The following is a 288,358-nucleotide window of genomic DNA, read 5'->3' on the forward strand; positions in this document are numbered from 1 at the left end:
CTTCATCCGGGAGCAAAGGGTGGATCTATATCAGAGCCTTTGTCTACCTCTACTTCGTCACTCACTATTTCCACTGAGTCAATGTTTCTACACATTTATCAAGTGGAGGAGCCTTCTTTGACTATCTCTTCCTCTAAGTAGCATTGGCTCATTTTTGGTGTTGCCTCGAGTCTTTCTTCGAGTCTTATGACTCCTGATGTGATTTTCTACAGGTTCTTCGTTCCGTTCGAGGCTATCGTCACTACTGATGATATTTCTTTGGTGCAGATTCATGGTGTTGGCACCTTGTCTCTATTATCCAACCATCCATTGAGCTTCCTTTTTGAGGCTCTATATATTCTTGACTCGGGCTTCCCTTTCATCATAGTTCATGGTCTTCCTAGTCTCGGGACATGTGTTATCTTCATTGAGCCATCCTTCTTTGTTGTGAGGATGCTTCTACAAGAGCCACTTTTGTGACAGGTTGGCCAAAGAGTGAGCTATCTATGGTCCATTCCCCTTCCTTTGTGCAAGGCCCTTTGAGGTAGCTTTCTATTGTTGCATTTGTTCTTGATTGTGCACCATCTATTCCATAGGTTCCAGTAAGTGTCCAATTCTTTGTTTTACCAACGTCGTTATGCTGAGGGGTCATCCTCACAATGGCATGATGTGTGGTACCTAGTTCAAGCAAAAGTTTCTCAAAAGTGTAAGATAAATACCCCCCCCCCCCCTCCCCCTTCTATCCATGTGAAGTGTTTCCACTCTTAAACCAATTTCAGCCTCAAGCTTAGCAACCAAATGTTTAAAGTGCATGATATATCAAAATTTTCCTTTAGTCAATATGCCCAAGTATATTGTGAGTAGTCATCTATAAAAGTGACAAAATAGAGATGACCCCCAAGTCCTTGTGTCCTCATGGGACCTCATACATAAGTGTATTAGCTATAATTTTTAGATAGCATGCATGGCACCATCCTTTTAAAAAGAAAACCTATGGATTTTACCCAAGAAACATCTTTCACATGAATGGGGAGGTGAGGTCTCCTAGGAGGAAGGCATCCACAATTTGACAACACTGAAGAGTCATCAATTTGCCAAAAGTTATATGATTGAAGTGGGCATGCCATAACATTATAGTCTACATAGTGAACATAAGAGTGTTAATAGCTAGGGCATCATGCAAACTCCTCTCATATGCATTGAATAAGAAATGGCCCTTATACAAGGTGCTTGACAAGTGAAGAGTGTAATCAAACTCTTTGTCTCTTTGACAATACATTGTCATCCTCAAAGATGACTTAAAATCTATGCTTATTGAAAGAGAAAATGGACAATAGATTTTTAATGATACTAGGCACAAACAAGATATTTAGAAGTATAAAATTTGAGCCATTTGTAGCAGTATTCAACACTGAACCAATGCTACTACATGCATCATAACAGTTGTTATTTGCATATGTAATGTATTTTCATGCAAGGGCTAAATGCAAATATTTAAACAAACACTTTCGTGATGTTACTTAGATGTCTCAATATCAAAATACCAAGTATGTAGCTAACTATCCTTTAGCACCACATAGAGGTGTTTGAGGTGCAAGCTCTCTTGATATCATTAGTGAAAGCCCCAAAGATCCTTCGCAACAAGTAGATTGTGCACCATGAAACTCCACATGGAATAGTTGGTGCCATCTAACTTATCCTCCTGTGTGAGGACTCCTAAAATGTTGTTGTGATCCCTAATGTCTTAATTTTCCATAGTTGTAAATAAATGCACAAATTTAGCGGTCAAACACTTGCAAGTTGAAGTGTGAAATGTACTTTCCCGAGTACCAAAATCCCAAGATGGGATACTAATACAAGTACAAAACTATCAAACTACTTGAAAAGCATGCCCACATTCCACAAATTAATACCCAATCTACAATTTATAGCAATTTAGTGTTATAACGATATAGTGCATCAAAATGCATACCAAGTATTAAGTTTAGCAACTTAATGCCAAAAATCCCCAAATATTACTATAATTTTTCAAAATTTTACACATTTCTTTGCCAATTCTTCTTGAATAGCAAGATAATGTTATTGCAGCACTTCTTCATTGCTTTTTTGGGATGCATGCTAAGCAAAAGCCCCAAAGTTCTTTAAAGAAATTTTAAGAACTTTTAAACTTATAGCCTGAAATTCGATGAAATGTCATCTTGGGATATGTGCAGACAGTAACCAACAACTTCAATGCTCCTCAATATGTGTACTAGACTAAAAAATCAGAAAAGCCTCAAAATTCTTGCAACAATGTCAAAGAAATTGCGCAATATTTGCAATTTTGATGGAGATTCACGCATGGATCTCAATTCAAGTAAAAGCTCAAAATTATCTTGAAGAAATTTCAAGAAATTTTAAAATTAGGGCAACTCAATCGAAAACGCCCAAATTTCTTGGCACTTAGTATGACAAATTGAAAATTTCTTTGAAATTGGGGATAATATGAGTAAGATGGAAAAGCCTCAAATTTCTTGCACAATATTTGCAATTTCAATGGAGATTCCTACATGGATCTCAAATCAGGCAAAACCTCAAAATTCCCTGGAAGAAATTTTAGAAATTGGGCAAGTTGATCGAAAACCTCCAAATTTCTTGGGACTTAGTATGACAATTTGAAAATTTCCTTGAAATTGGGAATAAGACGAGTAAGATGGATGAGAACTTGCACAAATTTTTGAAAACCCCAAAATTAAAAAAACATGGGTTTGCAATTTTTTCCAGATTTATGAAAAATTGTAGGCAGGGCGCTGAGAAAATGGTAGAGATGGATGAGAATATCATGACAGGGATATGAGAAGCTACGTGTGTAGGGTTGTATACAAGATTGTGTATGGGTCTGTATGCAAGTAACTAAAAACAACAAGAACTTATTCCAAAAAATAGCTTTTCTTTTAAAATAGTAACTCCTCCCTCCAAAACAACAACTCATCTTCCTTTGTTAGCTAAGTGGACTTCTCATGGGTGGCATCGGTTAAGCAGTGGTGGCAAGATGGGACCCATGTGTCTAGCTTTGATACCAATTGTTGGAGAGAGAGAGAGAGAGAGCACAAGATAGTGAACAAGAGTGGACAACAGTCCCACACTCAAAAGATGGAAGTACTAGAATGTTAGAATGAAAGTACAATAGGCCTTAGGTAAGTTAACTCAACTAAGTTAATTTAATTCTAGAGTTTAGTGTCACGATGTCTAGTATCACTACTATTAAAGTCCAATAGACACTATACCTTGACACTTCAATAAGTGTCCACACTACATAAGTTACATTGGGCATTGTCTAAAATTGGCAAATTCTAACAAGAAGCACAAGAAAGGAGTAAGGTTGTTGATGTTTTGCAATTTTTTATTATTCATGAAGATGAAAAGGCTACGTTTTTAGCCTTTTGCTATAGATTTTGAGTTTTCATCACCTTTGGTAGTTGCAAAAAGTTCAAGACAAGTGGAGCAAGCCCTACCAGGATGCATTTTTAGAGTTAGAGGGGGTTGCCCTTGTTTTTGTGCAAGTTATTCAAGTGAGTATGTTTTGTGAGCTTGACGTGGAGTTTTAGGCTATTATGGATTGTAAGGTCCCCATGTTACTGACTATTCCTCAAGATCAAATGCTCAATGGGGGACTTATCACATCTGGTAGGTAATGATGCTTGCCATCTTGGAGTCCTATGATTTGGCAGAGCTCATGATTGAGGCCACAAATTGTCCTATAGCTCAGGAAGTATCCAAGCTTTCTTTTGATGAGAAAGCTGAGTCGGCAAAGGTATAGGTACATTGGGACAAACTAAATACCTCCATTGGCTCGCTCCTATTTCTCTCTTGCACTCTAACTATGATAGCCTAAATTGAGTATTTGGCCATTGCTTGGAATAGATGGTTGGAATTAGATCACTTGTACAATTAGATAACCATGATGAAGCGGGTGTCTTTGGAGGTACAAATGCTGGCATTGAACTTGTCTAAGTATACTTTCATAGCATGTCAATAAGCTTCGACAATTGTAGATGCATGTCTAGAACATAGGGAAGGCGATCACCTAGTATTTCTCGTATGTGTTTGATGCAGGGTGAATTCTCATTGGTGACAGCTCTTTGGTCCTTATCAAAGGCAAAGGTGATATGCAACTAATTTCAGGCATGTTGGTGCTTACATATCCAAGGTTCTCTATGTGCTAGGTTTAGGTTATCATCTTCTTTTAGTGAGCAAGATTTATGCTCTTGGTCTTATGGTCGAGTTTGATAAGGACTCTTTTCGAGTTCTTGATGGAGCTTTGGGACAGGTTCTTTATGCAAGCCACGAGAAGAATGGAGTCCACAAGATGCAGACTTCTTCGGCCTTTACCTCTCTTCTTCTTTCTTCTTAAACATAGATTGAGTTATGGCATACTCAATTCAGTCACCTCAATTACAAGTACCTTCGAAGGTAGCTCATGGTTAGCTTGTTCATGGATTAATGAAGTTTGGGGTGAGTGACTTGCCATGTGTGTCGTCTTACATTCACGGCAAGAAACATAGAGATGTGATTCCTAGCAAGGCTTTGTGTAGGGCAAAGGATCCCTTGGAGCTTGTTTCAATGGACTTATGTGGATTGATGAGGATGGAGTCCCTTAATGGCAATTTATAGTTTATGCTCATTGTTGATGATTTTAAAAAGATGACATGGGTGTACTCCTTGGAATTGAAGCTTGAAGCATTCTCACACTTTAAGAATTGGTTAAACTTTGAGGAGAGCTGGTATGGTAGGAAATTAAAGATCCTGCACTCCAACAAAGGAGGGGAGTTTGTCTCCAAGGGGCTAGCCAAGTTTTGTGCAAATCGTGGCATTCATCAAAAGTTTGCCAACATGAACACACCTTAGGAGAATGGCATATTAGAGCGGAAGAATGGCACTGTGATCAAGATGGTGCGGGCTATGATGGAGCATTAGCAAACACCCCAATGTCATTGGGCTGAAGCAATGGCCACCACTATCTACATCTTTAATACATCTCCTATATCGGCCATGGTTGATATGACACCTTTTGAGGCTTACTTTGGTCAAAATATGGATTTGTGTTATTTCAAGGTATTTGGGTGTGATACCTATGCTCCCATCTCGAAGAAATAGAGGGATATGTTTGAGCTAGCTTCCAAAAGATAGGTGTTCATGGGTTATAGTTCATAGTTACATAGATACATGCTTTATGATCCCATTTCACGGGGGGTATACAAACATGAGTCACGATGTTTGGTTCATAGAGTTTCCAGCTATGGAGGGGAGTGTTGAGCATCCTCTACTTGGAGATCCAGGTGACAATTAGGCACTTGAGCTAATGCCTTTGGAGCCTATGCCTCTTGAGGCTCCACCATCTAGAGAGTTCATTAGAGGCAGAGTCGAGAGGGAAGTACCAGCCTAGAAAAATGGCACTTGCAAACTTGTGCCATGGCCCATTCATAGGAAGGTGATTAGCATCAAGTGGATTCTTTACGACCAAGTATCATAGTGATGGCACTTTGGATAATCACAAGGTGTGGCTCGTTGCCAAGGGATTTGTGCAAAGTAGCTAGAAGTAGATTTCCATGATCCCTTTGCACCTATAGCTTGGATGGCTACCATTAGGGTTGTCCCTGCATTAGCCAGCCACATAGGAGATGGCTGATTTACCAACTTGATGTGAAGTATGTCTTTCTTAATTATGATTTGAAGGATAAGATCTATGTTGAGTCCTCATCTAATGGAAAAGTTTACTAGTTGAAGAAGGATTTTTATGGCCTCAAATAAGCTCCACATGCTTGGAACGAGAAGATAGACTATTCCTCTAAGGGAAGTTAGGGTGTCGTCATTTCTCTATTAATCCCTAGTTGTAAATCTAAACCTTTGCTAAAGGGCATGTGTTGTTCATGCTTTATGTGGATGATCTCATTCTAGCAAGTGACCATGCCTAGAAGGTCAAGTAGACAAACAAGGCACTCCATGAGATGTTCAAGGTCACAAATATGGGCATTCTCCACTTCTTACTTGAAGGGGGGTTTTCATCTCCTAGTAGAAATATGTGCATGAGCTTTTGACCACATTTGAGATGGAGGGGTATAGGTCTATTTCTACTCCCATGGATCCTAATGGGAAGGCTACGGCCCCTGTGTTGAGAAACACGGATCTAGAGCTAGTTAGCTATGGTGGACGCAAATCAAACACATGATACATTATCAAAATGAGAGATTATAACTCAAGTGAATTAGGTTCCAAGATAGATTAGCTTGGAATCATAAACACAATCTTGAGTGAATCAAGTTGATAGTACCATTACATTGAAATGAGTGTCAAGTACATGCCTTTATAGCCTTTTCGTGTTGTTCCACTCTTCTCACTGTGCATATGGGATCCAGGACAGCTCCTCTTGGAGCATACATCATTTGTCTATTTCTCAACACCCCCCCTCAAATGATGAGTCCCTACACTTGCTGGCTTTTGCCCCCCCTACATGATAACATGGCCCAGAAGACTAGCTCACAGGCAGCCTAGTCAAGTTAAAGCTTGAGACTTTACATCTTGGCAAGGGTTTTACAAATCAAATCCACTAAGGAAAAGAAAGATTCACTATGAAAGATACAATGAAAGTTCTTCAAAACAATCTATCAGAGTTGTTGATGGTAGTGGAAGCATATTCTTCTTCTTCTTTTTCTTCCATGTATTGGTTCTGGTGATGATCACTTTGCAATTGTTGGGCTCTCTTCTTGTGGAAACATTCACTGGCTACATGGCCAGTCTTACCACAATAGTGACATATAATCTGATCCTTGTTATTGTTGTTGATGAATCCTCGACCTCTTCCTTTAGGTCCAGTAGCTCCTTTGGTGTACAAAAGATTTTCCCTAGATGATGAGACATTGTCTTTTGCAATCTTGGTTTTTACTTTGCCTTCTTCATCGAGTAGTGAGTGCTCAATATCTTTAAGTGTGAGGCTTGGAACATTACTCAAAGTGGACACAAGATTTTCATATGGATCCTTGTTTACACTTGCAAGTAGTACGGCTATTGCTTCATCTTCCTCAATATTCTTTTTAAGAGATGCAAGTTGAGTTTTTAAACTCTTAAACTTATTAATGTGTATGGTCATAGAAGCACTGTCTTTGATATCCAGTTTATAAAACTGCATGAGAAGTTTTACCTTTGAATTCTTTACTTGAGTACCAAACATTTTATCAAGTTCCTCCCAGGCGGTTCTAGCATTTCTAATGCCAGATATATGATGTAACACATCATCACTTAATCCCCAGGCAATGATGCCTAGTGCCTTATTATTCATCTTCTTCCATTCTTTGGATTTGAACTGGTCTTCTTCAACGAACCCGTCTTCATCATCTTCCTTCTTGTTATCTGCATCATCTTCAAACAAGTCCCATAAGTCTTTCCGCATAAGATGGTACATGGTCTTCTCCTTCCAGGCATGGAAGCCTTCGCCATTAAATTTTGCTATATGTTCCACTTCAGTCATCTTTAGTAGGAGGTCTTACCGCGAGAACTCTCGGGCAGTGTCAATCCTTTTACAAGAAGATTGAGGTTTACAAGGGATTCGATAACTGTGCAAACAAATAATTTCATGCGGGAAGGTCTTACCAATTGGCAATCTTGCTCAATGGCAATGTCTAATCCCGATTACAATGTCAAAAATTTATATTGAATTTTAGTGAAGGTTTGAATGCAACCAGAGGTATGTGTGAACGAGGTTCTCAAGAAGGGACTAGTATGAATTCTTTCTTGAAATGGATAAAACAAGGTGTGAACAGGGCTTTGATAAGATAGACTTCAAAACCTTTAATGATAAGGTTTAATATAGTAAAAAATATGTCATCTTCTGCATTCGGTGGTCAGCGTCAATTCAGCCGTCGATTATCCTGCCTTAATCAATGGCTTTCACAGGCATACTTTATGCTCGCTGTCTCGGCAATCTTCATTAAGTTTGAGAAGGAGAAGATCAGCAAATGGCCTACAAAAAAAACTCATACACAGAGCGCCTAAATGGCAGATTTGCAGCCCTCGGGCTTGCAGCACTCCTGTTGGTGGAATTGGCAACAGGAAAGAGATTTTTCAAGTATCATGAGGGCGTCGTTATCAGTATACAGGCCTCTAGCATCAGCTTCTGTGCCGCTCAAGGCTACCCCTTGATTCTTTTCTTTCTCTGTGTATTTGCTAATAGATGGAGGTGCCTAGAGCATGTGTGATCATGAACCCGCCGAACTCAGGTTTGCTTGGGTACGACTACGTCTTGCAGCACCACACGCATGAGACACTCAAACATCATACCAGCTCTGTTCTTACCACAAAAAAGATTCGAGCTCCTATCTTTGTGGTTTGGTCCATCGTGCGCCGTTTTGATGAGCCTCAGAGATACAAGCCTTTTGTGCAAAGTTGCATCAGCTTAAAGGCACGCCTAGTTAGATTAAGTTGTCAGGTCGCTGAAGCTCCTTATGGCTTTCTTTTGCTTCAACTACAATTCTGATCTGAGTGAAGAGCTGTGCTTCAAAGATGATGACCCTTCATAATAAGCTTTGATCTCTTCTCCACGATTTCTAGGATTGCAGCACTTCAAAAAAAAAAACAAAAAAAAAAAAAAAACTTGGCAAAGCCTCAATACTTGACCCTCCTAATCTTGAAATGAAGAGAAAACATTGGATGACTTTGAGAGATGGAGAGAATGGGAGAATGGGAGAGAGAAAGATTGGAAAAGTGCACACACACTAGCCAACTAGTTCGACCATGGCTCCGATACCATGTTGAGAAACACGGATCTAGAGCTAGTTAGCTATGGTGGACGCAAATCAAACACATGATACATTATCAAAATGAGAGATTATAACTCAAGTGAATTAGGTTCCAAGATAGATTAGCTTGGACTCATAAACACAATCTTGAGTGAATCAAGTTGATAGTACCATTACATTGAAATGAGTGTCAAGTACATGCCTTTATAGCCTTTTCGTGTTGTTCCACTCTTCTCACTGTGCATATGGGATCCAGGACAGCTCCTCTTGGAGCATACATCATTTGTCTATTTCTCAACACCCTGCAAATTCATTGGTGGTGGTGACAAATGCTACCCACTATAGGCAATTGATTAGGTTACTATGAGGATTTTGCGGTTCTTGAGGAGGACCCCTGACCTAGGTATTTTTAATCAAGCAGGTATAGTGAATTCAACTTTTGTTTTACTAACTTGGAGATGTTGACCATAGAGGTGGAGTATATATATCATATTCAACCAGTTGTGTGAGACACTGTGGCTTTAGAGGTTGTTAAGAGAGCTTGGCTATCTGTAGATAGGTCCTACTACAATTCATTGTGATAATGAGAGTTGCATTACTTTGGCATGGAGTCTTGTATTCCATGCTAGATTGAACACATTGAGATACAATACCATTCCATTTGGGAGGATGAGATTATTGATGTGGTTTATTGCAAGATGAAGGATACCTTGGTAGATTTGTTTATGAAGGCTCTTCCTCATGCCATTCTTCAATATCACTCTAGATCCCTAAGCCTTATGCTACACCCATGCTCTAAGAAGGGGTGTTAAAGATTTTGACATCCCTTGGACACAAGAAGTCGAGTAGGTCAAGTAGGATGCCATGTGTCATGCAACATATTTGCATAGCATTTTTTATTATTTTCTATGCCTTCAATTATTTTATGCACTAGTTAGCCTTTTTTGTTACTATCGACCTAGTCATTTTTTCCTATTTTTTATTGCCCATATATGGTTGGCATGCCCTCAGTTATTCCCATTTGAGTTTTGCAGGTGGAGAGAGATATCCTTAGCAAAGATACACTCTACAATTTGTTGTACGTATATACATCCTTCATTTTAGCATTCGTTCATTATAGATTTTTGTGTGCTACTATCTCTTTCTCTCTCCCTTTTCTCTCTTTAGTTATTTTCTTTTAGTCCGATCATATGCTTCTACATTTGCTACACTCAAACAAAAGCAATCATAAAATGAATGGCAAATATAACTACCAAAGGACAAACAAGAGGAGAAACTCTCATAGGAAAGCATTAATATATAACTAGAAGGAAAAGTTGCACAATAGAGCATTAAAGCTGTAAAATGTCTACGATATAACTACAATTCCATCACATTTCTAGGGCCATCTAAGATGCCAAGTGATATATTAAGATCTTGGCCCATTTTGAGCCTATTATGAATACTAGAGCATATAATAAGGCCCCTCACAATTCAATTGATTAGATTATGTTTGGTAGTGCTTAGTTTGGCCTAGCAATAGAGATTTACTAATGAGCTGGATTCTTGCACACATATTTGTGTGCATTTGTTATTGGCATATGTCAGTGGTGAGCATCTTTGCGAATGTCCTAGATAGCAACATATCTTTAATTTATTTAGGTTTGTATATATTTTAGTAATAGTCTTTTATATATATGTGTGTATGTAAATATAAGCATGTCTTAGATAGTATAATTTCTTTAAAAATGTATGTTAAATATGCATTCTCAATTCATGTGTGCTAAGTGTTGTATTTATGCATGTCATTATATGTAGATATGTTATGTAGATATGTTTACTTATATTGATATAGAAGGAAATTATTTGGCAGCTTTCTTAGGAGAGATTTTGGGATTATCAAAGATTTGAGTTGAGCTATTTCTCTACTTTTAATTGAGCTATCTTCTTTGATCTCCAATTTAGGTCTACAATATATACACCTCCCTTCTTTCAAGAGTGGATTTTCCCCTGATTGGTCTTTCTTGATTTTTAGAGAGCCTTCATTTTAGGAACCCCGCTCTTTTTTCCCTTATGGAAGATCCCCATTACCTTTCATGTGTAAACTTTCCATTTTGCTCAACCACATGGTATTTTCCCATTTTCTCTCATTGTCCTTTAAACATGATTGTAAACATGACCTATTTTAGCTCTAGATTAAGTGTTAAGGATGTAGTTCTTTGAGCCCTACAACCACTTTAGAGCTTGGAAAATGTGATTTTGACCTCAAATTTGAGCCTAGAATGCAAAAAAACTTTAAGAACTACTAAACATCATGTGATATAGGTCATTCTAAGCTCAACTTGAGGATTAAAATCACCATATATCACAATCCAAGTCTTTCTTGTATGGATTAAAATATTAATGGAGTTTTGAAATACTAGCAATTGTGTGTGTGTGTGTGTGTGTGTGTGTGTGTGTGTGTGTGTGTGTGTGTGTGTGTGTGTGTGTGTGTGTGTGTGTGTGTGTGTGTGTGTGTGTGTGTGTGTGTGTGATATGTTTTTATGTTACTTAAAAGTGAGTTCAAGGATCACTTGTTAAAACACAACCAATAAAGATGGAAACTTAAATGTACATGATCATTCCTTATGTAAGTAAATAATCTCAAAATTTGGATATGAGGTGGAATTGTCTTATAGATCACACACGCACACGCGCACACACACACACACACACACACACACACACACACACACACACACACACACACACACACACACACACACACACACACACACACACACACACACACACACACACACACACACACACACACACACACACACACACACACACACACACACACACACACACACACACACACACACACACACACACACACACACACACACACACACACACACACATATGTTTTCTTTGCTTGCCTAACAAATGAATTTGTTATTTCCCTAAAAGCATATCCCAACATATTTATTTTGGCATATTATAACCAAATAGGTATTGCATTAAGGTTGGGTGGGCAACATCGTAGCTTGAAAAGTTTGAAAAATATACCATAATTTTCAAGCTTACAAGGCCTCATGTAGGGAGGCATGTGGTGTGGGTTTAGGACAATAAGATTAAACTTCCAAGGGTGTGGAGATGATTTTTTGAGATGCCTTAACTTTATTCCATTCCTATAAGCTTGAGAGATGAGGGCCCGAAATTTGTTGAGGCCATTCCTTTGTGTTGGTATACTATTTAATGATGAAGGAGTGTTTCCATACATGCATATCATCTATATAGTATCTAAATCTATACCATGTGGCTATACCATCTATACCATCTATACCATGTGGCTAAATCTTAATCCATTTTTTGAAGATGGAACTTGGTATTATCATCTATATAGTATCTAGAAAAAGTTTTACTCTCAAGTAAGGGGGTAACAATTTGACCATGTGACCAAAAATATTGGACCATCCTATAAATTCCCAAAGTATATGAAAATTCCCAAACTTCCTAATATAGTATTAGTGTGGAGCACTAGGTTGCATGTAACTATCAATGCACTCTTTATCTACCACCCAAATCAACTAACAAAGGTCATTTGTGTACGAGTGTCACAACAATCCATCGACTTAGAATCCAAAAAAGTGTGTAAATTCGATGGTAATGAGATAAAACAACTTAAGGTGCCAAGTAACACTCTCACAAAGTGAAACATATGTTTCACTATCTATCAATGCTTTTGGTAACTGTAGATTGGCTTATTTATGAGACTAAAAACTGAATGACATCCCTCATAATACACGCATAAATCAAGCATCCAACATCTTGTTGCTAGAGAAATACATCAAAGCGGTCTTTGGTATCGTGAGGGCCAAGCTTCAATCACATCTTTATAGGAGTGGTAATAGACTTGCAATTCTCAAGTTCAAGTTTGCGGAACCATATCCTAACATACTTTGTTTTATACAAAGTAATGCCTCCATTATATTGCTTAAATGGAATGCCCATATAATGATGCAATAAGTCCAAATGTAACTTATCAAAGGTTAAATTCAAATCGATGATAAGTCCAAATCTAACTTTTCAAAATTTAAATTCAAATAAAAAATAGGTGTTTCACTATGACCAATGAGCAGTATGCCATTAATATAAATCACAATGATTAGAGGTACATCAATCTCATATTTGATAGATAAGGTACTCTCAATTGGACTAATTTAAATACCATGTGCAATTAGACATTAGGAAAAATCTGAGGTCCAAAAATGGCATTGTAAGGAAGTGGTAAAATTTTCCCAAATGAACTCCAAACTTGTTAGAGATTACAGCTTTAGAACTTAATCTTGAAGAGCTTTCCATTGATATATGGGTACTTAGAGTTTGGAAGTGGGACAATGAAGCTATACCAAAGATTCTTTTTTGCCTGGGGAATATTATTGATAGACAAAAAGAAATCTTTGGTATAACTTCATTGTCCCAGTTTCAAACCCTATAACATCAATAGAAAGCTCTTGAAGTGTCAGTTCTAAAATTGCAATCTCCGACAATTTTGGAATTCAAATGCAAAAATATCATCGTGCTTCCATTGTTTAAGGGAATATTTTGGTCATGCTCCCTTACAAGGATATTTTTTTCCTCATCGCACATCTTGGAATCAACTAGTGCATAACAATTTTATGCATAAGACACATTGTAAGAGTTAGAATGAGCACAAATATAGAAAGTTGCATCCAATTTTCTATTACATAGTGTATGCATTAGCTACTTTGGCATATTCTAAGACTTCTCAATCTGCTCCCTCATCAACAAGTGCATCATTAACATTTACATTAAAAGTAGGCTAATTTGTGGATTCCTTAGAAACCTACATAGGCTAGTAACTACCAAATTTGATGCTACAATTGACTTCCCATCTTGAGAAGAGAGAACAAATTATAACACACCCCATGAGTATCCATCTCTCTCCTTGGTACATGAAAGTAAAGGAGGCATAAGACTTTCCACAAAGATTAGATAACAATTGAATGTAATATGCTTAGTTTGTGAATGATATTAACTATAACCTTTGCTTTTAAAACTGTAACCAATAAAGATACATTTCATAGTCTTATCATCAAATTGTTTGCAATATTACATAGGTATTAATACATAAGCCATGAAACCCAAATTACACAAATGAGCAATATATGGCTTTTTACATGCCAAGCCTCATAAGGAGTGACAAATTGCAATGCCTTATTAGTGGGACCACATTTTAGCACATAAGCTACACACATAACAACCTCACATTAGAAACATTGGTGTTTTATGTCATGTTCAACTAGAAATGCTTAAACTCTTAAGGTATATACTCCACCACTCAATCAGAATAAGTACTACCCATGCATACATCAATAAAAGTCACAAAGCCACCAAAATATCATGTTTACATTGGACCATAAACATCACTGTATGCAAATTGTAGTTTGTAAAGTGGTTCTCATTGAGCCATCTTTGGGAAAGGAAGCATGCTACAATTTACCTAATATTTAGCCCTCACAAATGTCTTTGTGCATTGTCTCTCCTCTATTCTTAGCAAGCCCTTTGATTGCCCCTGGGTTATTTCAGGACTTTTGAATGAGTTCCTTGCTCCATGCATTGGTAAGGTCTCAAGTAATGCCAATTTCTTACACAACTCTCTTTTGGTGGAGGACTTAGAGTATGTGGTGAGTTAGATGAAGAAGGGGAAATCCTTGGTTTGGGCTTCCAATGGAACTTTATTTAACAATCTAGGATGTGTGTGGTCCTAACATATATCCATATGCTAATCACTTGAAGAAAGTTGATTTCAAGGCATTGTCAAATCATTGTTTAATCAAGCTAATACAAAAGTCCATAAATAGGCAAATGTGATTGATTACTTGAGACTAATTACAATGCTTCATGTTACAATATTATTGCCAAGGTGTTGTATATGAGATTAAGTTCTTATTACCTAGAATGCACACAAATATGAATATGACTTGTCCATGGAAAGTGTATTCTTAATGCATGATTTATTTCATACATATAAATCATTGAAAAGTGTGAAGTACTAATAGAAAATTCTTTTTGATATCTTGTACATATGAATCATCAAAAAGTGTGAAATTGCTATTATTAGTAGTAGCCAACATAAACTTATAAACTCTTTTAAGTGGATAAGAGGATTTATTGGCACTTGTTAAGATTACACTTTGGGGTAGACTTGAGAGGTGAATAAGCTACATGGCAAGCTATTATTCTTAGTGGCACCATTATCAAAGTACCACACATTTGAATCCACAATAGACATGTAAGAATCAGGTTTCAAAGGTTCATAATTGCATTGGTGCACTAAATGCCCATTTTATTCCTACACAACACTTGTAGATTTTCAATTAGAAGGAGAGGCATCTGGAATAGCCATACTAGCCTCTTTCTTCTTCACCCCTTTTTATCCAATTTAGGGCAATACTTACTGCTCACTTACTGATATGATCTTTAGCATTATAATACTTGTAAAAGCTTTCAGTTTCATTTCTTTTCATATCCTTATAATTCTTCTTTTTTGGAATAATATTTTCAAATTTTTACTTACTACTATAAAATGTAGCTTTTCATGTACTTTCTAACTACATTACTAGAGCTTAATCTATAAGATGCATAATGAAACCACCTTGTGAAGATTGGTATTTTTGTAGAAAAAGAAACTATCGAATGAAAATTAGATATAAAGATATGATAAGAATCAAGGAGACAATTTAAAACAGCCTACAAACAGTAATCCATTTGGTAACATCTCATTTGCAAGCGATTAATTCCTCTTTAAGATCTTTGATAGTCATCTTTATTCATGTATTCCCTCTTGAAATGCTTAGGTAGGTAAGGAATGCATGCCTCATTTCTTCTTGGAATATGAATGGATAAGCGTATGCTATTTCAACTTTAGTTGTTATACATGAGCAAATGTGTGGGATCATTGGTATATTTAATAGATAACAATTAAGGCATGAGTTTTTACTATTGCTTGCCTTCACCATAAGATAAATAGTATTTGAGAATAAAATAAGAGTGAAAAAATGGCATGAGGTAAGAAAACACCAAGAACTTGCATGACACAAGATTGGGTATAATCTCCCCCCATGCATGGGTGAGCACCTTCCCCATGCAAGTAATTTATTATAATATTAAAGTAAGCTTTTGTATTTAAAATACATTAAAAGCATCCTTTTTATATTCCTTGCTTTTCCTCACTTTACACAACTTGCTTTTGTGAAATAAATCAAAACACACTCTATTCTAATAGCTTTATAAAAATTATATTATTTCCAATAAATGTATAAAAATATATGTTTATTGTACATTTACGCATGCAAAATTCTCGTGCAAATAGGTGCATACAAAATATAATGCTTGCAATAATATTTTTTCATGTTGTAGAGCAAATAAATTCTAGGCACAAAATTGCACACTCCAAAAATAATAATTCCACTTACTCTATCTAATTATCTGCTCACCATAGCACAACACACATTAGTATCCTTCCATCTATTTACCAGGCATAATGCGACCAATATCACATGTGCGCATACTGCACAATAAGTCACGGATCATGCGATAAATAAATAAAATCCACAATAATTTTTGATAAAATATCATGATAATTTCATAATTTTAGTAAACTATAGTGATAAACATAATTTTATGATTTTGATAAAATACCATGAAAAAAATAATTCCATAAATTTCCTAGGGGTTAAAAAGCAACCATCCCCTAGTTGATGACTCAAAGAAAAAAATAGGCAAGGGCAGATCACATGCAGGTGCTACCTATTGTGCGATAAAGGTGCATTATAAAATTTGATGGATTTTACATGGAACACTACTTACTATGGTAAATTTGTGCCCGTGGGATATTTAGTATGATTGTTTGGGTAGGCATTAATTAGATTGTCATATTGCAGAGTTAGCACTGATTTTCGTATCCATTGTGATTATTTTACGTAATGATTTCTATGTTTGACTAAATATATATGATATTGATTTTCAATTCTAGTAATTGTATGGTCATGGGATCAAGGGTTATTTTAGGAACTAAGATTTCAATATTAGCCTCTAACAAAGGTGAATCATCAACTACATGTGTAACTTGAGGCATTCTCTTGAATGGTTTCAATAAACTAATATGAAAAGATTTATGGATTTGCCAGTGAGGAGGAATACCTGTCTAAATGCATTCTCATTAATCTTGTGAGCATTTCTAAATGGGACATATTATTAGGGTGCTAACTTAATTTTCTAATGCTTCTCAATGGATTAAAGCCTACTCTTTTTAATTCTTAACCAAACTAAATCATTTTCTTAAAATTTAATAGCCTTCCGTCTTTTATTAGCTTGGGTTGTGTATCTCAATTGAGCTTGCTTAACTTTGTCAATGACTTCTTCTAAAAATTTTATATGGTCTCAATAGAGCTAAAGAGTCAGTAGTTAGCACATCACTAGCAATAGTGGTCATATGAACAATTATTTCTTTCCATAAACTGCTTCAAAAGGAGCTCTACCAACTGTTGAATGTGGGGTATTGTTGTAAGCAATTTGAAGAATAGGTATATGTTGTGGTCCCAATTACTAAGTCAGTTAATTGTGTAGGATTTAAGAAGGTCAATAATCATACTATTGGTTGCCTCAATCAGACAATTACTCTCGAGATGAAAGGTTGAAGTAAAATCCATCTTAGAACCTAAATTCTTAAAGAGAGCTACCAAAAAATGATTGCAAAAGTAGCCATCTCAGTCAAATAGGATAACCTTAGGAAATCCACGATGAGAAAATATTGTATCAATAAACAACTTGGCAGCTTGTGGAGTAGATAGTCTTTTTACAAGGAATGAAAAAAGCCTATTTACTAAATCTGTCAATAATGTCCAAATCATGTCATGACAAGAACATGTAGTAGAAAGAATAATCATAAAGCCCATAGTGATTTTCTCCCATGGGCTATTAGAGATTGACAAAGGCATGAGCAAATCATATGTTTTAGATAATATTTTGGGTAAGAGGCATAGGTGCTCTCTCTCTCTCTCTCTCTCTCTCTCTCTCTCTCTCCAAGACCCCAAGCTTAGACAGTACATATCATCCAAGACCCCAAGCCTTAAAAGATTCAAAGTAGATGTAGATAGTGAGAAAGCTAAAAGTGGTGTTTCTAGTTTGAACTCTTTGAGAAATGCACTGCAACTACTTCAACGGTACGAGTTTAAGACAAATCATGAATAGTGGGTCAACAGTGTGAAGCCTTCTTTGGGCCCTGGAACTTCTAACCGAGTGAATGCTACCATACAAACAAGTTCTGAGCTTATAGCGGATGCATTTAAACTTCGGAATGAAGCTCGTGTTGCTTTTGAATGAACTTCTAACGAATGATGAGATCTTAGTTATTCCTACCTCTCCTAGTCCACCTCCAAAGGTACATTTAAAAGAGTCTCACCTCGTGGTGACTGTATATCCATTGAGCCAAATAAAATCCAAAAATTCATGTATTTTGAAATTTATCTCATGTATGAGAGTTTGTCAAACCAAGCCCATGTACCAATTAGTGTGTTCACTTGTAAAAGCATGACGCAAAACAACCGTGTCAAGAATACTGAAGCAAAAAGAGAAGTACCACGCACCAACAAAAGGGAAAAGAAGCACAAAGAAGATAAAGAAGATACTTTCTGTTAACTGACAACAAAGAATTACCCATAGTGGATATTGTTTTCCATAGTGGATGTAAAAAACCCTACCAATATGTAAAGTTTCAAGCTTTAACTTGACTAGGCTACCAAAGAGCTAGTCTCCTAGTCCATGTTTACATGCGGGGGGGGGGGGGGGGGGGTGCAAAAGCCAGCAAGGGTAGGAACTCATCATTTGAGGAGGGGTGTTGAGAATAGCAAATGATGCTTAACATGAATGCCCTTAGAGGCTAGATGTCTGCCCAAAAGAGGCTTGCCCATAAGTGGCTTTGTATGAGAGAGATACAATGATGTATGCTTTAGGAAGAGATATCTAAAATCCCATAGCACAGAGAGGAAAAGTGGTACTATCCAAAAAGCTATAAAGGCATGTACTTGACACTCATTTCAATACAATGGAACTATCAGTTTGAGTTACTCGAGATGGTTTTTATGAGTCCAAGTTAACCTATCTTGGAACTTATTTCACTTGAGGTACAATCCCTCATTCTGATAATGTATCGTGTGTTTGATTTGCATCCACCATAGCTAGCTAGCTGTAGATCCGTGTTTTTCAACAAGTTGAAGCATATAGCTCTCAATCTACTTTGTTGTGATGAGTTCTTCCTTTATGCTAGATGGATTGGGTGTATTGGAGGTCAAGGTTTAGAAATTCTCCAAAGTATCAATCCCTTGTGCCCATTTGGATTTCCGGCAAGAAAAATGATGCCATATACTAGACTTTGGATCAAGGTCTTGCTAGCACTTTTTTTGCTCAAAAAAGTTTGTTATGCTCTTGGCCACTTAACAAATGTGCATGCTAAGTTTTGTTTCTAATATAGCTATAAGATTACCATTTCAAAAGTATGGATGGATCGATAATTGAGGAATTAACATTGTAATTATTAATCCTTAGAATATTGCACACCATATAGACTCTCCAAAGGCATTAAGAGTAAAGCATATAATAAAGTATGATAACTTTTCACACGATTTTCATGTTGAAATTACCAATCAAAGCAATACTCTAAATGAATAGCACAAAAATATAGTAAGAAGGCTCAAATTAAGATTGAGAGTGAAGTTCAAAAGCAAAAAAATTGTTCATACTTTCATGTCGGTATAATAATTTTTAGTGGGACAAAGTCACATGTCCTATGCACATCAAGGACACTTGTCTAAAAAGATAAAAGTAGAAACCATATTCATTCTATTGAAATGAATGTATCATTTACTACTCAAATATTCATTGTTTACAAAGTGTGAAGACATTCTCTTGTGAAGCGATCAAGTCTATTGTGACCTTGTGTGGTAGAAACTACATAATATTTTTTCTTCAGTAGAGACTTTTCACAATCTTGCAAAGAAGTCTAAGAAAGCTAGCCTTTGGAATGATGAGAAAAAAAGAGCATTAGTACTTATTGATTCCTCTCTTAGGACCATTGTACTTGGCCTCCACCCATGTTTCTTGTAGGGATGCTGAGGAGAGGAGATCTCGCTTAGGGAAGCTCATGGTTAAAACGAGGAGTGTTAGGAGGAGTCAATGCTTACACAAGACCAATGCTTGTTGTATAAATCTAGAAGAGGTACAAATCTTATCTCACTAAGCTCTTTAATTCAAGTAAAACACGTGTTTTGATTAAGGAAACCATTGTAGCTCAATTTGTGGGCTGTTGTAGTCCAAATTCAAAGTATTTGTATAGCCATATGAGGCTTGAAATAAAGGCAATTAGTTGGGTCTTTTGGATTGCTAAATTGGCTCATGGATTCACCTGAAAAAGAAAAGAGAGTGCAATACCTGGAGGTATGCCTACCTCACCATGCCATGCATTGTGTCCGTGCTAGTGGAACTAGGAGCTAGGTCACGAACCACAAGCCTAGAGTGTTGTCCCATACTTGAGGACCTAGTTCATGTATAGGGAAAGTGCGGTGGGTGTAGCTTAGGGAGACCTATCTAACCATAGGTGAGTGTGACCTCCCTAGGTGTGTCTTGCCCTTGATGTGCCCTAAGCGTAAAGTGGGGGGGAAAAGGGTTAGGGGATTAGGAACGGAGCCGGCTGACCAAGTCCATCAAACATGCCTAACTTGAGGACCCCTAGGTGCAGTGATTGTGGCACTCATGAAGTGAGGTGTTTTTTTCCTCTTCTTATTTGATTTTCTTCTCTTTCCTTGCTCTTGTTTTTCCTTTTTCTATTTTCTTTCTATTTTTCTTTTTTTTGTTTCCTTTTTTTTCTTTTTCTCTCTCTTTTTTTTTTGAATATGCACGAGGAACTAGTCCTCGTGTTCATGTTTGTGAGAGGAGGAGACTAGAGCTTATGCAATTTACTAAGGAAGTTTCTACCATGCATATAGTCCTTTAGATTCATACGTACATTCAAAGGGGTTGTTGACAAAAATGGATGACTACACCTAGTAAATCGGTTGTTGTTCATGTCCTCTAGTAGGGCCATGCAAAAGGATGGGAGGAGGGTGGCTCTCATCATGAGCCTGGCCATAGCACAACAACCATTCCATCTCTTGAACTGTTAGTCTTGCCCTTAGCAAGTACTCCCTTTGCTCTCGTTGGCTCAGGTTCATTTCTGCTTCGTGCGCCTGGACACACAAGCCATGCCTTATGGCCTTGCGGGTAATCTCCAGCTTCTTCTATAGGGTTTCTTAACAGCCTCCTCCTCTTTTGGATGCATGATATCTAAAATAGTGCTAAGGAAGGCACATTGTTGGGCTTTCATGCTTGTTTGTATGGCCTTTGCCTTGCTCTCTGCCAACACTCTGTTGCCTTTAGCATGGGCTAGACGGCTTGCCAGTTCCCTCACTCTTCCCTCACTTTTGGCGACCCATTCCTCTACTTCTCGCTTCATTTCCTCTAGGCTTTCATTTTTCCTTTTTGCTAAGGCTGCCATCCTCGGCTTTAGCTCTTTCCACCTCTAGATTGCTTCTTCTTTCTCCTTCTCCATGTGCTCAATTTTCCTTTCTAGCCTTCCCTGCTCTTCCAGCTCCGTAAGTAACTTATACTCCATTTTCTCCATGTCTCTTCGATGCTCTTCCTCTCTCTGAGCTTTTTCTGCATCCGCAACCTCAAGTTTATTTGTTGCCTCTTCTATCCTCTTCAATTGTTCTCTCAGTTCCTCATGTTGCATGAGGATGAGCTTGTACTCCCTTTGCAACCCTATCAATTCATGCCATTCTTCTTCGAGCCTCCCTTGCCAATTATCTTCTTCTTTCTTCTTAGCCTTGAGTTCTTCCTTCAGCTTATAGATTTTTTTCAGTATCCTACTATATGTGGCAAGCCCTTTCCAACTAGAAGGCTCCCAATGCTTCTCTTTCGACTTCCAAATTTAGCTACCACTATTTTCTTCTCGGACTTTGCCCTCTGTCCAGTTCTGTAAGAAGCTCTTAAACGTACTCATCATAGCCCATGGACGGTGGCAGTGCTATAGGTATGGTCGTTGTAGATGCCTTGATCCTCTACTTCTTGGGGTCTTGTCTAGATTCAACATCCGCACAGCTATCGGACTCTTCGTTCCAGTCATCAAAGCTCCCCCACTCGAATTCGGGGCTATTTCTTGCACCTTATTCACTAGGTATTGCAGACACGTCATGAGGAGGTTGCTTGCATCCATTGTGCTAGTGGTTGTGGGAGCTACAAATTGGGGCACTAGAGCAAGCGGGATTGGATACCATAGGCCCTTGCCTTTGCCTTTTGCCATTGGTGTTGGTTCCATTTATGGTACTTTGATGCTAGTGCTCCCTTCATGGTCTCATAGCAGCTAACTTCTCCTCCCTGGAAGGCTACCCCACCGACATACAGATGGCTTGAGCTAAATCTTCCTCTTCCTTCATGTGCAGCTATTATGCCTCTGCTTTTACTTTTTCCACATGTACAAATGTAGTGGATCTTATGAGTCTATAAGTTAGATTTGGATATTGATATTCTCAAGAAGTTGAAAGTACTTTCTTCCACCATCTTAATATGGTTTTCTTGATTGACATGGATTTCTACAAATTTGATCAATAGTGGGATGGACGCTTCCTAAAGAAAGCTTGTAAAGATGCCTTGAGGTTTCTATCTTTGAGATCTAGGAGTTCCAAAGTCTTCTTACTACTAGGACGAGGTGTGCCTCTTAGTCCTTAATGGCTTGATAGGCCTTTTGGCTTAGATTGCAATTTTTTTTCCGAAGTCTTCCACCACTGGGTCTTTTGCACCTTTGAGTTACTTTAGAGGTTTCTTTGAGGTCTCTCTTAGATTTTAGGTCATGGTATGGGTCTACTTGGATATTCCATTCAAGACTCCATCCTTCATTGTAGTTGGCCACTCCTGGTATGAAGCCTCTCTTTGATCTTTATTGTCCTTGATCAATGCATCTACACAAACCTATGCTAGCTCAAGATGTCAAGATATGTTGATGTACTTTCTAGCGCTCTTCAAGAGTCTTAAAAAGTCAACTAGGTATCATGAATGGTACAATCACTAACTTTAACTATTCAAGAGTCCTATAATGCACCTGGTATCAATCAAGATTGGAAAAGCTAGCTTGCGATATTTACTCCTCCAATACCTCATGGGTATGCAAGAAGTCTTAGGTGCTCAATGGGTCATATGTAGCTCAATGGTAGAATACTTAGGTTCTAGTGGATACACTCTACCCTTAAGGTGTTGACAAGGTCTAGATATATCATGTTGGAAACTAGAATTCCTTCTTAGTTGGACTTGATATATTGCTAAGACCAATGCTTGATGGTATGTTTCCAAGAGCTAAGGATTTTCAATCCACATGAGTGTTTGAGACTAGTTCTTAGAGGTGTTCGGCTATGTTATAACATATGTATGGGTTCATATGGGTCTCAAAGGGCTAAGAAAATGCCAAAAATGGCATCTCAAGTATTCAATGATCGATACCTCAAGGGTACTACTTGTGATTATGGTTCATTCAGTATTCAAACAAGGTGCCAAGTAACCTCCTAAGCAGTGGTGGATAATAAGACTTTGTGAATTTGAGCTCCTTATGAATCAAGGTGGGTTGGTTTTATGGTATTTGTCTCAATGTTTCTAGCTCCTAGATGTCTAATATGGAGCTCACGATGACTAGGCAGTGCTGGATAATAAGACTTTGTGAATTCGAGCTCCTTATGAATCAAGGTGGGTGAGCTCTTAGATGTCTAATATGGAGCTCACGATGACTAGGTAGTATCAATAATTCACTTTTTCAAGCAAGTTAAGTATTGAAGCTACACAAGGTTGGGGTATACATAGTTAAAGAATCCACAAGATGTAGGCTAGAGATATCCCTAATACCTTGAGGGTATGAAATGATGACTTAGATAGGGTTGCTTTTCCCTTGTCTCAAGTTCAAGGCGTTCCATCTTGGAAAGGAGTCCTAGGTTGAAGTGCTTCCACAAAAGTAGGGTCTTAATGCTCAAAGAGGATGATATATGCCTCCTTGACAGAATCAATGTATTTAGTTGATACTTTATATGGTTGAATTCCAAATTGAATAAATACCTTGATGGTGATATGCATACCTTGATTGTTATTTGCTATGCTTGGAAATACCCTACTTAAATTCAATGAAGTTGTGTTGATTAGTTGCATCTGGCCCATGACCTCCATAGCTCGATGTCTTAATATTGTAGGCTTTCCATCAATACATGCTTGACATACATCGAGACAAATGTCTCTAAGTTACAAAGCTTGATGAACATATTTAATCAATGCCTTGATGCCCATACTCTGGAAGTTAACATTTTTCCTCTATTTAGATTGAATTATTGAATTGCTTCCAATACCATGATGATGAATGCATGAATTGTTAAGATCCAAATGGTCAAATGTTGATTGCTTATACCACATTTTTAATTAATACTTTGACCATGGATTACAACTAGTCCCTGCTTGAAACACAAGTGTGTGCCTTGCCATTACCCATCTGTTAAGTCAATGACTCATTGTGTATCGAGAGTTAGTTAGATTATAACCCCTTACGAGTTCTTCAATCACCATAAATCACTCGAGGGCTCACTAGCAACTTGGAAGCCTAAATATAAAACCTCTAAGAGGGGATACCCATTTCTTTTACTTTGAATCTCACAGGTGTACTTCTTGTGCTTCGTTTAAAGCTATCTCTCGAGGTAGTAATGCCTTCCCTTGTAAGACTGCCCTTGACATAAAAGTGACCTCCAAACCCTTAGCAAGTTTTTGAGACTTTGCAAGTTTTTGTAGTTTTCATGGGTTTTTATTCCTTTTTCCTCCTTATCTTATGTGTTTGCTTCTCTCATATACTCTCCTTCCAACAAAACTAATATATTTGAGATGGAGAACATTAACTAATCAATCCCTTCGATCAATCATGTGTTTCTTGTTCCTTTAAGGAAGTGGAGAAAGTAAAGCAAGTTTAGCTATTCATTGTTGCCAATAATAGGTCCAAAATGTTGGCTCTTATGAAGCTCAATGGAGGGACATTGATATATACTCCTACTATATCATTCAAAAGCTTGCACACATGCAAAGCTTGTAATGCACATCTCATATGGATCTCTCTACTTTCTATTCTCACTACCTATCCATGCATAATTCTTTCCTTTTATTAAAGCAAAAAGTAAAAAGTAAGCAAGAGATGCCATTTCATACTTGTTGAAGATTAAAGTTGGAAGCATTAGAGAGTGTGCACAAGAGGGAGAGAGAGAGCTCAAGTACAAGAATAAGATCTTGCTTAGTTATTTGTTCAAGGTACGACTAGTACACTCTCCTCTTCATTGAGTGTGTACTTTAGGCTATTTATATAGCCTCTGGAGGAGTTAGGATTAGGGTTTCCCTTTGTTCCCTTGTCCTCTAGTCCATTTACACCTAGCTACCCTTATCCTCTCCAGTATAAGGAGAGTTCCCATGCTTACTTCTCAACACCCCCCCTCAATGCCAAGTGGCATTGGATAAAGCATGATAGGATGCCCCCCCTTAATCCACAATGAAATGCCTTTATAAAATAGGCTACAAAAGAAGGTTATAGGTAGAGAGTGTTACAAGACTCAAAAGAGTTAGTCATCTATGGATTGGAAGGCAAAGTTGGCCTCCAATTCCTTAGGTACTTCTAGAACACTGGGACACTTACTAGTGATATGCCCCGTCTTTTTACATTTATTGCACTTCATTTTGTCAAGATATTTCTTCCAGCAATTGCTTACAATATGCCCTTTTTTGTGACAGAAGGAGCACCTAGTAGAAGTTGTATCGACTAACACTTGCTCACGGGAAGTAAATGCTGAAGTCCCTTTAGTATGGTTTCTCTTCTCTTCATCCAGGCATGATTGGATGGTACTTCCCAAGGTTGGGTTTGGGATATTAGTTAGGGTAGTCACAAGGGTTGGAAAGACCTTCTTCACAGACTTCAGAAGGATGGCAATGGAATTTTCATCATGAATGGGCGCTTGAACGGAGGCTAGTTGTGCCATAAGCCCCTTCATATGTGAAATAAACTTGTTGAGATCTTCTCCCTGTTTATACTCCAAGCTAAAAAACTCAATCTTTAGAAAGATCTTGGAGTTTTTCCCTATAGCGTCGTAGAGCGTTTCAAGTTCATCCCACTTCTCCTTGCCAGTGGAGAGTTGGTCAATATGATGAATTAAAGATTCATCTAAATGAAGCATGATGATGGCATGAGCTATTTCATCATCTTCTACATAAAAGGGACTGGATAGGTCAATCACTTTGGTCCCTTTTATGAAGGGCCAGTAGCCTCGTTCCATCATTATATTTTACTAGAACTTGCCAGGGATGGAAATCTTTTCCATTGAACTTGTGAATTTGAGACCTTACATCTGCATAGGCCATGGCCATTATAGAAAGGTCTTACCTATTGCCTTAAGCAATGGCAGTGTCTAGTCCTTTACAGGTGGCTAAGTACAACCGAATAGCAGAACTGATAACCTTACAAATTATAACCAACTTTTAAAGTTGTAGAGTTGCAAAAGGTTGGAAATCATACATATGCAATATCTCAAGATAGGATTTAGGAGGTCTTGTTCTTCGAACAACCCTTCATTTAAGCTTTGCTATTTTCTTAGGTTTCAATGAGGTGAGCATTGACTGGACTTCAGGCTCCTCTTGATAATGTGGCCTATTAGAGGAGTCCTTGGTGGAGCACGACTTATCAATCAACTCTATGCTATGAGATGAATCAGAGGAGAGTACAATAACACTCATATCTCTGATTTACCAGCAACAAACAGTATGGAGCATTAGTTGAATGCATCAACAGTGCTAAGAAGTACTCTTACCAACATCCATTCTAGTGCTCATAATGTAGGTTGATCTTTACAAGCTTAATATTGCCCATGGATTGAGAAGCACTCTGTATTTAAGCTCCATAGGGCAGGAAGAAATCTTGACAGGTGTTTTTTAGTGATTAAAATCACTGTTGATAATGCCCAGGTTGAGAAAAGTTGAAAATGAGTGAGCTTGAAGCTCCCTAGCTATGGCTGCCAGAAACCCACAGTCAGGGTTTGGCTCATAGCCACCAGCACATGAGGAATTTCTTCAAACCCTCTTAGAGGGAGATGGCTTCTTGATATTGTATCCTCTTCTCAACCACAAGTCCACCATAAGGGAGAAAAGGAAAAGAAGAAACTAAGGGAAGGGAGAAAAAGCCTCTTCATATACTCTCTCAATTTGTCTCTTTAGCTATGGTGGAAGGAGGAGGAGAAGATAGCAAAGGCTCTTCACTTAGGTTGCATGCACAAGAATTATCTTATTCCATTAATTTAAACTCAAAATACCTCGGGCTCTTGCAAGGAGGTACTTGTGCATAGTTTCCTCTCAATTTGTGTATTTACAACACATGTAGGCATTTGTAGCTTTGTGGAGGATTTCAAATGATTGTGCATAGTCACAATAGGCTTTAGGTACTTACATGTAGTTTTTGAGAAACTTTAGAAACTTTAAAATTTGTCTTAGGTTGATAATTTTTGCCCATTAGTATTTGCACGAGAGTGAGCTTGTGCTCAATTTATATTTTAATTTCTTCATGGAATGCAAGATTTCCAAATCTATCTTTACAATTTACAAAACGTAAGGTTTTATGTTAATACACCATTTTTCGTAAGCATTGAAACCTTAAGTAGCTTCAAAACTTAATCTCATATGTTCTTAGCTCTCGTTTTGATGTCCTATGGCTAGTTTTAGCTTTCCACTACCACCATACTATTTTAGAAGTTTTTATTTTTGGCATGTGCTACTTTAGCATTTGGGTTCATTTAACTCTTCGGTGACTCTTGCCTTGCTTTTGACATCCAGCTACATATTAAATTCTCCATGCAGTACATGATTTCCAAATCTATATTTACAATCTTATAGAACTCATGATTTTACATTAACACATCATTTTTAGTAGCATTGGAGCCTAAAGTAGCTCAAAACTTAATCTATGATTTTTAAAGTTCTCAACTTGATGTTGTGTGGCTATTTTTAGCTTTTTAGTGAGAATAAATAATTTCATGGATTTTAAAATTTTAGAATGTGCTCCTTTAGCATTTAGGCTCATTTAACTCTTGGGCGACTTTTGCCTTGGTCTTTGACATTTAGATTTGCACTTGACATTTCTTAGCTCCTTGGCTTTTAAAAATTCAAAAATTAGTCCTCCCTTTTGTTGTTACTATACATTGCTTAACAAACAAGGACCTTGATGGACTTTTACATCACCATCTTAACGAATCTATTCAAATCCTGAAGATTGTTAGCTTTAGTGTCTAGCTACTCATCTGAAAGAGACGTGAGAAGTTAAATTGTGTAAAAGATCCCTCGGATGGACCAATCATTGCCTTTATTAAAATTGGCAGAAATTATTGCCCAAATGTTGTGTCATGTGAGTCCACATCTTATTGTAAGTTTAATTGTGTAAAAGATCCCTCGGATGCACCAATCATTGCATTTATTAAAATTGGTAGAAATTATTGCCCAAATGCTGTGTCATGTGAGTCCACATCTTATTGTAGCTCCTTAAGAGATGAGACTTTTGGTTGGCTTTCTTCAATGTAAGAGATCTTCCATTCAATACCATATGATTGATAAGAGCAAATCGTCAGTTAACATAGATATTTAGATTTCTCGAGCAAGATATCCCTATGAGGTATAGGAAGGATCCTATTCCCAAGAAGGGAATCTCAAGCCTACTATAGAAGTTGCACATTGTGTGGGAACAAGGATTTGCCAACCTTTTGGATATCTAGATTGAAAGAGTACAAATGTTTACTTAAATATCTAAATACACAAACGATTTAGAACTAATACAAATAGTTTAGATTTGAATGCAAGACATGATACAAATTAATAGAGAGAGTAATGAAACTTCTATTCTATGTGCTGAACTAATACAAATTTGGAATGGAATAACTAATACAAATTTATAGAGAGCGATGAAACTTCATTCGCGTTCCTTCCATGTCAAACAAGAAGGATCACCTTGACTTCCCGCAATCCTTTGTTATTAAGCCAGAGCTTGTTTTCTCGGCTCAACGACAGCATATCAGCTGACACCATGTGCGCCCTCTCCTGGCCTCCCGTTCTTCCATCGACGGAGACAAGCTTGCTCTGCGCTAAGGAGGCAAGCCTCTTCCAGGCGTCAAGATTATGGCCGAACCGACAACAGCGAGGCTTCGCATGCACAAAAGAAACTGCTAGATGCAGACGAGGCAGGAGCTCTGCGATTTTTTGTGCCGTTGTCTTAGAACAGCATGCTGCACAGCTCCGTTCGGCCGATACCCTGAGGCCCTTCAAGGTGATCGATTTGGAGAGCGCTTGCATTTCTAGAGGACTCCTGTCTCGCTGCCTCTTTTCCAATTGCCTAAGAATGAAATTTGTTCAGGTTCTCAACGCTACCAAGTGGCAACAATGGATGAATTTGAACCATTGGATAGTCAGGGACTACTGCAGGCTGGTGGAGGCTGTTAACGCTTTGGAGCCAGAAATGCAAAGGCTGTCCAATGAACAGGTAGTCGCTGTTTTTAAAAGTAAAAGGAAGGCGGTGGAAAGAAGCGATGTTTCGAGTGTTGTTAAGCGATAGGAAAAACTAACATTGAGTTCACAACGCATGCGAGACTGCGACATAGCAGAGGTGTATTAGCTGCATTTAACCGATGAGTGAGAACTTCCACTTTTAAGCACCTTGGCTATACTTTTACCTAATGTAGTCAAAATATCCATTTGTCTATACAAGTTTCCCTTTGCCTCGATGCAGCTAAAGGTGATGAGAGCATAGCAAGCAAGGGCTAGTTGATGTTGTAGATGATGTCACGGAGTAGTTGGCAGCAAAATGCAGCCACTTGGAGATGAACTGGAAGAAGGCAACTGCTGCAGTATATGATGTTGATGCTGGACAGCAGCCTGGAACTAAATATGTAGCCTTCAGGGTGGGGAGATAGCAGACAGCAGCAACTCGATGACGAGGAAGGATGCTGATAGTGAAATTGCAGCTGTCAGGGAGTGTCCAGCAGTCTGGAACAGTACTAGATTATGAAAGTGCATTAGCAGGAGTGCCACAGGGCACATTTGAGTGTAGATGACTGCTGGTTGATGAAAAATGCAGCTGTCTGAAAGTGTCAGTAGCTGGTGACAGCAGAAGTAGGAGTTCCATGTGGCAGACTGGAGTGTAGGTGACTGCTGGCTGATGAAAAATGCAACTTTCTGAAGGTGTACAACAGCTGGGGATACCAGAGAAAGATCTGCCAACTGGTTAGCAGCGGCTTTGGCAGGAAGGGTGGCTGGCTGGCAGCAGGTGCGGCAGCGCCTGGATGTTGGGCAGCAGCACCACGGAGCAGGGCAGCAGCCTGCAGTTGGCAGATAGCCGGTTGGAGAGGTTGATGATGAAGGTAATGAGGGTGGCAAGACATTGTATGAACTGGAATAAGGGATGAGAATGGTACACACATTGAGTCCTTTTATAGAATGGGCTCTGTAATGAGCCAGAAAAATGATAGAAAAATATGATAGCCTAGGAGGCAAGTTTTAGTTGTCATGTGGGCACTAGGCCTGGTATCCAATCTACCTAGCATTTATATAGGACTTGGCAGATGCTTCAACTACAGGAGGCTTGTTGGCTCCTTGATTTAGCTCATTTACCCCTAGTCAGATGTATTAGTTTGTCTTCAACTCTTTTAAGCAATGACCCTTCTATTTGATTGGAAAGTCGTATTCTGAGTATATTTGACGCATAAGCCACTTGGACACATGAGATCATACACGAAGAAGGGTGACATTGACATGTTGGTCTGATGGGCAAGTGACATAGAAACTTGAAGATCCAATATAGGTATTTTTTTCATCTTTTGTGTGACAATCAGACTTGCCTAACCATAGTGAAGAACCTAATGTGCGATGTGGTATGAAGCATACTGAGCTATAATACAAACATGTTTAAAGAAGATCTTGGATTGGCATGACCCGAGTCACTTACTGGTATTTGAGCATAGAGTTGTAGCATCTATATTGCCCTAGGAGGGGCAATGTTGGAGGCATCTTTGTGAAGGCCCTTCCATTGCCTTCATTGCTTTATCATTTGAATTTTGCTCTGCCTAGACGTTTAGATTGTTAGCAAATGTGCCATTCTATGTCTTGTATTGTGTACGCTTTTGCTTGTGAGCCTCAATCTAAGTTGAGGATATTTGAAGTTGTGGTGATATTTTTTAGTCTATCTCGTGTGTTAGTTTCATCCATTACAAGCATATCAGGTGGAAATTAGGTTTTCTAGGCCTTGATCATTTTATCCACTAGCTCTAGTGCTGCGTGTGGTGCACAGATCGGATGCTGTATGCTCGCGTAGTGAGCGCCGGAAGGTCCCCAAGAATAAAAGAACTCTACTTTTTGCACAAAACTCAAGGTAGAAAGCATGTACGACATGAACAAGAGACCAATTGGGTGCAATCTCCCCCCATGCCTTGTATGAGCGCTCCACAAAGCATGCATTTTATGTATTAATCATCTTCAAGCTCAAATAATAGCCCAAATTATAAAATAGTATGCTTTTGGCTTTTGAGTTTGCTTTAGTGCCAAATAGAAATAAAGCTAATGGGCGGGTGCCCAAAGAGTTAGGTATACCCAATACAATGTCCAAATACAAATATCATAATCGTGCGCCCATGCGCATACAAAATAATAAATAAATAACCAACTCCTTAATAAATAGGTGCGACAAAATATAGACGCCATGCCTAAGGTATGCGCCCATCAAATTATAAGTGATAACTCGAATACATGCTATTTTTCAATGCTTTCCTCCACCATTGCTGCTATCTCTACACATCAACTGAAGCATTCACAATCGTTAGTAAAATAATACAATTAAACCGACAAAAGTGAATACCTAGCAGTCTTCAGCTACATAAATAAATCAACTGGTTAGAAATCAATCCTAACCTTAATTTATCACGAGTGCGTACTCTAAACTCATAAACGTTTATTAATTTAATATGTATTTTGCGGAATCACCCGCTATGGAATTACCCATGTACACACTAAATTAACGAAACGCCCGAAAAGGATAGGCGTTCCCATCGACTTCTCGCACAAAGAATCCACTTTGTGTATGAGCCCCGGTAAATAAAGTTTACGGAATCCATCGTAAAACCTTACGGAATCCACCGTGAAATATGTCTCCTGGCATCATACCCCCGGAGTGGGATAGCAATTGTCCTCAATTGCTATTAGCTCAATGTGGAGCTAACAGAGTGGGGAAGGCATCTAAGTCTCTAGCGTGCATCCATTGGACCTCTTTAACAGGATGATTTTTGAACTTGACCAAATATCTAAAATATCTACGGCCAGTTCTAGTGGTCATAAAGTCAGTATCTATTATAGCTCCAGGCTCAAGGATTTTAGTCTCTTCATCTAACAAAGATGGATTTTCATAAACAGGGTGTACATGTAATTGGTCTCTAAAGGGTCGTAATAAACTAATGTGAAAGGTGTTATAAATTTTCCAATGTGGTGGTAGTTCTAACTTAAATGCATTGTCATTAATTTTGTGAATGATCTTAAATGGTCCATAAAATCTAGGTGCTAATTTCACAACTGGGTGTTTATCTACGCTTTGTAATCTACGTTTCTCTATTCTTAACCAAACATAGTCATCAACTTTGAAATTCATGGCCTGTCTTTTCTTATTGGCTTGTTTTGTATATGATTGCTGGACTTTGACAATCATGTCTTTAACCTCATAAAAAATAGTAGCGTGCATGTTAGTAATATCATCAGCATTCTGAAATCTATTTGATAAAGATGCAACAGGTGTAGACAATCTATAATTATAAATCACTTTAAACGGTGCTTTCTTTGTAGCTGTGTGTGGTGTATTGTTATATGCAAACTGAAGTACATGTAGATGTGTATCCCATGTCTGTGGTTTTGAAATAGTGTAAGCACGTAAAAGATCTAAAATAGTACTATTAGTGGCTTTTGTTTGACCATTAGTTTCAGGATGAAATACAGATGAAAAATCAATCTTTGTTCCTAGGTTAGCAAACAAAGTAATCCAAAAATTATTATAGAATCTAGAATCACGATTAGAAATAATAACTTTTGGTAATTCATGATTAGTAAAAATAGTTTTCAAAAACAATTGTGCTGCCTGAGATATTGTTAAAGTTTTCTTGCATGGAATGAAATATACTTGTTTACTAAACCTGTCTATAACAGTCCAAATCATATCATGGTTAGCTTTAGTGTTAGGTAAACCAGTAATAAAATCCATAGAAATCTGTTCCCATGGTCTTGATGGAATAGATAAAGGCATAAGTAAACCATACTGTTTACCATGATATCTCTTAACTCTTTGACAAACCAAACATTTAGAAACAAAGTTAGATACATCAGTGTCCATATGTGGCCAATAAAAATCTTCAGTCAAAGTACTCAAAGTAGATATAATACCTCTATGACCTTGATATGGAGGACAATGAATCTCATTCAAAACAAAAGATCTAAATGGAACTGTAATACATAATCTCTTTTCATAAAACATGAATCCATAATTGTAAGACAGTAAATCAATAGGAATCCAGTTATTTCCAACTAATTTATTCCAATCAGATTGAAAAGTAATATCCTGATAATAAATATCTTTCATAGGGGTTAAAGAATCAAATGATATGATAGAGATATTATGAATGGTCGGTCTTCTACGTAAAGCATCAGCTACTACATTTTCTTTACCTGGTTGATACTGTATAAGGGGATGAAAACTCTGAATAAAAGCTGTTCATTTGATATGTCGTTCAAAGATTTGGGGTTGACTAAAGAGATGTCTAATGCTTTGTTGGTCAGTCTTAATCATAAACTCAGAACCCATTAAGTAATGTTTCCATTGTCTTAAAGCTTGTACTACAGCTAACAATTCTTTATCATATGTAGAATATTTAAGTTCAGATATAATATCTCTATGACCTTGATATGGAGGACAATGAATCTCATTCAAAACAAAAGATCTAAATGGAACTGTAAGACATAATCTCTTTTCATAAAACATGAATCCATCATTGTAAGACAGTGAATCAATAGGAATCCAGTTATTTTCAACTAATTTATTCCAATCAGATTGAAAAGTAATATCCTGATAATAAGTATCTTTCATAGGGGTTAAATAATTAAATGATATGACAAAGATATTATGAATGGTCGGTCTTCTACTTAAAGCATCAGCTACTACATTTTCTTTACCTGGTTGATACTGTATAAGGGGATGAAAACTCTGAATGAAAGCTGTCCATTTGATATGTCGGTTAGAGATTTGGGGTTGACTAAAGAGATGTCTAATGCTTTGTTGGTCAGTCTTAATCATAAACTCAGAACCCATTAAGTAATGTTTCCATTGTCTTAAAGCTTGTACTACAGCTAATAATTCTTTATCATATGTAGAATATTTAAGTTCAGATGGTTTCAGTTTACAACTAGAGTAGGCTATGGGATGATTATCTTGCATAAGTACAGCTCCTATTTCAGATCCGCTAGCATCAATAACTACTAAAAAGAATGGTCTATCGAAATCAGGTAGTTATAATACAGGAGCATGGATTAATGCATGTTTCAATAAGTCAAAAGATTTTTGTTGATTATCAGACCAATGATAAACAATACATTTCTTTAAAAGTTTAGGCAAAGGCAAAGCTAGTATTGAAAAATTTCGCACAAACTTCCTGTAAAAACTAGCAAGACCAAGAAAAGAACGTAACTCATGCACGTTTTTAGGTATGGGTCAGTTTAATATTGCTTCTATCTTCTTAGGATCAACCTTAATACCTTCTGATGACACAATATGACCTAGATATTCAATTTCTGTTTGAAAGAACTCACTCTTTTCCGGATTAGCATACAATTGATTATCTTTCAACAACTTGAAAACCAAAGATAGATATTTATAATGCTCTTTTTCATTTTTACTGAATACCAAGATATCATCAAAGAATACTATAACACAATGTTGATATTTCAAGAATATGCGATTCATCATTCTACTAAATGTAGTAGGTGCATTAGTCAATCCAAAAGGCATCACTAGAAATTCATAATGTCCAAATTGTGTTCTAAATGTAGTTTTGAATATATCAGATTTATCTAATCTCACTTGATGATAACCAGATTTAAGATCTATTTTGCTGAATATGGCAGAACCTTGTGGTTTATCCATAAGATCATCTACCCTAGAAATTTGATATCTATTCTTTACAGTAATCTTATTTAGGGCACGATAATCTATGCACATGCGATAAGTATTATCATTATTCTTTACCAATAAAACATGTGCGCTAAATGGAGAATTACTAGGTCTAATTAATCCTCTGTTTAATAATTCCTCAACTTGATTCTGAATTTCTTTCTGTTCAATCTAGTTATGCCTATATGGTGCTTTACATGGTGGTTGTGTACCAGGAATTAAATCTACTTTGTGATCTTCAGGACGTGAAGGAGGTAGTCCAGGTGGTAAATCTTTAGCAAAACAATCTTTAAATTGTGCAAGGAATTCTTTATGCCTAGGGTACATATGTTTTTCTTTAGCTTGAAGTTCATTCATCCAAAGATAAGATTTACTACTTTTACGTAATGCATGTTTAGCTTGAGTATGAGTAAGCAGTGGAAAATTATTAGATACGTGCATACCATGCAATGTAATGTGTTTTCCTTGAAAATGAATTTTAATTGAATGCGTGGAATAATCTATGTCAGGATTATGCTGATGACGCCAAGGCATACCTAGGATAATATCACTGGACTGTAAAGGTAGAACTAGGAAATTCCTTCTTTCAGTGTATTCACCAATTTGAATTTTTAAATCATGCACCTCTTGTGTTCCATTATACCTTGTGCCTAAGAATGCTGCTTTAATACAATAATGCGTAGGAACAGTTTGTAATTTCAATTCTTTTACTAACTTTGCAGAAATAAAATCATGTGTACTACCATCATTATGCAAAATAATCTTTTCTTTTCCATGCACTAAACATTTCATTGTCAACAAAGAATGTGGAGTTGACATATCTGGTGAAATATCTAAAGGAGTAGCAATGTCGTCCTCATCTTCCGTAAAGTCAGGCATTTCCTCATGTTCTTCATCTTCCATTGCTCCAAGATAGTTGATATGGACAGGTGGCTTCTTCGATTGGCAATTGGCTGCTAGATGTCCAGGTTGGTGGTATTTGTAACAAACTATTGGCTTGGCTTTAGATACATTGTTGGCAATGGCAGGAAGTCTAGGAATATTAGGATTTGGCTGTGAGGATGGCTTAGGATTTTGATTGATATTTGATGGCAAAGCAGGTGGTTTTGTCCAAGACTTACGGAAAGATGATAAGGAAATCGACTTTGATTGAATCTTCTAAAATTTGAATTGAATTGCTTAGAACCATAGTTACCATTTGCTTGAAATTGTTGTGGACGTTTGTCTCTTCCTCGAATCTTGCCTTCAGTGTCATGAGCTAAAGAGATTGGATCTTCAAGGGTTGCAGGCTTGAACATATTGACTTCAGCGTAGTAATGTCTAAGTAATCCAGACATAAACTTGCGCTTGTGAGTCGCTTCAGGTACGTTTTCAAGCATTCGGAGTATTTAAAAAACGTTCGGTGTACTGGGAAATAGGCTCACGATCTCTTTGCTGAAGAAGGTCCCATTGCTTTATGACTTTTTCATGGAATTGTGGAGGAAGGAAATTCTGCATAAACTTCTTTTTTGAAACTCTCCCAGGCAGTAGGACAATCTATGCTCTTACGAACCACGATCCACCAAAGAGATGCTCGATCGACTAAGTAATTAGTGACACATTTAATTTTATCTTTTTCAGCGTATGCCTCTTCATGAAAGTAATAATCAGACTGACTGATGAATGCAAGAACAATCTTTCCATCTCGAGTTCCATTGAAAGTATGGAATTTGAAATTTCTTTTATTTATCTTTGTTTCCTTGCAGATGGATTGAGCTTCGAGAGTCGCATCGATGGTTCGTCGAATAAGATCTTCGGGTTGTGGTCCATTTTTGTCGGTAGTCGATCGTTGCAAATTGGCCAATTGAACTTGCAAAGCTTATCGGGCTCTTTGTTCTTCATCAAGCTGCATCATAATTAAATCCAATTTTTGTTCCATCGTAGGTTCGGGAAGATCGCCTTCAGCCATTAAATTGTCCATATTTTGTTTCGTCATCCTGTAAAAATTTAAAAAACCTCACACTCTCAAAATTCAATTAGCGGGATGAGCGTAGCTCAAAATCGGGTACACAAGGCTTATAGATTTTTGTTTGGCTTTCACAGTCTTTGTCTTTTGCGGTTGCGGGATTTGTAGTCTTCGTAAAATCTGCGTATGACCTTTTGCGTGTGCTGAAACTGGTTCAGCAAGTCTGCACATGCGAACAGAGTCTTACAGGGAACAACTTTGCAGTTCTGTGCTTCTGCGCAGGAACAGTCCTTATAGGAGTAATTGGAGTTAGTCTGTAATGACTTGTGGGAACTTGTTGGACTTGCAGAGTAATTCAACTAGCAGGACTTAAGTGATTAAGCCTTTGTAAAGCTTATGAGACTTAAGCTTTTAACTAGTCTATAATTGACGACGAATTTTAGGGGGGGGGGGGGCCGTTTTCAGCCGCCGAAAATCACGGAAAGATGCCGCTGCTGCCGCCGATTTAACGATTTGAAATACTGAGCTTTTTAAAAGCTTAGTTTTAAGCTTTAGCTTAAACTTTGAAGATTAGATATGAAGCTTATCTTTGTTCTTCACTGTGGAAAAACGACTTGTTGACGAAGATGTAGAAGTGGTCCTCCGCTTCCTCAGGCCGGTCCTTCGCGATCAGAGGGCTGTAGACAGAGGTTCTTGACCGCCAGGAATCCACCTGTATCGACCGTTCGTGATGAAACTGACTGTAGAGCTCGATCGTTCTAAGAGCTCCGCCTTTGCGTAAGATGGGTAGCAATTGGAAGCTCTCGATCTCAGCTTCGCTCTGATACCACTGGTGCACAGATTGGATGCTGCATGCTTGCGTAGTGAGCGCCGGAAGGTCCCCAAGAACAAAAGAACTCTACTTTTTGTACAAAACTCAAGGTAGAAAGCATGCACGACATAAACAAGAGACCAATTGGGTGCAATCTCCCCCCATGCCTTGTGTGAGCGCTCTACAAAGCATGCATTTTATGTATTAATCATCTTCAAGCTCAAATAATAGCCCAAATTACAAAATAGCACGCTTTTGGCTTTTGAGTTTGGTTTAGTGTCAAATAGAAATAAAGCTAATGGGCGGGCACCCAAAGAGTCAGGCATACCCAATATAATGTCCAAATACAAATATCATAATTGTGCACCCATGCGTATACAAAATAATAAATAAATAACCAACGCCTTAATAGCCATGCCCAAGGTATGCGCCCATCAAATTATAAGTGATTACTCGAATACACGCTATCCTCCAATGCTTTCCTCTGCCACTGCTGCTATCTCTACACATCAACTGAAGCATTCACAATCGTTAGTAAAATAATACAATTAAACTGACAAAAGTGAATACCTAGCAGTCTTCAGCTACATAAATAAATCAACTGGTTAGAAATCAATCCTAACCTTAATTTATCATGAGTGCGCACTCTAAACTCATAAACGTTTATTAATTTAATATGTATTTTGTGGAATCACTCGCTATGGAATCACCCATGTACACACTAAATTAATGAAACGCCCGAAAAGGATAGGCGTCCCCATCGACTTCTCGCACAAAGAATCCACTTTGTGTATGAGCCCCGGTAAACAAAGTTTACGGAATCCACCGTAAAACCTCACGGAATCCACCGTGGCACGGAATCCACCGTGAAATATGCCTCTTGGCATCAGCGTGCATTTTTTATTTTAGCCATATGGGCACCATTTCTCTCATGTAAGTGCTGTCTTTCCTAGCATTAAGTCTACTAGTTTTCATGCTCTTTGCCTATTTGTAATTAGCCACTTTGTAAAGAAATAGTTGACTATAGAATACAGACATAGTTGTATGACAAATACACAGACTAATAAATAAACACAGTTAGGGTTAGGGTAATATGGAGACAATGAACACAGAAGATGGAAAAATCCAAATAATGAATAAATACAATGCTCAATGTAGCAAATATACTCTGCTAGGTGAAATACTGATCCCCGAACTCCCATGTCTCTAGTAATGAGGTAGAGAGTATGATCAGAAGAGCCTGTTGCACTTCAATAGATCCCAAAATGTAGCAAGTAGCCTTTGAAGGTGTCTCCAGGTAGTAGACATAGCTCTATGATGGTTGGATTAGTGACAGACGGTGGGCAGGGTGAGGCTTGAACAACAAAACGCAGCAAAGGCTGATGACATGGCAAGTGAGCGGTAGTTGTAGAGTGCTAAACGTAATAAATCTAATGACATGGCGGCTTACAACTATAGATTGCAAAACATAGATCTGGTTGTCATGCGGCAAGCTTACAATAGTTGTGCATGTCCAAATGTAAGTTGTAGAAGGTAGATTAAAATGCTTCAATATCCTTCCAATGTATTCCTTTTGAGATAAATAGAGTATCCTTCTGTCTTTATCTCACATAATACACATGACAAGAATATAAGCGGTATTTCTCAAGTCCTTTATATCAAAGGCTTCATACTTCTTAAGTGCATCCACATCCATGAGTGACAATTCATCCACATGTGACATAGAGAATCAAGATCATAAGACTACTATAAAAGGATCAAATTCATGATACCATTCTCTAGGAGCCTGTTTCAAACCATGTAAGCTCTTATGTAGCTTACACACCGAAGCTGCTGGATGGACAAAAGGTTTTCACACCACCTAAAGTTGGGGGATATAATATACATTGTCCAACAAAGTGAGATCTTGGCCCTCGTTAGTATCAAACTTGATGTGACCTAGACCATGGATCTTGATTGAGGAGTTATTCCCATACTGGACATTTCTGGTTGTAGGGACTCCGGAAATAAAAATGACCTGCATGGAGTCATATGATGGGTGGCTCCACTATCCACGATCCAAACAAGAGAAGATGTGCATGATTGGGTAGAGTGGCCTCTATGGGCGCCTTGTCTAGAGGTAACTCACAAATGTGAACTAAGCTTGTAGCTTTTGATATCTCCAAGGAGAAGAGATGGGCCTCATGTCCTTTAGACCCATTAAACATGCCCTTTAGAGTTGAGATTGATATTGACTATGATAGCTGACTAGCAGTGTGAGTTTGGCCTCTCCACTGCCCTTGATTTTGGTTGCCACTATCTTCCTCCCTTGTTGGGGGTTACCCGACTGAAGGTTGGGGGTCTGAACCTTTTGTTTGAATTGTGGGCGTCTTGCCTTTGATCGGCACTTGTTGTCTAAATAGCTAGCCTTTTGACAATGTTGGCAATACCTATTTTTCTTTGGTACATTTTGCCACCTAGGTCGTAAGGATAATTGGGAGTTTCCTTGTGACTCACTAGCTTGGTTTTGATTTTGAGTTTTTCTAATGCAGGTGATGCATTCATCCCTCACGATTGTCCAATGTCAAAGAGAGTGTGAAAGGGTGGTGTAGTGGGGCCGATGAGCCTCACCTATGCAAGTATACATGTGCACTAGTCCCAAAGGGGGACTTCCCTTATGCATCAACTTAAGTTTGGAAAATTTTGAAATCTTAGAGCTAAGATTGACTTCAAAGTTCATGATGGGCTGTTTTTTGACAGAGAGTGGAATTGTCTCCTAGTCCGAGCTCACATGAAGGGATTCTTTGGCGGTCTAGCTAAAAATAGGGAATCCATCTTCACGTATGTTTAGAGGCATTTTTGATAGGATGGTCATGAATGCTACTAGAAAGCATTGTTGACAAATATAGAGAGTTGCTATGATTCTTCTCTATTTTCTTCAAATGTATAGACATGGTTGTACCTTCATGTGAAAGTCCATCAACCTTTTCAGCCAATAAACCTTGTTGGCTGCACTTTTCTAAGCATACAATTCTTCAAGTCTTTGGCCGCATTGCATATGCCGAATTCAGCTTCTCAATGTTAAAGAGCAAGTTGTGTGACACTGAGAGCTCAATGGTAGAGTGTGCAAGCTTATCCAAATCATCCCACTCTTCTTGTTCCATACCTGTTGGTTTTATTTCCTTTGCTTTGATGAGCTTCACATGTTTCTTCTGCACCAAGACATTGTAGCCTTGTTTTTGCCATATTGCAAAATTATATGCACCCTCAAGTTTCTTGATGTGGAAAAGATTGTTGCTATCATTGTTTCCAGCCATGATTTGCGGCTCTAAATTGACTCAAAAATCAATAAATGCAAGCCCAAATGTCACGTAAATGACCACGATATATTGCAAGTACCAACCAGCAGTGAAAATCGAGAAATTGCAGAAATTTCAGATCTGCAAATTGATTTCCAGAATTAGATAGTGTTTGCTACTGCGCTCCACAAGTAACTACAGCCACATTTAAAGGCCAATGCACCAATTACATGTGAAATCCCCAAAATTCGACTGCAATTTCTACTCCAAAAGCATTCTTGGGCACAAATTTGACAATTTTGCTCAAAAGCCCTAAACTTTCAAAAGGAAATCCATCCAAATTGCATCAATGCATGTACCCAAGTACATATACCAGGCAACTCTTGCACGAATTGATGAAATTTTGCAAAAGCCCCAATTTTCTCGGGTTGGGTGTGCATAAATTTCAGTGAAAGTGAAAAAAATTCACTAAAATGTGAACAACCCCAAAATTTCCTAGGTCAATGTGCACGGATTTTGCAAATTTTGAGTCAGATTGTCTTGTTTTGCATCAAAGTCTCCGAATCCAATAAAAGTTTTAATTTTTTGGGTCAAAATTGCTCATTGTGCTTGGGCACGCGTGGCAATGAGAGAAAGAAAAATTGCAAGAAAAAAAAAGAGACAAAGACTGTCTTTCGAATTAGTGCCATGTTGGTGTTGACTTGTTGTGTGTCACCTGTTGCCCGTTTTGTGGTCATCCAAGCTGTTGTAGCCCTCGTCGACTAGTCTGTCTCCTTTCGCCAGCCTGGTTATGTGTCGCCAACCTAGTTCTGTGTTGACCTGCCTTGTTGCCTGCGGCCTGATTCGTTGCGTGTTGCTCAGTGCTCTTACACTGCCTATCACCCCCGACCGTCGACAATCGCACGCCAGCTCCTCTGCCTGTCCACCTGTTTGCCCAGTTGAGTGTTCGCTCTTGCTTCGCTAACCATTGACAGTCCCAACTCCCACACCAATTCCTCTACCTGTTTGCTTTTGCACCTGCTCGCTTCTGCCCTGTCAATAGTCCTACGCTTGTTGTCCCGCTTGTGCCGTCCCTTGTCAGCCGCCATCTTTCCTCTCTTCTTTCTCCTCTCCTCTTCCCTCTCCTCTTCCTTCTCTTCTACCCTCTTCTTCTCACGAACCACAATGGGACGTCCTAAATTTGCAGGATAGGCAGAGGTGGAGGTTATCATGGATGAAAGTAAAAATTGGGTCTCTGGTGGGTCAAAGGTATGGAGGTGCAAGCATTGCAGCAATGTTTACAAAGGAAGTGCTCCAGGGTTGAAAGCGCATCTCTTGAACATTCGTGGGCAAGGAATTGCTGCTTGTAGTGGTGACATCCCAGACAACGTGATTGTTGTGGTGGGCGGAGATCTAGAGGCCTTCCATCGAGCAAAAAGATCTCGTTTGGAAATTGAAAGAGAAGAGGAAAATGTTCATATGAGGCAGCCCCCTTCTACTATGGATTCATCTTCCAATGTTGGGTCATCTAGAGCTACAACAACTCAGCTACATCCTATTACATTTCCCTCTCCAAATGCCAATGTAAGTGCAAATGTATTTCAGCTTTCTAATTCTCAAAGCATGCTTACCAAAGAGAAGGGGAAGAAAGGGACATTGCGAAAAAGCTGGCTGAAATTGAAGCATGAAAAGGCTAGAAGGGCTGTTAGGCAGTACTTTTTTGAATGTAATGTGCCTTTTGATCATGCAGGAAAGCCAACCTTCGTCAATATGTTGAGTGCAGTGGCAGAGGTAGGTGAGACCTTCAAGCCCCCATGCTATGAGACGCTTCGCACAAAGAAGTTGAAGGCTGAAGTGTTAGACATTGAGAGGGAGTTGGAGCCTTTCAAGACTGCATCGGTGAAGTATGGATGTACCATACTATGTGATGGATGATTTGATACCAAATGATGCCCTCTTATTAATATCTTGGTTTCTTGTTGTCTTGGCACTACCTTCTTGACAAGCATAGATGGCTTAGCGAGCTTGGATGGGTGGCTGATATGATAAATAAGGCTGAATTTTTAGTGAATTTTGTATGTCGCAAGCAACGTGCCCTTGGTATTTTTAGGGCCAATTGTGATATATAGTTGGCAAAGCCTTGTAGTACAAGATTTGCCTATCTTTTCATTGTTCTACAGAAGCTGATTGGATTGGATTCAAACACATGATTGTTGATTCTAGGTGGGTTGCATGGCCTAAAAGGGAGACTCCCAAGGGAGTCTTGTTTGAGGATCTCATCCATGAGGTTAGCTTCTGGCACGATGTAGAGGCGATCGTCGGGTTCAGGGAGCCTCTCATTGTTGCCTTCGGATTTCTGACTCAGAGGGGTGCACCATGGGTCTCATCTATGAGTTCATGGACAAAGTTGGTGGTGCCTTTGATACATGTACACTTATCTCATGCCCTAGGTAGAAATCTTTATTCTCAAGCTCTTGGTCCACTTTGTATTTTAATATTTAAGCATTCATAATTCAAATTTCAATGGACTTTGTTGATAACTTATTGCTTGGAACTAATCTTTCTATCCACTTGCAGAATGGATAAAATCAAGGAGATATGACAGGATAGATGGGATTGGTTTCATCTCCCAATCCATGGTGTTGCTCACATCTTGCATCCTTATTGGAGAAACGAAGGGCAAAAGCATGATACCGAGCTCAACTCAGGATAGACTTCTTATCTTTGCAAAGTGGAGTAAAATCCTGTGTTGCAGGACATAATTGAGGGGCACCTCGTGGCATATAAAGATCCTCTTGATCCTCACTTTGGGAGTGCACGGACTAGCATTCAAGATTTACAACTCAAGCCTGTTACTTGGTGGGAGAAGTACGGTAAGTCATGCCCCCAACTTCAACACGTTGCCTTGAGGGTTCTCTCACAAGATTGTTCATCAAGAGCTTGTGAGAGAAATTGGAGTTTATTTGCAGCCATACACACAAAGAAAAGAAATAGTTTATCTCCTGAGCAACTCAAGTGTCTAGTTTATGTGAATTCAAATTTAAAGCTTCTCCACAAAATTGCAGATGACCAAATGAGAGCAACCCCAACTCCTTCAAGGTGGAATTTCGCTTAGAAGAATTGGTGCATCCTACACATGAGGATGATGAGGTGTGGGCCTTACTTGCATTAGAGAGAGCACAGCTTCGGTATCAAACAAGATCTAGGGTCAGGGGTGCTGATGCATCAATTCCAGCAAAAGGTTCTAGTAGGATGGTAGCAGTTAGTGCTCGAGCTAGAGTCATAAATGACACAGAGGATGATTGGAGTGTGAGTGAGGAGGATGAGCATGAGGATGATGATGGTGATGATGGCGGCGATGGTGATGATGATGAGTCTGAGTAGTGACTCATGAGCCATAACTCATGAGGGTTTATGATTTTGGATTAGACTCTAGAGTCTTACCTTTTTGGGATTTTCACGGAGTCAATGTAGTGTCCATGGACCATTATTGTTTTGACAGTTTATTATATGACTCTAGTTTCATTTATGAGTTATCTATTATGTATCATGATTCATTTTGGATTTTGACATTTTGTCATTTTGTAACTTGTTTTGAAATGAGAATCATGAGATTGCCACTTCACCCATTTTACATTGCTATTTGCACATGGGCTATGTAAAATGACTTCCAATTTTCTTTATGTGATATGTATGAATCAATGATCATGATGTTCAAGGTTTGATTATAGTATAGCTTGTTCAAAGATTAATCTTTGACAATAGTCAACAATGGATTATGGATCATGGATGTGTAACGTGTTATTTCGAATTGACTATATTGTTTCATGTTTTATCACTTTTGCTCAATTCACTTGTTTTTGTTTAACAGAAAGTTCCATGGAGGTTTAAAATATCTTTCCCTAGTTTAAAACTATTAAAAAACCCTTTATAAAAAAAGTCTCGCGTTTCTTATTTTACCCCCTCTCGAAAGAAACTTACAAAATACGTTTCTAACGTTTCGTTTCTAAACGTTTTAGACATTTCTAGTTGCTATGATAAAAATTACTCTCATTTAGATTCTAAAGACTATCTAGAAATACTTGTAGCTTATAAAGAAGTTGTAGGACGAGAAATACTTCAAGCAACATCTTGAGGACAAGACAGATGTCATGAGGACATGTATTTTTGAAGCCTCACTCAACATGTCGATTAATTTTTAATCACATGGTTAAGTAAATGTTACACATGTAAGGTGTAGCTGGGGTTAGAGTAAATTTATGAGTCCGGGACCTGAGGAAATCACGGGATGTCAAAGGCAAAGGTTTCTATAAGTTATGCTGCATAGATACTTGGTGGTATCTGGTGTTAGTTGTTGGCCTAGATTATTCATTTGGCCATAAGTGTCTGTTGGTGACACTAGGGAAGCGGCGTTTAACAGTAGCTAACGTCAATCTGATGGTCAAAGATGACTCAAAGACACTCGAGAATGGAAGTTGCCTAGCTAATTTAATTATTGGCCAGTCAGATGATTTTTTAGGGCACCGAAATATTTATTAGATTAATTTTTAGTATTTAAAGATTGAAAATTAATATTTAATCATGGATAATATTGGAAAATGCCCATGCAAGACTAAAAAAACGTCTTTAGAGGTTGGAGAGAGGCATTTTTAGTGTATTTAGCGTGTAAGAGAGAGAGAGGAGATGCTGCTGGTCTGATTTCCAGCCATTGGAGGACCTTCTGAGGCAGGCAGGGGTAAAAGAAGACCAATCAATAGCAGGTGACAGCATCTATAGGCTATTGAGATAGGGTAGTAGTAGTAAATGACTGGTTTTTTTCAGTTCTTTGCATCTATAAGCTGTTGAGATAGGGCAACAGTAGTAAATGACAGATTTTCTCTAGTTTTTCGCAAAGAAAGTTTGAATTTTCTCTTTCCTCAGCATTCTCTCTCATCTACCAGCCTTTCTATAGCCTTGCTTCGAAGATTACAGCGTTGAGATCACCAGAGGTTGAGAAATTTCAGATTTCTCTGTTGTAAACCCTAATCAATAGCAAAAACTAGGGTTTAGCAGCAGCGTCAGGAAGGGTGCCAAGAATTGGAAGCTCCAATCCAAGACTTGGATTCAATAGGGCTGAAGCTTTTTTTATTTAAGTTTAGATGGAGGGACCAACAAATCAATGAATTTGGGGCATTTTTCATCTCCATCAAAGCGAGTGAAGACCAATTGATTACCCGAATCAAGGGGCAAATCAGATTGAAGACTTGCTGGTCATTTTGGACAGCAAGGGGAGTTGGAAGACCGAAAGGGATTGGGAGAATCCCATTGTACATCGACTTCTTCTTCAATTAAGTTAAATAAATACCAAAACGGGCGCCAATTTTGGGACCAACAAGGTGTCCAATGTCCAAGATGATATGGTAAAGTGTGCATTTCAGTTTTGTGAATTTTTTTATTGCTGTAAATAGTGCTTAATCAGGTTATTTACCACCCTATTCGAGAAGGAAGGATGGCTTCAATAGATTTCAAGAGGGAGTGATGTAACCAATCTTTTGTATATCAATTGTTACCAAGATGCATTGGCTCAATGATTCAAATTAATTTGATGCTCATATACCTTGTGATTTGTATATCATTTTGGTATTTTACAAATATGGCTAAATGTTTATCTTTTCACAGAAGGATGCCATATAATTATATTTGGGTCGTCATCGCAATATGCCCAAGAGGAATCAAAAAGTTTAGTTGAGTGGTTAGATTGACGAGAATGTTGGAAATGGAGAGAGAGAGAGAGAGTGTGCGTGTGTGAATAGAAGACAATGAGCGAGAACTAGAATTATAGAATGAAAGTACAATAGATCTTTAGTAATTTAGACCTATCGCTAACTCAACTACAGTTAATTTAACTCTAGCGTCTAGTGTCACTACTTTTAAAGTCCTAGATGCACTATACTTTGACACTTTAATAAGTATCCACACCACATAAATTACATTGGAAACTACCTAGAATTGGCAAATTCAAACACCTCCTTGTAGTGCCAATGTGATGCAGTACAAGGATCATCAATCACCAAAGGGTAATAAGTTTAAGGACTTGTAGAAAGCCTCAAACTGTTCACGTGGTAAAGCCTTGGTGAAAATGTTTGCAACATTTTTCTATGTGGGAACATTCATCAAGCTGATCTCTCTTGCATAAGATTTCTCCTTGACATATGAAACACAAGATTTTGTGCTATCGCAATAGCAATCTGATTGTTTGAGAGAAAGGGTGTTGAACCCTTTAACAAAACTTGTAGATTAGCTAGCAATTTGTGCAGGCATACACATTCGATTGTTGTTGTGAAGGCTGTCCTGTACTTAGCCTCACAAGATGAGGTAGCCATTGTAGGCTGTTTCTTACCAAGTCATGAAATGCATGAACAGCCCAAAAAGAAACAATATCCACTAGTATATTGCCAAATGTCTAAGTCTCTTGCCCAATTTGAATCGCTGTGAGTCTTATTAGAGATTTATTGATCCCCTAGACAAGCATTGTCAGGTTATTGCTGTACAGTTACCACTCTTCAGTACAGTAACACATTTCCTATTTATCAGGTTGGACAATTCTCTGCAGTCTATAGACCATTGCCAGCATTTTTAGGCAGTTAGGCAAGCTACATATGCCACGTAGGGTGCCACATGGCAGCTTGTATTTGTTGCGCAACATTTTAGCATTATTTTATTTGGCAATTGTACTTATGCAATAGTCGGCAAGTTTTTTGCTGGCCGACCTGATTATTTTATTGCTTTTATTCTTGTCTATTTATAGGTAGCTTGCCTTAGTCATTCTTCACTTGTCATTTAAGGTGGGGAGAGAGATTGGTTCGCGGAGATACATTCGACAGCCCATGTGCACATTTGCCTTCTTTATTTTAGCATTCATCTATTGTAGATTTGTGTGTTTTACTGTCTCTTTTCTCTCTCCCTCTTCTCTCATATTCATTTTCTTTCAGTCCGGTCATACGCTTCTGCATTTGCTACACTCTGACATCGTATCAGAGTAATGTTAAAGGGCTGATTGATCATGGGTAGATCTGAAGGAGAGATTTTAGAGCGACAAAAGTTTGTGTTTTCAGCATTAGAAGGCTAAGGCAAAGAGGTGAAGCATGGGAAAGGAACGAAGTTGTTTTTTGTACGTTTTTCTTGTTCATGAAGGAGAAAAGACCGTGTTTTCAGACTTTTGGAGCAGCTTTTGAGTTTTTATTGCCTTTGATAGTTAAAATAGATTCGGGGCGAGTGGAGAAAACCCTAGTAGGCACCATTTGTGGAGTTAGAGGGGGTTGCCCTTGTTTTTGTGCAAGTTATTCAGGTGACAATGTCTTTTGATATCGACATGGAGTTTCAAGCTATTATGGATTGTAAGGTCCTTGTGTTACCAACTCTTCTTTCCGTTCAGAAGCTTGATGGGGAGACTTACCGCATCTGGGGGGTAATAATGCTTGCCATCCTAGAGTTATATAATTTGGTACAGCTTGTGACTGAGGCTATAGACTGTCCTACAACTCGTGATGCCTTTAAGCTTTTTGCTAATGAGAATGCTAAGTTGCTCAAGGTACAAGTATATTGGGATAAATTGAATGGCCTCTTTCCCTCTTTCCTCTCTCTCTCTCTCTCTCTCTCTCTCTCTCTCGCACTCTAACCGTAATAGCTCACACCAAGCATTTAACAATTGCTTGGGAGATATGGCTGGAGTTAGACTAGTTATATAATTGGATGACTGTTATGAAACGGATGTCTTTGGAGGTATAGATGGAGATGTTGAACTTGTCCAAGTCCGGTTCCATATGGGAGCATGTCAATAAGCTTCGATAATTGCAGATGCAGGTCCACAACGTAGGGAAGGTGATCAACTTAGACGATATGGCGATAACTTCTCTTTCACAGTTACTGCCCCGATTTAGTGCTTTCTATTCTGCCTTGGTTGCTTTAGGACTTACGGATACCCTTAAGTGGGAGGAGTTGGTTCTGATGCTCATGGACCAGGAGAAATAACTCAAAGGTCAGAACACTCTCAAGTTGGAGATGTTGATAGGACAATCTTCCTAACAGAAGGAAAAGAAGAACAACAAGAAAAAGAAGGACGAAAAGACCAAGCAAGATAAAGCCAAGGAGCCTACTTGTCACATTTGTTGGAAAGCAAGTCCATTGAAAGAAGGATTGCCTTGACAAGGACAAGAAGGACACCAAGAAGGAGATAACTACTATGGACTCGAGTGGTGGATGCTCCTTCATTGTTTGCCTTCCTCCATTTGGAAGTGATTGAGGATGCTCCTTTGATGGCCTATGATGTAGCGATGTTGGCCTCCCGGTCTCGTGAGTGGATTGCAGATAGTGGCGCTTTTTGCCACATGGCTTCTTCTTCAGATGATATTATTCGTATGCATTCGATGCATGGGTAAATTCTCATAGGTGATAGCTCTTTGGTCCCTATCAAAGGCAAAGCTGATATGCAGCTGATTTCGGATAGGCAAGGTGGTGCCCACACATTAGAAGTTCTCTATGTGCTAGGTTTGGGATATCATCTTCTTTTAGTGAACAAGATTTCTGCTTTTGGTCTTATGGTCGAGTTTGATAAGGACTCGTTCCGAGTTATTGATGGAGATTCTCGATAGGTTCTTTGTGTAGGTCATAAAGAGAATGGAGTACAAGATGTAGACTTCGTTTGCCTTTACTTCTCTTCTTCTCTTTTCTCAAACTTAGAGTGAAGTATGGCAAGCTCAGTTTGGCCACCTCAAATAGGAGTACCTTCGGAAGGCATCTCATGGTTAGTATGTGTGTTGATTGCGAGAGATTGGGGTGAGCCACATGCCATGTGTATCTTGTATTCATGGCAAGCAGCATAGAGATGCGATTTCTAGCAAGGTTTCGCGTAGGGTGAAGCAACCCTTTGAGTTTGTTTCGATGGACTTATGTGGATTGATGTGGATGGAGTCCCTTAAGGGGAGTTTGTACTTTATGCTAATTGTTGATGATTTTACCAGGATGACTTGGGTGTATTTCTTGGAGCTGAAGTCTGATGTTTTCTCAGACTTTAAGGATTGGTTGATCTTTGAAGAGAACATGTTTGGCAGAAAACTCAACACCTTGCGTTCCAACAAAGGAGGGGAGTTTGTCTCCAACAAGCATTCTAGTAAGTTAGTTTGCAGTGTGAATGCAACTAAGTTAATAAGTTGTGTCACCACATTTAGAATTGTTACTAGAGTTAGTTGACTTCAATTGAGTTAGGGGTTCGGTCTACCTTAGATCTAAGGTTGTACCTTCATTCTATCACTTTCAGTTCAGCAAGTACACTCCATCATTTTTAGCTTACATTGTCTACTGCTCACTCACACACTCTCTCTTCCTCCATTTCCAATAGTATTTGGGGAAGAAGAGCATGACATTCTTTTCTCTCTTGCTTTCTTATTTTACACCCTCTTTAAATTGGCCTTGTTGAGTGTGCCTTTGTCCCAAAAAAGCATGCTTTCTTTCAGACTTCCTATTTTTGCCACAAAAGCAATATTTGAATTTCTTTTACCACTCTAAATTATTTTCTCGTTTCCCATTAGTTTTTGTTCCAAAAACACTTTTCTTTCCTATTTTTGCAGTAATGGCTAGTGCATTTCCAATGCCAGGTTAATGTATCATAAAATTGTAGAGTGACTGATTTTTTGAGAGAAACGCATCTATACTATTAATTTTCCCAGTTTCAACGTTAAAGGGTCCATTTCATTGACTTTATGTTCTTTAGGCATCAGTGTTTTTTGCATTCTTTTTCTTGTACATGCAGTAACAAAATCTAAGCTTTGGCAATAAATTCTCCTGCTCCCTCTCTTATTTCTATTTCGAAAAGCACATCATCAGATATATGCTCCTTTAAAGTTTACATACCTCTACAACACTCCTTGGAATTTCTACTCGTCTCTAACATAATGTAATCTGTTTGTATCAATGACACAACATTGAAATCAATTCCTATGTGGGCGCTTAGATTTGCATCTAGTAAGAGTGGCTTGGTTGACTGCAGCAGTGGCTTGTTTGACTGCAGCTACGAAATAAGACCAATGAATTCAGAGAACGAATTAGACAGGGTGCAACATTGGATGAACTTCAACCTGGTATGTCTATTGTTTGAATGATGCAAATTTCAAACTTTAAAGGTCAAGTAAAGAAAAGTACCATTCTTATTTCTATGCTCTTACTTCCTCTGCTTTTGTTGTTTGTATGTGTCCTTACAATTTTTAGAGACATTTGCTGTTGTACGAGAGGCATCAAAACGAACCTTAGGCATGAGACACTTCGATGTTCAGGTACATACATGTTGTAAGGACAATAATTCTAAAATATTTGTATAGGTGTGGGTGCTTCTTTTCCATGGGTTTCTATATTTCTTTACTCAAGGCTCTTTAGCATATAGTTTATTTGAATTGCATTGGAATCTGGCTTGCATGTTAGATAATTGGTGGGGCAGTGCTTCATAATGGCGCAATAGCAGAAATGAAGACTGGGGAAGGAAAAACTTTGGTATCTCCTTTGGCAGGTTAGCATACTTCACAATATCCAAGGCATATCATTTCGATCAATGGTTAAAGCTTTGAGTACAAATGGCTAACTATTATACTGCCTTTGTTGTGACTTGTAGCATATTTGAATGCTCTCACAGGTGAAGGAGTTCATGGTACGTGCAGGTCCATTCCCTTTGTTCAACCATTGGATATAGTATTGCAACTTAGTAAAAAATAAAATTTTAACTCGCCAACATGTAAACATGCATGGACAAGCATACTGACATCTCTTTATGTTATTGACATGAAAATGTTGGCCACCTCTTTCTTTCACGTAATACTCTTTGTGTAGATTGCCCATCACTTTCAAATTGCTGCTCAGCTTTGCTGCCTTCACTAGTCTTCAAATACCATTTTATAAGCTTTTTCCCTCCTTTGGAGGTGGCACCAACTGAAAATCTGTTGCTGTAATTTTAGGATTGAATTCCACTTCTCTAGGCTGAAGTAAAGAGGCTTGAACCTCTTCATATTCCACCAAGAAAGTATCCAACTCATGCTGAATACTTGTACCACCTTCTGGTTCATCATCAAACCATATCAGCCCTTCATTTGCTTGAGTATCTTGCTTAAAATCTATAGCCTTATGTTCATCAAACACAATATGGTGACTTATTTGGACCTTTTTAGTTTGTGGGTCACATAATTTGTAGGCTTTCTTCCTAGGTGTGTATCCAAAAAAAATGCACTTCTCTGACTTTCCAGCTTTGTTCTCTTACTCTTTGGTATGTGTACATATGTAGTGCTTCCAAATACACCCAATCAAAACACATTTAACACATTGGTCTTCATACCTGAAAATGCTTCATAGGGAGTGATAACTTCCAAAGCTTCGGTTGGAGACTGATTTAGAAGATACACGGTTGTTTTGACAGCCTCAGCCCAAAATTTAGGGTTTTGCATGTAGGACACAGAAACTCTCTAGAACCACTCTGCGCTTGAAGATGTTCCCTACAAAACTCATCAAATGCTTTGGAGTTATATTCTCCTCCTCTATTAGTCCTCAAAGTTTCAACCTTGGCCCTTGTTTGCTGTTCAAGCTTTTCCTTGAACTCTTTGAAACGTTGCAATGCCTTTGATTTATGCTTCAAAAAATAAATCCATGTTTTATGTGAGAAATTATTAGTAAGGTTAATATAGTAGGAAGAACCATATAATGAACAAACAGTTGAAGGGTCCCAAATATCACTATGGATCAACTCTAGCACTTTAGCTCTATATGTTTCTTGTTTCACAAAAGGACTCCTTGTTTGTTTGCCCATCATGGAAGGCTCACACACTATTGAATTCTGAAATATTTTGAGGAATTCCATAAGCCATACCTTTATCACTAAGACCTTGAGGTTCCCATAGTTCAAATGCCTAAATCTCTGATGCCATAGAAGACTTTACCCGTCATTGACAGTCATCATCCTCTTTTATCGTGTCTCTTGCCATGAGTAGTACCACTTGCTTGCTTTCTTTGTGACTTTCAAAATTAGTGGACTGCATTTGATTGTTCTAGCCTCTTCCTCTTCCTCTTCCATACTGAAAATGTTGCTGGTTTTGCTTGAAGCAACAGTCACTTTCAATGTGACCATCTTTTCCACAATGGCAACATGGTTCTTTGGACTTTTGAAATGTATTTGCTGGTCCTCTTCATCTTCTAGATTTTGATCTACCAAAAGTTTGTTGTTGCTGTCCACCATAAGAAAAATTCTGATTAGCATTATAAGATGGTATATTGAACAAGCCTCTAAAATTACCTCTTCCTTTTTGATTACTTTCTTAACAGCCAATGTTTCTCCACTACCCCTTGAACTAGTGGATTTATGCAACTTGAAAGACAACTCCTCTTGGAGAAGAATCCCCGACAACTCTTCAAATGAGGGAGCACGATCACTTACCATTAAAGATGCATGCAAGTGTTTATAGGTTGGTGTTAAAGCTTCGAGGGCTGCACTTACCATGTCCATCTCGGCTACAGGCTCTCTACTCCACTTAATTCATCACACCTCGTTGAGGGTTGTAAGGTGGGCTGTCACAGTATCATAATCCTTCATATCTAAAGTATGAAGATTGTTCTTCAAATACAATACCCAAGTGGAGTTCACTGCCCAGTACATATTACTAAGAATATTCCATGCTGTTTCTAAAGACTTGTATCACTGATATGAGGGTTGAAGAAGTCTTCTACTAACATGCTGATCGCACATGACACCTTTTGAGCCTTTTTCTCACATCTCTTGTGGTAGCATCCCACAAGTCCATCATCAACAAGTTCCTCATCTCTGTCTCTTACTCTAAATGGATTGCTTGAGTCTTACCAAGGCTCTACAACTACCCTAAGGTTGGTGAGTATGGGCAACCCACTTAATTATACCTTCAACAACTTGTGTCTCTATTAGTGTAGGAGGATCAAAGTCGTCACAATTGCAATGCTAACATGGCATCTGATCAGGCCTTTTTCTAATCAGCACCATGGAAAAAGGAAATCTCATGGCAAATTCAAGCATGCTGGCCAACAATCATCATCCGCACATGTTGGTCATAACACTTCTTCCTTACATAGTGTCTCCTAATAAACCTCTTCCCATGCTGGTGCATCTTCAGCCATACTTGTCAAGGGTTCTTGAATCTAAAGTTATGAAACAGGTTTCATATGTTTCATACGAGTTTCGCTGAACATTAGAAACAGGTTTCGTTTGAGATGAAAAAAGACTATGGCACTTTGTACATAATGAGTATGACTCATCTAATGTAGCAGATAAATATGTATTTTGAGTCATGGTTTTATACATTGCAAATGGATATCAACATTGCATTAGTATTTACATCCATCATGATCCATTATCTCTCATGGTGTTTCTACTTGGTACTTTGATAGTGGTGCTTCTAAGCACCTCTCTTCCTATAGAGAACTATTCACCTCATTTCTTATGTACCTAAGTCAGGCACAATTATGTGTGCTAACGATGCTTCATGTGCTGTTAAAAGCATTGGTCATGTGGAGGTTGTCACAATTTCTAGCACTCCTATGATGTTGTAGGATATTCTGTGTGTGCCAAGCATCAAGAAGAATATTATATTCATCTAAGCCATTGGTACTTCGGGCTTTCGAATTGTCTTTGATGGCCCTTGATGTGTGGTATATAATGACAATATGTCTTTTTCCATTGTATTGAATGGTACTTTAAGTAGAAGGCCTTTATATGCTTGACTTTTATGATCAACAGCTTGATAAAGTAATATTGATTGTGATTTATGAGCCCATGATTCAATTCAATCCACTCATTTATGGTATTAGAGGCTTGAGTTAATTAATTTTTGTGCATCAATGAAGCTACGGTTTGAAGATATGGTTTGATATATTCTACATGCCCATCAATCACATATGTGAAGGATGTCTTCTTGGTAAGATGCAAGGTTTTCTTTTTCTAAAGATGCACATGTTGGTGGCCCCTCCAAAGTGTATCTTCTTATAGTGATGTTTGTGATCTTGTGCAAACCTGGTCTCTTGGCAATTCCCATTATTTTATTACATTTCTTGATGACTATTCCATATTTACTTAGGTTTTTGGTCTCAAATCCAAGTTAGGTGTTTTCTCACGTTCCAAGAATTCTATTGCTATGGTGGAGAACCAAAGTGGCTCTTGTATTCGGACCCTTTGTATCGAAACAAGGAGTGAGTATCTCTCTAAGTAGTCCTTAAATTATTTGTATATAGGTCCTTATTCTCCACAATAAATGGAATAGTAGAACGCAAGAAGCACTTACTTATGGTGATCACCAATGTATGCTTAACAGTAAGAACTACCTAATTCTTTTTGGCTCGGTGCTACTCTATTTGCTACATGTCTTGAACAAGTTCCTTACAAGAATCTTGAAGATCATCACTTCATAGGCATCGATTGGCTCTAAACCTTCATTTCTCATATGTGGACTTTATGGTCTTTGGTATATGCTCATGTGCCTTCTCAGTGGAGGCATAAGCTTGATGATAAAGTTGTTAGGGCTATTTTTGTTGGGTATAGTGCTGAAAGCAAATGCTACCGTCCTTTTCAACCTTCAACAGGCAAGGTTTTATGAATAGAGATGCTATCTTGATGAAGACACTACTTCACCTTTGTTGGTGGTTGTCAAAGACTTCCCGTTATTGATACCCTTGATACCTTTAACAGCTTCTTACCTTTGTTCTCTAAGGGCTCCATGATTGATGAGCTGCTTGGGGCTTCAATTCCATCGAATGAAGGTCATCTACATCTGCTGAATCAGCTTGATTTATCATGCCAGGGCCAGCTGACAATTCATGATGCTTTGGAGTATGCTCAGGCCAATATTCAGCAGTCCAAATGTGTCCCTAGATGGCTGCTTGAGATTCTATGGAACAGCAACCCCTTCAATTAACTGCCTGTATACGAATTTCAGCTTGTCTAAAACAGGGACATCTTTTGACACATGCGTTGGTGGCTACAACATGCAATGAAGAGTTCATGTGCTACAACAATGCATTTGTAGAAGATTGATGGGCAGATGCTATTAAGGTAGAGCTGGATTCCATTCATTAGAATGATACATGGGAGGTATGTGACTTGACACCTGGCAAGCATGTTATTGCTACCGAGTGGGTCTTCATAATTAAAAGGAAATCTGATGGTTCTATTGATAGGTATGAAGCTTGCTTAGTTGCTAAGGGCTATGCTGAGCAGCAAGACATTAATTTTGAGGAGACTTTGCTCCTACATCTCAGATTACCACCATTAGATGTGTTTGTTGCTCTTGCTGCCCACTTTCATTTGTAGGTACATTAGTTGTGTATCAAGAGTGCATTTCTTCATTGACACTTAATTGAAGAATCTTGTGTATTCCAACCTTGAGGTTTCGAAGTCAAAGGCTTTGAAGGTAAAGTTTACTGCTTAAAGAAAGCCCCCTGTGGTTTAATGAGCACGCAAGCAGCTATATCCTCCACTACTCCTCTCAAGAATTAGATGATTGGTCTACTAGTGGCTCACCTATTGCACTTTATGCATCCATTCTTAGGGCATCCACTTGTCAAAAGATGATGTACCAGCGAGACAATAGGGTTTGCGGGGAGGAACACGGAGTGAACTCGGCAAACATGGAGAAAAGAAGAGAAGAGAGATGAAACTTTGATGAATGGAATGATGAAGATCTGAATCATGGTGTGAATGTGATACTAGGCAACAAGGGTGCCGTAGCACAAGGAAGATGATGAAGACAGCCACGAACCATGAACCACAATTTCCTCTTGAAGGGGTGTGAGGGTAGTGGAGAGGCTGGAGAGAAGAGGTGACGGATTGAATGAATCAGCCGTGAGGAATGAATGAGAGAGTGGCGTATAAATAGGCACAGTTAGTCTAGGATGGCGCCCCTTTTTGGGGCTGTAAATCCTAAACTCAAAATGCAGAAACACAAAAACGCAAATTGCAGGTGAAGGGTGAAGGGTTTCTCAACACCCCCTCTCAGACCGCCCAAAAAGGGGAACAAGAGAAGAGTGAGGTGGAGATGCAATGGTACATGCTGAAGAATGCTCATGTAGCAGGTGCCACTTGACAGTGTCCCTCGTGAGAAAATTGTTCACTTGCCCAAGCACCCTAGTACAAAGATGATGAAAACATGCAATGAATAGGAGGAATGTTGGACTTTGTGTGGTGCCGAGAATCATAAGGATATGCCCGTACTCGATCTCGGGAGGTGGCTCCATGCTGACCAAGTGACCAAGGCAAGAAGAGAAGAGGAGGAAGAAGATGTAGAGGATCCCTAAGGTCCAAGATTTCCACCGGAAAGGGAACCTGTAGTAAAGAACAATAGACAGAGTAAATTGGAGAACCCAAAACATAACCTCGGGAGAGAAGCCACTAGCTCCGTGCATCCATGCTGGAAGAAATACGAAGGCCTCGTCACCAAGTCGTGGTTGGACCTCTGAGGTCCCAATCTAGGTGGTACGTGAAGATCCTGGGTATTAGTAGAAGAGACGATTGATCGAAGATAGCCACCCCAAGAAAGTAGAGGATGGGTGAAGAGCTTCATGTGCAGTAGGTTCCCTCTTTGAGGTGGGAGGTGGAGGGCCCCCCGCTGAAGTCGAAGAAGTAGATGCCCCCTCTGAGGGCAAAGAAATAATATCCCCCTTTGAATCCCCCTCTGAAGTAGATAGGGAATCCAAAAACTCATGGATCACAGACTCCGAAATGTCTGATTACGAAGGAAGTGCCGCTGGTCGTACTGAAGAAGATAGCTGGGGTGCCGAAGAGCTCTTAGAGGGAGCCTCTCGAACCTGAGTAGTCGAGGGTGGGGAAGGGTGAGGCTTAGAATGAGCAAGAGGTGGGCAACAGTTGCTGTCTCTCAGCGGAGCAGACTGGGTAGCCGAAGAAGAGGAAGGAGTCCAGCAATCACTGTCTCTCGAAGGAGCAGATTGAGGAGGAGACAGTATCAAACAATCACTGTCTCTTGATGGAGCAGACTGCAGATCTGTAGGTCGTGGAAGCCACAATACTTGAAAATAAGTGGGAGAAGACTGCCGCTGGCATTGCGACGATCTCCAGGTCGTAGCGCCAATCGATTCTCCCTGTGCTCGAAAGGACTTAGTGCACATCGGATGCGTTTTATTGCCTTGAGCATAGTACTCTGATAGCCAATGCAGAACAATCTCTATGGCCCAGAAAGGAGAGGTGGCACAAGGAGTGCCTGGTGGAAGACGCATATACTCTAGGGGTGTGAGGAGCAAGGGTCGAAGTTGGCAAGCATTGGTGGTGTGTCCGGTGATGCCACAGTAGGAGCATCCAATAGTCTAGTCATCTATTGGTAAAGAAGCCATGGATACCATTGTGCCTTGCTAAAGAAGGAAGAGGTTAGCCACCATGAACCATGAACCGCAATGTCCATCTCAAGGGGTGTGAGGGGTGTGAGCTGCCAGTGGGAGGAGGATGCGGCAAGCAGTAAGAGGTTGCAACCAATAGAAAAACGCAGGTGAGGAGAGAGAAAGACTAAAAACGCAGGCAAGTCAGTTTGCAGGAGAGAGAAAGACTAAAAACGCAGGCAACAGGTGAGAGAAAGACTAAAAACGTAGGCAAGACAGCCTGCAGGAGAGAGAAAGACAAAAAATGCAGAAAAAAACAGCAACAACAGTCAATATGCTGAAATCAGCTCCGAACAGTGTGTGATAGGTTGGAAATAGGTGCCAGACTGTTCTAGACAGCAATGGCCAGCTTGGACCGCGATGTCCTTCGCGTTTGGGGTGTGGGCAGCAAGCTGAAAACACTTGAAACTTGCAAAAACGAGATTGTTTCTCAATGGAGAGTGATCAACAACAATTGTTCAGTAGGGTTTGCGGGGAGGAACACGAAGTGCACTTTGCAAACATGGAGAAGAGAAGAGAAGAGAGACGAAACTTTGATGAATGAAATGATGATGATCTGAATCATGGAGTGAATGTGATACTAGGGAACAAGGGTGCCGTAGCACAAGGAAGATGATGAAGATAGTCATGAACCATGAACCGCAATGTCCTTCTGAAGGGGTGTGAGGGTAGTGGAGAGGCTAGAGAGAAGAGGTGATGGACTGAATGAATTAGCTGTGAGGAATGAATAAGAGAGTGGTCTATAAATAGGCTCAGTCAGTCTAGGATGGCGCCCCTTTTTGGGGCTGCAAACCCTAAACGCAAAACGCAGAAACACAAAAAATGCAAACTGCAGGTGAAGGGTGAAGGGTTTCTCAACACCACTACACCTTCTAGGACCACTTCTCCACCTCGATGTACTCAATGGTGGCCACACACTTGTGAAGAAAATTGCTAGGGTTTGCACTGAGGAAACACAGAGTGTACGACCACGACAGAAACCCAAAGAGACAGACACAGACACAGAAAGCAAAACTCAAACCCTAAACACAAAAACTCAAAAACTCAGGTATAGAAACTCAAATGCAAAAACGCAAAAACTCAAAAACTCAGGTACAGAAACTCAAACTCAAACTCAACACCACTACACCTTCTAGGACCACTTCTCCACCTCGATGTACTCAATGGTGGCCACACACTTGTGAAGAAAATTGCTAGGGTTTGCACTGAGGAAACATAGAGTGTACGACCACGACAGAAACCCAAAGAGACAGACACAGACACAGAAAGCAAAACTCAAACCCTAAACGCAAAAACTCAAAAACTCAAGTACAGAAACTCAAACACAAACAGAATAAGGGAGAGAAGAACACAACTTCGAAGTGAATGAATATTGTAAATGAATGTAAGAGTGTACAGATACTCAAGGGAAGAGCAGTGTGTCGGAGAGTGACGTCCACCGGAGACGGATCCCAAGTCTGTGACCACCAGTCGGAGTGTAGGATGGAGAGGATGCAAAAACGCATGCGTCAGGACTTGGAGCACCAAACACAAGTTGGACAGATGACGAAGAGGGCTGGCAGCTGTCGCTTGGTGTGGAGGAGTTGTTGCATGATGGAGGAAGTTGTTGCTTGGGAAGATGACACCAAACACAGGCTGTGCATGTAGTCACCAACTGCCGCCAGGTGTAGAATAGGTCTAAACGCAGTAGCAGAAGGCTGCGTGATGATGGAGATGGGTTGCCAGCTGTTGCCTATACTCTGGAGGAGCAAACCCAGCAGTAGAAGGTGTGGCAGCAATCTCTGGGGTTGGACAGCCACGTGTGTGGACTGATGGCTGAAATCTGCACTCAAGGGTGTGAAACTTGCACAGACGGGAATTAGGTTGAATGGGGGCAGCTTGTCTATTTATAGATGTTGAAGGGTGCCCCAAAGAATTAGGGTTTTTGGGGGACCATTGAAACTCTCCTGGAACGCTCCCCTTTTTAGAGTTTTTCATTAATTGAGTGTGTTTTGGGGCTGTTTAAGAATGCTAATCTGCTAAAAAACGTGTTTTAGCTCAACACCCCCTCTCAGGTCTAAAACTGAGTTAAAAGCTTAGGCCAACCATTTTGATTTTTACTTACTCCAAGGCGTCCCACCCCAAAGCAACCAGTGCATCAGACAAAGGGTGCACGTTGGCTGCCTAGTGGCCTACCAAGACTACAGAGGCGATGGTTATCTTACCAAGGGAGTCTAAGTAGTCACCCTAGAGAGGACAGGGCATCAGACAAAGGGTGCATGCCGGTTGCCCAGTGGCCTACCAAGCCCTAGAAAGGCGGATGGAACCATTAAAAAAAAAAAGAGGTGAAAGTTAAATGTTATGGGATGCGGTCGATTGAGTAACAGTGACCCAGAAGACGGGAGTAGGGAGGGTACACCTAACTCATCACAAAACAGAACAAGCTTACCTATCCACTCAAGGGTGTTGATGACGAGGAAAAACAGGTGATGAGGTATCCATGTGATGAAGGGGTATGGTGGTGTGGTGACAATAGCTGCCGGTGGAAACAGCTTAGGATCCGCTCAAGTGGTGTTGTGCACAATGAGATGCAAAGTATGCTACATACTGAAGAATGCTCATGCAGCAGGTGCCACTTGGATAGTGTCCCTCATGGGGAAATTGTTCACTTGCCCAAGCGCCCTAATACAAAGATGATAAAATGATGCAATGCAAAGGGGAAGGTACAACGGGGGGAGAAACCAATGTCGAAGACAAAGTGCTGAAGCCTGCAGAATACCAAGAAGGGTAGGAACCCCTCTCAACCTAGATGTAGATGTCGAAGAAGAAAGAGGAGCCTAATGTCGGTCTTCGTGTGGTGCCGAGAGCCATAAGGAATGAAAGAAGATGAAGTGGATAAAGCACCCTGTTGGAAGAGCAAGGTAGAAGTCACCGCCATGATAGCATCGAGAGAGATGTTGCACGATCCGCCTTGGGAGGGGGAATCTCCATGCTGGAAGAAGAATAAGCACTCCTAGGATGATGAAACCATGAAAGGAACGGTGCGCATTTCCACGTCTCTAGCCCAGGTAGGACCAAAACAATCTGCAAGTTAGCCCTACATTGAAAGACAAACGCTGCAAAAAGAGGTGAGAATCTGCAAACACAGAGGTCAGTGGTGAGATGCTTCAAAGCAAAACATAATAGAGAAAAAAAATCTAACTGAAAAGACAATGCAATGAATGTGTATGTGTGTGAGTAAATGCAACGGAAGACTTAAGAATGGAAGAGTTAAGGACAGTGAATTCTATGGGCCCGACTCTAAGAGTGCGAAAAATGGATACTAGACTGATCTAGGGTATCCTAAAGGACCTAAAGACATACTAGTCTAAGAAGGTGTCCACCATCATGTACGTCCAGTAGCAGGGCTCTCCAAGGGAACACTTGACAAGGCGGAGAGGAAGGTGAGATGGATTCATGAAGTGCAACGTGATTGGAACCTGCAAACCAATTAGCGAGTCCCTCAGGGGTAGTGAAAGAGATTGTCTGTTGAAGTTGTGCTCGGGCCTCATGTCTAGTAGCAACAATGGGTTATCATTGATGGGATCTATAAGCTCGGAAGATCATCCACATCCATGATGTTGTTTTTCATGAGGAGAAAATGCATAAGTAGCTTGAGTAGGTCGTCGAGGTACATAGGGTGATATTTTAGGAGAAGCCTCTTGTCACTATACATCCAACTCGATAGCCAACAGTTGATCCTCTAATGGCCGGGTACTTTAATATTAGACAAGATATAAGCCTCAGCATCTATTTTGCAATGGTCTACTAGATATAGATGTCAGCTTGATTAGTTTGGGTCCTTTATGAATTATATTCTGGTGACAGATGTTGGTGAGGCTCTTACCTATGATAAGGCAATGCGTAGAGGTGATAGTCATTTTTGGTAGAGGGCCATGCAGTTAGAGTCTGACTCACTTCTAAAAAATCATACATGGGATTTGGTTTTTGCCTAGTGGAAAGCGTACTTTGCCATGCAAGTGAGTGTACATTTTGAAAAGTAATCCTGGATGCCCCAAGCGAGGCTATAAGATCAGATTGGTTGCTAAGGGCTTTAAGCAAGAGCATGGTATTTACTTCAATGAGTTCTTCTCTCTTATTATCAAGATGCTGAAGGAGTAGATGAAGGAAGAGCGGAAGGCATAGGCCCATAGGACTGGGCAGTCACAGTGGTCCGCTGAGGCTTTTTAGGTGGAAGACCTTGGGCCTTGGAGTGACACTCCTCGTTCACATGGTCTGTTCTCTGACAGTGTTTGCGAAACCGGTTTTTCTTAGGGAGTTGCTGCCAGATAGGTCTATATTCTTTGGTTCCATCTGAGAAAGAGGAGTTACCCTTTGATTGGCTTTCCTTCACATCTTGTGAGTTTTTGCCAGTGTTGGTTTCCCTCTTGAAGAAGAGGCAACCAACCCCCTCTGCTCTTTGAATAGGGCTGTGATGAGGATTTCTTGTGGACTTGATCATGTAGCTTCGTGTAACGCAATAACTGGCACTCAAACTCGTAGAAGGTTGGCAATCAAGGCTGTGAGATGATGTGCTGAATGAAATTGAAGTATTTTTCGGGCAACTTTTTCAAGAAGATGTAACCTGATTGTAGTCTGACTTTGGAGAGCTAGTAGTGGTGAACTTGGCGAGTAACTGCCTATATTCAGCCATCTTGGCTTTTAGATCATCTCCTTCCTTAATAGAGAACTCTTGAAGCTCAAAGTCGAGATTTATGTGCCGAGTACGATCTCGGGCCTCATAGCGGTCGAGAAGGTGACTCCAACGCTCTGACGTGAGCCGGAAGTGCTGTAACTCAGAGTGAAACTTAGGAAGCAATCTCTGCATCAACTCAACATTGGTTGTGGCATTGCGGGCTCTCCATTGATCGATGTAGTCAGGGTGAGCTAGTCAAGGGTCGGCATAGGCTCTAGACCAATGACGAGGTCCCAAAGACCGTGAGACTCAAGCACTTGTTGCATGAAATTCGATCAAGTGGTGAAATTCTACCTGTTAAAATGAGTCTTATCCGTGAAGGCATTTTTGGCCGTTGCAATAGGAGTGGTGGTGCTCGGAGAGGGATAGTGTGAAAAAGTGTAATGGGGGTAAGATGGAGGAGTGAAGGGCACTTGGGAACGAGCCCCAGAGTGCCCACCAAGCATGGAGGTAGTGTGTTAGGTGGATCCATAGGTAGGGATGGGCTGACTAGGCATGGGCATGGTAGCCATAAGAGTAGCCCATTGTGGAGGTGGGATGGGAACACGTGGAGCAGAAGATGGAAATCCTTGTGTAGGTGTAACCCAAGGTAAGCGGGATGACGCCCCATAAGCCGAGGATGGAATCCCCTATGTCTGAGTGGTCATGTGAAAGGTGAATCTGGGGGTAGTGAGGGGGATGCCCATCATAGCCGTCCCAGGTGCTATGGGTGTGCTCATTTGTAGAGAGGTGAGAGACACCGTGTTAAAGGGTGGCATTACCCCTAACGAAGTACCATGGTGGAAAGAGGTAGAGAATGAGGTAGAGAAGGAGAAGGTTCTAGGAGGGGAGATGGAAGATCCAACCCCTAGTATGTGTGAAGTAGATATGGAGTGTAATCCGAGATTTTGAAAGGATGAAGAGAGATGATCAAGGGTGGAGGTAGAAAAGGGTGGGATGGGAGGGAAGTGAAAAGTGTGTATTACATGCTCAAATGAAACAGAAGCTGTAGATGTACTTGAATTCCGTCTGGTTTTGATTCATGCAACTCAAAAGGATTGTACAAACTTGACATTGGACTTGGCTGAGATGATAAAGATGGATCGCTAGATGTTCCAAATACCGTATATCCTCCATGATCGAAGAGGTGGCCAGCCTCACCAACTGGTTTGAAGGTTATAGTAAAACTGGTAGGAGGGGTGTAATCATCATCGTTCTTGTTGTGATAGTACTCCTCAAAGTCCTTTGTCATGTTAGAGAAATTTGGAATAGGAATAGAAAAAGAAGGTGAAGGTGAAAGTGGAGTATCGTTCTCCTCACGGAGTCCATAATGCCATCTTACGGCTACCAGTGATGGAGAAGTTTGATAGGACATCATAGGAACTGGAGAAGGTATCTGGGACATTGTGATTCGGTTCCTTGCACAAAGACTAGCTCTCCACAATATCCGCAAGATACTCTTTACAAGAGCATCGGCTCTGATACCATGTGAAGAAAATTGCTAGGGTTTGCACTGATTGAGGAAACACAGAGTGTACAACTGCGACAAAAACACAAAGAAACAGACACTGACACAAAAAGCAAAACTTAAACCCTAAACGCAAAACTCAAAACTCAAACACAAACAGAAGAAGGGAGAGAAGAACACAACTCTGAAGTGAATGAATACTGCAAATGAATGTAAGGGTGTACAGATACTTAAGGGTAGAGCAGTGTGTCGGAGAGTGACGTCCATCGGAGACGGATCCCAAGTCTGTGACCACCAGTCGGAGTGTAGGATGGAGAGGATGTAGCAAACGTAGGTGTCAAGAGGACCTGGAGCACCAAATGCAAGGTGGACAGATGACGAAGAGGGCTGGTAGTTGTCGCCTGATGGAGGAAGCTGTCGCCTAGGAAGATGACACCAAACGTAGGCTGTGGATGCAATCGCCATCTGTCACCAGATGTAGAATAGGTCCAAATGCAGCAGCAGAAGGTTGCGTGATGATGGAGATGGGCTGCAGCTGTCGCCTACGCACTGGAGGAGCAAACGTAGCAGCAGAAGGTGTAGCAACATTCTCTGGGGCTGGACAGCCATGTGTGTGTGGATTGATGGCTGAAATTTGCACTCAAGGGTGTGAAACCTGCACAGACGGGAATTAGGCTAAATGGGGGCAGCCTATCTATTTATGGATGTTGAAGGGTACCCCAAAGAATTAGGGTTTTTGGGGGACCACTAAAACTCTCTCGGACTGCTCCCCTTTTTAGAGTTTTTCATTAATTAAGTGTGTTTTGGGGCTGCTTAAGAATGCTAATCAGCTGAATAGCGTGTTTTAGCTCAACAACACTTGGCCTTTCCCCTTTTAGACTTCTGCTGCATATTTAACTCATTGCGTTGCACTTAGCTTTTCTTTTTTTTCCTTTTAGTTTTGCCTTTTGAAGCATCTCACTACTCACCTCTGTGCTTGTATATTTTGTTCTCTTTTGCAGGGTTTTTCAGTGTAGGGCTAACATGTAGGTTTGCACTAGTCCTTCCTGAGCTGGAGATAGGAGATGCACGCCATTTCTTTCATGGTTTCATTTACTTGGAGTTTTGCTCTTCCACTAGCATGGAGGCTTCCCCTCCCGCAGTGGATTGTGCATCATCTCTCTTGATGCTATCATAGTGGTGATTTGTATCCTTGCTCTTCTAGTAGGGATGCTTCATCATCTTCATCCATATGCTTCTTGGTACCACATGAAGACCGATATTGTGGCTCTCTTCCTTCTTCGGTATCAACATGCAAGTTGAGAGGGGATTTCTATCCTTCTTGGTATTCTATGGGTTTTGGCACTTGTCTTTGACATTGGCCCTTCCTCCCCCTGTTATACCTTACCCTATGCTTTGCATGGTTTCATCATCTTTGTACTAAGCACTTGGGCAAGTGAGCAATTTTCCCACGAGGGACACTGCCCAAGTGGCACCTTCTGCATGAGCATTCTTTAGCATGTAGCACATGATGCATTTCATTGTGTAGAGCATCTCTAGACGGATCCTAAGGTGTTTCCATCGGCGGATTACACCATCCTTCTTCACACGATTCTTCATTACCTTTTTCTCATCATTGTAATTCTCGAGTGGATGGGTAAGCTTGTACTAGTTTGTGATGTGTTGGGTGTATCATCCCTCCTTCCATCTTTTGGATCATTGTTACTTAAACGACTGTCACCCATAAAATTAATTTTCAACCAAAAGAAAAAAAAAATTTCAATGTGGTTTCATCCGTCTTTGTAGGGCGTGGTAGGATATTGGACAGTCAATGTGCACCTTTTGTCTGATGCCTTGTCCTCTTTGGGGTGACTACTTGGACTCCCTTGGTAAGATAACCATTGCCTCTGTAGTCTTGGTAGGCCACTAGGCAGCCACTATGCACCCTTTGTCCAATGCCATGACTGCTTTGGGTGGGATGCCTTGGGGTAAACATTGTAGGCCTTCCCTTTTGGCTCAGTTTTGGGCTTGAGAGGGGATGTTGAGCTAAAACACGCTTTACAGTTGATTAGCATCTTTAAACAGCCCCAAAACACGCTTAATTAAGGAAAAATGCAAAAGTAGTGCGCAGTTTGCGAGAGTTTCACTGGTCCCCCAAAACCTTGATTTCCACCATTTAGGCTCATCCTGTTTGTGGAGGTTCTCACTCCTTTGTTGCGTTTGGTCCATTTGCCATTGCTAGCTCACATATTGCCTCCTTCCCGTGTTTGACACTCCATCAACCAGGCGACAGCTGGTGGCAGCTCTTTCTCAGCTCCAGGTGACTTTTGCTATCAGCATTGGTCCCTCCCTTCACCTGGCGGCAGTTGGCGACCATCTCCATCCTCCTAGCGGCTACATCATTGCTGCGTTTATAGCTTTCTGCTGCCGCCCACTGCATGAGGCATCATCCATAGCTGTTGCCTCAGTCTCCCGACTTTTTGCTGATCAACGTTTGGTGTTTTCTTTGTCTTGTGCACTTTGACTAGCGGTCACAGCACTTGGGATCCGTCTCCAATGGGCGTCACTCTTTGACACTCCATTGCTCTGCCCTTGGGCATTCTGTACAATCTTACATTCATTTATTGCGTCCATTCACTTCAGAGTTTCTTCTCTCTATGTTGGTCTGTGTGTTTGAGTTGTGAGATTTTCGTTTTGCGTTTAGGGTTTGAGTTTTGTTTGTCACTGTCTAAGTCTTTATGTTTCAATCTTGGTTGTACATGGTGTGTTTCCTTAGTGCAAAACCTAGCATATATTCACAACCATGTTAGAGTGAGGGCTGAACAAGAAAATGAAAAAGATGATGGTGAAGGCATCGAAGAATATTTGCGTAGTGAGAGATGCATTGTGCAAGGCTCAACAAACACAACCAGAGGAGAATATATGTATATACAAACCTTAATTTGAACTGCAAGAAGAATCCTAACTGAACCAACAAGTGGCCACTGCTCAAAACAAGGGCCTAGTTGGAGAAACACTGATAGCTTATTGTCATGTGCACACCCTTCTAGAGTGGCACACGGACATCTATCTGAACTTTAGAGACTCCATTTTTGCTGCATGCCATTCTAGTATGTGATACATCTGTTACAGTATTAGTCTTACCTGTCAGCTGCACACAACACCTTGTGTGGTTCTGTCAGTGTACATAGTTATAGTCAATTTTGTCGTTTGTCTCCTTTCAGCTTCTCTGCATGTCTCACTGCCTCATATTTATTAGCTAGTTTAGCTTAAGCTGTATGAGTTGTGTGGCTTCTTCTTAATTATTAATTTTGTTTGACATTGTCTCTATTCTTGAAAACTTAGAAATTTATCAATGTAGCCATAAATTTTGTCAACAGTGGTCACAGTTAATGACTATCTTGCCCAACGGGATGCTGAGTGGATGGGTAAAATTCACCGTTTTTTGGGACTTTCAGTGGGCCTTATTCAGGTTTGTGAAATTATTGTGGGCCTATTAAACATAGAAATCTGTAGAGATGAAATGGGTGAGACTTTGTGAATTAAGTAAATCTTGTTTTAATTTTGCAGAGTGGAATGGATTCTCAAGCAAGAAAGGATGCATACAGCTGTGATATTACCTTTACCAACAATTCAGTAATAGTCTTGACTTGCAAGAGAATTTCACTTTACAAGAATGGGGCAAATTCAGGATTTGTTTTCAGCTTGTTAGTTTCTGGGTTTTTAACAACTTTGATGCTTGTGCAAGCATTGAAGTACATATTTAACAATTGGGCAGTGTGCTATGAATGCATGTCATGGTCAAATAGGATTGTTAATACTAATGTGTGTTTCTCAATTGAAGATGAAAGAACATGCCAAATAAAGGCATGGTGTAGGAAAGCATGGATGGACTAAATTGCTTGAGGAGGAAAGTGAACATCTGGCCAGTGAGATGGCCGCTGTATGCTGTTAAGGTTATCCTTGACATAGAGTAAAAAGCTAAGATGGTGGCGGGTCATGCAAACTATTAGAGCCATGTCCCAGCCCAGGAGAAAGGCCAGAAAACAAAGTGAAACACATTTCCTTATCCCATCTGGAGCTCCTTGAATTGAATCCAAGTTACCTCTGTGACTGATGTTAGATCACATTTGCTAAATGTCAATGTTTATTCCAAGTTTCCCACTAAGGCATGGATGCTGAATTCACCAAGATGAATTGAGGGTTTGTGTTACCTTTTTGCAATTAGGATTGTGCATTCCTAGGAACATGTCTTACCTTGTCTATTATAATTATGGATGTGCATTTTGCAATATGTCTTTTGATACCCTTGCCACTGATGAGGAGTTATACATTGTGAAATACTGTATGATGTGCCAAGGAAGAAACAGGAAACCTCTTGTTGTTGGAGTAGTCTTGGAGACAGTGTCCAAGGACCTCACAAGGATGTCCATGTTTGCATTGTCATAGTTGTAGAAGTGCATCTTATCATGGTCTGGTCTATGGTGTTGGGTGGTGTGGTCCTGGAGACAATGTCCAAGCCCTCTCAGAAGGATCACCATGCTTGAGAAAGTGTGTATTATCATGATTTGGTCTATGGTGTGTCTCCATGTTTACTTGTGGCCGCTTGCCAGTTGCCAACTTTACTGCAAATGTATCAAAATAGATCCTTTCTTGTGAGTTATTCATTTTGAAAGGAAAACATATTAAGTGAGAATCTAAATATGAATAGTCTAAAAGGATACAAGAGAGATCATTATTTTGTTGATTTGTGACATCTTCATTGTGATGACTTCTTAAAAGGGTGGAGAATGAGCAGTGTGATCACCTAGGATTCTTGGAGGAAATGAGTGAAAGTGGTGGGTGCCTTGGTTTTCTAGTGTGTCAGTGATCTAGAAGGCTTCTACAATTAAGGAGTTAGCTGAATGGTGCTTTTGGCTTTGGGAGGCTAGACCACTGTGACAATGCCTGGTGTCAAGGAAAGTGACAGGATTGTATGCACTCATACCATATTTGAGAGACAGTATGGTTTGCGGGGGGAGAAACACGGAGTGTATGGCAAACACTAAGAGAAGGGAAACTTAGAAAAAGAGTGAAGAATGATGAACACTAATCATGCTGAATAAATCATGCTGATACAATGGAGCAAAGCTTGAAGATGAGTGCACTGTCCTGGCTGATCAGGCAGCAGTATCCATAGAATCTGCATAGGGAAGGCAGTGAAATGCCATCCTTTGGGCAGTAGGCTATCAAATGTAAACGCTGAATGTTGAAGAACAGCTGTAGAGGGAGTGGGACGCAGTCCTTGGATGCCATCGGAGAGGAGAGAGATGATCACCAGTGACCACTGCACTTTCAGTGTGAGGGACAGTAGGGCAGCTTGCCTCTGGCTGAAGCGTGGTAGAAGAGAGCCTTCCAGCAGCGAAACACAGCATACTAGGGCAACAGACAGCCTGTAGGAGCCAATGCGGATGGTGGGAAGATGCCAGGCTGCAAAATGCGAATCCTTGAGAGAGAGAGATGATGCCTGCGGCAATGCAGTGACTGCCAATCAAGATGAAGGTGAAAACCAGCTGGGTGGCAGCATCTGGTCAGTAAACGTAGCATGCAAAGGGTGGAATAGGCCGTCAGGCATCAGATAGCTGGGAAGGATCATCCATGAACTGAGTTGCGGTAGGGGTGTAAACAGTAGTGGAGAGGCTTGAGAAATAGAGAGAAAACTGATAGAATGTAGTGATCTGATAGAAAGAGCAAATGGATGAATGAATGACAGTGTGTCTAATGAAGGAAATCAGTGCCCTGTTTATAGGCACAGACAGTCTCGATTGCCACCCTAGAATGTGAGTGCTCAGCTCTTTTTGGGGCTGTAAGAGTGAAATGTGAATGAATTAATGAAAAGAAATGCAGTTAATGAATGGGTTTCTCAATGCCTAGGACATGGACAAGGACCTTGGACCGTCACTCTCTTTCTTTGACTACTCAGCTAAGTTTGATGGTTAGTTAAAGTAGGCATCATAATCAATGTTGAAGGCGCTCAAGAGAGCAACACCACAGATTGACAGGAGGTGAGGTTTTTAGAGTATATGGGGCAGCTTGCAGGCCTCACACAATTTCTTAGTTTGTACAATTGTATGTTGAGAGGTAAATAGGATGATGAATGCATTTTGTACACTCATATATTCTTTTTGAGTTTTAAATAACCTGTAACTGTCCCTAAGTCTGAGTAGAGTTTTATGTGTACCAGATTGTCAAAGTTGGCATCGGCATTATCTTGGACAGTTCCTAGGGGGGCATGTGGGAGCAACTCAAATCCAAGACCGAGGTTGAGTGACCCTTGCCAGCATCATCATAGGTCGATATGCTGTGAATGTATTGGAGAGTTGGAGGAGGGGGACAGCCCTCTATTGGCTATATTTCGTCCTTTTGGACTAGAGATCATCATACTGTGGGAATGGATTAGATGTAACATGCTTCACAAAGTCGGTTTCAAAGTAGTTGTGAACATTGGAGAAAGCCTTTGCTAGAACAAAAGTTCATGGGACATAATGCATATAAATGTCAAATGTTTGCCAGTTGTAATAAAGGCTGAATTAGATTAGACCAAAGAAAATTCTTGAAGTGACTTGTGTAGGCAGCATGAGAGATCATAGGAAGAAGAGGAGAGTGTTTGACAATATGTTGTTTGCCTTTTTGGGTTGTCAGCTTGAGCTGTTTTGGGACTTTATGGCGTCACAAGACACTATTTGATAATAGAAATGCAATTGTACTTTTTCTTAGTTCTTAGAGCAAAGCACCATTTGAGATAGGGTAGTTGGGCACAGCGTAGCTTTCATAAAGTTATTTCAACCTTGTTTGAGACAACTACTAGTTGCTAGTGTTTACAAGAAAAATAGAGTCCTGGCTCATTCTTCTGGCAGGAAACTGGATTTGATTACTTGCGTGATAATATATGCCAACGAAAAGAGGAACAAGTTTTAAGATGGTAAGCTCGAACATTATCTATCCGCTATGTGCAGCCTTTGGATTCATTTCATACTGATCCTTAAGGGTAGTGCACAATCAGGCCAAAACCTTTCAACTATGCAATTATTGACGAGGTTGATTCTGTATTAATTGATGAAGGCAGAAACCCATTGATAATCAGCACAACGGTAAGTGATGCAGACTTTTGTTTAAATATTGTTTATGGCACTGCACTGGTAGAATGTTTTTGTAGCCAGGTCCTTAGCGTCAGCAGAAAACTTGGTTTGAATTCAGTAATATCAAGTAAGGTTGTAATGTTTCACTCTAAACTTTGGTTGCAGTCAAGCAAGGATGTTGCTAGATTTCCTGTGGCTGCCGAAGTTGCAAAGTTGTTAATACGTAATAAGGTAGATGAGATTTGTTTTACTGCAAAATGTTTAGGCTTTTGTTTGATTGTTGACCAGGAAAAATAATTTAGATTGTCTGTCTTCACAGCACTATACCATTGATTATATGGACAAGAGCGTTGAGCTAACTGAAGAGGGAATTATTACAGCTGAGATTGCTTTGGATACAGATGATCTTTGGAGTGAAAAAGATCCCTGGGCTCGGTATATTCCTTTTTCCTTTCCTCATCATGGAACATCTAAGAACTGACAAATGCTTTCGAGTGGAAGCAGTCTTCAATAGACATCTAGATTTTCTACCATTATTACTTGTTTGGTGAGCAAGCAAATGTGGTCAGCAATTATTGCAAAAAATGTCTTAGTAAGGCCTACAGGGTTCATTGTGGGTTTTCTGGATGAGTTTAACAAGTTACAGGCTATATGTGTGAAATATGTCAAGCAATCCTTAACATATACCTGGTGATAGCCTAGTATTTTTTAGTTGTTACCCGATGCTTAACAATTGTTCAGAGAGGATTCAGAGCTGATTTGATTCTCACATACTTGCTGATTTGAGGTTGCTGTTTACTAGCGTCTTGAGGGAGCACATTTACAATTTACCGCAGTAAATGCACAAGCAGCAGCAAATTTTCAGTTATGGCAGCCTGTAGGGACCTTAATTGCAATTGTGGCTGACAAATTGTTGACATGGCAACTCTGTCCAAGGCTTTGATGCAGAAATGTTAATCATTTCAGCAAGGAAACGGGTCCTGGATGCTGTTACTGTTGTTTTTACTGTTGCAGCAGTTGGGATCATTATTTGCAAGTCCATGTGGCTTTCCTGGCTTAGTTGATGCACTTTACAGCCATAAATGCTGTTGTGGCTGCGGGCTTGCACATAAATACAGTTATTTTTGCCTGTACAGCAGTCACGAGCACTTATAGAGACTCCTCAGAGTAGAGTTGACCAAGGTCCACGCAATGCACTTTTCAGCATTTAATGCTGTTGTGACTCTGATCCAAGCAAGAGATGAATCTTTTTTTACATTTTCTGCATAGTGGACAGATTAAGGCTTTCCCCTCGGTCCCAAGCATGATTAGGCTCTATTACTAATGAAAGATAAGCTATGGCTGATTGCTGGTCTGATTTAGGATTAGGGATTAGGGGTAGCAAAGTGTGAGAGAGAGAAAACATGGGAATTGAGCTGTAGTATCACCACCCAGCCCCAGCATGACTCCTTTGATGATTAATGTACTAATCCCTGAGTAAGTTCAATACATGCCTGCCACATCCTCAACTTACTTGGCTTTGGCCCCTGTTGACACACATCAAATGGCATCAGCCTTGTATCTAATTGGCCTCTGCTCATGTTTGTTTCACGTGCACACTGGCGTGCACAGATGGTCACAGCTGCTAATAATGTTCCCCTATAACAGTCACATTAGTTAAATTGTTGCATTAATTTATTTCATGACACTTATCTTCTCATGTTGACTGTTAATTATTTATTTCTTTATCTCTACTTTCTTCTCTATCATGCTCGCTTACTCCTTGATTTGCCTTAGCTTGTCCCATTGTACACAACAACATTTACGATTCTTCCTCAACTAAAATATTTTTTTCCGTTCACTCAGATTTTATTTGCTGCACCATGTATTTTCTTCAATAGAGAGAAGATAATCCATTGTATAAACTGTGAAAGCTAGGTTGCACCAGACCTCAATGTGGCAAGTCTATCAAGCTAGGAGTAGGTGTTTGCAAGGTTGCCCCAGATTTAGTGTCCTTTATATAAGAATTCTTCTGGGAAGTACAGATCACCAGATGAAAGTGTCTGGTGAGTCTGGTGACAACTTAGTCCCAAATACATTCATAATGTAATTAGAAAGGGTTTGAGTTTGGTTTAGAGTCTTGTATCATGTAGATTTACTGGCCTTTCAATTTTCCACTCACAAAGCTTTTTGCAAATTGACTTGATTGGTACTGTGTTGTCAGATTTGTAACAACAGCCTTGTGTGCAAAGGAGTTCTATCAACGAGATGTACACTACATTGTGAAGGATGGTGCTGTGCAAATCGTAGATGAGGTCTGTAGAGTTTTCTTTTGGTCTTCCGTGAAGAGATATTCTTCTTGAAACAACTACAACACTGCAAAGAAAATACAAATTCAAGAGTCAGATGTAAGATGTTGAATTGCCAGTTTACTGGACGAGTTGCTGAAAATAGGAGGTGGTCAGAAGGCCTCCATCAGTCAGTTGAAGCAAAAGAAGGAGTTGCAATACAGGTAATTATGTGCAGCTAACCACATGACATGTCAAGCTGTATATGGAGGCCAACTTTCATGAATATTGTCTGCTTTGACAGGAGGAAACAGTTGTTGCGGCACAGATAACAAACCAGTCTTTCTACAAGCTCTATTCTAAGGTTTCTGGCATGACAGGTACAGCAAAAACAGAGGTAATTAGCTAAGCCATTTGGCATGATGAATTAACAATCAAAATCAGCCAACACTTTTCTGCCCCTTGTTTGACAACATGCAGAGATTAATGATTTCTTGGTTTCTTTCCAAAAGCCCTCAGTGATAATCATCACTAAGGTAAATGTGGACTATAAGATCCAAATTATGAGCATAAGCACATGGTTCAACATTTCCAGTCTAACCGTCTAGTGGGCCAACCCATATGAGTAATTTCTATATGGAAGAAGGTGCAGAGTCCTCTTGTGCTCAAAATCACATTACAATCCCTCCCATCTGCCTCAAAGTATGTAAATAATCTTGTTCAAATATGGTGAATAGTTGAAGTGAAAAATGTGTGCTTTTCTTTCAAAGAATAGGAATTTCTCTAAATGACACCTCAAGAAAGACGCTCCTTGAGGTAAAACACAAGGTAAAGTCCTATGGCCTAGCGGTTAACACTTGGGCTTGTGATCATAATGTTATTGGTTTTGTCAAGAAAAGTGATTGGACGGTATGCACTCGTACCATATCGGAGAGACAATAGGTTTTGCAGAGAGAAACACAGTGTATGGAAAATGCTAAGAGAAGAAAACTTAGAAACTAAGAAGAAGAAGATGATGAATGATGAACATTGAATCATGTTGAACAAATCAGGTTAATAGAATGGAGCAAAAGCTCAAAGATGGCTGCACTGTCCTAGCTGATCAAGCGGCAACACCTAGAAGAAATCTGCATTGTGAAGAATGTAGTCCTTTGGGCAGAGGTGTCGATGACGAGGGAAAGAGGTGCTCTATGGAGGGAGTGAAACGCAGTCCTCAAGGTAGTGGAATGTTAGAGTAGACACTGGAACATAGTCACAAGTGACGGCCATTTTTGGACTTGAGGATTGGAGGGATAGTAGCTTCTTTCCGTCCCATGTCCCGTTCCATGTGACTATATAGTCACAATTGATGGACATTCCTCTCTGTCCCCCGTTCCCCGCATCTGCATCCCATCTTGCGTCATTTCTAACTATGCATGGGAAGATAAAGTACAACAATAGAGGGAGTGAATGTAGTCCTCAAGAGCTGTGAAAGATGAAGGATATGCTGAAATCTCTCTGAGATGATGGCTGCTATCAAGGCGACTGCTGGGCAGCTAGTTGGAGAAGGAAACACAAGAATATTTGATGAAGATCCCTCCATATAAGTGGTTGTTTGTTGTAAGTGGTTTCAAACAAATGACTACTAAGCAGCCCTTTAGGAGTGATGAAAACAGAAAAACGCAGGTATATAATATAGGGCTGATAAAGAGGGTGTAACCTGCTGTAGACGGCCTGAATTTGCTGCAAACACAGCTTTCATAAAGTGGCTGATGGCTGGGAAGTGTTGCTTGGGTGCTGGGGTGGCAGTAGGAGCTGAAAACACAATATAATATGGAAGATGATCTACTGTACTAGTCCAAGGAGGAGTGAAACCAGCAAACACAACAATGAAGATGACAAAGAACAGGCTACCAAGCTGAAAATGCAGCAATCTGGAGTGTCTAACGGTGATGTGAAGAAGACATCCCGAATGAAATCACTTGTTGGTATGGTGTCACGATCAGCTAGACAGGTTGAAGGTGTGATGAGGGATTGATGAAGAATGAATGAGAGAGTAAGTGTGGAGTGAAGTAAATAATGGACGAATGCCCATGGCGAGACACTAGGTAATGATACAAAAAAAGCCTTTTTGGGGCTGTAAATGGAAAACAAAATAGGAATTAGGGTAATGAAATGAACTTAATGAATGGATTTCTCAAAACCCCCTCTCAAGCCCAAAAAGGTGCCCTAAGAGGTGAGAGAGAGAGAGAGAAAATGCACCTTGTAATCTGTGTGTTCTACCTGTAAGGAGAGTTGTAGTGAAGAACAGTAGACATGATGAACTAATAGTACCCGAAACTCAACCTCGGGATAGAATCCACAAGCTCCTTGATGCCTTGCTAGAAGGAATACAAAGGCCTAGCCACCAAGTCATGGCTGAAACATCCAAGACCCCAAATTAAGAAGAACCTAGAGATATTGGGTATCAATGGGTGAGATGACATGGAGATTTCAACCACCTCAAGAAGATAAAGGGTTTGTGTAGAACTGTGCGATGAGTAGGGACCCCCTTTGAAACTAAAGAAATGGGATCCCCCATTGAAGTAGAAGAAAGATGAGCCCCCTTTGAATCCCCCTCTGTGAGAGAGAGGGAATCCGGAAACTCATGGATCATGGCCTTTGGAGTGTGAGATGACGAAATAAATGTTGCTGGTGGTGCTGAAGAAAGTATCTAGGGCTCCAATGGAACAAAAGGTAGCCAACTTCTAGAGATGGCCTCTCGAACTTGAGTAGAGGAGGGAGTGGAGTGAGGGGTATCACATAGAAACTCCTTGATGCCCACATTGGAGTCGGTGTCTGTGGAACCATACAAGGGTGGTGAGGAAATAGGTAACTCTTGTGGAGCCACAAGTGGGCAATAGCCTCTGTCTCTTAGTGGAGCGGATTGTGCAGCCAAAGGAGTGGAAGGAGTCGAACGTTCAATGTCTCTGAAAGGAGCAGACTGATGAGGAGAGGGTACCCAACTCACTATCTCTTGATGGAGCAAACTACAGGACCACAGGATGGGGAAGCCACTGTACCTGAAAATGGGTGGGAAAAACCTCCATAGTGCATTGTGGTGGTCTCCAAGAGGGCTTATTGCCTCGTGGGGTCTTAGAGCCTCCTTTTGCTTGCAAGGGCTCAGTGTGCACCATGTGCGTCTTATTGCCTTCAGCATAAAAATCTAATAGCTAGTGCATAATGATTTTGTGGCAAAAAGTGGTGAGGTGGCACAAGGAGTGCGGGGGGGGGGGGGCGGAAACACACACATCCTTTTGGTGGGGTAGGGAGCAAAGGTTGATGTTGACAATCTTTGGTGGTATGACCGTTCTTGCTATAGGAGATGCACATAGTGGTCAGTCTATCTAGCTGTGGAGAGGCCATAGCACCGTTATGGCAAATTGGTTGTTGGAGGGAGAAGAAAATAAGGGTATCTCTTGATGATGGAGCGGAAATAGGGGAAACTGAGGGTGTTGCCAAACACACAACCTTTGTTTGCCTTCTCTGATGAAGAGGATCTTTAGCTCTCTAAGCACCTCTGCTTTGATAGCATGTCAAGAAAAGTGACGGGATGGTATGCTCTCATACCATGTTAAAGAGATAGTAGGGTTTGTGGGGAGAAACATAAGAGTGTACCATGTTAAAGAGATAGTAGGGTTTGTGGGGAAAACATTAAGAGAAGAAAACTCCAAAACTCAGAAGATGAAGATGATGAATGATGAACATTGAATCATGCTGAATAAATCAAGTTGATACAATGGAGCAAAAGCTCGAAGATGGCTGCACTGTCTTGGCTGATCAAGGGCAGCACCTAGAAGAAATTTGCACCATGAAGGGAGCGAAACATTGTCCTTCAGGCAGAGGGGTCGATGATGAGGGAAAGAGTTGCTCTATGGAGAGAGTGAAACAGAGTCCTCATGGCAGTGGAATGTAAGAGTAGACACTGGAAGATGGACAGTGATAGCGGGAGTGTAAATAGTCTTCAAGAACTGTTAGAGATGAATGATATGCTGAAATCTCTCCAAGATGATGGCTGCTATCAAGGTGACTGCTGGGCAGCTAGTTGGAGAAGAAAACACAAGAATATGTGACGAAGATCTTTTTGTGTAAGTGACTGCTAGATAGCCCTTTAGGAGTGAAGAAAACACAAAAACGCAGGTATCTGATGTAGGGCTGATAAAGAGGGTGTAACTTGCTATAGATGGCCTGAATTTGCTGCAAATGCAGCCTCCATAAAGTGGCTGATGGCTGGGAACTGTTACTTGGGTGTTGGGGTGGCAGCAAGAGTTGAAAACACACAATAATGATGAAGATGATATGCTGTACCAGCTCAAGGAGGAGTGAAACCAACAAACACAGCAATGAAGATGATGAAGAACAGGCTTCTAGGCTTTAAACGCAGCAATCTGGAGTGTCTGATGATGTCAATGTGAAGAAGATCTTGAGAATGAAATCACCTGCCGGTATGGCATTAGGATCAGCTGGACAGCAGCACAAAGGGAGATCCACCAAGGCATGGGTGTGGACAGCAATGATAGAGGGCCGAGGCTGAATGTGTGATGAGGGAATGATGAAGAATGAATGAGAGAGTAAGTGTGGAGTGGGGTGAATGATGGATGAATGCCCATGCCCTATTTGCATGAGCCATTGAGTTCTCTCGGGTAGTGCTCATTGAAGCATCTAGTGTGGTGCCCCCACTCTCTCGGGTGGCCCCAAGAAACTAACTAATGATACAAAGAAAGCATTTTTGGGGCTGTAAATGGAAACCAAAATAGGAATTAAGGTATGAAATGAACTTAATGAATGGATTTCTGAACAGGTTCAAGTGTTGTTGGGTGCATCACTTGATTAGACACTCAAGCTCCCATGGTGTGTCCATCTAAGTCTGGGATCTTGCCCACTCAAACACTGTGTAAAAGTGGCGGACAATATAGTATGCTTGCAATGTTTGTTTATTTCTGAGACTTAACAGCTAGAGACAATAGAAACAAAGCATACTTAAAGCTGAATATGCCAATTATTTGGAAAAATATGGCCATGGACACAAAAGCAACAGAGACAAGTTGAGGGCCGTGCCCTGCAGAAATGTATTTCCGCTCAATCCTATTACCTTAGGGAATGATTTTTTTTACAATCAACCTAAGAGTGAGAAGTATTTCTCAGTCTCACAAGATCATGCAAAGGGTGAACATAGAGACCCACACAGCTCTCCCTAGAACCAAGATGCCCTTGTTCTGTACTGCCCAAGTCCCCTACTCCTCAACACATCTTCAAAGACCTGCCTGTATCTATGTGACACCCACATTGCTGCCCAATAGGTGTAGCATTATTGACATGTCTAACTGAAGACAATCACAGATTGAAAGTAAATAAAATAGGTAGCTAGATGACTTATATGTCTTCACTGCTTTCAGCTGTATAGCATTGTGAACGTATTTTATTTCGTTGAAAAGAAATCAGCTCACATTGCAAACTTTCCTGCAGAAATAAAGGATGGAATGTTTCTTAAACTTAAATGAAACACAGGTGTACATGCACAGACTTTTGAATTGAGAGCTTTGAAATGCAAAGTGAGACAATTCTGCACGAAAGATATCTTTGAGTTAGCCATGTTTGAATCTACAGGAGACTGAGTTCTTGAGCATATTCAATATGCCGGTCGTAGAAGTCCCAACAAACTTACCAAACATTCGAAAGGATCTGCCACTTCAACTATATGCCGTATGTGCTGATTTTGCATAATTGTAAAGAATCTCTTTTGACAAAGTATTCTGAATATCTACATTGAGAATACCCTCTATCTTGCAGACAACTGAAGGGAAGTGGCAAGGGGTCAGGGAAGAGGTTATAAGTATGTACAATGAAGGACGGCCAGTACTGGTTGGGACAACAAGGTATCATTAATTTCTTTTTCTTTTGCAAGAAGTGGCACAAATTTGAAATATTGAAGAGCTGTGAGAGAAAGTGAAAAGATTCAATTATATTTTTTTGCACATGCAAATGAAGTTTTTCTCCTTGAGTCTCAAAGAAGGTACTGTTTTCTCATAAGACTCAAGAAAGTACTGTTTACCCATAGAATTATGGCAGGCTTTAGCAATAGTGGGGCTGGTTTATGGAGTTCACCCACCCACCCACCCACCAAAAGAAAATTTTTAAAATATCTGACATGCAGTTAGTATCACATTTCCCAAGCATTGTGCAGGCAAGATCTTGTTACCTAACTGAACTCCATTGGATGGATTTAATCCGCATTGAGTAAATGGTCATCAAGGTGTAGTTCGTGCCATAAATGTTTAACTCCAAGAGAGGTGGCTATGATGCCTCTCCACCAGGGGAGGGCTGCATTGTGAATGATATAAAATAACAGTCCATCTGGATCCGAATCTAAAGTTATTTAATACCTCTTCAGATACTGCTAGCAGAAAGCTTGAAAGCTATAGGTTTACATGCACTGGTTGGTGTGTATCGGCTTGTTGTTTAGGCATGGTGCCATTCATATGCCTTTGCAAGGCCAATACTGCATACAATCGGTATCACATTTCCTAATCATTGTGCAGGCATGGTTCTGTTCATATGCCTTTGCAAGGTGAATACTGTATACAGTCGTTATCACATTTCCCAATCATTGTGCAGGCACGTTCTTGTTGCCTAATCGGACTTCATTGGATGGATTTAACCCACATTGGGTAAATGGTCGTTGAGCTGCGGTCCGTGCTCATCAATGTCCAACTGCCTCTCCACTAGGAGGAGGGCTGTGTTGTGTATTTATTGAATTTGACATTAAATAACAGTCCATCTGGACCTGGATTTCAAAGTTATTGAGCATCTGTTCAGATACTGTTAGCATAAAGCTTGAAAGCTATAGACTTACATGCACAGAGTGGTGTATATGGCCTGGTTGTTTACAGTAGGGTTCTGTTCAATGTCTTTGCAAGGCCAATACTGCACATGCATACCTGTAAAAGTAGAGTAGGTGGGCCTAATGTGAGGTTGAGAAATACTCCCCACATGAGCATGTTGACTGCAAGCACAGACTGCAAGAATGCCCATGCAAAGAATGGGTTTGTAAGAGTTGGACATCTTAGCCATCTTTTTCTCCTTTATGTACATGCACGAGAAACTAGATGGAAGTTTTGCATTTTTCAGCCTTTGGAGTCATTTTAGTAGTAATACCAAGGTGCAGTTTGATTACAGATGCTGTAATATTGTGTTTGATTGCTTGAAGATGCTGAGACTACTTGTTTAATGCTGCTCATTTTTAAAGAAATTCAAGATAAAACATGGCTAATTATGTTTGTCAGAAGAAAAGATACAATAAAGTACAAGTGCTCAACAGTCTAGCTGGAGCTGAAAGCTACTCGTATGTATTATCTCTAGACCACAGAATATGGTGTAATCTTTTTATTTTAAATTTAACAAAGTTGGTTACGGACTTCTCTATACTGGACAATGCACCTTATCCCAAATTCTTGGTGTCAGAGTACCCTTTTCCTTCAGTAGTTAAGGCTTTTGCAAAGCTTCTTATTTAATTTTCACATTATGCATACAATAAAAGGAAATTATTTTGGATTATTTGTTTCACACACACAAATAGATAATAGTTTATTTTTGCCAGGACGTCCACAAAAAGTCTGATCTTTAGTATATGAGCAAGGTGCATATGATTATTAAGTTAGTGCAATGAGTTAATGCTTTTCTACGAAATGTACATGATTTATTACTGCAATAAGTTACATGCTTTTCCAAAAGACGGGTACGATTATATAAATCAATGCAATGAGTTATATGAATGATAGTACATATAGTACTGAAGCTTCAGGATGCACCATGTGATATTTCAGTCTGTGTTTCTATAGACTTCTGCTATATTAGCAAAGCTTGAAAGAAGACAGCTTAGTTATCCTAATTTTATAGTATCTCAGCTTATGTGCATCTCTGTCAAATCTCTGACAGAAAAAAAGTCACAAAATACAAACAGTTGTGCTAGTTGTGAGAGATTCATTTTGATTATTTGGGCTTGACATTGTATTTTACCTACTTTGCAGTGTTGAGCAATCAGAAAGACTCTCAGAACTTCTTCAGGAAAGTGGAATTCCACACAATGTTCTTAATGCTCGGCCAAAGGTGCCCACGAGTCTCTCTTGATGCTATTGAATGAGCTGATCCATATGTTTGAGTCAATAATATATTGGTGTATCTTGAAATTTGTAATGGGCTCATGCCTGTTCCTTTTTGATGCATGATAGTATGCAGCTAGGGAGGCAGAGATTGTTGCTCAAGCAGGAAGAAAACAGGCTATTACTATTTCAACAAATATGGCTGGTAGAGGAACGGATATAATTCTTGGTGGAAATCCAGAAGTATTGCAGTGTGCTCAACTCTTTTTACCTGCTGTACTTCTACACTTTTGCGAAATTCTGACTTCCATCAAATTGTGTTTAGATGCTTGCAAGGGAAATTGTTGAGAAACGAGTCCTTCCACTGTTAACTTGGGAGGGTCCTACTTCTGCCACAGAGGAGGATCCACCTGTGCTAATGGTACCATCATGTTACTGCTGTTTTTGCACAAATTTAGCTCTGGTTGTGGTGTTTATCATTCTTCAGCTAAAGCACATGTTTTGCTTCATTGTAGGCTTTTCCGATGATAAAATTAAGTGCACCCAGCCTTGCTAAGTTAGGAAGGGCAACGATAGGAGGTTTGAGATTATATCTTACGGAAATTGTTCAATTTTTATTTTTCTGAGGTCTGTATTTAAATTTCTGCAATGGCAGCAAAATTTATGACTGGCAACAGTGGTAAGAAATGGAATTATGCTGAAGCTAAAGCAAACCTTGCCTCCTTCTTGGAGCTTGCTGTGACAACAAGTGAGCAAGAGTTAGAGAGGCTGGGGGGTCGCCAAGGGGCAGAAATGATTATGTTGGGTCCTGCAATAGCAGTTGCCTATCTCTCTATTTTGAGAGACTGCCGGGAACACTGTCGGAGAGAAGGTGATGAGGTTAAAAAACTTGGTGGTCTTCATGTAATTGGAACCACTTTGCATGAATCTCGACGGATTGATAACCAGGTGTTGTTACTGTACCGCTCAGCTATGTATGTATATTGTCTTACCAGCTGTTTCTCTGCAGATATTCAATAACTCTTTTATTTTGTTGCATGCAGCTTCGTGGAAGAGCAGGGAGGCAGGGTGATCCTGGATCCACGAGGTTTATGATCAGGTACAAGACCTTTACAATCTGATGTGTTGGGTACCTTGTTGGATATTCTATGTAGTTAACCTAGAAAATTGTTTTCACCTTGCTTAATACAGGGAGGAGATTTCTTGATAATCAAAATCTGACTGATTAAAAATAAGCCCCAACCATTAATGGATTAAACCTCCCCCCAATCCAAAAACCCCACCAACAAAAAAAAGAAAGAGACCACCACCCTATTCCTGCACCTGCTCCCTGCAGGGGAGTGCTCGAGCCAATATCTACTCCTGCTGAAAATGCTCTCTGTAGAAGTGAGTGGCAAGTCCCATCACATCTTCTTGGCAAGACCTAACCCTCCCAAACTAATCTCAAAGACTGTGAGTCTGGCCCCCTGATGTGCTGGGTTGATGCACCTGGAAGAACTCTCTGTATAGAGTGTCTCCTTTCCACACCTAGAAGGCCATGGAGCTGTGGAAACAAAACGGTGTCCTCCTGTTCTCTATGCTTGATAAGGCAGCTTGCATGCAAAGCTCCTGTGTCTGAAGTGTGAGGTCTCCAAGAGAGTCTTGTATCAACTGCTGGATTGCTGCCAACTCATGGTGCAAGGTCCTCTCCTTCTCTCAACACTTCTGCCTCGCTCAGAGAGCCTCCTCTTGGCATATCCTACTCGACTCCCATATGGCCTGTGCCACCTCCAGGCACTCCCTCCTGCCCCCAATCTCTGGCCTAAAGCTGCCTAACCTGTCTACGCACCTCCTCTTGCTCATAGGTTGAGTCCAGGATTTGACAAGAGAGCTGGTTGAGGGCCGAGGCTCATCTAGGGTTAGGAGGACAGATACGTGATCTGACAGCATGGTCCCTGCAACTTATCTGTCGAGAGTTGCCCCAGTCACCCACATAGAACTTACCCACCCAGTCCCTCAAGTAGGTTACATCTCAGTTGCCTATAGCCCCTGAGAAGTCCAGCGAACTGTTTCATCTGTGTAAGGTGGGCCCTCCACACATCTCTGGTGCCCACAACAAAAAGGAATGCCTCCTAGGCCTGCTGCTAATTTTGTACTTTACGTTGGGGCTAAAAGGTTATTAGTAGAATCATTCTTTTCTCATGGTAAAAAATGATTTCAGAATCAAGATGCATGGTACATCCTTGGACATCTGGATGGCACTCGCAGCAATGGCCTTAGCAGTCATTAAAATAGGAGTGAGGTGCCCTAACCGTGTGACCACTACGACCAATGCTGCTAGTGTCCATCTGAATGTCCAAGGGTGTAACAATGGACAAGCAAGCGATGTATTGCGTTGCTTACTGTGAAATTCATGGAAATTGTATGACAAGCTAAAACAAAATTATCCTTCGATTTATTGCTTTGAAATTGAAGTTATACTTAAAGGGACAGGGAGAAGGTACAATAATTTTCCAAATGAGTAAAGACACCAATGCACCATGCTCACCAGGAATAGTTAGGCCCCTTGAAGGGAGATTATTCATGTCTAGAGAAGTCTAAAGTGACAACTGGCCTACTAGAGTCTCTTCTCATCCCACCCTGGCTATTATCTCTCTCGTCAAGCTGCCTTTTCATCCGTGGATCTCCACTGATGCATACAAGACCCCCTGTCCTCTTGCTACTGCTAAAGCCCTCCTCTGTTTGCATTGGCCTATCTAGATTCTCATGCCGCTCCCCCTCCCTCCCCTTCTTCTCCTTTCTCTTCCTCATTTGCTTCCTTTTGCCTCTATCGGGCTGCCATGAAATCTACGTCATAAAAAAGCACACATTATTAAAACAAGGCTCATTCTGATGGGAAACAACCCAGATTATGCATGCATGTGCTGAGGACAATGGGCAGTATTTGGCTCTTAAAAACTGCACATGATGAAGGCCAATCTTTTATATATTGATGAACTTCCTTGTTGTCTTTTCAAGATGTAGTTTCTTTGAAATAGCACTGTTGTTTGTTTATTTTCTAGAGAGGGAGACACTTAAATCTTAACAGCCTGTGTTTTACTTTTAAAAAGCTAAAATATATAGGAGATTACCTGTTCGTCATTTTATTTTGATTTGTACTTTTGCTGAAGTATATCCTAGATCTTACAAAAAGTTGTGTACTTTTACAAATTGGATTTTACAAAAGGGGCATTTCAATATGGTAATGGAAATTTATTAGACGCTAAGGCATGATTGACAAATGGCAAAAAGTATTGAATTGGATGTGGGACTTTACTATTGATATCCTACACATCCAAATATCAACAATCAAATTGAATGTGATAAATAATTTTGTAAAAATAGATACCTAACAGCTTTTAAACAAAAAGTCCACCAAATTAGTAGTGATTATATGCAATCCATCCAATGTTTATTCATAAGTACCTGAATGATCAACCTAAAGTCAAAAAACTATACTCAATGTAAAATATTGTGTTACATAAGTGCTTGTGCCGAAGTTATCATCCATTCAACAATCTCTGTACTTTTCATGTCCTCTTAGTATTATGGTGTTTGTTTACCAGCACTTATGACTTAGTGTGGTAATCCTTTTGTGTAATGCTCTTTCAAGGTTTAGACGTTGGTCTTCTTCAGTATAGGTGTGAAGATATGCTAGGGTTTGCATAGAGAAAACACAGAATGTATGAACATGGCTGAAACACAATAACTTAGATAGTAACACAATAAACGCAAAACACAAAAACACAAACACAAACACAAACAGAGAAGAGTGAGAATTCTGAAGTGAATGAATCAATGCTGTAAATGAATGAGAGAATGTATAGAATGCTCAAGGCTAAAGCTGTCCAGCAACCAATGGTTCTCATGGGAGCAGGTTGAGGGAGGTGTCGATGTGTGTACCACTAGAGATGGATCTGGAGTATAGTGACCACTAGTCGGAGTAGAGGCTGATGAAGAAAAGTGCTGAAAACACAAAAATGACCTGCTGTAGATGCAAATGCAAATTAGGCCGATGCTAGAAATGAAAGGGCAGTAGGTTGGAACCAAGACACATTAGTCTCTGGGTTAGAACTGGTAAATGCAGCAATGTAACTGCTTGAAGATGATGGTAGATGATCACTAGCAGTAGTGGGAAGTTGGGCAACAACTGTAGACCACGTAGGCAGTAGTCGTTGTGCTGGGGGTTGGACAACTAGTGGAAGAGGGCTGATGGTTGAAAAGACAAGCATGGGTTGAATGGTAGGCAACTTGTCTATTTATAGATGTAGAAGATTCTCCTAAATTAGGGTTTTGCTTATGGGACACAGAAACTCTCTAGGACCGTGCATTGTTTAATGAAACTTTTGGTAATTTACATGTTTTGTTTGTGAAATACCAATGAAGGGTAGGAATCCCCTCTCAACCATGGATGTCGATGTTGAAGGAGGAAGAGAATGTGATGTTGGTTCTCATATGGTGCTGAGAACCATGATGATTCTGATGATGAAGGTAGACTTGACACCCCTTAGCTAGAATAACCTTGACTCCCCCTTACTATAAGAGTGAGGAAAAAAAAGCTACAAGGTAGTTGGGATGGGGCCGTACTTGATCTTTGGAGAGGGCTCCAATGTTGACCAAGTGTCATAGGCATGCTTAAAACTCGACCTCAGGAGATGACTCCTATGCTAGTCAATAATGTAAATGCATAACCACCAAGTTAGTAGTCTACCTATCATGAAAAAAAAAACTAGGAGTGTAGAAAATGATTATTAAATGATAAAAACACCTCAACCGAAAGGAAAGAATGATGGTTGCCAAGAGAAAAAGGATGCGCAAGACCCGATCTCATAAGAGAAAATACTATCTTCATCTCCATGCTGATAGAGATAATACTCACCAAGGCAGAAACCGCAAAAATAGACCTTCAGCCCAAGGCAGAACCTGTAATGTTAGTCCTAAAATACAAAACCCAACATGAAAAGATCAAGAAAGAAATCCTCATATGAGATGTTTCATATTGAGTTGCTTTAAGTGTTCCTTTGCAGCCAACAGCACTGCTTGAGTTCCAGCTGCTTGTGCAGCCACCGTGCTGCCCGCCATCAGGTCTGACCCAAAGGTCCGGAGTTTTGTACATGCATCCCAAGGCACCCAACATTTTGGGCTTCTGATCAAATCGGCCTCTTGTGTGTGAATCAACACTGGGGTAGCTAACATTGCACAATTTCTACTAGATTTGGGCAACAAATTTGGGGCTTTTTGGTGTGGAAGCTCTGGCACACATTCCGAAGCAAATTTCAGCTATTGCACCTTGTTGGCATGCATTTTGAGGTGCAATTGTGCAGAAATTCGAGTTGTACGGTTTTTTGAAAATTCAGAAAGAAATTTGGGGCTTTTGCCCTGTAGGCATTCCAATGAAGGAAATCAGTGGTACAGCAGCATTTAATTGCTGCTACACTCAGATTGAGCAGAAAATTTTGGGGAAATTCAGAAATCTCGGTGAGAATCGGCATTAATTTGCTGGAATTTGTACTTTCGTGGGTACCCATTACAAGGCAGGTGTATTACAGCAGTATACAGCAGTGCGTTGCTGTTATTTTTGTAGCTAAGTACTGTTTTGGGTGACACTGTGCACACTTTGGCATTTGTGTGACAATTTGGCACTTGTTTAATAGTCCCGAGGGATTTCTAGTACTTTGAGGAGTACACAGTCTTTACTTTAGCACGGAAGTATTTGGCTGCAAATTTTTGCTCATTCTTGACAGCATGGCATGTTAGGCAAATAATGATTAGGGCAGCAAGTTTGGTATCCCCACTCAGGAGGACAAGCTTGATGGCTCCAACTACCCATTGTGGAGTTTTATGGTTTGCAACCTTCTTGTTGTGAAGGACTTGTGGGACTATGTTATAAGTAGTGTCATTGCAATGGCACGGAACCTAGTGTTTAATGCACGCACGAAACACATAGAGATCCACTATCACTTTGTCAGAGAGAGGCGACATGTAGGAGATATCAACCTTGTCTATTGTCCTACCATGAATAATTTGGCAGACATCTCTACCAAAGCTCTTCCTCGGGATAAATTTGAAGTATTTCACAATGCTTTGAATTTGATCTCTTTTGGTGGATGATCGTTTTATGCTGATTACTTTTCACTGGAGGGAGTTTTATTGGGTTTGATTCACACTTATGCTTAGAGAGGAGTGTTGATCATCCGTGGTAGGACAATGGGGCACCTTTTACTCTCCTTATGAGAGGTTTTTTCCTCGAGTTGTATTGTCTTCTATTTTATGTGCTTATGTTATACAGTTCGGGTACTTTTACACCTTTTAGGTGTGAATGCACTTTAACAACCCCAAGGTTTAAGGGTTGTTCTTTGTACTTTCATTACACTCTTTGATAATTGTATCGGGAGTCATATTGTGTCTTCACTCTCACACTCTCTTCATTGTTAAGTGTGTACTCTCAGTTGAGCTTTGATCCTCCATATCTCACAATGCAGAAACATATATTTTCTTTATTCTCGGGCTATCGAAGACTTGTAAGATTTTTCAAACAGGCTCTCTTGAAAATTTTGTATATATGAAGAGAGTCTTTCATAACTAGAGCATTGGCCTTCAGTGTATGTTTCTTTCTTTCTAAATATTAAAACTTGTACTTTGTATACCCTTGTTCGCCTTGTCTCTGAGCATTCAAAGTAGTGAGTCTGTCTGTCTTCTTTGAGTTTTCAATTGATTGGTGTTTCTCTATTGGGTTCTAGTTGCCTAGCCACTATATTGATGAGCGCCGAAAGAAATTGGACAAGGAGAAGAAGAAAAACTCTAGTTTGGCCGTCCATGAAGCATTAGTCAGCAAATTAGTAGATGGTGATGCTTCAATCAACTTGGTAGAGGAGGATTATGCATTTCTCGCATGCAGTTATGATTCTTCCATAGCTGATTCAGTATTTAATGCTGCTGAGTTGTGCATCAAAGCACATCATTTTTAGGAATGGCTTGTTTACTTCTTTGCATTCAGCTCTTGTTGGAAAGTGTGTCACATGTGCGAATAACAACACAAGGTCATCTTTGAGCATGAAAAATGTATTGTTAGAGATAGAGAGATGGACTTACTCATGCTGTCTGGCACCCTGTACAAGGGTTTATTCCTTTTAGACACTTAAGACTGACAATCTCTTGATGGCTTGGCAGTCACTAATCTTATGTCCGCTATGCAAAATATGGAGCTTTGGCATGCCCATTATGGACATATAAAGTTTGGGAATTCGATGACCCTTCAGAGGTGTCATATGGTAGATGCATTGCATCTAGTGGAGACTTCAATCCCTCATGCATGCGAGGGATGTATTTTGGACAAGATGCACATGTTTGCCTTTAAAAAGGATGATGGAGTGGGTGTTGTCCAAAAAATGCGACTTATTCACTCTTATGTTTGTGGTCCCATGAGGACACGTGCACTTGGGGGTCATCTTTACTTTGTTACATTTGTTGATGACTACTCAAGGTATACATGGGTGTATGGGCTGAAGTCTAAATCTGATATATTCATGCATTTTAAAAATCTTGTGGCAAAGCTTGAGACTGATACTGGTTTAAAAGTGCAGACACTTCACACAAATAGAGGGGGCTAGTACATGTTTTGTGCATTTGAGACATATTTGTTGGGTCGTGACATTATGCATCAAGCCACTGCTAGAATGAATCCTCAACAAAATGGAGTTGCTGGAAGGAAAAATCATACTCTCATGGAAATGACTCATTGTATGTTTAAAAGCAAGGGGCTGCCTCATAAATTTTGGTTACAAGGGCTTTTGTGTGCCAATCATGTATTGAATCATGCACCTACAGAGGCTTTGAAGACAATCACACTGTTCGAAGCTTAACATGGCAAGAAACTCAAAGTTGACTACTTTTAGGTGTTTGGTTGTATAGCCTATGCGCATGATCCTGAAGAGCTTCATGGGAAGCTTGATGATAAGGCTGTAAAATGCTATATTGGGTATAGTTCGGAAAGCAAAAGCTATCGCATGTACGACCCATGCACGAAGAAGGTGTTTGTCAATAGGGATGTCATATTTGCTGAAAATGCAGCATTGTCACATGACAAGTTTCAAATGCTAGCCGCACATGACATTGGTGATGTTTTCGAAGGCCTTTTACCACTTTCTTTGGAGTCTGTGCGTGCTGTAAATGGCAGGATAGACCTATTACAGCAAGCTGTTGCTGGTCCATATGCTCCCGAACAGCAGGGTGTGAATGAGGGTTTGCCACATGTAGTGGAGGCAGCAATTCAATATGAAAGGGCTGCTGTAAATGCAGCAAAAACAGTCCTGAAATGGCTATTACAAACTCACTCTCGGAGAGTATAATGGATGCCCCATTACCTCAATGCATTAGAAATGCTGCTAGGCATGTAGCACATGATGCAAGGGGGGGACATTTAGCTGATATAGGGGATAGATGATGTCAAAAGATGACGTACCAGCGAGACAGTAGGGTTGGCGGGGAGGAACACGGAGTGAACTTGGCAAATATGGAGAAGAGAAGAGAAGAGAGAAGAAACTCTGATGAATGGAATGATGAAGATCTGAATCATGGAGTGAATGTGATACAAGGGAACAAGGGTGCCGTAGCACAAGGAAGATGATGAAGACAACCACGAACCACGAACCACAATGTCCTCCTAAAGGAGTGTGAGGGTAGTGGAGAGGCTAGAGAGAAGAGGTGACGGATTGAATGAATCAGCCGTGAGGAATGAATGAGAGAGTAGCCTATAAATAGGCACAGTCAGTCTAGGATAGCCCTCCTTTTTGGGGCCGCAAACCCTAAACGCAAACTGCAAATGCAAAACGCAGAAACGCAAAAATGCAAACTGTAGGTGAAGGGTGAAGGGTTTCTCAACACCCGCTCTCAGGCCTAAAAAGGAAAACAAGAGAAGAGTGAGGTGGAAATGCAATGCTACATGCTGAAGAATGCTCATGTAGCAGGTGCCACTTGGACAGTGTCCGTCGTGGGGAAATTGTTCACTTGCCCAAGCACCCTAGTACAAAGATAATGAAAACATGCAATGCATAGGAGGAATGTCGGACTTTGTGTGGTGCCGAGAACCATAAGGATATGCCTGTACTCAATCTCGGGAGATGGCTCCATGCTGACCAAGTGACGAAGGCAAGAAGAAGAGAAGGAAGAAGATGTAGAGGATCCCGAAGATCTAAGATTTCCACCGGAAAGGGAACGTGCAATAAAGAACAATAGACAGAGTGAATTGGAGAAACCGAAACTCAACCTCGGGAGAGAAGCCACTGGCTCCGTGTATCCATGCTAGAAGGAATACGAAGGCCTCATCACCAAGTCACAGCTGAACCTTCGAGGTCCCGATCTAGGTGGTACCTGAAGATCCTAGGTATCAGTAGAAGAGATGACTAGTCGAACACAGCCAGCCCAAGAAAGTAGAGGATGGGTGAAGAACTTCATGTGGAGTAGGTTCCCCCTCTGAGGTGAGAGGTGGAGGGGCCCCTGTTGAAGTGGAAGAAGAAGTAGATGTCCCCTTTGAGGGCAAAGAAATAACATCCCCCTCTGAAGTAGATAGGAAATCCAAAAACTCATGGATCACGGACTCCGAAATGTCTGATGACAAAGGAAGTGTGGCCAGTGGTGTTGAAGAAGATATCTGGGGTGCCGAAGAGCTCCCAGAGGTAGCCTCTCGAACCTGAGTAGTCGAGGGCGGGGAAGGGTAGGGCTTAAAATGAGCAAGAGGTGGGCAACAATCGCTGTCTCTCAGCAGAGCGGACTAGGTAGCCGAAGAAGAGGAAGGAGTCGAGTAGCCACTGTCTCTCAAAGGAGCCACAGTACCTAAAAATAAGTAGAAGATTGCCGCTGGCATTGCGACGATCTCTAGGAGGTCGTAGTGCCAATCGATCCTCCATGTGCTTGAAAGGACTTAGTGTGCATCGGATGCTTCTTATTGCCTTGAGCATAGTACTCTGATAGCCAATGCAGAATGATCTTTGTGGCCTAGAAAGGAGAGGTGGCACAAGGAGTGCCTGGTGGAAGTCGCATGCACTTGGGGGGGTAGGGAGCAAAGGTCGAAGTCGGCAAGCATCGGTGGTGTATCTGGTGATGCCATAGTAGGAGCACCCAGTAGTTTGGTGATCTATTGGTAAAGAAATCATGGATACTAGTGTGCCTGCTGAAGAAGGAAGAGGTTGGCCACCATGAACCACGAACCACAATTTCCGCGTCAAGGGGTGTGAGGGCAGTGTGAAGCACGAATTGCAAGGTCCGCCTCAAGGGGTGGGAGGGTAGTGGAAGGGCTGGAAGTGAGCTGCTAGTGGAAGGAGGATGTGACTAGCAATAAGAGACTGCAACCAGTAGAAAAACGCAGGTGAGGAGAGAGAGAGACTAAAAACGCAGGTAGGATAGCCTGCAGGAGAAAGAAAGACTAAAAACGTAGGCAACAGGTGAGAGAAAGACTAAAAACGCAAGTAGCAGGGCTGTGATGACATGGCAGACTATATGGCAGTAGGTCTGCACAGGAATAGCAATCACGTGGTTGAAATCAGCTCCAAACTGCGTGAAGAGGGCTGAAAATTAGGCGTCAACTGATGGAGACAGTAATGGACAGCTTCGGCTAAGATATCCTTCGCGAACGAGGTGTGGGCAGCAAGCTAAAACACCTGAAATTTGCATAAACGAGATGTTGATGCAGCGGAAGAAGAAGAGAAGTGGATGCCGAACCGCCACTGGTCTTTGCCTTCACTACAGTGGAGGATCTTTGCCGCTATTTGAGCGGATCCAACTCTGATACCATGTCAAAAGATGACATACCAGCGAGACAGTAGGGTTAGCGGGGAGGAACACAGAGTGAACTCGGCAAACATGAAGAAGAGAAGAGAAGAGAGAAGAAAATCTGATGAATGGAATGATGAAGATTTGAATCATGGAGTGAATGTGATACAAGGGAACAAGGGTGCCGTAGCACAAGGAAGATGATGAAGACAGCCATGAACCACGAACCACAATGTCCTTATAAAGGGGTGTGAGGGTAGTGGAGAGGCTGGAGAGAAGAGGTGATGGACTGAATGAATCAGCCGTGAGGAATGAATGAGAGAGTGGCCTATATATAGGCACAGTTAGTCTAGGATGGCCCCCCTTTTTGGGGCTGCAAACCCCAAACGCAAAACGTAGAAACGCAAAAACACAAATTGCAAGTGAAGGGTTTCTCAACAGATGATTGTGATGAGCATGTGTTTATGAGCTCACTGTTGGATGATGATGACTTCTTTGGATGAAGCTTAGCTAGATGTACATTGGATGTAGGCGATGCAGGAGGAGTTAGACTCCATTGCCACTAACTCTGCATGGGATCTTGTGGATCTACCATCTGGCAAGAAGGCCATTGACACTAAGTGGTTTTTGAAACTCAAACGTAAAGTGGATGGTACAATTGACAGGTACAAGATATGGTTGGTAGCAAAAGGCTATGTGCAAGTGAAATGCATAGATTATGAGAAAACTTTTGCTCCTACATTCCATATGAGTATGATGAGATGTGTGATTATGATGGTTGCAAATTATGGTGAATTGAAAGATATAACCAATAAACACCTATCTCTTGGAAGCCAGCTCAAACTTATCCCTCTGCTTCTTTGGAATCTAAACATAGGAATCACTTCTAAGTACCCTAAAATAGGAAACATTTGGCTTTAGATCAAAATATGCCTCAAAAGTAGTCATATTTGTAATTGTAGATGTAGGTGACCGATTTCAAATATGAAATGTGCTGACCACTGCTTTGGCCCAAAGACACTAAGGTGTGTGTCGATGCTCCATCATAGCCATCTTGATCACACTCCTATCCTTTTGCTCCAAAATACCATTCTCATGAGGAGTGTTCGTATTAGCATACTCTTGATTAATGCCTTGATCTACACAAAATGAAGATAACTCATTGGAGACAAACTCTCCACCTTTGTCAGATCTCATTGTCTTAAGCTTCTTGCTTGAATGGTTTTCCTCAAAGATGAGCCAATCTTTAAAATGTGAGAAAGCTTTGGATTTTATTGCTAGAAAATATGCCAATGTCATCCTAGAGTAATCATCCACAATCAACATAAATTAAAGACTTCCCTTCAGTGACTTTATCTGCATTGGTCCACACAAATCTGTAGAAACAAGCTCCAAGGGGTTCTTTTCCGTCTCGAAGCCTTGCTGGGAATCACATCTCCATGCTATTTACCATGGATGCACGATATACTCAATGGATGGTGCACCCCATTATTTGGCAATCCATGCACAAGTTGGTCATGAGCTACCTTTCTAGGGTACTCATAGTTGAGGTGGTCATACAATGCATGCTAGAACTTGGATTGAGTGAAACCAGTCTTCCTCCTTGAAGAGGGTGGTAATACCTTGATTAATCAATAATTACAACAAACACATAAATCACATAAACTGAAATGCACACTTTACCACTGTAATTTTGGACAATGGACAGCCTGTTCACTAGTGCCCCTCGTGGTATTTACTATTTCTTTATGTTTAATTGCTAATGGATGGAGTAAATCTGAGATTCTCTAATCTCCTCTGCTCCTACTTTAATGCCTTAACCATCAAAGGCAATTAAAAGACAAAACCTGCTGTAAAAGGCTGAAAATGCAGCCTTTTCTCCTCCTTTGGCAGAAAAACTGCAAAAAACAGCAAAATTCCTTTTCCAAGAGTCTATGCTCAGTTCAACCTTGTGTCAATCCGCAGCCCTCGTCCTTGTCCTTGAATGCTGAAAACACAGCCTTGGTGCCGTGCTGAAACCTGCTCTTCAGATCTGCCCACAATCAATCAGCCCTTCTACATTGCTTTGATACCGTGTTGGAGTGTAGAGAATGCAGAAGTATATAACCAGACTGAAAGAAATATAAAATTATTATAATTGTTGCTGCCATTAGAGTTTCTAACAATGGAGCTAAAGGGCAGCCTCCATGCAAAGAGCAAGAGAGCTAAAGCCACGTTCCTTCTTGTGCAAGCCAACACAAAATGATGTACTTTGTGTACAAAAAAACTCCTCCAGCTTTGAGAAAATCCCATCTACATGAACAAGAATGAGCTATTGTACAAAAAGACCCACTTTAGACTTGAGAGTAAAAGCTGAGATACAAAGAAGATCGGGAATAGTGGGAGAAATGACTTCTAGGACTGGAGGTCTATGGTATGGTCCTGATCCTTTATGATGGCTGATTCTTGAGAGAGCTTTAAAGTTGGGCCTAGGACAGTCATATGTAATGACATCCTTTTAGCTGATGGATATTTGATATTCAATTGGGTTAAAGACATTGAGAAGTTTGTCAAAAAAGTGGATACAATGTTGTGGTTAAAATCAAAGAAAATTGTATTTGCCATGCAAAAGTTTTAAAAGAGTCAGAAAGTTGAATTATAATTTTTGGCTTCCACTTTTGTTAGACATTTAATTTTTCTTCATTTCATTACAATGAGCTTTTACTCTTCTCTTTGTGGGAAAGTAAATTTAGACAAGTTTTTAAGTATGAGAGAACCTTCCAAGAATATCTAGTGAAGCACCTAATACAATATTTTATCTATCATGATAGATGAATGTAGGGGATGGTTGTCGCATGATGGTGCACATTTGGGGGCGGGGGTTTCCTTAGAGTAGTATGCTCGCTTTGCAATCGATGCATACACCTCTGAACTCCTTGATGTTGCTTGTTATGCAAGAGGAGTGGGGAAGGTCTAGCGAAGAGGGGAGAGTAGTGTAGCAGGAAAGGGGAGTCAATGATCATAGATGACAAGAGGTGGAGATAGAGAAGTTTAGAGACAGAGGAGTTTTGAGACAAAGATTGAGAAGTCTAGAGACAGAGGAGTCTGGAGATAGAGACAAATTAAGTCTGGAGACAGAGACAAAGAAGTTTGAAGACAAAGGAGTCTCGGGACAGATAGAGTAGTTTGGAGAGAGAGACATAGTAGTCTAGGAAGAGGGGAAGTCCGAGAAGTCTAGAGATAGAGATAGAGACATAGTAGCTAAGAAATGCGTTTCTTTCAATTTGAAACTTACGAAATGTTTTCTAAAGTACAAAACGTTTTTGAGGGTAAAAAACGTGGGTTTTTTTCTTGGGTGACCCAAAACATGGTTTTTTGGACAAAAACTATTGGGTAATGTTAAACATGATAATGATGATGCGTAATGACTCGTGAGGGCTCAAGATTTTGGATGAGAGACTGATTTTTTTGTGATTTTGTTTAGTTGTTGGACTTTGTCGATCTAGTATCTATTCTTGTCTTGAGAGTTTATTATTATACGACGTTAGTCTCATTTATGAGTTATTTATGATATTCTATGATTCATTCTCGATTTTGACATTTTGTCACCTTTTTTTGAAACGAGAATCATGATGTTGCAACTTGACTCAGTCCATATTGTAGATAGGCTATTTACATGTTAATTTCAATTTTCTTTGTATGATATCTATGAATCATAATGTTTGAGTTTTAAACCATAGTATAGCTTATCCAAAGAGTAACTTTGACATAATTGATAAGTCAATAATGGATCATGGATATGTAACGTATTATTCTCAATTGACTCTATTATCACTTAAGCTCAATTGGCGATTCTTTGTTTAAGAGAGAGTTTCATAGAGGTTTAGAACCTCTTTCCCCAGTCAAAAGTATTAAAAATCCCTATATAAAAAAACTTGTGTTTCTTATTTTACCCCTCTTGAAAGAAACTTACGAAACACATTTCTGACGTTTCATTTCTAAATGTTTCTGATGTTTTTGGCTGCTATGGATAGAGAAGAGAAGTTCGAGAAGTTTGGAGAGAAGATAGAGAAGTCTGGGGAAGAGAAGTCTGGAGGTGGGGAAGGACAGAACAGAAGTTTGAGAAGTTTGGGGTGATAGGGAGATAGAAAAGAAGTTTGGAGACAAGAATGAGAAAAGTAAGGTAGTGACGTTGAGTGAAGAGAGATAGAAGTACACAAATTTGCAAGAGCACACTTCTTTAGCATCAAATGATTGCTTGGTACACTGGTCGCCTCCCTTTCTTTTTATAGTTGAAGAGAGGATAGGGCAAAAGATCTTCATATAATATCAACATCTAGAGATGGAGTGACAGAGGAGGTTTCTCCAGATTATCACAAAAAAATCTCCAAAAAATCTTTGGGTCGAGAGTTTGCAGTCGGGTCCAATGTGCCTTCAAAAGTCACTAGAAGAAAATTCTAGAGGAAAAAATCCTTGGCGGGGTAGTTGTTGAGATAGGTCTAGGGCCGTTCGCCATGGTTCAAGAAGTCTCTAGACAAAGATAGTTTGGAGAAAAGTCCAAAACTCTCTCTAAAAAAAACCATAAGTCACTTGAGTATAGAGTAACCTACTAAACTACCTTATACATGATAAAGATTGTTTCTATGCCATAAAGTGAGTACAACTCAAACACTTGCTACTATATACAAGTGTGAAATACAACTCCAAGATTTTTACAAAAGAGCTTTAAAGTGGTGTTCCCATGGTCATGAGAACTTTGGCAAAACCGGCATGGAGGTGTTCCTTTTGGGAGGGTGCATCTGCTTTGATAATGTCCGTATTCTCCGCACCTACAGCACAATATGGGGCAGTCAAGGGGATTGGAGGCGGCCCTAGGTCTTGTGGACAGTGATATAGAAGAGGTAGTATATGTGGATCAAAGGGGAGTGGTCAGCAAAGAAGGCTTTGTGGAGGTGGAGAGGTGGGGTGAGATGCTAAGTAATAAGAACTATTGCCTTGTTGTAAATGAGAAACTTGTGGGGTAAGTTGGTGAGAAAGATAGGGAGGTGTAAGTGGACTTATTAAACTTACCTTGGGGAGTGGTTTGAGTCCACTTACACCTTAAGGTATTAACATTCACGATCTTCATGGCCCATCTTGCGATAAAAGGTGTGGAATTTACGGCAAGGGCACTCACTTGGCATGTGCCCTTGTTGACAATAGGTACGCCAAGGAGCAACAACCGGTACGCAAGAAGTAGCTATACTCTTGGGTTCCTTGATCTCTTTCCTCAAGGGCTCTATCGTAGGTTGCTTCTCCATTAGTGTTTTCTCCATTTTTAAGGCCTGTAACTCATGTGATAATTGTGTAACAATATCATTGGAAGTATGCAATGATGACGGTAAGAATGTTCATGATTGCAAGAAGAGCTTGTGCTCATTCTCGATCTGTACTATTGATTGCTGGAATGCATCTAGGCTGGTAGTGGTGTCCAAAGTTTCATGAATCTTTTGTTTGAGTGATTGGCAAAAGCGCTCTAGTAACCCATTGCCGTACCATGAAGTTGCCAAGGTAAGTTGGAAGGCCGGCCACTAATACTTTTGCTTGTGTGGGGAGATTAGAGAATGTGTCTTCATCATTGTATTTTAGTGAGTTGAGCTCTTGGATGATGTGATCCTCACAATTTCTCAAATAGTAAGCCTTAAGGAACTCACCCTTTAGGGATGCCCAAGTCGCAAAGTGGTTCTCTAGAAATTGGCTCCACCACTTATCCGTAGTGTCCTTGAGGGTGGAGGGGAATATTATGAGGAATGCATCTTCCCTATCTACCCCTCTACTTTGATATAAGGTACGGAATTGATGGACATGATATTCGGGATTTGCAGTCGCTACCCCCTTGAAAGTGGGCAGCTTTATGTTTATTCTTCCTAGTGCCTTGTGGGGAGGCTTGAGGGCATCACCCCTTACCCTTGAGCTGCTGCCGGCTCCTGTGCTCACGCCAGTCATTTCGGACTTACTTATGTTTTGCTGTGGGGGAGAATTTCTTGGAACTTGGCTCCTACTAAAAATTCGAAGAGGAGTTTCAAGAGACGAAATGGGAGCTATCTCGAAAGGTTTTACTGGAGCAGGTTGGAGGCATTGCGTTGGACTTCCAATGCTTAGCAAATTGTGGAGCCGTGTCCCACCGTGATCGCCAAATTGTAGGGGATGGTTGTCGTGTAACGGTGCATGTTGCAGAGGGGTGTCTCAGTTTGCTCGCTCTGCAATCAATGCGTACACCTCGTTGACGTTGCTCGTTATGCACGAGGACGTGGAAAGAAGGTCTAGTGAAGAGGGGAGAGTAGTGTAGGAGGAAAGGGGAGTTACAGTTTGGAGATGACTGAAGGTGGAGATAGAAGTCTGGAGATAGAGATAGAGGAGTTTGGAGACAAAGGCAAAGGAGTCTAGAGACAAAGATAGAGAAGTCTAGAGACAGAGGAGTTTGGAGATAGAGATAGACTAAGTCTGGAGACAGAGACAAAGAATTCTGGAGACAGAGGAGTGTTGAGACAGACAGAGAAGGTTGGAGACATAGACAGAGTAGAAGTCTAGAGATAGAGACAGAGAAGAGAAGTTAGAGAAGGCTAGAGACAAGATAGAGAAGTCTGGGAAAGAGGAGAAGTCTGAAGGTGGAGGAGAAGTTTGGATGCAAAGATAGAGAAGTTTGGGGAAGGCCAAGTTTGGAGGTCGAGAAGTTTGGAGGCGGGGAAGGAGAGAAAAGAAGTCTGAGAAGTCTAGGGAGAAAGAAAGAAAGAAAGAAATATTAACGTTTGCTAAAGGCCAATGTGGCCTATGAGACAAAAACCAATACATCTATACTCAATGTCATCTCATCATAGTAAAGCTGAAGTGAAGTAACATGAAATAAATGTATCTTGATATGATGCTGAGATCTTATAAAATCAAAATGAATCCAAACATTGAAGACTATATCTATATAAATATATGATATCTAGCTAGAGTGGTCCATCTCTTAGAATCTCCATCTTGAAATGGTGTAGGGCTGTTCTGCTAATGTGTCGAGGGATGAGTCTCCTGTGCCTCACAATAATGGCTCTGATCTGATTATGGTATGGGCCTCTTAGACATTGGACAAGTGGTCGGGGTCGTCTTGCTCTAAAAGTGCAATGGCCCGATCTAATGTGATTTTGCGGCATGATGTAGATATGGTCTGAATATATGGGGCTAGATTTGCTAAGCCTATGGAATCTGATTTGTGTGAAAGAAGTCTGTCATTGGCCTTTGCCTAGGTCCTTCTGGGTGGAGTGGTCTCCTATCTCGTGACAATGCTATGCGGCGCCTACGGAGCTTCAGGAGGAAAAGCCCTAAGCATCTTTGGTCCTCGTACTCCATGACACGGCAAAGAGGACCGAAGCCATCACGGAGAGACAGTGGTATCTCCCTTGCATATCATAGTAGATTGTGCATCTACATATGTAGTGTTCCTAGCTGACATATATTCTCCTTTGTTGCAATATCCATTCATCTGCCTATCTCTAACCGCAATTGGTGGGAGGAGGTATGTATCTGTCCAATAGCCGCTTGCATACCATGGGGGAGGTGTGTGTCCATGTACTGTGGTCGAACAATGAAGCCATCCTTCGAGGGGTATAGAAAATAATCCCAGTAATGCTCCATCTTGGATCCTAGAGGAAGAGGTGGGTGGATCCAAGTTCTCCTTGTTTCCACTCTTAAAATGTCAGCTCTAATGATTGAATTTAGCTCAGGTTGGGTAAGGGGGAGTTTAGGGCAATCCAAACTGTTGTCAAATGGGGGGAGCTGATGGATATCTAGCCCATGTAGGGTCATCCATGTTGTCATCTCTGAGTACCAAAAGTCTTTCTCCCCCTCTTGTGCTAACTTTTTGGAAGAGGCCAATGCCAATCTAGAGTATCTATGGCGTGGGAGCTCCCATATCCTGTGTATGAATGTCACTGCTTTGAAGAGTGCCTCTACAACCATGGGTGTTACCCCTAGCTCTGCTCCGATGATAGGGTATAGTGTAGAGGCCTTACTCTCGATCATATGTGATATCATAATTATTAGTAGTCTCTCTATGCGATTCTAGCCATCATAGTGCTCTCTCTCTAGGCATGTGTGATTTGTGAGCGGGGTCAGTCGTCTATGGTGTAAGGTGCAACCCCATATTTCAGCTCCGCACAAGAGGATAGGAGTGACTAAGGTGCCGAACAACCATAATTTGGTGTGGGGCTCTTGAAATTGTACATGAGCACAATGACTCTCAAGGCCCCCAAGTGCTGCATACCCTCCAAATGTGAAGTGATACATAGATCAGCTCACCCATTTTGCTGAGGGATTGAATACCATCACTTTGGTTTTTCCAAGATTCATTGTGAGGTCTTTATCTGTGCAAAAAGTGTGCAATGTATCCAAGTGTTGTTGCAAACCCTCTAGTGAATTAGAGGTAAGTACAATATCATCTGCATAAAGTAGTATCGGTATCAATACTCCAGCTAAGTTCCAGTTTTCTCTATCAATATATTGAGACACCTCATCTATATATAATCCAAAAAATGTGGGTGAGAGCGGACATCCCTTGTCTTACCCCTATGGTGTTGTCAATTCTTTCAAACATCCCTCTAGATGCGCGTATATGGCCGGTCACTTTCTCATATAGTGCATAGATGCTCCACTGCATACCTTCTGGCACACCAAATTCCTATAGCCTCTGCATGAAACATGCTCGAGATAGTGTGTCAAATGCCTTACAGAAGTCTACAAAGCAACAATAGATCTTCTTGCCTTGAGCCTGCCCTTCCTCAGTAATTGCTCTGAGTGTGAGGATGTCATCCAAGGTGGTGTATCCACATCTGAAGCCAGCCTGTCCTTGTGCTCTTTTGTCCTCCCTCTTTGCCTATGCACTAAGCTCATGTTCCAATATGGAGCCATATATCTTGGCTAGTTTGTGGCCAACCATGATGGTCGTGTAGTTGCTAGGGATCAAAGGATCACCGCTTTTAAATAATGGAACTATAGTATGGTCTGACCAACTCTCAGGGAATCCCTCACAAACAGCCCTATTGAACATTTTAGCTAGTATGGGTGATAGTATGTCACATGCATGTGAGAAGTGCTCTGCTACTAAACCATCCTCATCTTGTGCCTTTCCATTCTGCAGTCTATAAATTGATTCTTTGACCATCTTACTAGTGAAAAATGCCCATTGTTTTGGCCTGCGGGCCTGTGGAGGCTGTATGGGTGTCTGTCCTTGTACATCATACAGCTGTCTTCCATAATACAGCCAAGCATCAGGCGATGTAATCTGTATAAGGGGTTTCCTTTCATGAAACATTCTCCATGCCCTTTTGCTGTCCTGCCCCAAGAATAACTGATATATTTTTGTCTCAAGCTTTGCCAAGTAAGTATGTTTCTTCTTTAGTACAAGGCATCTGAAAAGTGTTCTTGCTTGGTGGTGTGTTTGAATGCCTAAAACAATCTCCTTTTGTAGCTGTGTGTGAGTGTCTTTGCATTCATCATCATACCAGCCATTTTGGGGGGTTGTAGAGCGTGGAGGTTTGCCTGATGATACTGTGTATGGGAATGCATACATAGCTGAAGTATGCAAAGCCTCCGCCAAGTCTCTTGTGCATTCTTCTAGTGATTTGTCACAAACTAGCATTCGTATCTTGTCACGCATAGAGCCATTATATATGTGAGGTTTCCTCTGCAAAGTGGTATCTGGGGTGCTTGGGGGGGTACGATAATGTCTCTCATACATCCACAATATCTTGAGAACATTAAGATGGCATGGTCAGCTGCTATTCCAATGGGATGCCCTGAGATCTCAAAATTTCTAATTTCCGGTATCAATGTTGGTGAACCCATCAAGTAATTCATTGTACTTGCTCCTCACTTGTGGTTCCAACATGTCAAAGCATTTGATCGTGGCCAACATGAGAGGCCATTGAGAATGGTTAATCCATGCGCACTACCCAAAGCTAGCAAGTGTGTTCCATAGGTGTTCATTTTTGTATTTGGTGACATCATATGTAGACCCACCTTGTCTATATCAATCTCCTTAAACATGACATTTTCTTGTATATAAAAGTCACTGTCTAAACCCACTTTGCGCATTGAAGTCCCCTACTAATAGCATGTCTCCCAGGTTGGCATATTTCATGATATCTTCATACAATACATCAAATGGTGATCCCTCTTGTGGAGCATATCCTGAATTCGCAAGGGGAAAATAGCATATAGCAATGAAAATATCATGTGGTCTTTCTATGTGTATCTTGACCCACACGTATCGTGCATCTTTGTCTTTTTGCGTCACTTGCACTACATCTTTGAGGTCTTCATGAAAGAGTATGGCCACGCTTCTAGAACCCCTAGTGCTACCAGGCTTTCTAGCATGTGGGCGGAATGCACTCTCAAATCTATATCCACGGACATCTGGCAATCGACCCCCTTTACATTGATGTGTTTCTGTATGCATGGCTATATCCATGTTTTGAAAACTATCCTCAAAATATCCAGCATCTAGGCGTAATACTCATTATAGTTCCATACTCACATCTTGAGTGTCTCATAGGCCATGCCCTGTCAGTTGTGACCGGCGTTCTGCAATAATCACCTTGCCATCCCTATACACCACATATTTTCCTTCCTTTCGTGCTTTCAAAATCCTAGGCATGGTTGCCCTTCTATGTTCTAGTTGGGCAAGTGTCAAATCCTCATCGAGGTGTATCTTTTTCCCTTTTAGAGCCCCATGTTTTGTGAGGAAAGCTCTCTTCTCATCCAAACTCTCAAGTTTCAGCACGAGGATATGCCCTCTCTTGTTTGTTGGGTCTCCCACACTCCATACATCTAAGATGGGTGTTTCCTTTACTCCCATTTTGTCACCTAGAGCAGTTGCATCTTCTTGTGGGGTTCCTTTCTTAGACCATCCGACCACACGGATTTGGAGTGCCCGACTCTTTTGTCTTGCTTCTTTTTCTATGGCTGCATTCATCAATTCTATTTTGTTTGCATGTCCCCCTTTGCTTCTTTTTCTATGGTTGCATTCATCAATTCTATTTTTTTTGCATGTCCCCCTTTGTTCTTTTTTGCTACTTGAATCCATTTGGCATTTTCCTTAATAACATGTTCCATTGTTTCCATTTTCTTCCTTGCTCCTTCAACTACATCTACCTATGTGTGCATGTCTTTCTTGAGGCATTCCATCTCTTTTTCTAGTTTTGGTGCATCCTGTGACGGCCTTTGTACATCAAGTTTCTCGTTATATGCTTCTAGGTCTTTCTTATATGCATCTAACTCTGATTTAAGTTGAGTGATTTCTTCATCTTTGATGATTATGCAAGCATTAGTATATTTCTTCCAGCTTTCCATTTCCGTTCTCCAAGTTATATCCAGTTTTATAAAGTTGTCCATCATTTCAGCCTGTAATTCTGCCTTTATTTCATTGTATTTACCCTGTTCCCACTCACTAATGCATGTTCGCATATTTGTTTTCATTTCTTGCTGTATTTTGTCATACATTGATGCATATATCTCTTTAATCTCAGCCCGCATGAAGGACTTCATTGTCAAGATTGTGGGAGAGAAGGAAGGAGTCTCACTTGAAGCTTTCTTGCTTGCACAATGGGGGAATACACATAAGGGTGGAGGCTGAAAACAGTTTTTCTCTTCTTAGTTGTGTAAGCCAAAAGAACTCTAGTACAAAGAAATAGAAGAACCCTATATATGGGTCTCAAACCAAACTCAACTAACTAAGGTGGCATACTAACTGAGCCACGAACTAGAGTAAATAAGGATAGCTATCATGTAGCTATTATTCATGGGCGGTGTACCAACCGCGTCTGCAACTGACAAGTCGGTGACATAAATACACAACGGTCACCCTGGTGTATCACGAGTGGAGCTCGATATCTCAACACTCCCCCTCGAGCTCAATCCCAATTCTTGCACACCAAGCAGGTCTCTAAACTTGCGCAGCTTCTCTGCGCCCAATGCCTTCGTGAATATGTCAGCTACCTGATCCTCTGTGCTGACATAAACTAGATCAATAAGACCTAGTAAAACCCTCTCTCGCACATAGTGATAATGCACCTCAATGTGCTTTGTTCTAGCATGATAGACTGGGTTATTTGCCAAGTGTATACTACTCATGTTGTCACAATAAATGACAACTGGCCCATCTATAGACTGATGCATATCATAAAGTAGCTTATGCAACCAAGCTACCTCACATGCAGCCATTGCTGCACCCCTGTACTCAGCCTCTGTGCTCGACAAGGCAACTGTAGGCTGTTTCTTGCTGCTCCAAGTGACTGCAGCACTCCCAAAAGAGAACACATATCCACTGGTAGATCGTCTATCAGAAATACTACCAGCCCAATCAGCATCAGTGTATCCATGCAACTGTATCTGAACCCCAGTCTCATAAAATAGTCCATACTGCAATGTGGACTTCACATACCTGAGTATGCGTCTAGCTGCATCCAAATGTGGTTTCCTTGGAGCCTGCATAAACTGACTTACCAATCCAACAGCATAGCTCAAATCTGGCCTGGTAATAGTCATATAAATCAAACTTCCTACTATGCGTCTGTATATAGTAGGGTCTTCTAGAAGCTCACCTGCATCTGTGCTCAGCTTCACATTCTGCTCCAAAGGAACTGAAATAGGCTTATAACGTGTCATCCCATATTTGGACAGCATGTCCAATCCATACTGCCTTTGCAAGAGCTGTATCCCACTTGATGATCTAATCACCTCAATGCCCAAGAAATAACGCAGCTCTCCCAAATGCTTCATCTCAAACTTCTGCTTCAATAGCATTTTCACATGAAGGATATCTTCATCACTGTCATCTGTCATAATCAAATCATCAACATAAATGACAAGTAGCATAATACCTTTCTCTGTTTTTCTCACATAAAGTGAGAAATCTGCCTTGGAAATTTGAAAGCCAATAGTGACAAGATACTGTCCTATCTTGTCAGACCATGCTCTAGGTGCTTGCTTCAAGCCATACAAGGCTTTCTTCAACCTGCAAACAAACTCAGGATGAACAGCATGCACATAACCTGGTGGCTGCTCCATATAGACCTCTTCTTGCAAATCACCATGCAAGAAGGCATTCTTTACATCCATCTGATGTAAAGACCATCCCTTTGATGCAGCCATAGCAATGACTGCTCTTACGGTTGCCATCCTTGCAACCGGACTGAATGTTTTTTCATAGTCAATGCCATCTGTTTGTGCATACCCCTTGACTACTAATCTTGCCTTGTATCTGTTCACAGAACCATCTGCATTGTGCTTCACCTTATAAACCCACTTACAGCCAATTGCATTTTTACCTTTAGGCAAAGGTACCAATTCCCATGTAGCATTTGCTTCCAAGGCATCCATTTTTTCATCCATGGCTTTCTCCCATTTTTCTTTTCCCATGGCTTGCTCAAAAGAAGTGGGTTCTGGTTCCTGTATCACTTTGACCATATATGCATAGTGAATGGCTGTAAATCCATCATATTTCAGCCTATCCACAGGATATCTAGCTCTCATAGACCTGCGCAAAGTAGGTTCACTCCCAGGTGCTCTCAAAACATCCCTGGTCTTTCTTACTCCAGGTGTAACAATAGAAGGAATACCCAACTCATCATCAATGCTCTGTTCTGAGCCACTGGATTCACCATCCACATAAGAGTGACCTGCATTCACATCAAACATGGGCTGATCAACCTTCTCTTTTCCTTTTCGTGATACCTGCATACCACTATCTGTATTGCTTTGAGAAGATTCTCCTGATCTCAATCTGTCTGTCCATGGCGAAGAATGTGAACCACTGCTAGAGGACGCTCCAGGTCCACTAATATTTTGTGACTGCTGTTGTGAATTCTGTACAGCATTACCATTTTGTGCATCTACATCATCAATCACATTTACTGGTTTATACCAGCTACTCATCTCATCAAAAACAACATCTCTGCTCACTGTAAACTTACGAGTAGAAGGGTTATAGCATCTATACCCTTTTTGCTGCAGAGAGTAACCAATAAAGATGCACTTCTCAGCTTTTGGATCCAACTTGGATCTCAACTCATCTGGCACATGTACATAGGCAATGCAACAAAAAATTTTCAAATGAGAAATATTTGGTTTCCTACCAGTATACCTCTCCTCTGGAGTCATTCCATGTATTGCTGCAGTGGGAGTCCTGTTCATTATATAGACTACTGTAGCAACTGCTTCAGCCCAATAAAAATCTGGCAAGTCTTTTTCATTGAGCATGGCACGAGATACCTCTCCAATATGCCTGTTTTTCCTTTCTGCAATTCCATTTTGTTGTGGGGTATGACTGCATGAATATTGCTGCTTTATGCCATGCTCCTGCAGGAACCTTGCAAACTCATTTGAGAGGTACTCTCCCCCTCCATCTGACCTTAGGCATTTTATCTGCAGACCTGTTTCTTTTTCAGCCATAGCTTTAAGAGTTTTGAAATGCCCAAAAACTTCACTTTTCTTTTTCATAAAATACACCCAAACTTTTCTGCTATAGTCATCAATAAAAGTGACAAAATAATGACAGTCTCCAAGAGATGCAGCTTTAGTAGTCCACACATCAGAGTGGATTAATTCCAATGGCTTCTCACTCTCTTGAACATGTCTAGGAAATGGTTTCCTTGCCTGTTTTCCAAACTGACAGGCTTCACATACCTTATGCATTTCTGCAACCTTGAATTTCGGCAAACCTGCAACAATATTTTGGGCCTGCATTGATTTAAGTCGCTGTACATTAACATGACCAATGCGTTTATGCCAGATATCAATATCTGCAACTACACCGGTCCCATGTGCAAACATTGCTGCACTCAATTCAGACATGTCTGCATCCAACGTAAACATTCTGCCCTTCTTCTTTCCTTTTGCTATCAAGCGACCTTTATTTTTCATATTCTCAACGAAGCCTCCATGAGGATTAAATCTGACCTGTAAGCCCCGTTCAACCATTTGACCAACAGAAACCAGATTCTTGGTGATATTCGGGACATGAAATACATCGGACAGGTATTTCTTTTTCCCATCCTGCATAGACAAGGGAATTTTTCCAATTTGCACAATAGGATGTGCAGTATCATCACCAGTCTCCACAAATCCTGGTTTTTCCATTTTCCTTGCATCCTCCATCCATTCTACATGACCTGTCATGTGGTTTGATGCACCTGAGTCAACATACTATACATCATTGCTTTCTTCTGCACTTGTCACAGAATTGTTCATGTGCTGCACCATAAACAGATGCTCATTTCTGTCATCACCCTGTCTACTAGAAGATGCATAATTCCCTTGTTGCAGTTTTCCATTCATGATGTCATTCTGCTTTTTATAGCAGTCTTTAGCCATATGACCCATTTTACCACAGTAGTAGCATTCAACATTACTGTTTGCATTTTGGCCTCTTTGCCATCCACCACGACCTCTTTGGCTTCCCCTGCCTCTAGAGTTACCACGTCCTCCTCCATAGGACTGGTTTTCTTGAGTTTGCTGCATATTCTGATTTCTACCACGGCCTCCATATCGGCCTCCTCTACCTCTGCCTCTACCTCTTCCAGCATTTGAGTAGAAGACAGCTTCTTTTGAAGTTCCTCTTGAAGAAGATGCACCACCATTTCTCTGCTCCTCAGAAATTAGAAGAGCAATCAACTCCTCAAAATCAGGAAATCTTTCACGGACGGAAATGGATGTTCGGAACTGTACATAATCCTTTCCTAGACCATTCAAGGTCACGGAAACTAAATCATCATCTTCCACTGGCGACCCAATGGAAGCAAGTGCATCTGCAATCTTCTTCACCTTCATGTGGTAGTCGTTGATGCTCATACTTTCTCTTTGCACATTATGCAACTCTTGCTTGAGCTGCATTTTCCTGGCTTGCGTATTTGTGCTATACATTTTTGACAAAGTATCCCATGCCTCCTTTGGCGTACTTGCATCCTGAATATGCACAATCATAGAGTCTGAAATACTGATAGACAGCCAGTACATAACTTTCCTGGCTCTCTCATGCCATGCTTTGAATGCCTGCATTTGCTGTTGATTGGGAACATCAGGAAGAACTGGTTCTTCTTCATTTCCTGCAACAAATTCCCAATATCCTTTTCCCATAAGGAAATTTGTCATTCTAAACTTCCATGCTTGGAAGTTGTTATTGTCAAGCTTTTCAGTGACAATCTGTGAAAGAGAATCAGACGCCATTACAGAACACTGCAAAAAATTCTGTCACTGCAAAGAACACAGCTTCAGCCTCACAAGGGTAAATCTGCAAAACTGACGAAAGTGGTATTTGACCACACAGTCACTTCCTAGTGACGATTTTGCATCAACAGGCAACAGGGATTATTCTGTAACTCCCAATGTCTCTGCGCACAGGCATACAATGCAATTTCTACAGTAACTTTTCACCGACCTGTAGAACAGTGGTCGCACAGCATAAAACTGGGCCTTTTCCTGAGTGCGTGCAGAAAACTTCCGCGAAGGGCGTCTCAACCTGAGACAATGCACTCCTGCACTTTCCGGCTGTGCTACCTGCAGAGATCTGCTCCCAAAACAGAAAATGAAAGCAACACTGCTCCTCTTACCAGAACACCGCGAGCTTGGCTTGCTTTCTTGAGCTCCTTACCACGAACAAGGCTCTGATACCATGTCAAGATTGTGGGAGAGAAGGAAGGAGTCTCACTTGAAGCTTTCTTGCTTGCACAATGGGGGAATACACACAAGGGTGGAGGCTGAAAACAGTTTTTCTCTTCTTAGTTGTGTAAGCCAAAAGAACTCTAGTACAAAGAAATAGAAGAACCCTATATATGGGTCTCAAACCAAACTCAACTAACTAAAGTGGCATACTAACTGAGCCACGAACTAGAGTAAATAAGGATAGCTATCATGTAGCTATTATTCATGGGCGGTGTACCAACCGCGTCTGCAACTGACAAGTCGGTGACATAAATACACAACGGTCACCCTGGTGTATCACGAGTGGAGCTCGATATCTCAACATTCATGTCTTCCATGCTTCCGATGCCTATTGTTTTCAATAATTTTGCAACCTTTGAGCATCTTTTAATACTTGTTGTTGTGGGTGCATCATGTATCCGTCCTTGATAAAGTTTTGGGGGGGTTTGGAAGGGTTGTTCTTCATTCGGGGTAACATCCTGTTTTCTTGGGGATGTTGGTTCACCCATGTTTGCTACAACAGATTTTGTCTCAATGTGTGCACTTTTGCATTCACTACACCAGTATATTTTACTTTGTGAGTGTCCTGTGAGATGCAAGCTGTCACTGCAAACTCTACAAGCATTTGGTTACTTAGGGAGAGTGTTTTGTCACCGTCTCTGCATTCATCACTGTTTCAAGCAATCAATGTTGTCTCAGAGCATTTCGTCACTATCTCAGAGCATTTCGTCAGTCTCTGGATTTTCATCACCACACACAAAAGAGCATTTCGTCAGTCTCTCTGCATTTCGTCACTGTTTCTCTGCATTTCGTCACTGTTTCAGAGCATTTCGTCACCACATACAAAATCGTCACTTTCTCTACATTTCGTGACTCTCTCTCTGCGGTTTGTCACTGTTTCATGTGGCGATCTGAAATGAGAAAAGTAAGATAGTACACTGAGTGAAGAGAGACAGAAGTACATAGATTTGCAAGAGCACATTTCTAGTAGCATCAAGTGATTGCTTGATACACTAGTTGCCTCCCTCTCTTTTTATAGCTGAAGAGAGGGCAGGGCAAAAGATCTTCATGCAATATCAATATCTAGAGATGGAGTGGTGGAGGAGGTTAAGTACATAGATTTGCAAGAGCACATTTCTAGTAGCATCAAATGATTGCTTGATACACTGGTTGCCTCCCTCTCTTTTTATAGCTGAAGAGAGGGCAGGGCAAAAGATCTTCATGCAATATCAATATCTAGAGATGGAGTGGTGGAGGAGGTTTTCTCTAGACCGTTGCCAAAAAATCTCCAAAAAATCTCTGGGTTGGGAGCTTGCAGTTGGGTCCAGTGTGCCTTCAGAAGTCTCCAGACAAAAAGTTTGGAGGAAAAATTCCTTGGCAGGCTGGTTGTTGAGATAGGTGGAGGGCCGGTCCGTCAAGGTCCAAGAAGTCTCTAGACAAAATTAGTTTGGAGAAAAGGCCAAAACTCTATCTAGAAAAAACCCTAAGTCACTCAAGTAAAAAGTAACCCTCTAAACTACCTTGTACACGATAAAGATTGTTTCTATGCCATAAAGTGAGTAGAACTCAAACAGTTGCTGCTATGTACAAGTGTGAAATACAACTGAAAGCTGTTTACAAAGGAGCTCAAATGTGGTGTTCCCATGCAGTGTACAATGAATTGGCAGTAGCTCTAGCATAGGATATCAAAACAACAATTATATATTAGGAATGAGGTCATAAGACTTTCACTTTGAGCGAATTAAAACCAGCTCGAAATGTGTCTAAGCTTTGTCACATTCCATTACATCTACTGAACAAATTGGAGCACTAGTGTGGAAATTCATTCTGGCTCTATATGTTTTACATAGATAACATCATGCTAGTTGTGAATCTGCTGTCAGATTGGGACATTTTATTGCAAATTTTTAGGGTTGTTAGTTAGGGCCAAATTTTTGATAGATAACTATTATTTTCAGCTTTGAGGATGAACTGCTGCAAAAAACTTTAGCCAAAAACATCCTTGTTACAAATTGGATTCCTTGGGATACTGCCATTTCTGATTCTAAGTTTCTTGAAAAGCAGGTATGAGTTACTAAGACTTGATGATGCTTGTTTTAATGGCAGTTAGTAAGTTTAAAATAGTAGTTACTCAATTTTGTGGCCATGTGTGGATTATTTAACACTTTTGTGTACTTGTTCGGACAAAAGCTTTAGAGGTTACTAAGTTTATTTTTCATACTGAATATCAGGATAAAACTTAAATATTGGGAAAACAAAACAGTGAATGGGCTGCCAAGACTGTGTCTGAAACAGAGGATTGAGATCCAAGCAAGTCCATAAAGTAGTTTTTGCACATATTCACATTTGCTTGAGGATCAGTAACCATTTCACCCACTGAACTGCACAGCCTGACCACATTTTCCCTGCAAACGAAGTATGCAAACCCCAATAGAATTTATGTGACTGGCAATTATTATCTTGGAATCTCTATGATATTGTAGCAATTTTAGCCTGCTTATAATCTCTTTTAAAAAGTTTCAATGAGTTGCGACGATCTCACAGATATTCAAAGCAAAAGAGAATCTCATGCTGAGTCCATCAGAAGAGAACCCACCAAGGCTAGTAGTTGCTCGGTGGCCTGCAAACCATCTGTGGAGGGTAGCATGATGTATTCCATATTGCTTGGCAACCGTTTGCACATTCCACATCAACATATCAGGAGAGGCTGCCCCTTGAGATGTAAGATCCAATGAGAATTGATGTATTAATGGTTGCATGTCACCATCAAATATCTCATGCCAGAGAAAAGAGGAATTAAAACGCAAAGGCATCTTGCTTAAAAAGCGTAAAAAAGGATGGATAGGGTTCTTGTGCATCTCAAAGACCAAAGGGAATAGATCTGATCCAAATGGCTCTAGGTTTCCAAGTGCTATGGCAAGTGAAAGGTATACCCATGGTCAAGGGGGGATAACAAAGGCCATAGCTCATGTTTCAATACCACTAATGCAAAAGCATTTCAATCGTGGTATTGAGGCCCATCCGTTAGTCCATGCCTAGTGGTCGAATGAGATGGATTGTTAGATGTATTAAAATCACTGATGATAAGTCCAGGTCTTCCTGCAACTGCTGCCATAATTCATGATGACCATTCCAAGAGAAAGACATGATTGCAATTGCTGCCATAATTCATGATGACTGGAAATACCTCAGGGAGCATATAGGCCCGTTAACCATAGTACTTTCCCATTACAGGTAATCTCAACAATTATGAGTCTACCCAACATATCTCTCTTGACCAAAATTGGCTAAAACATTTTATGAACAATTAATAGCACACCCTAGTGGGTTCTTGCAAGAACACCAACATAGAAAAGCTTAAAGCCATGACAATGCATGATTCTGGCCGCCTCTTTGTGAGTCTTATGTTCTATCACACACAAAATATCCCAACCATTAGAATGCAAAATCGGCCATATAACATGCTGTTTGCTACAACAGCAAATGCTGCCAACATTCCATGTAGCTGACTTCATGATGAATGATAAAGAAATCAAGTTTGAGGCTGAATTTACCTCTTTGCGGCTTTATTTGCTAGAACAACAAGAACATCCTCATCAAAAAAGACAACCAGAACAACAAAAGCATTCGTCCTAGTAATTTGCACTTTTGACGTCGAGGGTTGATCAACATCAACAATACTACAATGCTGATATTTGCAGTCCCATGGAATAATCACTTTACCATGTTTATGAAAGGTAAGATGTTTAGGGGGGTTTCATGATGACTTTCCATCAAGACCTTATGTTATAGATGCATAAATGGATAGATAGATGTTATAAAGGCAAGATGTTATAAATGTACAAAGTGATGGATCTGTAGATCTGTAGGGCCGCTTGTTTATGTTATAGTTGCACATACAACATCCATGGGTTTCACCTCGGGAGTCCCTCCCACCGAAGATGCCATGGAGCCTTCAAGGCCTCTAGACATCTAGCTCCTCATTTAGCTCTCACACGATATGGAATTGACATGGACCATCTCTCCCCCCTTCACTCCCCATTGATATGCCTCTCCCAAATTGAGAAGAATTTGGTCATGGGATAGGACCTTTACCAATTGCACATACAACATACATGGATTTCACCTCGGTAGTCCCTTTCACTGAAGATGCTGTACTACAGGGACCACTTTATGAGGACTATAGTGGATGGTTTCATTGTGAGACTTAGATACCTAGATGTATACATGCTATATGGTGGAGTTTCCAAAAAGTCCATATTGACCGAAAGTGAGCCAAAAATTTAAAGGTGGTATTGGGTTTTAATCTGAACGGAAAAAAGACCAAAAAGTAAAATAGTTTTGCCAAAAACATTGGAAGCAAAGCCTAAGAGAATCAGCCGCTCTCTAAATAAAGTGATTAGAAGAAAGACCCCTATCTATGACAGGTAGCTAGCTAGAGTAATCTTATAAGCCACAAGCAATGACCGTGAAGAAATAGCACCAACCGTGCATCTCCAAAGAGAAGGGCACTCTTTGAGAGGTAATTTGGTATTCCATGTCTTTGAAAAGGTAGTGGGGCCATTGCACCAAAGAATCTGTATGATTTCAAAGAGCATTTATATGCTTTGAAATCCAAGTCGAGGGTGTAGTAATAATTACATATTCTTGGCTTTTATTCCATGAATATGATAATCTTTGCTATTGTATCAATCTTTTAGCCTATCTTTAACATGTTATGCATTGGAGTCCAGAAAGGGTGATAATGATAATACAAATGATACATTTGTTGAACTCGAGGAAAATGTGTGAGATTGTTATCATGCGTGATAGAAACCATACTTAAAAAGAAACACCTAGCTAGGAAACAACAAATATGATGGCGTCGTAATATCATCTATAGCCTACAGTGGTACCTCAAGCAGGGATGTGGACCATAGTGGGATATAGGTGGTGCAATGTGTATCTTTCTATGGCTTTGTCCAAGATAATTCCCCGTGCTTGATCCACCAGCCCATTTGAGATGTGCCTTGAAGTATTGAATGTAACTGCAATTGTGAAATAATATATAAGAGTGTGTTGCTTCCCAAGAGATGTTCTGTCTTTATCGACACTATTCGAAGAGATAAGAGTCTAGGGCAATGCAACCTAGAAAGTCCATCACCTAAGATAGTGGTCTAAATTTCTCTTGGAATATACAGTGAAAGAGCCCTTTAATCTCAAAGTATATTGGACACCTATGTATCTAGTGCTCCTTTTTCTTTGCCTCGAGCTAGCATAATTGGCAAATTTGACCCTCAAGGATCTATACGCTTGCTCTCTATCCTTTGTTGGTGTGAGGATTTGTGAATTTGACCAATGGAAAACTGTAGTTCACAAAGGAGGTGTGTATTGATGCGCCTTAGGCAAATCACAAAATCGTCCATGGGCAATTGGAGAAGATCATCTAAGTAGAAATCCATGTTTGTCACTAATGGCTTGGTAGGTGTAACCATGTCGTTGCCATATGTAGATAAATGATATCCATCCTCATGATTGTGCTCCTCTTGATCGAGCATTAGGAAAGGAGAGTCAAGGTTATACCCTAGAGATGGAGGTGATTCTTGTGTAACCCATGTAGCTAGAGCCATGTGCTGGTGTGAATGTAATAGCACTTGATGGCACCCTAGAATTGTAGATATCTTGATGACACTAAAGAAAATATAGAGCATCTTTGTTTGGAGAGGTTTCCAAGTTTTTACATGAAAATCACCACCTAGAAGAGGGCCTCAAGCACAATAGGTTTTTCTGCCATTAGTGCTCCCCTCAATTTCTCATGCAGCACTGGACTTACTCCTAATCATTTGGGAGATCATCATTACCATTGGTCTCTCCATCAATTGCCATCCATCATAAATTACCCCTTGTCTAGCAATAACTACTCTATTGTAGGTGGTCTCCTTTGGTAGAAGCTCGGTCCACAAACAAGAGCTCGAAACATAGTTGCCCTTGTACGTAGTATGGACCTTTTCGTTCTTTACAATCTATACTTCATGGTATGGTATGAATCTGTACGTGAAAATTGCCACTTTTTGGTCACCGCGTTTGGCACATTCCGCGTCCCGGTCAAAGTCAAATTTGCACTTTCTGTGCACGTTTTGTCTTGTTTTCTACCTGTGTGGCACGCTTGCTAGTGCATTGTCACTTGCCATTGGATGCCAATTGCCATTGGATTTCACGCTGTAGCCTTGGATGCTTCTTTCCACACTCTTGAGCCTTCTCTTTTTTTCCACTTTGGATCCCTCTCTTGTTCCACGCTCTTCTCTAGCCTATAAAAGATGCTTCTCCCCTCCATCCTTCCACACCAGATCAACACCAAATCAACAAGCATTCTCAAGCCTCAAGCCTTTCTCCCTCTTCAAGCAAGCGATCTATCTATCAAGATTCAAGCCTATCCCGATTCCTACTTCCCCTCTCTCTCTAACTTGCATCCCCTCTCTCTCTAACTTTCAAGCCTCTCACTCTCCCTCTCTTTCTCGAGGCTTAAGGCTCTAGCCTCTCACTATCCCTTGGGCCTCTCTGTCACTTGTGAATCGTGACTCTCCCTCTCCATCGGCATCATGACTTGTGAGAAGCATGAGGCCTTCAATTTGCCATCCATGTGGTGAGGGACACAAAGAAGTCAAAGTCCCACCATTGGATGTGTAAGTATTGCGGGAAGCTCTACACAAGTGGTGTGAACCAACTTCTCCAACATCTTTCCAAGACAGGGGTGCAAGTTGCTCCATGCAAGAAAATCCCTCAAAGCATTGCGGATGAGATTCTCACCAAGATGAGAGGGGGGTCCACTAGAGGAGGAAGTGGCGTATCGGCAAGATGAAAGGGGGATCTGCTAGAGGAGGAGGAAGTGGCGTATTGGCACCAGCACCTATGCCTACTAATAAGGAAGCATCAAATGTAGATGTATCTTCAACTGATATGTCCTAAAGCAAGAGCAATGGAATAAGATGGTAAAAGCCATTGCCAGTGTGGGCCTATGTGAAGGATGGACTTATATCACATACAATGACATGAGGATGAAAAAGATTGATGAAGAGGAGATGATTGATAGAGCCCTTGATCCTATTCGGGCCGTATGGATAAAATATGGTTGCTCTACTCTCACCGATAGATGGAGTGATCGTAAGAAACGGGGTATTATTAACATACTGATCTCATGCCACTTGGCGCTTACTTTTTACGGGCCGTAGACACCGGCAAGAAGGGGAGGAAAATGATAGATGCCTTCATCTATCGCCCCATTCGGCAAGCTATCATTGAGGTATACATTGTCTTTTAAATTTGTTTCTTTCATCATTCATAATTATCTATCTCCCTATTCTCTCTAACATCTATCTCGATTTCCTCTCCCCCCCAAGTCTCTACCTCTCTTGATTCTTGAAAGTTGAATCTTTCCAGGTTTAACTCTCTCTTTCTCTCTCTGAGTATTGTAATTTGTGGTTGTAGGTTGTCCCCTTGAACGTGGTGCAAGTTGTTACTGACAATACATCGAATTGTTGACGCATGAGCCCTTTGCTTGGGGCCAAGCTCCCTATGATTGTGTGGAATCCATGTGCAAGTTATTGTTTGGACTTGCTGATGGAGGACATTGGGAAGTGCAAGTGGGCGAAAAGAGTGGCCTGCAAAGCCACATCGGTTGTCACCTTCTTCAGGGTAAAGGTAAAGGTGTGCTTGTTATGTATTGCGAGCATAGCACAGTCGAGTTAAAGAAGCCTTCTTCAACTTGCTTTGCTTACATGTAGTTATTACTCCAGTGTCTTTATGAGGTGCGGCCTAGACAGTGGTGTCTACTCTATGGAATGAGTGGGATGAGCATGAGACAGAAGAGGCCAAGTATCTCAATGAGCAGATTTGGCAGAAAGTCTGTGCCACTATCATTGTCGTGACTCCCTTTTATAGGGTGTTACGTATGAGTGATTGTGAGGGGTCCACGATGGGCCTTTGTGTTCACTTCTTTAGAGCGGCATTGGTGGAGGCACATGCTTGCACGGTGATCACAAAGACATAGTGCATACATGTTCGAGAGAGAGCAATAAAGCATGGGAAAAGTTGGATTCTTTTGAGGATATTCTTCATGATACTTATGAATGACATGATGATCATGAAGGCAAGAAAGTCAGGTCTTGTTAAGCATATTGGGAGATTGCTTATAAGAGTTGAAAAGCTCAAGGAAAGATATGAAGATGTTTTGGATTTAGATTCCGATTCAAGTTCAAGTAATGATGATGATGATTGGTGCTTACCCATGGACTTGCCAAAGATTGAGGTAAACGAAGCGAGAGAGGATAAGACCTAAAGAAGCCAAGAATCCTCTAGTGCCCCAAATCTATGGGAGAGTGGATCATCATGCACTTTACATCAATAATCTCAAGGTATTTTTCATATTTTAGTATTTTTAAAACTATGGAAATCAATCTCCAATCGGATTTAATCAAGAAGAAAACAAGCAAAAAGTTATTAACAATGAAGATGATCAGATTATTGGAGATGGGCATGGATGCATAACCCCATCCATGATTTTGCTGCATTGGTACATCTAGGCCTACAAGTCGCCGATGGTCATAGAAGATAGAGAGATTTGTTTAGACCAGCTTGCTTATTTGATTTGTGTGATCTCTGTGGATGATCGCAATGCAGTGTTGGAGGAGCTAGGGTGTTATGCAGATTAGAGAGGGCATGTGGTTTTTGCTTCTCCCACTTGTTGGAGGAGAGAGTCACTTGTGAAGCCTCTATTTTGGTGGCAAAAGTTTAGATAGGTGCTGGTGACCCTTTAGCACTTAGCCATGAGAGTACTTGCTCAAGATTGCTCTTTGGGTACATGTGAGAGAAACTGGAATGCCCATTTTGTCATTCACATGAAGATTCGCAATCGGCTAGAGTGAACGGCTAGTCTATTGCCACACTAACTTACACATGATGAGGGCTATGATGAGTATGAGTAGTCCACAGCAGGTAAACACTTAACCATAAAAATAAAAATTTGTTGTTTTAAACTTTAAAGTTAATACTTTACAATTTAGACTTTAGCATTTACAATCTTATGTACATCGTGTAGGTGAATGTTGATACATTCAAGTTGATGGATGGCACTCTTTCGAGTGTACATTAGGAGATGGATGAGGAGGAGGAGATGATCTTTGCGGAGCTCTATAGAGAGCTTATATCAATAGATACTCGTGACACTCACAGTTAGCGTGCTCGTGGGCGAGGAGTTTTGAGTAGGTGGTAGTAGGGGCATGGTTATTCGGTGCCCTCCGACATCGAGGAGGGGTGGTTCAAGTGGCTTGTAGACATATGTAAGGTGGGGCTCTAGTAGCTCCCATCTTGCGCTTCATGATGACATTCACTCCTTACCTACATAGTAGGCATCGAGAGAGCTATCATTTGATGATGATGGTAACCTTATGAGTGAGGATGAGAATGAGTATGAGTGTGTTATCATTTGACAGTGAGGAGTCATCTTTAGACTCTCTCGATGAGCACTTAGATGGCTCTGATTCATAGGTCTTTGTCTTTTTTGTATCTACTATCATTGTATCCACATGCCACTATGAACCAATATCCATGTATGTACTTGTCTTTAGACTCTAGTTGTATCGCATGTTGTGCATCGCGCATGCGGCCGCGAGGGCCACCCTTATGTATTCTTCATATTTTGAAATGAAATGGCTATTTCCACTTTAAACATGTGTTCTATCATTTGATGATTTATGGTTTTTAAAAAATGAAGGCTTTTTTTGGGTACTAATATCGTACTGTACCTTATAAAATCATAAGGTACCATTTAGTACCATAATTTATTGTAGTGTACCTTATCGTACCTGACAACTATGACTGGAAATAAGAGAGTTGGTGCAACCAATGTATCAAAGATTTGTTTGAGGCTCCTAGAATTTTATGTGTGTGCGTTGGTTCTCCATTGCACCTAGTGCACCATAGTGATGAATCAACATATTCTCCTGTACTCTACTCATAGTGGATCTCAGCTTTAAGAAAGTAATCCCCAAATCGACATATCTCCTAACCGCATGCAAAGCCAGGAACCAATTGTTGAATCCATGAGGTTAAGGTGTGTCAAAGACCATGACATTGGTCTTCCAAAGGTTCATGATAAGGTCATGTGTGAGAGGACACGTGATGCATCTTGGTGTTGCAACCTATCTTGAATGTCTAAGATGACTGCTATATCATCATTATATAGTAAGTGAGATACCAATACTCCCCAAGGCCAGCTCCATTTTCTCGTAGTCTATCAATATACCATACTATTGCATCAATATATAGCCAGAAAAGTGTGAGTGAGAGCACGCATCTATGCTTCACTCCAATGGTACTAATGTTGTCCTTTTTGTTAAAAATAGGGAAGAAAATTCTATTAATAACACCTCACAGAAAGACCCCTTGAAGTAGAATGTAAAGTAGAACGAACTCTCTAAAGAGTAGCTAAATATATCACAAATAAGATGGTTTTGTGAACAACCAATTTGGTGGGCTACAATGCTAGACCATCATAGGGGCAATATGGAAAAAATTGCTAGAGTTCTGAATCCGCAGGAAAACCCCTCTCCTCCTCATCCTTTGAGAGTCAACTTGCATCCTCTACCATCTCTTGTGGAGAGTGTGGATGATCTTTGTCCAAATCCTCAAGAGAGTCTTTGGTGTGGTTACTTGTGAAGGGCTATGGTATGGCTGCACCTTGCAGTCCAAAGGGGGGTCTTGCTTAGATGCTATCTAGTGATGAGGAAAGAAAGACTCCCTTGAACATGCTTGTAGCCACGTGCTGGGTTTTCATTTGTCACCCAAGCTACAACCCCCTAGGTGGTGACCATGGTCTCTGGTGTGCCAAAGATTATCATCCTAAGGGCTCTCCTTTATCCCTCTTGAGCTCTAGGACTTCCATAGGGCATGCCTCTTTGTGTTCTCTGGCTCACCATACCTCGTGTATGCCACCGGGTCCCTCTTATATCCAACTTGAGTACCAATTGCTAGGCCTAAAGCTGTCATCTAGCCACCTCCAAAAGTCTTATTAGAATTGGTCTGAGATGCCTTGTCTGTGCCATGTAAGATGGCTGCTAGTAGTGCTATGATCCTAGTCATGTGAATCCTCTCTCCTAGCCTAGTAGTGTAGCCAAAGTAGGCCATGTTGCATGGCCTATCAGGGAATACATCCCTCTAAATCCACTCTCCTAGATCCAACTGTGATCTTTGGAAAGGCCTCCTTCTATAAGCCTAGTGTCTCCATCCATCCAACAAGTAGGTGATTGGGACCAGGTAATGTATCACTTCCTCTTGCACCATGACACTATTGTAGTTCTCTATCGTGTGCATCTTGTGAACTCTGTTAGTATGAGTCCTCTCACTTGAGGTGGCCATCCTCAACCATAAAAATAAATGTACCGTCTTTGTTAGTTGCAATGACAGCAAGAAGGATGTCCCCCTTTGATGAAGAGACCATCCCAAGCCCTAGAAGTATTTGTATCCATCTTCCAATTGGGAAGTACTCCCTTTGGCATGATCACAATCGTAGCTTTGAGTCCCTTGAGATGCTATAGTCTTGGTCTTTGAATCTTCTATGCTAGCTCTTGAAATATGAACGAGTTGTGAATGAAGCTCCTTTGCACTGAGGACACACAGAGTGTACGACCATGACAGAAACACAAAGAGATAGACACAGAGGACAAAACTCAAACCATAAACGCAAAACTCAAAAACTCAAACCCTAAACGCAAAACTCAAACACAAAAACTCAAACGCAAACAGAAGAAGGGAGAGAGAGAGAACACAACTCTGAAGTGAATGAATGCTGTAAATGAATGTAAGAGTGTACAGTGTGCTCAAGGGCAGAGCAATGTCTGAGTGTGACGTCCACCAAAGACAAATCCCAAGTCTATGACCACCAGTCGGAGTGTAGGAGTGCTGAATAGTGAATGGCAGTAGGCTGGTCACCAAAACGCAGTAGTCTGGAGGCTGGAAATTGATAAACGCAACAGTGTACCACCGATCAGAGGCTGGAAACTGTGCACAATCTGTTGTAAATAGTAGGCTAAAAGAGTGTCTGAGAGTGTCAGGGCCTGCAATGCTGAAAACATAGGCTGGCTGACCTTGGAGATGATGGACACCAGGCTGAACAGCAGTTTGGGATAGTATGGAGTAGTCGCCAGCAACTAAGAGGTGTCGCCTACAGCAATGGACAGGCTGAAGATAATGTGGCTGCAGTCGATGATGGCTGGACAGCAGATGGAGGCGGGCTGCAGGTTGGAAACTGGGCGCCAACAGCAGCAGAGGGTGTGTGGGCTGGTGCGACCTGCAAACAAGGATAATGGGTGAATTGAGGCAGCCTGTCTATGTATAGATGTGGAAGGGCGCCCCAAAAATTAGGGTTTCCACTAAACTCTCTCCAACCGCTCCTTGTTTTAGGGTTTCCACTGAACTCTTTCAAACTGCTCTCCATTTAGGGTTTTACTCTAAAAGAGCATTTTTAGTGTGTTTTGGGGCTGTTTAAGAGGCTAATCAGCAAGTAATGCATATTTTAGCAGATGCCGAAGAAGGAAGAGGAGCCTGATGTCGGTCTTCATGTGGTGCGAAGAAGCATAAGGAATGAAAGAAGGTGAAGTGGATGAAGTGGATGAAGCACCCGGCTAGAAGAGCAAGGTAGAAGTCACCGCCATGATAGCATCGAGAGAGATGCTGCAGGATCCGCCTCGGGAGGGGAAATTGCCATGCTGGAAGAAGAGCAAGCACTCCTAGGATGATAAAACCATGAAAGGAACGGTGCGCATCCCCTTGTCTCTAGCCCAGGGAGGACCAAAGAAATCTACAAGTTAGCCCTACACTGAAAGACAAAACCCTGCAAAAGAGATGAGAATCTGCAAACATAGAGGTTAGTGGTGAGATGCTCCAAAGCAAAACAGAACAGAAAGAAAATCTAACTCAAAATAAATGCAATGAATGTGTATGTGTGTGTGTGTGAGTAAATGCAGTGAAAGACAAAAAAATTGAAAAACTAAGGATAATGAATCCTATGGGCCCGACTCTAAGAGTACGAAAAATTAATGCTAGATTGATCTAGGATATCCGAAAGGACCTAGAGACATGCGAGTCGAAGAAGGTGGCTACCATCGCGTACAGGCTCTGCCAAGGGAATGCCTGATGAGGTGGAGAGGAAGTTGAGATGGATGCATGAAGTGCAATGGGATCAGATCCGGCAGACCAATCAGCCAACCCCTCAGGGGTAGTGAAAGAGATGGGCCGCTGAGGTTGTACTTGAGCCACATGTTCAACAGCAGCAACAACGGGTGCTGAAGGAGCAGATGAAGCAGGAGCGAAGGGCGTAGCCCCACTGGATTGTGTAGTCACAGCGGTCTGCGGAGGCTTTTTAGGTGAAAGACCTTGGGCCTTTGAGCGACACTCCTCGTCCACATGGCCTGCTCTCTAGCAAGGTGTGCAAAGCTAGTTTTTCTTAGGGAGTTGCTGCTAGATAGGTTTAGATTCTTTGGTTCCAGATGAGGAAGAGGAGTCATCCTTTGATGGGCTTGCCTTCGTATCTAGCGAGTTCTTGCCACTGGTGGTTGTCCCTCTTGAAGAAGAGGCAACCAACCCCCACTGCTCTGAATAAGACTGTGATGAGGATTTTTTATGGACTTGATCATACAGCCTCGTGTAACGCAAAATTGGTACTCAAACTCGTAGAAGATTGGCAATCTAGGTTGGGAGATGATGTGTTGAATGAAATTGAAGTACTTGGCGGGCAACTTATTCAAGAAGAATGTAACTTGATCGTCATCTGACTTTGGAGAGCCAGTAGTGGCGAACTTTGCTAGTAATGGCCTATATTCAGCCAGCTTGACTTTTAGATCGACCCCTTCCTTAATAGAGAACTCTTGAAGCTCAAAGTCGAGATTGATGCGGCGAGTATGATCACGAGCCGCATAGCGGTCGAGAAGGTGACTCCAACGCTTTGACGCGAGCGGGGAGTGCTGCAACTGAGAGTGAAACTTAGGAAGCAATCCTTGCATCAGCTTAACATTGGGTGTGGCATTGCGGGCTCTCCATTGACGGATGTAATCAGGGTGAGCTAGTTGAGGGTTCGGCATAGGCTTTAGGCCAATGATGAGGTCCTAAAGACCCTGAGACTCAAGCACTTATTGCATGAAATTAGACCAAGTGGTGAAATTTGATCCGTTAAAAAGTATCTTATCCGTGAAGGCATTCTTGGCTGTTGCAAGAGGAGTGGTAGTGCTCGGAGATGGATAGTGTAAAAAAGTGTAGTGTGGGTATGATGGGGGAGTGGAGTAGACTTGGGAAGGGGCCCCGGAGTGCCCACCAGGCATGCGTGTAGTGTGCAAGGTGGATCCATAGGTAGGGATGGGTTGACTAGGCATGGGCATGATAGTCACATGATGAGGAACCCAAGGAGGTGGGACGGGAACATGGTGAGCAGAAGATGGGAATCCTTGGGTAGGTGTAACCCAAGGAGAGTGTGAAGACGCACCATAAGCTGAGGATGGAAACCCCTGCGTATGAGTGGTCATGGGAGATGTGAAGCTGGGGATAGTGAGGGGGATGCCCATCACAGTCGTCCGAGGAGTTATGGGTGTGTTCATGTGCTTGAAGGTGAGAGACACTGTGTTAAAGAGTGGCATTCCCCCTAACGAAGTACCATGGTGCAAAGAGGTAGAGAATGGGGTGGAGAAGGAAAAGGTGCTAGGAGTGGAGATAGAAGATCCAACCCCTAGGGTGTGTGATGCAGATGTGGATTGTAATCCAAGGTTTTGGAAAGATGATGAGAGGTGTGATATAGAAGACGGTGGGATGGGAGGGACGTGAGAAGTGTGTGATATGCTCAAATGAAGAAGAAGCTGTAGATGTACCTGAATTTCTTCTGCTTTGTGAGCCCCCTCTATTGAAGTTCACATATGCAAAGCCATCCGAATCCCGTGTCTCAAAAGAAGAAATAGGCGAGGGTTTTTGATTCATGTAAAGCAAAAGAATTGTACAAACCTGACATTGGAGTTGACTGAGATGATGAAGATGGATCGCCAGACGTTCCGAATGGCGTATGTCCTACGTGATCGGAGAGGTGGCCAGCCTCACCAACCGGTCCGGATGTGGTAGCAAAACTGGTAGGAGGGGTGTAAACATCACCATACTTGTTGCGATAGTACTCCTCAAAGTCCTCCTTTGTCATGTTAGTGAAATCTGGTGAAGGTGGAGTGTCGTCCTCCTCACCAAGTCCATAATGCCATCTCAGGGCCTCCAATGATGGAGAAGCCTGATAAGACATCATAGGAATTGGAGAAGAAGCTGTCTAGGACATTGTGATTCGGTTACAAGTCGTATTGTGTGCCTCGCACAAAGACTAGCTCTCCACAATATCCACAAGATACTCTTTACAAGAGCACCGGCTCTGATACCATGTGAAGGAAACTGCTAGGGTTTGCACTGAGGACACACAGAGTGTACGACCATGACAGAAACACAAAGAGACAGACACAGACACAGAGGGCAAAACTCAAACCCTAAACGCAAAAACTCAAAAACTCAAACCCTAAACGCAAAACTCGAAACTTAAACACAAACAGAAGAAGGGAGAGAGAGAACACAACTCTGAAGTGAATGAATGCTGTAAATGAATGTAAGAGTGTACAGTGTGCTCAAGGGCAGAGCAATGTAGGAGTGTGACGTCCACAGAAGATGTATCCCAAGTCTGTGACCACTAGTCGGAGTGTAGGAGTGCTGAATAGCGAATGGCAGTAGGTTGGTCACCAAAACGCAGCAGTCCGGAGGCTGGAAACTGGTAAACGTAGCAGTGTACCACCGATTGGAGGCTGGAAACTGTGAACAGTTTGCTGTAAACAGCAGACTAAAAGAGTGTCTGAGAGTGTCAGGGCCTGCAATGCTGAAAACATAGGCTGGCTGACCCTAGAGATGATGGACAGTAGGCTGAACAGCAGTCTGGGATAGTCTGGAGTAGTCGCCAGCAACTAAGAGGTGTCGCCTACAGCAATGGACAGGCTGAAGATAATGTGGCTGCAGTCGATGATGGCTGGACAATAGATGGAGGCGGGTTGGAGGCTGGAATATGGGCGCCAACAGCAGCAGAGGGTGTGTGGGCTGGTGTGACCTGCAAACAAGGATAATGGGTGAATGGGGGCAGCCTGTCTATGTATAGATGTGGAAGGGCGCCCCAAAAATTAGGGTTTCCACTAAACTCTCTCAAACCGCTCCCTGTTTTAGGGTTTCCACTGAACTCTTTCGAACCGCTCTCCGTTTAGGGTTTTACTCTAAAAGAGCATTTTAAGTGTGTTTTGGGGCTGTTTAAGAGGCTAATCCATAGTTACCAGGAACGGGGAACGGGACCCCCTGGAACGGGGGGAACGCCCAAAGCGAGGGAACGGGAACGGAGGGAACGGTATATATATATATATATATATATATATATATATATATATATATATATATATATATATATATATATATATATATATATATCTCCTCTAGAGAGAGAGAGTCAACACTAGTCTTAGAATCTAGAGAGACAGATCATATCTATTATCAACCATGAATTATAATTCATGAAATTAGACTCTAGAGACATAATAATCAAGTTTCAACTTTCAACAATAATAAAGATTCAAAACATTGTAACCAGCAATGGATTGTCGCATTCATAATTCAACACTGTAATCAACAATGTTGCATAAGTCCAACTGGCAACAAGTGTGCATTGCAAAAACACAAAATATGCACTAAACAGTAAACTTTAAAGCCTAAATAGTAAAGATCCAAGTTACAAGAGCTCCAATTTCCAAGTCAATACTCTAAAGTTCCAAAAGGCTAGCTACTAAGTGCTCTGATTCATGGAAGATGGCTCCACTGTTCCTGAATGCTCATCCTGCTGAACAACATCCTGCCCATCATCATCACCATCATCATCATCGTCATCTTTTTCCCAACATATAAAAGAATCAGCCTTTGCAACTGATGTACGAGCTAGCAAGCGAAGATTGGAGCTCACATAAACTAGGTCATTCGTCTTCATTGTACCAAGACGATTTCTCTTCTTTGAGTGAATGTGATTGAAGGAGCTCCATAGTTGCTCTAAACAAGAAGAGCTAATTGTTTGGCTAAGAATACGAATAGCCAAACTCTGCAACTCTGGAGCTTCTGCCCCATAGTCCTCCCACCATAAAGCAGCCCCAATATTTGTCCTGTCCTCTAGTGCATCCTCTGTACCAAACATCCCTAATGTTTGTCGATATACAGAGAGCTGATTTTTAATTTTGCGTTGCATTTCACGGCTAGGATAAAGCCTCGCAAGCAATGTGTTCCAAGCCTTGACCACCTCAAGGTCTCTTTCTTGCATCTTTCCTTGAAACTCAGGATCAAGCACATATGCTGCAGCATGCATAGGAGAGTCATACTCATTCCATCTGCTGATGCATAACTCCTTGATTTGCTCATACCTATCTGCATTTGGTTCCAAACTCTCCAACCTCTCAATCATGCGATCCATACCTTCATAGATCTTCCCAATGCATGGATCCATGCCATCTGCAAGCCTCAACATGTGCATAATAGGATCAACCATTTGGTTGGTGCGATTAACCTCATCCCAAAAATCTCTATCAGAAACATATGCATTACATAACACAGCAGTAGCAGTGGCAGCCCCAGTCCAATTTTCATACTCATCACTAGCAAATAGCTCCCTAATTGCACCTTTGCAATAGTGCAATCGACCAAGCATAAGAAAGTTATATGCAAATCGTGTATCCGAGTATTTAAGAAGTTCTTTGTCACTTCTCTTGCGAAACTCAGCATGCAAGTACTGATGATTACATATAAATGTGATAATCTTGTTGCCTTTCGCAACAAGAGATGCAATCCATGGCAAGTCCCCAATATCCTTCAACAAGTTATTCAAGCAATGCGCCATGCATGGACTAAAGGTGATATGTGGATACATTGCCATTAAAATGTTTCCTGCTGCCCTGTTTGTAGGTTCACCATCTGCCACAAACTGCACTACATTTTCTGCCCCAATAGCCTGCACTGCCTCGCACCACTCGGATGCCAATACATCTGCACTCTTTCCAGTCTCTGAAGCATCATGACTACCAATGAAGTATACATCTCCACGAGAATATGCAACAATACCATGTATGGACCTATGGCGTGTGTCACTCCATCCATCTGCTATCAATGTCACTCCATTTCTTACCCATTGATTGCGAATATTTGCTGTTGCAATCTCTATGGCTACTTTCTCCTTTTGAAGCAATGTAGTCCTGATAGTTTCTGATGAAGGGGGCTTATATGTGGGTCCATACTCTGCAATCTTTGTCACCATATTTAAAAAATAAGGTGACCTGGCTGATTTGAATGCAATATGGTCATGGTAAAAAAAGCGTGCCACTGCTGCATCTGTTTCCTCTTTTTTCTTTGGTTCCCATGAAGTGTGCAATGAACTCTGTTTAGCACCACGACCTGTTGCCATTGATGGCCCACGAGAAGGCTGCGTAGCCACTAATCCTGGTGGTCTTCTGCATGAAGCACCATGCCCTGCTGGTCTTGGAGTCCATGTTGTTGGATCCACTGCTATATTTGGCGTCCTCCTGGCATGTGAATTCCCCATAGATGTGGCTATGCGGTCAAGTAACTCCTGCCTTTTCTCAATTGATACATTGGTGCAAAAACGCACCTCTTTCCCCTCCTCATGTAGAAGATGGGCTCTCACTTTATCAGCCCCACTAGTGCGAGCATAAGGGCAAAGTTTGCATTTCCAAGGGCGAGCCCCTCCACCTCTCAATGGCACCCCTGCATCTACCTCATCCCACCATGACCAAGTAGTGCTTCGACTTCGTCCTGTTGTTGACGAAGTACCTGCTGAGGATGATGAAGATCCCATAGATGTCAATGCTGCCATCTATATAGAAGTGACAAATAATCAGTAAACTGTAAACTTCAATGAAATTAGTAATTACAGAAATTTGCAGCCAACATTTCAACATCCATGCGTCAAAGTTCAATGAAAACCAAGGTCCAAAGTGTACCGTGTGCCGCACGCGACGTAGGCGGGAGACTCAGAGGCAGGTGGGAGAGTCAAAGCCGAGCAGCCTGCAGGCGGAGGAGCAGGAGCAGGCGGGGCAGGTGCACGGAGCAGGCGGAGGAGCAGGTCCCAGGAGCAGGAGTAGGCGGCGCAGGTTCACGGAGCAGGGGGCGGAGGAGCAGGAGCAGGCGGGGCAGGCGGGGCAGGCGGGGCAGGCGCAGGGGACAGGCGGGGCAGGCGCAGGCGCAGGGGACAAGCGCAGGCGCAGGGGACAGGCGGGGCAGGCGCAGGGACAGGCGACAGGGAACAAGTCCAGACGCAGGCGACAGGCGGAGGGGACACGCGACAGGCGCACGCGACAGGCGGAGGGGACAGACACAGGCGACGGGCGATAGCGGGAGGCGGGAGCGAGCTGCGAAACGTCAACAGATTTTTTTTTTTAAATTAAAAATTTACATGCTTGGGCTGGAACGGCCGTTCCAAACAGGGAACGGCCAGGGAACGGGATCGAACGGGCTGGAACGGGCCAGGGAACGGGCTGGAACGTTTCGCCGGCGTTTCCTGGGCTCGTACCTCCCGGAACGCGTTAATCCGTTCCTATGCGCCGGAACGGGCGTTCCCTGTTTCTATGGGCTAATCAGCAAGTAATGCACATTTTAGCTCAACAGGAGTCTCCCGCTGAGGTAGCAACCTATATAGAGAATTTCTCTTAGGATACAGAAGCAAGAGTGTGGCCCAAGTTTGATCTCAGTTAATGTGGTTGTGAACAAGCTGCATCCTCTTCTCTTTGACTCTAGTGTGTGGTAATTGATGGGGGACTAGATGAAACAAATCTACATGCTCCAATAATGGTAGCTGCAAATTTAACCTCAAAACTCTTCATAAATCTTTGGTCATGATCTCTTGAAAAATATGGTGAATGGTGGGCTCCCATGGTCCTACATGTGTAGGTGTGCTAGAATGGAGCCTCCTTGTTAGAAGTTTTTTCCAAAGCTTCTTGTTTGGAAGAAGCCGTGTGACAATGAGCTTCAAGAAGGCTTTGTGTTGGCTATCTACTCTATGATGCCCATGTCTTCTCTGCATTTCTCAGGTTGTATGATGACATCCCAAGCCATCTTTGCACTAGTGGGGCTCCCATCTCTTCTTGACCAAATAAACTTTCTAATAAAGTGCTTCACTTGGCCAATGCATGACCTTGAGAATGCCCAATAGGAAGTGATGTACCACATGGTCACAAGAAGAAACTGGTTGGTGATAATCACCACTCTCCTTGCTAGTGAAAGCCTTGCTGAACTCCAATAAAGTAGCTTTTGTTTCATGCTTAGAAGATGAGGTGTGGTTAATCAATTGCTGCTAGACGTAATGTCAATTCCCACATGGCACCACCATATCTCAATATGGTCCAGGGGAAACTCGGGTGAAGTCGTTGTGTAGTAGCAGTCCACGGGGGACTTAGGTGAAGTCCTTGTGTAGTAGTCACTCCAGCTGCCTAATGTCACATAACCAAAATCCATAGGACTTGTGCTAATTTATTAAGGTACCCTTTGCTCTACAAAATTTTTCCATGGTAGATACAAAGGCCGGAAAGTTACTCTCATCCCTATCTAGATAAATTGTGATGTGATCAACAAACTCCACGTCAAGAAGCTTTTCAAAGTCAAGGATGGATAACTTGATATCTTTGATACTTGTGGATTTGTCTCTCAAGAAGGAGCTCATGGGCCTTTGCTTCAGATAGAAAAAAGAAAGGGGCTAATGGATTCCCTCTTAGTAATTTCTAGATGTGGAATCTCTCCTATGGCCCCATCATTTATGACTTGGGCTGTGTGCTAGGAATAGAGAGTTGCAAGTGCCTTGACCTATCACTTTAGGAATTCCATCATCGTGCCCTTCAAGAACTCCTAGTCCACATAGTTATATGCCTTCTTGAAGTTGAGAAGGAGCACAATAAGATCTTGGTTCATAGAATGAGCGAGAGCGGTGGACTCACAAAAGTGGGGTTATTATCCAAGATGTGCTGCTGTTAGACAAAACCTGTTTGGGTGGATTGCATAATGTTTGGCATCAATGGGGCTAGTCTAAGATTGATTATCTTTGCTAAGATGGTATATGCAGTTCCAAGCAAAGTGATCGGCCTCCATTGTGTGATCTCCAAGTTGTCTTCACTTCGCTTGAGAATGAGGTGAATTAGTCCCTTAGAAAGTGTCTCTTTCATACCTGCTCGTGTCATAATCTCTTAGAAAGCTAAGATGAGGTGTGCATTCATAAGGTCCTAGTAGCTTGAAAAGGACATATCTAATCCATCTTCTCTTAGACACATGCCTGAGGTCAGCGCCAGAATTATCTTTTCTAGCTCCTCCTTTGTGAAAAGGACCATTGGATCTCTATCTATTCCATTTGTATCCACCTTACTCTTCCATAGTGACTCTTTGTCGCTCTCAAATTCTGGGATCTAGTGGTACATCTGAGGCAAGTAATGTAGTGCTCTTAGCCTCTTGTCTCGTCTCTAGAGGTCCCTAAGCAATGGATACATCAGCTCTTGTAAGCGTCTTTAGGCCTTGTCTAGAGTGTGTTCACCTTGTGGTGCAAAACGAATCTCTGTTAACCATGTCTCTACATTGAGTCCAAAAGAAAGCACTAGCATGAAACGTGTACTCTGATTTGACTTCCTTCATGGCATTAATCTTTGCTCTAGAAACATGTATCCTCTCAGCCATCCATAAGCAGCCTACATGTCTCTCTTCCTCCCTCTATAGTGTAGCAAGTGATGCTCGAACACTCCTCTCCCTCTCTAGAAGGCCATGTCTTGTCCTTGTGGCTTCCTCAGTGAAGGATCTGATCTCCTGTAGGCTCCCATCCAAGTCTCTAGCTACTGCTGGATTTGAGAAGGGGCTGGATTTGCAAATCTGTCCAACTGACTCTCTAAGATTGTCAACATAGAATATGTGCTCTAGAATTGTAACATTGGAGTGGGGTCTCCTTTGGCTCTCTCAAGAAGAACTAGCTGAATTGGTGAGTGGCACGAGAGGGTTGAGAGAGATATGATGCCTGCTAGGCCCCCTTTATCACAAGCCTAGTCATCCACATAAAGTCGACCAACCCAAGAGAGGGTCATGGCTCATGTTGCCTCATCTCTCGTGGATAACTAATGCAAGTGTGTAGATTCGCCAAACTTTGTTGTGAACCATGCATCTTGTCTTATGATTTGGAATAGGGGCTCCTCCCAAGCAACGTGCTCACCTCCTTGGTAAGGTAAAAAAATTGCATTAGACATTAATCCTTCATTAGCTCATTAAATAGCCCCAAAACTCGAGTGCACTTAGTGTGTTTCAGTGTCCCATAAGCAAGCTCCCCAATTTTTGGTTGGTTTCTCATCTATGAATAGAGAGCATGCTAGGTCACCTGTACCTAGTCTATCCCCAATTCATCTTCATGTGGCTGCCAGCTCCTCCTCCTATTGTTGCCCACTCATTCCTCATCATCATTAGTTGCTGCTGTGAATCGTGATCATCCAAAGACTGCCCACACCTATGTTTGGTTCCAGCTGCTGTCGCCATTACTCCAGCTCTCTATTTGATTGTTGCAGCCCTTGTTCGAGTGCTCCCAGTTGCTGTCTTGATCATTACAACCTAGTGGACTGCTGTGTTTTCATCCTTGTAGGTTGTCTTGGTGCTGTTCGTCAAGTTGAGCACCTTCAACATCGGCTTGATTTGCATTCGCATCTGCAGTAGGTTGCTTTTGCATTTTCAGCACTTCTCTTCATTAGCCTCTGCTTTGACTGGTGGTGACTTTTACTTAGGATCCGTCTTTGATGGATGATACATATTGACACTCCCTTAGCATGCTCCCATGAGAGCCACTGGTTGTTGGATAACTCTCCCCTGGAGCATTTTGTATGTTTTCATCCATTTATTCTTTTGTTATTCAATTATCTTCGTTTTGTGTTTTGTGTTGGTATCTAAGTTCATTGTGTTTCAGTCATGGTCGTGCACTTTGTGTTTTCTTTTGCAAACCCTAATGTGTCTCTGGATTCCTATAATGGTCTTTGTGTGTTTTCCTCTAGTATCCTCCAAGGCTTCCACCATGCCTCCTATCCAATGGTTGACTTGTGGTAGGGGCCAGGGCTTGTTAAGAGTGTAGTCAAAAACTAGATTTTGTCTCTCTGGCCATTTAGGGAATTGTATCTCAAACCAGCGTTTTGGACCGTTCAAAATGGAGGCCACTTTTTCTTGGAATGGAAATGCTAAAACTCTGTTTCAGACGATTGACTCTGTAGCAACATGTTTTATCTAGAACGTTTTTTGTTCTTATTTTCTTTTGTGTTTGTCCGTTAGAGCATTTTTGCTCCGCTTCATCTTTCTCTCGTCCATGCATCTAGTAGCCTCCACCACCCCACCACACCTTCTCCTCCTCCTCCATCTTCTTCCTCCTCCTGCTCCTCCTCCTCCTCCTTGTTCTTCTCCATCTTTTGCTGCTGCTTCTTTTTCAGCCTTGTGATGATCATATATGATGTAAGTTGTAAGATATTCAAACTTCACGAATCATGTAACATGAATGCTTGAAGTGTTGCATGAAATTTTAGAAATATTTGCTGTGGGCATTGGTATACTTAAGTATCTATGTATGGACTTAATGCTAAAACCCAAAAATCCTCCCCTTGTTTCCAAAATTGGCCAAAATCTTGAAACCTTTTTTTTGTGTGTGTGTGTTTTCATTTTTTCTGTTTCTAAAACTTCCATGTACTATGATTAGGGGCAAAAATAACTAGGAGATCAATAAGGATATCCTTAACTTTGTCAGAGACCCACATGCCTCTCCCTAATACCTTTGTACTCCAACCCTATATTGATTGCGTCCATTGCTCTCCAACATATATGCAAAGATGAGCGTATATCTTTGTGACTCCCACAAATGCTACATAGTAACTATGGCTCTATCCTAGCAAGAGCTTCCCATAGCATTAGGATATTCTCTTTGCCAATAGATGGAGCTTTTGTAACATGAGAAAATTTGCTAATCCTCTTGCGAGGATTTTGCCTTGTGTGAAATGTCGTCTGCGGAAGCCATGCATGTTACATGAGAGGATCCTCATGGGGTGCATCTAAGTCTCTAATTAGCATGGATATACAGCCCATGTTTGCCTCTACTACCTCATAGCATATACTCTCTTGAGTCTCCTCTCCACTAGTGTTATTGCCGCATGCAAGGGGAGGTAAGTCCTTAGATTATGCATTGGAGTTCTCTTCCTCTTGCTTCCATTGTTGGGTTACCTTAACTTCCCCTACTTGTTGGGTGTTGAAGACCTTTGATGGGATCAATTATATGGATTGTGCCCATAGATCTGTGTCATTAGATTCCAGGGGAAGACTTGGCTGGTGCTTTTGGACCCCTAATGTGCCTTGGAGTGAGTTTTGGGAATGGCGCCATTGGAGTTGGTCGAGCTGGTTACATGATGGCATGGGTTGGTAGCACAGGCACATCTTGATGTAGGCTTTCCGTAGAACCTTTTGGCGATGTTTGTGGGATAGTTGGAGACTGCAGACGATGTCTTATTTCGTATGGCTATTCGCACATGGAGGTTTGGCAATTGGAAGTTGGCTGGCTTAGATACAACATGATGGAGTCTACAAGCGCTATCCATGGTAGCTCTTGGAAACCCAAAGCATTGCCTATGGTCTTGTGAGGTAGCGAAGGTGGTGTGGAGAGGAGCATGCCGCATTCTTGAGGGAACATGCTATTGGCAGGTAATTAGCTAGGGCAGCCACTTATTATATGAGGAAGAGATGCATGATACCATTCTTCCTGAGGTATAGTAGATTATTGGAGCCTCATAGTTTGGCACATCTAGAATGCATGGTGTCCGACACCACTTGTTATGCACTTGGGGTGGCAATGATTTGTTCTTCATGATCCTCCTCCATAGCTTCTATCCCCCATCGTCCCAGGCCACCCTGAGAGGCTTGTATATATGATCCTAGCTTTTGACTGTGTATCAACTCTAGCTTGATTGTGTATTAGCTCCAGCTAGACTATTGAGCACATGTACTTCCTTGCAAAGTCTATTGAGTAATATAATTAGCCACCTTTTTCTTGGGTTAAAAAAGGATTGTGCCCAATGACTAGATAGTGTTGGAGACAATAGCATATCTTGTGGCCTATTGTATCTCTTAGGGGGACTGTTGGTGCTACTGCCTTTAGATCGCTTGTTGCATCACCGCTATCTATGGAGCCATTGTTGTTTGGGATTGTGGAATCTCAGACTCTTATGTGGCCAAGGGAGCGTCTCTAGATGTCATAGGAGGCTAAGGTGGCATCATGGGCTATTGGGTTAATCATTCCTCTACATGTTTCTTTGTTTTTCGGCCTCCTTGTAGTTGCCCTTCTTTATCATTATTGTGCTTTTGCTGTCATTGGTGTCACAACATAACAAAAAAAGAACTTTTTAATATATTTGCATAGTTAATTATTAATTAAATTTGTCTCCTTTGTAATTACTAGATATCTAGAAAGTGCATTAGTGCTGGCTATTGTTGAGTGATCAAAGGTTATAGTGGACCCATGCAGTGGTTTAGAAGAAATAGAGTATACACTTTCACATGTACAACATGATTGGATGCATGTAACTAAAACTCGAGTATAGTAGGATTAGACTTATACATAGAAATGATTAATGTTTTTAAGTGTGAGCTAGATCTATGGGAATAGATAATTACAATAAGCAAAATGGCATGATTATGAAATATTTGTACAATGTGTGCGTGTAGGTTGAAAGCTTAAAATGCACATATGTTTGCATAGAAAACTCAAATGCAAAGTGCAACATCATTTTTATAATGTACTTTGGAATAACTATCACATGACAACCACATCGAAGGGTTCCTTAATTTTAGGGCATCCCTTAGGAGGTCTTTAAGTTTTAGGAGCCTCAAATTGACCTAAAAGTGTTAGTTGTAAACAGTAGAGATGATATTTTAAAGATAGTAAGTTTTATGTTCTACTAGCAATGAATTTGATCATTTCTATTTTTCACAACTTTTATGAGAGGTGAGAGAATGCACAAAGAGCGAAGCTTAGCTGAGAGCACAATTGATAGTGAAGAGAGTGTGTGAGAGTGAAGGCACAACTCCCAATGCAATAATCAAAGAGTGTAAGGTGCAAGTACAAAGTATAATCCTTAAACCTTAGGGTTGCTAAAGTGTGCTCGCACTCAAAATGTGTAAAACACGATAAGTGCCCAAATTGTGTAGCATAGGCACATAAAATAAAAGAGAATAAATATGGGAAAAAAAATCTCTCGTAAGGAGAGTAAAAAGTACCCCAGTGTCCTATTGAGGATCACTGACACTCCTTTGTGAGCGTAGACACAAGTCAAACCCAACAAACCCTCTTGGAGTGAAGAGTGATCAATATACAAGGATCATCCACCAAAGGAGATCAAATTTAAAGCATTGTGGAATGCTTCAAATTTGTCACGAGGAAGAGCTTTGGTGAAGATGTTTGCCACATTACTGGTGGTAGGATAGTAGACAAGGCTGATATCACGTGCATATAGCCTCTCTTTGACAAAATGATAGTGGATCTCGATGTGTTTCGTGCGTGCCTGAAACACTGGGTTCTATGCCACTGCAATGGCACTCTGACTGTTAGTAAACAAAGGAGTAGGCTCCGTTGATAGATACATCTAAATCAGCCAACAAATATCTCAGCCATACACATTCAATTGTGGTAGTGAAAGCTGCCTTGTATTCAGCTTCACATGATGATGTGGGAACAACGGATTGTTTCTTGCTAAGCCAAGAGATGCAAGATAAGCCAAGAAAAAAACAATTACTACTAGTAGAGTGACATGAATCAAAATCACCAATCCAATCTGAATCACTATAGACATGTGGTTGCAGTGGTCCCCCCTTGGCATAAAGCAATCCAAGAGTCCTAGTATCATGCAAGTAACGAAAAACACGCTTGACAACTTGCCAATGTGACATACGTGGTTGGTGCATATATTTGCTCAGGGCTGAAACTGCAAATTGAATATCTAGCCTCGTGTTGCATAAGTAAATGAGACATCCAACGGTTGGAGTACACGTATGGAAATCAAACAAATCACTGTCATCATGCAAGGATAGGTTGGGTCCAAGTTTTATTGGTGTACAAACAGACTTGTAATCTTGTAAGCCAAACCTCTCAAGAAGTCTACCAATGTATCTAGACTGTGATAATCCAATGCCTCTAGCATTATGAATGAACTGAATACCCAAGTACAAGTGCAAAGACCCTAAATCAGACATCTCAAAAGTTTGCTGCAAATTTTGTTTGAATACTGAAATCTGATCAGCATGTGTCCCTCTAAGCAGAAGATCATCCACACAAAGACATATGACCAGAAAGGATCCCTCCTCTTTACATACGTAAAGTGTAGACTCTGATGAGCTATTAATGAATTCTTGGTTGAGTAAAAAGGCATCAATTTTTGCATACCAAGCTCGGGGAGCTTGCCTCAAACCATACAAAGCCTTTTTCACCTTACATACCAAGTGTTCAGATCTCACAATTGCAAAACCAATGGTTTGTTGTACATACACTTCTTCTTGAAGTTCCCCATGTAAAAATGCAGTCTTAATATCAAGTTGGTGCACAGTTCAACCATGATGGGCAGCCAAAGCAAGCATAGGCCGAATAATAGTCATGCGGGACGTAGGAGCAAATGTCTCCTCATAGTCAATGCCTTTCTTTGTGCATAGCCTTTAGCAAGAAGCTTGGCCTTATATTTGTCAATGGATCCATTTGCATTCCTTGAATCAAACTCAGCTTGCATTGCTGCCATTCAATGCACACTATGTTGTGCATCCTCAAAACATTTAGGCTCCTTATCATCAAGTGTCTACTGCTATAACAAACTCCATTGCATGTACAACATCATACATGCGAGCTTGCCTTCCAGTACGACCAGCAATAGGAGCATCCAAATGACTATCTTTCATAGTCTGCAAATACCATCTAAGCATTTGCCTAGCTTCCTGACTGTGTACAAGCTCCTGCTGAACTTCAAATTTAGCATCTTGCTGAATATTCAGATCAACCATAGGCTGATTTTCTGCATTACCCAATGGAGTAGTTGGGTAAACATTAAGTTCACTTGTTGAAGCTCCAGCTATATCACCAAAAAAAATGGGCAACAGTCCGTCAAATACATCATTGGCAGCTTGATATGTATCAAAACCAGCAAGGGATAATTATGATTTTTGATCAAGAACCACATCCTTACTGACAAATACCTTCTTAGAGACAGGATCATATAATCTATATCCTTTGCTCTTATTGCTATACCCCACAAAAATGCATTTAATAGCTTTGTTATCCAATTTTTTTCTTAGTATCTTGGGTATGTGAGCATACGGTGTGACATTCTTTAATGCCTTGGTAGGGCACCTATTCAAAACTATGTGGCAAACTCTTTGCTTTCAACGTACATTTGGCCATCTCCATGAGTGACCGATTCTTTCTCTTTGCAACCTTATTTTGCTGTGGAGTATAAGCAGTAGTGTACTGACGGACAATGCCTTTCTGCTTCAAAAAATTATTTAGCATAGAAGATATGTATTCCCCCCCTTGGTGCTAACGGAGAGTCTTAATCCTATAGCCAGATTGATTTTCAGCAAGTGCTTCAAAAGCCAGAAATGCATTACACACCTCTAAGTTTTTCACCAAAGAGTAGACCGAGCAAAAACGAGTAAAGTCATCAATGAAAGTGACAAAATAGTAACAACTACCCAATAACTTTGTTTGCATAAGGCCACATACATCCGAATACACAATTTGTAATCAGATAGTTGCTCTAAAAGCAACATCACAAGGAAAGGAAAAAGGATGCATTTGCCCTAGAATACATCCCTCGCATATATGCTCAGGAGGTCTCTTCAAGAGAAGTAAACCGTCAAGCATCTTTGTACGCTGTATAAGCATCAAGCTACCATAGTTTACATGCCCCATGTGAGCATGCCATAACTTTGCCTGTGACATAGTAGGAGCGAGAGTAGACGCTAGATAGACCGTTTGATCAATTGAATAAGTATCTAACTCATATAACCCATGACATAAAGTGCCAATCAAAACCAAAGTCATGTGCGCTTTATCTTTGACTATATATCTGTCATCATCAAAAGTGACTTGTAAACCATGCTTTGCCAAAGTAAACAACAAGTTCTTCTTTATGTGTGACATGAATAATGCATCCTACAAACAGAGAAAAAAGCGATCAATAGCTGTCAACACAATCTCCCAAATACCTCTTAACAGAGTATGATGCATTGTTGGCACACTATATAGACTTACCAACAGGAGCTGCAATAACAGAGGAAAACAAATCCCTGCGGGATGTGATATGCCTAGAAACACTACTGTCAAAGAACCACGTGCTTGCATCCTCAGTAGAGCTAAATGCTCTATCAACCCAAGAAGAGTCATAACTACATGTGTAGAAACAATAGTCACGGTCTGGGACAAAAGGCGTGACTCAGTAGCAATAGAAGGTGCATCAGAAACAAACATCCCTGACTCCTTTTTCTCCTTGGCTATGCGCTTCCTACATTTTGTGATGTAGTGACCTGGCTTCTTGCAATAGTGACACTTGCCCTTCTTGACTTGCATTCCCCCCTAATTTCTTGCTACTCTGTGAAGTACTTGAAGTCTCAGAGCTCTGCGGATTATTTTTAGCTTGGCTGCCCTTGCCCTTTTGCCTTGCCATAAAAGCCTACTTAGAGGCACTCAAAGGCTATAACATCCACCCCAACCTTGCTGTTCTTTCTTGTTTGCTCGGCAACGTAGGCATGGTCATATGCGACACATTCGCTCCATGATTGCTTGCTACAAACAAAGATTACCACGCTGACTCAGTCGGAGATAGTTGGCAGAGTTTTGGTGGATTCCATAGACTAAGAGGGAGATACTATATATATACTCTTTACTTATTTTCATTTCTCATTTCGGATTATCATGTAGATCTAGACATAATTTTGTTTTTTTAATTTGATGAGAGATGATGATACCAGTTGTATTAGTTATGGTCTCATAGGCCATCTTGGCCTTCTAGAGATGTTAATAGATCTTTCTTTCTTTCTTTCTAAGAGCAAACTAACCAATCGAATGAAGTAAGTGGCTGTGGGGAAATCCTCATGGTGAGATTCAAGGCCGTATAAAAGACCAAATACAAGGGCAGCAATGAATTCAAGGCTGTGGGGAAATCCTCATGGTGAGATTCAAGGCCGTATAAAAGACCAAATACAAGGGTGGCAATGAATTCAAAGTACTAGAGATCAACTGGGCATTTGAGTAATACTCATCTATATTCATAAGCTGCTCATGCAAGTCTTGAATTTTATTGAGATGATCTTGCATAGAATCATCTTCATCCATCTTCACAGTCCCAAGCTATTTCTTCAAGAAAGAGACCGTTGAACTGCGAATGCAATCAACGACAATACGTGAGAATCCCTTGTGTCCCATGCCTTTTGTGCTATTGATCTCTAGGGAAGTGGCTTAGTTGGAGTGGGTTGAATAGGCTGAGCAGGTTGAGTTGCCCTTTGTCCACGTCCTCTTGGAGGAGATGCAGGAGGAGCTACAACTCCAAGCCGAACTTCTTTATCGCTGACATAATCCCAAGATTCTTTGCAATCAACACATTTTTCATCATAAAAGACCATAGAGAATAGTTGTTGCCATCCAACCTACCCTTTTTTTTCGAAATAAAGTGTGGCTAATTATATTACTTCAGAAAAGACCTGAATACAAAGAAGTACTCGTGCTCAATAGACCAAGTTGGAGCCGGTGAAAGTCACAGATCCATCATATATACAAGCCTCTCAAGGCGGTCTAGGGGGAATAGGGGCAAGAAGCGATGGAGGGGAGGTGTATCGCCATATGGGGCTGCCTGCCTGCATCACGAAGAACAGGTCCTGGCTGCCCCAAGTGTGCATGAAATGACCTCGGAGCTCTTGATGAGCCCTAGACTTGCCCTGCACCTGATCCCATTGGCCTCGAAGGGAGTGGATGATGGAGGTCCAAAGCTCTGCTAAGGTCGCCTGCACTGAAAGTCTATCTCTGCCGAAAGCCACCTGACACCGTGCCTTCCAGATATGCCAACCAGTAAGACTGATTTCCCATACCTCAGAGCGGTCTGCTGTGGGCTCCAGTACCTGGCGGATGGGTAGAGCCTCTAAACCCACCACTGCGCACGACCCTGCCTCGATAATGAATATCGTATCTTGTATCTCGGCCTCATACAGAAGGTGACGGCCCTGGCTGATCGCTTGCCAGCAGAAAGCACCCCAAGAGATACATTCAAGGCTGGGTGCTATGCAGCGAAGGATGTGGCATACTCCTCTCCACACGAGCTGTGCCGCCTCACACGACCAAAGGCATTGCTTTGGGGTTTCCATAGATTGCTGTGTGCAACACTTACAAACTCCCTCCTTTTGCACCTAGGCAAGCCAGCTTCCCACCGCCAAGCCAGCTTCCCACCGCCAAGCCTCCATGTGCCACCGGCCATAAAAAATATGATACCCTCCTAAGCCTCTAGCTGTCCCATAGGCGGCGCCAAAAGGTCCGTTGGAATGGCTCCGTGATGCTATGCTCCGCCCAGTGCCTGCTACGTGACGGATCCCAATCCATATCCTCCTGCATCAGTACGTATTTGCCAATCCTGGCGGTGTACTCCAGAAACCTCGGTGGCTTCGTGGCGACCACAGTGGCTGGCCAAAGCCACTCTCCCGGATCCCACTCTAGCTCATCAAGTGGCCTTCCTTTCGAGATCCAGAGGCGCCATGTCTTCCCGTGAAAGCCAACCACCCAGATCCTCTTCCATGAAAGGACAGCTATCTCCTCCTCTTGCTGCTCTCTGTTAAGAGCCAGACGCCCCTCTCCTACACTGTGAAAAAGGTCCCAGGCGGAGCGCCACCCACTCTTTTTGCCACCTGTAGGGGGATGCTTGCTGGTGAAAACCAGCGGCCCATACCTCCCTGGGCTCTATCGGCTCTCGGATCGGGGAAGCAAACCACTCTTGAGGTATCGCTGCGTCTATCTCCCTTCTCCTCAGCTCCACTCCTCGCTAGCAGCCTGATACATGCTGCAACACCTCCTCGTCCACCATCCTGTACACCTCCTGCCATGTCGTGATGGTACGAGCCGGGCCAGCCTCCCAACCAGTCCCCTGGATGTGGGGACGCTCACCGATCTGTGGCCCTTCCCAGTCCCTGACTTGGGGGTTCCAAATCACCGGCTGACGGTCTACCTCCTCCTGGCAGCATGGGGGGCTCTGGATTAGGGCCTTACAGAGGCCCTCCCACACGCGGAGCAAGCTGCGTAGGAAGGGTGATCTTGGGGGGGGGGGGGAGGTTTGATCTGGCCTGACGTGAAGATCCATCTCAAGGATGGCCTTCACTCACCGCCAAGCCTCGGTCTACGTTCCTGAAGACCCTCCTACAATAGGACCTTCCAGATCTGCCCTCCCGGTGTGAGGTGGCGGACAACTAGCTTGCCCAGGAGGGCCATACTTTGATATTCTGGGTCTATGATTCCAAGCCCTCCCTCTGACCGATGTCGTATAATGGTCGCCCACACCACCTTGGCTCTAGAATCCTTGGAGCCGTCTGATCCGGACCAAAGGAAATTCCTCACTAGGCGGCGAAGCTGCATTACGCAAGAGGAGGAGAAGCACCAACACGAGGCGATGTACTAGGTCTCTAGGAGGACCTGGTTAACTAACAGGGCCTGGCCGGCTAGTGAGAGGCGAGCCGTGCTCCAGTAGGTTAGCTTCCTCTGAATAGAATTGAGGACTGGAAGAAACTGCTGGGCGGGAGTGATGTCGAGTCCCACCTGGAACCCTAGGTATTGGATGGTCTGTCCTCTACTTACCCATCTAAATCCTAGGTGGACGCCAACTCCGTGCTAGAGTCCGGGTCTGTGAGGAAACCAACCGACTTTCGCCAGTTGATTTTTGCTCCCGCTGCAAAACAGAACACCTCAAGAGTCAACCTCACTCTCTCCAACATCAACTCGTCGTCCTCTATGTAGAGCGCTGTATCATCTACATATTCTGAGTCTAATAACTTGGTCTCCTCTCTTACTGGAAGTCGGAGGCCACGTAAACCACTCACACGTGACCTGAGGAAGTGAGACATCGCCTCTGCAAAGAGAAGGAACAGGTACGGGGCCAAGGGGCAGCCCTATCGGACTGATCTGTCCAGCCGAAACTCCTCCCCTCGCCTCCCTCCTATGAGAACCCTGCTGGTGGCCGATCTGTAAAGTGCGGAGACCCCGGAAATCCAAGCTTGGGGGAAATCCAACCTCACCATGGTGCCCGCTAGGAAATTGCAGTCCACCGCGTCATAGGCTTTCTCAAAATCCAAGAGTAGTACGGCCAGTCTTTGCCCACTGTACTGGGCCCACTCTGTTCCCTCAAAGAAGGTGAATACATTGTCTAGGATACTCCTATCTTGGACAAAGCCTGTCTGTGTGTCATGGATGATGTCTGGAAGCAAGGGACGTAGTCACCTACCAATAATCTTTGTTAGTGTCTTATAGGCCACTGACAATAAGGTGATCGGTCTCCATTGGGAAAGCTCCAACCGGTCTCCCCCTTTGGGGAGAAGATTGATAAGGTCTGCCGATAGACTCCTTGGCATCTTTCGTGAAGTGAAAATCTTCTGAAAGGCCATCAGTAGGGGTCCTTCACCACTTCCCAGAAGGTAGTGAAGAAAGCCTTAGAGAGGCTATCCTCTCCCGAGCATTTCTGCCCGTCCTGTGTGTGGAAAGCCTCCTCTAGTTCCTTCTCTATGAAGGGGGCTAGGAGGAGCATCCCATCTCCTGTGTGACGAGGGACGGGATGTTATCCCAGACCTGCTGTCTACATCGCTGTCCTCTAGCTGAGGTGGTCTCCTTTTGGAAGAGGTGACTATAGTAGTCGATGGCAATCTCCATGACCTCGTTTGGGCTAGAATGGGTCCTACCATACTGATCTCGGAGGCTACACATTTACTCTCTTGAGGTGCGAGGTTGGTGCCCCTGAAAAAACTCCTTGCACATCGTGTCTCCCTTCTACGCCCAGAAAGCTGCTAAGGTGCGGAAAGAGAACTCAGAGCGCCTATCCTCTAGGCCAGCAATGGCTGCTTGCACACGCACCTCCTGTGCGTGGAGAGTGGGATCCCTTGGTGCCTCTTGTAATAATCTCTGCGTGGCTGCAAGGTCCCGGTGTACTGCTCTCTCCTCCTCCCAGCTCTGCTGCCTGGCCTGTATGGCTACCTCTTGGCAGATTTTGCTCGACTCAACTAGGGCCTCTGCAACCTCCTCTGCGATCTGGCCCCTCCTGCCCCACTCTTTGGGCCAAATCTGCTCTATCTGTCTCGTCACCTGCTTCCTCTTATAGATCGAGTCAGGGATCTGACAAGATCGTGTATCTAGGGCAGATGCTGGGGGATCTAGTGTCAGGAGAATCGGGCAATGATCAGACAACGTGGTGCCCGCCAATTGCCCAATTGGGCCTCCCCAAGAGCCTCCCCACTCTCCCACATAAAACCTGTCCAACCACTCCAGCAGGACTCCACCTAACCCCTTGTATCCCCAAGAGAAGTCCAGCGACCTCTCCCTCCTGTGGAAGGCAGGGTCTCTCCAGGCATCGCGTGCTCCCATTGCCAGTAGAAACACCTCCCATGCCTCTTGCTCCTCCCGACCATGCCCTGGTAGTTTCTCCCTCTACCCTGCTGGTCCTCCAAAGCCTCCAGGTTGTTGAAGTCTCCTCCAACAATCCAGGAGTCCACCTCTGGGAGTCCTTCCGCGATTTCCAACCAGAACCTGGTGCGTGCCCTAACCTTCGTGGGAGGATAGATATTAAGGACTCCAAGGCACAAGTCCAACCTACCCTCAAACACATATGTGAATACATCACCTCCCTGATTGGCCATGGTAAATGTCACTGATCAAAGAGCACAAGAGCAATACTTCAAGCTAGACTAACCTGAAAATCCGAGAATTTCTAGAAATTACATCAAACACTTTGTTGTAATTAGCAAATCTAATCACACTCTGTCAAAAATTGTCTGACGTACATGCTGTCCAAGGCATAAACAGTGCTTAGTAGCACAAAAAATGCAAAAGCTTCAAAATTTCTTGTCCCAAAATGCACAAATTCTGTCTATTATAGATGGTCACTAATGTACATTCACAATCTCTGAGCTGACATCAAAAGCCCCACATTTCGGATTTGAAATTCACAAAATCTTTGCAAGAAATGTCCTTGACACGTGTTGGAACAAAGATACACTGTCCGGACATTCCAATAGATCAAATCTAAATTAAAAAATTGATAAAATATTTTTCTTTTACCTCCTTAAATTAAGTTGTGGTGGGCAATTCACTGGTGGTCGAGCGGTGGCTAACCTCCCAAGGCTAGGCACTGTGGTGGCGGTCATGCAAGTAGCTGGCAAGTGCTGGTGGCTCGTTGCTGGAAGGAGCGTAGGGAGTAGGTCGATAGGTATTGGAGCGCGCAAGGAGCTAGAATGGCAGACCAATGCTGGCAGACGCTTGTGGCCACAGGTGGCGCGGGCCACAGGTTGCGCAGGTGACATAGGCAACGTGGCGTCTGTTGGTGGCGGCTTTGGAGGTTGTCGCATGTGTGACTGAAGGCGCAGGTTGTTGGACTAGTAGGCATGCTCAGGGAGTAGAGTGCAAGTGGTGCATGGGGCAACAACTCCGAGAGTAGCTCTGCTGGTGATGGTGACAGGCTAAGCTGAGCTAAGGGCTAGCTTTGATACCAAATGTGAGAGGTGAGAGAATACACAGAGATCAAAGCTCAATTGAGAGTATAGTTGACAACGAAGAGTGTGTGAGAGTGAAGGCACAACTCCCAATGCAATAATCAAAGAGTGTAAGGTGTAAGTGCAAAGTACAACCCTTAAACCTTAGGGTTGTTGGAGTGTGTTCACACCCAAAAGGTGTAAAACATGATAAGTGCCCAAACTATTTAACATAGGCACATAAAATAAAAGAGAATAAATCTGGGGGGAAAAACCTATCGTAAGGAGAGTAAAAAGTGCCCTAGTGTCCTATTGAGGATCACTGACACTCCTCTGTGAGCGTAGGCGTGAGTCACCCCAACAATTCTCAATCCCAAAAGGAAGGCAATAGGAAAGAGACAAGTGTTAGGACACTTGTCACAAAAGCTTCCAAATGTCCCACCATTTGTCACACCTCATGACATGCGGTTGGATGGTTGTCTTATGCAACTTTACTTTCTTTTCGTACTAACTCGTTGCTTTCTCTTATAAAAATAACACATTTTCTCTGATTATGTATCAACTTTCTTTGTTGTAAACTCATGTACGATAGTTGAAGATAGCACAAAGTTGACCCCAACCATCTCCATCATCATCCTTCACTTTATAATCATCAAATACCTCAATATTCCGTCTACTTATGTTGTTGTTTTACAAGACAACACACTTGTAAATTTGTACAAGTAAATTCTTGCACAATTAGCAAGATGACATGATGTTGAAATATTTATACATTGTGCATGCGTAGGCTGAAAACTTAAAAGATAGAAAACTCGTATGTAAATTCTAGCACTGCTTTTGTAACATACTTAGAAAGAGCTTTCACGCGATACCCATATTGGACATCCCTAAATCTTAGGGGATCCCTAAAGTTTAGGAAGTTCCTAAATTTTAGGAGCCTCCCATTGCCCTAAAAGTACTAGTCCTAAAACTAGGGATGACATTCCAAAAATAGTATGTGGTTTGTGGGCTTTCTTGGATGAAGGAATGGTATAGGGAGAACCGAGTAGGGCTAATTAGCTAGAGAGAGTTGGGCAGGCTGACCAGCGGGGGAGAACAGTGGGACATAGGGTATGACTGGTGGAGTGTGTAGCGAGATAGAAAAAAAATTGGACAAGTTGACTAGCACATGGTGAGGCTGGCAGGAGAGATGAGGGTGAGGTTGGAACTTGGCTGGCAGCAGGTAGGGCAATGGGCCTACGGAGCTCTTAGGGTGGTGTGAGCAAGGCACATTCAGGTTCAACTTGTCAGGGTTTTGCCCACTTGTTTGATTTCCATGTGCCAATGATATCATGGGACATCTCTTTGGAGCTTGGACTCATGTTGTGAGTGACTCAGACAATGCCAACAGGCCTAACACATCTCAATAGGACCTCAAGCTCTATAGTCTTTGCATCAAGCCTAGCTTCTCCTCATCAAGCCTAGCTTGTAGCATGTTATGAAATGATTTTTTGGAAATCCTCAAAGTAACAATAAACTTGCTGCCCATGTGTTTTGCTGTCCTTAATAATAGCTTGGGGTGTGAACATGTGGTTGAGCTGATCCTCACTTGTCCACATGGCTGAAATTTTTGTGTTTCAGCCATGTAGACATTCATATTTCTTTCTTTCTTTCTTTCAGTCCATTTGCTCAGCTCATGCTCTAGCACAAATCCATAATGGTTAGCACGTGGCCAACCATGCTGGTCCTAAAGTCACTAGGAACCATAGGATCTCCAGCAGCACTAAGGATTGGTACTATAGTATTAGCTGACAACTATCAAGGAAGCCTTTGCAATGGTCATGTGTGTTGGCAGTTGGTGGTATAAGACAGAAGAGTGTCGAGATGATGTGCAGCTGATGGGGTGAGCAGAAAGTGTCCAGGTGCCGCAGACATACTCATGCATGATTACTGGGTAAGGAAAACAAGTCACCACTTTGGGAGCTTTTAAAAATGTCTCCATTGATCTGTCCCATACAACATAGCCAGTCCCCAAAATATGGAGATGCGTGTTGATGGATGTGTCAAGGGATATCTTATCAAAACACGATGCATGCTGGCCAAGTTTTAAGGTGGGGACATCGTTTTCAGCATTTGAGGGCTCGATGTGACTGTCCCTTGTGATTATGATTCTCTTGCTGTTTTGCACTCCTGCAGCCTGTATTCCAGCTCCTGATTAACCTGAGACAGAAGAAGATAACCATTGTCTCAGGTTAATCAGGAGCTGGAATGGTTGTGTGTAAACAATGGTTGTAAACAGTGGTGGGCTAAAGTGCTAGACCATCTGAGGGATAGTATGAAAGAAGGTGTATGAATCCCAAATCCGCAGGAAAGCCTCTCTTTTCTTTCTCATCCTCTCAGAGTGGCCCTGCAACCTCTCCCATCTCCCACGGAGAGTGTGGACTGTCTCTGTCCAAATCCTCGATAAAGACTCCCTAGTGGGTATATCGTGAAGATCAATGAGCTGGCTACATCTCTCAGTCCATATGTACCAAGCTATAATATTGGAAATCAGCTCCCATCTGAGACACGCATCTCTTTCTTGAAGAAAGAACTTGAGAATGTGAAGATGGATGAAGGTGATGCCATGCAGGATCATCTTAACAAAATTCAGGACTTGCATGAGCAATTAATGAATGTAGTACTCTATTCGGATGCACAATTGATCTCTACTACTTTGAATTCTTTGCTGTCCTCTTATTTGGCCTTTCATACGGCCCTAAATCTCACCATGAGAATTTCTCTGTAGCCACTTATCTTTCTTCATTTGATTAGTTTGCTCCTAGAAAAAGAGCAAACAAGAAAGAACAGTGGGGTGGATGTTATAGTCTCTAAATAGGCTTTTATGGCAAGGCAGAAAGGCAAGGGCAGCTAGTTAAAAAATGCTCCGTGGAGTTCTGGAAGTTCAGGTGCTTCACAGAGCAATAAGAAATTGGGAGGGAACGACACACAAGCCAAGAAGGGCAAGTGCCACTATTGCAAGAAGCCAGGTCCTTACATCACGGAATGTAAGAAGTTCATAGCTACGGAGGAGTCAAGTATGTTTGTTTCTGATGCATCTTCTACTACTATAGAGTCTGTGTCTTTTGTTGTAGACTATGACTACTGTTTTTACACTTGCAGACTGCAATTATGACTCTTCTTGGGCTGATAGAGCATTTAGCTCTACTAAGGATGCTAGCACTTGGTTCTTTGACAGTGGTGCTTTTAAGCACATTACATCTCGTAGGGATTTGTTTTTCCTTGTTATTGCAGCTCCTGTTGCCAAGTCTGTGCACTATGCTAACAATGCATCTTACCATGTCAGAGGTATTGGGGAGATTGCCTTGAAAGCCATTGATGACTCTACTCTCCGCTTACATGATGTATTATATGTGCGAGGCATAAAGAAGAATTTGTTGTTCATTTCTTCTTTAGCAAAGTGGGTTATACATGTCACATTTGATGACAACAAACCTATGGTAAGGGATAAAGAATTCTTTACTTTGGTTTTGACTGGCACATTATGTCATGGACTCTTTGAGTTAGATGCCTATTCGATTGATCAATCAGTCTATTTAGCATCTACTCTTACTCTTGCTATGTGACAGGTAGAGTTATTGCATGCTCACACGAGGCATGCTAACTATGGCATTTTGATGCTTATGCAGTGTACTTTGAAGCTAGATGACTTCTCTCTCTTGGAGAGACCTCCTGAGCATATTTGTGATAGATGCATTTTGGGAAAAATGCATCGCTTCTCGTTTCCTCATGATGTTGCTTTTAAGGCAACCGCCAGATTATAGATTGTACATTTGGAGGTATATGGACCTATGCAAATGAAGTCATTGGGTGGATATTATTATTTCGTCACCTTCATTGATGACATTACTCATTTTTGTTGGGTCTACTGATTGATGAAAAAGTCAGAGGTGTATGATGCATTTTTGGCTTTTGTTACACTTGCTGAAAATCAAATTGGTTGGAGGATTAAGTTTCTTCGTTCAGATTGAGAGGGGGAATATATGTCTTCCTTGTTGAATAATTTTTTGAAGCAGAAAAGCATTGTTCATCAATATACTACTGTATATACTCCACAATAGAATGGGATTGTTGAAAGGAAGAATTGGTCAATCATGGAGATGGCCAAATGTATGCTGAAAGCTACGATTTTGCCACATCGCTTTTTTTGGATGGAAGTAGTTATGTGTGCTTGTCATGTTTTAAATAGGTACCCTATCAAGGCATTAAAAAATGTTACGCCTTTTGAGGCTTGGAATAGTCGGAAACCTTCAGTTGGTCACTTTCGTAGTTTTGGGTATCTTGCGTATGCTCATATTTCCAAAGTACTAAGAAAGATGTTGCACAAGGTTGCTAAATGCATTTTTGTAGAGTATAGCAGTGAGAGCAAAGGATATAGACTGTATGATCTTGTTAAATGCATTTTTGTAGGGTACAACAGTGAGAGCAAAGGATATAGACTGTATGATCGTGTTTCCAAGAAAGTCTTTGTTTGTAGGGATGTGATTTTTGGTGAAAAATCAGAATTATACCTTGCTGGTTTTGATACATTTTAGGCTGCAAATGATGTGTTTGAAGGGTTGTTGCCCAATTCTTTTGGTGATACAACTGGAATTTTGGTCAATGAAAATGTTCAGCCAGCTGCTCTCGTGAGCAATGCTGAAATTCAGCCTATGGCTGATCTGAATATTCTGCAAGATGCTGAATTTGAGATTCAACACGAGCTTGTACATAGTCAAGAAGCTAGGCAGATGCCTAGATGGTACTTGCAGGCTATGAAAGATAGTCGTTTGGATGCTCCTATTGCTGGTCCTACTAGAAGACAAGCCTGCTTGCATGATCATGTTAATAGAATGAAGTTTGTTATGGCAACACACACACTTGATGATGAGGAGCTTGAATGTTTTGAGGGTGCACAACAAAGTGTGCATTGGATGGTAGCAATGCAAGATGAACTTGATTCTATCGTTGGAAAGAAAGCCATTGGTACAAAGTGAGTCTATAATCTGAAAAGAAATGCGGATGGATCCATTGATAAATATAAAGCCAAGCTTGTGGCAAAAGGCTACACGCAAAATAAGGACATTGACTATGAGGAGATATTTGCTCTTACATCCCATATGACTACCATTCGGTCTATGGTTGGTTTGGCTGCCCATCATGGTTTGACCGTGCACCAACTTGATATTAGGAGTGCATTTTTACATGTTCAAGAAGAAGTATATGTACAACAACCCATTGGTTTTGCAGTTGAGGGATCGGAAGACTTAGGATGTAAGCTGAAAAAGGCTTTGTATGGTTTAAAGCAAGCTCCATGAGCTTGGTATTATGCAAAAATTGATGTTTTTTTACTCAGCCAAGGGTTCATTAACAGCTCATCAGAGTCTACTCTTTACGTATGCAAAGAGGGGGGATCCTTGTTGGTCATGTTTTTATGTAGATGATCTTCTCATAGGGACACATGCCGATCAGATTTTAGCATTCAAGAAAAATTTGTAGCAAACTTTTGAAATGTCAAATTTGGGGCCTTTGCACTACTATTTGGGCAATTGGTTCATTCATGATGCTAGAGGCATTGAATTGTCACAGTCTAGATATATTGGTAGACTTCTTGAGAGGTTTGGTTTATAGGATTGCAAGCCAATTTGGACACCAATGGAGATTGAATTCAAGCTATCTTTGCATGATGACTGTGATTTCTTTAACATCCATACATGTGCTCCAGTAGTTGGATGTCTCATTTGTCTATGTAACACAAGGCCAGATATTCAGTTTGTAGTTTCAGCCCTGAGCAGATATATATGCATAGCTCATGCATGCCATATTGGCAAGCTATGAAGTGTGGGGTACTAGGAATCTTGGACTGCTTTATGCCAAGGGGGACCACTGCAACTACATGCTTACAGTGGATTGGGCTAGTGATTTTGATTCACGTCACTCTACGAGTGGAAACTATTTCTTTCTTGGCTCATCTTGCATCTCTCGGCTTATCAAGAAACAATCCATTGTTGCCACATCGTCTTGTAAAGCTGAATACAAGCAGCTTTCACCATCACAGTTGAATGTGTATGGATGAGATGTTTGTTGGCTGATTTTGATGTATCTGTCATGGAGCCTACTCCTTTGTTTATTGATAATCAGTTCGTCACTCTTACTCTCACTCTCACTCACCTGCTCACTTCCTCTGCTGCAAATCTTCACGCTTCCCCTACCTGCGCACTCCAATAACTGGTATCAGAGCTTTGGTTAAGGTGCTCGCACTCCTCGGAGTCCGGGTGAGACATCTCTAGTGTTTCGCTCGCGCGAAATCAGGGACATGTCGTTTTTTGACCTGGCGGCAACAGGATAGGTCGTTTTTGACAGGCGACAGGTCGTTTTTGACCTGGCAGGCAGGGACAGGTCGTTTTTGATCAGGCGGCAGCAGGACAGGTCGTTTTTCATCAGGCGGCAGCAGGACAGGTCATGTTTGATTAGGCGACAGCAGGCGACAGGCTGGCGACAGTTTCCATGGCATCAGGCGGCAGTTTTCAGGTCACGACAGCAGGCGGCTAGTCAGCGGCAGCAGATTCGTCACTTTTTTCAGGCATTTTTCCTTCATTTTTTTAAATTTCCTGCAAGCAGCCCCTTACTGACGGGGGTTCGTGCGTGGAAGCACAATTTTGAGATTTGTGCAAATTTGAGCCTGGAAATTTGGGGCTTTTCCCAGATTTGATGCTGCTTATGCTTGACAGTGACATCTATGTCAGAAATTGCAGACATTGTGCGCATTGACCTCAATTAAATTGGGGATTTTTCCAAATTTGTTGAAATTTTGCTCATCCGAGTAAAATTTATTGGCATTGGACCAAGAAAAATTGGGGCTTTTCTTGTATTGATGTAATTTTGCTCAGCTGAGTCAGTTTGGCTGACATTTGCGCACATTTGGACCTGGAAATTTGGGATTTTATGCAGAATTTGATAAATTTCTGCATTATTTGCCTGTGCAGTGGCTGGTTTATGTAAAAACAGCAGAGGATTATTGCTGGTTATGCAAGAACAGCAGTGTATTTGCTGATTTAGTTTTGTGCTCTTGCAGTTCAGTGCATTTACACTTGCGCTTGTTATAAAAATGGCTGCAACTTCTTCCAGCTTTGACATTAAGAGTTTGATGGAAATCAAACAGTTTGATGGTCAGGGTTTTGATCTTTGGAAAGATCGTATGCAGGGCATATTGTTCTTAAAGTATTGTGAGGATGCTTTGCAGAAGGATAAACCCACACAAATGTCTGAGGCAGATTGGGCCAAAGTCAATAAAAAGGCTGTGGCTTATATAAAGATGGGTGTCACTGATGACATTTTGACAGACATTAAGGGTTTAGACACTGGTCATGCAATATGGGAGAAGTTGAAAACTACCTATGAGATCACCACACCTGTTAATCAAGTGCATTTAATGCGCAAGTTGGTGAATATGCGGCTGGATGAGTCCAAGCCCGCAACTGAGCACTTGAGTGCATTTACTGGCATTTTAAATCAGCTCAAGGATGCAAGTTTGGATTTTGATGATAAGTTGAGGGCGATCTTTTTGATCATGACATTGCCCGACTCTTGGGAGACTTTGGTTGTTTCTCTCAGTAATAACCCTAGTCTCACATATGATGGTGTGTGGGGTTCGATCTTGAATGAAGAAATTAGACGTAAGTCTAGTGGAGAAGGCAGCAACTCAGCTTATAATATTAGAGGCAGGGCTGAAAAGAAAAATGCAAATGCTGGACAGAGAAGCAGGAGCAAGAGCAAAGGAAAAGAAAAGAGTGATGTTACATGCTATCAATGTGGTCGGAAGGGCCACAAGAAGCTTGATTGTAGGTATTACAAGAAGGAACAAGAGAGAAAGAAGAATGCGGGAGACAAAAAGAAGAAAGAGGAAAAGACAGATGCATCTGAGGCAGGCAAAGGCAAGGAAAATGCCAATGTGGCCTCCAGTGTTGTCATAGAGAGAGCTCTCGGATGCAGAGGCTGATGTATTATGTGTAGTGGATTATGATGCCCTTGTATGTCACATGCAGGATATGCAGATCACCAAGGCTGATGTGATTGATGCACTTTTGTCAGTTGATGATGGTGTCACTCGGACTTGGATTGTAGACTCTAGTGCCTCTTTCCATGTGACTCCATGCTTGGAGTGCTTTGGTACTTTTAATGCAGGCTGTTATGGCAAGGTTTACCTTGGAAATAATCATGCTTGCAGCATTGATGGGATTGGCACCATACACTTGTCTTTGGATAATGGGCAAGAACTTGTGTTGAAAGATGTCAGATATGTGCCTGGCATCAAGAAGAGTTTACTATCTGTTGGACAGCTTGACTTGCATGGTTAGACCACACTGTTTGGTGGTGGTTTGTGGAAATTAAAAAGAGGTTCCATGCTGATTGCTAAAGGAACCAAGAAGGGCACTTTGTATTGTCTGCACTGTAAAGCCTTGAATGGCAAGTTTCTTGCAGTTGCTGAAATTGACTGTCATTTGGAGTTATGGCATAAGAGATTAGGCCATATGAGCCAGAAAGGACTTCATGTCCTTACCTCTTTGAAGAGGGTTGATGGAAAAGGCTCTAAACTTGATTTTTGTAATGACTGTCAGTTTGGAAAGCAAATGAAAATTTCATTTTACTCTGGTGTCTCCCGTAAGTCAAATGTCTTGGACTTAGTGCATTCTGATGTATGTAGCATGCCTGTGAAATCGTTGGGTGGTGCTGCATACTTTGCCTCTTTTATTGATGATTGTTCCAGGAAGATTTGGGTTTATTTGTTGAAAAAGAAAAGTGAACTGTTTGCTGTTTTTAAAACTTTTCATGCATTCGTGACCACTCAGACAGGTAGAAAGTTGAAATGCTTGAGAACTGATAATGGGGGTGAGCTCACATCTAATGAATTTAAGTCCTTTTGTGACTTGCATGGGATCAAGAGGGAGCTTACAGCCCCTTACAGCCCTTCTTCAAATGGTGTGGCTGAAAGATACAATAGGACCCTATGTGAGAGAGTGCAGTGCATGTTGTCCACTGCTAATCTCCCTCATGAATTTTGGGGAGAGGCACTTAAAACCGCGGTTCACATTTGCAACCGCTCTCCAAACAGGTCCTTAAATAATGGCATCCCTGAGGAGGTTTGGTCTGGCAAACCGGCCTCATATGACCATTTACGAATATTTGGCTGTGATGCTTTTGTGCATGTTAGAGATGAGCTGAGGAATAAACTTGACCCGAAATCCACCAAAGGCATTTTCATGGGCTATGGTGATGAGGGTGAATTTGGCTATAGAGTGTGGCTACCTCAGTCTAAGAAAATTGTTCGCAGCCGTAATGTTGTGTTTAATGAGGCAAAGTTGCTGAAAAGTACTTTAGCCTCTGATGAAGACCTGAAAAAGGTCAAATTTCAGAATTCTCAGCCACCTATTACTTCAAATGATGACCCTCATGGTGCTGTACCACAGGCTGAAACTGATGATCAGCCGGTTATCTTTGAGCCAGAAGATGATGGACAGCAAATAGAAGCACAGGGAGGTGATGGACAGCAAGATAGACTTGCTGATTATGAAGATGCAGGTGCTGGAAATGAAAATGAAGGTGCTGTACAGCATGAACAGCATGCTGAAAATGGCTTACAGCAGCCAATAAATGCTGAAAATAACATGCCTCCAGATGTAGATCCGATTCGTGAGAATGTAGATCATTGGGTACGCAGGTCTACACGCCTAAGAAGGCAGCCACATAGGTATGACCCCTCTTTGCATTATGTGATGCTTACTGATGAGGGTGAGCCTCTGACATATAAAGAGGCTATGTCATGCAAATTCAGCAATAAGTGGGAGCTAGCTATGCAGGAAGAGATTAAATCTCTGTGTGCTAATGATACTTGGGATCTTGTGTTGTTGCCCAAAGGAAGAAAGCCTCTTCCAAACAAATGGGTTCACAAAGTAAAGACAATTGATGGGAAACCGAAGTACAAGGCAAGATTGGTTGCCAAAGGGTATACACAGAAGGAAGGGATTGACTTCCAGGAGGTCTTCTCACCTGTCGTGAAGATGACCACACTACGTGTGCTTTTTGCTCTCACTGTTGTATTGGATTTAGAGCTGTACCAAATGGATGTGAAAACAACTTTTTTGCATGGTGACATTGATGAGGAGATCTACATGAAACAGCCCGAGGGTTTTGTAGTTCCTGGAAAAGAGCAGTTGGTGTGTAAACGAAAACGCAGCTTATATGGGCTGAAACAAGCACCACGGCAGTGGTACAAAAAGTTTGACACTTTTATGCTCTCTCATGGTTTACACGCAGCCATGCAGATCATTGTTTGTCTATGAAAAAGGATACAGATGGCAGCCCTATCATACTTGTTCTATATGTGGATGATATGTTGTTAGCTGGGAAGAGAAAGACTAGCTTGGATGCCCTCAAAGATCAGCTGAAATCAGCTTTTTCCATGAAAGATTTGGGGAATGCAGAGCATATATTGGGCATGAGGATTCGTAGAATGCAGAAATTGCTGTTCTTATCTCAAGAAAAGTACATTGAAAAGGTACTGGACAGATTTACCATGGCTGAAGCTAAGCCTCTCGGAGTACCCTTACCTCCATACCTTAAGCTTAGTAAAGCCAACAGCCCAAAAAATGACATGGAAGCCAATGCTATGAAGGGAATCCCGTATGCATCAGCTTGTGGCTCTCATATGTATGCTATGGTGGCTACTCGTCCAGACATTGCTCATGCAGTGGGAGTTGTCAGCAGGTTTATGTCAAATCCTGGCAAACCACATTGGGAGGCTGTCAAGTGTATTCTTAGATATTTGAAGGGTACACAAAGAAAGTGTATTTGCTATGGGCAGGGTGCACTTAATCTGCAGGGTTATTGTGATGCAGACATGGCAGGTGACTTAGACACTCGCAGGTCCACTAGCGGGTATGTCTTTACAGTTGCTGGAGGGGCCGTCTCTTGGTGCTCCAGGTTACAGAACATCGTAGCACTGAGTACTACTGAAGCTGAATACATATCAGCTACTGAAGCGTCTAAGGAAGCTATATTGTTGAGTAAACTCGCAGAGGATCTCGGCATGTCTATGAGTACTCCAGTGTTGGGATGTGATAGCCAGAGTGCTGTGTATCTGGCTAAGAATGCCATGTATCATTCACACACAAAGCATATTGATGTGCGATATCACTTTATTGGACAGATTCTGGAAGATGGTTTAATCACATTGGCCAAGATCAACACAGGACAACCCTGCAGATATTCTCACTAAAAGTCTAGGCAAGGCTCAGCATGAGCATTGCATACGCCTAGTGGGAGTTGGTTAAAGGTTCACTCTGGACCTTTAAGTGGGAGGTTGTTGGGATGTAAAGGTCCTTTATTCACCTCCGTGTATTTTACACGTGTATTGTTATGTTGTACATGTGAATGCACCCTTACGGGCCCTAAGTATAAATACATTTTATTCTTTGTGTACCAACACATTGTTGGTACACCCAAATCAGTTCGTCACTCTTACTCTCACTCTCACTCTCACTCACCTGCTCACTTCCTCTGCTGCAAATCTTCACGCTTCCGCTACCCGCGCACTCCAACACCCTTGTTATATTATCTTCTATTTTATGTGCTTATGTTACACAATTCGGGCAAGTTCCGACACATATCGTGTTTTACACCTTTCCGGTGTGAACGCACGTTAACAACCCTAAGGTTTAAGGGTTGTACTTTGTACTTTCATTACACTCTTTGGTAATTGTATTGGGAGTTGTGTCGTGTCTTAACTCTCTCACTCTCTTCACTGTCAACTATGTACTCTCAGCTGAGCTTCGATCCTCCGTCTTTCAGACTTGAAAGAAGGTGATTGTCTAGCTTGAAGAACCTCTTGTTCAAGTACTTTTCCAAGGATGGCTATGGGAAAATCTTATTGTCAAGCTCATAAATATCATATAGCTAGTTATTCAATCAATTTGTGAGTATATATTAAGGATTTGAGGCTAGTTTAAGTGAATACATATAGATGACTAACCTATTGACAAGGCAAGATTAATTGCTTTCAATAATGCTACGAGGGGAGCATTTTTCATCACAAACTTGTTCATTGCCCTACAATTCCACCTAATGATGGTGATTTCATGTACGCAAACCAATGCTTGAGCTTTGTTTTTCTTCTTTCTAAACTCCATTGATGTTGCTTTGGTTCATGTGGAAACAATTTAGTTGTTGCTCACAAGATATGGCCTAAAGGTTGAATGTGTTTATTATGAAACTTTTGTATTTCTCATTGGCTCATTTAGATGCTGTAGTGGGCATAGTTATGGTAAATGCCCTGAAATTCCCCTTTTTTGCAATTTCAATGTTTCTATTCCTGCTTTTCTCATTCCTATAGCTATTGGAAAAGCCCATGGACTCCAAATTTTTACCGTTTTCATTTCCATTTCTCTTTCTGTTTCCCCATTTCCCATAACTATGGTAGTGGGAGTATTTGCATTTTGGGTCCTCCACTTTGAGGATGGAATTTAGAAGATGGAGTAGCAACAAAGTGAAATTGCATCATGCAGGAAGGAGGTACAAACATATGGCAGTCATGCTTCTTTCTCATCTTCCTTCCCCTTGCCTAGATATTTGGTATTTTAATTTTCTTCCCTCTTTAAGTGTGTGATAGTCTCACTTAGGGAGGAGCTTGTACTTACAGTTCTGGAGGAAGAGGCTTGCCATACAAAGGCATTCTTGGACAACATAAAGGGTTTTGCAGTGACATCGTTGGGAAATGGATAAAAAGGGAAAGGGAAAGGAGGAGAAGAAAGAGGGGCAAGGAAATGAGGAGAAAGATGGATTGTTGGCACAAGTGATCCCACCTTTGTCCAGCAAAGGGATCAGAGAACATTGCAAAGGAGAAAAATGGATTGTTGGAACAAGTGACCCCACCTTTGTCCAGCAAAGGGATCAGAGAACATTGCAAAGGAGTCTTGTTCAATGGCATTGACCACAAAGATGGTGCTCGTCACAATGGCCACTTCAGAGTAGAAGGCAGCCTAGTCTGTGGTCATTGTCACTTGGTCTCTCATAGGAATTCGGTATTAATATTGTAGAACAAAAGGAGATCAATCAATGACAAGTATACAATGCCAATTCATGGTGTCGACACCATTTCCCTGCTTTTAAAGTTAGTTCTTGATGTACTTTATGCCCTAAATTTCAGTTGTAATTTCTATCTATAGACTATGTCATTGCGCAACTAGGTATTATGTTTGTCTTCACCAACTGAGAATTTTGGGTTGAGGATCAGGCCATGGAAGAGGGCCTTCGAACAAGTCTATAGAGGGTGGGTTATAAGCATATGACCTTTGTGATTTTGAAAGAGGGACCTTGGAAAGGGCTAAAACATTATTTGACTGTTTTTTAATGACTGTGATTTCAGGTTGTTAATATCCAACGCTTCATGGAAAGCCATCACAGTAATATTAGAAAGAGTCTGGTGGATTATGAGGAAGTTTTAGAGGTTAAATCTTTTCCCCTTTTATTACACATTCTATCAACTTCTAGGAGATGTATCTTGCTAGCTCCTTTCTGTTTTGTGGTTTGTTGAAATTGGGGGAAATATTCATCAGATATTCAGCATGCCTAGTTCAAGGTTGTGAATATTTAACTTTCATGGGGCCATCTCCAACTCATGAGGTTTTCGGTACTAACAACAGATGATAACATGCCAAGATAAAAGGAGATGTTGGATATGAAATGGAAATATTAAAACACACAGATTATAAAACCTTTTCTAGCTAAACTTTAGCTAAACAAAGATTGTGCAATATGCCATGCTGTTTGTGTTGAATATGTTTCCAAAGATATAGAAATTTAATAGATGTGTTCTAATATATATGCTGGGTTTGTAAGTTCAAGGGTCGATTGCCTACTGTGCAATATGCCATGCTGTTTGTGTTGAATATGTTTCCAAAGATATAGAAATTTAATAGATGTGTTCTAATATATATGCTGGGTTTGTAAGTTCAAGGGTCGATTGCCTACAACTAACAGGATAGAAAGAACTAGAAAAGGCGAGCTAGAACTATTATGAATATCACCCAAATTCAAGAGCTCCTAATATTTGTATCTATGTGTATGTGTTACTCCTTATCTGACATTATCAATATAGGAGTGACCGATTCGGTGGAATTTGCACTACATAAAAGGAGAGACTGTATCCATTATTGATAACAATGACAGAAGGTTCTAGTCTTTCTGGCTTAAATGCATGAATGCTGGTTTCTGACAAAGTTGTACCTTGCCGTGAAAATACTGAGAGGCAAGTTTAGGAACAAAATAACGATCCGGATTGAATCTGGTGCCCAAGAGTGGGCATCCAAATCTTAGTGCTGTAGTTGGTTTTTAAACAAACAGTCACCTAGGGACTTGAGAAAGAGACCCTCTCCAATACCAGTTAGTTCCAGATTCAATGTTTACAACATTGAAATTGTTGCGATCCATGCAAAGAGTCCACAATGCTAAAAATGTGTTTTAAAATTAAGATAGTACATGACACTTAATTCGTTAAGAGACGAAGCTCATCTAGAGGTAGGGCCTCAATGTGGAATGAGCCAGAGCTCATCTAGAGGTAGGGCTCCATTGTATATCAACATAGGACGGTCTTCTGTACAAGGGGAAATTGTAAAATCAAACTGTAAGTCTTTACTTCCAGTAACAAATAGTCTTAAGTAGAGCTATATTGGCTAATATGGCTTGTGACGTGAGGGGGGAGACTAGCAGGTAGCTGAGAAAGGGCATGTCATGGGGATGTGGATTTTTATTGCTTTGGCATACTTAAGTTGTGCAAATGTGAGGTGCACAGGTGAAGTGCAAGTTAATTTGGGCACCATGACGATTCATTGCACAGTGGGAGTCATTGGCAAAAGTTGTTACAAGTTATGCAAGACAGCTACTTGTGGGTGTCTAGTGACCATCTTGATTTTAGACGTTAAATGGGCCCTTAGAAATGACCTGTGGTGTCATTTGGGCTACAAAAAAAAAAAAAACATGTAATGCCTAGACTAAGATTAATGAAATTTAGAAGCAATTTCAAGTTCAAAGGGCTTAGCACATCAAATGTGGATGGGCAATGGCTAGTCTATGGGCAAGGACAAGATGGATTTTGATTTCCACAATTAATTTATTGCTGGAAATCAAAGTCTAGAGGTTGAGATTGCATTAGAATATGTGCCACTTATCAAGATGAGAGAGAACTTGCCATGCAAGTTGGAGGAGAGCTGAGTGGGGCAGGTTGAGGGCTGGAGAGAGGCTGTTCCAGCCAAGCAACTGCAGCTATGGGAGGTTTCCAGCCATCTATGTGCAGTCCAACAGCAGTGACAGCTCCAAACAGTGCCCAGGCAGCAAGCGACAGCCTGAACAGGGCTCAAGATAGGAGGCGACCTAATCAAGGGCTGGAATACAGCAAGCGACTGCAGATTTCAGGCCTCTAGAGCCAGGCAACCACACGTTGGAGCAGTTCTCAGCTCCTCTATAGTACAGCTTGGATTGCCCTCACTTGGAGCTCAGCCGAGAGGAGCTTAACTACATCATCAGGATGGACATTATTCAGATACACAGTCATCACATGGGTGACACGTATTGAGGATCTAGGGATGAAGATGGCTTTGTCCCGATTGTAAGTTCACCCTCTTCACATTGGTTGTATTAGTATAAGGGAAGCTATCCACTAGACAGAAACCAAGCAACATAAGATGTAATAGAACTCTTCAATTGGAGTATGCAAGTATGCTGTGATTTGCAATGTCTGGTCTCCCTCTATATTGATCCATTAGTAGTATCTTGCATGGTAGCTTCCTTATATAACAAAGGTTTGATAGGTTCTTTAACCCATCTCCATCTCAAAAGCTGAAAGATAATACAAGTAATTGTCGAGAAGCCCCACAATGCAAAAACCAATAAAAAGGTCCCAGTTCTCATGTAATGTGCCCTAGCAAGAATATATTTTGTAACAGAACTTTGTGTCCAATCATTCTTGTGATTTGAAAAATGCAAATTGAATCTATGCGATGCAATCAATCAATCAATGCTTCCATTCAAAAATTATGAGTGCACCGAAGAAAATGTGCCTAGCCTATCTACATGTGCTCGTGCATCACGAAAAATGCAAACAAAGAGACACACAACGGGAAACAAATTCCTAATGACGCTGACGAATGAGTTCAAATTCCTGGCGAAAAAGCTCCGCCCTAAGGTTCACAGTGGTGAACGCACAGCATCACAACACCGGAGTGTCCCAAGCCTTTTGTGCTACTGTTTTTTGGGGAACAGACTGAGTTGGAGCTAGCCTTTGACCACGTTCTCCTTGGGGAGGAGTTGCATGAGCCACAACCCTAGGACAGACTTCTTCACCACTAACATATTCCCAAAGATTTTTAGCAACAAGCACATTCTTCATCATGAAGGACCATAGAGAATAGTTATTGCTGTCCAATCTATCCTCTTTGGATATATACGTGAATACATCTCTTTGTCCTTGATTGGCCATGATAAATGTCATTGTTTTAAAAAACACGAGAGCAAGAACCAAAGCTGGAAATCTGTAAATTTCCAGAAATCACAGCATGCACCAAGCCGTAATTAGCAAAACTGTGTTACACTTGATCACAACTGTTCAATGTGCTGAAATCTCCACAAATTTCAGTGAATAACATGCTCTACAATGCAGAAATAGTGCTTCGCAGCACAAAAAATGCAAAAGCCACAAAATTTAACTATCCAAAATGCACAATTTCAATTTTAGATGGAATCTTTAGTAAATGTGCCAAAGTCTACTAAACATCAAAAAGCCCTAAAATTTATGTCCCAAATTCCAAGAAATTTTTGCAATGTGTGTCCAAAAGCACTTCCAGGAGACAAAAAATACCTTCATGGCAAAAGCCCCTTGTTGTAGCTTGAATTTCGCAAATAAAATAATAAGATATATATGTTACCTTTGAAATATGAGCCAAGGTTGAGCCGAAAAGGTGCCCACAATAGTGACGGCGGCGGCTTTTGAAGCTGAATGACTTGGCGGAGGTGGCAAATATGGTAGACCTGGTGGAGATGATGGCAGGTTTGGTCGCTGGCGGGGCAACCGTCAAGTGGTGGAGCAAGGGTTAGCGTAGCCCAGGTGGTGCTGCGAGAGGAGGCACAGGCGGATGTGTTGGAGTAGATGGTCCTGTTGGCTAGCGCTAGTGGTGCTGGCTGGCAAACCTCTAGGGTGGCGACACCTGTGACTAGACCAGGCGGATGTGTTGGAGTAGATGGTCCTGTGGCTAGCGCTAGTGGTGCTGGCTGGCAAACCTCTAGGGTGGCGACACCTGTGACTAGACCAGGGCGAGCAGCATTGGTGGTGTTGGCTAGTGGCAAACCTGGCGAGCCTTAGTCGAAGATTGAAGGTGGCAACAGAGCTACTTGCGGCAGCTGCAGATGGGGAACAAGGCTAGTGTAGGACTAAGGCAAGAAAGCTGAGAAGTTTGGAGAGGCTAGCTTGACCATGGTGAGCCTAAGCTTTAATGCCAAATGTGAGAAAGAAGATGGCAGCTCTCAGCTGAAAGCAATGAACAATAGAGAGAGAGAGAGAGAGAGAGAGAGAGAGAGAGAGAGAGAGAGAGACCATCATTAGTGAAACCATCATTAGAGAGACACAAGAAATGATTCCTGTAGAACTCCATTCTCGATCCGAGAGGGAGTGGTGGATGGATCCATGTCCTTGCTGTCTCAATCCTCAAGATATCAGCTCTGATCACCTGATTCAACTCTGATCAGCTGAGAGAAAGTGTAGGGTAGTCAAGGCTATAATCCAAAGGTGGAAGACAGTCAATATCCAAACCATGTAGGCTCATCCAAATAGCCATTTTTGAAAACCAATAGTTCTTCTCGCCTTTGGCTACTGCTAGTTGTCTAGATGAGGTTAGTGCCAATCTAGAGTATCTATGGCGTATAAGTTCCCATAGTTTGTGCCAAAAGGTCACTGCCCTGAAGAATGCCTCCGTAACTATAGGTGTTGCCCCTAGCTTTGCTTTGATAATGGGATGTGGGGTGGAGGGCTTACTCCTAATCATGCGTGCTATCATCATGATCAATTGCCTTTCCATGCTATCCCAGCCATCATAATAATCCCTCGCTACTCCAATCTGATCATGAGTGGGCTAAGATGCATGTGGTACAAGCTGCAGTCCCATACCTCTGCTCCATATAGTAATGTTGATGTGACTAGAGTGTCAAACAACCGGAATTTGGTGCGGGGCTCCTGGAATTGTATATGAGCACATTGACTCTTGAGTGTCCCTAGTGTTGCGTATCCACATGCCAGACGTGCCTCTCATGCCCCTCTCAACGAAAAATGTGGGCTAGAGAAGGTGACTCCCAAATAGATATATTCCCTCACATGCTCTAGTATGTCTCCCCCAAATGTGAACTGGTACATAGATCTAGTCACCCATGCTGCTGAAGTACTGAAAACCATAGTTTTGGTCTTCCCAAGGTTCACTATGAGGTCTTTATCTCTACAGAAGATGTCCAAAGCATCTAGATGGCACTGCAATCCCTTCGGTGAATCTGAAATGAGAACAATAGCATCTACATATAGTAATATTGGTATCAGCACCTCTGCCAGCAGGCTGGCTCCAGCTCCTCTTCCTCAGTCTATGTAATCAGAGACTTCATCTATGTATAGACCAAACAATGTGGGTGAAAGTGGACATCCTTGTTTCGCTCCTATGGTACTGTCAATTCTCTCTAATATCCCCCCAGGTGCTCGTACATGGCCTGCCACAGCCTCATATAATGCATAGACACCCCATCGTATACCCTCTGGTACTCCAATGTCCTGCAATCTTTGCATGATACGTGTACGAGGCACTGTATCAAAAGCTTTGCGAAAGTCTACAAAACAACAATAGATCCTCTTGTCTTGGGCTCGACCCTCCTCAATAATGGCTCTTAAGTGTGAGAATATGGTCCAACGTGGTATATCCTTGTCTGAAACCTGCCTGTCCTTGTGCTCTCTTGCCTTGCTTTTCAGCCCACTCATTGAGTTCATACACCAATATAGATCCATATATCTTGGCCAAAGTATGACCGATCATGATAGTCCTGTAGTTGCTAGGAATTAGGAGATCACCACTTTTAAATAGCGGAATTATAGTATTGTTTGACCAACTCATAGGGAAACCTTCACATACTGCTCTATTGAACATATGTGCTAATATGGGTGCTAATATGTCACAAGCATGTGAGAAATGTTCTGCTACTAGTCCATTCTCATCCTGTGTCCTCCCATTTTGTAATCTATAAATTGCATCCCTAAACATTTTCCATGTGAAGAAAGACCACTGTGTAGGCCTACATGCTTGTGGGGGACTGCATAGGTGGTTGTCCTGGCAGGTCATACAACTGTCTCCCATAGTCAAGCCAAGCATTTGGTGATGTAATCTGTATGGGGGGTTGTCTTTCATGAAACATTTTCCATGCACTCTTGCTATCCCGTCCCAAAAATAGCTGATATATCTTTTCTTCTGCTTTCGCTTAGTAGTCTCATTTCCTTTTCCGCACAAGGCATTTGAAGAACGCCTTTGCTTGGCGATGTGTTTGAGTGCCTAGCTCCACTTCTCTTTGTAAGCGAGCTCAGGTGACTCTACACTCATCATCATACGAGCTATTTTGGGGAGCAGTAGATCATGTGGGTCTACATCGGGGCAAGGTGTGTGGGAATGCGTATATGGCTGATCCATGTATGGCCTCTGCTAAATCCCTTGTACATTCTTCCAAGGATCTACTCAAGTCCAATGTATGTAAACTGGTCTGCAAAGAACCACTGTAGATGTGTGAGGTATCTTCTGTAAAGTAGTATTTGGGATGTTTAGGGAGACATGGTGTTTTATGTTTCATATGTATACAAGAGAGCACATGTCAAAATAGCATGATCTGCTGCCATGCCAATTGGTCTCTTAGATATCTCAAGTTTTGGATGTCCGGTATTAATGCTGGTGAGCCTATCAAGTAGTCCATAGTACTTGCCCCTCCTTTGTGATTCCAACATGTGAGATTGTCAGATCCTGACCATTGTGGTAGACCATTAAAGATGGCTAGTCTATGTGCACTTCCCAAAGTCAATAGGTGTGTCCTGTAGGTACTCATTTCTTTATCCTGGGCTCTCCTGTGTAGGCCTATTTCATCTATGTCGATCTCTTTGAACATGGCATTATCATGCATATAAAAGTCACTCTGTCTATCTGCAGTGCGTGCATTGAAATCTCCTACTAATAATATGTCCCCAATGTTAGCATATCTCATGATATCCTCATAAAGTACATCAAAGGGAGATCCATCTCGTATGGCATAGGTTGAATTTGCAGGAGGAAAGTAGCATATTGCGATGAATATGTCCCGTGGTCTTCCTGCAAGTATTCTAATCCATAAATATCGTACATCATCAGGTCTTTTTATTACTTGCACTATCCCTTTGAGGTCTTCCCGGTATAGTATGGCCACACCTCTAGAAAACCTAGTGCTTCCTGATTTTCTAGTTGCTTGACGAAATGCACTTTTCCACTTGTATCCCCGCATGTTTGGTAGTCGGCTACCTTTATAGTGGTGTGTTTCTGTGTACATTGCTATATCTATGTTTCGTAAGCTATCTTCAAAGTAACCAGCATCCAAGCATAGGGCTCCATTACAATTCCATATTGACATCCGAAGTGTCTCATAGGCCTCGTACCGTCATGGAGTCCTTTTGTCTGTGATGATGACTCATCCATCCCTATAAACAGCCCACTTTCCCTCTTTGCGAGCCTCCAATACCTTGAGCATGAGTTCTCTGCGATGTGCTCTTTGTGCTGGGGTAAGGTCCTCATCCAAATAAATCTTCTCACCCTTGAGGGCTCTCCTCTTGGAGAGGAAGGCCTTTTTTTTCTCTATGTCCCGAAAGCGAAGAATTAGAGCCTTGGATTTAGAGTCCTCTTTCCCCACTCTCCAAGCACTGATGATAGGTACGTCTGAAGCCCTAATTTTGTCTGCAAGTTTCTTAGTATCTTCCTATGGGCTGCTCTTCTCCTCCCATTCTACTACCCGTACATGTAAAACCCTAGCCCGTTCCCTAGCCTCTTCTTCCAAGGTAGCATTCATGACTTCAGTCTTTTTTACTATATCAATCTATGGGTTGGCTTCTTCTATCTGCTTATGTGTTGACTTTGGTTTTCTCTAGCTTGAGAGAGAGAGAGAGAGAGAGAGCGGCTTCATCCCCTTCACATTGAATTGCCCCAGCAAGTATGATTACATGAATCATAACACCTAGAATTCCTTCATGGTGCTCGGCACCCTACTTAGCCTGTGCGCCTGGGGTGGGTGGTCCTTGCCGAGGCTCGCAACTCCTAGTATGCCAATGCCAATGCCTGAACAGAAACCTGGGGGCTTTTGAAGCTCTTCACAGACTGGACGATGCTTCGGAGTCCTGTTAGTGGCGGCCAGGCTGCCAACTTCCTTTTACGAATACCAGTTCAACGACGTCATTCAATGTTCCAGATGTGTTGTACTGAGCGGCCCAAAGTGTCGGCTCTCTCTCCGTAGACTACCTACATCTAGACAAAAGCCACAAGCAGCGGAGGGGCTCTCGGGCCGCATGGAACCATGGCAGTGATAGCCTTAACCATTTTTCTCCACCTATCTGCTCTTAGAATGTGGAAAGGGAGATCACACTCGATGATGGTTGCTCTCTATTCCCTCATTCCTTTGTCACTCTCGAAGGAATGAGAGTGGGCCCGAAACACATCCCATTATCTCAATAAGTGTGGCTGATCTCTTGAGCCTCTTGGACCCATGAGTGGCCGTGGTGGCAGAGGCAGCCGAAGCGGAAGGGAAATCCAAGGGATCTATGAACCCCTCCATGGTAGTTGTAGGTGTAGTCGAAGGGGTGGCCGTGGGTGTGCATATATCGAGGGAGACTATCTCCTCTTGTGCTTGCACCATATTAGAGGATACCTTGCCCGATACCTTTAAAATGGGAGAATATTTCTTGATGATCTCAACCGCCATCGCTTGAGAGATCTTAAAGCATGGACCACATTCTCCACCTATCTTGGATAATTGGATGAGAACTGTGTCATACTACTCGTTTGGACCTTGCCACAATACTTTCAAGTCCAACGATAGGCATTGGTGGGATTCATGGCTTTCTCAAGGTGTGAAGAGAAAAAGCTTCATGAAGGGCTTTAGGCATGGTGAAGAGATGGAGGTGGTAAGAGAAGGTGGTATGGAGTAACTTGGAAGTGGTAATGGAGAAAGAGGAGGAAGAGAGAGATGGAACTTGAAATTTTGAAGGAAGAGCCTGTAGGAACGGCCTAACGCGTTCCAAACCCTCCAAGGAGGTGAAACGGCTAGGGAACGTTCCCTGCCATTCCCCTTGCCGTTCCCTGCCGTTCCCCTTGCCGTTCCAAGCCTATTGACTGAAAATTAACGTTTTTTCCCGCCTTTTTTTTTTGCTTGGGTCACAGTCTTTCTACCACATATTCACCCATCTCCATTGCCTAATGTGCACACACTAATCTCTCTCTCTCTCTCTCTCTCTCTCTCTCTCTCTCTCTCTCTCTCTCTCGGGTTGAAGATTCAAAGTGTCAAGACAACCCACAAGCTAATTAGGAGTCCATGCAAAGTTCAAATTTGATGCATTATGAACTCTTGCAAATCAGAATCAAATTTCAGCCAATCCTCAATTCCAAGGTATTCATCCATTTATATTGTCTAATTCCAAGGAAAATTGGGATAATTGGGGCAATTCAAGGCAATTTGGAGCTATGGGGGTAATCGAGTCAATTTTGGGACATTTGGGTCAATTTCATGCATTGACGGGTATTAGGGCAATTAGAGGAACATTCTTTGGGGCAATTTGGGTCATGCAGGGGATATTTGGGGCACTTAAGACGTGCCGTTCCCCCCGTTCCCGTTCCCCGACCTTGGACGTTCCCCCCGTTCCAAGGGGTCTTGTTCCCAGTCCCCGTTCTAGGTAACTATGGAAGATACCAGATAAGAAGAGGAAGAGAAGGTGGGAAGAGAAGAAAGAGAAAGAGAAGGTGGGAAGAGAAGAAAGAGAAAGAGAGGAAGATTTTACGAAAAAAAGAAAGAAAGAAAGATGACTCGTGAGCTTGAGGAATATGCTTGAGCAGTGAGGCTTGAGTGGAGAAGGCAGTAAGCTTGAAAGTTGAGGGTGAAGATTGAAGTGGGAGGGGGACTATTATTAAAGGCCCAAAACAATTTGAAAATGACAACTTATTGAAAAAAAAAGGTAGAAAAAATAGATAGAAAAAGCGGTAAAAAATGGCAAGAACAGTCAAGTTTGACCTTGGGCAATGGTCATCTATGTTTGACCGGACTGGATGTATCCGACAGGATGGTTCCATCCGTGTACAAAATGCAACCATGGTCCATCCCTATAAACAGCCCATTTTCCCTCTTTGCAGGCTTCTGATACTTTGGGCATGTGTTCACTGCGATGTGCTATTTGTGCTAGGGTAAGATCTTCATCCAAATAAATCTTCTCGCCTTTGAGGGCTCTCCTCTTAGAGAGAAAGGCCTTTTTTTTCCTTATGTCCCCAAAGTGAAGGATTAAAGCCTTGGACTTAAGGGTCCTCTTTTCCCACTCTCCACATACGAACTATAGTTACATCTAAAGCTCCAATTTTGTTGGCGAGTGTCTTAGCATCTTCCTATGGGTTGCTCTTCTCCTCCCATCCTACCACCCATACATGTACCCTAGCTCATCTCCTGACCTCTTCTTCTAAAGTAGCATTCATTACCTTAGTCTTGTTCACTGATGTTCTTTTATTCTTTTCTACTACCTCAATCCATGGGCTGGCCTCTTCCATCTCCTTCTAACCTGTCTTTGCTACTTCCCATGAGTGAACCTCCCTTTTACATATCTTTAGTGCATCATTCTCTTCTTGTAGTTCTTCTTGCACATTTATTTATTTTTCTTAAATGTGTTCAATTCTTTCCTCAATTCCAAAATTTCAGATTTGCAAGTATCTAGCACTTTCTGCATTCCAGTTTTTAGCGTGTACATTCCCAACAACATATGTGTCTGCAATTCCCTCTTAATCTTTATTTGTATATTTTGCATTTCTACCTTTAGGTTTGCTACTAGTTTGGCCTTGACATGCTACTAGTTCAGCCTTCATAGTTGCGAGGGCTTTCTGAAATGGGAGGTATGAAACGGGTTTCATATGAGTTTCCTAGAAACGAGTTTCATTCAAGATGGAAGAAAACTATCATGAGACTTTGTGCATATAGAGTACGACTCATATCTTGTAATTTATCATAATTCATAATTCTATATAATATTGTATACAAATGGAGATTTAACATAGCATCAATATACACATGCGTCATAGTCCATTGTCCATGACAATAGTAGCTTTTATTATAGAAGAAGCCATCAACATATACATACATCATAGACAACAACTCATTTTTGCAGATAATATCAATTTCCATGTTAGTGTGCCAAATGAATCCATGACAAATGTTGATTACAAAAGTTCAAACATATTTTTTAGATTAGGGATTTTTGGAAATTTAAAATAGATGTTTCATAGGTTTCTAAAACGCCCAGGTATGAAACAAGTTTCCTAACCTTATGAAATGAGTTTCTTGGCAACTAGGCTCATAATTCATAGTTCAAAGCAAATCATGAGATGAAATTCTTTGTACTTTCTTTCATTCATGGTGCATGAGGTCTTTCCACGCCCACGGTTGTTAGGTCCTATGGCGTTTGATTAGTACAGTCTGATGCTACTACGGTACTAATCGGACTAATAAATCTTGGACCTATGTCCGATGTTACGTCAGATGAAAGAAAAAATACATATAAGCTACAGGACTTCATTAGATTAACCCAAAGAGTGTTGAAGAGAAGTTGAGGCAGCCACTTCTTTTTAATGAGCTCCTCAGACAGAGAGAGGCCACACCATTGGAGAGAGGACCCTCATATCTTCAGAGAGGTTCTCATAAGTAACTTCTATAATGGGGGACTGGTTTGCCTTTTTGGAGCTGCTGGCCCATAAACAAAGACACAAACTTCGAGGTATGAAGGGGGCCACAGTCATAATGGAGAGCATCAGGGAGTGCTACTCCTCGAATGGAGGAATGACACAATGATAGATTAGACATGGATAGGGCTCTTTACCAAAGGAGAGATCCTTCATGCAATGGTAGCCACCAGTGGAGAGTGTTTACTTTTTGAGTAGAGATGGATAGCAGACTTGGGCGACGGGATCTAGATTAGTTAGAGTTCATAGGATGCTCTTGACAAAGGTTTAGAGTTGTGGCTCATTGTGATAGGGCTTGGTACTTTGGATCTTGGGGCAGCGGGTATGGAGAGATCCATTTGCAAAGATGCCTTAGGATGTGCCCTTCTTTGCCTATACCACTAGGTTGGGGAGGAGAATACAAATGAGCAAGATCAAAGTGGTGCTAGTTGCAGCTGAGCATTGGACTATCCAGGGTATATCACCACCTTTTCTTTTTGCATACTTCTAGAGGAGATTGGAGGATAGCTTTAGACCAATAAAGATTTCATTTTTTCTTTGGTTACTAGCACATAGGAGTTTAGAGTTGGTACATGGCTTGTCTATGGTAGAGACCCTATTCCTTGTGCTAGATGTGGGGAGCATGAGGAGACTCAAAGGCATTGCATATGGAATTGTCCTCAGTCTCAGGAGGTTTGCAGGAGAGCCCTTAAGATGGTGTTTCATAGCACTACAGATTCTATGATTGCTACATAGGGCACAATTGCATGGGTCACCTAACAGAGAGCCAGTTGGTGGGTATGAAGATGTACACAGGTGTCAGGCTTATCTCATCTCGGGGTAGCTTTTGAGTAGGACTTTCATGTGAGATTTCTCATTCACAGTATGGACTGAAGGGCATTGTTGCAGATGGGAGCTCATAGGTATAATATTATTGCTTGCTACATATGGACAGCCAGATGTAGCCAGTCTATTGATTTTTTGGACATATCTACTACAAAGACTCTCTCTTGGATCTGGACAAAGATCGTACATTCACTTCGTGGGAGATGGGAGAGAATACAGGGCAGTTCAGAGATGATGAGGAAGAGGAGAGATGCTTTTCTCACGACATGGGATTCTGGCACCTTTTTCCTCTTCCAAACCCACATGTTCTGGCATTATAGATTTCCCGACTGGCTATTCACTCAATCTTTGTAATCGACCTCCCCTTGTTAGATAATTTTTTATATGGAAGTCCCTTACAAGGTTGCTTTGTACTTGGTTTTTTGCCTCGGGGCATTTTGTTCCAAGGTGTGCTAATAGAATTTTTACTTTTCTTTGGGGGTGGAAAAAAAGAATGAGGCAGGTGCATATGCACACCCTATTGTGAAGGATGTTGCAAAGATGCACCAAGGGCTGAAGTGGTGAGAAATATTTGGGGCTTGCACATCTCATTTTAGTAGCTATCTATTAAAGTGCTTTCTCAAGGAACTTGTGCATCTCCATGTGATACATGCAAAGAGGAGAAACAAGTTACTTTCAAAGCATATGGAGAAAGTTGTTCATATCCATACAAATCTTCGCCTTGTCTCTAGGACAAAACAAAGAGGATGGGAGAAGGTTGAGGTCACTTTGGAAATAATTAATAAGGTAAAGGATGAGGATAAGTTTCTTGCATTTCAAGAGTTGCAAGAGGAATTGGAAGAGTTGGACATTGCAAATCCAACAGCAAGCAACTCCTCCCCTAGCTTTCAAAACTGGTGTAAACTCCAAAACTTTCTTTTTTTCCATTTCTGTTTCCCCCATTTCCAAAAATCCCCCCATACTATGGACGAGAGGTTACTAAGATACTAGTGCTCATGTAATTGAATATCCCGCCTGTCAACCAAAATTTGTAAAACCCATTCTAGTGCAAGGAAGATACAGGGAAACTTTGATTCACTTCATTTGGTGTTTCACCTAATTGCTTCCTGTGGATTGGTCAATCAGATTTGTCACATTTTGTATGGTCAACCTTCCTCTTGTGACATGTAGGTTCAAAGAAAGCATGTTTACGGGTTACGGCAATCACTTTTGAATGCCGATATAGATTCTTGCAGACAACTGCTGTATCAGTAAGTAAATTATGAAGTTGAACACAAACATTTATACCTTAAATACCTTTTCCCAAGAGGTCATGTGGGGGCTTTGATCTTCCCAGATACATGCAAGCTGTTGCAGATGAGTTAGTAATTCCACATGTGGATGCAAATAAGGTGCGTCAGTTGTTTTTTTCCTTTTTTGTGTGTGCCAGCTTGGAAAATTTTAAGTTATTAGGCCAACTTGGTTTTTTGAAGATTTTAACTGATTCAGAAGTTATTGCTTGTTTTCACATAAACAATGAGTGTATGTTTACATAAACCATGAGTGTATGTTTACATTATTGAGAAAATCATGTACTCTGAGCTTGTGGAATCTATTCTCTATGGGACATGTTTGGGTCTTTCTCAACCGTAAAAGTCAGCTTTGCATCCCTAAATCCGTATTGTATAGTGGCATCCTTAATCCACACTTGTGGCTGTTCTTACCAATATGTTAATCACATTCTGCCATATATGAGAAACGTCCTATCCTTTTTAGCAACATATGGTATAATATTTCTCTCAGTGTCTGCGTGTTTAAGGTGTTTCAGCTTTGTATATGCTGCAATAACTGAAGATCTGACTGGTTATGCACTAAATTGTCGATCACATACTTTTAAATTGCAAGAGAAATAGGCAGGCTTGTTCCCTGAATGTTCTTAAACAAAAAGTCTAGCAAGAGCTTGTGATGATGTTTCCATCATGTGTGCAGCATCCTACAACATGGAATTACAGGAAGATTTTGCAAGACATGCAAAGTATAATGGATAAGGTTTTCAAAGGAAATCAAGATGAATACATGGATCTACCTTCAGGTAAAACAACATATTGTTAAGTAGCCCAAGGCAAATTGCAGAATACAAAGCAGCGCTGTAAGGGGTTTCAATATCAAAAATTAATGTAACAAGGGGAAGTTTATTGCAAAGCCTGAGTGAATAACCAGTTGGGACTCTTAACTTACAAAGCCTGGTGAATTTTTAATGACATATTTACGAATGAATTTGCTGGGAAATTTAGATAGCTGATTTATGGTGTTGGACTCTTAACTTGCTTCTTGTTTTGCAGAAGACATGCTGATCAGATCTGTCGATAAAGTTCGAGGCATCAGAAAGTCAACCACTGATGTGCCTTGTCTACCGGGCTTGCCATTGCCCAAATCTTGCTTTTTTGCTGGACCACGATCCAAGGTTTATGCGATGAATCGGTGGTTGAGAATTATATCTGATGGTACCTTGCAGTAAGTATTTCAAGATCGATCCTTCCTGAAGAATGGTGGTGATATCATAAATATAGCAGTTTGTATTCAATTGTGAGTCTGCTGCCTGACGTGAGCACTGCTGGGACTGGTCGTCAGTCTCCTTCCCTGCCACCTCCCTGTTCCTGCTTGATGCCTCACCCTGCTTCCAGCCCCCGCCTCTATCCTGCCCACCACCTGCATCACAGCTGCTGACCTGGCCTGTCATGCACTGTATCTGCCCTGCCACTCACCTGCTACAGTCCCTCCCCTGATAGCCTGCCTTACCCACAAGCCACCTCCCTGCCCGCCTAGGTTGCTGTGCCTCAACCTGCTTCGACTGCACACCTTCCCAGCCTCTTCACACCTGCCTAAATGTGCCATGGACAGGTCCTCAGCCTCCTCATCCACCCTTGCAGCCTTCAGACGATTCCTCACACAGGCAACCTCCACCTCCACTTCATCTGCACAATCCCAATAGGGAGAGTAGCAGCAGAACATGGTGTCAATAGGTCACGCAGTGCCTGCATCACAGACACATGGAGCTAGTGCATCGCTTGAGATTGCAGCTGGTCCCCAGTAGTTTTTCAGCATTTCTCGCAATGAAACTTTGAAATTTTTCTCTACAACATTCTCTCTCATCCCTTAGTCATGTCTCAACTTTGAGTCATCAGAAGAAGGGATTTCAATCAATCTCTGCTATAAACCCTAATTTACAACAAAAATTAGGATTTGACAGTCACCTCAGGATGCGTGGTCAGAATTGAGAGCCTAGGTCTTGAATTACAACAATTGAAATTGAGAAATTTCAGAGAGATTCAAGAGGCCTAGTCAAGCAATATCAGATTTGGGGCTAAATTTGTCTTTTAAGGAGTAAGGTGAAGGTCAATCCTCAAGGAGACCAAGGGGCAGATTTGTTTGGAGGCTTGTTGGTCAGTTTTGACAACAAGTGATACTTGGATTAGCGAAGGAGGTCAAAGGATTTGAGTTGTACTCTATCCATTTGCAATAAAACTTAAAGAAATACCACAACGGGTGCCAACAGGCTATCCATTGTCCAAGATTAAAGTAGTAAAGTGTGCATTTCATTTTATGTGAATTTCATGCTTGCTGTAATAACTATTAAATTGGGTTAGTACCACCCTCTCTAGGAAGAAAGGTTGGTTTCAAGGTTCCATTGCTAGGATACCATCAATTCCCTCGAATTAGGTGGCTAGAGGCACCTAATTGAAGGTTAGAAGATTCGCTCTAATATTGAAATTATGTTCAACTGAGCATTTACAACAAGAATGTCTTCAGATAGTGAGATGAGATCAAGAAGGAATGATGCCTCTCAATCTGAAAATTCACAAAGTGTTAGGAAAAATGCAATGATTGATCTTGAACAAGGCATGCAACATGGGTAGAAAGCTTAGAATAAGGGAATTGGATAATTGGTGGGTCCTTCTAGGTCTCTTGAAGCTGATGATCAGCAAGGGAAAGAGGAATTTAATGACGAGTGTAAAGATCAGCTAAGGACAGTAGCTGAAATGTTTGGGCAATTGGCAAATGATCTTGGTTCATGCACTTTTTGAACTCCTTAAAAGAGAGCATCAAAAGCAAGAAGAGGAAATCGTCTTTAAGAACTTCAGGACAGTAAGATGCACCGAAGGAAGAACCAATACAAAAGCATGATGTTCCAAATGTGGGTAGTGAGCATAAGCAAATGATGCCAATGGGGCAATTGATACATATGCAAGGCCAACTTGGAAGTGCCAATCCAATGCTTTTTAGATAGCAAAGTATACATGCAATTATAGGGCAGTCAAGGTACTTTGGTGATGGCACTAGTTTCCATGCTATGGTGGGCTAGAAACTACCTATAGGGATGCATGGCACAACTCCTTATGGTATGCAGCAACCAATACCTGGTGCAAGGCCCAATGTATCCGAGTATGGTTGGTAATATGTGTAACCCCATGTATAGCAATGTTGGCATGATGTTAGGGCACAAAGTGATAAGTTTAACAATATATATATGCAGCCCAATGTTTGGGACTTATGGTATTAATGTTAGTCATACAAATGATCCATATAGTGTTGGTCATGAGTAAAAAATTAAAATGCAGATAGTAATGTATGCAATGTATGGGAAAATGTATCTTGGTATGGCTGGTAGATGCACATTCCCATGCACAGTCACATTGCAATTGCCTAAAGCATGCAAACAAGAATGCTTCTTAATGCATTTGGTCCTCTTGGCATGTTAGGTACACACGAGGGGCTAGCTAACTGGATCATATTAGTTAAGTTGGAATTGTAATGATGTGAAAGTATAAAGCATCGCAATGCTTTATATGAAGGGAAGGAAAGACCTGCAACAACCTAGTGGAGATTTGAGGCAAATAAAGTTAGAGGTAAAGTTTCTATATGATTCTTGGTGAAGCTTCAGCATTGTTTCACCAATACATGCAAAGTGGATGGAAGAGGATGACTTAGCAAACCATCCTCAGTTGTTGCAACTTTACCGAGATCCCTTGCAGTTAGAGCTAACATTGGTTCGTGGGATTTGTCAAGTTCAGTAGAGCGGGGTTTCAGAGTATTGCCTATTGCTCAAGGGGAAGGTAGCACTTCCACTCCACTAGTTATGGACAACTCTCGTATGTAGTGGATCTTGGATGTATTCTACATGCATCCAAGGTACTGTGCTGACAGTATGTCTGCCATGAGGTCACTACTTACTATACTGGTCACTGTGAGACGTATGCACTTGAGTATAAATTTGGCATAAGTTTTTGCTTCAATTGTGAGACAAAATTTTGTTCAGTTTCAGCTTAGTTTTCTATCAGTTTGAGAACCATTTATGATCACTTTTGGAATTAGTTTTGCATCACCTTGTGCATTAGTTTATTGATTAGTTTTTGCAATCAGTTTGTGACCAATTGGAGGTCACATTTGACAGTTTCAACCATGGTTTATGTTGAGAATATGCTTTACTGTGATTCTGCAGTCAAAATAGTTGAGAAACATGAGTTATGGATGTATCCAATTGGTTTCTAGTAATAGTTCTAGAGTGATTATCAGTTTTATGTTATATATATGCTGGCTGGAAATTGTCAGCAGGTTTGGGACATATGGTATGGTTAGACAACAGCGGCTAATGTTGTGGATGTGATGTCTTATGGAAATTCCAATATAGTATGCTTTTTCTTTCACACAATGTAGTGTAATCAAGGACGATTGCAGGGATTTCAAGAGAGATGTATGTCATGAGGACATGAAATGTTATTGTTTTGCTTAGCATTTAATTAAAAGTGAATCAAATGTGCTAATGTGACTTGCACATGTGAGATGTAAGTTAATTATATTACAGTCTAGGACCCACGACCCCAAGATATTAGTTGGTGCCAAATGCAAGAGTTGGTGCCAAAGGCAAGATTTGGGCCTAGACCAATTTATTGGCCACTGATGTCATTGGTGGTGATATTAGAGACTAGGCATTAATTAATTAAGTAATGTTAGTCTAAGGGTCAATAATAGCTCAAGGATACATGAAAAACAAATTGGCCTAGCCAATTTAATTATTGGTTGGTGAAATTATTTTTCTAGGTAGTAGAATAATTATTAAGGTAATTTTCAAAAGTAATATTTTAAAAATTAATTTAATAAGTTGGATAATGCTAGAAATGGGATTAGAAGGCTGCCACTTAAGCAAAACTTGTCCATGCAAAGTGGAAAAAACAAGATGGCTGTTAGAGAGCAAGCAGATATTGCTAATGTGATTTGTAGCCACCATGGATCATTCCTACAGTAAATGATACAATTTGGAGACCTCTAGGAGCAGGTGACAGCAGTCCAAGGACCTTCTGGTGCATATGATAGCATACATGAGAAGGTAACTGCCTTTCTAGTGGTCCTAAGCTATAGGTGAGAGCTTCCATGGTTGTTTAAGTAGGGCAACAATAGTGTTTCAGCATTTCTTCTCACGATAAAACTTTGAAATTTCTTTCTCTACAACATTCTCTCTTATTCCCCAACCATATTTCAAGTTATGTCAGTATTTTTCTAGTAGTTTGAGTCATCGGAGAAAAAGATTTTAGTCAATCTCTGCTGTAAATCCTAATTTATAGTAGAAATCAGGGTTTGACAGCTACTCGGGATGTGTGCTCAAAATTGAGGGCCTAGGACTTGAATTCCAACAACTGAAATTAAGAAATTTTAGGGAAATTCAAAAGGCCAACCAGTCAATATTAGATTTGGAGTTGAATTTGTCTTTTAGGGGCCAGGTGAAGACCAAGGGGAAAATTAGTTTGGAGGATTGCTGGTCAGTTTTTACAACAAGTGGCACTTGGATTAGCAAAGGAGGCCAAAGGATCTCAGTTGTACTCCATTCATTTGCAATAAAACTTAAACAAGCAAGAGGTGCCCCTTTTAGGGCCAACAGGCTATCCATGGCCCAGATTAAAGTGATAAAGCATGCATTTCAGTTTATGTGAATTTCATGCCTATTGTAGTTACTATTAAATCGAGTTGGTACCATCCTCTTGGGGAACGAAGACTGGTTTCAAGGGACTTGAGACTGTCAGCCTATGCGAAGTCACGGCAAACCTCCCCACTGCTCCCACAGATACTCATTTGGATGCTTAGCAGCCAGAGGTTCCACATCCCCTAACTGTGGCAACACTGCAGATTGATGTGATAGAGCCCATGGAGTCAATGACACCAGAGGCTAGGACATGTGGTTCACAATAAAGTTTGCCACATCCATAAGTTCACTTCACTTCTTCAAGAGAGTCAAAGTGGTAGAAGCTAAGATCTTCTCTAGGATCAATCAATTTTATGTGGATGACGGGGCGTGCAAGAGATGTGGCCTTACAAGCATCATAGTTGGCACGACTATGTTGGACGACTCACCAAGTCAAATACTTCATTTTGAGAGAGTAGGGGGACCCCACTCTAGGGACAAGATTCCAGAGTACTTGTTCTATGAGGAGGATCTTAGAGAGACTGTTGCAAAAATTTGTAGATCTAGACCAATTGGATAGACAATCGCACAAATTTGGAGATCTAGACTCTTCTGATCTGGACAAGGAGCTAGTGACTTGGATGAGAGCCTATAGGAGATTGGTTTCTTCTTCCAAGAGGAGGCCACGAGGAGATAGCTTTCTAGAGAAGGAAAGAGCCGGCAAAGCATCAATGTCTACGTCACAAAGAGAGGAGGAGAGATGACTAGGATATAGATGGGCAACTAAGAGGATGCAGACCGCTAGAGGAGAGATTGGTGCCATGAAGAAAGGTAGACCAAAGTACATATTTCACACGGTAGATTGGAGATCACACAATGGAGACCAATCTCCTTGCTTAGAACTTCCTACAAGTTTCTCACAAAGGCTATTAGTCTTAGGATAGCACCGTTGATGTTAGTCATTATACAATCCACTCAGATAGTGTAAACGCCCCGAACAACGTAGTATGCTTAACAATTATGATATTTGCTTGTTTTCGAGATTTAATAGAAAAGAGAATGAACACTTAAAGCTGAAAATGAAAATTACTCACAAAATTACAGCCATAAAAATGTAAAAGTAATGGAGACAAGATTGAGGGTTGAAGATGGGCAACCCTCCCCGAAGGAATGTATTTCTGCTCAACCCAAGTCCCTTAGGGAAGAGCTCAGTTACAATCAACCTGAGAGTGAGAAGAAGTAATTCTCACTCTCACAAGATCATGCAAAGATGTACAAACACACATGCATTATCTATTATGCAATGATAAGAACTGATTTCTTTACAGTATGAGAGAAGAAAAAGGGGAATTCAGCCTTTCTCCATCGTTGATCAGTAGTACAGGGATAGAGCTTGCTTCTTGTAGCTAAAATGGAATAAAGAGCTCAAGAAGGAGGTGCTGTAATGAATTTACAGGCTTGCTGTCTTGTAAAACAGCAGTGATAGAAGAGGGAATATGGAGGAATTTGATAATGGAGAAGTGGGGGATGATGATGGGGATGGATGGGGCCAGTTTCTGGCTATCTGTGGGTGCTGTACATGAGTTTACAGCAAAGAAAAATGATGCTCAATGAAGAAAAACGAGCTCTTATTTATAGGAGAGGGGAGAGCTAGTACAAAAGGGGAAAGTGGAGTAGCACAAGACAAGTGTCCAGCCACATGTCATGAGATGTGACAAGTGGTGGGACACTTGGAAACTTGTGTGACAAGTGTCTTGACACTTGTCTCTTCTTTATGGCCTTCCTTTTTGGGTTGAATACTGTCAAGAATAGAAACAACCAAATTTAGTAAGCACAGTCAGAGTACAGAACTTACTATTTTTAGAATGACATCCCTATTTTTTAGGACTAGCATTTTTAGGCTAATTCAAGGCTCCTAAAATTTAGGGACCTCCTAAAATTTAGGGATCTCCTAAAATTTAGGGACCCCCCCAATATGGGTATCATATGAAAGCTTTTTCCGTGTACATCGCAAAAATGGTATCCGAATCTTCATGTGACTTTCCTATGCAAAGAAATGTGCATTTCAAGCTTTCAGCCCACACATGCACATTATACAAGCATTTCATGATCATGCCATCTTGTTGATTGTAACTGTCTGTTCTAGTGGATCTAGCCCACACTTCAAGGCATCAATCCTTTCTGTGTGCGAGTCTAACCCTGATATGCGTGAGTTCTAGTCACAGGCGCCCAATCGGGTCATATAGGTGGAAGTGTGAACTATCTTTTCTCTAACCCACCGCGTGGGTCCACCATAACCTGTGACCACTCATCAATGGCTAGCTCCAATGCACTTTTCTTTATATCTAATTAGTGCAAAGGAAATAAATTTAATAAATCATTATATAGACAAATTAATGAAAAAGGATACAAATTCTGTTTCTATAGAGTTGTGACAGCCCTCTGGCTTTTATTCAGCTGTCCTCAGCTGAAAAGCTTCTTGATATTGCTGTAGAATATTTGGGTAATCCTTCATGAATTTTTCATCTACCCACTGTGCATCTGTTGTGGGTAGATTCTTGAATTTTAGTAAGAATTTTCGTGTCACAAGGCCACTTCTCGTGGTTCGATCCTTGAGAAACAAAATCTTTTCAGTTTCCAAGAGTTGCTCTGTTTCTTCAACTTCTGGGGGATCTTCAGTAATGGGTTCCTTTGGTTCTGGTCCTATGTAAGGTTTTAGCAAACTTACATGAAAAGCGTTGTGTATTTTCCAATGAGCAGGAAGCTCAAGTCGATAAGAAACTTCATTTATTTTCTCAATCACTTTGAAGGGTCCAAAGTATCTACTGGAGAGCTTTGGAAAAGATGAATTTTGACCAGAACCTTGTTTGAGCCTGTTTTTATCAAACTTTAGCAAGACATATTGACCTTTTTCAAAAGCCAAAGGTCTTCTTCGTTTATCTGCTTGCTTCTTTTGTCGCTCTTGGGCAACTTTGATAGTGGCTCGAACTTGATCCATTGCGGTTTTTAAATCTGAAGCAAACTCATCAGCAGCAAAAATCTTATCTTTAGTGCGAATAATTGGAGGGGGAATCACTTTACCCTGTACTATTTCATTTGGAGCTTTCCCTGTGGATGAGTGCACTGTATTGTTGTAAGCAAACTCCAATAATGGAAGATATTTCTCCCATTGTGACTTATGTTCACTAACATAAGCTTTCAACATATCCAAAAGAGTGAGATTCATCACCTCTGTTTGGCCGTCAGTTTGAGGATGAAAAGCTGAGGAGAACTTTAAAGTGGTTCCCAAATTCTCAAATAAAGCACGCCAAAAGTTACTTGTGAATTTGGAGTCTCTATCTGAAATGATCTCAGAAGGCATACCATGTAATCTGAAGATATGTTGAATGAAAAGTCTTGCAGCTTGTGCGGATTTCAATGTTTTATGACATGGAATAAAATGTGATTGTTTGCTGAATCTATCAATTATGACCCAAATCATATCATGACCTTGAGGTGTTCTTGGAATACCTGAGATGAAATCCATTGTGATAGATTCCCATAGATCTTTGGGCACTGGAAGAGGTTGCAACAATCTTGGAATCTTTTGCCTATCATATTTGGATTTTTGGCATACCAGACAAGCCTCAATGAAGTTATGTGTATCTTTTCGTAATGTTGGCCAATAAAAGTAGCGCTCAATTGCACTTAGAGTGGCTGCCCTCCCTCTATGCCCTGCATAAGGGGGTTCATGACTTTCTTTAAGCACCTTTTGTCGAACAGGAAGAGTGACACAAAGGCGATTGTTCATGAGAAGGTAACCATCTTTGATGGAATAAACATACCTTTTCTCCACATCATTTAGACGGCGGCTTTCAAAGGCTACGGCATGGCCTTCTTGATTTAGCACTGCACCAATACAATCACCACAAGCATCTGCTTCCACCAGAAATGGTTTTACCAGATCTGGAATGATAAGAACAGGTCCAGAAGTAAGAGTTGTTTTCAGCCTTGTGAAGGCTGCCTTCTCTTTTTCCTTCCATTGGAAAGAGATCTTCTTCTTTGTAAGGTCATGAAGTGGAGAAGCCATATGTGCAAAATGCTTGATGAAGCGGCGGTAATAAGAACATAAGCCAAGAAACGATCGCACCTCATGTACATCACGAAGATGAGGCCATTCTTGGATTATCCTGATCTTTTCAGGATCCATTTGAATCCCTTCAAAAGAGATGACATGCCCAAGATAATTTATTTTATGCATGAAAAATTCACTCTTTTTACCATTTACCAAGAGTTGATTTTGTTGTAGTAATTGTAGAACAATTTCCAAGTGTTGATGATGCTCCTCTTCATTCTTGCTAAAGACAAGAATATCATCAAAGAAAGTACCGACATATTGTCGATGCTCTCTAAAGATGCGCTCCATCATTCGATTAAAGGTGGCTGGTGCATTGGTTAATCCGAAAGGAACCACCAAGAATTCATAAAGACCGTATGAAGTGCGGAAAGCAGTTTTGTGTACATCTTGTGGTATTACCCTAATTTGATGATAACCACTCTTTAGATCAATGCGTCTGAAAACCTTTGAGCCTCCTAGACGATCCAGAATGTTGTCAATTCTGGGAATAGGAAACCGATTCTTCACAGTGATTTTGTTGAGGGCTCGATAATCAATGCACATCCTGAATGTGCCATCTTTCTTTTGAACAAGAAGAACCGGTGAACAAAATGGTGAGCTACTTGGCCTAATTAGCCCACGGTTGAGTAGGTCTTCGACTTGCTTTCTGATTTCTTCTTGTTGAGGACGGCTCACACGGTATGGTGCTATATTAGGAGGAGAACTGCCCGGAATAATATCAATATGATGGTCTTTTGGCCTTTCTGGGGGAAGCTGATAAGGAAGATCTTCCGAAAAACAATCTTTATACTTTTCCAAGAGCTGAAGTTGCTCTTGGTTTTTAGCATTCATATTATCTTTTACATCAGTGACATAAAGCAGACAACATTGAACACAATCCTTAATTGCTCTAGAGACTTGCATATGGCTTACCATAGGTATGGTGTCTCCAGAAACTCCAGCTTGGATCTCGTACTTCTTGCCTTTGTTGGTGAGTTCTACCTTCTTTTTCTGAGAGAAGATGGTTGAATCTACTCTATGATTCCAGGGCATGCCAAGAATCACATCGCAACCATCAAGGTCTCCAATACAGAAGGTATCTTCATCACTGTAGCCTTGAATTTGAAACTTGAGCTTGCCAATGTAGGGTATCACAGTCTTCACTGTGTCACTTTCATCAGCATTTAAAGCTTGGCGAACTTCTGCCGGAGTGTCCATCTCTTCGTTCTTTAATCCAAGCTCTTTAGCTAATTGCAAGGAAATGATATTTTCATTCGCCCCAAGATCTATCAAGAATAGTGCTTGCTTACCTTGCAACTGTCCCCAAGCTTTTAATAATTTACGCGTCTCTGGAGTGTGAGTTGTGTTTGCAACTACATCACTGATAGCATTGATTTTCACTGGCGACTTAGGCTTGTTGTCAGAAACCTTGCTTTGTCCCTTGTTTGGACATTGCTTCGCTATGTGGCCTGTCTGTCCACATTTAAAGCACTTCCCTTCTTTCATGAAGCGTTGCTTTTCTTCTTTGGAAAGTTGCTTTGCTTGTGGGTATAGATTGGAGCGAAATTGAGGAGCATTAGGAGGTGCATAGGGCTTCATCTTCTTTTGATTTGATGGCTGCTTTTGCCACTGTTTTTGTCCTTCATTTGGGGCTGAATACTCCTCATCATCAGCTACTCTCTTCTTATCATTCTTTTGGAATGATTTGTTGCCATTGTGCTCCATTTCCCATGTCTCAGCATGGTCAATGAGTTCCCTGAGACTAGAACAATGATAATGATTAAGAGCAGTACGAAGTTTAAAATGCAAACCTCCTTGAAACTTCCTAAGCTTTTCCGAACTGCTGATCTTCTTGAAATGCTGGACCTTCAAAAGTAGCTCCCAAAATCTCTTGGTATAGTCACCAAGTGACTCATTTTTCCTTTGCCAAAGCCGATCCCATTCCATTTTTACATCTCTTTTGAAATGAACAGCAAGAAATTGGCTTTGTATCAGGCGAACAAAGGACCGCCATGATTTTGGGGCAGCATGATCATATTCCAACCCCGTCCACCAAGTATGGGCTAAGTCGGTTAAATGTAAAGCTGCAAACTTAATCTTTTCTTTTTCTTTATACTTGTCACGACCATACAAAATTTGAAATTGACGAATAAACTTCAGAAGAAGATCAGGATTTCGGGAACCATCATACATACTGAACTTGATCTTCTTTTCAAGTTGAGATAGTGACTTAGTCTTCTTCTTCTTCTTATGCCTTCGTCCATGCTCGGATCTTGAGGTTGAAGATGATGAAGTGCTTGATGGGGATGAAAATGGAGACGAGGGTGAAGAATGTCGACGCCTTTGACGATGATGAGGTCTTCCACGAGAAGGGTGTGACTCTTCATTACTAGAAGAGGATCCATCAGAATAGGCGCCAGATGACTTTGAAGAAGAGGATGAGCTTCGACGCGATCTCTTTCTTTGTCTTGAAGTAGAATGGGACTGCCTCTTAGAAGTAGTTGGACTTCTTGATCGGCTCCTTTCATTGGTATGGCTTTGTCTTCTTGAAGTAGATGGGCTTCTTTCCTTGAATTCTTTGGGATTCTCAACTTTTTCTAGTTTGAGAAGTTACTCACGAATTTGCTGATTCTCCTCTCTAAGACTTTGAATGGCTTGAAGGATAGCACTCGATTGATCCATTGAGACTAAAGAAAAAAAAAAATATGCTCACGCACTCAATGTAAGGGCTGAAAACAAACAAACTTATAGTTGTAAGCACTACCAGTGTTGGGGGTGAGGACCGAGCCAAAGCTCTGATACCACTGTAAACGCCCCGAACAACGTAGTATGCTTAACAATTATGATATTTGCTTGTTTTCGAGATTTAATAGAAAAGAGAATGAACACTTAAAGCTGAAAATGAAAATTACTCACAAAATTACAGCCATAAAAATGTAAAAGTAATGGAGACAAGATTGAGGGTTGAAGATGGGCAACCCCCCCCGAAGGAATGTATTTCTGCTCAACCCAAGTCCCTTAGGGAAGAGCTCAGTTACAATCAACCTGAGAGTGAGAAGAAGTAATTCTCACTCTCACAAGATCATGCAAAGATGTACAAACACATATGCATTATCTATTATGCAATGATAAGAACTGATTTCTTTACAGTATGAGAGAAGAAAAAGGGGAATTCAGCCTTTCTCCATCGTTGATCAGCAGTACAGGGATAGAGCTTGCTTCTTGTAGCTAAAATGGAAGAAAGAGCTCAAGAAGGAGGTGCTGTAATGAATTTACAGGCTTGCTGTCTTGTAAAACAGCAGTGATAGAAGAGGGAATATGGAGGAATTTGATAATGGAGAAGTGGGGGATGATGATGGGGATGGATGGGGCCAGTTTCTGGCTATCTGTGGGTGCTGTACATGAGTTTACAGCAAAGAAAAATGATGCTCAATGAAGAAAAACGAGCTCTTATTTATAGGAGAGGGGAGAGCTAGTACAAAAGGGGAAAGTGGAGTAGCACAAGACAAGTGTCCAGCCACATGTCATGAGATGTGACAAGTGGTGGGACACTTGGAAACTTGTGTGACAAGTGTCTTGACACTTGTCTCTTCTTTATGGCCTTCCTTTTTGGGTTGAATACTGTCAAGAATAGAAACAACCAAATTTAGTAAGCACAGTCAGAGTATAGAACTTACTATTTTTAGAATGACATCCCTATTTTTTAGGACTAGCATTTTTAGGCTAATTCGAGGCTCCTAAAATTTAGGGACCTCCTAAAATTTAGGGACCCCCCCAATATGGGTATCATATGAAAGCTTTTTCCGTGTACATCGCAAAAATGGTATCCGAATCTTCATGTGACTTTCCTATGCAAAGAAATGTGCATTTCAAGCTTTCAGCCCACACATGCACATTATACAAGCATTTCATGATCATGCCATCTTGTTGATTGTAACTGTCTGTTCTAGTGGATCTAGCCCACACTTCAAGGCATCAATCCTTTCTGTGTGCGAGTCTAACCCTGATATGCGTGAGTTCTAGTCACAGGCGCCCAATCGGGTCATATAGGTGGAAGTGTGAACTATCTTTTCTCTAACCCACCGCATGGGTCCACCATAACCTGTGACCACTCATCAATGGCTAGCTCCAATGCACTTTTCTTTATATCTAATTAGTGCAAAGGAAATAAATTTAATAAATCATTATATAGACAAATTAATGAAAAAGGATACAAATTCTGTTTCTATAGAGTTGTGACAGATAGGATTTGTTCAAGAGCATAGCATCTTAGACCGTAGCCTTATCTTATACAATATTATCACTTTTTGAAAGACCGTAGCCTTGGCTAGATCCAAGAGGCAAGACCTTATTGTGCTCCTTCCCGACTTCGAGTTCCTGGAGGGCACAATACTAAGGATGGTCTTATCAAAGTAGTGGGTCAGGGGAGTAGCGGCTCTCTATTCTTCAACACACAACCGTTGGCTAGGCGAGAGAAGATAGATCTAGCATTCATAGATCAATTGGATGGATATTCACTAGCTCCTTTCTTGTATTTTTGGAAAGTAACCTACTAAGTTAAACAATGCATGACTGACTGTACTAATTAATTAGCACTATAACTATGCCAGCTACTTATAGGTAAGTGCAATAAACTAAATATAATAAGTGATAAGTCAATGCTATACTAATTGACTAGCACTATAACTATGTCAGCCATAGGTAAGTACAATAAACTAAATATAATAAGTGATAAGTTACTGGCCATGCAAGGATCATAATGACCACCAACGTGCTAAGTGTAGACGTGCAGACCTATCTAGCTAGGCAGTCTATCATTAATGTCTGCACGTGTTGAGCTTGCTATCTCAACACATATTTCTCTTTCTCTTCAAGCTAATGAAGCATGCTTCGAGTCCCTTAGTCCCACTACCTTGCCCATTCACATCCCTTTTGTCAAATCACACCATCCATCCTTGCCAACTCCCTCATCAAACATCCTAGAGCTGTTCACAAACAATAGCACCATATCTTTGGCAAATGTACCATGCAAAGACCAAGAGCTCCTTTTTGAGAGACTGATCTATAGGTATCAGAGATATGATACGATCCATCCTTGAGTTTGAGGAGATTCTTAATGTGGAGTTTTGTTGATGATAGATACATTAGTCTACTTGGAAGGGAATGAGGGTAGCTTTAGAGCCTTTGTAATGGCCATGGAGAAATTTTCCATAGCATCAGGAGCTCTAATTGTTTGGCACAAATCCTATGGATTTTGGGCATGTGATACTAGACCACCGGAGTAGCAACCACATGCGGATTTCACATGGGTTCCCTATGGAACTCTATGAGATATCTTGGATGCCATGTATTATTATTATCTCAAAACAACAATCGACACATCTCCTTTCGATCATTAGATAGAAACTTCTAGTGGTGGCCAACCTGGTTCTTCTAGCAACCATGTGGTACATCATTTCTTGTTAGACATTTTCTAGGTTGTGCATTGACCAAGTGAAGCACCTCATTTGTTTCGGGAGGAGTGGCGGCCAGAGTGAAGGTGGTTCGGGATGTCATTAAACAGCCTAGACCTAGGGGAGGATTAGGGATCATAGACCCAAATAGTCAAAGCAAAGCCCTATTGGTCAAGCTCATTGTTAGGTGTTTGCTTCCAAATGAGGAGTCTTGGAAGAAACTTTTGATGGGCAGGCTATAGGACATGATACCTACACTTAGAGGACCATGGCAGCTTAGCATTCATTGGATCTTTAAGGAGATTAGCACCAAAGATTTAGAGAGTAGCTTTGAGGTCAGATTTGTGACTCCCATTATTAGAGCATGGAAATCTATATCTTTGGGGCTTCATGAACTCCCACGAACTACTATCAAAGAGAAGAGGAGGCAATCTCTTCTCTTCAATCATTATTTGCGGTCGAAGTCAGACCACACTATTGGACATTGAACATACTTGTCATGGGGGAGATTCTCTACATAGATCGGTATGTCAATGGGGGATTGGTTTGCATTTGAGGAATCACTATAAGAGACTCAGAGGTAGAGACTATAGGGTCTTAGGGGACCAATAGCTATGATTGATGCCATGACAGAGGGGGTTCCACCAAATTGGCAAACAAATACAGCTACCTCCTAAACTTGGGTTAGTGTCTTTTCTAGAGGGGATATCCTTCTAGTAGTCATTGTGTCAAGACATTCACTTTGACAGTTGAGGAGGATGGATATCCTTCTAGTAGTCATTGTGTCAAGACATTCACTTTGACAGTTGAGGAGGATGGTTGCCTCTAGCAAGAGTAGCTTGACCTTACAGCACTTGGTAGTTGCTCCAGGCAGAGGATCAGAGTAGTGGTACACTTCAAGAGGAAGTAGCACATAGACCCATACCCAACCACTTGTCTTGTAGATGGATGGAGATACTGGGCATATCAGAGAAAGCCTCTACAAGGACTACAATGGGATTTGGGAGAGTGGGTGTGGAGGGACCCTTTCCTTGACAAACCATGCAACATACCCTCTTTTGTCTACACTTTTTGGTTGGGGTGGAGGATACAAATAAGCAAGATCAGAGCACAGCTAGCAGCCACCCCCCCATTGATGCATAGAGGGAATCTCAAATGAGTTTCACTATGACTTTTGGAGGTGACTACATAACAGCTTTAAGCCTAGAAAGATTTCCCTCTTTGTATGGCTTGTAGCCTATGGGAGTTTAGTAGTTGGCACTTGGCTTGGATATCTTAGGGACCCAATGGCATGGGTGTGATATGGTAAGCTAGAGGAGATATAGAGACATTTCCTATGGGAGTGCCAAGGAGGTCTCAAGATAGTACTGCATGGCATAGCGGAGTCCTTGGTGACGATTTGGGGGGTTGTAGCTTGGGTCACAGAGAGAGGTCTAGCATGTGGCTATGAGGATGTTTAGGGGAGCACGTCTTTTCTCATCAATGGACAGCATCTGAGTAGGATCCCTACGTTAGACTACTCACAGACATAATGGACTCAAGAATTTTGTTTTTGCAAATAAAGTGTGGCTAATTATATTACTTCAGAAAAAAAAAACCATGAATACAAAGAGGTGCTCATGCTCAATAGACTAGCTGGAGCTGATGATGAGTCACAGATATATCAAGTATATAAGCCTCTCAAGGCGGTCTAGGGGGCATGGGGGCAAGAAGCCATGGTGGGGGGGTGTATCGCCATCTAGGGCTACCTATTTGCATCATGAAAAACAGGTCTTGGCTGCCCCAAGTGCACATGATGTGAAAACGGAGCTCTTGACGATCTCAAGACTCACCTTGCACCTGGTCCCATCAGCCGCGGAGGGAGTGGATGATGGAGGTGAAGAGCTCTGCCAAAGTCGCGTGTACTAAAGTCTCTCCCTGCCGAAAACCTCCTAACATTGTCCCTTCCAGATGTGCCATCCAGCAAGACTTCCTACAATCTCCCATATCTCAGAGTGGTCTGCTGTGGGCTTCAATACCTGGTGGATGGATAGAGCCTTCAAGCTGACCACAGCGCATAACGCAGCCTCAATGATGAAGATCGTGGGTAGCGTTTACATGAGCAAAGGCAGTGCTCCGCCGCCTAACACGAGCAAAGGCAGTGCTTTGGAGTTTCCAAAGACTATTGTGGGTAGCGTTTACAATCTCCATTCTTCTGCATCTAGGCTAACCAACTCCCCACCGCTAGGTCTCCATGTGCCAACAACCATATGAAATACGATACCCTCCTCAGCCTCCTGCTGTCCCATAGGTGGCGCCAGAAAATCCGCCGAAAAGCATCTGTGATGCTGTGCTCCGCCCAGTACCTGCTACGTGAAGGCGCCCAATCCATGTTCTCCTGCATCAGTACGTGTCCGTCAATCCTGGCTGTGTACTCCAGAAACCTTGGTGGCTTCTTGGCAAGTGCAGTGGCCGGCCACAGCCACTCTCCAGGGTCCCACTCCAGCTCATGAAGTGGCCTGCTCTCCCATATCCAAAGGCGCCACTCCCGGAACTCCTCCCAGAATACATAAGAATTCAGACGCCATGTCTTCCCTTGAGGGCCAACCACCCGAATCCTCCTCCACGAAAGGACAACTATCCCCTCATCCTGCTACCCTCTATCAAGGACTAGATGCCCCCCCTCCTGCACGGTGAAGAAAGTCCCATGTGGGGATCCACCCACTCTACTTGCCACTTGTAGGGGGATACTTGTTGGTGAAAACCTAGCAACCCATACCTTACTAAGCTCTACCGGCTCTCGTATCGGGAGGTGAAGCTACTCCTGAGGTATCGGGGCGTTTACTCCCTTTTTCTCAACTCAGCTCCTCTTTGCCACCTCCCGCCACGTCCTGATGGTACAAGCCGGGCTGGCCTCCCAACCAGCCCACTCGATGTGGGGGTGCTCGCCAATCTGTACCCCCTCCTAATCTCTGACCTGGGGGTTCCAGATCACCAGTTGCCAGTCTTTCTCCTCCTGCAACCTGGGGGGCTTTGAATAAGGGCCTTATGGAGGCCCTGCCACACACGAAGTATGCTGCAGAGGAAGGAGGATCTGGGAGGCATGATCTGGACTGTCGTGAAGATCCATCTCAAGAAGAGCCTCCACTCACCGCCAAGCCTCGGTTTGCACTCTTGCAGGCCCTTCTACAATAGGACCTTCTATGTCTACCCTCCTGGTGTGAGACCGCGGACTACTAGCTTGCCCAAAAAGACCAGACTCTGATGCTCTAGGTCTATGATCCCAAGCCCTCCCTTTGACCGATGCCAAATGATGGTTGCCTACGCCACCTTGGCCCACGAGTCCTTGGAACCGCCAGACCCGGCCCAGAGAAATTCCGCACTAGGCAGCGAAGCTGAACTACACAGGACAAGGAAAAGCATCAACAAGAGGCAATGTATTAGGCTGTCACTAGGAGGACTTGGTTAACCACCAGGGCTCAGCCTGCTAGGGAAAGGCAAGCAATACTCCAGTAAGTCAGCTTCCGCCGAATAGAGTCGAGGTCTGGAAGAAATTGTTGGGCAAGAGTGATGTCGAGTCCCACTTGGAACCCTAGGTAATGGACGGTCTACCCTCTACACACACATCTAAATCCCAAGCAGACGCTCCACTCCATGCTAGAGTCCGGGTTCATAAGGAAACCAGCCGACTTTCGCCCGTTAATATTCGCTCTCGCTGTATTGCAAAACACCTCAAGAGCTAGTCTCACTCTCTCTAGCATCAGCTCATTGTCCTTTATGTAGAGTGTTGTATCATCTGCATACTCTGAGTCTAGCAGCTCCCGTCTCTTCTCTCACCAAAAGCTGAAGGCCACATAACCCGCTCACATGTTACTTGAGGAAGTAAGACATCGCCTCTACAAAGAATAGAAAGAGATATGGGGCCAGAGGGCAACCTTGCTGGCGGACCGATCTCTCCAACTGAAACTCCTGCCGTCGCTTGCCACCTATGAGAACCCTACTGGTAGCTGATTTCTAAAGTGTTGAAACCGCACGGATCCATGCATGGGGGAAGCCCAACCTCACCGTGGTGCCCTCTAAGAAGTCCCAATCAACCCTGTTGTAGGCTTTCTCGAAATCCAAGAGTAGTACTGCCAATCCTTGACCACTGTGTTGGGCCCACTCTATCACCTCAAAGAAGGTGAAGACATTGTCTAGGATGCTCCTATCCTGGACAAGGCCTGTCCGTGTGTCATGAATGATGTCTGGAAGCACAGGGTGGAGTCACCTACCAGTAATCTTGGCCAGTGCCTTATAGGCCAATGACAACAGGGTGATCGGTCTCGACTCTCCACTGGGATAGCTCCAACCGGTCTCCCCCTTTGGGGAGGAGACTGATAAGACCTACCGATAGACTCCTTGGCATCCGTCCTGAGCTAAAAATCTCCTGGAAGGCCATCAGTAGGGGGTCCTTCACCACCTCCCAATAGGTAGTGAAGAAGGCCTTGGAAAGGCCATCCTCTCCCGGGCATTTCTGCCTGTCCTGTGTATGGAAAGCCTCCTCTAGTTCCTTCTCTGTGAAGGGGTCTAGAAGGGAGCGTCCCATCTTCTCTATGACAAGGGAGGGGATGTGATCCCAGACCTGTTGTCTGCATCACTCTCCTCTGGGTGAGGCTGTTTCCTACTGGAAAAGGTGTCTGTAGTAGTCAGTAGCAATCTCCATCACCTCATCTGGGCTAGAGCAAATCCTCCCATAGTGATCCCAAAGGCTGCGTATCTTCTCTCCTAAGGTGCAAGGCTGATGCACTTGGAAGAACTCCCTGCACATTGTGTCCCCCTTCCACGCCCAAAAGGTTGCTGAGGTGCGAAATGAAAACTCTAAGCACCTGTCCTCTAGGCTAGCAAGGGCCACTCGCGCACACCTCCTGTGCGTGGAGGATGGGATCCCCTGGTGTCCCCCTTCCACGCTCAAAAAGTTGCTGAGGTGCGAAATGAAAACTCTGAGCATCTGTCCTCTAGGCCAGCAAGGGCCACTCGCGCACACCTCCTGTGCGTGGAGGATGGGATCCCCTGGTGCCTTCTGTAGGAGTCTCTATGTGGCTGCTAGGTCCTGCCAAAGTGCTGTCTCCTCCTCCCAGCTCTGCTATCTGGCCTGTAGGGCTGCCTCTTTGTAGATACTACTCGACTCGACTAGGGCATTTGCAACCTCCTTTGCGATCTGGTCCCTCCTGTCCCACTCCCTAGTCCAAATCTTCTCAATTTGTCTCTTCACCTCCTTCCTCCTGTAGATCGAGTCAAGGATCCGCTGACAAGATCATGTGTCTAGGGCGGAGGCTGGGGCATCAAGTGTTAGGAGAATCGGGCAGTGATCAAACAAAGTGATACGTGCCAACTGCCCTACCTAGCCTCCGTGAGGCGTGGGGGCAGTGCGATGGAGAGGAGGTCTGGCGGGAGGGAGAGGCACAGCGCACCTTAGGGAGGGATAGGCAGGAGGAATGGGAGGGGGGGGAGGGGGGGGTTAGCGGGGGTCGCGATGGCAGGTCAGCAGCTTGACGGATGGGCGCTGTAATTTTTCACTCCAATCTAATGAAAGTTTCACATTCTAGACTCAAGAACATTGTCATAGATGGGAGTTGATTGCCATCATTATAGCCTGGTACATATGGACTATGAGATGTAACTAGGTCATTGATGTTCAGGAAGTATCCACCGGACAGTCTCTATATAGCATTTGGATAAAGAGAGTCCAACTCTTCATGGGAGATGGGAGAGGATGCAAAGCATCTTTGACAAGACAAGGAATAAAACAAAAGCTTTCTTGCAGATCTGGGATTCAGACACCTTTCATACTATCCCTTAGATGGGCATTTTAGCCCATTAGATTGGTTGTTCACATAACCATTGTATTTTTGACATAGTTACTCTTCACAAAGTTTATTGTGCTTTGTATTTACATCAATTTCTCCAAGGCGTTCTAATAGTATTCTCTTTTCTTGGAAAAAAAATATCATAAGTATGGCCTTATTAGAGAGCAGTCTATCTTAACACAAATCAAGAGCAAACAAATGTGTGATGTCCACTTTTTAGAGGGGTTAATCTCTATAAACCACCAAAGAATTACAACCTTTAGCTGGTAGTAAACTTATGACTCCACTAACCTGAAAACAAAATCTTGAAATGGCCTCCACAGCAGATGGTGTTAGATTTATTTATCCTCGTATATGAATATACATTATTGTGTGTAAAAGTGCATGTTTAGGTGTGAGCACCTTTTACATCACTTAGAAGTTAGCATTAAATAAGAGTCAAAGGTGTAGGTGGATACCTTAGCCTATATATTCACACCTTATCACTTGTATTTTCACCATAGCATATCTCACTATCAATCTATCTTTCAGTTTGCGTGTATGTGCAAGAGTTCTCTCTCTCTCTCTCTCTCTCTCTCTCTCTCTCTCTCTCTCTCTCTCTCTCTCTCTCTCTCTCTCTCTTTTCGTAAAAGGTAATTGTATTAATTACGAAAAAAGGTACAAGGTTACATGATTACAAGATACACGATGGCTCTAAGCCACTGTGTGTGAACTTGTCAGTACAAAACACGGACTGAGATACACAAGTCATGACAAAGACACAGAGGAAATTGCCCTATGCCAAGGAAGCAAGTCTTCCCGAGGGAGCAAGTCAGAGTGCCGAATGAGATCTATTTGCCAAAGCAAGAGGCCTTTAAGCTTGGCAATGTGTCCCGGAACATTAGAGGCCGAATAAAAAAGAAAGGCATTCCGAGTAGTCCAATTATGCCAGCATCCCCAGTATCTAAGAAAATGGAATAAGGTCTTCATATGCAACTATGCTGGTGCGGGGTATTTTGGGCGTACAAAAACCCAATCGAAAGGACTCGTTGAGAAACCAACCATAGCTCGTCAAACCGCTGACAAAAGCGACTAGATTTTCTTAGCGAGAGAGCAAGAGATAAATCGGTGACGGACCGATTCCACAGTAGTGGTGCAGAAGAAACAGTTGCCGTTAGAGATTCGACACTTGGAAAGGGCCGAGGCAAGAGGAAGACCACCAATCATTACCCTCCAAAGAAAGACCTTGCATTTGAAAGGTGTCTTGTTCACCCAACCCTCCATCACAGTTGCCTTCCACCATGACTGAGATTTCCGCAACCCCCATACAGTATTGGTTTTAGTGACCAGCCATTGATGATCTTTAATTAGAAGATGGTACACCTAGTTAGCCAAGGCCTTTTCCAAACTGAACCGACCTACAAGGACCCAGTCTTGCCAAGGGCGATCCACAGCAAGGGCAGGAAAGGGTTGCCTGCTCTGGAGCGCTAACAAAAGCTGTTCCCATAAATCATGGTATCCACGAGGGATTCGGAAAAGCCTCCTGGCAGTACGAAATGATATGAAGACATTACGACTGGCAAGGGTGGCATCTACAACTAAGGTCAAGCCCAAACGGGCCATGCGGTTAAATTTTGGTCTAAGCTCCTGTTTGCCTTCCCATGAAAGTAATCTCAAGGCTGCCAACAATTCTAGTTGAAAAGAGTTAGTATTTACGCGATCCTCCGCTGGAGATCAACGCGCCTTCTGAAGAACCAATTGCCAGGAGCCGACCAAATGAACAAGCAGAGATGAGGAAGGACTCGAAAACCGAGAGTCTGCATTAAGCACATGCCACCAGGAGCCTCGAATTTGTGTATTCCCATGCAGAAGCCCGCGGTCCTCAAGAAAATAACGGGCTATAGCGGCCCACGGGTGATGCTCCACACACATGGTACGAAAAAGAGACCAACGAAGTGCCAACATATGAGTCTCTCTCTCTCTCTCTGTCTCTCTCTCTCTCTCTCTCTGGGATGCTGGCACGAGTGACAAGATGGTGACAAGACATGTTTGGGGTGAGTGACGGGATGTTGGTGTGACTAGACCATAGTTGCCTTCATATGTCCTACGGACATGCTCGTACGGTACGATACGGTACGTATCCGTACTAATTCATATGAATTTTTGGGCCTATTTGGGCCACGTCGCCTGCGTCACCTGGATCCCGTGTTTTTTGCGCCCCCGCTTTTACTCCGCCGGCTTGCATGGCACTTTTCGGGGGGTGGGAAGCCTTGGATACCTTACCCCACCTCCTTTTCCAGCCATGCACTCCCCTCCCTAGCCCTCTTTGGAATCCTTCTAGCTGGCAGCCCTCTCTTTGACCGTTGACCCCTCTTTGACTATTTGAACTTTGACCCTTCTCTCATCTACAAAAGGTGCTCCTCTCCTTTATGCTTCCACCAATTCAAGAAGCACTTGCGACTTACCATTCTCATCTTCCTCTCTTGGATCTTGATTATTGAATGGACTTGTGATTTGTCATTCTCAAATCTCACCTCCCATCCCCTCTTTCCCGCACCCTACCGAAGCATTTGCCATTCTCAAATCTCATCTCCCATCCCCTCTCTCTCACTCTTGCTCTTTCAACTTTACCCCAACCCTCGGGCCTCTCAAGTCTCCCTCTTAACTTTCAAGAGTGGAGACTCAAGTCTCTCTCTCTCTCTCTCTCTCTCTCTCTCTCTCTCTCGGGCCTCTTTATCGGTCATTGGTATCATGACTCGTGAGAAGTACGAGGCCTTCAATTTGCATGCGATCCATGTGGAGAGGGACACAAAGAAGTCCAACTCCCACCATTGGACATGCAAGTATTGCGGGAAGCGCTATACAAGTGGTGTAACTTGGCTTCTCTAACATCTTTCCAAGACAGGGGGGCAAGTTGCTCCAGGCAAGAAGATCCCTCAAAACATTGCGGAGGAGATTCTTGCCAAGATGAGAGGGGGATTCACAAGAGGAGAAGGAAGTGGCTTATCGGCACCAACTCCTATACCTACTAACGAGGAAGCACCCAATGTGGGCGTACCTTTAACTGATGTGGGAGAGGCCTCCATATCCGCATCTAGCTCCGGTAAAAGACAAAGAGTGGAGGCTCATGCAGTGCCAGAGAGACAATCGTCCCTCTCTCAAGCTTCTAGTCATGTCCATGGATCGGTTGCCTTTCTTAGAGAAACGCAACGACTTGCGAACATTGAAATTGCACGCACAGTGATTGAGTGTAATCTTGCATTCAATGTTCTAAAGCAAGAGCAATGGAATAAGATGGTAAAAGCCATTGCCAATGTGGGTCCATGTGAAGGATGGACTGGTGTCACATACAACGACATGAGGACGATAAAGATTGATGAAGAGAAGGAGAGGATTGATAGAGTTTTTGATCCTATTCGGGCCGCATGGATAGAATATGGTTGCTCCATTCTAACCGACAGATGGAGTGATCGTAAGAAACGGGGCATCATCAACATAGTCGTCTCATGTCCACTCGGCACTTACTTTTTGCGAGCGGTAGATACCGGCAAGAGGGGGAGCAAAACGACAGGCGCATTCATCTACCACCACATTCGACAAGCCATCATTGAGAAATACATTGCAATTTGTGTTTTAAATTTATTTCAGTTTCTTTCATTATGATACTATCATGATTCATAATTGAAATTTGATTTATACATAACTTGTAATTTGTAAATTGTGGTTGTAGGTAGGCCCTTCAAATGTGGTGCAAGTTGTTACCGACAATGCATCGAATTGTCGGCGCATGGCCCGTTTGCTTGAGGCCGAGTTCCCTACGATTGTGTGGACTCCATGTGCAAGTCATTGTTTGGACTTGCTCATGGAGGACATTGGGAAGCTCAAGTGGATGAAGAAGGTGGTCTGCAAAGCTACATCAATTGTCACATTCTTCACGGTAAAGGTAAAGGTGCTTGCAATGTATCGTGAGCATAGCACACTGGAGTTGAAGAAGCCTTCTTTAACTCGCTTTGCTTACATGTGGTTATTGCTGGAGTGCCTTTATGAGATATAGTCACAGTGGTATCCACTCTATGAAATGAGTGGGATAAGCATGACATAGAGAAGGCCAAAGCCATGCAGCGCTTGTGCCTTAATGAGCAATTTTGGCAAAAATTTTGTGCCGTTGTCATTGTCGTGACTCCCTTTTATAGGGTGTTACGTATGAGTGATTACGAGGGGTCCACCATGGGCCTTCTTGTTCACTTCTTTAGAGCAGCATTGGTGGAGGCACGTACTTGTACAGTGATCACAGAGACATAGCGTGCACATGTTTTAGAGATAGCAGAGAGGAGATGGGCATGGATGCATAATCCCATCCACAGTTTTGCCGCATTGGTACATCTGACCTACAAGTCACCGGCGGTCATGGATGATAGAGAGTTCCGTTCGGACTAGCTTGCTTATTTGACTCGTGTGGTCCCTGTGGATAACCATAATGCAGTGTTAGAGGAGCTAGGATGCTATGCATATCAAAGAGGGCATGTGGCCTTTGCTTCTTCCACTTGTTGGAGGAGAGGATCAATTGTGCAGCCTTTATTTTGGTGGCAAAACTTTAGATACGCACTGGAGACCCTTCAGCCCTTAGCCATGAGGGTCCTTGCCCAGGATTGCTCTTCGAGTGGATGTGAGAGAAACTGGAGTGCCTATTCTCTCATTCACACAAAGATTCGTAATCGGCTTAGCACACGACAGTTAGTCTATTGCCGCACTAACTTACGCATGATGAGGGCTATAATAAGCATGGATAGTCCGAAGCAGGTAAAGTTTAAACACTTAACCATAACATTTAAAATTTGTTGTTTTAACTTTTAAACTTTGAAGTTTGAAGTTTAAACTTTATACTTTACAATTTAGACTTTAGCATTTACAATGATCAATTTTACGTGCATTACTGCATTGTGTAGGTGAACGTTGATACATTCAAGTTGACGGGCGATACTCTTCCGAGTATACATAAGGAGGTGGACGAGGAGGAGGAGATGATTTTCGCAGAGCTCTATAGAGAGCTTATCGCAGCAGATACTCGCGACACTCGCAATCAACGTGCTCGTGGGCGAGGAGTTTGAGTAGGTGGTAGCAGGGGCATGGTCATTCGACGCCCTCCATCATGAAGGAGAGGTGGTTCGAGTGCCTTGCAGACATATGTAAGGTGGCGCTCTAGTAGCTCACATTCTGTGCCTCATGATGACATCCCCCCCTTGCCTACATAGCCACCACCTAGGGAGCCATTATTTGATGATGATGATAACCTCATGAGTGAGAATGAGTATAAGTGTATCTCATCATCGAATGCCAAGGAGTCATCTTTAGACTCTCTTGATAAGCACTCAAATGGTTGTGATGATGATGATGATAACAGTGATGCCTCATTATAGATTCATATGACATAGCTCTCTCTTTTTTTATGTATCAAATATACTAGACTGTAGTTGTATCGCATGTTTTGCGTAGCGGCTAGCCCATGCGACTGCCGATCACGATGGTCACCCTCATGTATTCATCTTATTCTGTAATGAAATGGCTATTTCCACTTTAAACATGTATTCTATGATCTATCATTTAATGATTTATGATTTTTGTCATTTAAAAAATCATCTTAATTTTTTTTCGTACTGATAGCGTACTGTACCTTATAAAATCATAAGGTACCAATTAGTACTGTATTTTATCGTATCGTACCGTATTGTACCTTTCGTACCTGACAACTATGGACGAGACGTGCCTGGTGTGACAGACGTGTCTGGTGTGAGTGACTGGATGCTAGGGTGACAGACGTGTCTGGCACGAGTGACAAGAGTTGACGTAAGTGTCATGTCCGTCCTACAAGAGGCGGAAGTCTGGTGGGAGCAACAGCAGTGACAGTAGCCTGGTGGGACTGGTGCGAGTGCTGACTCGAAGGAGCTGCTCTGCAAGGTCATGTCTCTGCACAGGGAGATAGCCATTGTCCTGCAGGGACACAAATGTACTCAAAATGACATGAATGCAGACCTGGGTGAATGTATTGATGCACTGGCCTGTGGACTAGGCAATGATGCATTGACTTTGATTTTGATCATGTCATGGAGTATGTAGCAATGCACTGACTAGGACTGCAATTTTTATTTCTGCAATGACTGTAAACAGTGTGAAGGCATTTGGGCTCGTAAAAGATTATTGGGCTTGCAAAAATTTAGTGAGGGTTTAGGAAAACCCTGAAAATTTCCAGGAATCGCAGAATTTGCTTTGATTTTGACAGTACAAAGTACAAGCTGAGTGGCTTTGCACACAGTGTGCGAGAGATGGATAATGTAGACAAATGCAAGCATCAAACAGTGGAAAATGAATATCTGGGAGACGAATCTGATCAAGAACTAACACAACCTTCCATGGAAGCAATGTTCAATACCCCTTCTAAGAACACACGGTACAAGATGTATGGCCGTAGGGTCCGTGATTGGACCATCTCCCTAGCATCTAACAAGTATGGAAAGACCTCATGCACCATGAATGAAAAGAAACACGAAGAAATTCATCTCATGATTCTCTCTGGACTACGAATTATGAGACAAGAATTGGAGAAAGAAATACGAGAGCAAATCAAAACTGATAGTAAATCAGAGGGCAGAAATGCAAGACATGCAAAAAAAGATTAAGAATGACTTACAGGCACAAATGCTGTCCGAAATGCACACACTGAAAACTGAAATGCTGAAAGTGTTAAAATATTGAGAATGCATGCTATGGAGGATCACTGATGAGCAAATAGACAATCATAATGAGGCAGAAGCATTAACAAAGAAGAACAACTAGTATTATCCAAGCATAATGCAAGTACAATTAAATGATAATAATTGATTGAATGAGTGTGGGGATGAGTGCCTTTTATAGGCTTAGAGTAGGTGGTATTGGTAGGTGGAAAAAAGTGGGAAGGGACCATGGTAATCACCAATTGTGGTTTTTAAAAACCGTGCATACATGACCTAGTCTAAGGCTTTATTTGCAGTATGGTTCTTTACCTTGTTTGTTCCATACAAAGTGGCTATGGTGGATGTGATTGCACATTTAAATCTCAACACCCCTCCTCAATCATAACCAAGAAAGACACTGAGTATATAGAGGTTGTCATGAGTAGATTTTTGCTAAGTGTAGACATGGGAAAAAACAACCATACAAATCTAGAGGCTGTTACAAGGCCTCACTAAGTGTATAGAGGTTGTAGTGTGCAGAGGTTACATGAGGAGTATAGGAGCTTATGGTGGGAACATTAGGCAAGTCCACATTTTAAACTTAAAAAAGTCTATCTGAAAATGAGCTACAAAAGAGGAACTAGTGAGTCCTATCCTTTTGTTCTTGGGGTTCTTCATCTTCTTCTTCATCATTGTTGTCTTCATCTTCTTTGATTGTGGCAAGATATACTCTTTGAGTCCTTTTCTTAGCATAGCAAAATTTCTCAATATGCCCAATTTTCTTACAGAAGTCACAGACTATGCTCTTCTTCCCTTTCACATAGAGAAGTTGTTGGTCTCCTCTTGGAATGCTTGTTTCTCCCTTGTTCTTGATCTTCTTTTCCTCTTCCAAGAGAGAGGCTTTGATGTCCACAAGTTTCGGCTCTGGCATGTTGATTAATGTGGTAGACACATTATCAAACTCAAGTGGAAGACTTTTGAGAAGCACTCCAATGCAAATGTCTTCATCCATCTTCAGGTTGATTCTTGCAAGTTGTGTCAACAAGCTTTTCATATAATTCAAATGTTTGCATGACAAGCCTAAAAAATTCAATCAATAAGCCATATTTGGAGGATTTTGAATGAGCTCCAAACAAGGTTTCTAATCGATCCCATGTCGCGTGAGAGGTTTCACAATCATCAACATGATGAATGTAGGTGTCATCAAGTTCGAGCTTGATAATAGCTTGAGCCTTATCATCATTTTTATCCCATACAACTGGAAGTGCAACTTCCCTTGGTTTCTTCTCTTGACCACTTGTGATTGACCACAAGCCTTTCTTCATTAGGATCAGTTTGATCCTAGTTTCCCATGTATAGAATCCGACACCATTGAATCGGAATGTCGGTGAATCCTTGCCCATGTTGTGATTGCAAGATCAGCGGCAATTCAGCTCCAAAAAATTCAAATTACAGTTGAGCACAAGTGCCAAAAAGCACTAGATTGTTAGTATCAAGAGATACTAGGTGATTCGGTGACTTAGTATGCCCTTTGAACTTGGGATCTTCAAGATCTTGCAAGTCTGAGTCTTCCCCTCCTTGATTTGATGCTCAACTAGCACAAAAAAACTCAGATTTGATCAAAGGCAAGGCTGATTGTGTTAGATAACATAAGTGCTAAAACACTAGATGAGTGTCAATGGACACTGTGCTTGTATCTTCTTGAAATGCTTGCAACTCTTGTCAAGATCTCCTCTCCTCGCTAGTATATCACTTGAATGCTTTCTGGAAGACTTAAGTGTTGGAGCAGATTAGAGAGTCAGTGACTTGATTTGAGCCAAAGGAGTGAGAGAAAGAAGTGAAGCATGAGCTTGAAGCTCGATAGCTATGGCTGCCCATTTTCAGGGTTTTAATAGGCGACTAATATTTTGTTCACAACTGACGGAGGAGTGAGCCATTTTTCACAAAACTTGTTGAGAAGGAAGCTCAAGTGTCAAGCTTCAAAAGCCCTATGCCATTCGTCATCATCGTTGCACCTGCAGGCTTAACGGACTGTACGAACAGAGAGGGCGCAGAAAATGACAACGATTTGTTCCAAGCGCAATGCTGGGGTTGATAGGTGACAATGTCAAGCTTTGAGATGACAAGGAGGAGCGCCTTGAGAGGAGCGCCCTGAGTTAGGAAAGATTTCTTCAGAAGAAAGTACGAGCTGAAAAGGCCCGGGAAGAGAGATTGAGGTCCTCCACTGAAGGTGGGCAGCTATGGAGGTAGGTGAGAGATTCATGGGAAAGTGGAGGGAGCCAGAAAATTCAAACTGGAATGACTCAATCAGTGGCCTAGTGACTTACTAACTTGAAACTTGCTCTGATATCATGTTAAAATATTGAGAATGCATGCTATGGAGGATCACTAATGAGCAAATAGACAATCATAATGAGGCAAAAGCATTGACAAAGAAGAAGAACTAGTATTATCCAAGCATAATGCAAGTACAACTGAATGATAATGGCTGATTGAATGAGTGTGGGGATGAGTGCCTTTTATAGGTTTACAGTAGGTGGTATTGGTAGGTGGAAAAAAGTGGAAAGGAACCATGGTAATTGCCAACTGTGATTTTAATAAACCATGCATACATGACCTAGTCTAAGGATTTATTTGCAGTATGTTTCTTTACCTTGTTTGTTCCATACAAAGACGCTATGGTGGATGTGATTGCGCATTTCTCAATAGAAAGTGGTAGATGCGTACAAATCTGAAATCTTAGAACCGGGGAAAGAATTCAATACATTTAAGAAAAAAGAAATGAATGTGCAAGAAGAACTACAAAAAGAGAAAGAGGCTTTGAAGGCATGTGAAAGGGAGGTTCACTCATGGGTAGAAGTGGCAAAGACAACACAGAAGTAGATAGAAGAAGCCACCCATAGATTGAGGTAGTAAAAAAGAATAGGGAACATCCGTGAACAAAACTGAAGTAATGAATGCTGCCTTGGAAGAAGAGGCTAGGAGACGGGTAGCAGGATGGGAGGAGAAGAGCAGCCCACAAGAAGATGCTAGGACACTAGCTGACAAAATTGGGGCTTCAGACATACCTATTGTCAGTGCTTAAAGAGTGGGGAAAGAGGACTCTTAAGTCCAAGGCTCTAATTCTTCGCTTTGGGGACATAGAGAAATGAAAGGTATTCCTCTCCAAGAGGAGAGCCCTCAAGGGTGAGAAGATTTATTTGGATGAGAACCTTACCCGAGCACAAATAGCGCATCACAGAGAACACGTGCCCAAGGCATTGGAGGCTCGCAAAGAGGGAAAGTGGGCTGTTTATAGGGATGGACAAGTTATCATCACTGACAAAAGCACTTCATGACGGTACGAGACCTATGAGACACTTCGGATGTTAATATGGAATTGTAATGAAGCCCTACACTTGGATGTTGGTTACTTTGAAGATAGCTTCCGAAACATAGATATAGCAATGTACACAAAAACACACCAATGTAAAGCTAGCCGACTCCTAGACGTGTGGGAATATAGGTAGGAAAGTACATTTCGTCCAACAGCTAGAAAACCAGGAAGCACTAGGGGTTCTAAAGGTGTGGCCATAATATACCGAGAAGACCTCAAAGGGATAGTGCAAGTAATGAAAAGAGATGATGATCCACGATATTTATGGATTAGGGATATATGCAGGAAGACCACGGGATCGCAATATGCTACTTTCCTCCTACAAATTCTACCTATGCCACACGGGATGGATCTCCCTTTGATGTACTTTATGAGGATATCATGAGATATGCTAGCATTGGGGACATATTATTAGTAGGAGATTTCAATACACACACTGGAGATAGACAGAGTGACTTTTATATGCATGATAATGCCATGTTCAAAGAGATTGACATAGGTGAAATAGGCCCACGCAGGAGAGCCCAAGATAAAGAAGTGAGTACCTATGGGACACATCTATTGACTTTGGGAAGTGCACATAGACTAGCTATCTTTAATGGTCTGCCACAATGGCTAGGATTTGACAATTTGACATGCTGGAATCACAAAGGAGAGGCAAGTACTGTGGAATACTTGATGGGCTCAACAGCATTGATACCAGATATCCAAAACTTTAAGATATCTAAGAGACCAATTGGCATAGCAGCAGATCATGCTATTTTGACATTCATGCTCTCTTGTGTACATATGAAACATGAAACACCATGCCTCCCTAGACATCCCAAATACTACTTTACAGAAGACACCTCACACATCTACAGTGATTCTTTGCAGACCAGTTTACATACATTGGACTTGAGTAGATTGTTGGAAGAATGTACAAGGGATTTAGCAGAGGCCATACATGGATCAGCCATGTATGCATTCCCACACACCTTGCCCCGATGTAGACCCACACGATCTACAGCTCTCCAAAATAGCTGGTATGATTTTGAGTGTAGAGTCACCCGAGCTCACTTACAGAGAGAAGTGGAGCTAGGCACTCAGACACATCGCCAAGCAAAGGCATTCTTCAAACGCCTTGTGCGGAAGAAGAAACGAGACTACTAGTGAAAGCAAAAGCAGAGATATATCAGCTATTTTTGGGGTGCAATAGCAAGAGCGCATGGAAGATGTTTCATGAAAGATAGCCCCCCATACAGATTACATCACCAGATGCTTGGCCTGACTATGGGAGACAGTTGTATGACCTGCGAGGACAGCCACCTATGCAGCCCCCACAAGCTTGTAGGACAACACATTGGTCTTTCTTCACATGGAAAATGGCTAGGGATGAAATTTATAGATTACAAAATGGGAGGGCACAGAGTGAGAATGGACTAGTAGCAGAACATTTTTCACTTGCTTGTGACATATTAGCACCCATATTAGCACATATGTTCAATAGAGCAGTATGTGAAGGTTTCTCTATGAGTTGGTCAGACAACACTATAATCCCGCTATTTAAAAGTGGTGATCCCCTGATTTCTAGCAACTACAAGACTATCATGATCGCTCATACTTTGGCCAAGATGTATGGATCTATATTGGAGCGTGAACTCAGTGAGTGGGCTGAAATGCAAGGCAAGAGAGCACAAGGATAGGCAGGTTTCAGACGAGGATATACCACGCTGGACCACATTGAGGGTCGAGCCGCCCGAGACAGGAGGATCTATTGTTGCTTTGTAGACTTTCACAAAGCTTTTGATACAGTGTCTCGTATATGCATCATGCAAAGCTTGCAGGACATTGGAGTACTAGAGGGTATACGATGGGGTGTTTATGCATTATATGAGGCAATGACAGGTCATGGACAAGCACCTGGGGGGCTATCAGAGAGGATTGACAGCACCATAGGAGTGAAACAAGGATGTCCACTTTCACCCACATTGTTTGGTCTATACATAGATGAAGTGTTTAATTACATAGACCGAGGAGGAGATGGAGCCAGCCTGGCAGGGGTACTGATACGTATATTACCGTATGCAGATGATATTGTTATGATTTCAGATTCACCGAAGGGATTGCAGTGCCATCTAGACTCTTTGCACATATTTTGTAGAGATAAAGATCTCACAGTGAACCTTGGGAATACAAAACCATTGTTTTCAATACTTCAACAGCATGGGTGACTAGATCTATGTACTAGTTGACATTTGGGGGGAGACATACTGGAGCATGTGAGGAAATATGTCTATGTGGGAGTCACCTTCTCTGGCCCACGTTTTTCGTTGAGAGGGGCATCAAAGACATGTCTAGCACGTGGCTACGCAGCAGGGGCACTCGAGAGTCAATGTACTCACATACAGTTCCAGGAGCCCCGCACCAAACTCTGGTTGTTTGACACCCTAGTCACACCTACATTACTATATGGAGCAGAGGTATGGGGTTGCAGCTTGTACCACGGGCGTCTTAGCCCACTCACTAATCAGATTGGAGTAGAGAGGGATTATTTTGATGATTGGGGTAGCATGGAAAGGCCATTGATCATGATGATAGCATGCATGATTAGGAGTAAGCCCTCCACTGCACATCCCATTGTTAGAACAGAGCTAGGGGTAACATCTATAGTTTCGGAGGCACTCTTCAGGGCAGTGACCTTTTGGCACAGACTATGGGAACTTCCATACCATAGATATTCTAGATTGGCACTAACCTCATCTAGACAACTAGCAACGGGAGGCGAGAAGAACTGTTGGTTTTCATAGATGGCTATTTGGATGAGCCTACAGGGTTTGGATATTGACCCGTCTTCCACCTTTGGATTATAGCCTTGACTACCCTACACTTTCTCTTAGCCGATCAGAGCTGAACCAAGTGATCAGAGTCGGTATCTTGAGGATTGAGAGAGCAAGAACATGGATCCATCCACCACTCCCTCTAGGATCGAGGATGGAGCTCTACAGGAGTCATTTCTGAATGGTTTCACTATTCGGCCAACATATATAGACACCCATCTCTTCCATAGCGTACGGGTTGCTATCGGACAGATTCGCACCTCCTCACATAGGCTTTAGATGGAGATAGACAGATGGACAAATACCCTAGCAGAGGATAGGACTTTCCAGCTTTGTGGTCGAGAGCTTGAGATGGAGGAGCACTACATATGCAGATGCACAATATATTATGACATACGAGGATGGTACCTTTGCCTCTTCTGTGATGGATTTGGACCTCTTCGTCGCATCATGGAGTATGAGGACCGGAGATGCCTAGGTCTTTTCCTCCTGGAGCTCGAGAGGTGCCGAACTGCACTATTGCAAGACAAGAAGCCAGCTCATTCAGAAAGACACACACAGAGAGCAGTGACAGACTTCTTCTACAGAGCCGACCCTACTAAAACTACCAGCCTAGTAGAGACAGAGCCACCCTGCCAGACACCTTACAGGCCATCCATGGAGTCACATTGGATAGAGCTATTTCCCTTCGTTGAGCATGACGACCCCGTCTACCAAGACCATGTCGGAGAAGGCCACACCACAGTCGGATTAGAGCCATTATCACAAGACACCAAAGACTCACCACCAAGCATATCAATGAAGTAGCTAGGGACCGCATCATAGCTGAGATCATGTGCAGAACTTGAGATCAGCTATAGCCTGTAGTCTCCACCACACTTTTGTACATGGCTCTATCAGATCTGGTTCTCCTTTCCTTTCCTTTTCTTTTCTATCGATGGAACAAAACTACACATGGTTCAACCCTAGTATAGTCCCATCATATAGTTATTTTCAGTATTGTTTCATAAGCCACCCACTTATTTATAATGTTATCTTTAGCTTACTGATGAGATGACATTAGACATGGATGTACTCTGGATTTTGTCTCATAGGCCACATTGGCCTTATGTAGACGTTAATATATCTTTCTTTCTCTCTCTCTCTCTCTTTTTTTTTCGTAATTCTCTCTCTCTCTCTCTCTCTCTCTCTCTCTCTCTCTCTCTCTCTCTCTATGTGTGTGTGTGTGGAGCTCCATCCACCATAGCCCGCTGGTCATACATGCGAGCTCCATACCTAATAGTGGTATCAGAGCGGGTTCTACTCATCTCAGGCCACGTGCCTCAACTAGCTCACATCAATGTTGTTGTAGTAGCTCTATTCTATTCACCTCTAGTGGAAGAAGAAGAAGAAAAAAAAAAAGAGGCGTCCACCCTAGCCTCACACTATTGACCTGTCCATCAAATGGTAACATAGTCTCATTTCCAGCCATGCGTGTAGCCTACCTCTTCGAGGTGTCTCTCTAATTGGCGATAGACCTACTAGCTGTCACATGTTATATTGCTACGACAGTTTGCCTCGACAGGCTACTGCCCTAACAGTCTACCATGTCTTCAGCTACGTCTACCCCGACAATCTTGTCCATGTGTCCGTTACGTCCGCTTCCACATGCTGCTGCGCCCAGGCATCGCCTCCCGTCAATTAGTCGGCGCTTCGTGATCTAACCAGGGTGGCAATCTATTGCACTCTTCATGAAATTTTCATCCTTTCTCAATTTGAGCTTTCCCCATGGCATCTACCATCAGGATGTCGAGATATGGCATCACAATTGAAACATTATCGGCCATCGGCTTTTCCATCTAGAAGACAAAGATCCGGCTCATACTCATGCAAGAAGATGCATGGAAAGGGGTCTCCATTGATGAGTCAAATTAGGTTCGAGACAACGCACAACTTCATCAAGAATGGCTAGAGAAGAATGAAAGCACACTCGCCATAATCGACCTCAGCCTTTCTGACAACCTTCTTCATCACCTTGATCTTACAAAAATGGAAAAAGAGGTATGGGATGGCCTTCAAACCACATTTGGTGGAGATACTAATAATGCCAAATTATTTGTAAAGATGCAATTGTTTAGGATCTCCTACAATCCTTCAGAGACTCTGAAGTAGCATCTTGATCATTTAAGTCTTCTTTACAAACAATTGACCACTCTCAAAAGCGGTCTGGATGATGATGATAAAAAGGCCATACTTCTTAATAGCCTGATGAAAAAAGCACAATTCCATGAAACTGTGACAACTCTCAAGGTGGCTCGAGAGATGAAATGTGAAGAAATGGTCACCATCCTTTTGGATGACAAAAGGCACAACAAAGATGTTGATTTTGCACCGGCAGCCTTCTACACCAAGAAACAATTACCCAAATTTCGATATTGCAAGCGTGTTGATCACACTATTGATCAATGCTACAAGAAGAAAGATAAGCAACAAGACAAGAAACACATCTAATAAGACATTGCTAATACATTATTTGATAGTAACTTTGACGAGCCACCTACCACCTTTGATAAGGCCCTTAATGTATCTGTTCAATCATTGTCTCTTGACAATGTTGAACCCTATCAGTATGCTTTTTAAATCAAAATTTAAATACATAAATAATGTGCTTTAGAATTAGACACTAACCATGCCCATGCATGTGTTAAGACCTTTCTAAACATTTACTTGTGGGGTACTCTGTCCGGATTTTTATCCAAAACGAATTGTACTTTCCTTTTATGATTCTGTTAGGAGCTATATTTCAGGGGGGATTGTAACCACTTACTGCATGACCTTTGAGTTAATCCCGAAAGCTATACCCATGTATTTGGCCTCGGTCATGTGCCCATTGCTTCTTAGCCACGTTGGGTTTTGATTAGCCTCTGCATGGCAGCCATGTACACACACCTCTGAATCATGTCTTACATCGGGTCCTTAAGCTTCTCAATAGACCATGTCATGACCTACCTCGGGTTGTATTTCTCTCACTTCTATATGTCTTTTCCAGATTCATTGTACGGGATTAGACACTACCTCTTCAAGGTAAGGCCTTCCCTTTTCCTTTTTCGTACGTGTTACGCGTTTAGTCACCCATGACCCGAAGAGGGGTTTATAAGATTTATTTATCCTCATGTGTGAACACACATTATTGTGTGTAAAAGTGCATGTTTAGGTGTGAACACCTTTTACACCGCTTAGCATTAAATAAGGGTCAAAGGTGTAGGTGGATACCTCAACCTTTATATTCAAGCCCTATCACTTGTATTTTCATCACAACATATGTCACTATCAATCTATCTTTCAGTTTGTATGTACATGCAAGAGTTCTCTCTCTCTCTCTCTCTCTCTCTCTCTCTCTCTCTCTCTCTCTCGGCAACTTGGGTGACATGCACAGAGCATCACTTTATTACGACGATCAATCTGTGGAAATGGTTAGACAATATGTATACCTTGGGGCCACTTTCAAAGGGCCACAATTTTCATGGAAGGAGACTTTAGAGACTAGGCTTGCATGGGCATATGTCACTTTGGGCACTCTAGAGCAGCAGTGTGCACACATACACTTCCAAGAGCCCCATACCAAATTGTGGCTCTTTAACACTTTAGTTATGTCGACACTACTCTATGGAGTAGCCATTTGGGGCCCAAGCCTTTATCATACTAAATGGGCACCTCTCAGGGAGTGTAAAGGACCTAAAGCACAACATTATGATGGCTGGGAACATATGGAGAGACCGTTGGTTATGATGATAACACGTATGATAAGGGCGAAAGCCTTTGTACCGCAAGAGATCATCCGAGCATCGTTGGATGCAGCACCCATGGTAGTGGAGGCACTATTTCAAGCAATCACCTTCCTCCAAAGGATATGGCAGCTCCCTAAAGACCAATATCCTGGGCTAGCTCTAGAGTCTTCAAGCCAGCTTACAGCAGAGGGAGATAGACAGTATTGGTATGCACATATGAGCAAGTGGCTGAACTCGCATGGCATGAATATAGACAGATTGCCACCATTCGATTGCAGCCTTGATTGTCCCACTTTGAGTCTCAACAGTTCAGAGTTAAATAGAGTGATCAAAGCAAACATCACTAAAGTGGAGACAGAGAGGACTTGATCCAAGTCCCCCTTCCCCATTAGGCACGAGATGGCACAATACCAATGTCATTACTTGCAGCTTTCCCATGATGGTTTCATAGCGAGGCTGAGATATATGGATGCTCAACTTTCTCATGGGCTTCGAGTTGCTATTGGACAAATCCACACCTCATCACATCAGTTGATGATTGAGACATGTCAATGGAGCCATGTTGCAGCACATGAGAGGATGTGCCAGCTTTGTGGATGGGAGCCAGAGACAAAGGAACACTACATTTGTAGATACACTTTATACTATGATATCCGAGGCCACTACCATTGCCTCTTTAAGGAGGCCTTTGGACCATTCAGACGAGTGGACTATGAGGGCCAGAGATGTCTGGGCCTTTTCTTATTGGAGCTCCAATGGCGCAGAGCAGCATTGTTATAAGATCGGAGGCAACCCCAACCACATCCACCCCTCCAAAGAGCAGTTACAGGCTTTTTCAGTATAGTTGACCCCCTAGCCACTACCACCTTAGACACTACATCTCCTACTAATAGGCGCCATTGAGGGACATCATCAAGTGGCATCACAATAGACAGAGCTACAGTATTATACAGATCACAACACCCTAGGATACCTGCTTGGCAATGTAGGTATGCTCATATGCGACACATTCGCGTCACCACGATGACTTGGTCTCAGAGGTAACTTGCAAAGTCTTGGTAGATTCCATACACTGAGAGGGAGATACTCTATACTCTTTTCAATTTTTCAGTTTTCTATATTTTTCATTTTCCATTTCAATTTATCATGTAGACCTAGACATAATTCGGTTTTCTTCTTTGATGAGACATAATGATACCAGTTGTATTTGTTATGGCCTCATAGGCCATTCTAGCTTTCTAGAGACATTAATAGATCTCCTTTTTTTTTTCGTAAAAGATAATTGTATTAATTACGAAAAAAATACAAGATTACTTGATTACAAGATACATGATGACAATCTAAGCCATCATGTGAAGAGGTTCCAAGTACTACAAGTTACAAAGTCATGGCAAAGACGCGGAGGAAATTGCCATATGCAAGGGACGTAAGTCCTCCCTAGAGAGCAAGTCAGAATGCTGGAGAAGATCTAACTGCCAATACAAGAGGCCCTTAAGCCTCGCAATATGCCGCTGAACATTATAGGCGGAATCAAAAAGAAAAGCATTCCGAATGGTCCAGTTATGCCAACAGCCCCAATATCGAAGAAAGTGATACATGAGCTTCATATGTGGCTGTGCCGGAGTGGGGTATTTGGGCTGCCCAAAAACCCAATCAAAGGGGCGTAGGGTGAAACCAACCACCCCTTGCCAAACAGCCGACAAAAATAACCAGACTTTCTTAGCGATGGGGCAAGAAATAAATCGGTGCCGGGCGGATTCCACAGTAGTGGTGCAAAAGAAACAGTTGCCATTGGAGATTCGTCGCTTGGAAAGGGCTGAGGCAAGCGGAAGACCACCAATCATCACTCTCCAAAGAAAGACCTTATATTTGAAGGGTGTCTTGTTCAACCAGCCCTCCATCACAGTTGCCCTCCACCATGACTGGGATTTACGCAATCCCCATAAAGCATTCGCTTTAGTAACTAGCCATTGATGATCTTTAATCAGAAGATGATACACTTGGTTAGCAGAAGCTTTGCTTAAATTCAGCCGGCCTTCTAAGTCCCAATCCTGCCAGGGATGATCCAAAGCAAGGGCAGGAAAGGGTTGTCTACTTTGGAGCACCGTCAAAAGCTGTTCCCATAAATGCCTATATCCACGAGGGATCCTGAAAAGCCTCCTAGCTGTACGAAACGATATTAGCACATTGCGACTGGCAAGGATGGCATCCGCGACCGAAGACAAGCCCAAACGTGCCATCCGGTTGAATTGTGGTCTAAGCTCGTATTTACCTTCCCATGAAAGTAAACGCGAGACTGCCAACAATTCCAATTGAAAAGAGTTAGTAGCTAAGCGATCCTCCGCTGGATGCCAGTGAGCCTTGTAGAGGTCCAGTTTCCAGGAACATACCAAATGAGTAAGCAGCAATGAAGAAGAACTGGGGAACCGCGAATCAGCATTAAGAACATGCCACCACGAACTCCGGATTTGGGTATTGCCATGCAGAAGCCCATGGTTCTCAAGGAAATAACGGGCTATAACGACCCACGGATGATGATCCGAGCACATGGCGCGGAAAAGAGACCAACGGAGTGCCAGCATGTGAGTTTGGGCATCTAAAATAGCTCCTCCACCCATGCGTTTGGGGGTGCACGCATGCGACCAAGAAATCCAGGAAATACCTGCATGCAATGAGTCCTTCCATAGCATGAAACGAATAGACCGAGTAAGAGCATTCAGAGTCGTAGTAGTCCAGGGCAACAATGGCAAGAAATATGTGAGCATTGGCAACATAATTGTCTGGGCTACTTTGAGGCGAACATGGAAGGGCCAGGCCTGAGACTTCCAATACAGAAACTTAGCCACCATTTTCTGAGAAATCCACTGCAGAAGCTGCTTTGGGGGAACATCAACACCCAAAGGGTACCCAAGATGCCTGACAATGGAGCCACGAGGAACAACCAGACCCTGCCAGTCCAAGGACTGCAAATCCGACTCCGTGCAGCTGAGAATAGCTGATTTGAGCGCATTGATGCGAAGGCCGAATGCCTGACCAAAGAGACCCCAATGCTTTTCGAAGGTTATCCTTGTCCGCACGCAAAATCATAAAGCTATCATCCGCCAGGGATTGGCTAATGAAGTGCTGTCCTGTAGGAAGCGACAATCCGGCCAACTGAGTAGAGGCTGCCATATGAGATAACATCGAAAGAACTGGATGTGTCGCAAGGGCAAAGAAGAGAGGGCTCAAAGGGCACCCCTGTCTGACAGAGCGGGCAAGGACAAATGGCTCAGTAACACCTCCATTCAACATGACTCGCGAAGACGCCGCAGCGCTAATGGTGTAGATTAGACGAGACATCCGAGCACCAAAGCCCATAGCAAACATAAGTTCAGCAAACGAAAGACCAGTCCAGATAGTCAAAAGCCTTTTCCAGGTCCAGTTGAATCAGTACGACCTGCTAATTAGAATGCCTTGCATAATCAATTGCCAGTTGTGCATTCAATACATTGTGCAGAATATTTCGGCCCTTAATGAAACCATACTGGAGAGGGTGCACAATGGCAGGGAGATGCTTATGGAGCCGATTCGCCATTAATTTGGAAAAGATTTTGTACATAGAACCCATCAAAGAAATTGGGCGCCACTGTGTCAATGTAGATGGCGAAGGAACCTTTGGAAGCAGTTTAATAAGTCCTTTCCATGAGGAAGGCATGATCCCCGTTTCCCACACCTGCTGAAACAAAGCCTGCAATGGTTTCACCAGTTGGGTAGCAAAAGCTTCAAAGAACTCATTGGTGAGACCATCCCAACTCGGACTTTTATCCTTGGGCAAGTGTAACAAAACGTCCATAACCTCTGCCTCACAAATATCTGACTCCATAGTAGCTTGCATGTCCTGCGGAAGCTGATTGCGGACCAGGTCATAAAAAACCTAACGGGCCTGAGTAATTTGGGCTGAAGGTGGAGAAGTGGAACCGAGAAGGTCGCGGAAATAATTCCTGCACATATGCACAATAGTCTGCGGATCCAGGATAAGGTGGCCTGCTGCATCCTCGAGTCTGGTCATATTCTCTCGAGCAGGCGAGGCATGGAGAGCTCGAAAGAACTTATGGGTCTGACACGCACTATCTTGCAAAGTCTCCGTCAGATGTTGCAATTTGGCCTGCTGATACGATTTCAACTGAAACTCTTTAATAAGATCAGCCACCTGCATTGCCAGTGCTAGCAGAAATGCATCATCCGGAGTGTCCATCAGCAGAGAACGAACCAAAACCAGCAGGTCCTCCACTGCCTGTCGACGCCGCCGACAAAGAGAGGCATGATAGATCCCATACTGCCGAGCAACCCGCTGCACATTAGAGAGCAATCTTTCAAATGAAGCAGTGCCCTGAGAGGAGAAGTCCAAGAAGAATCTGTCAATCAATTGCCGCATATAGCCCTGAAAGATTGCATGCTTCAAGTAAGACGAGTTGAAACGCAAAGGGAGTCTCTCCAGAAATTGCTTAAAAGGTGCAATGGGTTGTGCAAGCAGCTCAAGCTGCAGAGGGAAATGGTCCGACAAGGCATATTGCTGCAACATTTTTATTTCGAGCATCTCAAGAAGAAAATCATCATTCTGCATGATATATATGCGGTCCACCCGCGACCATGTTGTTGCATACTGGGCAGAATGGAAAGTAAACCCTATAGAAGACGGGTGTAGCCAGGACCAGAGATCTTGCTTAAGAACGGCAAGAGCCAACTCATGCCACATACGACTTTCCGGCGCATCCATTACCGAATGCTCCGATGTGGACTAGGAAGAATCAACACACATATTGAAATCCCACATGAAGAAGCCCCGTCTACCAAGTAACAAGGAGGTCTGCAAAGTCCGCCAAAGCTCCCGACGAGATAACTGATCATTCGGAGCATAGAGGCCAAGTAACCATAAGATCTCCCCTTCGAATAAAATTTCAATCACGAGAAAGCGGCCATGTACATCATTTTTAATAAGAACAGGCTGATATTTGTCATGTACAATCATGAGCACACCCGAATAATGCATGGCCTGTGTCCCTGCATAGAACAAACGAAAGCCATGGCAATCCACAACTTTTCCGGCTTCTCCGTGACTCTTGTGCTCAACAGCGCACAGGACATCCCACTGATTCTCATGCAATACAGTCCACATGGCATGTTGCTTGTGTCGAGAACAAATTCCTCGCACATTCCACGTGGCTATTTTCATATGTATTCAAAACAAAATCAGTTACGAGGCACAGCTTGCCTCGATTTGACTTTTTCTGCGAGAATGTCCAGGACTCCCTCGTCCAAGAAATCCGCCAACACAGCACAAGAGTTCTAAGGACCAGATTTGGAAGTAGACGGCATATCTGCTGGCTTAGGGTTGGAACGGGGATAACGACGGTCCCACGGGGTAATGACATTGCCTCTAGTATCAAAAGCCAGCTTAGCAAGTGGACCTTTTGGACGATTCGAATACATTTTCCGGGCGGGCTGAGGACGGGGGGCTGAGGAAACCATAGCAGGAGCAGAGCGCTTGAAAGACAACATTTCCTTCCTGCGCATATATGTACGCATGGAATCTTGTGAGGTAGTAGGCACAATATTCTCCATGCCAGCAACAACCCTGTTGCCTTTTTTTGCAAGTACTTCAACCCAATCAGTGGCACGGGAATCCAGACCCGAAACCTGTTGTTTACCTTTGTCCAGAACTTGAGGCGGGTGGATAGTATCCAGCGACGGAGCATCACACACCATATCTTCCATGGGCGGCGCAACATGGCCAACATCTAAAGTGTGTTGCTGCTCCGGGCATTCGGCCATAAAATGCCCCAATTGTCCACAGGAAAAGCAATGTCCTGCAAAATTGCCCCATTTCAAACGAAAGTGTAACGGATGCATGCCAGAGCAATTGAGACGTAACCAAGCAGGCCTTTTCCTTGCAGTGTCCCATAACATACACAAGCGGTTGCGATTCACAGCCCTGAGACTTGGAGGGACCAGAACAGTGCCCACAACGGCCATAGCATCCTTCAATAGTGGCCAATAAACAGTCGGACAATTTTCCACTTCTACCCACACAGGGCATTCACGTTGCAGTAGACGCTGAAAATCGGCCATTGGGCGCCATGGAACAACATGAACCAACCGGCGATCAAAAAACAAAGGCAGTTTAGACAGGAGAGCAGCACGGTGCGTCTCAAATTTCAACAGGACCTTAAAGAAACCTCGAGGCCCAACAAAAATCTCTTCAACACATTCCCCTTGTAGCAGACTGTGCAACCACTGGCGAATACGGGAAAGCAGCGGGATTCGACCAGTGAAGAAGAGTATCACAACGCGATCATAAAACACCGAAAAGGAGCGTAGGACTGTTTTTGGGTCCACAGTGGCTTCCAGAACATCGTCAGGTGCAGAGTCAGAAAAGACTTCCTGATTATGTTGAACATAATCGCCAAGCAGAGTGTTGGCAAATTCCAGCAAATGCTCCCAGTCAACATCCCGAGAGTCCACAGAATCCGAAGCAACCTGAGCATAGGAACGATCCTGATGAACCCCTGTCTCTTCCGAAGTATGCTTGGTACGTTTACCCGCAGGCTGGATGTCAGGACCAGGGGGCATCTCTTCGATGCACGGAACCATATCCTCAGGTTCCTCAGTATCAGAATCCGGGCCAAGTGCTGCCACCGTTTGGTCTATGAAATCCAGATCCAGACCAGCCATCTTGTATCACGATTGGATCTCGAAGGAGGACTGACGCGCGGTGGAGAGCGGGAAACGCAACCTTGTCCTCCGCAGTCACGACCTGTCCCAAGAGGGTGCGCGGCAGGGCACAACCCTAACAGTGCAGGGGCAGGAGGGTGGAGCACAGGGCGGGCAGTCAATAGCAGAGGGGGACAGTCGGGGGCGCAGGGCAGGGGCCATGCATCAGCCGAAACCCTAACGCACAGGGCGAAAGGACGAAGCGCAAGAGAAACGCAGGCGCGGAGCCCACGGGGCTTCAGAGACAGGCGACAGTGCAGGCGGCGGGGCAGGTGATGGGGCAGGCGACGGGGCACGCGAGGGGACAGGCGAGAGGCGTCAGGAGCAGACGACGGGGCAGGCGACGGGCAGGCAGGCGTCCTAGGTAACACAGGGCGACGGGACTGCAGACGGCAAGGCAGACGGACTCAGACGGGCGACGTCGAGCAGGGAAACAGCACGGTCCACCTCTCTCGCTCTCTCTCTCTCTCTCTCTCTCTCTCTCTCTCGCTCTGTGTGCACATTCGAACCTGGGTCGAGGCACTGCCCTAGACGAGCAGGAGGCGCAGGGAAGATCGCGGCAGCAGGAAACGTCCCGTCATGAGCAGAGTCGCCATTGCTCCTCGACGACCATTCAGATCTTTCTCTCTCTCTGTCTTCTCTCTCTCTCTCTCTCTCTCTCTCTCTCTTTCATGAAGATAATTGAATTAAGTAGTAAATATTTACATCAGACCATCAGGTCAGCATTCTCTCTCTCTCTCTCTCTCTCTCTCTCTCTCTCTCTCTCTCTCTATATATATATATATATATATATGTTGTTCCATCCACCATAGCCTGCTGGTCACACACGCAAGCTCCATACCCAACAGATTTATTTATCCTCATGTGTGAACACATGTTATTGTGTGTGAAAGTGTGTGTTTAAGGCGCCACACCACGTGCAGTGGTCTAAAATGCAGACCTATGTGCAGTGCCTGACATGTAGCCATAGGCCCACTCATTTTCCCATCAGCCCTAGACCTCTATTATAAAAACATAGGCTAATAGTGTTGGCATGGGAATCGAACCTCCCACCTCTTTCTTATGGTCCCACACTCTGGAGTCTGACCACCTGGCCTAACGGGTCAGTGGTAAAAGGCAGTGCAACAGGGAAAAAAGAAGATACTTTTAAAATTCTGATCTTATTTTTGTTGGTTATGTAAAACCACCATGTATTTGGCCAAGACAATGCAGCTAAGATCTAGTTCAAAAGCTTGTTCTAACTTGATTGTGACGTTGCAAGAAGAAAAAATAGATTGTCACATTGGACTAACTGACTGTGACCGAATTTTTAAAACTATTTCATCAAGTATGAGCATCTCTCTTCCATTTGGTTAATTTGCCTCAGTATTCAATTTTTGCAGTAACTTTTGTCCCCTCATTTGCAGGAATGGGAAGTACCACAAAGAAGCAGCTTATCTTCGCATGTATTTTGGAGACGTGTTGATTGGCCTGTATCGACAGAAGCAATTCAATTTGGAAATTTCTCCAAAAGACCTTGATCAAACTGAGGTAATCTAGGCAAATAGGGTTTGCAGTTTCCAGCAAATCTTTTTTGTAACATTAACGCAGTAGTGTGAAGATGCAATTGAAAGCAGTGGCTTTCTTTATGTTAGTTATATAATGAGTCATCTGTGTTGTAAAAAAATAACACTGACCTTCCAAAAGCCGTTTTTTAATGTCTTAATACTACTGAATCCTTGGGCCAAGAGGTGATTTGGGAATTCAACACTAGATTCAGTTTTTCTTATTGTGGGTAAATTATGATGACAATTTATCAAGTTGTGGCAATTTTGCAGAGATTGCTGGCGATTTCAGCCCTAGATATGTATTGGAGGGAACATTTGGTTAACATGCAACGTCTACGTGGTGCGGTAAGTACCATGCAGTGTTTTTCCTTTCATTGCACTGTCATATGGTCGCACTAAACAAGTTTCACAGGTGAGTATTACATGGAGGGAAATAAGGTCACCAGTGGGTCTACATTTTGATCATACTATCATGGCATATGCAGGTCAATGTGAGAAGCTTTGGTAACATGAATCCCTTAGAGGAGTACAAGATTGAAAGCCTCCGTTTCTTCATTTCTATGCTTAGTTCATTTCGTCGACTCACTGTTGAGTCATTACTGCGACCATGGCTAATTGACTTGATTGATGAAAAGGAAGAACAGGTGTGACAGGCATTCTGGACATTGTCAACCTCTTTGCCACAGCTCTCTCTTTCAATGTCAAGCTGGACAAAGATAATCAGATATGGTGGTTAGAAACATCGAGCTTTTGGAGTTGTAAATCTGACACTACAACATCGCCAAGCCATGCAGAAGGACGCTATACATGCTGGAAAGCTTCCTGGTGGCTTTTCAGCAGAAGATGTCTGGATCAGATGTTTTCAATACTGAATGCCAGATGCTGACCATCTTGACTGCTCCAGATCTGAAGCTTAGTAAAAGCAGCAGCAGATGGATTTAACCTAGCTGAGTGTTTGAAAACTACATGACTAGGGTTACATTCCATACAGTACAGGACTGCTTAAAAAGAGTTGAGGAGAATGATGTTTGAGCTTTCAAGCATGTCTTATAGGGAAGGCTTTGATACAGTATTTACGGGGACTCCATACAGCACAAGGTGTTGAACCTCTGGAGGTGGAGTAACAAAGGTGTAACAAACGAGCCTCTTGATTCAGGGGCTCTCTTATTCCATCAGTTTGATCATGTACATACTTTCAGCTGATGCATGTCAGGTTTTCATCAATACAGCTCCACCAGTCTGTGTTGAACAGGTGACAACATAACAATACTGTGGCTAGATGTTTCCTAAACAGATGTGGGCTGCATCATGAGATGGCATATTAGTGTGGAGCAGACGAAATGAAGATGAGCTTTCAAAACCCTAGCTTCATATTATATAAAGACTCTTGCATAGTTACAGTGCCGAAGGGGGGAAAGCAAGAGCCCTTTGCCAAGGATTAATGTCAGCTCTGAATGGTTATTCATTGAGATACACATCAAAAATATGGTTGCCAAGTGATTTTCTCAAGGGCAAAACAAGGTAATCTCCAATGTCTTGACCTAGAATGAAAGTTGGCTTCCTAACACAAGTTTAGCATGTTTGACTATCTACAACATAGTATTAGGACACTTTCATTTTAACTCATTCATGTCTTGTATGCCAATTTGGCCTAATGCTATTTTTTTCCCTTTTTGGTGAAGTAGTCTGAATTAATTATTTGAAGTGTGTGTGCACATGCGTATAAAGGATATTGAATTTAAAAATAAAATTATTTATAAAGGACCTTTCAACCAACCAACCAGACTCAAAGACAGGTAGAAAAGAACCCAAGGAGCTAGAATGCTAAATCATAAGAAAGGGAATCACGAAATGAATACAATCGGGGCGGGACGAATGACCTCTATCCACAAAACAGTCACCTCACTAAGGACCACACCAGTAGAGACCATGGAACTCACCACAATAATAGTCCTTGAGCATGGTCCACATGACCATAGATATTTAACACTGAATAAAAAGTGATTGCATTATGGATCCTTCAAATGTGCCAAAGACCAGTCCAAGATAGAAATTGAAATATATGAGGATGCTGCAGCTATACAGCAACCATCAATGGCATCTTATCCAAAACTTAGAAATGAATGACTGTATGTTGTTGTGAGACAAAAATTTGCAATCGTGAAATGAAACCCTAGATCTATCTAACCATTGGGTAGGAAAAAAAGAGATGTGCAAAATTTCTTCAAATGTGGTATAGAAAATATATCTCCTATGGGAGATATCATGATAGCACCGCATAGCATCAATGGAGAGACCCTTTATAAGAAGCATCCAAATAAAAATTTTCCTAGTAGAAGCCATTGATCATGAAACTTATTGTTTGCTTTCTCGATAACCCCTCTTATCCTCAAACATTATATGATAAAATTGATTTACTAATCGTTTCAAAATATTATTTGGGTACACAAAACCATAGTCTATCCATGGGGATGAGTATTGTAATGCAGGCAAAGGGAAATATTGTTTGAGGTGTTTTCCTAAATTGGTTCAAATCAATTGGTAACCCTAAAAAATCCAAAAATATTGATAGATACAACATAATGGATTAAATTAGACTAATAATAGTTTGTAACATTTTTCACATTCTCTAATCCAAGTGTACCATTCTAAAACTTGTAGTTAGAAGTAATCTAAATTGCATTAACCAAAGTAACTTGTATACATATTATAAATTAGTAAATAAACCAAAGACTAGCTAGATATGTAAGCTAGAATACACTTGCATGATAGATGATGACACATGATAGGTCCTAAAATTGGTGTTTCGTACATTATTAATCCATCATTTTTCAAAGCTTACACGATGGTAAGTGATTTGTTGTCATAGTGTGCACTCAATACTAGTGATTTTCTAGGAGTCTTGCCTCTTGAATCAACCCAAATTTGAATTTAGAAAGCGTCCTCAACTGTTCTACCAACCTTGAATAAATGCATAATACTTGTCCATTCACACTCATAACAAGTGTCATGTATGTGAATACATGTAGATCTTAGTTGTCTTCACTTATAAAAGTACATTAGAGGTGCAAACTTGATTCCACATTGATGCACACTATAGAAAATCAATAGTGTCATAAATACCAAATCTATTTTGGTCTTTTTTGTTAAGCTTGAATCGTGTTTGTACATATTTTGAGAGCTCTACTCTAATCTTTATTTCTACAATATGTTTTCAAAATGAGCAAATTTGGGCCTACACTTTACGCTTATTCTACTTCCATAACAAATTAGCATTAATCCTTAGAAGAGAACAAATTAAGAATACTTTCATCTTGTCTTGAATAAAACATTTATAATACAATAACAAATTAGCATTAATCAACTTTTTATTGTGATAATACTATTTGAAAATATGTGTAATGGCGTAGAAACTTAGAAGAGAAGAAATCAATTTCATTGTTTACTACCACCATTTAGGGTGCTATAATGTTTATAAGCAACCATGTGCCAAATTATCATCGATTTATCTAATATCAATATATGTAGAAAACGATTGTAATGAAGAATTGCTTTGAGTAAGTTAAGGTATGTTGGCTTTTCAAAAGTGCTATAGTGAATATTTGCTCCAGTTTTGTTAATATAGGTTGATTTTCCAACACTTTCATGTGACACAATCTATCTACGTATGCTCAAGGATATTGTCACCATCTTGAATGAGTGTAATCAATCCTCTATGACTCTCCAAGTACTGAAGGACTTTGTCACCTTCATTATTGGACTCAAACCATCTATGTGCTCTTAATAAGTCCATCAATAGGCTTCAGTTTATCTAAACCTTAAAAAACACAGTCATCTTGAAGCTCAAATTTATGAAGTAATGTTATGAATAAGCTTATGTTGTTCCTCTTATAAACAAAAAAATTCTCATGATAAAAACTAAGATAATTACTTTCTTCATGACAAATTGATCTCAAAAGTATATCAAATTGAGAACTCAAGAAGAAGAAGAAAGGACCTCAATCCGCAATATTGTAATACCCTATTTTGATGAGAATTAGATTAAAAATGATAACTTATCTTGTTATAAATAGGTTAAAGTCTTGGTTACTTTTTAAAATATATTTGTATTTGATGAAGAGCTAATTAATTCTCAATTGATTATTCATCACTAATCTACACTTGAGTGATACGTTTGCTTAAGTAATAGGCTTGCTTTACAACTTAAGTGAGTTGCTTAGTAGAAAATTAGCAAAGAAAAGATATACTATCATTATTAAAAGTATTGTCAATATTAGATTTAATCATAGGGAACTCTTAATAGAAGGCATTGATATAGTCAATCCCCAATTGACCATTCAATGATATTATGCATAATGTTACTATATTTCAATAGTGATATGTAAGAATAAACTTAAAAGTTATAGGGACACTTTTTTCCATTTATAGGAGCTTTTTTCCCTAGGCCTTGTATATATGCCTATTTCACTTTAGGAGATATTTTGTCTTCTAAATATTTTATATTAGTACCAATCAATACATTATATTGTGCTCTCTCAAGCTTTTTCTCCTTCAAGCTATATGTGTGCATTCTTATACTCGTAAATCCAACACTTGGTATCATAGTGGATTTCGATATCTTGGTAGGCAAGTCGTCAACACCCTTTCTAAGATTAAGATGAGCAATTACAAGAATTCTCAATTTAACAAATATTGTATAACGTGCCACAAGAGCTAGGTATTGTTAAATTTTTTATTCAAGTTTATTTCAGCCTCTATTTGCACTAATATTAGTATTGCATGCATTATTTTCTCCCTTTGTGTAGAATTTTTAACAACAAACAATCTTGCAAATAAGATCCCTTGCACTTTACTTTATGTTGTACTATATAGTGCATATTAGTTTTGTCCATTTTGTCCTCTATAAAATCAACTTTTGCATTATGTATAAGTAATGGCTATGAATGGCAACAATTATATATTTTGTATGTTTCCTATTGAGAATAAGTTGAATGGAACAAGCTATTCATTATAAGCTTATATGATCTATCATATAATGGTTGCGATGGGGCTTTGGAACCTTGCGCATGGAATTAAAAAACATATTGATGGTGGTTTGAAAGCTATAAGTGCATCAGAAATAGGTGCTATTGAGAATATTGTAAATTCTAGATCTTTTTCACTTAATGTTAGAGCACCATCACCGCCTACTTCTAAGCAAATTCATTGAGATGGCATTGATGCAAAGGTCTATATTTTAATTGCATTTTATATTAAACGCACCATGATCCCACACATTTTCTCATGTAAGACAGCTAAAGATACTTTGGCCTACACATTTATGTAAATGAAGAAATGGGGCTCGTAGTGCTTACTTGTATATGCAATTAGAGTGAACGCATTGATAAAGGTAAATCCATGCATAATTTTTTGACAAAGATAAAAAATCTTGAAAAGCGGTTGATTGTTGAATATCAGATTTTGTTAGATAGTTCACTTATATAAACTATTCTTAATTACATTGATTCTTATTGGAGTTTTGCATTTACTCTTCAATGAAATGTAATTTATATGTTGTGTCAAATAAGTTGGTTTATTATCTTGTTGTAATAAGAACAATTTTGATAAAATGTATACATCCTATATTAAGTAGTTGTGACATGCCACTACTCTAGAAGTTTTCATGAGGCAATTGCCGACATAGACAACCTTGAGTTTTATCCTACCATTAGCACAATAAATGACTAGAAGTAGAACGCTTGGCCTATAAGTTTTACAATCTCAGTCTCATCATCACATTGGGTCACTAAATCGTAAGAAGAGATGAAATGGGAGGACTAGATATACTTTTGAAAAGGGCCTTAACAAATTCAATCTTTGCACTATAAGAGACTCTTGTAGAAGAGATATTTCATTCTCCTTTCAAGTGGGATCTTGTAGCAATTTCAAGTGCTTCATTATCTAAAAGGGTGAGATCAATCATGGCAAATATTTTAGCAAAAGTAGTAAATATACAATCAAATTAGAGTAGCCAGCTAGCTTTAGAGGAATTGTCATTTTGGGCCACATTTGTAACCATACTACAAAGAGAGTGGTAGACAAGCAAAGATATTAGACTAAAAAGTAAACGAAAAGTGGTAAAACTAATTTGGAGATGAGTTTGGACCTATTTCCCACATGCATGCTAAAGTTTAGCTTATTGTACCTAGTCCAACCAGTGGATTGGCCAAGAGTGAGCCCAAGAGGTTGGAATCTAATTCTACTAGTAGATGTTCAATTAGCCCTTTAAAAAAGTCATTCCATCATGTATCTACAATTACCTTCGGTGATACCAAGGTCTCAAGGGAGGGTGTGGGAGAAAGATCAATATGAGGGTCCTAGTCTTGAGAATTGGTAAAAGATATAGAAGTGGATCAAATGGGCCTTTTCAATCTTGGATGAAGGGGTTGAAGTAGACAACTATGGTGGCTAGTGTTGAGCTTGGGGTAGTGATCTGTGAGGTTGTTATCATTGATAACAAGTTTGGCATTTGTATTTTTCTTGAGCTACCTTAGGCAAAGCGCGAGGTGAATGAATAGATTGGGGTTTAGATCTTTTTGGGATCCAAATTTATGCATTGCCCTTGTTGTATCTTGAGCTTCTAAGAGAGGACGTGGCACCCAACAACAAGAAATTGTTGGCTTTGAAGGAGTCTTGTGACATCTAATTAGCTTTTGACACTTGGGTTTTGAGGGTTGAGGTGGGACTAAGGGTGGAATGCAAGGTCATCCAAAAGATGAGTAGGATTATTAGGCTTGTGTTTGGAGGCTCAACTAATAGGATAGTTCAAGTGGCACTAGTTCTAGAGCAATTGGTAGAGTAATAGGCTAGAGGATGGAGAAGGGGTGGGATGAGTAGTTGGCATTTGCTCCATATAGAGATTCCATTTTCTAAAAGCTGAAACCATTTTGGTACCAAGAAATTTCATATGAATGCACTAGCTAGGGTAGTTGATATTGCAGGGAACTAGGTACTTAAATGCTCGGTCCAAGCGAAGTTCCTTTCCCAAAGTTTCTTTATTCAGAAGCACAAAAAAGAAGTGGGATACTCTTATTCTCAACAATAAGCAAGAGCTTAGATTTTTCTAGTAGGTGACTAAGATTGGCTACCGTAGGGAGGAATAATTTTATTCAATGTGGGTGTTAAAGTGGGGTGGTCCAATTGCTTCCAAAGATGATATGAAAGTATGTCATAGTCAAAAACTTCATCAATTTGAGTGGATCAACAATGGCTTTCTTGATAGTGGTCAATTAGATTTATAGAAAGGTTGGAGGAATGATAGGGTAGGGTCATCCTTTGAGCCCACTAGAGAGATAGAAACATTGCACATAAAATAATGAATGGGAATTCTATGCACAACTAGGTGAAGTCAACTTATGAGCATCAACTTGCTACTCAAGTTGCTAATACCATGTTGTTCAACCACCATGGCCTTGCTAATAGTAACATCAAAAGGATGTATGGGCCACTCATATAAATAATGGATGAGGGGATAATATTTCTTAATATGAGTGCCATTGAAGTGTCCAATGCCTTCCTCCTCCAAGGTCTCAAGTTCAACATTGCTAATCCTACTAATTTAACAAACGTGATATAGTTTGAGGCTTAGAAGTCTTAATTTCTACTTATATTCTTTCAGAGAATACATGAGCACGAGGTCATCTTTGTCAAAGAATTGCTATTGCGCATGTTTATCAAACTAGGCCTTGCATCTTGGCCCTTATGACCCAAAAAGCATTAAAATATGGATCTAAAGTTCAAAACAGTCCCTATTGTATTTCTACAATTTTTTGTGTTGAAAATGCTCACATGAAACTTAGTCCATAGTAATTGTAGCAACCTCACCATTTTTTAGGCTAATTGTAGCAACCTCACCATTTTTAGGCTAATTAAGGTTTAATGAATAAACTTTTTTAGGCTAATTGTAGCAACCTCACCATTTTTTAGTAGCACCCAAACACATCAAACCCCTGAATTGTTGTCGCTAGGGTCAAATCCATCATGAACACACTCGTCTCCTACTTACTACAATGGAGATCGATTTGAAGTGGAGTCTTCATGATGCCAAAGACCACTTTGATGTCTCTCTCTATCAATAGCCTATCGGATGCTTGATTTATGTATGCATTGTGAGGCATAACATTCATTTACATTCTCATTGATGAGTAGGTTTATGCATAGCCCAAGCACCAAGCATTGGTAAGTAGTGAAGCTAGTATTTCACTACTTGAGTAGTACTTTGCACATTGGGTTATTTTATCACAAGGGAAATCATTACCGATAGACTTACTTGCTTTCTTAAGTTGGGTTGGCCGCTATGTCACTCGTGTATCCAAAATTGGTTTTTGCTTCATGTGTGGTAGCTCATTTATATAATGGCTAAGCAAGAAGTAATCCACTATTGCCGCTTCCCATTGTGAAGCGCGTTACAAGGTAGCTTTCACAACTATGATTAAGTGTGTCTAGCTTAGATTCCATTAGGATGATTTGGGTATTTGAGAATTATTTGCCACTACCATGTTTACTAACAGTCATAGTGCATTGGCAGTTGCATGGACGTAATGTTCCATGCTCATACTAAACACATTAAGGTATGTCATCATTATGTTATGAAGAGGCTTCACAAATTATTTACTTCATGTGAGAAGTTTGAAGCTTTCCACAAAGCTTTGGCTTACTCCCCTTTGTGGATTGGTCATAGTCCACTAGCTTGGCACTTACCTATACAGGAATACCAACTCTTGTTCATGGCATCACTCCTAAGGGTAATTTGTTACAATATTTTGGTAGTGATATATGTGAATGCACTTGGGACTATTGGGGTTCTTTTTCCCTCTCTCGGAGGTTTTCCCCCCTACCTTATGCATATGCCTATTTCACTTTAGATTATATTTAATCTTATAAATCTTCCCTATGGATACTACTCAATACACTTTGTGTTGTGCTCACTCGACCTTCTTCTTCTAATTCGTGTGTGTGTTTTCCTAAAACCCTCAATCCTACATATAATGCTCGTGTAACCATATAAACTTGGATGAATGAGTGGTTCATTCCCTTAATGTAACCATATCACTTTGGGTGAATTAGTTCTAGAAATATTTTCTAAATCTTGTTAGAGAGGATCTACTGAAGATTTATGCAACGATTCCGTGACCAAAATTTTCCTTTGCTTAAATCTTGAGAGAAAGAAAGCTTTAGTAATAATGTATGCACTACAATCTTCCAATTTCGACCCATTCTTCAAATTTGTTGACAAGGCAAAGCAATTGGGTCCTTGATCTTATCAACATAAGCTAAGAATAAAGCATTTGGTAAGCTATCCCTTGGATCCTTTCTGGTATGGAAGATGGGATAAGATCACCTCCACCTCTAGCTTAATGACATTTGCATCCATAAAAAAGTTCATTCTAGCTCTAACTTGGTCCCACACCGAGTCTACAATATATAATGTTGAGTGACTATAACAACTTGCTCATCCTAAAGATCCTGAACTTATTAACCACCAAATGTAAGTGACCAAGTCATCCAAAGTATCCCCTTTTATATTGCAAGGTTAGAGGACATTACAATAGAGATCGTAAGTGTTGCAAATCAACTCTAACAACATATGCATCTTGAGTCCCATATTCAACATAATGTACTTACATTCTCCTATAAAGTTAACCATGCTTGCAGACCCTCAAAGAGCACACACCTACCAAACAAAGCAATCACAAGAGAGCACAAATTAAATGGGAACAACAAAAACAACACAAACACTCACAAAATGAATAATGAAAAAAGAACATAAAAACTCAATGGTGCATCATGAATAGGCACTTGGAATCCATAAATAAAAGCAAAAGAACAAAGGTAGAATACACTAGCACAACCAACATATAGCGTGCTATCTAGTCCCCCTCTCTCTAGATGGTCGAATACAATGTGAGAGTAGAGGAGTGTATCATGCAACAATGGAGTGAAGTAGCTCAAGAGGATCAATGGAGTGAGACATGAGAGAATCAATTTTCCCAATAAAATAGAAACCATCCATGGTGTTAATGTAGTACACACTAATGTATAGGAACAATTTTCTAAATGCCCATGCTATGTACATTATTAAAACCTTATTTAAGATCATGAGTGATCGGTACAATAAAATATACAATTATGACAACACAAAATTACTAAGAACCACAACCATCTCCCAAAGCACAATTGTAAGTCTACTAGAATCCTATAATATCATAGTATATACAATAATGATACTAGAGCATCATCATGGATACTCTAGACACTAGCCAAATCCTAGATGCACTTCAATAGAAGCACCAAGGTTGATGTTGATTTACTTGAACCTTCATTATGGAAAGTGGAAATAGATGAATCTTACAATATATCCAAAATAGAAGCACATTTTAATCATGACCATGGATTCCCTAACTTCACCATTCTATCAAAGGGTTCCCCAAATGGGAACTTAGTAGGAGAAAATCTTATTCATTAATCATATCTCCCATCGTGGACCTAAATGCATACTAGTTTCAAGGTTTATCATTCACTGAAAAAGTGATACTTTGAAGAAGGTCATGCCAAGGGCCTACCATGTCATATAGATGTATGTTAGGCATAAGAATACCCAACCTCCACTCTCTCACAATCACTCTTTGGCCTAGAGACATGAGAAGTGCCACTTTGCCATTGTAAAACAAGAGTAGCCCCACTCTCTACCAAATCGTCCACTTGTCTAGGCATCCCATATATATATATATATATATCCCTCTCTATCACACAAACATCCTTGAAAGGAAAAAGACAAGGAGTCAATATCAAAGTCAATTTGAGGAATCAAAGCTCAAGAATATACTGACCCTTTTTGCAATGATCACTACCATTGATCCATCTATATGATCATCACTTAGAAAACATGATACTTTCTCCTATGCAAAGCATAGAGAGATTGGCACTAATGCCATCAAAGAGTATTCACCAATCCACATCGATGAGACCAAGCATACTCTCAGTTGGAAGAGTAAACATCAAAGAAAGAAGGTTATGCCATGGTATGAGAACCAAGTTAATACACACACACTCTATGTGTGTGTGTGTGTGTGTGTGGGGAGAAGGGGGACACACACATAGAACTTGTGGTTAAATAGCCCATATAGGAGAAGAGCTCAACAAATCATACATATTTCAAACATATGCAAGTAGACAAGTTAGAGAATGAAACAATATTGGAGCTTAGTGACAAAGCATGCAACCAACACATAAATAGCTCCTCTCAAGTTGAGCATAAAACACGTGTCAAGGACTACACTCACAAAACCAAACGTCTACCATAGTCAAAGAAACCAAAACATAAGGATGAGGAGGTGGAAAACTAGTAGATAACATCAAATCTAGCCCATTAGAGGGCTAATGGTCTAAACAACAAGATAAGACACCAAATTTGGGGAAGAAAATAAGTCATCTATCCCACAAATCAAGGCACCCATTTGGTTATAGGTTGTCCTGATGTACCTGAAGGTTTAGGAGAGAAAAACACATGGTGTAGAAACTTTGAGATAAGAAAGTGCATGAATTTTGACCTACAATTATTGAAAATATAATAAACATAAGATCAAGATCCATAGATCTAGATGTCTCATACTATGTGAGATTGCATGAATGAAGTAAAAGCAAGAGACATTGACACAATGAGTAGGTGGAGAGAAGAACAACTCAACAATTAATCATAAATGAGAAATGGTATCCATATGAAAGCATGAAAATAATAGTACAATACCACTAGAGTAACTAACATGCAATGTAATGGGTATTGCCTCTAGTCTCTCTCTTTCCAAATAATGCAATACAATATAAGAGTAGAGAAGTGGTGTATATATAGGAAATAGTGGAACAAGGCTTGAGAGGATCAATGGAGAAGACTCGATAAGATCTATGCACCCATTGAAAAGGAAGCCAAACATGGCCTAAATCTAGAACCCATTAATCTACATGTCCACATGAGTAGTTTCATAAATACCCATTGTGTGTACATCACTAACACCAATAAGCATCTCTCTCTCTCTCTCTCTCTCTCTCTCTCTCTCTCTCTCTCTCTCTCTCTCTCTCTCTCTCTCTCTCTCTCTCTCTCTCTCTCTCTCTCTCTCTCTCTCTCTCTCTCTCTCTCTCTCTCCAAAAGGGGATCACCTGAAAATAAAATGAATCATATTATGCAAACCAAGTAGTTTGGTGCTTAGACATAATATCTCTCAAAAAACCTTGTTTCTTATTCTTAAATTTGTAGGTAAAATGTGAGAAAGAGAAAGAGTTAAAGAGAGAGAAGGAAGATGAGGAATGTCCTACCAAGGAAAAATCCATGTACTTTAAAGAGACAAAATCTGGTAGCTTTGAAGGTATGTATACAACACTAGCCTCCACAAATCAGCTAGTACCTTTAGAAGCATTGCTCAAAGGGAATAAAGCAATATGGAAAGTTTTGACAGCATACATAGATGGACCAAAAGAAACAACAACATGATTCCATTTGGCAAGATGATCAATCTAGCATAGCATGCTCAATCTAACATCAATTGGACCCTTAGAGCTTTAGGTGTAATGACTTTTTGGGAAGGAGCCAAAAGGCATGTTGTTGTACCAATGCTTGTGTTTCTGCCATACATGTACAATTGGGGGTCAAATATACAAGAGTAGTGTTAAGACCTCTCTCTCTCTCTCTCTCTCTCTCTCTCTCTCTCTCTCTCTCTCTCTCTCTCTCTCTCTCTCTCTCTCTCTCTCTCTCTCTCTCTCTCTCTCTCTCTCTCTCTCTCTCTCTCTCTCTCTCTCTCTCTCTCTCTCTCTCTCTCTCTCTCTCTCTCCAACAAGCACAACTCTTGCATCTCATCTCTCTTGTGCTTCTTAAAAAATTTTAATGTAAGAGAGTGAGAATGAAAATGGAGATGACACAAGAGGAGAAGCGGAGAAAAATGGATGGTGATACCATGGTAGATATTTGGATGGCGAAAATTTGCCATGTGCCCGGAAGGGGAGGATGGGTTTGATTTGTATGGGGCTTATGATGATGGGAAAGGAGGGGGCCAAGGTAGGAGATGATGAGGACCATAGCTACCTACATGATGCAAGAAAGTCAAGGTTCAAAGGAGAGAGTACACTATACAATAGAGGGATTACATAAATTTTTAAATAGGTGTGATCAATTTCTTTTCTATGTAGTACCTTCAATTGTGAAATTTACAACATGCCTTAATAGTAAAGTCAAGGTTCAATGGACAAAGTATACTATACAGCAAATGGATTTCATAAAGTAATAGGAAAGTAACTAGAGCTAGACTCTTACGTTCTTGGTGCATAAATGGTATGTAAGATTCTATGGACTTGTTGGGGGTAAAGGCGCCTCCGCTAGCCACCCATGTATTACTACACTGATAGTACCCGCCACTGCACACTACAAGTGGCGAGCGTCCGTCACAGTCACTTATTATTTATTCTTTTAGTGACAGTTTGAATAAAGGAAGGCCCGGCCACACATTGTGGTTGTTGGAGTTCCCATTTCTTGACTCTCTCTTTCTTGCGCTTGCTTTCCTGCAATAGCTCTCGTGTGCAAGCTTCGATCCTTCTCACCTTTCAACTGGTGTCAAAGCAGGTCCTTCGTGAGCCCTTCCCGGCCTTCCCCGACATCTACACGAGGTATGAGAGCTTTCTTCTCACTCAGTTCTCAACCATTCTTTGACATGAATATCAGGGTTTCATGAAAAGGCAGCCATAGCTTCCATCATTGAAGCTTGTTCTCTTCACCTCTTGCTTGGACTTGTCCTAGGCTTGTGTAGGCCTATTGTAGGCCTTCATTGGGCTCTTGCTTATCCCCTACCCACCCTGATTTGGCCCCTCAGTACAGCAACATGCTCACGTTTTATTTGCACATGTTTGCAAAAATGGCTCAAAAATCACTCTTTTTGTCATATCTCATGCATTCAGAACCCGATTCAAGCAAGGTAAGAGTCTAAGTTGGGGTTTTGGCATACTCCGGACGCGATAGTGATATTGTATTTTCCATATTCTGATGACAAAATATTCTGCAACAGATATCAAGTTTGAGACAGCATGTATTTGTATGCCTATGGCTTATGTGATGCTTCTACTGATGTCTATTGATATCGGATCACTTGTGGATATTATGCCTCTTATGTGAGATGCATTTGGAACTGATTTAGCTCAGCCATTGACTATTTTGAACAGTCCCAGATCTTGCCAAAATAGGGCAGTACTTATCTCTTGAAGTCTATGCTTACAGGGATTGATCACTTGATGCATATTGATGCCCGGATGATGTCTACATGTATGAAAATGCTATGTTAATGGATTGCCATCATTTTGGTATTGATTTGAGGCCTGAAATACTCAATCTGGAGAAGTGAATGTCTGCTGTAAGTTCTACTCATGTATGCTTATGCCTATGCTATTCGGGTCATGTCTTGGAGATGTACATTGATGTATTAACCATCATGGGATTGGAAAAGAGTTCGACATTGCTTCTTAATCATTGGTTGAGCTTGAGCTCCGCTCTCCATAGCATTTGGATATTTATCTTGGATGTATCTTGACACTTATCGGCCTATGCTTGACCACTTTGGACATGCACTTATGCTCGTGTCGCCTACTTATGTCAATTACATTGTTTGAGCTTGGATGCTATTGGAACTTTACTTGGGCTTGACATTCAATTGTCTGGAGCATATTTTGGAGATTTATTGGCTTGCCAAAATTTTATTTTGGGATATACTTGATGTCTATGGATGTTACATATGGATGTCACACCGCTTCCATGTTCGGGATGTCTCATTGATGCTTGATCTTGGACACTTGTCATTGGTGCTTGTACATGCTTTGTTCGAGCTTTGTTGCTTGATATTTACAGCCTTTGTGCCAGTGGGAGCGTCTTTGAATGCTTGACAGACATTGAGCAGGCGGTCTATGCTATTTGAGCTTTTGAGACTATTTGGGATTTCTTACCCTTTGGGATGATGCATGGTTCATATGTCTTGGTTCCTTTCTATGCTTATGAGCTAACTCTCTGACTTGGGTCCCTCTCTTTGTGAGCTGACACCTACTTGTGTCAAGTCTTGGCAGTGGCATGAACATTTTGCTCCATTGACTGGGGGTTGTGCCTACTCACTGGCAAATATTTCATGACATGTTTGGGTGTTGGATTCATCCTTATCGACTGTCATATGCCTATGTTATGCCCACATGATGCCGGTTATGGTCTTGGCAGTATATGATTGACTTGGGATCCGCTTCTGTCACTGTTAGCTCTCATTTACTGAAATATGTCATTTATCACAGCAAGCTGAAATCTGCAGATTTTGAGCACTTCTCTGAGGGTAATGCTTACTATTTGATGTTATCTTGGTCATATTGGCAGTGGTTTTAGTGCATTTTCTGCTAATTATAGCAACCTGCAATTTTGCCTTTTTGCATTGATTTGGGACAGTATGGCTAGTCATCTGAAAGACACCTCTCTCTTTAACATTGCCAAGTTGGATGGTACCAACTATGGGTATTGAAAGTCCCAAATATGGCAGGTTTTGGTGCAGAAGTTGCAGATTAAACCCTTGCTTTCAAGGGTGTCAAACCTGAGGATATGGATGATGATGATGTTTGGATGGAAGTTGATGAGCTATGCCAGTCTACCATTATTTTGTCACTCTCAAAAGAGCTCCATCATAATGTTGTTGAAGATGAGAGTCAAAGTGCATGGGACTTATCGGAGAAAATTCAGGAGCTTTATGCACAGTAGAGTCCTATGTCACAGATGTATTGACTGAACCAGTTAATGGACCTTCACATGAAGGAGAGATCATTCCTATCATCTCATTTCAGTCAATTTCATGCTATCATGAATAATCTGTTGTCACAGGGTATTGAGTTCAACGATAAATTGGACCCGTTATTTCTGCTTGGCACCCTTCCTAAATCATGAGATGTCTTCCGTATTTCCATATGCATGAACAAGCTTGATGGGCTAAAAATCAAAGATGTTGAGAGTGCTTTATTGACTGAGGAAATCAACACGAGAAACAATGATGCTTCCCGCTCTTCACATGTATTGACCGTTAGAGGTGGCAGACATGGTAGGCATGATAATGATCATAAGGGCAAGGACTCTCAGAAGTCTAGGCCCAAGTCATGTGGTCACAGTAAGTCCCGTGGATGGAAGTCTGATCTTACCTGTCATTATTGTGGGAAAGCAGGATATATTAGGCCACAGTGCCATAAAATGCGCGATGATAAGCGCAAGGAAAAGGAAAAGAAAAAGTGCAAGAAAAGTCTTCTGAGCACAGTATTGTACCTACAAAGTCCAGTGTGAAGATAGAAAAGGTTAATGTCATGCATGCCACTCATTCAAATGATGATTACATACTTGCAGCTTCTGCATGTGATGCCTTACAGACTTCGGAGATACATTCCATGTATGTGCAGTGCTGGCTCTTGGATTCGGGTGCGTCCTTTCATGTGACACCCTGTAGAGATTGGTTTCATACCTATCGTACCATGTTTGGTTCTGTGCGTCTTGGTGATGATACCCTGTACATGTGACACCCTGTAGAGATTGGTTTCATATCTATCGTACCATGTTTGGTTATGTGTGTCTTGGTGATGATATGTCTCTTGACATTGTGGGCATTAGAGATGTTTGGCTACAGTTTTTTCTGGTAGCTCTTTTGTTTTACATGATGTACGCCATGTACCTGCGTTGACACGTAGCCTTATGTCAACTGGACAACTTGATGATGCAGGGTATTTTGTGCATTTTGGAGACTCTGCATGGAAGATTACTCGTGGCAGGCTTGTACTTGCAAGAGGTGCCAAGTCTGGCAACCTATATCCCTTACTTATATCAGGAGCTACATTGGATCATGTTTTGTCTGTGGGTTATCCCATAAAGAGAAAATCCGATGTCTTAAACACATTTCAACATTGGCTTGCATTGGCAGAAAACCAGTCTGGGAAAAGGCTAAAATGCCTAAGATCAGATAATGGGGGTGAGTATGTATCATGTGCTTTTGAGCAGTTTTGTGATGAGCGGGGTATTAAGCGTCAGTTGACCACCCCTTACACCCCACCCCAGAATGGTATGGCTAAACACATGAATAAAACCATTCACAAAAGGATCTGTAGCATGCTTAGCCACACTGGCTTACTGCAGCACTTTTGGACTGAGGCAGTTACTATTACAATGCATCTCATTAACAGGTCGCCTAGTAGTGGCATTGACTTTCAGGTTGCAGAGGAGGTGTGGGAAGGCAAGCCCCCCTATTATGATCATTTGCGTGTCTTTGGCTGTGAGGCATTCTGCCATGTGCCCAAGGACAAACGCAATAAGTTGAATCCTAAGAGTATCAAATGCATTTTCATTGGCTATGGAGATGCAGGAGAGATGGGTTACCGTTTATGGAATCCGCAGGCGTGGAAAGTGATCCATAGCCATGAGCCCCCTGCTAAAGTTCAGCCCGCTCCATGGCCAGCTAGACAGCGCACAGTATCACCTAATGCTCATGGCCCAGATGCTAGACATGTTGATGCTTGACAAGGTGTCAGTCAGGCAGCAGAGCCTGGATTGAGGCATTCTACTAGAGATAGATGACCTCCTAACCGTTTTGCACCCTCTATGGATTATGTACTCGTTACAGATGCAGGAGAGCCTCTTACTTATGATGAGGCTATGCGCAAGGGTGATTGTCACTCTTGGGAGAGGGCTATGCAGTCTGAGCTTGACTCATTGCATAAGAATAAGACTTGGGATTTAGTTTCCTTGCCTCAGGGTAAGAAGGCTTTGCCTGGGTGTACAAGCTGAAAAGTACCCCTAGACACCCCAAGCCGACATACAAGGCTCGATTGGTTGCTAAGGCTTTTAAGCAGGAGCATGGTGTTGATTTTGATGAAGTCTTTTCTCCTATGGTCAAGATGACCACCCTACGCTTAATCTTGACCTTGGTTGAACTGCTTGACCTCAAATTGTACCAAATGGATGTCAAGACGGCTTTTTTACATAGAGACTTCCATGATGAGATTTACATGGAGCAGCCTAAGGGCTTTGCAAACCCTGGTAGGGAACACCTAGTGTGCAAGCTAAAGAAGAGTCTATATGGCTTGAAGCAGACACCTAGGGAATGGTGCCATAAGTTTGATGCATTCATGCAGTCACAGGGCTACAGCTGCAGTGCTATGGATCCGTGCTTGTACACGAAGAAAGCCCGTGACGGTTCTTTATTGATTTTGGTACTCTATGTGGATGAGATGCTTTTAGCATGGACAGCTTATGAGGAGCTCGATGCTCTTAAGGCTCAACTCAAGAAGAGATTTGAGATGAAAGATCTGGGACATGCCACTCATATACTTGGTATGCGCATTACGCACAATCGATCTCAGGAACTACTCTATCTGTCATAGAAGGAGTACATTCATAAAGTCCTTAGCGCTTCCACATGCAGGATGTTAAGCCTATTGGTTGTCCATTACCTTCTCATGTGAAGGTTTCACAGGCCGATTGTTCGCAGACAAATGAGCAGAGGGCCGAGATGGCCAAGATTCCCTATGCATCAACAGTGGGCAGTCTTATGTATGCCATGATAGCCACCCGTCCAGATATTGCTTTTGCAGTTGGGGTTGTGGCACGTTATATGGCTACACTTGGCAAGAAACATTGGGATGTCGTAAAGGGTATCATGAGGTACCTGAAAGGTACAACAGATATGTGTCTTTGTTATGGCAGCCAGGATACAAGAGTCGTGGGGTACACTGACTCTGATTATGCAGGACATGCAGATAGTAGGAAATCCACTTCTGGCTATGTGTTCACTTATGCTGGAGGGGCTATATCTTGGATGTCCAGGGCACAGAAGTGTACGGACCTTTCTACTACAGAGACTGAGTATATTGCAACCACAGAGGCTTGCAAGGAGGCTATCTAGTTAGGCCATTTGATTGCACACTTGGTATGACAAATACTATGCCTACACTACATTCGGATTCTATGAGTGCCATTCAGTTGGCCAAGAATCTGGTCTTCCATGCGAAGACGAAACATATTGAGGTGAGGTATCACTTCATTCGCGAGGTTGTTGAGGAAAAGTCTGTTGACCTTGTCAAGATTCCGGTTGAGCAGAATCCTACAGACTTGCTCACGAAAAGCCTCACTACCGAGTGCTTTGCCTTCTTCAGGAGATTGATGGGCATTGGATGAGATGACGTCTTTTTCCTCATCCTATTGTACATGTGTACATGTTGTACTGTCTTTTCTTTTTTCTCTCACTAGGGCAAATTCGCCTTTAAGTGGGAGGTTGTTGGGGATAAAGGCGCCTCCGCCTAGCCGCCCATGTATTACTACATTGAAAATACCCGCCACTGCACACTGCAGGTGGCGGGCGCCATCACAGTCACTTATTCTTTATTCTTTTAGTAACAGTTTGAATAAACGAAGGCCCGGCCACACATTGTGGTGGTTGGAATTCCCATTTCTTATCTCTTTCTTTCTTGCTCTTGCTCTCCCACCATAGCTCTCGTGTGCAAGCTTCGATCCTTCTCACCTTTCACGACTATGACTAAGGACTATAAGGACTAGAGCTAGACTCTTATGTTCTTGATGCATTAATGGTAAATAAGATTCCATGGAATATGATTAAGGACCATTGGGATAGAAATAATCTTCATTCTCATTATGAGAGCACTAAATTCATGCTTCTTCATTTGGAAATGCTCTATGTCAACCTTTGATGAGGAAAAAATAAATTTTGAGATGTGGTAGAGATCAATTTATTCCTCCTCCTTTGGCCTCGAAAATAGAGGACACAAAAGTAGAAAGGGAATATTCTGAGCTAATATAATGAAAGCATGCTTCAAACTTTACCATGGGGACATTTTGAGCTAATATTGTGGAAGCATGATCCATGTGTGGTAGGTTTCACTTTGGATGTCCAAATTCTCCAATGGATATTCCCCTCTAGCCCTTTCCTTTTAGCTATGGAAAATTCGAGGTCTTCTCCAAGGAGTATTCTCGTTTCTCCTTTAACCAAAGATTTTGAAAGTCACCAAAAAATTATTGTTTTCCATCCTCTAGTGTTTGTGCCTCCAAAACTCAATGAGCTTAGATGAATGCACAATATTAGTCATATGATTATGTATATCAAATGAAGATAATAGCTAGTAGTGTATATGTTTCTTGGTATAATGCTTTGATAGTGATGTGTGTGAATGCACAAACAACAGTGTTGAGGATGTTGTATAGATTCTACTTTGGCTCTAGTTAATACTAGAGGACCACCATCACGTACCCTTGAGCAGATTCATTGGGATGGCAAAGATACAAAGGCTCATTGAGGCACACACCAAAAATGGAACTACATCAGTTGTCTTGAATATACTCATGGCGATTGGTCCATTGGGTATAGTGGTGTGAGTAATAGAAGAGATGCCCTCATGGGCTGTAGCTGAGAAGTCTTTGGGTACAACATTAATGTTGTTCTCTCCCATAAATAGAAGCCACATTTCTGGTAGGATTGGGATAGTCAAGGTAAATAAGTCTACATCAATGTACATGCTTCTATTTTTAAACCCATTTTGGGGTATCCTAGGTAGCATTTAAACATTCATATTCTTCTTCTTCAAAATCAAGTGGAAGAAGTTATTTTTGTTTACCACAATTAGGAGATAGATTTGCAATGTCAATTGATCTCTTAGTATTTGGGTTCTCATCGTGAAAGGGAGCGTTGAGATGAGTGAAAATATTTCTAATAACAATCTTTGACAACTGTGTCCACTAATTTAAATTCCTTTCATTCTTTTTTATTAGAGGTTCTAAATTATCAAAGAGAGTCCTCGTCTTAGAAATGGCAAGCTTGATGTTGAAGAGAGAAATATGATATGTTTTCATCCAGTAAGAAGCATCCAATGAAAGAAGTAATATATTCTCAGGTGGATTTTGATCTTAATGACATCTATGTGAAGGCTAGTAAGATTTTGATGAAACTCAAGAGCACTACTATGAAGATACAAGGAACAAGCAATGGCTCCTTATAACCTAGCGTTGTGAGGTCCTAGTTCCATAAAGCAAGGTACAAAAAAGAATATAATAAGATAGCCATTTTAAAGTCAAATGAGATTATAGGAAAATGCTACATTTCACACCTCTCCATTTATGTGTGTGTGTGTATGTGAACAAAGTGAGAGAAGCAACTACTCTACAACACGTGTACTCTAAAAGATTCATATAAGGGTTAAAAAATAATGAGAGTTTCATTGTCAGAGGAAATACATTACAATCTCTTGTAACAAATTTTTTTAAAAAATAAGAGAACATAGGTGTACAAAATCCAAACTATGAATATAAAAAAGCTAGAGGAGGTAGGCTTGTTATGTACAAAGCCGAGTAAGAAACTAGTTACTAAAAACTAAAAAGGTATTCTTACACTACAAATGTCAGGGGATCTCCCTAGTTGCTATCCATATCGCTTGCAATACATAGTTAGCTTGCTGGAACCCATGAATAGAGAATCACTATAACATATGTAGATTGCTAGAAGTACAGAACTCAAATAGCTAATCTTTTAGGATAAGTGTATGGAAGAAAGAGGTAATCTGTCTTTTTATATGGAAGAAGGATAGACCCAAATGATGGTTTGCCATATATAAAGCCTCTCTTATGGTAAGGAAGGGTGCATTAATAAGATTCATGTTAGAATCTCGGTGGTGGAGGTATGGAGAAAGGACAAGGAGGTATGGGAGGACAAGAGAGGGAAAAAGGTTGAAGTAAATACACCAAGGTTGTACATATATTTCAGATTTTATAAATACATTTTAAAGATATATTAAAGATGGTAGGAAGTAGATTACGACTCGAGCAGTACTCAAATTTGCATGTTGCAATGGCCTTCTTGCCACTCTAGGCCTTCATATGAAGTGCATGCCTCTTGCCTTATAACTCCATATAAAGAGGCATACAAGCAGGTGTGATTGCCAAACTCTCAACACTTCCGATCAAAATCCATGTCCTTGAGTGGCAACCTGAAGGACCAAATGTTCTTGAGGGCCTCCATCAATTTATCTGGTGAATCTCAACTTCCCAAGCTTTGTAAATCATTTCCAACTTTGGCACCAATTTTCTTAAGAGCACTCTAATTACTTTGACACTAAGACTTTCAATAGCCTACCTCACTAGTGGGGAGGTCACTCATAAACATGAAAGTTTATCACATGAGTTCAATAGAAGAGATAATGGGATAATCATAAATTGAACACAAAAATGATATGCATTATTTATGATATTACAAATAAGGGGTTTTTAATTTGGACCTCGAACATACAGAATACTAAGAGTTTCCATATAGTGAACCCTCAGAGAAACCTGTTTAGCCGCAAGCTTTAATTGCAATAATCTAACACTGGATTGATAATGCTAAAATCTCGTGAACCTATTGACATCATGTGCAACAAAATCCCAAGCCAATTGATACGACTTAGACAGAAGCCATTCAACTCTTCACTCTTGAAAGAAATATTATGTCAATGGAATGCAACCCAATGATTGGCCTTGCATCCACCCACTTCACTAAAAATTTGCCTCTCCTTCCCAACACTACACAAGGGGAGGCCTAAAGGCCCGAAACCAAAAACATTTTTATTTTCCTCAAATTTTGAAACCATAATGAGAGGTTGACTTGTTAGAAATCCTTTGCCAAGAACCCACTACTTGCAATGCGTCCTTATGGTCTAAATATTTTGATTACCTATGTAATGCTTTTAATATTTCGACTACCTGTGCAGGCGTAATATGAGAGCTAGCTAGACTCCACACTTGAGATTAACTTCATGTTCAAGTACACTGCGTTCACTTTCATCTTAAGAAGCTTAGCCCTTGATGCATCCACTTCGTCTTCATATCAAGAGCTTAGGGTAAGGGGGCCATTAGAGTGACAACAAAATTTAATGTTGTCAAAAACACACAACAAGAGCACCGATTTCACAATCTTGCGTTAGGATGCAACTTTTGCATCCATAAGGATGCTCAAAATTTTATACGAGCACAAATCATGGTTACTTGCAAGGAGATAGATTCGCTAAATATCTGGTAACAACCAAGGATGAGAAGAGTGACAAAACGCAGACTCAAACAAACCAGCCGTGTGGGTCTACAGAAATCTTGGGTAATTAGATGTAGGATTATTGTATTGGCTAAGTCAAATGATTTTCGTGAACGCTACGATCCGCACTCAGGAGGAGGTTGGCAGTATCTGTGGACGGCTGACCATTACTGCGTTTTGCACGAGACGTCCATTGCGTTCCCATTCGGAGGTGAAGTCCAAGACTCGCTCCGTCTGCGATCCTCCTTCTTCGGGGCGCCTTGCATCAGTCGGAGGCCTTTCCAGGGCCGGCAATGGCATATTTCTAAATCGGCAGAGATGAGAGAGAGAGAGACAGAGAGATCAGACTGACCAGATACTGATGGAGAAGAATTATGCATGATTTAGGAGGCGCAGACGGCGCTCGATTCATGCTTAAGGATCGATCGCCTTCCATGCACTAATGATTAAGGATTGAGTGCGTGCGCATATGGACAGGCTCCTCATCATCGAGCCGCGGGAGTTGGTACTGAGGTATGAGGTGGGGGAAGGGGCGAGCGCGCAACTGGAGCTGCGGAATGTGATGCACACGATGAGGGTGGCGTTCTACGTGGAGCCATCGGCACCGCACAGGTACAGCGTGAGGCCGGCGCCCCTCGGGATCCTCCCGCCTCTCGGGAGGGCGGCGCTGCAGGTGGACATGGCCGCCCCAGAGGCCGACCTGCCGCCGGGCGCCCCATTTCCGCGTACAGGAGACGTGCTCTCCGTGAAGAGCCTAGTCGTGACCGGGCCCGACGTGGAGGCCGCCGAGGGCGCCAGCTCGGACTGGTTCCGGGGCGGCGACCGCCAGGTGTACGCCGACCGGGGCGTCAGGGTCGTCCTCGTGGGGGCCTCTCTCCTGCGGCGGTTGGTAGAAGATGGCCTGATGGAGCGGGCGCGCGCCCTGCTGGAGGCCGACGACTCGGACGTCGACCGGCCCGTTGGAGGCCTCACCGCCATGCACGTCGCCGTGGTGCGCCGCCGGCCGGAGCTCGTGCAGCTCCTCGTGGAGTTCGGCGCCGACGTGGAGCTGCCGGCGGGGCCCGAGGGGCGCACGCCCCTGCAGGAGGCGGCGGCCGGAGGGGAGAGCCTCATTGTGGAACTGCTGCTGGCCCGGGGCGCCGACGCCCTGGCTCGCGGGGGCGAGAAGGAGGACCGGACGGCGCTGCACCTGGCCGCCCGCGGCGGGCACGCGCGAGCGCTGGAGCTGCTGCTAGGGGCGTCGGCCGACGTGGACGCCAGGGACGCCGCCGGGCGAACTGCGTTACATGCCAGCGCGGAGGCGGGCTGCCGGGTCTGCAGCGAGCTGCTGGTGGCGGCAGGGGCGGACCCCAACGCTCGCTGCCACGTGGAGGGGCGGACGCCGCTGCACGCGGCGGCGGACAACGGGAGTGTGGAAGTGGCGCGGCTGCTGGTGGAGGCGGGGGGGAGCATCGACGTGCGGACGCGGGCGCCGCTGCGGCTGACGCCGTTCGATCTGGCGCTGCCGCTGGGGGGCGGGCGGTCGGGGCTGCTGGAGGTGCTGCGGCTGGGGCCAGACATGCTGGGCGGGGCCCGGAGGGGGGCGGAACTGGACGTGCGGCAGTGCCTGGAGGGCGGGGCGGGGGCAGGGGCGTGCGACCAGCACGGCTGGACGGCGCTGCACAGGGCGGCCTTCAAGGGGCACACGGAGGTGGTGAGGGTGCTGCTGGGGGCGGCGGGGGCGGACGTGCACTGCGCGGACGAGGAGGGGTACACGGCCCTTCACTGTGCCGTGGAGGCGGGCCAGCGGGAGGCCGCGCAGCTCCTGCTGCTTCATGGCGCCGACCCCAACGCCCTCACCCTCTCCGACGCCTCCCCCCTCTCCCTCGCTTCTTCCTTCCGCCACCCCTCCCTCCTCCAGCTGCTCCTCGACTGGGGCGCCTCTCATGGCCCCCCCACCAAACCCACCTTCCCCTACACTCCAAAAATCCCTCCTAATAACTCCCTCAAGGACTTCCACAATACCACCTTTGCCCCCCTCCCTCTCACGTTCCCCCCTTCAACAACCAAAGTTTGGTGATCCATTTCCCCATCTCTTATCATCTTACAATTATCCCCAATTGATCCATTTCTCTTCTCCACCGTGTGGTGCCTCTAACATCATCACTGAGTCACGAGAACCCATCCCCTTGCCCACCTCTTCAAAACTTTGTGGTTACCAATGCATTCATTCCCTTCTCCACCTTCAAATGCCTTTGCCATCATCATCATCAAGTCCAGAAATCCATCCCCTCGTCCATCTCTTCAACCTGATTACCTACACATTCATTCTCGTCTCCACCTTCATATGCCTCCGCCACTATCATCATCAAGTCCCCATACCCATCCCCTTTCTCCATCTCTTCAAAACTTATGATTACCAATGCATTCATTCTCTTCACCTTGAGATGTCTCTATCATCGCCATTGAGTCACAAACCCATCTCCTTCTCCATCTCTTCAAAACCTTGTGATGTCAATGATGACCCATAATATGGAAAACTTGTCACCAACATTGTCATCTCTCAACAAAATTTTGTATCATAGACAAAAATCAATGATTTTTTCGTCCTATTTGCTTTTCTTTTCAAATTCAAATTAGAAAAATCCTAGTTGGCCTAACTTCTTCCTCAAAAGGGCAAGGCATCATTCTATAGGCTAGCTATCTTTTGAGTAGTTAAGCAACATCTTTCGATGGTGTAAATATCATATTCACAAGCAAAGAGGCAACACATCAATTATCCGACTAAAATGGAACTCAACTTTTGGCATGATGACATAGATAGGGCTTTTTAAAAATGTTAAGTGGAGGTCAAAGTGTTGTTTTAAATTCTTAAGGCATCTCATTGGCCTTTTAGAATAGCCTATAAAAATTCTAGTATGCCACATATTTAGTTGGTAGTGAAGGATATTTGTGCCTCTTGGCTACAAGTCTCAATGTAAGCCTTGACATTCAATCAATACTAAAAACCCTCTAGTTGTCTAAGAATATTCATAATATTGAAATTGTGAACTTTAAAGAGTGGCATATCCAACCAAAATTTCATGACTAGCTCTCATTCCATTTCTTTTTTCTTCTTCAATCAAAAAAATGTGTTATGTTATTATATAATAACTTCTCTTCACTTGCAAGAATTAGTTGAGTTTAGACAATGAGTAGCTATATGAAGGGTGCATGTGTAGCTCAAGGTCAACAGTTCAATTCATTAGCTACGTGGGTCCATGGTGCCAATACCTACACATGAAAAATATTGGGTTTGTCCCAACTTACAAATCAAAAAACACACTACAAAAGAATTGAGCCTTCTACATGATTTGCATCATGTGTCACTTTGCTTAATGCATAAGTGCCTAAAGGTAAATTACTACGACATTACCAACCACTAAAAAATGTATACTATCCAACCCCCTTATAATGGTGAAACACTCTCTTCACACCAAAAGCACTCTTACCAAAATAAAAGTATAAAAACACAATGGAATAAAACCATTGATCTACTCTCGGTGAATCTATAGTTCATTTTGTACTTTCACCAACATACATCAGATCAAAAGCCATTATCAAATCTAAAAGGCTTGTAAGCGTAACTTGTTGATCATGTGGTAACAATAGCATAAATTATTGGTGTTGTGTTTATTTTTATTTTAAGTGACTTAAATTTATATGTGTATATTTGTGTACATATATATCTGAAATATGTAGCCTGATAAAGCATTTCAATAACATTAAAAACACACATGATGAGGCCTAATCTCATCTAAGGCATAAGCCACAACTTGACAAATATATTTGTTACCTAAGGATCCACACTTGTATATCATACTTTCATGCAAATAAGGTACAATACTAATTGAAAGAAAAATTGAGTTCCTTATAGAGCTTGTTGTAGTGGTTTCATTCTTTAATTTTTAGCATCTCCATTACATCTAGAATGTAGCACTAAAAATATATTTAGGACTCACATTTAAGTATCAAAAAATAGGCCAAACGAAGAAAACTTGCAAAATTTTCCTAAACTAATAATTGCAAGCTTACCTCAATTTATCATTCAGATATATTTATACATAATGAGCTTAAATTTCTCTTGCAAGGTAATGAAGATAAAACTAGTACTACTTGAAATATCTAAAGACTTACATAAATTATCTCCATAAATATTCCTTTTAAGTATCAAACACTTGTAGTATACATAGAGTATACACACCATAGTTTTGCAACATACACACTCTCTCATTATATGAAAGGATACAAATTCAAGTATGCTAGAGTACAATCAAGAGCACTTAATACCTTGAGGCTTGATTTCAAAGTTATATGTATGATTATACTTTAAATAGAGCTCACTTTCTTATCAATATTCTAAAGTGTTACTTGTGTGCTTCGTATGTGAAATGCTAGGAAGTGAAGTTGTCGTGCAAACTTCGTTTCCCTATCACATAACACTGTCTCCCCTCACCCCTATCGCATTGCCTTGTCTACCCTCACTTTTTCCACCATACATTATATTTTACTCTCCTCAACTTTACACCATACATTATATTTTACTCTCCTCAACTTTACACAACTTCACTTCCTCATCTCTCTCCCTCCCTCCCTCCCTCCCTCCCTCCCTCCCTCTCTCCCCCTCTCCCCCTCTCTCTCTCTCTCTCTCTCTCTCTCTCTCTCTCTCTCTCTCTCTCTCTCTCTCTCTCTCTCTCTCTCTCTCTCTCTCTCTCTCTCTCTCTCTCTCTCTCTCTCTCTCTCTCTCTCTCTCTCTCTCTCAGTTTTTTCTCAAAAATTCCATTTCTCTCTCTCAACTTTTATTTCTTTCCATTTTTTGTGTTTTCTTTCTCTATCTTATTTTGTTTTGCCTCTCTCTCTCTCTCTCTCTCTCTCTCTCTCTCTCTCTCTCTCTCTCTCTCTCTCTCTCTCTCTCTCTCTCTCTCTCTCTCTCTCTCTCTCTCTAAGTTTTTTCTCAAAAATTCCATTTCTCTCTCTCAACTTTTATTTCTTTCCATTTTTTGTGTTTTCTTTCTCTATCTTGTTCTGTTTTGCCCCTCTATCTCTCTCCAATTTCCCCCCCCCCTCTCTCTCTCTCTCTCTCTCTCTCTCTCTCTCTCTCTCTCTCTCTCTCTCTCTCTCTCTCTCTCTCTCTCTCTCTCTCTCTCTCTCTCTCTCTCTCTCTCTCTCTCTCTCTCTCTCTCTCTCTCTCTCTCTCTCTCAGCACCAACACCTTACTCGTTGCATGTCTCGGTTGCCCCTACCACTACATCCATCTAGCCCATCCTCATTGCCTTGCCCACACCCTACATATCGCCACTGCCCACCTATCATCTCTGTTGCTACTACTAGCACCACGTAAGGGCATACTAAAATTCAGCTTGGAGATGCATATCATCACATGCAAGCATCCTATCTTTACATTACATTTGCTTCCATCTTGAGAGTGCATATTAACATATTCAAAAACTAACTTTTACACACGCGCGTGCACGCGCGCACACGCACACACACACACACATATATATAACTTCGATGACCTTAACTCATGTGCATACTAGTATGAGTGTACATGCACATGTACACATTGCACCTACACATGCATAAATGCACACACACTAACTTATCCTTGCTCCTCATACACAAATGCACACAGCACATGACTAAAACACATGCACAATAACAAACACATATATACATTGATTTTGTAGGTTCTTGACCTTTCACACACACACATTTTCTTATGTTCACTATTTGCCTTCACATACTACAAGGAAATCTTTCCATAAATCCCTATCTTTCACTATTATCCTTCTTTAGGCGCACTCTATCTCTACCTCTCTTATATACACACACACCTTTACTACTTGTCCTTGCTCCTCTTATAAACATGTGTACATTAAATGATAAAAAATCCACATAGGTGCATACACATAGATTACATGGATACACACACACACACACACATTTACACATGGATCACATGATAATCCACACACACACACACACACACAAAAATCCTATCCTTGAGCCTCTTCTACACACTTTGGATAAGTCCATCAGCAATTCAGATTTATTTTACCCCAAAAAATGACTTTTTTAAATTTTTCACAAAAAAATAGGTTTCATTTTCTCAAATGGCACCTAATCATATTGCAAGTTGAAATACTCATTTTTATATGCTTTTTTGTATTAAATGCCCTCTAAACATGTTTATATTTTTTAATACCTACACATGTGATACTTGGGACCTTGCAAAGATAGTTACATACCTAATTTATGCTCCACTACTCCTAATTGCTGCATGAGCAAGGTGGACTAATTTTAACCTCACAAAGTGACATTTTTCCTCCTCTCTTAAAGCATTTCCATCTCGAGTAGTGCTTAACCATATTATATATGCATCTAAACATGTTTCATGTTCTCTTTTGCCCTCTAGCCCTTCCAAATCAATATTATACCATGAAAACTTAATCTATCCCATTTTATCTCATTCCTTGCATTTTCTAATGGAATCAATTAAGGACATAAGCAACCATTAAAAGAAGGCGGATTTGCATGTCTATGTAGATGATCCTAATGATCCTAGCACTAGGCTAAATTCACCTTTCAATTCCACTTCTTCATTGCTCACTTTTATCTCAAAGGATAGTGAAAATTATCTACTAGCTTATTACAAAAGCTTAGATGGAAATATGCATATGCATCAATATTATCAATCAATGTTAAATAGCACTCATCAATCTTTGTTACAATCCCAAGGTTCTTGAAATGTGTTCCAAAAAGTGAAGATCAATAAATCAAAGTGAAGAAGCTTGAAAAATAATTATAGTGTGAAGAGAGTTTCGAGCACAATAAGAACTAGAAAAGGTAGAAACCGAGTAATTTTTTTTAATTTCAATGCCATGAACAACTAGTTTATAGACCTTAAAGTACTAACTTTCTATAATATCTTCCTCACTAGTACAAGGGATCTAAAATAAATGCATATGTTTATCTTGCCCATCTCATAAGCTAATCCCTAAAGAGGACACAATAGATCCAAAAAACTATGTACAAAGCTTACATCATGCTGCAAATTGGCTCTAAAGATAAGACTCCTTGCCTACCATGTTCATCATTCTATAGTCATGAGAAGCATATCTCTATCAATGCAATACAAGGGATTAGGCATGTAGATGGCCATGCTAACACATTTTTTAAATTGTTAACCTAAACAACAAAGAAAGTTATTTTTATGTGGAGGTGGTCAAAACTAGTGGACCAATTTCGGGGGTGCACATAAAAATGTGTTTCCCACACCTTTGTAAATCACCCATCATGTTACACACACTCATAGCTATAGGTCTGTGCAACGTAGAGAGTTGTTTTTATTCGGGATGCACATAAAAATGTGTCTCCCACACCTTTGTAGCTCACCCATCATGTTATACACTCACTCATAGCTATAAGTTTGTGCAACATAGAGAGTTGTTTATGCACATAAAAATGTATTTCCCACACATTTGTAACTCACCCATCATGTTACACACTCGCTTATAGCTATAAGTTTGTGCAACGTAGAGAGTTGTTTTTATAGAGTGGTAGTCAAACTAGTCGAGTGCATTTGGAAGTGCATATTAAAATTCATGTTCCCCACCCTCTACAACTTGCCTATGTTGCTACATACTCAATGACACACTATTGGTCTACACATCACACAAAGCTATTTTTATAGAGAAGTGCTCAAACCTATTACATACATTTGTGGATGTGCATAAGAATGTGTTTTACTACATGTTTGCACATTTTGCACATATTTATCCACACAATCACGCATGCTTCTTGCTCCACACAATTTGTGCAGAAATCTATTTGTGCAAAGACCTTTTATGAAAAAGGAGAAGAGGACTTTATCTCTATATGAGCTCACATTATTTGAAACCTATGGAGCTTGTCTTGACTCCTTTACAAACATGGCCATAAAAGTATGCCATGTTACTACATCTCTACTCCAATTCTATTGCTCTAATTCTATTGTAGTGATACTCTTACATGAAGGAGACTAGCGCACAACAAGGGATCAAAGAAATCATCATGCACCCCAACAGTGAATTGAAAATGTAACTACAAAGTGATAAGCTTCAATAGTTGTCTAGGGTTTTTAACCCACCTTGCACTACACATTGGTTGTATAGACTTTGTGTCATCCTTTGTGATGTTATCATGTTGCAGCTTACTTTTCAGCTATGATAGACCCACCTATTCATTTTGAGTCAACACATGCCTCTTCCAAAGTAGCCTCTTCATAAAGTCCCAACCTCACTAAAATATCTATTCATTCTAGCTTTAAATGCACATATGTATATGCATGTGCATGCATTTCCATGCATATGTATGTGCATGTCCATGCATGTATGCATGTGTATGCAATTACTGAAGGCTCACATATTTGTTGATAACTATGGATGTGTACATACATTTACCAAATGCTTAGCATCTATAATATCAATGTATATGTGCATGTGTTCTTGTGTACTTGTGTATATACATTTACCAATTACTTAGCATCTATAATATCAATGTGTGTGTGCGTGCGTGCGTGCGTGCGTGCGTGCGTGCGTGTGTGTGTGTGTGTGTGTGTGCGCGCGCGCGCGTTCTATACACTTTATACATGCATATAACTTTATATATATAGACCATCCATATGAAATATATTAATAAATATAGCTTTGTATATATATAACATTTAATGTATATCATGTTCAAGTCATGAAGGATAAGAAAGAAGAGATAGAGTTAGATCTGTTAATGCTAAGAAACACACACAATCCTAAGGGAGCTTCAAATTGGAGTAACCTCCTACAAGAGCAACTCACATAAACGTAGTCAATAGAGTTAGAGCCATTAGTACTTATCAAACATGCATAAACCCTAAGAAAGGTTCATAATAGAGTATATTCCTAAGGGAGCAACTCACAAAAAGCATGTCTAGAGTCTAGTCCATTTTTCTTCCCATTTGGAAAGGTCTAGGGACTCAACACCAGACTAAACCTCATCCTTGAAAGATATCCAATATGTCTAAGCTCAAGGATATCCGATCTCAAAGGCAGAGACATGGCGAAGCTCATCTAAGATGTTGAAGAAGCAAAGAGCCATGCTACTACTTGCAAGAGACCCTTGAAAATGGGATCTAGATTCCATCACAATTCAATCAAGAGAATGTGACCCTAACTCATGCAAGGAGTAGCTAGAATTATCATTTTCAAGAATACATAAAACTCTCAATATCAATAAAGAAGAAACTAACAAGTTCTATGAGGATATTATCAAAACTCCCTCTTCCTTTACAAATAGAATGTCATGATATTTAAGCTATATAAAGAAGACTTGGGGCATCAAAAACCTATGGCAACATACTATTATATTCTATCTTGGTATCCCTCAACCAATAATGTGCCATGAAATATGCACGTGCATCTATGCTAAGTGTTAGTGCCTCTCAAAATAGAGGAATAGAAGACTATCAACACGGAGGCATTGAATGCTAGTCAAAGGTAAATTAAAATGGATAAGAGCATATTTCTCTTACAATCAAGTATGCAAAGCATTGGCACTTCCTATAGATAAGGGCATAGAATCAGCAACCTATATTGCAACTATGCAATAGTATACAATACGTGCCATGGAATGTGAAGCCTTAGTGCTTCACAGCATTGAGCACGTGTCAATTAACACAAGAAGAAAAAAACTATACAACCTCCAAACTCCATCATGGAACTTATTTTATCATGGAGTGTGTTCATCCTACAATCAAGTATGCCAAACATTGGCACTTCTTATATATAATAGCACAGAATCAACAACAACCACAATTTCAACTATGTAATACTATGTAGCACTTTGTATGTACCATGAAATGCAAAGCATTGGTGCTTCACATGGAGTGTGTGTCAATTAATGTGCGAGACACGAACTCCACACAACCTCAAAACTCCATCATGGGAATTTTTTTATCTTGCAGAAAGTCACTAAGGAAGGATCCTTGTTTATCAATGGAAAGATATCCATAATTGTTGCCATGTATGTAACATCATGTACCTTGACAATATTTGAATAAAAGGGCCACAACCATATGGTGGTTAGAAAGGCATAATGCCTCAAGAAGGACTTGTCGATATATCACATGATGAAATTGGTGCATATGATTAGCTTGAAACCTTGGAATAAACACTATAAGTAGAAAGTGCTTTGCTGGTATGTGGTTGAGAATGCATGCTAAGGTAGAATGCACATAAGATATGATGCATAGGTGTAGCTCTATGGATTTTTCCAATGTGTTGATGTTAATTTTCATACCCAAACATGCCAAACATTGATGCACCATTATGATGTCAAGGTCCAAACATGCGGAGTCTATGAAGCATTGGCCCAAACATGCCCAAACAACATAAAGTAGTGTGTATATTGGGAGTTTTGCATCCACTAAAATATGTCAAGTGTTAGTGCACCATCATAATGACCCATCTTGAAATACATAGAGAGCGGCACACATCAACATGGCATGGAAATGACCCTTACATAATTAGCACAATGACCTGATCAATAGGCCCCCTAAATGCCAAGTGCTACTGTTTGGATGGCAAGTGATCAATATGCTTCATAAATGCCAAGTGATCAAAATGCCTCATAAATTCCAAGTGCCAACACTTTGACATGTACAATGATCATGAAGAGTTTGAGGATCATGATCATATTAGTAATAAGGATCGTGATCATAATAGTGGTGATAGTGATTATAACCATGAGATGGTGGTGAAGCTATTGTTAGTGGATGGGAGTAGATGCATGTGGAGCAACTGATGAAGGCAATGGATGTGTTGGTGGGGTATCCATGGCACTTTATATACCCACTAGGGGATGTAGTGATGATGACAAGGTTCCAACCTCGATCACAAATGTTGCCATAAGAGCACTACAGCTAGACCACCTCCTCTTGCCACTCTTGACTACCAAGGCTGCACACTCACTATTGATGTCATCAACCAAGCCACCACACAGCAATATTTCTAGTGCACTTGCGTCATCCTCTGACATCCCAATCCACCCTAGTGCTACTAAGTTGACCAATTCAGCCACAATGTCATCATTCAATCACATCCCTTTCACACCTTGCCAACCACCCCATTAGCACCTCGCTTGCTGCCAACCACCTAAACATGTGCCTCAAAAATGCCAAGCGCTAGTGCTTGGGGGGTTGGAATACACCAAAGATCTACCTTGCCCATTGCCCACCTCTTGAAAACGTATGACATAATAAAGGCCTACATGCCTTGAAATTTCCAAGCACTAGCACTTGGGAGAACTGGAACATGACAAGGATCTACGCATATGACATAATAAAGGTCTCCATGCCTCAAAAATGTCAAGTGCTAGCACTTGGGGGGACTAGAACATGCCACGGATCTACCTTGCCCATTGCCCACCACACCTAAACATGTATGACACAATAAAGGTCAGCATGCCTCGAAAATGCCAAGCGTTGGTGCTTGGGGGGACTGGAACATGCCAAGGATCTTCCTCTCACCCACTCATCGAACTAACCTTCCTCTTGAGTGGCTCCCCAATTTGGATGGAATACAAATGGAAAATACAAATCAAATGTGTTGATCTAGTGTGTTGATGTGCTAGTTATCATGTGTATTGGAAAATAAACATGTGCTAGCTACAAAGAGGTAATGTATTGGAGCTAATCATCAACATGCCAACATGCTATTAATCATACACATATCATGTTGGAAGATGCAATATACTATGTGCTAGACTACATGATACCTCTACCCGACTGGGTCTAAGCTATATGTGAAAGCAATTCAACAAAGTGTTGGATGGAACCCCCACTGGTAAACGCAAATCACTTAGTCCAACATTCAATGCATAGTGTTGGAGTTTAAACTAGTGTGTTGTGTGGATCAAATAAGTCTTCGAGTGCAGGGCAAAGCTTATCCTACTACATGCTTAATCCTTTGATCATTGAGCTATATTTGCATAACTTGATGCATGTGTTCCTAAACAACCCCTAATCCCAATGGCATATTTGTTTGTCACTATCAAGTTTGTTTTTCGAATTAGTGATCGAGGGTAAAATGATTGCAAAAGAAGGATAGTTGCAAAATAAAAGAAGTAGAGCATGACAAGAGAGTCCTCTTCTTTGGAAACCCAAATGCCCACTCCCAAAGTCCTCTTCTTTGGCAACCTAAATGCCTACTCTTGAGCCTCTACATTTCCTCCATTCTCTACCACATTGTGTCTTGACAAATTACTTCTGGCCTAATCACACCTCCATTGTCTTATCTCTATCACCTCCATGTTGTTTGCAATACCCCCTCTCTCATTCCATCAGTCACTCCTTAAGCTAACAAAATAAAGTAATGGTGGCACATGCATTACACTAGGAGTTTCACCAAAGACCTTGCAAATACTTGAATATCATGGCCTAGTGATGGACTAACTTGATCAACATGGCCTAAAAATGCCAAGTGACGGTGCTTCACTCAATTGTTTATGAATGATAAAGTGATTTACATCATGATAAACATGGTCCAAACATGCCAAGTGCTAATCATGTCCTTCATTGGCTCTCTTCTACAAGAGTTAAGCTTCATCCACTTCAATGATCCTATACCACTAAGATAGCAATTGGATCATTGGATTACTTCCATTCACCCCTCCACTATGATCGGTATTTCTTTGGTATACACAAGCATTCCTTGCATAAAGAACAATTGTAGTTTCTCAAATGTTTTCTTAGGAATCTCAAATGTAGCAAGCTACGACACATAGTGCTTGATTGAGCACTAAAGTTCCCTAGGTTGCTCTTATCGAATTGTAAAGCTCATTTATCAAAGTTATACTAACTCTTTCAAAGTTTACTCCTTTGACAACCTCACTTTCATGTAATATGAAAATTTAGTTGGTGTTCCTATTCATTTTTCCATTTTTATGCCCAAAAACATCATTTTCCCTTGATTTTCCATATTTTACGTGTTTTAGTGTATTATTTTGAGCCACAAGATGCATATTTTTCTGATTTTCTGATTATGATCAACAAGTACTCATGAAAAACAGCAACATAAACAATTTTTAGCCCACATGAACAACATTTTATTAATCAAAAGCCATGAAATCTCAAATTTCCTTTGAAAAAATTGAATTACCGCTTATTTGCGTGTTTCGGGTTTCATGTCCATGGCTGAAAATCTCAAAATCAGTAGCACTTCATGCTCATGATGATCACAAATCACCATTTCCAGCCCGTGGAGCAATCCGATCGATGCCGGACAAGCCTCCATGCCTTGTCTTCCTAGGGGTAGCAATTAGCCCCAAAATAAAGAAATAAGGAAGGTTGGAGCGAAAATAAAAGTGGGAAAAGGAAAGGGATTAAGTGCCACCTCGAGAGAGCTTGGTAGGTTCTTGGGTGTCGAGTCAAGACGTGAGGCTGATGCACTATTCTCCTTGGGTCACTCTATGCTGAGCTCCCTCCTTTTTACATGTCCGAGTATGACAAATTTTAAAGACATATGTGTTAAAAGAAAATATATGATGATGGGCTATAGGAGTCCTTGACTAGCTAGAGTTTGTGTACAAGAAGCTTTTACGCATTAAAATGAACTTGTCTCCCCTCCACTCTCTTTTTGGCTTAAATATCATTAGTAAAGGTTGGCCTTATATATCTCTTTGAGCAATATACAAATTGTAGTTTACCATTACATTCCTTAAGTGACATATTGTAGTATATTATCATCGTTGCCGTGTACACCTTGTATAGATCTAGATAATAATTGTTGATTTTGGTGAACTTCACCTCATACGCATTTTTGGTCCCAACATTTAGTATTTCTACACCTTGAATATGCATGAGATCTCCTATCAACTCCAAAGCCTTTGTATTAAGTTGCAGTTGGGCGTCTATTAACTTTGAAGGTCTAGAGAGAGCCATGATTTAATTTCTCTTCAACACATGACCAAACCCAACCTTCACAGCCGTGAATATTTTTTAGTAAATCATTGTATTAATATTGATCTTGTCACAAATGGCTTGTGCATCCACAAGTGAGAACTTGTATGATAATTCTTTCAATGTGGATCCAATCACCTTCTCCTTCATAATCTTAAACTTTGGATTTCTCAAAGCATTTTCTAGTGTACTCACCTTTAGTAATTTGCTAATAGATTATCCAAGCTCACCCTCACCTAGGTTTTTATTATGATCTTCCTTGCATGCTTTAATACGTCACTTCTACTAGTTGTTATTCACAATTAACTCATTAGTTGGCTTCTTCTTTTGTTTGCACTCCTATGTTCGCTTGCTATTGATCTTTCTAAGATCATCCAATTGTGCATTTGCCTCCTCATATGAGCTACCAATGTCATGGATAGTATCCTACATTGTGACAATCTAATTATTTTGTTAATCTATAGTCTCATTCAATTGTGCTACTTGTCGTATGAGTTGTTGTATATGAAGTTGATGTGTAATGATTATATCATGATAATTTTTTATGGTTGCTTGGTAGGTTGTAAACACTCTAAATTTCTGATCGTTGAGCTTCTTAATGTAATCAAGCAACCTACTATTACCCTCACACACATACTTCAAAAAAATTGCAATTCTTGAGAAAGTTGGAGATTTATTGATTAGGGGATGAATTGGCTAAATTCCCCCATCAATCCATAAGTCCACGTGCTTCAATGCCATTTTTTTGTAACTTTGTAGAACATGAGGGTTGTCTTACTAGTACTTTTAAACAAGGGGCATATTTGGCCTCTACTACAATATACAATTCCTTATTTCTTGTATACATTTTACTTATTACTTGTGCCCTAGTTGCACGTATATAAATTGATTACACAGAGATACTAATGAGAGTATGAGGTTTAGTATTTATAGTCCTAGACAAGGATTCTATTTATCATCTCAGGTTATATCAATACATAATGCTTTGATCCATTAAGCTTTGTCTTTATCTTGTGTACCTCGTGTGTATTCTTTTTCTTCTCTTGTATATCCCATTCTCTACTTCCTTCTCTCTCTGATCCCCAAGGGACGGAAACATTGCTTTTCATTTCTTTGTTTTTTAAGTTTCTTATTTTCTCTCTTTGCTTTTGCTTGTGAAGAGATTGATGGGAAAAAAATAGAGGAGGGAGACACAAAAAATTGATGGAGGGAAAGATAATAATAGAGAGTAAGAGAGAGGGAGAGAGATGGAAGAAGAGAAACAATAAAGGAAACAAGAGCATATTATGTGTCGTAACATAGACAAAATGGACAAAAATAATGGCCACAACATTCAAGATCGTGAGGCGTATCTCAATCAGTGTATCACGTACCCTTGCACTTAGTGCAAGCTGGTAATTTTATGAAAGCGTTACTTGTCTATAGACCATATATACGATGCTTCAGCAAGTTTCCATCACAGATCATTGACCAAGCAATCTCGAACTTTGAGATAATTGTAAGGAAAGTGTGTACCAATCATAATTTACATTCAAATTGTAATTGAATATCATAATACAATAATATTAGATGTGCCTTGGAAATGTCTGCAAAGAGGTGCCATTCCATCCCAAGGAATGCACCTATTGCATCCTGTAAGAAGAGTTCATGGGCATACAATGGATGGAGTGCCTAAGCTGATAAACCCACAAAGGCACACCGCTAACTATGCCCTCGACACCAGAAGAGATGGTGGGCCTTTTAGACCTTCCTCCAATCTTGAAGCCCGAGATGGAGGCAATGATCAATGCATTACTACCCATATATATTGAGTCACCTGATCCACTAAGAGAGGAGGTGTCCATACCATTCTGTGATGGGTGCCTGGTATCTTGCTTAAAGATGCTACTTGTGCTCCTAAGTGTACAGGCAAAGTATGGATGGAGCGATGCGAGTATGACGAAGTTATTCAAGTACATACTACACTGCTTTGTCTTTGACTCCATTATAAAAATGATTTTATGCTCTTCAAAGTTGCTTGGATTTTTTTTCAAGTTACTACAATATTACATATTGCCACCTAGAAACACAATGTTGAAGTCTCATAATGATGCACGACTAGTATTATAAAAGCTTGACATGGACTACAATAGCATTCATGCATGTGTCAATGATTGTGTATCGTTTCAAGAAGACTAAGAGAGTATGGAGACATGTCTAAAGTGTGGTGCTCATAGGTATCAATAGAACTTGCAAGGGCAACAAACCGTCTCTCAGAAGGTCCTCAAACACTTTCCACTTATATCATGTATATATCACATATTTCACACATCAAACATGGCAAGCTTGGCAATGTGGCATACACAAAATAGATCCACAGATGGAGTCTAACAATCAATAAATTCCTGTGCATGGAATCACATTGACTCCACCTTTTCAGTCTTTACACTAGAGACAAGGAATCTTCAGCTCGGTCTTACTATGGATGGCATGAATCCATTTGGTCTTCGCTCAACTTCTTACAATGGCATGTAGTCCTTGTAAACTATAACATCTCATCATGGCTTTGTACGAAGAAGAGACACTTGATCCTTAGCTTGCAGATTCTTGGGCATTATAAAGTCAAGAACATGGACGTCTATCTCCATCCATTAGTTGATGACCTTAAGATTTTGTGGGAGGAGGGGTTGCTATGTAAGACATGAGCAAGCATATTGGTCACCATTCCACTAATATATAAGCCATTTTTAAATGGAACACGCATGACTTTTCGAGATTTGGGGAGTGCTTAGGTAAATGAGCTTGCGTTCTCATTGCTAATAACTGACATGGCTTGTTCATGTTTGTATTGAGTAGATAGAGATATTGTGACAGGTGTAGTTATGTCAGGTTATCATACATGTCCATTGTGTAAACCATGGTTAGAGACTCCCAAAGGTCCAAGACCGTGAAGAAGATGGCATATCAGGGATGTGTCACTTTCTTGTCGGAGCACTGTGAGTTGAGGGCAAGTTTTCTTAGATAACCTCCAATATGAATGAATGCCCAAAGCTAGTACGAGTTAAAAATGATCCACAAGGAGTCTCTTCTGAACAAATGTGACAATTCTCAGTTTTCTATGAGTTGCCATATACGGACCCACTTACAGATCAACCACTTGGATCCCATGCACATTTTCAAGAATGTGGGCAACTTATTGTGGGACCATATCACAGGAAAGAGAGACATTATAGGGGCATATATTAATTTAAAGGAGGTAGACAAGATGGCGGCACTTGAGCTCTGATGGTTGCTTGCAACTACCTCATACTCCTTGGGTCCTCTTTCCACTAAAGAATAGCACATGGTAAAGCAAATTATCATGTCTATCTACACCCCAATGGATATGATGTGTTCCCCTTAGGTCTGCTTTTTCTAAAGATAACCAACTAATAGGACTAAAATCCTATGATTGGCACAAGATATGCTAGGTTTGTCTCAGCCGCCTTGATAGTAAGTACAATCAGTATTTCACTATATTGTGTCAATTCAATGTTTGTAATGCTTTGATTTTTTTGTAGTTCATACTATTGATCGCGATTGCATGGTGTTTCACTCCAAAAATATGTTTGGTGATTTATAATCTAATTTAGTGTAATGGACCTCACAGAAGAAGATCAAGACATCCTCTATTAAATCAACAAGGCGGCGGGAAGCAGTAAAGATAGTCTGCCTCTTTGAGAAGTATCTATCCACAAGTATGCTCACAATACAAAATCACCTCTTGTTAATCCCTCAGACGAACAAGGTGGAAATTTTGAAAAATCTAAAGCAAAAGACAAGGACAAGGCAAAAGTGAAACGGAAGACGAAGGCGTGCCAAGAAAAATATGGAAACACAAGAAGTGCGAAAAAGTCCTAAATCAAGGAGAAAGACGCACAAGAAAAAGTGCAAGTCAATACTTTTGTAAAAGAGCACAAGACACATCATGATTTATTTTAAGAGCACCACGCTCTCACCCGTGCAAATTGTAAAGGTAGATGGATGGTAGGAAGGAAGCTAGGAAGGTAGGAGGACAATGGAAAAAATGGCCTAAGCCATGGCCTGCCATGTAAAAAGGGAATTGATGTCCATGAAATTTTAGGGCATATATATAAAGTTCAAAAAGTAAATGAGAGCTCATTCTTTGGTGTGTGGCAAAGTGGACTCTTCTTCTTCTCTTCTCTTCTTTTGTCTTCCATGCTTTCTTAAGTATGTGCTTGAGAGAGGGAGTATGAGAGTGTGAGGGAGTGAGTATGTGACGGTGAGGGGTCAAGGAGGTGAAGCTCTCCACCATCTTCTCTCTTCTTCTTCTCTTGACTCACGCACGGCTATCGAGGATGGAGCATGGAGGTGGAGACTTGAGAATGCTTGAGCTTACATCAAGAATCATGGAACTACTGGTGTGCTTGAGAGAGGAGGCAACTCATTCGGGCATCAAAATAAGCTCACTACACTTATAGAGAGGGATAGCGCATCGGCTATGTGAGAGGAAGCCATTAGTGTTCACCTAAAATGCTTGACTAATAAGCGGTCCGTGGGTCTTAGCAGTTGAGTTTGAGCTCGTCTCTACATTTTGGTTCCATTGTCGGGACCAACGAATTCAAGCTTAAGCGCTTGCACGCTTCAAATCGAGCATCGGCTATGTGAGAGGAAGCCATTAGTGCTCACCTGAAATGCTTAACTAATAAGCGGTCCGTGAGTCTTAGCGATTGAGTTTAAGCTCGTCTCTACATTTTGGTTTCGTTGCCAGGACCAATGAATTCAATCTTAAGCGCTTGTGCGCTTCAAATCGAGCATTGAAGTAAGGGTTTCATCCTCAAAGTGAGGTTGGGATATTGAATGATGAATTTTGAGGTTGTATGATAGCTTATTGAGTGATTTATGATGGATTTATTTGGTTTTACCTGAGCTGAATGTTTGTTGTTTAGTTGCTATTAAAACCTCTGTAGAACTATTATAGACCTTCTGTAAATTCTTTGTATGCTTCTGTATGTGTTCTGTGTAATCTATGTGTGACTATGAAAAAGTTTTCTAAATTTTGGAAAGGATAAATCTAAGTTTAAAAGCTTAAAAAAATGGAAAAATTAGCTCTTAAACACTGAAGAGAAAACTAAAGTAAAGTGACAATAGTGAGCTATGAAGAGTTATTATAGTGGCTCTGGTGCCCTTTCATACCTCCATACCTCTTGGAAGGGGCCTCTACGACCTAAGAAGGATTATTGAGAGACATTATGGAGTATTGTAGTAAGGAGATGATATACTATTGATTGAGAGAGAAAGAGAGAGTCAAAGATAGCCAATTCTATCAAAACAATGTATCTATTTATGAGAGATTGAGAGAGAGAACTATGAAGACAATCAAGATTAATCACATGTGATTATTCCCATTCAAAAGTGGTGTATTCTCTTGTGTTCTAGTTAGTGTTGATGGATTCTATGAAGATGTTCAAAATTATGGTTGATTCTATCAAATCTGTGGGGGATATCTACTACGATGCTGTATGAAGATTTGTTATTTTCCTTGTTATGGTTCTATAAAGAATGAAACAAAAGCTTATCGATGTTACAAGATAGATTTCTTGTAGTAGAAACCCCTTTTCCTTGGTGTCTCTCTTGGGACTCCATGTTTTTTGTGCGCAGCCGAGAAAAACTACCATCAACCAAGCATTAGAAGCATTGCTAAAGATTCGTCACGCTGTCAAAATCTGCACCCGTGCTGATCGAATGCTTTGACCCATCTCTCCGCAACACGATTTCAGATGCCATTATAGGGCAATGATAGCCCTTGAAGTAAGCTTCATCCTCATATAAAAAGTTTTAAAAATAATCAAGTATAGCTCCCACAAGCAGCAAAAAACCACGGTTGGGTCAAAACCCTAATCCAAGAAGCCATAGCCAAACTTCACCAAGCTCAAAAATCTCATCATTTTCTCTCTCATGCCACCTGGAACAACACACTGCCACTCCAATGTATTGTTCCAGTATCAAATCAAGGAGGAGAAGAACCTAGATTCATTGAAGGAAGATCAAAGACCCCGAACTAAGAAGATTTGAGTTCGACATAAACTCGGATATAGTCTTTACATAGTGTGTTTTCACATTGTCATTACTTGTGTCTCTTGACACACTGTAATCTGTTCTTCCACTGATAAAATCTGAGAATTCTGGAGTTATTTGATGTTGCTCCAGCCATCTAACATAGGTAGACTCTCCAACCGCTCACTTCAAAGTAGTCGGGTTTCACACCTGGCAGACCCACATCAAACTCATCCTGATGAAAAAGGGCCTCTGGGCCATTACCACTAGAAAAGAAAAGAAGCCTTGTGATGCGGACCTTGCTGTCACTTGGCAAAAGAATGATGATAAGGCTCAGGCCATTATCAAATTAGAGCTAGACAACAACTATATCCACCATGTGGATGACTGTGAAACTTCACAGGATACATGAAAGAGACTTGACACCTTGTTTGGTACACAATCTAAATCATCAAAGTATGGTCTCTTGATTGAGTTTTTCAGGCTTGAAATGAAGTCCAACACATCACTTGCCACACATTTGAATTACATGGAAGAACTTCTAACCCAACTTGCAGGAATCAACATTAAAATGAAAGAAGATGTTTGCATCGATATTCTACTTAAGAGTTTGCCTCCTGAATATAATAATGTATCAACAACCTTAATCAACATGCCAAACCCTGAACTTGTTAATATCCAGGCATCACTGTTAGAGGAGAAAAAGAAGCTTAAAACTAAGGAAGAACCAAGCACCTTTGGAGATGAACATGCATTATATGTTGGCAGCATGCACAAAGGCAAGAGAGATCAGTTCTTCTGTGACTTCTACAAAAGGACTGGACATACCGAGAAGTTCTACCACGCCAAAAAAAGGTCCCAAAAGGCATATCTAGTTGCAGTCAAAGAAGAAGAAGAAAATAAAGCAAAGGAATAATAAGAAGAATAAGAAGACCACTAGGAGAAGGACAAACCTCGTCAGTCCTTCTATTCAAGTAGACTTGTTTAGCTTTGTATTTCCTAGCCCTAATGCCTCGGACATAAACTTGTAAACTCCTCATGTAGCCTTGTACTACAGCCTCTGTACACTTTGTGAGGCCCTTGTTACAGCCTATGGATGTCCACCATGTTTATGATACCCACACTTAGCCTTTTCTACGACAGTCTCTGGTGTTTTGCCATGTTTATGGTGCACCCATACTTTGCAGGTGTTGTCTTCACTAAAGCCTCTACACACTTTATACCTTTGGTTGTGATTGAGGAGGGGTGTTGAGATATTTATAATCACACCTACTTCAATCCCTTTGTAAGGAGCAGTGAGGGCTCACGACCAGAATCCCATATGCACAGTAGGAGAAATTACCACCACTCAATTCCTATAAGGCATTGTACTTGCACTCTTTTTCCAATGGAATGATAGTACTCTTTTCTTTTCATTAAAGTGTCTTATCACTGTCAATACATAGGATTGTGTTTATGAGTCCAAGTCTCAATCTTGGAACCTAATTCACTTGTGTGACAATTTGTCTTTGTTAGGGTCAATGTCTTCATGAGTTTCTTCTTTCTCTTTCAGCCTCCATAGCTTCCACATATGCCATGCTTTAGATCCTGCATATTTTACATTGACAAGTCCTAGGCCGTGTTAATCAATCTACCCTAACAGATAAGGTCTTAAGTATGGGGATGCATACTTGCGCATCTGTTGTGCATACCCCCTACATATGTCGTTACCCAATCATGCGGATCTACCACGTACTAGTTCTGCCTTGATGGGGTCCCTTCTCCACCCCCCCCGCCCTTGTATCCCCTTTCATCGAGGCCTTTCCCTTGCGATTGCCTTTATTGCGCATTTTTCTTCCCTTTTCTATGTGAACATACCCTTCATTCACCAAACTCCCTATGTGATCTTATTGCCCTGTTCATCCCTTTTAATGACACACTTCTCCTTTTTACAACCCCCTATTCCGGCTTCCTCTTTTTGAGTTATTAATTTTTTAAGCTTTTCGTGTACACTTGGATGTATTTCCATGCAAACGCGCCTTTGTCGCTTTGGAATACCAATCTGATGTACCGACCCTGTCCTACACCTTTACCTGGACATTTTTCCTTTAATCATATATTATTCCGCTATACGGTTTGTCCGTAAATAATTTTCGCATGATTTCATACCTTTTTTGTTTCTGTTTTTTACCTTTTTCTATATGAAACTGCCCTATTTGCATGGAACTTCCATTCTGATCGAATAGATCTATCCAACACACCTTATTACACATTTTTCCTTTTTTCTCCACTCTCTTCCAACCCTCGGATTTTTTATTATTCATTTTTTAAATGCCTTTTCGAGCCTCTTTTTTGCCTTTTTTCCATGTGAACACCCCCTAACCCCCCAGAAACGCATTCCAACATGAAAGTCCTGTGAAACACTATTTTTCAGACATTCTTCCTTTTTACTACTCACAAAACACATTCATCCTTTTGACGTCCACCTTGCATAATGCAACCAGTGCTACACATTCTCTAGTGCAACAAGTCACAATTGTGCAGTGAATCCACAAAACCTAAAACCCATGTAAGATAAAAATCCAATCATTATAAATCAAAAAATTAATATTCATAACAACTTTGCTCTCTCCTCTTTGTGCCAAGAAAATAAAAAGGCAATAACAAACATAAAGGATGTACTAGACTCACCAAGACTTACTACTCTATCATTGTGGTTTGATCTATGGATATGGGCTTAAATGATCTCATGATCCAAAGTGTGGCTCCTTTTCATGTACTATAGTCTTTCCACTTCTTCAATCCATCCACGGCCACTATTGTGAGTGAACAGGATAGAGAAGGAGGAAAATAGAGGAAACAAGAGGAGAAGGGAAGCTTCTCTTCAGCTCTCATACACTCTCACTTACTCCCTCTCTACCTGTCTTTAACCCTCACTTAAGTAATATTATGGAGTCAAGCTCTTTCCAAACACAAGAATAGAGGAAGAGTGTTGAGAGATAGGCATGTAAACCCTATGTATGCAACGGTGGATAAGGGTAGCTGGGTTGAATGAACTGGGGGGGAAGGGGAAACCATAACTCGAGCCATTTAGAGGCTATTTAAATAGTCTAGAGGTCACTCTCAAGGTAGAGGAGAGTGTACTAGTTGTACTTATGAACAACTCATTAAGCAATATCTTCTTCTTGTACTTGAGCTCTTTCTCTCCCTCTTGTGCACACTCTCTCTTGCTCTCACTTTGATATTGCAACAAAGAGGAGGATCATAGAGACAAGAGAATAGAAGGGGAAGCCTCAACCAAGCACTCTCTCTCTCTCTCTCTCTCTCTCTCTCTCTCTCTCTCTCTCTCTCTCTCTCTCTCTCTCTCTCTCTCTCTCTCTCTCTCTCTCTCTCTCTCTCTCTCTCTCTCTCTCTCTCTCTATGTGTGTGTGTGTGTGTGTGTGTGTGTGTGTGTGTGTGTGTGTGTGTGTGTGTGTGTGTGTGTGTGTGTGTTTAGATTTATGATTCTCCTTTGGAATTTCGGACTTAATCAATTAAGATTAGAGCAGTGTTGGTGGATTATACATTGCATATAGTGCACATGGTATACAACATGCAGGGCAAGTAATGGGGCTCCATTCACAGTCGCCATTGATGACTCCGTTCAATTGGGGCAGCTTTGGGCTAAGCTACATTAAAGTAGAGATATCATTGTCTAGCCTAGATGAAAGCCAAATGGACATCTTCTCTGGCACTTTAGATTTCTTCACTCAAGGGGAACATCATGTAACCTAAGTGCACCCTCCATGTGTATAGAAATGGTAGAGTCATGCACACATGGCAAACCAAAGGAAAAGAATAGTGTGGAGTACACATCCTTACAACACATGAAGGTTGTTCAAGAGAGAAAAATTTTGACAAGATTGTTTTCACAATAGAGCAACAATGGGCATTCGACTTGCAACCCATAATGTACAATGTAGGTGAGCTAAAGTACTACCTAATAACTAGAAGGAAGTAGGTTCAAGTGAGGAATTTGTATTTCAAGATGGCCCCTAAGTGATGTTTGAATGTAGCTCACACTAATGCTACCCCAATTGAAGTGGAGCCACTAATTGCAAGCATGGATGTAGCCCCACTACATGCCCCTCAAACTCCATACCAAGTATACTAAACATAGTGTATAAGTAACCAACACTACTCTAGTCTTAATTATGGATTTTAATCAAAGTCTTAATAAAGGACGAGGAGGATCATAGACACAAGACACATGCCTATGATTCCACATTCTTTTTTGAAACTTTTATGTATATACATAAGTCTAGATTTAAATACAACTTTCATGAGAGTAAGTCTAACTCTCAATGTATACAATATACTTCAACAAGATATGAAAATCTGAATATCATCTTTTGCCTAATTTGATACCTATGATTAACTCTTAAAAATCCCAAAATTTTCTTTTTCAACTTGTAATATACACTCGGTCTTCCTTCTTGCATATTTTATCTTCAAGTTTGCTCTTTCATTTGACTAGATGGGCTCCATTTACTCTTATGACCTTTTGCTTTGACCACCTTCGACTAGCTTCTTCTTCATTGGTTCATAGTCTTTGTCATTTTGGGCTAACATTATCCCCCTTATCAAATGAGTGAGACCCCCATGGCAGTTGCTATTAGAGGTAGCCTACTAGAGCAAGCATCAAAGATGAAAAATATGCAACACTTGTATTAATGGAAAGGTGATGGATAGTTGTAGTTGTTGATGAAGAAAGTGGTATGCTTTGTTATGGTTGATGATATTGTGAATATGCTAAGTTGGACCTATAATGTTCCTCACTTGGGCTTGTATTTATCTCATCATATAAAGTGATAAGCAATGAGTTTTGTGTGACTGGGAGATGGATCTAACTCTACAAGAGTCTATACTACTTACGTGTGACCCACACTTGAACACACACTTGGTATATATGAGAGGTGGATGCAATGGAATCCAACGTGATAGGTATGTCAAGAAAGCCTAGGGTGTCTTGTCCTTGATATGCCAAATTTGTGAGACGCCTTTATATTTAAAGGTGTGCCTTCTTGCTTTTGGCTTCTTGCAATTTCCATGGTTGTGTCTTGTACTCCTAGTGGTTGTTCCCATGCTTTTAGATTTCTTCCGGGCCCACTCTTTTGTAGGGCACATTTTCATTTTTTCTGCCTTGCGCTTTTTCTCTTGATGCCTCATTTTTCACTTTCTTCACTTTGCAGTAAACATTACCCCCCCCCCCCAGTTGAGTGCCAGTCTCATGGCACTACTTAGTTGTGAATCGAACGGTGTTGCTAGGGTAGCTAAGTGGCTTTTTGAGTTTGTATATGAGCCCTATTGGAAGGTGTGTTGGAGGGATTTACGGTTCTGGAAGGCCTTTGAATTGGACATGATTCCTAGTGTTGGAGGGATTCATGGACTTGAAAGGCCCTTGTGTTGGATATGAGCCGTGGTATTGGAGGGATTTATGGACTTAAAAGGCCCTTGGGTTGGATATGAGCCCTGGTGTTGGAGGGATTTATGGAACTGAAAGGCCCTTGTACAAGCCCCGGGGGAAGGTGTGCTGGAGGGATTTATGCCTTTGAAATTGAAGATAATGTTGGGTGAATCCCTACGTGGAGAGAGGCAGGTGTGTGGATCCATCTTTGAAATTAAAGATATAGTTGGACAGATCTGTTGTTTGGCCCTCCCTAGTTGCCTTCTCCTGTGCTACTCCAAATGAGCTTCATCATTCAATTTTTTGACATAGGTTGTTGCATCTGCCCCTTGCTTTGTTGTGCCTACATGGTGACATGTCGCATAAGATGGGGAGTGCATTGCATGGATGATGGGGCCTCTAAAGCTGGTGTTGGGGCCTTTGTTTGTACCTGGAAAGAAAAGAAAGATGCACTACCTGAGGGGTGTTTTTGCCTTACCGTGGAGTGCATGGTACCCATGCTTGTGGAGTTGGGAGATGGGTCTATTAACGTTGGGCAAGCCCTTGGTGGTGTCCCACACTTGAGGACCCTGTTTGTGCATCAGGGAGGTGCGGTGCAGGGGGCTTAGGGTGACAGGTCTAACCCTAGGTAAGAATTACCTTCCTAGGTATGTCCTGCCCTTGATGTGCCCTAAGCAAGTGGTGGGGAATTCAAAGGGCTAGGGTGTTAAACATGGAGCCGGTCGACTGCGGCCACTGGACGCACCTCACTTGAGGACCCCTAGGTGAAGTGATTATGATCAATGTGCAGCTTACAGTGTCTACGTGTGATATCTCTCTTTTTTTTTTCATTTTTTCAAGTTACATAGTCGTGATAGAAGTTAATCTTCATCATCGGAGTGAGGTAGAGAAGGGAGCTTAATAGATTTGGTAAAAAACTGGCGGCTTCGTAGATACCCCTTGAGGATTAGGTGGACGTGAAGGGTGGTGGTGGAGAGAAATAGATGATTGCATCAGGTGAAGCGGCTATCATTCATGTCCTTTAGAAGCGCTAAGCAAAATGAAGGTAATAGAGAGCTCGCATCATTAGTCAAGCCATCGTGCAACTATCTATAGCGTTAGGATCAAAATGGAGTACTAGAAGGCCGTGCTCCTACGGGGTGGGATCTTGCCTAAGTAGTATCCTAAGCATTCTAAGGTAATTATAAGTAGTAATAAAGATGGGATTAGGGTATGAAGAGAATTCGTTAGTGAATTGGATTAGAGTATCATACAAGTTCTCTGATGTGAAGACAAGGGCCTCTTCATATGTAGTACAATGAGGATTATAGATTATAGGGAAGTCGTAGCGGCCATGGACACTGGAGTCAAAATCCACTCCCACACTTTGAGGGTAAGGCATAAAGGTTGGGTCATTCCGCTTGAAGGGTTGAGTATTGCAAAGGCCATCCAAGTGTCTAGTTGGAGTCGCAGAGCCTTCTTCTTCATTTAAGTTGACACTCAAGCCGGCCACCAACCTTGGCACTTCAAAAACCTTATTTTTCCAAAATTCAACATCTTAAGTGGCCCATAAGGTAGGATTCTTCTCTCTCCTCCACAATTTCTGTCCGATCCTGCTTTTGATGTTAATCACTTCCTCCACCACCTTGATGGGAAAAACCCTATGCAAGGTGGCGGGGAACTAGAAGTTAAAGTCAAAGGGGCTCTTGGACATTTCTTGCCTCTCCCAGATTACAAGGTCAGCATGGAAGCTCACTGCGGCATCATCCTCACATAGTGGGATAGGTGCCTCAGGTGTCCTCACTCCCTTGGCATTCCATTTTCTCCTTGTGTCCTCCACCATTTGTTTCCTTCTTTCCCTCAGTGCCACTTTTCTTTCTGCGGAGGTGTCTGCATGTTGCTGCTCTTCAGGCTGTAGGGAAGAAGGCAGTGGGTCAAGCTCTTCTTTGCGTGATCCCATTCCAAAGTTCACATCCACCTCCCTCTCCTGGCTTGGCTCTTGGTGCTCTTCTTCAATAAACCTGAGTGTGTCCACTTCCTGCAAGGTTAGGCTTGCCAATAGGAGATAATGGTGTTGCTCTTCCAGGCTTGGGCCAACTCCACTAGGTTGTGGTGGCATCTTCAATCCTCCTTTCAGTGCTCTACGAGCCATTCCCAGTTTCTTTTTTATTGTTTCTATGGACTCTTCCTCCTCTGCCTGGGTGACGTCCAATAGGGTATCCATGAAGGCGCATTGCTGGTGGAAGCTCACTTGGGCAGTTGTCACTTTGCTTTCAGCAAGTATTTTTTCTTTTTCGACTTGAGTGAGACGGCGTGCCAAGGCTTTGACTCTTTTCTTGTTTTGGCTAGCCCATTCTTTTGCCCTCTTGTTCCTCTCTCCCAATCCCTCACCTTGCCTTTGTGGTAGGGCCACTATCACTGGCTCCTGCCTTTTCCATTTTTGTACAAGTTTCTCTTTTTCTTCTGTTAGGCGCCCAATCTCCTTTTCTAGTGTTGCTTGTTCTTCCCTTTGTCTTTACATCCACACTCTGCTTCTTCTCTCTCTTTTTTCCATTCTTCTTGCTCCTGTGCTCTCTCTGCTTCCAACATGACGAGCTCTTCCATTCTCTCTTGGAGTTTTCTCAATTTGTGTTTTGAGCTCCGCTTGCTATAGAACCAGGAGTTTGTAATCCCTTTGCATTTCGACCAGCTCTTGGTTCTCTTCTTTCAGTCTTTTTTGTCACTGTTCTTCTTTATCTTCTGTGGCTCTCAGTTTCACTTTTTCGTGTGGATTTCTTTTTTTTGCAAGGCCACTTGGTTGGTCTTTTCTAGCTGGAAGGCATTTGACATTTCCCTTTTCATTTCGAGCTTTGCCATTGCTGCTCTCTTCTCCTTTGCCCTTTCCAATTGAGCATAAAGCTCCTTGACATACTCGTCCTAGTCTTTCAGCGGGCTGCGACTTCATGGTAGTAGTACATGTTCTTGGTCACTTGGGCCCCTGTTGGGATTCAGTGTCCGTAGTAGCTGTCGGTCTTTTCATTCCCGTTGTTGGGGTTTTTGCACTGGAGGTGGGCATTGGGCTATGTGCCTTATCGACCAAGAACTGCACGCATGCCATGAGGTTGCTAACGTCCACTATGGTTGGGATGCCTAGTGTTGATGCGATAGTGTGGGTATTTGGAAAGAGGTTAGGTGGGGTCATGTGGAGTGCGGCCTTGCCCTTTCCTTCTGGGGCGGGTGGAGGTAAGTCTTCTAATGCTTGGCCACTGGTTCCCGGCCTACCTTGGCGGGCTCATCGCTGCTAGGTCCCCCTGCCTACATTGCTGCTCTATGGACATGTGCACAGCTTGTGCCAAGTCCTCCTCTTCTTTTCTTCTCAACTCCTCCTCCTATTTGGTTGCTTTTCTCCTCCTCTCTTCCTCGGCTCTTTTTGACTCAGCTTTGGCTTTTAGTAGGTCAGCTTCCTCTTTTTTCTTCTTCTCTTCCTCATGTTTCTTCTCTATCATCTTCTTTTTAGGCGTCTTCGCCTTCCTTTTGCTGGATTGAGCTTCTTGCTCTCCCTCTTCTTCTCTAATCGTTCTCTCAATTGATTGTTCTTTGTCGTGACAAGGAGTTGACCTCTCAAATGCTTCATCTGATCCCTCTTCTCCGTCTTGCACCTCTTTTATCGCCTCTCAGACAAGGATGGTCAAGACTCCTCCATACCCTATGAATGAGGCCTTGGCTAAGGGCTTCTTCCTGTCAGTTCCCTTCGATGCTGGGGATTCTCCACCCGCCAGTCTACTTCCAAGGGCTAGTGTCCTGGCTGATTGATCTAAGGTTTTCCTGACGTAGCCGTTCCAATCCACTTCATGCAACAAATGAGTTGCCACGCTCTCCAAGCATGGGCACGCTGATCCTATGCATGAGCGAATTGTATCTTAGGTTGGAGAAGAGGGAGTGGATCACCTTCGCTTGTAGCCTAACCTTTGCATTGGGAATGTGCTGGATGCTTATACCATCATTCGTTAATACACTTTCCTTCCTCATCCCCAACATGGCATAGACATCTCTTTTATGCCTCTTCTCCACCTTTGGTTCCAATCCCAACTCCTTTTCCACTAGTCCCACTCTCCTTATCGGGGTCATACATCCTCAGGAATTCCACACACTTGGTGTGGTTAGGCTCTTGTCTGAACTTTTCGATGTACATGGCAAGGTTGCATTAGTCCACGATCCTCCTAAGATGGCTACCTCACTAGTCACTACCCCTTCGATGTTGTGGATGCTCCTAAACCTAATCTGGTTGTATGCTTGGTTCTCAAGGGAGAGGCCATACTTTGCTCTTTCCTCTTCCATGAAGGGTAGGCGATGGGCTCGGTCTTGCTTTGACATCTTCAACTTCTGTCATAAGCCATGGTTTGCCATTAGTGCTTTTCCAAATAGTCACTTGTTGCTGAAAGAAAAGACTTCATACTTGGCAGATTAGATTGTTTTTAGTACAGAATTACACGTTTTCCTCCAAGCAGTCTATTGATTTCAAATTTTATTGTCAATTCCTCAATCACAAGTTGCTTTGTCCTACCATTGAGGTTCCCCATGTGTGCTTTTCCTTTATTGTTCTCCTTATGTGTTTGGTTTGATTCACTGTACCCCCCCCCCCCCTCTTTTTTGAATTGAGAAGAATCTTTCTAGGATTAAATGTTTAAGCAGATGAAGGGCCTGTAGCACATAATCTTAGTGTTTTACTCTCGCATGAGCCAAGCATAGAAATTAGGGTTGTATTCTAAAGTAGCATAGCTATCCATGTCTAAAGAGCATATACTTGCATGTGTAATATAAGCGAGGACATCAAGCAAGAAGTCACCACAGTCCACGCAGCTAGTGATTTGTAGCTCTTCCTTGGTGGGATGCAATCAAAATAAGGATGTCCCTTAATGTGTTCTTCCAGGGGTCGATTACGAATGGTGGTCAACACCCTATAGGAAGTTGGAGCTACATAGATTGGGTCATATTTCGATGCCTTGATTGCGCGTTGTTGTTCAACGTTGGTCATTATTTGGCATCCCTCTAGCTCCCATTGCAATCATAGAGTGTATAATTTCCGCAAAAAGGAGGAGTCGTTGTCAGCAAGCTGTTTCAACTTCCCGATTTCTTGGTTTGTGGCCATGATCATGTTCTTGCTATATGACATAATGAGACGCTGTTTGATTGCTTGTTCCTCGGATATCTCAATTGCAATTAACTCCTCAGCTGCTTTGGAAGCCTAAATGAATGCAAATTCCGACTCCTCCCAAGAGCAAGGGAGTGTTTGCACTTCTGTTACTATAGGTTCTTCCAAGAAGCCTAAGTCTAGTTGATCGTATCTTTTAGCCAATGTCATGAAAGTAGCCTCCAAGCATCGGAGGCAAGCAACCAAGTCATCCCCAGTATTTTCAGTTAAGTCCACGGCCAAGGTTAGAATTGATCATCGCTCATAAGAGGGTCTAAGACCGGTAGGTGGTTGAGGTTTGACATCACTAGAGACTTCAACAGTTAATGTTTGCTACTTGGTTTGCTCCTGAGGTTGTAGCTTGGTCTTCTACTCGATGGGTTTGATTGTAGCTATGTTTGACACACTACTAGGTGCTTGTGAGGTCGGAGGGGCACCACTCAGACTAGGTTTAGGTGGTTTGTTAGTAGCAAGCTACGATTTTGGGTGGTAGATTGGTATAGGCTCTACTGAACTAGGCATTTGAGGTTCTATGGACTTAGCGACCTGATTCTCTTGTGGTTTGAGTATCACTGGCGTGATGTTTTGTGTGGTCAAGCTTGAGGATGGCGTTTAAGTAGGGCCTTTGGTTGTTTTGGCTTTAGATAGCCAAATCCAGGTGTTACTCTCATAGTAGCCTTGCACTTGCAATATGGTCGTGGGGACCCATCGCGACTGTGCATCTTTTTTTATAGTTTCTTCTTGGTCTCCTAGGTTTTGAGTGTGGGCCATTAGCCTTGTGCGGCCGTGGGTTCCAAGTGGCAGTCCTTGATGTTAGGCACCCATTTGAGCTGGGGTTCATAGACCTTAGGATTGGATTCAATGGGTTGCTAGCATTGAGGCTTGGCAAGTTGTGACGAGTCACAACTCCCCTTCTTCAACTTGATGGAGGGTTTCTCTACCAGTGGCTTTGTGGACTTGGAAGGAGTCACGCCGCCCTTGCTAAAATATATAACTATGCGGACGTTGCCCATGGCTAGGTGGATATGTTGCGACTCGTAGTCAACATTGCAACGAGCTTGCTTCTTAAAGGTTTGTCCTGACAACGACTTCGTGCCTGCATTTTTAGTGTTGGGCAACACATAGAAGATTACCGGAATGCTTTCAGATTCGATAGAAATTGCAACCTTGCACTTTCCCAAAAGTGTGTAGGGTTGGCCTCCATAAGGGCGACTGAGCTTAGCATTAGTGGGATGCAATTGCGGTTTGCTAAGTTGGGTCCAATGGTCATGGGTTAAGACATTAAAATCTACTTCCTCATTGATCAAAGCGTTGATGATGCATGTGTGCTTAGCAGTGACCGTCATGCTTAGGTAAGCTGGTTCTAGTGGTTCCTCATCCTCATCATCCATCTCCGTGATAGTGGCCACTCATACGTGAACAGGAGGTGCTAGCATTGGGGGCTCATGCAATGGGTGTGTGGGAGGGAAGTACTTCTTTATGTGACTACCATTGAAAAAGCCTATGCCCTCACCTTCTAGGGTTTCGAGTTATATGTTGCTAGTTTGACTGATGGTTCAAACCCAAAAGGGGCCTAGCCCTCGAAACTTCAATTTTTGCTTATGTCCTTTGACTGAGTATAGTAGCACTAAGTCTCCCTATTCAAAGTTGCACTACTCGACATGTTTGTCAAACCAGTGTTTGCATCTTGCCTTTTTGCATATTAGCGCATGGGTGGCTAGAAGTCGGGTTTCCAATAAGCGTCCGAGTTCAATCAAGCATTATGTCCATGCTTCCTTCCCATCCCATATCTCTTAAAGGGCTATCCTAAGGCTTGGTACGAAGAATTCCAAGGGAATGATCACCTCTATACCATATGTCAATCTAAAGGGGGTCAGTCATCTTGTAAGCTGTGCAGTAGGCCCACAAGGCCGCCATCAGCTTGTTATCCTAATCACTACGCGAAGTAGATATGACTTTCCTCAAGATGTTCACTAAGATTTTATTTGTGGATTTAGCTTGACCATTTGCCTGAGGATGATAAGGCGAAGATTTTCGATGGATGATTAGAAAGGAGGATAGGAGGTGAGCTATCACTTCATTAATGAAGTGTGTGCCTTGGTCGCTAACTAGTTCAATGGGGCAGCCGAACCTTGAGATTACTTGCTCCCATAGGAACTTAGTAGTGGTCCTAGCATCATTCTTTCTCGTAGCTCGTGCTTCTGTCCATTTTGTTAGATAGTCAGTGGCCACAATGATGTACTTGGCTTGTGAATATTGTGCCACAAGTTCAATGGGTCCAATGAAGTCAATCCCTCATTTCTTGAAGGGTTGTCATGCGATAATTGGGGTTATCTCCATGTGATCCTTACGAATTGGGACTTTAGTCTGTTGGCATTCATCACAATGCTTCATAAATCGTGTCGCATCTTGGAAGAGGGTAGGTCACCACAACTAGGACTGCAACACCTTGCGGGTTATCACGTCTTTGCTGAAATGTCCTCCTACTATTCCGTTGTGTGCCTCTGTCAGTACGTCATGCATCTCATGCTCACATATGTATCTCCATAGTAACCCATCTTGCCCTAGCCTGTAAACTTGGCCTGCTATCAACTTATAGGGTTGGATCTTTAGGATGAGCCACCTAAGTCGAACCTTCTCTATTGGTCATTCTAGTAGTCCATAATCAAGCACTTAAACTATGTCATCTGCCCAATACGGCGTCATGTCAGCTCTAAACAAATCTTTTTCGTTGGATAAGTGGAATAGATGCGCATCTAGTAGTTCATCCACAATGCCTTGTCCAGCCACTTCTCTTGTGGGGATACGAGACAGATGGTCAACCATGTAATGTTGCTTCCCTTTATGCACCACCACAGAGAAGTCAAACTCTAAAAGCAAAACAAGCTATTTAGTGATGTGTCCTGTAGCACATGGTTTGCTAAAAAGATACAATAAGGCTTGATGGTCAACAAAGAAAGTAAAAGGTGTAGCCAAAAGATAATGTCAAAATTTCTTTACAGCAAACACCATGGCCAAGCCCTCTCTCTCCGTTGTCGAGTAATTTATTTTAGTCTCAGTGAGTTGTCTGATAGCAAAGCTCACTGGGTAATCTAGGTTGTGTTCACCAGGTTGGCACAACACAACTCCTACGGCGAATTTTGAAGCGTCAATGTGCACATGAAATGTGTGTGCAATTTGGGGCTCGTAGAATTGGTGTTGTGGTCAGAGCCTTTTTTAGTTCCTCATACGTGCATTGGCATTCCTCGGTCCATTCGAATATGATCAATGCCTTGTATAGAGGTCTAGCAATCAATGCATAGTTCAACACGAATCGTCGATAATACCATGTGCGTCCTAAGAAGCACTAAACACCCTTGAAATTAATTGGGGGTGGAAGCTTGACAATGGCCCTAATCTTTGAGAAATCTATGGCAATGCCATTCTTCGACACCATGTGTCCTAGGATACATCCATGCTTCACCCAAAACTGGCACTTCAAGGGGTTCAAGGAGAGACGATATAGTCAACACCATTCAAAGACCACTCAGAGGTCTAAGTGTTCTCATCAAGTAGAGTGAACACACAAGTCATCCATGAAGACCTCTAACTCCTTCATCAGCATGTCTTTGAATATTGTACACATCAGTTGTTGGAAGGTGGCTGGTGCATTAGTCAACCCAAAAGGTATGATTATATGGCGAATGCGGTTTTATGCCTATCGTTAGGATGCACTTTGCACATGATTGTATTTAGAGAAGCCATCTAAGAAACTGTAGGCCTCTTTATTAGCCACTCTCTCGAGCATGTGCTCAGTGTATGTCAGTGGGTAATTATTTTGTTTTGTAGCTATGTTTACCTTCTTGTAATTGACACACACACTAGTCTTTCTGTTTTTCTTCAATACAATGGCTATAGGGGAAACCCAGTTTGTGTGTTCAATTTCGTAGACGAATCCTGCTCTCATTAGCTTGTCGATTTCTTCCTTGACAACATGGGCGTGCCTTGGATTCATGGGATATGGTCATTGCTTGACTGGTGTTGCGCCAGGTATCATGGGTAGTATGTTGTGAGTCATTGCACTCGAGTCTACTCCTTGAGCTCTTCTAGGGACCAAGCAAAGATGTCTATATACTCCCGCAAGAGAGCAATGAGACATGCCTTCTCTTCCTTAGTCAAGTCATCGGCTATAAAGACAGGTCATGGGATCTCCCCTCCCTTGGCTAAATTGACCTCATTGACCTTGGCAGGTCCCTTGATTGGTTCGCTTGCTTGCCCCCTATCATTTGACTCCCAGCAAGATCACCACCCTCTCTCCCTTTTTGAGCTTCATGAATCATTTTGACAGGTCTTACAGTTTTTGTTGTTCATCTGTCTGTGTTTCTTTAGGTAGCTTCCGTTGTTCCTCCCTTAACCATCGACGTCTTAGGTGGACGAGTAGGTTCCCCTTAGTGCGTCTAGTCTTGGTGGGCCGAGGTATTTCAGGGTCACTATCTGAGCTGACTTCTGATTCAGAATCAAAATTTCTGTCTTTGCTAGAAGAGGGGTTCTCTCCGAGTGGTCATAGCTCAGAAGGTGAGTCTGTTTGTAGCAGTGGTGCGTCACTTGATTGGGCTAGGCGTGCTTGCTCGTAGTCAATTGTACCTATGTGCTACAAATAAGTTCGATCACAGTCCTTATATTTGACTCCCTTCTCTACTCTAAGGGCACTCTGCTTGCGTGGTCTGGGCTCTACTCAGATTTATTCGATTATACGTCCCCCAGTGTCATATTCTAGGGTATCGATTTCCCTTTTGCTCTCATCACTGAAGGAACAACAGTCCTCATTTTCGTCGTTAGAGCTGTCTTTGTTTGATTGCTCATCATTCTCCAAGTTTTGACATATATCTTCTTGCTGGTCGAGGATTAAGGCCCAATTGTACCTTAAGTTTAAATCGTGCACTTTGAACCATCGCCAATTAGGCTCGTCCAAGAGATATTGGAGTGGCTTGAGATTCGTTGCCAGATTGCTAGCCAACTTGTTAGTCAAGTGCCCTAGAATTTCTAGGAGCTCTCGTCTATAATTCGGGACTCGAAATGTAACACGGTTGGTTCTTCCATGTAAGCTTCTACTCATTATGCAGACATACACTAAGGGTGTGTCCTTGGGCTCATCAATTGCTTTGATGGCTTGTTCGTACTCCTCCATGTCTGAGAACGGTAGGTCGATGGTAGCAAGAACATGCATCCAATCTCGTTCGTCCAGAGGGCACGTGATATACTCGGTAAGAGCCCCATAGGATCCCCTAATCTGGCTGTCACCCTTCAGCATGGTGGAGATGGCATCTAGATCAATCAGCGTAGTTTTCCAAGTGTCCATCTCTACTCTCGTAGCCTCTGTTCAATTGCCTAAGAAGATGAGACCATTGCCCTAATCTTCTATGACTCTCGCATTGCGCACCAATGGGCGGCCTAGCAGGATGTCGTAGTCCACTCCCTTTATGACTATAAAGTCAACAAAGAATTGGATTCTTGCGATCTTCACTGGCCAATTTTTCAATACTTTGAAGGGCTTCACCTTCATTTCGTTAGCCAATGTGACATTGAACCAAGTAGTCTCAACCGATGGTTTACCCCAAGTTTGGAGGACTACATGGCTTACCATGAAGAAACATGGATCTAGGACATGGCAATGTGGAAGCTATGGAGGTTGAAAGATGAAAACCAAACTCATGAAGACATAGATACAAACAAGACTAACTATCACACAAGTGAATTAGGTTCCAAGATTGAAACTTGGACTCATAAACACAATCTTGTATGTGGATAATGACATAGATACTTTACTAAAAAGAAAAGAGTACTATCATATCATTAAAGAAAAGAAAGCAAGTACAATGCTTTATGGGAGAGTCTAGGTAGCACATCCTCCTACCGTACTTATGGGATTCTTGTCTTGAGCCCTCACCGCTCCTTCCAAAGAGGTTGAAGTAGATGTGATTGCAAACATCTCAACACCCCTCCTCAATCACAACCAGAAGTACAATGTAGAAGCTTTAGTGAGAGCAACACCTGCAAAGTGTGGGCACACCATAGACATGGCAAAACACCAGAGGCTATCACAGAAAAGGCTAAATGTGGATACCACAAACATGGTGGACATCCAAAGGCTGTAACAGGGGCCTCACAAAGTGTACAGAGGCTGTAGTACAAGGCTACATGAGGAGTTTACAAGCTTATCTTAGAAGCATTAGGGCTAGGCAATACAAGGCTAAAAAAGTCTATCAGAATAGAAGGACCGATGAGGTTTGTCCTTCTCCTGGTGGTCTTCTTCATCTTCTTCTTTTGCTCCATGGTCTTCTTCTTCTTTAACATCAACTAGATAGGCCTTTTGGGACCTCTTTCTGGCATGGTAGAACTTCTTGGTGTGTCCGATCCTTTTGCAAAAATCACAAAAAAGCTGATACTTCTTGCCTTTGTACTTGCTGCCAACATATAATGCTTGTTCATCTCTAGAGGTGCTTGGTTCTTCTTTAGTTTTTAGCTTCTTTTCCTCTTCTAACAGTGATGCCTGGATATCAACAAGCTTAAGGTTTGACATATTGATTAAGGTTGTTGATACATTATTATATTCAAGAGGCAAACTTTTAAGTAAAACACCAATGCAAACATCTTCTTCCATTTTAATGTTAATTCCTATAAGCTGGGTTAGAAATCCTTCCATGTAATTTAGATGTGTGGCAAGTGATGTCCTAGGCTTTATGTCAAGCCTGAAAATTTCAATCAAAAGACCATACTTTGATGACTTAGACTGTGCACCAAACAAAGTGTCAAGTCTCTTCCATGTATCATGTAAGTATCGTAATTATCCACATGGTGGATATAGCTGTCGTCTAGCTCCAGTTTGATAATGGCCTGAGCATTATCATCATTCTTTTGCCAAGTGACTGCTAGGTTTGCATCACGAGGCTTCTTTTCTTTGCCACTTGTGATGGCCCAGAGACCCTTCTTCATTAGGATAAGCTTGATGCGGGTCTGCCAAGTGTGAAACCTGGGAACTGTTGGAGAGTCCTTGCCCATGTTGGAGTTGTAGGGACATTAGCAAATCAGCTCCAAAATTCTCAGATTTTAGCAGTAGAAGAAATGATCTTGAATGTGCTAACAAGCACAGGTGCCTAGAGAGCACTAAGTAGTATCAAGAGATACTTGTGGAGCCAGATGCTTGAGAGATCTTCAAGTCTTCAATGAGTCTTCAAGAACTTCTAGAATCTTCAGTGTTGTATTCCCCTCCTTGGATTTGATGGTGGAGTAGCCCAAAAAAAAAACTCAAATCTGATGTAAGCCAAAGCTGACATGAGTGACAAGAATCATTGGATAAGTGTCAAGAGACACTATACTTAACTCTTCTTGAAATACTGCAAATATGCCAAGAACTCCCTTCCTCAATGATTTGATGGGTAATCAGTGGATCTGAGTGGCGGTAGCCTGGTCTAAGTGGTAGGAATGAGAGAATGAAGTAAACTCGAAGCTTTTGAAAAGTTGGTTATGGCTGCCAACTCTAAGGTTTGTGGGTAGCCCTGGTTTTTCTGCTCATGCAACTCGTGGACGTAATTATTTTGCACAAGACTTGATGGGAAGGAAGCTTGGGTAATGAGCTTCAGTTGTCCTATGGACACCGGATAAATCACAGCATGCAGAGATAGTGCGGACTGTACAAACATAATATGGCATTGAATGGGCAACGACCTCCAAATTTGGCAATGCTGGGCATATAGATCAGCAATGTCGAGTTGTGACATGACAAGGAGCTACGCTAGGAGTAGACAAACATTTTCTTAGAAGAGAGCTTGTGAAAATATTACTTGGACGGAGAGATCCAACTCCTCCAAGTGAGCAGGGTCCTATCTAGCTATGGTAGCCATTAAAGCTTCACTAAAGGTAGAGTGAAAATTGGAACCATGAGTTTACCTGAGGTTAGGAGAAGCTGAAAGAGCAGAGAGAAGAGCTAGGTTGAGCTAAGGCCATGCCCGACAGGGTTCTGATACCATGAAGAAACATGGATCTAAGACATGGTAATGCAGAAGCTATGGAGGTTGAAAGGTGAAGACCAAACTCATGAAGACATAGATACAGACATGACTAACTGTCACACAAGTAAATTAGGTTCCAAGATTGAGACTTGGACTCATAAACACAATCTTGTGTGTGAATAATGACATAGACACTTTACTGAAAAGAAAAGAGTACTATCATATCATTAAAGAAAAGGAAGCAAGTATAATGCTTTATAGGAAAGTCTAGGTAGCGCATCCTCCTACTGTGCTTATGGGATTCTTGTCATGAGCCCTCACTGCTCCTCCCAAAGAGACTGAAGTAGATGTGATTGCAAACATCTCAACATAGCACACTCACCCCTTCCTCCATGTCTATGATTCCCTTTCTTGTGACATCCCCTAGAGCTGGCAAGATTGCATGCATCTCTGTGCCTTCCCAAAAAGCATTGACGTGCAAGGATTTAGGCATGGACTGCGACGTCAAACTCAATATTTGCATTTCTGCATCATGCTCAGGCAAGTCAGTGGTGACTGGCTCATTTGATTCCTTAACCCATTCTTTCAGCTCTTGCTATTGCATCGGATGTTGCCTAAGCAAGTCGCCTAAGCTTAGAGTCACAGGGGTGGTCACCAATGTATTCAGGAGGTTGCTGGCCGCTTGCCTTTCTCCTAATTCTGTGGTTCTTGGCCAATGGCCTTGATTGGTTTGCTGGCCCGGAGCATTTAGACTTTGTCTAGGCAGCCCTATTTGTGGTGCCATCAGCTCGCTTGGTCGTGGGAGAGAGATTGGCATGCTTATGCTTGAGAGATCATTGATCTCATTCTCTAGTATGGGCTCAGCGTCTTTTAGGTGCTCATGGGCCTTCTTCACCTACTCTTTCACCTTCTTGATGGCTTCGAGTTGACGGTTTGGGTTGGGGTACTCCTCGACCTTAGCACTTTCCTTTTCAGTCGTCCATGGAGCTGACGTTTCTTCCTCTGCATCAATGACTTTTCTCCTCACAGGTAGTGCTGTGGCACTTTTAGTTTTGAGGGTGATCTTAGCATTTAGCCTTTTCTTCCTTCGCCTCTGACTCTTCTTTCCAACGGATATTGCATCGAGGTTGCTACGCCTAGGCAAAGATATGCCAACCTGCTTTGTTTGCGCATGGATCATGACATGCAATGGGATAGGTGTGGCCTTCCCATCGAGTGTCTTGACACCAAACAACCCCAATGGAACCGATGGCTCATTTTTCGAACTAGAGGATGGCCTCCGCCTAGGGCAATAGACAAAGAGATGAGTGATCTCACACTCAGTGCATCTTAGGCCAGTCTTATCTCTATTTGCTTGCTCCTCTCAGGGCAGTACGAAGAAATGTGTCATGGATGACCGCAAGTCCAACACACAATTGGCTCTTGGGTCTATGCTCCTAGTCCTCTGTCTCTACCTCTTCCTAACACCATCACTAGTACTAGTCAGTAGTCCATAAGGATTGCGTTGCCTTCCTTATCGTACGACACCTATGGGTTTACATAAGGCTCTCGCTGCTAGGCTCGTCTACATAGTGGATTGGAGTATCACTCAGTGGGTGGGTCACATAGGGTCCAGGTGGTCTAGGGATACCTGTAGAATTTATTTCTATCCTAGGGATGGGAGGCTTAGCATCATTAGGTACCAGGAGAGCCAATGGGGCACCCCTTCCAAAGAAGTTCGGTGGTCTGTTCACAAGGTAGGGTTGATTGTAAGGCTGCGAGTATGGAAGTCTCCGAGGCAGTCTACAATGCATGGTATCATGGCCGAACCTACCACAATTAGTGCAAGGTCATGATCTAGGGTGGCACTTGGCTGGCAAGTGGTTTCTGCCACAATGCACGCATTGAACATGTGGATGCGTTGGCTGTCTCATCATCTTCTACAGTTTGGTTATGTCCATCCTAGTCTCTGCTAGCTTTTGTCCCAAATCACTGCCCTTCCCTTTGTCCTACGCACTTGGGCCTACTCTCTCACTTGGCATTGAGACCCTCTTGGAACTCTTGGTACTAGACTCTTCTCGATTTGAGCCTTTGGAGCTTCTTTCCTTGAGCTAGTCATCCACTCTAATAGCTTCCTCAAAGACCCTTGCCAGTGCATCTTGCTGCAAGCTCGAGTTACCGACTAAGGCTTTGTAGAGCTCTTCACTTTGTATTCCATTGATGAATACCGTGGATACAACTCTTTCGGTTGGTCTCTCGCCCATTGGGATTCTCTTGAAGAGGCTCCTCACATGGGTCACATAATCTCGAATATCCCTCTTCTCTCTCTACTTGACGTTCATGAGTTGCACTAGAAAGTTATCAGAGTACCTAGGTTCAAAAAATCTCTACATGTAGAGATTTTTCAGGCCATTGAAATTGGTATGCTCTACAACATCTAAACTCATGTACTAAGTCGGCCCTTGTCACCTAAGCAGAGTCCAAAAGCTTGTGAGTGTTGCGTGGGATTAGTGAGGCCATTGGCCTCGCAAACCTGCTTGAACTGCTCCACAAAGCTGTATGGATCATTGTTTGCTTGGTATTTGTCCACCAACTGCTTTGTCACCACAAGAATTCTTGATTGGCTCTTAGAGCCTTGGTTGACTCCTAACCTTGCTAGCAATGATGTTGCTAATGATGTAGCACTTTTCTCTGTTGTCGTGTTATCTAGCAGTCGCTTTGTCAGAAGCTCGCTTAGTGTGAGGTCTCCCTCTAGCGCTCTCGCTCTCCAATCGATTTTTGCATGCTAGGGCTACCACTCTCTAGATCTCTCACATTTCCATACTTTGGCACGAGCTCCTAGTTTGTTGATCTTGGTTGTATGCGGCTAGGCCTTAGAGAGCTCTGCATGCCAGCTTCCTCTTCTCCTCTAGATTTGCTATGATGTCCTCTACAGGTCTACCTCCGTGTTCTAGTCGGGTTTGAGCATCGTATTTATTCACTAACCGTTGGACGGCCTCAAGAAAATTACCTAGGTCCAATTCTTCATTACTTCTACAGCCTGAGCTGCCCTCTTCCATGTCCAAAGCTTCATGTTTTGCCAAGTTGTCGATCAAGTTGATAAGGCTGGGTAGATCCACTTCCACGATAGTGTTTGTCATCGTTGCATCTAGCTTTTTAGCTGTGTTCTTCGCTTGGCCCTACCTTTGGGGATTCGATCACCCTTTTATGTCCTTGGGTCTTCTCTTATTGGTGGGTTCTTTCAAATTCTTAAGTCTGGGTGACTTCCTTGTTAATTACAACCAGTCCTCAACTTACCCTCACTCTGTGCGTGTGTACGTGTGTGTGTTCTTTTCTGTGCACTGTGCGAAATCAGGCTTTTAGCTGTTCCCAAGTGTGTTTTGAGGGTTGGTAGTCAGAGTGAGTGAGAAAACAAGTGTCTAGATGACTCTAGCACTCTCGTCGTGGGTTTAGCCTGATAGGCTCGTACGATCGGTTTTCGGCTGCAGTCTCCGCTGGTTTATAGGGTTCTCTGCTATTCCCTTTACTCAATCATGATTTATTAGTGTTCTATGACTTTACTTAATGTTGCCGATGGGTTGGATTGCTAGATGGTCGACTAGTGTCGCCTCTATGCCTGCATCTCACTGATTTCTTTGTTCCTTGTGCCAGAAAGACATCTCAAGCATCTATATGGTCTTCGAATGTTTGTATGGCTGATTTCTAGGTGGTCTTGTCTAAGTTTCAAACATTCTGGGGAAAATTAGTCTTGGTCCAACAGGTCTGAATTGCAAGGGCTGACTGATTGATTCAAACGGGCTGAGTGGCTGACGACTAGTTCCTAATGTCCAAATGTGCCTAGGCCGAACTGCGCTAGGTCGAGTGCTGTGTCTAAGTGGATGATTCGGACGGGCCGGTCCGAGTGGATGATTCAGACAGGTCAAGCGGTGGGTGTCCAAGTCTAATGGGCCAAGGGCCGAATTTCCATGGGTTTGAGTTGAGTGGCCGAATGGCCAAATACAAGAAGGCCGAGGGCCAATTCTAGGACTCGACCCAAAGCCGACGTAACTTGAACATGCCAAACGCGACGTGTTTTTCCCAAAGCGACGAAAAATTCATGATGTCAAGCGATTGTGGGCTTCCCATTAGCTAAGCACCTCCAGATCCTACCTATGTATGAAGGAGAAGGTGTGGGTATACCTGGGTGGACAACAAACTTGTCAGCGATGCGATTGAAGCAAATCCATACAATGGAGCACACACACACACACACACACTCTCTCTCTCTCTCTCTCTCTCTCTCTCTCTCTCTCTCTCTCTCTCTCTCTCTCTCTCTCTCTCTCTCTCTCTCTCTCTCTCTCTCTCTCTCAACCAGGGTTTCAAATGAGCTCTCCCTTGGTCTCCTGGCTATTAAACCCCTCCTTCGCAAGGTTCTTGCCACTCTCTGTCCCCTTGCTTGTCGACCTCAACCCCCTTCGGCACTCCTTCCTGTTTTTCCCATATTTGTGCCCTGCTTGGCCTATTTTACAATAGCAAACCCTACGCTTTTCCAATCGATCTCTTAACCTTAACCTACTCTAAATGCAACAAGAATCGAAAGCAAAGTACTGAACTAATTTCTCCTACCCAACTAACCATCAAAAATAAAAAATATGTACTTCTAGCACAGATTAAAGACCCAAAACCTCCTATCTATCTCAAGCTTTGATTCGGGGATGAAACTCTTACTTCGATGCTCGATTTGAAGTGCACAAGTGCTCAAGCTTGAATCCATTAGTCCTGGCAATAAAACCAAAATGTAGAGGTGAGCTCGAGCTCAACCGCTAAGACCCACTAACCGCTTATTGGTCAAGCATTTCAAGCAAACACTAATGGCTACCTCTCACATAGTTGATGCGCTATTCCTCTCTACGAGTGTAGTGAGCTTACCTTAATGCCCTATTGAGTTGCTTCCTCTCTCAAGCACTATCATAGCTCCAGGATTTGTGATGCACGCTCAAGCATCCTCAAGCCTCTTCCTTCAAGCTCCATCCTCCATAGCCGCGCGTGAGATGAGAGAAGAGAAGAGGAGAAGAAGAAGAGAGGAGATGGTGGAGGGCTTCACCTCCAAGATCCCTCACTCTCACACACTTACTCCCTCACTCAAACTCCCTTCCTCAAGCACTCATAAGAAAGCAAGAGAAGAGAAGAAGGGAAGAAGAAGAGTCCACTTTGCCACACACCAAAGAATGAGCTCTCGTTCACTTTTTGAACTTTATATACATAACCCTTAATCCCTTTTGGGTGGTCATCCCCGTATCCCCTTTTTCTTACATGGTCGTGGCCTAGGCCCTTTTGGGAGTGGTATCCATTAATGCATACCATAATAGATACATTAGAGGATAATGTTGGACTATCTTATGGAAAATTGAATGAAACACACCAATCAAAGATCTCGATTATGAAGTGCCCCCCTAGCTTACTTTGTTGTTAGCTTTACCTATATCCATGTAAATTAGCCAGTAGATAACCCCACCCCCCTATGATGCACCTGCACTCGTTACGTACTCAACACGGCACAGAAAGGTAATACGATATGTGAGCTCGAGGTATACTCTTGTATTATTCAATCCAAAAAGCGGGACAACATAGACACATCCCAGGACTACACCCTCGTGATGCCGCACATAAGAGGGTTCACCACTAGGTATAGGGAATCACATGTAGTGTGGAAACAAGGCAGGGCTTTGAGTCACTACTACTCCCTATATAGGTGCATTCGGTGATAACAGCATGGTATAACTACAAAGCCCTTACACTCACCCCCGCTTACTGGATTGCTATCCTCAACAATCTAAGGGTAGCGCTTTTTCTCTCCATTTCTTCAGGAACTCCTCTACGTCTTAATCCTATGCTTTGGCTACTCTGAATGCTAAGGTCAGTGGTGTAATGACTTCTTTGCCTGTAACTAATTCAAAGGGGGTGTACCCCGTGCTGAGTGGATGGAGCTATTATAGTGGAATCCCAAGACATCAAGATACAAGGCCCAGTCTTTCTGGTCCACTCGGGCATAGCTTCGGAGATAGTCTTTGATGCCTTGGTTGACTCGTTCTGCCTGCCCATCTGTCTCCGGGTGGAAGGATGAGGAGAATCTCAATTGTGTTTCCAGGGTCTTGAAGAGTTCCTTCCACATATCGCTCATGAATCTTCCATCTCTATTTGATACTATTGCCAGTGGTAAACCATGGAGTTTGATTACATGTGTGAAGAAAAGGTGTGCGACCTCCTTGGCATTCAGTGGTGGCTTGGCCGGGATGAAATGGGCCTACTTGGAGAAATAGTCCACCACTACAAAGATGATTGTGTACCCATGGGACTCGGGTAGTTCCACAATGAAATCCATGCTGATGACATCCCACATGGGCGGTTGCTACGGGTAATGGCTGTAGTAATCCTGCTGGTTTGGAATGGGGTGCTTTGACCAGTTGGCAAGTGGGGCAGGTTTTGACGTAGTCGATGATTTCTTCCTTCATATTGGGCCAAAAGAACTACTTCCTAAGGGCCTCCAAGGTTTTGCTTTGACCTTTGTGTCCTCCAAGTTTGCCATCATGTATCTCATGCAGGATGAGTTTCTTCAACTCCAAATTATTGGGGATATACAACCTCTTGCCTAAAAAGAGGATACCTTCCTCCAAGGTGTACATTCCATGTGGGGTCTTCTCTGCTTCCACATCTTGGATTATTTTGTGCATCTCTTGATCTTGCTCTAAGGCCTCTTTGACTAATTCCATGAAGTTGCTTGCTGACCACACTGACAGCTGGCTCAAGGCATCTACTATTTTGTTAGTGGAGCCGGGCTTGTGTTTAATCTCCAGGTCAAATTTTGCTAGGAAGTCTAGCTAACAGGCTTGCTTTGCCGATAACTTGGGTTGTGATTGGAAGTATTTGAGGGAGATATTGTCAGTGAAGACTATTGTGTGCTTGTCTTGAACATAGTGCTTCCATTTTTTGAGGTAGTGGATGACTGCCAATATTTCTTTCTCATGTGTACTCCACCTTGTTTCAGCATCGGTGAATTTTTTTCGACTCATAAGCTATGGGGTGACCTTCTTGCACTAGTACACCTCCTATGCCATAATTGGATGCATCTGTAGATATTTCAAAGGACTTGGTGAAATTCGACACCTTTAAGATGGGGGTTTGACTCATGCGTTTCTTCAGCTGCTCAAAAGCTTCCTGTTGCGCTGTCCCCCATGTAAAAGAGTGATCTTCTTTGGTGAGGTGGGAGAGGGGGGCTATGACGAGGCTGTAATCTTTGATGAACCTTTGGCAAAATACTGTGAAGTCGAGGAACTCCCGCACTTCTCTTACAATTTTTAGTACAGGCCATCTTTGGACAACTTCCACTTTCTTAGGATCCAATTTGATTCCAGCTGCTCCTACGATAAAGCCTAAGAACTCCAACTCCTTCACTGCAAATTCACATTTTTCAGGCTTGGCATATAACTAATGCTGTCGCAATTTCTCAAAAACTCGGCGTAAATGTTGCTTGTGCTCCTTTAAAGTTTTGCTATAGTAGATAATGAAAAAGACATATATCTCGGGCCTGAAGACTCCATCCATGAGGCCGCAAAATGTGCCTGGCCCATTGCTTAGGCCGAATCCTAGCACTAACCACTCAAAACTACCATAGCGGGTGCGAAAAGCTGTTTTAGGGATATCATCCTCTGCTATGCAGATCTGATGGTATCCTGATCTAAAGTCTATGCAGCTAAAGTACTTGGCCCCGTGCAATCTATCTAAGAGGTCTTCCACTAGGGGCATTGGGTATTTGTTCTTAATGGTGATTTTGTTGAGGGCCCTATAATCTACACAAAGCCTAAGTCCCTCATCCTTCTTCTTGACAAATAACACTGGGGCACCAAAGGGGGATTTACTAGGGTAGATGAATCCTTGTTCTTCTAGTTCATGTAGCTGCTTCTTCAATTCCATGAGTTTGGTGTGGTTCATG

At 41.8% G+C, this 288,358-nt stretch overlaps 2 protein-coding genes and 2 pseudogenes across 6 annotated transcripts; all 4 read left to right on the forward strand.

Annotated features, from left to right (window-relative positions):
• The first annotated feature begins 28,859 nt into the window (after positions 1-28,859).
• Positions 28,860-220,361, forward strand: SECA2 (Preprotein translocase SecA family protein). Of its 5 annotated transcripts, XM_087684796.1 has the most exons (32): positions 28,860-29,193; positions 29,281-29,406; positions 51,177-51,246; positions 51,374-51,438; positions 51,584-51,668; positions 51,771-51,806; positions 68,067-68,158; positions 68,257-68,322; positions 71,583-71,647; positions 71,729-71,816; positions 71,970-72,035; positions 72,124-72,239; positions 74,008-74,098; positions 74,212-74,295; positions 74,376-74,468; positions 79,697-79,792; positions 79,880-79,965; positions 82,117-82,195; positions 82,318-82,431; positions 82,514-82,609; positions 82,704-82,767; positions 82,844-83,136; positions 83,232-83,287; positions 111,627-111,732; positions 158,960-159,040; positions 172,599-172,678; positions 172,765-172,819; positions 173,397-173,499; positions 173,750-173,921; positions 218,541-218,664; positions 218,952-219,026; positions 219,167-220,361. In XM_087684796.1, exons 1-32 carry the CDS (start codon positions 28,954-28,956, stop codon positions 219,329-219,331), a joined length of 3,228 nt encoding a protein of 1,075 aa, XP_087540922.1. In that variant the 5' UTR covers positions 28,860-28,953; the 3' UTR covers positions 219,332-220,361. The 5 variants fall into 5 exon arrangements, with proteins under 5 accessions (XP_087540922.1, XP_087540924.1, XP_087540925.1 ...); XM_087684799.1 differs by lacking the exon at positions 28,860-29,193 and having other exon boundaries at positions 29,286-29,406; positions 51,159-51,246; XM_087684800.1 differs by lacking the exon at positions 28,860-29,193 and having other exon boundaries at positions 29,320-29,406; positions 51,156-51,246.
• On the forward strand, positions 43,338-44,515 carry LOC148031282 (uncharacterized; annotated as a pseudogene).
• Positions 196,467-197,378, forward strand: LOC148031283 (uncharacterized; annotated as a pseudogene).
• Positions 220,362-241,927: 21,566 nt separating the features above from the next.
• Positions 241,928-244,493, forward strand: LOC148031284 (protein VAPYRIN-LIKE-like). The gene has a single exon (XM_087684802.1). It carries the CDS (start codon positions 242,289-242,291, stop codon positions 243,876-243,878), a length of 1,590 nt encoding a protein of 529 aa, XP_087540928.1. The 5' UTR covers positions 241,928-242,288; the 3' UTR covers positions 243,879-244,493.
• The last annotated feature ends 43,865 nt before the right edge of the window (positions 244,494-288,358 follow it).

This window comes from Lygodium microphyllum, chromosome 9 (assembly GCF_053477565.2).
Source record: "Lygodium microphyllum isolate KBCC chromosome 9, Lygodium_microphyllum_v1.1.10, whole genome shotgun sequence".
NCBI classification, from domain to species: domain Eukaryota; kingdom Viridiplantae; phylum Streptophyta; class Polypodiopsida; order Schizaeales; family Lygodiaceae; genus Lygodium; species Lygodium microphyllum.

What these genes read in the sequence shown, in the direction of transcription:
- LOC148031284 (XM_087684802.1), top strand. Translation starts at nt 242,289, where the DNA reads ATGGACAGGCTCCTCATCATCGAGCCGCGGGAGTTGGTACTGAGGTAT.
- SECA2 (XM_087684796.1), top strand. Translation starts at nt 28,954, where the DNA reads ATGTGCGCCCTCTCCTGGCCTCCCGTTCTTCCATCGACGGAGACAAGC. An exon ending in TTACCTTTACCAACAATTCA is followed by an intron (nt 68,323 to 71,582) that starts GTAATAGTCTTG and finishes TTCTTCTGGCAG; the next exon opens with GAAACTGGATTTGATTACTT. An exon ending in CAGGTACAGCAAAAACAGAG is followed by an intron (nt 74,469 to 79,696) that starts GTAATTAGCTAA and finishes TTGAATCTACAG; the next exon opens with GAGACTGAGTTCTTGAGCAT.